Source organism: Dromiciops gliroides, chromosome 3 (assembly GCF_019393635.1).
Source record: "Dromiciops gliroides isolate mDroGli1 chromosome 3, mDroGli1.pri, whole genome shotgun sequence".
NCBI classification, from domain to species: domain Eukaryota; kingdom Metazoa; phylum Chordata; class Mammalia; order Microbiotheria; family Microbiotheriidae; genus Dromiciops; species Dromiciops gliroides.
Window position 1 is genome coordinate 638,028,785 of NC_057863.1, and position 288,358 is coordinate 638,317,142.

The 288,358-nt window shown below is 46.2% G+C and overlaps 1 protein-coding gene across 5 annotated transcripts; it reads right to left on the reverse strand.

Moving 5' to 3' along the window:
• Positions 1–87,088: 87,088 nt before the first annotated feature.
• Positions 87,089–223,638, reverse strand: SKI (SKI proto-oncogene). 5 transcript variants are annotated; one of them, XM_043992137.1, is made up of 7 exons: positions 222,547–223,638; positions 98,128–98,241; positions 97,671–97,786; positions 96,563–96,825; positions 95,797–96,125; positions 92,987–93,217; positions 87,089–91,705 (listed from the first exon to the last, which is right to left on the reverse strand). In XM_043992137.1, exons 1-7 carry the CDS (start codon positions 223,564–223,566, stop codon positions 91,490–91,492), a joined length of 2,289 nt encoding a protein of 762 aa, XP_043848072.1. In that variant the 5' UTR covers positions 223,567–223,638; the 3' UTR covers positions 87,089–91,489. The 5 variants fall into 5 exon arrangements, with proteins under 5 accessions (XP_043848072.1, XP_043848071.1, XP_043848069.1 ...); XM_043992136.1 differs by having other exon boundaries at positions 96,557–96,825; XM_043992134.1 differs by having other exon boundaries at positions 96,557–96,858.
• Positions 223,639–288,358: the final 64,720 nt, after the last annotated feature.

Here is a 288,358-nt window from a genome sequence, read left to right on the forward strand (position 1 = left end):
AGAGATGCCTGCTATTGGAGTTGAATATTCTTTCCATCAGCTCGTTTCCTCTTATGGAAGGAAGGAAGGTAGGTAGGTGGGCACCCAGCTGGGGAAACCTCTGGGAAAACTAGGGCTGACGTGTGAGGCTTAGTCTGGGGGAGGGGAGGCTCTCTGACAGTCTCCCCCTCCTCACCCCCCAGCAGCCTCCCACTATGATTTCTATAGGTTGGCTCCAGTGTGACTGTGGGGGTAGAGAAAGGGGGCCAACAATGCTTTGTTTCCCCATTTCCTGTCCTCCTCCCCCCCCCATATTCCTTCCCAGGGACCCCAGGAACCATCTTGGCTCAAGGCTGGGGTGTGGGGGAGGGGACCCTTGGTGTCCTCCTAGGCCAAGCAAGAGGACAGTTGGTCTTGTTATGTCGAAACTCTGCCCCCTCACTCTTCCACCCCCCACCCCCACACACAAACATCCACCCACCATGGCCCCATCCTTAGTGCTGGCAGAAGCAGCTCTGTTTTCCATTAGCAGCCTCTTTCCTGAGAGAACTGTGGTTTCCAAGTTTCTCTCAAACTCACAGGCTCTGGTTCATTTCCCCTCCCACTTTAGCCCCTATTTCAGCCTCTGTCCCACCCCCACCCCAACACACACACACACACACACACACACACACACACGAAGTTGGGCCATGACTTGGGACCCAGAAGCCCCTGACTGTTGTCTACCCTATGGCCTCTTGGGTCGTAAGAGGGATCAGGACACATACATTCACCTGGCTGGTTTGGTGCATCCCCTAACCTTAACCTCTCTCTCCAACAGGCTGTGAAAATAAACCACTCACATTTCTTCAGCCATTTACAGAGCCTCCCTTATGCCAGCCCTGGGAGGTAGCTAAGGGGTTACAAGTATGATTTTTACCCAAAGGACCAGAACTCTTTCCAGCTCATTCAAGAAATCTCTATAGAAGCCCCTATTGCCTGTTTAAAAAGAGAGTAAGGGGAAGCCCAAAGTAGAAGTGAGCCCAGCCCTGAAGGAACTTACCACCCAATTTTGCAGATGAGGACAAGGCTCATTGCCACAGGAGGTATAATGTGATTCAAAGCTTCGTTCAGTTCAGCTAGTCAGTAACAGGTTTTTTTTGAGGCAGTTGGGGTTAAGTGACTTGCCCAGGGTCACACAGCCAGTAAGTGTCTAAGGTCAAATTTGAACTCAGGTCCTCCAGTCAGTAATATCTATAAAGCATTGGGCTAAGCTCTGGAGATTCCAAACCAGGCCTCTTCAAACTTACATTCTACTCAAGCATACTATGTGTGGCAGTCAATTCTTGTGTAGGACTTTTAGGCCCCTACTATGCACCTGCAACTTCAATAGGCACCAAGGGTTCCAAGACAAACAGGAAAAAGTCCCTGCCCTTACATTTTACTGGTTGACAAGGGGTCTACCACAGATCAGTGACAACAAAGTAAACCTGAGGCTCAGCTCTGGAGCCAAGGACACTAGAAAACAGGGCCAGGATAGCGTCAGAGACGCCTGTCAGGGACAGACTGGTAACTGAGGGAAAGTGACCTGAGGAAAAATCCAGGCCTGGACTGAAGCCCCTCAAGTGACCAGACTTTGGAGACTGGAGACAAAATGCCAAGTTAAAAAAATAGCCAGTGGGCAGATTTGAGATTCCAACAGAGGCTGCAGTTGAGTTGTCCATAATGAGTACCCTGAGGCAAGGAGGCCTGAGTTAGTGTCACCTCCCTCCCTCTCTCCCTCCCTCCCTCCCTCCCTCCCTTTCTTCCCTTTCCTTTCCTTTCCTTTCCTTTCCTTTCCTTTCCTTTCCTTTCCTTTCCTTTCCTTTCCTTTCCTTTCCTTTCCTTTCCTTTCCTTTCCTTTCCTTTCCTTTCCTTTCCTTTCCTTTCCTTTCCTTTCCTTTCCTTTCCTTTCCTTTCCTTTCCTTTCCTTTCCTTTCCTTCCTTCTTTCCACATTTGAATGACCTAATGCAAGAGTAAACACAAAAAGGTCCCTGACCTCAAGGAGTTTACATTCTATCTAGAGGCAAAGGCAGCTAGATGGTGGAGTAGATGGATTCCTGGACCTGAAGTCAAGAAGACCTGAGTTCAAATCCTACTTCAGATACTTCCTTAGCTGTATAATGTAAGACTAATCTCTTTTTTCTTCTTCTTCTTCTTTTTGCAGGGCAATGGGGGTTAAGTGACTTGCCCAGGGTCACACAGCCAGTAAGTGTCAAGTGTCTGAGGCCAGATTTGAACTCAGGAACTCCTGAATCCAGGGCCAGTGCTTTATCTACTGCGCCACCTAGCTGCCCCAAGACTCATCTGTTTTGATCTCAGGTTCCTCAGCTATAAAGGAGGAATTAAAAATAACACCCGTTTCACAGAGTTGTTGTGATAAGACCAAACAAAATCATATACGTAAAGTATTTTGTAAATCCCTAAGTGCTATTAGAATTTGGGGGAAGGGGAGCCCATGAACACATCCCCAGGCTCCCATGGGGGCCACTAGGAATGGAGCTTCCTGTTTCTTTTACTCCCCCACCCCATCCCCTTCCAGGCCTCATTCAGGCACCCCCCACCCCTGCCCCTGAAGTGTGTGGTGACCTGAAGCCTCATGGAGGGGGTTGGAGGGAGAGAGCTAACACAGAGGGGGTCGTTGCATCCTGAACACCTTAGTATGGAGGAATTGATAAAGAATATTGGAGACACAGTGTTCAAAAAGAGCTCAGAACCATCTCATCCAGATGGAGAAACTGAGGCTGAGATTCAGAAAGAGACTTTGCTCCCCAACTTCAAAGCCAGAGGAGAAGCGTGATGTCATTGAGGCCTCACACCCCACTCACACCCCTCAAAGACAGGGAGAGAAGGATCTTGGAAGTGGGGGGAGGACCCCAGAGGCCAGCTTTCCTGGGAACTTGGACCGGACAGGCCGAGGCTGCTGCATGCCCCAAGCCCTGGCCTCCAAGCTGCACTCCTCCCCGCTCCAACCAGATATTCAGACTGTTGGAGAATGCCCGTCCCTTCCTCCCTCCCCATCCTGAGGCTCCCTCCCACCTCCTCCCCTCAACTTTGGCCAGGAACTGGCTGAACGCATTTGGCAAGCAGCGATTTTTCCATGATTTCTGTCACTCTCACAGAAAGCTCAGCTCCCCTGGGCTGGGGCCAGAGCCCAGAGAGGGAAGAGGGTCTGTTCTCACGGTATTCCCCAGCCAGGGGCCAGGCAGGCTGTTGGGGGCAGCAGGAAGTCCCATAGCTCCACAGGGGGGGAGGGGGGTCATCTTCCCCTTTCTAACCACCCCCCACCCCCAACAAAAAAAAAAGCTCCAAGAACTGAGGTCATGTCAGTGCTGTTGGCTCCAGGAAAGGGGGTAGGGAGTAGGGATTGATTCCTTCATAGCTTGTGCCCTGCCCTGGACCCCTGGGGGGTCTCTCATTCTCCACCCCCACCTCCCAACACACACCCCAGTTGGTGCATTTTTCCAAGTCCCCAAAGGCCCAGGGTGGGGCTGGGGCTGGCAGACACCAAACACGGAGCAGCTGTGAGCTCTGAGCTGGGCTGGGCTGGTGAGGCCCCAGCCCATAAAAACTCCGAGTTATTGGGAGCACATGGGGCTCAGTGGATCTGGGCCGCTGGGGCGGGCAGGCGGGTGCTGGGCAAGGGCTGCAAGAACCCCCTCTGGAGGGGTCCGGATTCCAAAACATGTCAAAATAAAAGATTAACAGTTTGGAAATTTGGAAATCGATCTTTTCCTTGCAGATTTCATTTCCTCCCTTGGTATTCTTGGAAACGAGTCAAGATGTTGGGAGGGGAGAAGGAGGAGGGTGAGAAGAGGAAGAGAGGGAAGATGAGAGAAAGAAGGGGAGGAGGAGGGCAGGAAGGGGGGGAGGAGGAGGGGAGAAAGAGGAGAGAAGAAAGAAAAAAAAAAAGGAAGAATAGAGCTGCGACTAGGAATTCTGATATCAAAAGGAAATTCAATTTGATAGGAGGTGGGGAGGGGGGAAGCAGAATACAGTCCAACGCAGAGAGGAGGAGTCAATGAGATACCAGAGGAGGAGAGTGGCCTGTCTTTCATACAGTCTGTGACTGTTGGGAAATAAGGGACCCCAGGCGATGGGTGTCAGAGGGAGAGGACCCTCCAAGGGGGTGGTTGCCTGGCTAAATTAATAGTAATGAAGGCCAATGACAGATTTTGACTTGGGGGGTGAGGATAACAAGCACCCCACCATGTCGGCACCAGGAACTAGTAACAGAAATAGAAAATGGCAATAGAATAAGGCTCAGAATTGCTGAGATGGAAAGAACCTCGTAGACCATAGAAGATACCTTCTAACCGATTGAGATTCCCTTTTACAAAATGCCCCACAAAAGGTCACCCAGTATTTATTGGAAGACTTCCAGAGATGATGATGACAACAAGCCAACTAGTTCCACAAGTAATCCATCCTACTTTGGGTAGCTTTAATTGTTAGGAGAGATTTGTTCTTATATCTAGCTAAAACCTTCTCTCCCCCGACCCCTCCCTCTGCCCCTCCCCCATTGCATCTCAGTGCTGCCCACTGGGGCCCGGCAGGACAAGACTGTTCTTTACCATTGCCCTCCCCACCTGCTACCAAACTGGATTTGCTTTTTTTTTTCTTCTGGGCAATGGGGGTTAAGTGACTTGCCCAGGGTCACACAGCCAGTAAGTGTCAAGTGTCTGAGGCCAGATTTGAACTCAGGTACTCCTGAATCCAGGGCTGGTGCTTTATCCACTGTGCCACCTAGCTGCCCCTGGATTGGCTTTTGATTCCTAGTTACAGTTCTCTTCCTTTTCTCTTTCTTCTCTCCTCTTTCTTCCCTCCTCCTTCCCTTTCTTTCTCAAATACTTGAACACAGATATCATGGCCACCCTAAAGCTACTCTCCCATAAACTTAATTACCCCTCATTTCTTCAACTGAATCATTTATAGAATGGCTCCCAGCCATTTCACCAACCTCCTCTTCACATTCCCCAGGTTATCCCCCAGTGTTTTCCAAAATGTGGTGCCCAAAACTGAATGCAGTATTCCAAATGTGTCCGACGGGGCAGTGGGAGAACTCTAGGGTTGCCTCCCAAGTCCTGGACCCCACGCCTTTCTTTTTCTTTTCGCCTTTTTTTTTTTTTTTTTGCAGGGCAATGAGGGTTAAGTGACTTGCCCAGAGTCACACAGCTAGTAAGTGTCAAGTGTCTGAGGTCAGATTTGAACTCAGGTCCTCCTGAATTCAGGGCCAGTGCTCTATCCACTGCTCCACCTATCTGCCCCCTCCCCCACACCTTTCTTAATGAATACAGACCCGTTGATTCAGGAGAGGCAATAAGACATAAGAGAGAAGTTGGCCTTGGAATCAGGATACTCTGAGTTCAAGTGCCACCTTGGTTAACCTCCCTCAGCCTCAGTTTCTTCATCTGTAAAATGAATCAGTTGGACCAGCTGGCCTCTGAGGTCCCTTCTAGCATATGATCCTCTGATTCTTCTTGGATATGTGACAGTTACTTAACCACTCAGAGGTTTTCCCTCTGAGGTTACCGCCAATTTACCTGGCCACGTCCCATTTCATCCATGGTTGGGTGCATGTTGTCTCCCCCCTTAGACTATGAGCTCTGTGGGAGTGGGTCAGGTTTTGCATTTATTTGTATCAACCATGCTCAGCACAGAGTCCAGCACATAGGAAGGTGCTTGACCGACTGATCTACCAACCCGGAAATCACGTCAAAGAAGGACATGCTCCAATCTTGATGAAGCCAGGCTGGGTCTCGGGGATCACTGCTCCCTTTCTAAATATTCACTAACCACCTCCTTAATAATACATTCTAAAGTTTTGTCTGGGATCAAAGAGAAGAAGAAAAAAGAAGGAAAATTAGGAGGAAGAGGTGAGGAAAAAAGAAGAGAAGATGAAAGAGAAAGAAAGAAAACGAAAGAAGGAAGAGGGGAGAGAAGGAAAGAAGGAAGAAAAAAAGGAGGGAGAGAGGAAGAAAATAAGAAGGGGGAAGGAGAAGAGGTAGGAGGAAGGAAGAGAGGGAGGGGGAAGGAGAAGGAAGAGGAATAGAAAGAAGGAAGAAACAAAAAAGGAAGAGAGGAAGGAAGGAAGGAAGGAAAGAAGGAATGAGGAAGGAAGAAAAAGAGAGGAAGGAAGATGAAGGAAGGAGAGATGAGAGAAAGAAGCAGACAGAACATATAAAAGGAGAGAAAGAAAAGGCCAGGAAGATGAAGAAAAGGGAAGGAAGAAAAATAGGGACTAAAAAAGAGAGAGAGAAGAAAAGGAGACCAAGAAGAGAGGACAAAGCAGAATAAAAAGATGAGGAGAGCAGAGGAAGATCAAAAGGAGAGAAAGAGAGCTGAGCCACAGAGACCCAATTTCTGATAAAAGCCTCTTGGGCTTTTCCTGGTCACGTCTCCATATCAAAAGCCAGGAATGTGGCCATTCAGGTAGGTCAAAATGACCTTAACCCTTGGGCTCAACACCATCTCTTCGCCTTCCTACCTACCCACTTATATGGGGAAACCAAAGGGGCTTAAAATTGAAAGAAAAAACCATACGGGGCCCAAAGGCCAGAGTTTGCGGGGGAGTTGCTGGGCAATGAGCCATCATACAAATGCTGACCAGGTGTAGACTAATCTACTGAGATTCAAATCAGAAGGTGTGCAGAATGCTCACCATGAGGTAAAGTGAGGTCTCTGACAGAGAGACCCAAGTACTTGAGCCAGGATGTTGAGTCTGAGAAAAGAGAAAAGAACAGATTAAGCTTTTCTGCTTTAGTTAACCAGGAGAACCCCCTCTTCATTCTGAGCTTGGCATAGGACTGAGAATGTCCTGCTGGGGAAATGAGAGGCCAAGACTCTGAGGGAAATAAGACAGGTCACTCCACATGGGAAAAAAGGTTTACCTCCCTAGGGAAAAATTTTTTGGCTGCTTCTATGACTGAAGCAGCTGGTCTTTTAAAAGGGCTATTTTTTTTTAAAGCCCACTCCTCTCCTAAGGGTTATATAGCCAAGGACTCCAGCTAAAGCCAGAAGCTGAAAGCAGAGAGAAATCCCCCAGCTCAATACCCGTGGGGCCATGCTTGGCAGCAACCATCAGAGACCGAAAATCTGGCTGAGCGGTGCCCAGGGAGAGTACAAATCTAGCAGAGACCAGCATGGAGTAGCCCCAGTAGGCATCAGCAGCTATGCAAACATGAGTTGCCACATGTATTCCCTATATGTGATCACTTGTCCCACTGATGTGTGTGTAGAAGATTGTGCCCTGCTTTATGGGGAAAATATTTTGTGGCTACTTTTCTTTACCAGGTCATTCCCTTAAATGCTTTTGCTTAGAGCTGCTTCCCCACACACCAGTGGGGGCTGCTGAGTTCTGGTTTTAGTGGATGCAGATTCACAGAGTGCCTTAAACCTGAAAGACCCACTCTGAGAGTTAGGGAGTGCCCTCAGGCATGATGCTATAACATCCAAGGTTTGAATGGATGAGGGAAGAGAAGAAGATGAACAAAAAGAGTATCACCTCGAAGGGATCTTCACAGACCACCTTACCCAACCCCTTCACTTTACAGAAGAAGAAACTGAATCCCAGAGGGGAGTTAACTTCTTGAGATCACATAGATAGTGAGTGGTGAGGATCTAAGCTCAGAGCTTCCCTATTCCAGATTCAGCATTCTTTGTAGGACAGCCCAGTGGCCCTCGAGATTCAAGGCACTATTGTGTGAGACATAGTCACCCACACGTGCATACACATGCCCTCATTCACATGAATTGTTCTTTCTCTCCCCAACTCTTTTCTTCTCTGTCTGCTCTTTCCCTTGGCGATAATGACACCTCCCAGTGCTTCAATAACCATCTTCACAAAGATCTCTCTGTCTCTGTCTCTGTCTGTCTGTCTGTCTCTCTGTGTCTCTGCCTCTGTCTGTCTCTTTGTCTCTGTCTGTCTCTGTCTCTCTCCATCTCTCTCTCTGTCTCTGTCTCTGTCTCTGTCTGTCTCTCTGTCTCTCTCTGTCTCTCCCCCACTTCAGCCTCAGCCCTGACCTCCTCTTTCCAGACTCACATTTCTAACCACCTAAAGATCATGACAGTGAGTGACCTTATGACCATGTTCTATGAAGATCCTTTGAAAGAAGTAGGGAGAATCCATTAGCCTGGAAGAAAGAAGACTCATGGGTGGGGCTCTAAAGGATAAGGCACCAGATCTGCCTTCAAGTATCAGAAGGGTGGTTACATACATGGAGGAGGAATGGGTCTCATTCTTGTCCTCAGAGGGCAGGATCTGGAGGATGGGTCTAAACTGCAGAGAGGCAGCTATAGAGTTGATATGAGAAAACCAAAAACTTCCTAATAACAAGAGCTGTCTGTCTGTCTGAAAGCGGAAGGGGGCTGCCCTAAAAGACAGAGGGTTCCCTGCTGCTAAAGACCTTCCAGCAACAAATGGATAGACATTAGTCAAGGATGTCTCAGCAAAGGATTCCTACTCAGGTGCTGGTTGGGTACCGAACTCAGGAAGCAGTCAGTCAACAAACATTTATTAAGTACCTACTATGTGCCAGGCACTGTCTGCTAAGTGCTGGCAATCCAAAGAAAAGCAAACACATGGGCCCTGCACTCAAGGAGCTCACATTCTATTAGTAAATAACTAGGCATAGGCAAAATATATACAGAATGGATGGAAGGTAATTTCATTAGCAATGGGGCAGACAGGGGAAAGTCTTCTGTGGGAGATGGGGTTGAAGTCTTGAAGGAAACTAAGATCAAAAGCCTGGTGTGGAGGCATTCTACACTAGCAACAGGGGACTTGAATTATCCAGACTTCTGATGATACTCTGTCTCTGTCTCTATCTCTTTATCTCTCTCTGTCTTTCTTCTCTCCCTCCTCATCTCCCTCCCTCTTTCTCCCCCTTTCTCATTCTCTTCTCCCTCCCTCCTCTCTGCCTGTCTCTGTCTCTCATCTCTGTTTCTGTCTCTGTCTCTGTCTCTGTCTCTCTCTCTCTGTCCTTCCCCTCCCCCACCAAAGCAGAGCATCTAAAAAATTCTTGGCTTACTTTAAGTGACAAATGTCATACTACCAAAAAAAAAAAAAAAACAACTAATAATGGAAGAAGCAACCAGAGGAGAAAATGCTCTGAGCCTCTTTCTGACCAACAAGAAGGATGTGATCATTAAAACAGGAACATGGGGAACATTGCAGGAAAGGGACTGTGCCAACTTGGAACTCATGATCAGAGAAGGAGAGAGGTACAAGGCACATTCTGACCCATGCCCTGGATATAAGGAGCACAGATTTCAAAGGGTTCAGAGAAGGGGCCCCATGGGCCCAAATTCTGCAGACCAGGTCAGTTCAGGAGGTATGGGAAGTTCTCAGGAATGAACTTGAGGAGCCCCCAAAATAGCTCTAATGGAAAAGGAAAAGACAAACTATCCCAGAGACCAGTGTGGATGCACAGGGAACTTAGCTACTAATTGTGATTGTTAAAAGACTCATGTAGCAGAGATGACCAAGGGCAGAGAACACAGGATGGATGCCCAAGCCCCACCTAGTCTGATAAGAGCAGGGTGCAGAGCACCTTATTGAGATTGGCAATGGAGGATAACAAAGAGCTTTTGAGATATTCTGAGGGCAAAAAGAATGGATCAGTAGTCTGCCTAAAGTTTCCAGACTTCAGCATCGTGCCTCAACTGCAGACTCCCCCCCGCCCCGCCCCTGCCCATCCCTATGCTGTGCCAGTACCCTCCCATTGGTGAATTCTTTTTGAGCACCTTTGGGGAGGGCCTAGGCCGGTGAACCTTCATTTCTCTCCAGTCTGGGCTTTTAACTTTTTGGACTTCATCACTGTGCACCAGATACCTTCACCCCCACCCCATTTTCCTTTTGTGTCTTCCTCTATTAGATTGTAAACTCCTCAAAGGCAGAGGCTGTCTTTTTTTTCTTTTCTATTTTGTATCCCCTGAAGCTTAACCCAGTACCTGGCATACAGTAAACACTTAATAAATGCATGTTCTGTGTGACCCTGGGCAAGTCACTTAATCCCTTTGCCCCACCAAAATAAATGAATGAACAAACAAACAAATAAATAAATGAATGAATGAATGAATAAATAAATGCATGTTGCCTTACCTTTCATTAAATGGATAGGACAATGATAATAGGAGAAAGAAGGCAGAACCAATCTTTTGCTTCTGTTTTCACTTCAAATTAGAGCATTTTTTGTATCATAAAGGATTGAACAAAATTGGCTAACAGGGAGTAGGAACCCAAGGTAAGTAGAGGTGTGTAAAGAGAATATGTAGCTGTCCTTGATGAGTTCAAGTTACTGGACTGGAATGAACCACATCACAGGCCACCAAGGGGCTGGCCCAGCTTCCTTTGGATCAGATCATGGCTGACTAACCTCTTATGATTGTACTGAAGTAATAGGCAAGTAGATCTGGTGAATTCTATGGACACAGCTTGCCTAGATTTCACTAAGTTGACAAAGATGCTCATGTTTTCCTTGGGGACAAGTTGGAGAGTTGGGACCTCGGAGACAGATAGTACAGGTAAGTGTGCTTAGTACTAGTTGAATGTTTAGACTCAGAGAGGGTGCCTTAATATTGAGGGGTCAATTTTTTTTTTTTTTTTTGGTGAGGCAGTTGGGGTTAAGTGACTTGCCCAGGGTCACACAGCTAGTAAGTGTTAAGTGTCGGAGGCCGGATTTGAACTCAGGTACTCCTGAATCCAGGGCCGGTGCCTTTTCCACTGGGCCACCTAGCTGCCCCCAAGGGGTCAATTTTGGTGGAGGTGTCCAGTGAAGTTCCCAGGTACTTTGTCCTTGACCTGACGCTGTTGGACCTTCTTATCAGTGACTTGGATGAAGTCACAAGAGACATACTTATCTAATTTTCAAAGGAGAAAAAAACCTGAAAGGAGCAGGTAATTACAGTCAGTACTAGTGCTAAGCTCCAAAAAGATTTCATCAGGCCAGAAAGCTGGGTAGATTCTAGTAAAATGAAATATAATAATGATTAATATTTAACTCAATAAGAATGGAAGTCCACGCATGCATTAAAAAATTAACTTCGCAAATAAAGGTAGAAAAGGCATGGCTAGAATTGAATGAGCAGGAAAAGGACTCAGGAGGCAGAGTGGCCAGTAAGCTTAATGGGTGTTGACGGTATGACATGAAAGCCAACAAAGCAAATGTCATTTTGAGCTGTACATTGAGTAATATGGTCTCTGGGACCAGGAGAGGGTGGCCCACTATATTCTGCCTGTGCTCGGGCGGCATCTAGAGTATTGTGTCTCATTCTGGCTGCCATATTTGAGGGAGGAAATTAACACATTGGAGCAATAGAGGTCCACCAGAAAAATGAAGGGTCTTAGGACCAGTTTTCTGAGCAGAAAACTTTTGGCCTCAGAGCCAAAGACCTGGGTTCAGATCCTACATCTGGTACTTCCTGTTTTGGGGACCTTGAGCAAGTGCTCCAAGGCATCTCTGTAAGAGAAGTCTCAGGGAAGGTGCTCATGACATATTTATTCTGTTAGAACCTGACCCCAATTCTCTAGACTGTTCCGCTCCAGACACCGTGTTTCAGTAAGGGCATTGACAAGTTGGGAAGCATGCAGAGGAGAGATACCAGGAGGATTAATGTCTCCAGATCATTCCATATGAAGAGAAGGGATTGAAGGAACAAGGGCTCTTTAGCCTAGAAGAGAAAAGAACAGGGGAGAGTTTCTACTGGTCTATCAAGGGAGGAGGGACTTGCTTTGTTCAGCTTGACCCCAGAAAACATAGGCAAGAACCATGTGTGGAGGCTGCACACAGGAAGATTCAGACATAACGTTGGGTAATCCGTGAGCCCCTCACAGAACCAGAGTCTCAGAGTCAGAGGGACATCAGTGGCCTCTAGTCCAATGTTCCCTCCCTGCAATCATTGGGTCAAACCCTCATTTTACAGAGGAGGAAACTGAGGCGCACACAGGCATCCGTCTGTGTGAGCCTTTGTGCACACAAGAGCACACCAGTGTGAGTATCTGCACACTCGCAGACACACACGTGCTGTGCATCCAGGCAAAGATGCACAGACCCCCTCCTCCCACCTGCACACGCTTCCCGGGCACCACTGCAGCACCAATGCACCCACATACTCATTGCCCCTCTCCCCCTGCTGGGGGTGGGAGGGAAGTGGGGAGGGAGCTGGCGGGAGCTTGTCTGTCACGGATGGAGCTGCCATCTCCCAACAGATGTTGGATTGTTCCTGGCGGTGGTTTTCATTGTTGGTGGGTGGCAGGCAGTGGGCGTTCCAGCACTGGGGGGTAGGGGGATGGGGGCCCAGCTGCAGGGAGCCCCCCCCCCCCCGACAGCTCTGGGGAAACTCCTCCAAGAAAAGGCCCCGGGTTCAACTCGAGTCTAGTTGGAAGCTGGAGTTCAGCTCAGTCTTTTTGCTATTACTATGTATGCTGTTGCTGCTTAAGAGCAGCAAACCTGCTGGAGCAGGGGCCCTGGGGTCCAGGGAGGATCTGGCTGGGTCTTTCCCCTCCTTCCCAGCCCCAGACCTGCCAGGGCTCTGCTGGCAGGCCATTGGGAGGGGACCTGCCCTTGGGCCCTGAGGGACAAAGATGGAGAGTTGGAAGCTTAGGACCTCCTAGGCCATGAGGATCATCTTCCTCATGTTTCACATGAGGAAACCCAATAGTCAGAGGCACATGACCTCCCCAGCCAGTGCTATCTAAAGCAGGATTCTAACCCAGGGCTTCCCAGGCAAACTGCTGAGCACAGTCAGCACAGTAGGAACATAGGGGGTGCCTCATAAATGTCTGCCCCTTCCCCCACAACCTCCCCCACAAAATCGAGCTCTATCCACTACATCCTGAGGTCTCTCTCCAAACCTTCCCTTTGCTTTTGAAGACTCAAAATCAGGCACAAAGGACAACTGCCAAGGTTTCTCTTTGGTACCGGTTTTCAGTGGAAGCCAAAGAGTTTCCATCCCTGAGGGGTCTCTCAGAGAGAGATGCCCATCTATCCTGTCAGGAAGGCTGGACGAGAAGGCCCCTGAACGGCCCTGGCTCCAGCATCCGAATGTGGACAAGACAGGAAGGAGGCCAGGCTGACCCTCTGGAGGGGACCCGGCTGCCACTTTCTTCCAGCCCATGGAACCTCCAAAAAACATATCAGAGACGGGGCAGCTAGGTGGCACAGTGGATAGAGCACCAGCCCTGGATTCAGGAGGACCTGAGTTCAAATCCGGCCTCAGACACTTAACACTAACTAGCTGTGTGACTCTGGACAAGTCACTTAACTCCAATTGCCTCACTTAAAAAAAAAAAAAAGAAAAGAAAAGAAGAAATGCACCAGAGGATTTGTTCTCTGGCTGGCTGTCCTCTTGCCAAGCTCTGGCCAGGCTCCAGTCTCTGCCTGCTGATGAGAAACTGGGTAACACTACGGGATGGAGACGGAGGCCCTGGGCTCTCAGCTGGACCTTCAAAAAGCCACATCCCTCTGAAGGGCCTCCGTTTCTTCTGTTTTGTTTTATTCTTATTTTAAGATTTCCAAGACTGTGTCTCCCTATCTCACCCAGGCTGGAAGTGCAGTGGCCACTCAGCACGATCCCAGTACTCACCAGCAGGGTGGTTTTAACCCACTCTCTTTCTCCAACCTGGACTTCCCTAGCAGCCCTCCATTCCTTGGCACTCACCATATCGGTGCCAGTCTTAGTGCAGATACTCCCAATTAGGTTTTCCCCCCTTTCCCCCTCCCTTTACTCAAGGCATCCCCCAGCCTCGGCCTTCTTCCCTAGAAGCAGAGATTCCAGACCAGAGTTGTGCTACCAGACCCTCTGGAGGGGGCCCGGGTTTCCACTTTTCTTCCCTTTAAAACAAAGGAATGGGGCAGCTAGGTGGTGCAATGGATAAAGCACCAGCCCTAGATTCAGGAGGACCAGAGTTCAAATCTGACCTCAAACACTTGACACTTACTAACTGTGTGACCCTGGGCAAGTCACTTAGCCCTCATTGCCCCACAAAAAATTTAAATTAAATTAAATAATAAAAAAAAATAATAAAACAAAGGAGTGGGACTAACTGGCCTCTGAGGTCTGTCTCTTTTGGGCTCTAGGCGTGGGATTTCTCTTCTCTGTGACTGTAGTCTCTTCCTCTATAAAATAAAATTGGTTCGCTAGATAGTTTTCAAGGTTCTTTTCCAATTCCGAAGTTATGTTGCTACAATCCTTAGAGCCTGGTCTAGAACAGTGTCACTGGGCTGGCGTAAGGGGAAAGAAAATGGCGGGTAGTGGGGGTGGGGGAACGTCTACAGACCTACTGTATGCTGAGGTCCAGGTGCACATCTCACCAGCCTGGCTTTTGTACCGAGAGCAAAAGGAGGATTAAAAATGAGAGTGAGGTCTCCTTGTCCAAGGTCAAGGTCAGGGCTATTGTAACAGAGGAGATTGGGATGGGGGAGGCCACTGGAGGCCACCGATGTCCCTCTAACTGGGAGATTCTGGATTTGTGAGGGGCTAACAGAATTTGCCAGCTTACCCAACTCTGAAGACACAGACCCAAAGGGCCCCACACCTGTCTGGAGAAAAAGAAGGGAAAGGCCCCACTAGGATCTTGGGGAACCCAATGCTGGAGTTGGTGGGGTCATTTTAAGGGTCCCAGGGAAAACTGAAATTCTACCTTAATCCCGATTCATCCTGAGGTTAAGGCATGGAGATTGAGAACAACCCAGGTAAGCAGGAACAGACAGGCTCCGGGGAACCCTCCCCTAACTAATGGAGGGAAGCCGGGACCCCACACAGCAGCAAGCCTAACAGGCCCCTGGCTGGCCCTTCTTTCTCCCCTCCCAAGCAGAAAGAATGAAGCCTTGCGGCCAGAGGCCTACTTCACAGCTAATTGCTTTAGCAAGCCAAGCTCTCCCTGAGAGGGAGACAAGCAGAAACAGCTCAGGTGGAGCCCTCAGGGTCCCCCTTCTCGGTCTCCCCGGCTTCCCCACCCCCAGACTGTGGACCCCTTGAGGGCAGGCCCCGGGTCTGCCCTCCCCTGCTTCCCTCCCGCTCTCTCCTTCTCCTTGGGGGTAAGGTTAAGAAACACTCCTCCTTTCTCTCAACTACCATCCCAATGGGGAGCACACAGGCAACTAACAGTGAAGACCTCACGCTGGAATGGGAGCTCATGTCAATGGCATTAGAGAAGAGATCCCCCAAGAGTCATTGCCTGCCCCACCTCTGTCTACCCCCACAGGCTGCAAGCTCCCAGCAATCTGGTTCAGCAAGCCCAGGGGAGGGGCAGAATTCAAATGAGGTTGAGGGTTTCCCTATTGGTGACAGGACACAACTGAACCCAAGACTCCAGGGCAGAGCTCAGGGAAGCTGATTGTTAAATTTTCAGAGAAAGCATTTACACGTCAGCAAACACTACAGAGCAAGGCTTAGTTTACTGTTTTGTTCATTGTCTAGGCTTAAGGTGAGGGAGAAAATGTTCATTCAGATTAAACTTTCAAGTGTGTTTTGGGCACATTTCACCCCACCCCCCATCCCAAACAGGTTACTAAACATTCACTAACACACTCCAGCATCTCATACCCCTGTGACAATGAAATTTTTATTTTGGGAGGAACTTTTTATAGAGTCCCGTTAACCTTAGAAAAGAGCAGATCTACAGAAAGCCCATGGTGAACAGGATGTCTGAGGCTATCCATCTATCTTTCTATCTTTCTATCTATCTATCTATCTATCTATCTATCTATCTATCTATCTATCTATCTATCTATCTATCTATCTATCTATCTACTTATTATCTCTCTTCCTCCCTCCTTCCCTCCCTATCATCTCTATCTATCTATCTATCATCTATCTACACACACACACACACACATATCACAACAACTTCATTTTGCCGATGAGGCCCAGAGAGAAGTGACTTACTCAAGGTCATACACCTGAGAGCCTGAGAGGAAGGTCTCAGACTCCAAATCCAACATTACTGTCCTCTTCAAAGGGTCCCTGAGCCCAGTCATTATGAGGATGCTCAGAGAGTCACAGACTGTCTGCCTCAGTTTCCTCATCTGTAAAATGGGGCTAATAATAGTATCTAGCTCCAAGGGGTGTTAGGGTAAAGTGAAATATTTGCAGAGTTCTTTGCTAGTCTTTTTTTTTCAGGGCAATGGGGGGTTAAGTGACTTGCCCAAGGTCACACAGCTAGTAAGTGTCAAGTGTCTGAGGCCGGATTTGAACTCAGGAACTCCTGAATCCAGGGCCGGTGCTCTTTCCACTGCGCCACCTAGCCGCCCTGTCCTTTGCTAGTCTTAAAGGCTGGGGAACCTACTTCTGTCTAATTGAGGAGCTGTGAAGCATATACAGATATTCCATAACCAACTGACTGCAGCAGAAGCCTCGACTGCATAACTAGTACCAGGAGAGGGGAAGGGAGTTTTCAAAGGGGGAAAAGGGAGACAGACAGACGTGGACAAGTCACTTCACCTTTGTCTGCCCCCATTTCTTCATCTGGGTCTAATAATATCATCTACCTCTAAGGGTTGTTAGGATAAAATGAAATATTTGCAAAGTTCTATGCAAATCTTAAAGTGTTATATAAATGCTAGTTATTATTATTTGACTGGAGGAGACAGAAGGGAATAAGCATTTATATAGTGCCTACTGTATACCAGCCATCGTGCTAAACACTTTACAGATATTATCTCTTTTAATCCTCACCACAACTTAGGACAAGGCTGGGCTCCTCAACCGTTAGAGAGAAATGTTTTCCTCTCTATTGCCTGTGGAAGGCCAGATACAGAAGAGAAAAATCTATTTAGGAGCTTGAGAAGCTGGCATCAGGAGCAGCTAGGTGGTGCAGTGGCTAGAGCACCAGCCCTGGATTCAGGAGGACCTGAGTTCAAGTCCAGCCTCAGACACTTGACATTACTGGCTGTGTGACCCTGGGCAAGTCACTTAACCCTCATTGCCCCACAAAAACAAACAAACAAAAAAGAAGCTGGCATCTAAGGATGGGACTCAGGTTTCTGGAACCCAGCTTACAATGCTGTAGGACTGACCGATGACTTCTGGCCTCAAGAAAGGGAGTAAGAGTGTATTTGCCCGTGTCCTACAAATAGAATCTGAGGGGCTTTAAACTGAAAAAGTTGGGGGAGGAAAGAGATGGCCTGAGTGACATTCCCAAAGTTAGCTATTTTAGGGAGTAGTCTCAAAGGAAGAGGAAATGTCAGCTGAGACACCCAGAAACTTACAGGAGACAAAGCCAGCAGTGAAACCCATGGCCTCAAGTGTCTATAATAATTATAATTATAATAACAATAGCTAGCATTTATAGAGAACTTTGAGGTTTACAGAGTGCTTTTTTACATATGTTAATTCATTGGATCCTAGAAGCAACCCTGAAAGGAAGGTATCACTGTTGTCGCCATTTTGTTGTTGTTCCATTATTCTCAGTCGTACCCGACTCTTCCTCATGACCCCATTCGGCATTTTCTTGGCCAAGATACTGGAGTGGTTTGTCATTTCCCTTCTCCAGCTCATTTTACAGATGAGGAAACTGAGGCAGACAGGGTGAAGTGACTTGCCCAGGGTCACACAGCTAGGAAGTGTCGAATTTGATTTGAACTCAGATCTTCCTGATTCTAGGCCAGCACTCTATCCATTGCATCACCTAGCTGCCCGCCTAAGCTCCCTTAAAGCTCAGCTCAAGAGCCAGCTTCTTAAAGGTGCCTTTTCTAATTCCTCAGTAGTCTAAGCTTTTCACTTAGCCCAGGAAATAAAATAGATACTTTGTATACATCTCGTATTCACTTGTCTGTATTGAAACTCTATCCCTCCAACAGGAGCTCCTTGAGGGCTCAGCAAGGAGCTTGACACTTTAAAATCTTCATGGGCTCCAGAAGCTAGGAAGAAATCATAAGTCTAACACTCAAAGGTGTAGGGGAGGGAGAGAGGGGGAGGCCATCTACTGTACCGTATGCATGCACATCCCATTTTATGGTTAGCAAAACTGAGACCCAGGAACTTGTCCAAGGTCACATAGGTAATAAGCCTAAGAGATGAGATTTGAATCCAGGACCTCTGACTCGGGAGCAAGGACCCTTTCCATTGTACTAGGTTCTGAGCTAAGTGAGGGCAAGCCCTGGGTCTCCCCCAGCAGTGTTCTGCATAGAGGAGGGGTTTGATAAAGGTTTACTGAATTTATTGACCCTGGAAGCATCCATCATTGGCAATGCCAGGGTTTGGTAATGGATCCCTTGCCTCTCTACAGCTCACGGAGCATTTCATGGGGCATGGCCTGGGTTGGCATTGAGCCTAGACACTACTGGAAGGGAGAGCCTAGGCCATACGTCCATGGTGGACTCCCACAGAAGTCTGCAGCCCAGGAAAACCTGAAACAGATCTTGCCTCCTTTCCTCTCACCCCAATCACCCCCTGGGAGGGTGAGAGAGAACAGTCCAGCCCTAAGAGCACCCTCCACACTCCCCCACCCTGGCTCACAGTTTGGCAAGAAGGTGCCTGATGCCTAAGGCCTCTTGGACTCATGGGACCTTTCTGAGCCCTATTTTTGTCTTCTTCTTCTTCGAAACAGGAAGTCAGAGTCTGAGCCAAAAAAGTACACCGAATTAGATTCCCCGAGTGTTAGAGGGTGGTCCCAGACCCCCAGATTAGTCCAAGGCCGCCCCTCCCAAGTCTCCCTTCTGCCCCCCATCTGCTCTGTCTGTTAGATCATCCTCCCTTCCCCCCTTAGGAGTCAGGTCCCAGGATCCTCCCAACCCCTGCCTCAGCCCAGACACCCCCTCTCCATCCCCTCCCCCCTCCCACTTCAACTCTGAGCCACCAACATGAAAAGAAAGAAAGGAAAGGAAACCACCAAGCCGCAGCTCATCTGGCCGCCTTCAGCTGAGGGGGAAGCTGTGGGCAGAGCAGAGAATTGCCTATCCCCTTGAGGGGGCTAACTGGGTAGCCAAGGAGGCAGGTCCCCTGACGCCGGGCCACGCCTGCTGGGCTGGGCATGACTCCTGGGTAACTGGCACAGGTAGTGCTTCTCTCCTGGAAATTGTTTTCGACCCTATCCTCCCTTCCCCAGGATATAACAATACTGGGTAAGTCCCAGCGCAGAATGCCAGGGGTGAGGGGTGAGAGAGCAGAGCAAGACCTACTCTGGGAAAGAAGAGGAAGAGGAGGAGGCCACACAAGGATCATGGCACTGGAGCTAGAAAGGACCCCAGGGGGCTTCTCATCCAATCTCTCATTTTACAAAGGAAGAAACTGAGGCTCAAGTCAAGTGAAATGATTTGTCCAAGGTCACACAGATAGTGTGGGGATTGTACCTCAGGTGCTTTGATTCCAAAGCCAGCCTTCTTTCCACTAATCCATGCTGCCTCCCAGGGTAGGTGACAAATTCTTACTCAGTGGGGTTCAGGCCTTGGGAGAATATGACATACTAATGCAGTGATACTCTGTCATCATCATCATTAACACTAATGACTGGCACTTAATAAATCCCACTGAGGTCTACAAAGAGCTTTACGGACATTCTCTGCTGCCAGCCATCCAACATCCTGTTGAGGTAGGCATTAGAGATACGACTGTCCTCATTTTAGGCTATCGAGGCTTGGAGAGATGAAGTTACCTCAAAGTCACACGGCTAATAATTCTCAGAGGTGAAATCTGAACCCTGGTCTTCCTTCCAGTCCAGCAAAACAGGAGTTACTGAGGCCGCAACCCCGCCCCCCCCCCACTCCCACTCTCCCACTCCCCCATGAAGAGCTCTCAAGCCCTGGTTATCCCCCAACATAACTTCCTGCCTCACCCTGCTTCCCAGCCCCAGCCCCTAGAGGATGGAAGAATTTCCCTAAAGGCGAGTCCCTGGAATCTGCTCCCCAGCCTGCCTCCTGTCTCTTCTCCTGAGATGCTCTTTCCCAACACAATCAGACTGTAACTACAGCCTGATAGCCTGAGGGACCCTGAGGAAACAACTTCAAGAGGACCAGATACATCATTAAAGTGTAACCCCCTAGTGACTGTGGGGTGAGGTGGGTGGGGTGTGGGACAAGGAGTGTCTCTTATTTCCTGTACACATGCTTTATTTGCATAGTGTGCCCCATTGCCTCATGGGAGAGAACTGAGGACATGCTCAGGTAGTCCGGCAACCCCCTAGAGTCTTAGGGTGGAGTCCTTCCAGGAAGAAGACTTTGTTTTGTTTTTTTTTAACAAGATTATTGGATGAACCAACCACAAGGCCCCTAAGGGACAGGGGGTAGGGGGTGGTAATGAAGTATAGCTTACCCAGACTGATTAAAAGATCAAATCTGTGATGCCCTTGACCCCAGTAATGGTACAATTAAAGAGAAATCTTTTCGTGGAAGGCAACATCCCTGTTCCTTGTGACCTTCTACATCTTAACTATGGTAGTGAAATGACATCCAGAGGGTCTCCCAGGAATGCACAACTTCTTCGTCTATGCCTTTGGAACAACCAACTCAGGCACTACCTCCCAGTTTCATCTACTTGATCTTGGACAATTTATTTAATCTTTCTGAGCCTCAGTTTCCTTCTCTAAAAAATGGGGGGGGAAGCAAAAAAACAAACAAACAAACAAAAAGGGGCAGCTAGGTGGCGCAGTAGATAGAGCAACGGCCCTGGATTCAGGAGTACCTGAGTTCAAATCCGGCCTCAGACACTTAACACTTACTAGCTGTGTGACCCTGGGCAAGTCACTTAAACCCAATTGCCCTGCAAAAAAAAAAATGGGGGAGAGGGGTGGCTAGGTGGCACAGTGGATAAAGCATTGGCCCTGGATTCAGGAGGACCTGAGTTCAAATCCGGCCTCAGACACTTGACACTAGCTGTATGACCCTGGGCAAGTCACTTAACCCCCATTGCCCTGCCAAAAACCAAAAAACAAAAACAAAAAAAGGGGGGGGGGTGCAGTTTGGACCAGACCAGCTCCAAGGTCTCTCCCGGCCCTAGGGTTATTCTATTCCTAGGGATCACAAAATAACAGAATTTGAGAGTTGGAACTTGAGGGGCCTCTAGTCCAACTCATACTTGTAACATATTGGACAAACCGCTGGCCATCCAGCACCCCCTAAACGAAGACCTCAAGTGAGAGGGAACTTGCTGCTGTGAGAAGGAGCCAGCTCACCTTGGGATCGCTGGCACGGTTAGGACGCTTTTTTCTAACCTAAATTCAAGCCTAAATTGGGCTCTTGGCAACTCTGCTCCACACTTCCCATCCTTGGCTTACTCTTCCTCCACAACTGAGCCTTTCAAATACCTGATGATACCTACAAGTGCCCCCAATCAATCATTAGTCCCAATTCTTCAACCAACCCTCATCTGATACGAGGTCCTTCAACACTTTGTTTACCCTTCTCTGGACAATGGTAATCCCATTCACGAAGACCTAGAGGGGTAGATGGGTAGATAGGCAGACAGACAAAGAGAGAGAAATGATATAACTGGACAGATGGAGAGATAGAGATAGATGACAGATGTAGATAAATGGAGAGAGATGAAAGATATGATAAATATGGACAGATATAGATGGTTAGACAGATAAAGTGGACGGATGAATGGATGGATGAGTGGATAGATAGATAGATATAATAAATATAGATAGATAGTTAGATAGTCATACATAAATAGACAGATAGCTATATAGATTGATGGATGGATAGATGAATGATAGAGAAAGAGACTTAGATAATAGCTTGTGTTTGTATATCAGTATAAAGTCTGCAAAACACTTACCATCCATCAATCATCTCATTCAAGCTTTGCTGTGACTTCGAGACAGGTGCTAAATGCTCCTGGTATACCCATTTCACAGATAGGGAAACTCTGGCTCAGAGAGATTAACCTACTTGCTCATGATCAGAAGGTGCAGAAGTGCCCAAGATCGGATTCAGACCCATCGTCTTGCTGACTCCATGCCCAGGGCTCTCCCCACTGTGTCAGGCTGCTTGGTGAGTGAGCGCCAGAGGCAAAGCCCAGGCCTCACACGACTTTCCAGGATTCTGTGACTCAGGAGGGATTTTGTAGCCTTGTTCCTTCTCCTGTGCCCCCAGCTCTGGCATCCTCTGGGAATCCTGTCCAGAGAGCCTCTGGCCTCCTTTGCAGGCAGCCTAGCTGGGGCCTCTCCCCACAGGATCCTCCAAATGGGAAGTTACCAGCAGAGAAAGATTAGAACCACCCCAGCAAGTGGGCCCCCTCCCAGCCTGTAACCTTGTACTTACATAAAGTAATTTCATTTTGATTGCCTATTGAGTAAGCCTGATTATTTCTTAAGAGTCACTTTGGAATGGAGCCTGAAGGTACAATATAAAATAATTGAATTGAGCGATAAAGTCCCAGCTGGTAACCTTGTCACTGACTGAACAAGGATCTCCAATCTGTAATTTTGTGAGTTGGACCAGAGAAGAAGGCATGCTCCTTCTGCCCCTATCCCAATGCCTGCATCCCCCCCTGCCCTGCTGCCATCACTGCCCTTCCCTGTGCCCTGGCACCCAGGCTCCCCTAACCTTCCTCATCAGAGCTGTAACTAGTCTGGGCCAAAGGGATGCTGTCATGGAGGTGGGGGAATGTTTCCTCTTACTCAGGGTCACCTTCTTTCCTGCAGCACCCTCCTCCTCATTATGGTGTCTCAGTCACATTCTTCCCCCCAACCCCCAAGAAAACGGAGGCTGGGCTGGCTGGGGAGAACCTAGTGAACAGAATATTCCAAACATGAGCCCCAGGGTCTTAGAATTTCTATTTCTTCTTAAAGAATGAGGGACCTGCCAGAGCAATTGGAACAATTTGGATGGTTAAGACTCCCAAATATGAGATTTCTCATGGTAGGCATATAAGGGATAACAGCACAGCAGGAGAAGCACCCAGTTGGGAGTGAACCCATAGGAGGCTGAAATCCTACCTCAGCACTAACTTGCTGGGGAAGCTAGGGTGGGCTCCTTCCCTTCGGGAGGGCCCCACTCTCCTTATCAGTCAAGTGAGAAGGCTGGACTAGAACAGCCAGTTCTTCAGTCCTAACTGACCCTCCGTGACCCCATGGACTACAGCATCCCAGGCCCTTCTATCCTCCACTATCTCTCTTTTTTCTTTTCTTTTCTTTTTCTTTTTTTCTTTTCTTTCTTTTTTTTTTTTTGGTGAGGCAATTGGGGTTAAGTGACTTGCCCAGGGTCACACAGTTAGTAAGTGTCAAGGGTCTGAGGCCAGATTTGAACTCAGGTCCTCATGAATCCAGGGCCAGTGCTTTATCTACTGTGCCACCTAGCTGCCCCAGTTTCTTTAAGTATTGACTGATTTGACCTCCTTGGTATCTGAGGGACTCTTAAAACTCTTCTCCAGAACCACCATTTGAAGGTGTTGATTCTGTGGCTCTCAACTTTCCTCAGAGTCCAACTCTCACAGTCCTACATTGTTGCTGGAAAAATCCTAGCTTTGACTCTAGAGCTTTGTCAGCACAGTGATGTCTCTGCTCCTTAGTGTACTGTCCAGATTTGCCATAGCTTTCCTTCCAAGGAGCAAGTGTTTTTTAATTTCAAGGCTGCAGTCACCATCTGCAGTGATCTTTGACCCCAAGTATATAAAATCTGACACTGCTTCCATTTTTTTCTCCTTCTATTTGCTAGGAAGTGATGGGACCTGCTGTCAAGATCTCCATTTTTTAAATGTTAAGCTTCAAGCCAGCTTCTACACTCTGCTCATCAAGAGGGGCCTTTTAATTCTTCACTTTCTGCTATCAGAGTGGTATCATATGCATATCTGAGATTGTTAATAATTCTCCTGTCAACTTTAATTCTGGCTTTTGATTCATCCAGCCTGGCATTTCCCAAGATGTACTCTGCATGTAAATTAATAAATAAAGTGACAATATACAGCCTTATCATACTCCTTTTCCAATCTTAAACCAATCAGTTGTTCCATGTTCAGTTCTAACTGTTGTTTGGCCCACATACAGGTTCTTCAGGAGAAAGTAAGATGATCTGGTACTCCCGTCTCTTTGAGGACTTGTCATATTTTATCATGATCCACACAGTTAAAGGCTTTAGTCAATGAAGCGGAAGTAGATATTTTGGTTTGTTTTTTTTTTCCTGAAACTCCCTTGCTTTCTTCATAATTTAGTGAATGTTGGCAATTTGGTCTCTAGTTCCTCTACCTCTTAGAAAACCAGCCTGATCTTCTGGTAATTCTCAGTTCACATGTTGCTGGAGCCTGGCTTGCAGAATCATAAGCATAACCTTGCTGGAGTGTGAAATGAGCCCAATTGTTTGGTAGTTTTAGCATTCCTTGGCATTGCCCTTCTTTAGGATTGGGATGTAAACTGATCTTTTTCCAATCCAGTGGCCACTGTGGAGTTTTCCAGATTTGTTGGCATATTGAGTGCAACACTTTAACAGCATCACTTTTAGGGTTTTAAATAGCTCAGCTGCAATTCTGTCACCTCCACTGGCCTTATCATTAGCAGTGCTTCCCAAGGCTTCATTTTCTAACTCATTTTTGCATGAAACTTTCCCTTGGAATCTCTAATTTTCTTTTTATTTTCTTTCTTTTCTTCTTTTTCTTTTTTTTTTTTTTTTTTTGGTGAGGCAATTGGGGTTAAGTGACTTGCCCAGGGTCACACAGCTAGTAAGTGTTAAGTGTCTGAGGTCAAATTTGAACTCAGGTCCTCCTGACTCCAGGGCCAGTGCTCTATCCACTGCGCCACCTAGCTGCCCCTGGATTCTCTAATTTTCTTGAAGAAATCTCTTGTCTTTCCCGTTCTGTTGTTCTCTTCTATTTCTTTGCATTGCACATTTAAGAAACCCTTCTTATCTCTCCTTTCTTTTCTCTGGAATTCTGCATTCAGTTGGGTAGATCTTTCCCTTTCTCCTTTCTCTTTTGCTTCCCTTCTTTCCTCAGCTATTGGTAAATCCACACAGATAGCCATTTAGTCTCTTGGTCTTATTTTCTTTGGAATGTTATTTGTTGCTGGCTCCTATACAATATCGCCAACCTCTGCCATAGTTCTTCAGGCACTCTATATACCAGATTGAATCTCTTAAATGCATTCATCACCTTCACTTTGTATTCATAAGGGATATTATTTAGGTCATACTTTCCCTCCTTTCTTCAATTTAACTTTGAATTTTGCAATAAGCAGCTCATGATCTGAGCCACAGTCAGCTCCGGGTCTTGTTTTAATTGACTGTATAGAGCTTCTCCACCTTTGACTGCAGAGTATATAATCAATCTGATTTCAGTATTGACCATCTGGTGATGCCCATGTGTAGAGTCACCTTTTGGGTGTATAGAGCTTCTCCACCTTTGACTGCAGAGTATATAATCAATCTGATTTCAGTATTGACCATCTGGTAATGTCCATGTGTAGAGTCACCTTTTGGGGGTGTTGAAAAAGAGTGTTTGAGGGGCAGCTAGGTGGTGCAGTGGGTAGAGCACCAGCTCTGGAGTCAGGAGTACCTGAGTTCAAATCCAGCCTCAGACACTTAACACTTACTAGCTGTGTGATCCTGGGCAAGTCACTTAACCCCAATTGTCTCACTAAAAAAAAAAGGAAGAAAGAAAAAGAGTGTTTGCTATGACCAGTGAGTTATCTTGACAAAACTCTTAGTGGGCAGCTAGGTGGCACAGTGGATAAAGCACTGGCCCTGAATTCAGGACCTGGGTTCAAATCTAGCATCAGTCACTTGACACTAGCTGTGTGACCTCGGGAAAGTCACTTAAGCCTCATTGCCCTGCCCCCCCCCCAAAAAAAAACCTCCCACAACTCTATTCATTTCTGCCCTGCTTCATTTTGTACTCCCAGGCCAAACTTGCCTGTTATTCCAATTATCTTTTGATTTCCTACTTTAACATTCCAGTTCCCTATGATGAATGTGAAATCCTTTTTTGGGGTTATTTCTAGAAGATGTTGTGGGTATTCATAGAACCTATCACCTTTGGCTTCTTCAGCATCATTGGTTGGAACATAGATTTGTATTCTTGCAATAGTGAATGGTTTGTTTTGGATTCAAACGGATATCACTGCCATTTTTGAGATTACACCCCAGTGCTCCCTTTCTTGCCCTTTTATTGACTATGAGGGCTCCTTTATTTCTTTGAAGGAATTCTTACCCACAGTAGTATATCTAATGATCACCTGAATTGAATTCACCAATTCCCATCCATTTAAGTTCATTGACTCCCAAGATGCTCGTGTCAAATCTTTCGATCGTCTCTTTGGCCACATCCAGCTTACCTTGGTTCATAGATCTTACATTCCAGACACATCCACAGCTGAGCTTCCTTTCGGCGTCAGATCAGCCACTTCATTAGTACTGGAGCTACTTGTGGTTGTCCTACCCTCTTCCCCAATACATGTTGGACACCTTCTGACCTGAGGGTCTCAACTTCCAATGTCATCTCTTTTATTATTTTAATACTATCTGTGGGGTTTCCTTGACAAAGATACTGGAATGGTTTGCCATTTCCTTCTCCAGTGGATCACCTTCTGTCAGAACTCTTTACTATGACCTGTTCATCTCGGGTGACCCTTCATGGCATAGCTCATAGTTTCATTGAGCTACAAAAACCCCTCTGATGCAGAAATATCATGATTCAGGAGCGGAGAAGACTCTGAGGGGTTCTCTATCTCTAATGGTCCATGATTCTCTATTCCTGAATCTGATCAGTGTGTTGAAGCTGAAAGGACGATTTAGAGTTCATCTATCCCAACCTTTTCATTTTATAGGTGGGGAAACTGAGGCCCAGATGAAGAAAGTGACTTCCCCAAGGACAAAGAATGAGCTGGCAACTGAACATCTATTTAAACACAGGTTTCCCAGAGCAAATTCCACAATCTAACAGGCCAGGCCAATTAGATGGTCTCTCTCTGGTGCCATCTGATTCTCTTTAGGGAGGTGTTGGCATGTGTATGTGGTTTTCTTCTAACCCAAACTCCAAGCAATCAACCTGGGAGACAAAAGTGTGGGAGAAGCCGGATTACTCTCTCCCATTAATAACTGGGAATGGGCCAACTTGCAGACCCAGAGAAAACAGAGAAAGGCACACACTCTTCAGGCTCACACCCAGAGTCACACACACACACACACACACACACACCAGTTACATGACCAAGCACACATCCCAGAACCTCCCATTCACATGAAATTACATATCTAGACCCACAGACACAAAATCCCATACAACATAGATGCACACATGTAAAATCTCATAATTATGCCTACAGTCACACACCTGGATACACACTCATACATTGTGTCACACACTCAGATGTACGTACAATGACATTCTCTTACACATACAGCCATGAACCTACATGTACACAAAATTTCACCCTTAGACACACCTGGAAGTGCTTGAAATCATAGCTACATATTTTGTTCCGTGCCTTCCCCCCCCCCCCCCGCCCCGAGTCACACACTCACACTCAAACATAGAGTCACACCCAGGGTCACATGGACATACTCAAAATGCAGTTATACACATAGAAAATCAAACACACCCATAGTTGCATACAGAAATCTCACACTCACAAATAACAATGTCCTTGATACACGCGTACAACCTATCACTCACACGTGCTACTCATCCAGACATACAAAATCTCACACTCATACTTAGAAACACATTTTTAGTCATATGTTCACACTCATGCATAGTCACACAGGTGTGCACACACTATTACACACCTGGACAGGCACACAAGCTCACACACACACACACACACACACACACACACCCAGATGCATGCACAGTCACACACACTCATACATCCACTTTTAGCCACACAGTCTCATAGTCATATGTACACTTACACACTCAGACACAACCTCAGTCTCACCATCACAATACAGGCACACAATTGGATGTGGTCAGAATCCCCCAGGCCTCCTTGCAGTCCCCACTGCTTCAGGCCTGGCATGTCAGATTCTTACAGGGTCCCTCAGGCCTCTCCCCAGCTTCTCACCTAGACACTGCCTGGCCTGAGCCTTCTTCCCCACCCCCAACATCCCCCATCCCCAACACTTCCCCTAGTCCTGGCAGCCTCCAGACAGCCTGAGCAAGTCCTGGCCTCCCCACCCACCTTGGGGATAACCTGACAGGGGCTCAGTGTCTCCCCAGCTGGCAGGAAAAGGGCTTGTTTGTCAAGGTCCTGGAGGGATGGAGGTGGGGGTGGCTAGTGGGGGATCATACTGTTTGTTCCCGGGAGCTATGGGTATATATGTTTCTCTGTGTGTGTGTGTGTGTGTGAATGGATTGGGAACCAGGCCTTCCAGCTCCTGTGAACCTGTACATGTGAATGTGAGTGCTTGAGTGTGGGTGTGGCAAAGCAAAAGGGATCTTAGCCCTCCTAATTCCCTCACTTGTCCCCCTTCTTGTCCCAGTCCCTCAGTCTGGGGCCTTGGGGAGGAGCTTAGCAAGTACTGGAGACTGGCAGGCCCAGCTGGGGGCCTGGAGTCCCCAGGGGGTGGCCCCCTCCTAGGGTCTGGGGAATGCCCCCCCACCCCCAGCCCATCCCCATAAACCTCAGCTGTTCTAGCCCAGCCCCAGGTCCCTGAGGCCCATTCCAAGCCCATGGCATTTCAGAGGCCAAGTAGTCTGACCCCAAGCAGGACAAGAATCCCCATGACTGCAGCATCCCCAAGAAGCCCCTCCAGGCTTTGCTTGAAGCCCTGGGGTGAGGGGGCACTCATCCCCGCTGCGGGCAGCCTAGTCCACCTGGGACAGGTCTGAGAGCTCAGAGGCCAAGGTCCTGAGGCCAAGCCCAAGGTTGTCTCCATGTGACTCCCACCCATGACTTCCAGTTCTGTCCCCTGGGGCCAAGCAGAGCAGAGGTAATGGGGCTTCCTCATGAGAAGTCTTGAACTCCGCTATGGCTTCTAAGGCTTCTTTCCACCAGGATGACTGTCCTGCTTTCTTTGCAGACCCTCCCATGGCCTGGACTCCTAGGTTCTTCACCATTCTGGTTCTCAGGCCGCTCCAGCTTATCTTTATTTTTCCTAAAACGAATCCCTAGCCCAGGGGCCCCCAAAGGGAATCAGCAGGGGCCTCAGCAGCTGGGAGTAAAGGGAGGGCAGCAGAGGAAGGGGAGGCCAGGCTTGCCTGCCTCTCCTCACCCAGAGTTTGCTTTCTTCCTTTGTTTGCATTGGCTAAAGTGTCTCTGATCTCATCTGCTCAGCATTTTCCATCCTTGCATACTCGGGGATCCAGGCAGGCAGGGACAGAAAGTCCTCAGCGCTGAGGGACAGATCCTGGTAGAGGGAGACAGAAGCACAGAGACCGAGAGACAAAGAGAGGGGGGAAGAGACAGAGCGACAGATCTGGGGATCCAGAAAGAGCTGGGAAGACACAGAGCGGGAAATAGAGAGAGAGAGAGAAAATATAAGTGATAGAACTTACCCACCTAGGGACACAGAGAGAGAGACAAACACAGAGACAGAGACAGAGAGAGGGAGGAGACAGAGACAGAGACAGAGAGACAAAGAGAGAGGGGGAAGAGATGTAACAACAGAGCTGGGGATCCAGAAAGAGCTGGGAAGACAGAGAGAGGGAAATATATAGAGAGAAAAAATATAAGTGAGAGAACATACCCACCTAGGGACACAGAGAGAGAGAGATGGAGAGACAGAGAGAGGGAGGAGAGAGAGACAGAGACAGAGAGACAAAGAGAGAGAGGGAAGAGATGGAACAACAGAGCTGGGGATCCAGAAAGAGCTGGGAAGACAAACAGAGGGAAATATAGAGACCGAAAAAAAAAATATAGGTGAGAGAACATACCCACCTAGGGACACACACACAGAGAGATGGACAGACAGAGACAGAGAGACAAATAGAGAGGGGGAAGAGATGGAACAACAGAGCTGGGGATCCAGAAAGAGCTGGGAAGACAGACAGAAGGAAATAGAGAGACAGAGAAAAAATATAGGTAAGAGAACATACCCACCTAGGGACAGAGAAAGAGAGAAACAGAGAGACAGACAGAGACAGAGAGACAGAAAGAGAGACAGAGACAAAGAGACAGAGGAAGAAAGAGACAGAGAGAGACAGAGACAGTGCTAGGAGACCAAAAAAGTGAGAGAGAGAGAGAGACAGAGAGAGACAGAAACAGAGACAGATAGACAGAAACATACAGATAGACAGAAACAGAGACAGAGAGAAACAAAAACTGAGACGGAGATAGAGAAAGACAGACAAAAGAGAGACAGAGACAGACAGAAAGAAAGAGACAGAGACTGAGAGAGAAACAAAGAGAGAGGGGGCGGGGAGGGGGAGAGGGAGCCATGAAGGGACACAGAGAGAGAGAGGCAGAGAGCTAAAGAGAGACAAGGAGAAAGAGGGAGACATGGAGAGAGAAACAGAGAAGCAAGAAGATGGGCAGAGAAGACCTAGAGATAGAGATGGAGACAGACCGAAACAGGAGAGAAGGAAAAGAGATGGAGAGAAGCACAATCAGAGAGACAGAAAAACAAAGACATAGAGAAAGATGGAAAAACCAGAGGAAACGACAGAGAGGGAGAAATGGGGGAGACAAGTGAGAGGTGAGGAAAAGGGTGCAAAAGTAAGACAGACGGAGGGACTGAGACACACCAGGAGGGACTGAGACACACCAGGAGAGACAGAAAGGGAGGAAAACCAGCTCTCCGAGAACATCCATAGCCTCCAGATGTTCTCTGGGCCCAGCCTCCCCAGCGGACCTCTGGAGTGACTATCAGGCTCCCAGCTCTAGGCTCTTAAGGACAGAAGGGAGCAGAGTTAATGGTCAAGTCACACCTGGGTGACCCAGATCCAGAGGGAGACGAGAGGCGAGGGAGGTGTTACTCTGTGGCCACAGAGGGAGGTCCCTGGGTGGGGCTGAGGCTTCCCTCAGGTAGCAACCAAAGTGAGGCGTCTCCTGAGTTGTTAGGGGACCCAGAAGCTTGGGAGCGAGGTGCCTAACCCCCTCCCCACTTTTCAGTAATTCCTGGTCTGAGGCCCAGGATCTCAGAGTTAGGGAAAATCACAGAATTTAGGAGTTCGATGAACCCTTTGAGACTATGCAGAGTACTCCTACTCCCATTGCCACCGCCACTCCCACAACCACATACACACATTTACATCTCTCATCTACAGATTAGGAGACAGGGACCCATAGAGGGGAAAGGGCTAGGCCAGGGTCACCCAACATTAGCAACAAAATCAGAAGTAGAACCGGAGTTGTGGGCTCCCAACCAATGACCTTTCTCTGCTATCCTTGGCTGAAGAATGGGAAAACTCAGGGCTTTGCCCTTCCATGACATTCATCAGGGATAACAGAACCTGGCACTGGCTCCTGGGGTCCCGAAAAGGCCTGAGGTGGAGAAGAGAGGAAAGAGGGAAGGTAAGAGGAGGAGGATGAAGAAAAGGCAAAGGAAGAGGGAGGCAAAGGAAGAGAAAGAGGAGGAAGAGCCTTAAAAAGGAAAAAAAAGAAAGAAGGGAAGGAGACAGGACAAAGAGAAAAGAAGGAGAAGGAGGAGGGCAAGGAGCAAGGGGGCAGAAAGGCAGAAGGCAAGAAGAAGGAAGGAGGAGGAGGCCGAGGGTGGAGCAGAAAAACAGGCAGCCTAGGTCCTATGGTTCTCCACCATTTATAAAGTCTTAGGGATCTCTCCTGGGTGCTGGTTTCTGCTCCTCCTTGCTAATAGGAACAGTTTTATTCTTTTTTTTTTTGTATCACTGGCACCTAGCATGGTACCTGACACACAACAGGTACTTAATAAATGCCTTTTCATTCAGGCAGTTGTTCATCAATCAGCCATTCAAACATCTGACTGAATGAAAAAAAGCATTTATTAGGCACTTGCTGTGTGTTAAGCACGACTCTGACTTAGTAGGCTCTTTCTTTCTCTCTCTGTCTTTCCTCAGCTACTCAGACTTTTTTTGAAACAAAACACTGATTCCATTTAACCCATTGTTCCACCTCAAGCAGAGGACTGACTTCTCTCAACATCAAGTTCTTCCAATAGAGGATGAAGCCAGTGCCAACTCATCACTGAGGGCTGGTAGGCAGAGGGAGAGACCCAGAACAGACTAGGTCAGAGAGCCCTGAACAAAGCCACGATCCCTCCTGCATGGAATCCTGCTTGCTGCTCATTCTGGGAGGTTGGCACCCATGGGTGGGTGGGTAGCTAGGTGGGATGGGGCTGCTGACCCACTGAGATGCTTCTATGTAGTTCACACAAGTATAGGGCAGGAGGGGGGTTAAGGGAAGATCCAGACACTCCAGTCTCAAAGATGCCCCTAGACCTTTGAGGAAGAATCCGACTACAAGGAGACAGGAAAGGGCAATGCCGGGGGGTCTGAAGAGGTAAAAGCTATGCCCTGTCCCAGCCGTGTGGCTTTGGGACTCCATGAATGGCTTAACTCAAAGAGTTAGTAATAGGGAGCAGTATGGAGTGGGAGTCCATTTGAATTCTGCAACTGCCTGTATGGCCTTGGACAAGTCACTTACCTTGTCTCTGCTTTGTTTCTTCTCATCTGTAAAGTAAAAGGAGTGGCTTTGGTGGCCTCTAAGGCTCCTTCTTACCCAGAAATCCCATGTGTCCAAGTCAGGTCAACAGGCATTAAATTACAAGCTGGGTGTGAAGACTCTACTGAAAAGCCGTCAGGTATTGAGATTTGAGTGGAGATTTAACTCCTGCCCTTGGTGCACAATCTGACTCCGGCCCCTCTGAGTCCTTGTTTTAGAGCTAGAAGGACCCCCAGAGACCATCTCACCCAACCCTCTCATTTTTACAGATGGGGAGACTGAAGCCCAGGGAGATTGAGACGACTTGTCCAAGGTCACTCAGACCATAATTATCAGAAGAAAGATTCGAACCCAAGTCCTCTGATTGTACAATCAACATGTTTTCCTGCCCCAGCTACCTCCTCTAAGAAGCCTGCTGGGATAGCCTCTTCTATGTTTTCTTCCCTTGAGGGAAAGAGATCACTTTTTCCTTAAATTTCTCAAGACATTTGCCTGGACTCTCTCCTTTCCCTCCCTTATCCCCTACCTAGGATCTCAATCATCTATGGATATGCCCTATCCCTGCTCCCTCCCCCATTAAACCAGAGGGCAGGGACTAGCTCACTTTTCATCTTTTTTTTTTTTTTTTGGTGAGGCAATTGGGGTTAAGTGACTTGCCCAGGGTTACACAGCTAGTAAGTGTTTAGTGTCTGAGGCTGGATTTGAACTCAGGTCCTCCTGACTCCAGGGCTGGTGCTCTATCCACTGCACCACCTAGCTGCCCCCCTCCAGGTAGATTTAGAACCAGGACATCCTGGGGTTCAGTAAGTCCAAACTGATCCTTTTACATAGGAGGAAACTGAGGCCTACATATCCAAGGTCACACAGGTAAATAAGCAGCAGAGGTGGGATCTGAACCCAGGTCCCTTCCAACTCCAGAGCTGAGATTCTAGGCTACAGTGACCTCAGAGGAGTTGACTGAATTGAGAAGCCAAGAGCATCCCCCTCCCCTACCTCCCTAGGCACCCCCAGCTCCCAGCCTCTGCCCTACAGCTATGAACAGAGCCCGGTCCCTGGGGTCAGCAGAGGCTGATGAAATGTACCCTGCTGTTGCTGGGAGTGAGAGGCAGATCCTGGGGGACCCTTCTTCCCGGCACCGAGGACCGAGAAGGAGCTGGAGGAGAGTGGATTGGGAGGGGAGAATCTTCCCAGCACCCTTGAGTCACAGAAGTGGCTGAGCCCAGGGAAAGGACTCTTGCCTCCCTCTGCTTCTAAGCCTGGCCCGGCCTCGGGATGTCATGGGACTCAGGTCCAGGCAAGAGCTAAGCTGGATCTTAGCTTAACCTAATTGAGAACAAGAAAGCAAACCTGCCCCAAGCCCAGGGATGACCAGCCCTCGGGGTTCCCTTCCAGCCAGAGACCACAGAGACAGACAAAGGGTCAGCTCCCACAGATGCCCCGGGGCCCGGGTTTCCTCTGACTTCTTCAGATGCGGCAGGAACCTCCCACCATCTCGCCAGGCTCCTGGCTTTCCCCCATCCCGGGATGAGCCCTCCCCCAGAAGGCCCCCTGCCTCCATGGCCAAAGCCCGAGTCTTGCTTCCACCCCCTGCCCGCCTGTGCCACCTGCCCCCGGCCCTGGGCCAGCCCTGGAGAAAGCCGTCTCTCCCTCCCATGCGCTCCAGCCTCCCCACGCCAGGCGTTGGCACAAGAACGGGCACAGATGTCGCCGTGCGTAAGGAGGCCCGCGGTGCCCGTGCGTCAGCCGAGCGTCTGCCATCCGCAGCACGGCCCTTGCCACGAGATGCAACCTGGAGGAGGCCGGGCTTGAAGCCAGCCAGGTCCAGCAGGATCAGAGCCCAGGCTAAGGTCAGGGCCAGTGAGGGACGGACGCTTCACCTGTTCCCCAGGCCTAGGGTTCCAGACATTCTTTCTACACCCCCCAGCCAGAGGTCTGGACAACACAGATGTTAGAAGTCACTAATCCCCACTTTCCTCATCTCTACAATGAGAGGGTTGGACTTAGACTCGAAGGTCCCTTTAACTCTTGAACCTCTCTCTCCGGAGCCCCCTTGGAACCATTTCTTTGTATCTCCAGCACCTGGTACATAGTGAGCATTTAGTAAATGCCTGTTGAATCCCGGACTGACTATGGATGATAGGACCACAGATTCAGAGCTGGAAGGGACCTTAGAGATCATCAAATGTAACTCGCTCCTTTTTCAGATGGGGAAACTGAGGCCCAGAGAATTCATCTGTGCCTTGTCTGAGGTCATGGAGGTGGCTGCCTGGGGGAGGGGAGGGGAGATCCTTCACACCCTTCTCCTGGCTGGGCCCAGGCTGGGATGCTGAGAACAGCTCAGGGTGGAGGCAGGGACTGGGAGGGTGGGGGTGGGCGCGCATTGTCTGCTGGCAGACCTGAACTCATGGGAGGAATGGGAGCAGCAGCAGCAGCGGCAGAAGGAGAAGGGGGGTGGTGCCGGGGGGGGGGGGGAGCAAAATGCCTCCAGAAATGAGCTGCCGGTTTTACATCCTTCAGAGGCAAAGAAAAATATAAAATAAACGGAAACCCTCCTGAATGCCGGGACGTGCTAAGACAACATTTTAACACGTTAAGCAGGGAAACTGTTGGATTTGAAATTACCCAACAGTTTGTTGTGACAGTCTGCTGGGGAGCATTTCACAAAGGCTGAGTGAGTGGAATACTGAGTGAAGGGGCCCTCAGCATCCCAGGAACACTGAGGGATGAGCAGGGAGCACCTGCCCAGGGTCATGGGGGATGCGTCTCCCACCCGCAGGGTGAGCCTTGAGCCCTGAGCAGGTGCGTGCCCCCCTCAACCTCACCAACACGTGTGCACATACACAGAGCAGCCCTGGGTCCCAAGCATGCCCACATCACTGAGCAAGATAGAACTAGGTCTGGCCATTGGGGCTTTGTCCTGGAGGGTGCATCCTCCAGAGACCAACATCACCACATCATGTGGTTCTCTGACACCCTGCACTGAGTAGTAACATGACCCTACTCCATCTCTTTGCTCCAGGCTGCCACCTCTAGGGGATCATCACTGGAATGCCCACTTCCCACAGTCTATTCTTCACTCAGTGCCTTTGACCACTGGGAAACAGACCACCCTTTCTCCCGGCACAACAGTGAAAACATAGACTGTGTTCCACACCTGACTGCTGCATCTCTCCGTCCCCATCTTCCCACTCTTGTAGACACAGGTACATGGTTTTATTTTTTATTTAGCCCCCAGAGGAAATAATTTCTAGTGTTCTGCCACTGAATACTAAACAATGAACAGAACAATTTCTCTCCTGTCCCCAGCAATGAGACCTGAGCCATCACCAATCTGCTTTTCCCCAAGACCTTTTGCTCAGAGCATTGAGCCTGGTCCCGCTGATGCCCCCAGAAGACAGAACCCCAGTGCAATCAATACCCCCAGACCTCTGAGCCCCAATCCCACCAATGCCTCCAGATCCTTGAGCCTTGGTCCCACCAATGCCCTATACTCTAATTCTTAGGAAGTTTTTACTAACATAAAACCTCGGCAACCTCCCCGGGATGTTCCTGCTTCTGCCCTCTGGGGCCAAGCAGATGGCTAATCTGTCTTGTACATAACTAATCTTCCCATCTTTGAAAATAACTCTCTTGTCTCACCCTGAGTCTTTTCTCCTCTAGGTTAAGAATCCTCAGTTCTTTCAACTGCTCTTAGGACAGGGACTTCCAGCTCTTGTCCATCCCGATCTCCCTCCTCTGGACACAGCTGATTGATGCCCTTTCTAAACATGCCACTGTGACCTGAACCCAACCACCTTGACATAGTCTGGACAGGGCGGCCGTCCCTCTTTTCTCTCTGCTCTCACCTTTCCCGTCCTGGATGCCCTTCCCTGCAGTCACTGAATACCGAGCTCTAAGCACTCAAGCCATTCCTGCTCTTGAGCTGCCCTCTATCCAGGGCTCTGAGATCTAATTAGGATTTTTCTTTCTTTCTTTCTTTCTTTCTTTCTTTCTTTCTTTCTTTCTTTCTTTCTTTCTTTCTTTCTTTCTTTCTTTCTTTCTTTCTTTCTTTCTTTCTTTCTTTCTTTCTCTCTCTCTTCCTTCCTTCCTTCCTTCCTTCCTTCCTTCCTTCCTTCCTTCCTTCCTTCCTTCCTTCCTTCCTTCCTTTATTTCTTTCTAGGAAATTGGGCTTAAGTGACTTGCCCAGGGTCACACAGCTAGTAAGTGTCAAGTATCTGAGGCTGGATTTGAACTCGGGTCCTTCTGACTCCAGGGTTGGTGCTTTCCACTGCGCCACCTAGCTGCCCCTAATTAGGCACTTTCAAGGACCATGAGTGTTGAGTTTCATGCCCCCAGAATATTCAATGTAGCACTTGCCCAGAAACACCCAAGCAGAGGTTTCCTCCCCGCTCCATCCAAAAAACAGAGTTCAAGTGCATCCGGAAATACTGAGTGCAGGGTGCCCTCCTCCCCATTCCAGCCTCCATGGCACCTCAGTCATAGGAATGAGGGTTGAGGATTGTCAGAGGAAAGAAGGACGAGGGGATGGTGAATGCTCAGTCCCATCTCCAATTCCAGCACTCATGGCTTCCTGGTCCTGGGAAGGAAAAAATACTCTCAATATAATCCAACAAGCATTTATTAAGCACCAACTGTATGTAAAGCTGAGGCCCCCAGTGACCAACTCATCAGAAAGGGGGATCAGAAGAGAGGATAAGGATGATCATGGCAGAAACCCGCCCCCAAACCTTAATCACTACATTTATGCCCCAAAGTTGTCATGAAGGTGGGGAACAGAGGCTACCTTGGACCCTGAGTGAGCGTAGTCATCAATCACTGCCTTGGAGAGCAAGTAATGAGTCATAGCCTCCTCCTTTAGGCAAAGAGGTGGGGGGCTATGAAGACAGAATGTGGGAAATATGCTCAAAAGTGATCACTGTTGTCTTTGCTTAACCGGTTTTCTTTTTTTTTCTTTTTCTTTAAGCAAGTTTTATTGATACTTTTTGTTTCTTTGTATTCCTCAGTGCTTAGCACAGTTACTGACACATAGTAGGTGCTTGTTGTTGTTGTTTAATTGTTCTTCAGTCATGTCTGACTCTCCATGACCCCATTTGGGGTTTTCTTGGCAGAAATCCTGGACTGGTTTGCCATTTCCTTCTCCAGCTCTTTTTACAGATGAAGAAACTTCAGCAAACAAGGTGAAGTGACTTGTCCAGGGTCACATAGATAGAAAGTGTCTAAAGCCAGATTTGAACTCAGGAAGGTGAGTGAGTCTTCCTGACCCCAGGTCCCACACTCTATCTACTTCACCACCTAAATACTTGGTAAATGCTTATTGACTGACTTTCATTTTAAAATATGCCCCTCCTTCCTATGTAGGGAGTCTTCCCTTATAAGAAAGATTTGAAAAAAAGAAAAGCAAACTCAATTCATCAAATCAACCAGCACCTTGACCCTCACTTCTACCCCCATCTGAGAGTATATGCAGGATTCCACATTCATAGTCTCCCACCCCTCATTTATTCATCTCTTGTCTGGAGTTGGTCAAGCCTGGTCAGTATAATTACACAATGTTCTGGTTTTATTATATTGTCTTTTTATGCTTTTATTCTTCACCATTCTATTCCAGGAGAAAGCAGCCCAATGCAGAACAACGAACCAGCGATGTAAGAAAAGAGAGAGAGAGAGAGAGAGAGAGAGAGAGAGAGAGAGAGGAAGAAGGAAAGAAAGAAAGGAAGGAAGAAAGAAAGAAAGAAAGAAAGAAAGAAAGAAAGAAAGAAAGAAAGAAAGAAGGGCAAAAAGTTCATCCTTAAAACTTACTTTTTAAAAATAGGAGATCAGCTAGGAAACTAGACTGCTGGCTTCTAACCCCAACCATGCTGCCTCCTTACACAAAGATCTTGAACAAATGTCAAGGCCCCAGTTCCTCCATGTGGTTTTCCCAAGAAGGGTGGAGCCTAAGGCTGATTTAGAATCTGGGTATAATTCAGGAGAAGAAACCGAGGCACTGTATGTGTTTATGAGAGAGGAGAGAAGTTGTTGTTGCTTGTCCTTCATTCTCAAAGAGGACCATGATATCAGAGTGATGTTGTGACTTGCACTGAATTGGATTTAAGTAAGGGAGGGCTGTACAAAGTCACCAACCTCACTCTCTCCTCCAGAGCCATCTGGGTCCAGTGGCAAGATATATGTCAGGATGATGGAAGATGGGCCCAGATATTTTTAAGGCAATTGCAGTTAAGTGACTTGCCCAGGGCCACACAGCTAGCAAGTGTCTGAGGTGAGATTTAACTTGGGTCCTCTTGACTCAAGGGCCAGTGCTCTATCCACTGTACCACTCAGATACCCCAAGAGAGAAGAAGAGAAGGGAAGGGAAGAGGAGAGGAGAGGAGAGGAGACACAGAGAGACACACACACAGAGACAAGAGGAGAAAAAAGGGAGAGAGAAAAGAAAGAAGAGAGAGACAGTGAGAGGAGAGCCAGAGAGGAGAAAAGGAAGAGATAAGAGAGACAGAGAGAGGAGAGAGGGAGAAAGAAGGAGGAAGAAAGAGGGAGAGAGAGGAGAAGAGAGGAGAGGAGGAGAGAAGGGGGGAGAGGAGAGGAGGAGAGAAGGAGAGGTAGGAAGGAAGGAACAGGTTCTTCCTGGAGGCAGAAGCCTGAGGGAGACACCGCTAAGGTCCCCCTGGAGGATGGGTTCTCCTCCCTCCCACGACCAGGCCTGGGGTGGGTGCTGCTTGCAGCTCTAGGAGTGTTAAAGGCAACATGGGATTACTGCTATTGACACCCGAGATGCAAATGAGCCTTCTGCTGGCACCGGCCCGAGGCCGCCTGCCAAGAGAACTCTCTCTAGATGAGGCTTTTTTTAAATACTGTAAACTATTTTGGTCCCAGAGAATCTTGGGAGCTGGTGGGACATGATCTCCAGCTATTTATAATCCCTGAGGCCAGAGCTGGCCAGAGACATGTAGGGTCATTTTGGGAAGGCATGGGGGCCCAGGGGAGGAGCGGCCATCCTCTGGAGCTGGCCTGGTCCTGTGGTCGGTGGAGTCACTCTTCTGCCTTCCTTTCCATTCAATCCATAGAATAAGCATCTATAAGGCACATCCCCTCCTTCCAGGCACCAGGGATGAAGAAACTCTTGTGCAAGTCATTTGGGGGTTACATCATCTCGAGCCCAAATTCAATTCAAAATTCAAGGAGCAATTATCAAGTGCCTACCCCATGTGAGGTGCCATGTATAGGATCTGGAGATACAAATACGCCCTGCCCCCTGCCCCCCAAAACAACAGTCCCTGGCCTCAAAGAGTTTATACTCTACCAAAGGGACGCCATAAGTAAAAAAAAGTCCTTGGAGAAGGAGCGTGAATCACTAGGAAGCTCAGAAAAAATCTTAAAGGGAACTTGGATTTCAAATGGGGGTCTTCTCCACACGGTCCCCACTTGGCTCTAGATCCCCTTCAGCAAAGGGATCATAACTTAACTAGGAAATCGAGGCTCAAAAGGTCAAGTAGCTACTCTACTTCTAGTAAATCAACTTCACAACATCGGAAATATCTTCAGTGCTTCCCTTTTCCTCTCCCCTACCTCATGAACTTTATTATTTTTTAAAGGAAATCAGGGTTAGTAAGTGTCTGAGATCAGGATTTGAACTCAGGCCCTCCTGCTTCCAGGGCTGGCGCTCGATCCACTGCACCACCTAGCTGTCCCTCCAAATACTTTTAGTTGTTATCTGTTATCTTCTCTCTACTCACATGGTTACCACTCTACACTTCTCTCTTGGCCTATCACAATCAACTCTTCACACCACCCCACGCTGCCAGTCTTCCTCCCTCATCTATGCTCCCCCTCAACACTAGCGACAAAGAGATATTCCTAAAGCCCAGGTCTGGCCCAGCCCCTTCCCTTCTCAGTAAAGTCCAGTGTTTCCTCTTCATGTTAAAGGTCAAATGCAAACTTCTTTAGAAACCAAAGCCCTTCCCCATCTGGTACCATGACAGTACTGGCTGTTGCTCCCAGACAGCAGCCCATCCCTAATCTCTGTGCTTCTGAATAGGCTGTGCCCTATCACTCAATCAATTAATCAAGTATTTATTAAGCACCATCTGTATACCAGGCACTAGGACAGGTTCTGAGTAAAAGAATGGCCCTGGCAAGGAGCAGTGTCACCCTTCCATCCAATACAGAGGCAGAGATCGTGGGGGGAAGGTGTTAAAAGGAAGTGAGGTGAGAAGAGGAAGCTCTCCACAAATAGCCTCAATATTTTGAAGGCTTCTCCTGGTCCCCTCAATAAATTACCTTGTATGTACTTTGCATAATCTTCTCTGTGTATGTGTTTTCCCAATTAGACTGTAAGCTCCTCGAGGGCAGGGACCATTTAATTTTTGTCTTTGTATACCTAGGGCTGAACACAGTGCCTGCAATACAGTAGATACAATTCTTGCTTTGAGTCACAGAGGCAAGGAGAGTCAGAGGGAGGATCCATACCCAGGACTCCTGACTCCATACTGCCTCTAGGGGTATCATAAAGGAGAAAGAGAGAGATGTTCACACCCATGGTTCCCCAACCATTCACAGTGGGTTTTTCCTACTTCTTGAATAGAACCAGAAACTCTACCTTTTACCTCAACATGAAAGACCATTTAGGTGGACACTAAAAAACCTGAGATGGGACCAGAACCTTGCTCCCCAGAGAACTAGTTTCTTAGGAAACCTCAAACTGGTCCCAAGGGAGAAGATCTAGAAAGAAGAGCAGGAGTCCTGGAGAGACCCCTAGCACCACAACTACCCAGAGGTAAAGAGGCCCTGGACAAGACGGGCAAGGCTAGGAGATGGACAGAGACCTCCATACAAGAGAAAGTGGACCCAAAGCTGGAGAGGACTGGAGAAGACTGGAGAGGACTGTTCAAGGACTTAACACAGTGCTTAGCATGGGGAAAGGGTTTAATAAATGCTCCTTCATTCATGTATTCATTCCATAATCTTCTGTCCCACCAGAGACCTTATAGGTCATTGCATTCAGAATTCCCATTTGAGGAAGGGCACTGAAAAGTGGAATCTCACCCAGAGGAGTAGGAAGATGCGGAAGGGCAATCCAAGATGGTGAGAAGCCCTGAGTCCATTCTATATGAGGACTGGCTGTTGAGAGCTAGACATGTTTAGCCTAGAACTGTGGGAAGACCTTAATGTCCTTTCTTTTTCTGAAGAGTCCTCATGAATTTCAATGGAGGGTTATAGTATTGGTGATGGATGTCCTTTGATGGGCATGATGTCTCATCATGCCAATCAATCAGTGAATAAACACCATACACCTACTATGTGCCAAGTGCTGTGCTTAAAATTCTGGGGATGCAAAAAGAGGCAAAATACAGTCCCTGCCTCTAATCTGCTGCTGGGCAGGGATGAGGAGATTCCTGGGCTCCACACCAGACTTGACTAGATGAGTCCACCAGGCCACCAGGCATGGCAGCTACTGGGCTGGTATAGGCAGGTGACTAAGTCACTGGACTGTATCCTCACAGGGTATAGCATCTCTGATGGATGGGTAACTTCCTCCAGCATCTGGATAAGCTGAGTGTGAAGCTCTTTAGATGGGGTTGGACACTTTTCTGTTCAGATGCAGTCCTACTGTGTTCTCTCATAAAGGGTGGAGACCCTTAGCCTAGGATTGACAGAAGATCTCTGTCAAGACCTCGGAGGTTTTTCACCTCTGAGGAAGGAGGCAGAAAAGATCTAACCTTTTTGTTGAACAATTCTTGGTTCACAAGTGAGGGACCTTACCCTAACTTGGGTTGACCAGCCAAATACACTTCCCAGATTCCCACTGAGGTCTCACACAAAATAAGTGGCCAAGGACCCGAGTGACTGAGGCAGTTGGTGCTCTGGGACAAGTTCGTTGTTTTTTCTAGCCTTTTCGTACCCAGCTGAGTTACTCATGCTTCAGACTCCCTCTGAGGTACACAATGCTTCATTCGAACTCAAAGTGGCCTCCCATTTTACATTCAAAGGCTTTGCCCTCTCACTACCTTCAACCTTGTAAGCATCTACATGGGGCACACCCTCATGGCACAGGCTGGAGGTTTGTCAGAAATATCACAGCAGATATTTTCTTGTCTCGGTAGGGATCAGACTAGCTGGCCACCACTGCCCTCCCAACATGGGTTGTGTTTCTAGTCCTGGGATAGAAGCTGTGCCTGAGGAGGCAAGGAGTCATTTCTAAAACCCACCCCTGGAGGGGTGGATAAAGCACTGGCCCTGGATTCAGGAGGACCTGAGTTCAAATCCAGCCTCAAACACTTGACATTTACTAGCTGTGTGCCCCTGGGCAAATCACTTAACCCTCATTGCCCCACAAAAAAGAAAGAAAGAAAGGAAAGGAAAAAAAAAATCCACCCCTGTTATCAGAGAATCCAGAATACGACAGATAGAAGGGACCTTGAAGAGTCTCTTGTCCAAGTGGGCTATCATCGGATTCAGAACTAGAAAAGTCCTCCAGACCACCCCACATCCCATTTTACAGAAGAAGAAACTGAGGCTGGGGAGTGGAAACAGCTTGGCCCCAGGACACGCTGAGGAGGAGAGCCAAGATTGGAACTCAAGGCTTGGTTTTAGAGGTGGAAGGGATGTCAGAGGCCATTCAGGACAATCCGCTTCGTTTTACAGATAAGGGAATTGTCCGAGTAGACAGATACACAGGCTTGGAGGCAGGGAGACAGAGGGAAAGGGCTCAGGCTAGAGGAGCCAGTGTGTGTGTGTGTGTGTGTGTGTGTGTGTGTGTGTGTGTGTGTGTGTGTGTGTGTGTGTATGTGTGTTGGGGGTTGGAGGGGGAACTGATCTCTGAGCCACTCTGAGTCCTGTCTGGGCAGCAATGCTCCCAAATCCCAAGCCCCCCAGTTGAGGTGGGGTAGAGAAGAGGGCAGGAAGGCTGCCTCAGGTCTCCCCCACTGTAACACTGGCAGCCTGCCTTAACTTCCCCTTTCCAGTAGCCAACCCCACCCAGCCAGGGCTCTCCTGGGAGATAAAACCTGGACTTGCTCAACAGCTGGCAGGGGGGTGGTGTTGGGCAAAGTGGGGGACACTTCCGAGGGCTAGGTTCCTCCCTGCCATGGAACCTCCTGGGCCAAGTGCCAAGGTGGGGGCAGCTGCCCAGCTGTGGGTAGCTTCCTCCACTAGTCAGGCCTCTAAGCTTCAGGGAAGATCCCCAGCCCAGCAGAGAGAAATGTAGCCAGAGGCAAGATGGACACAGATAGGAAGAGGCTGAGACCCAGAAGAAGAAAAGCCCCCAGATGTTGAGACAGAGCCTGGGGGTCAGGGAGGGTGGGGACATTAAAGGGGCAGAGACAAATACAGAAACAGAGAAGTCGAAAGGCAGACATGGAGAGAGACAGAGAGACAGAGACAGGCAAAGAAAGAGGGATAGAAAGACAGACACAGATATACAGACACAGAGAAAGGGGAAGAAAAAAAAGGACAGAGAGCAATTTTTAGCCAGACACACAAAGAAAAACAGAGAATGAGGAGAAAGACACAGGAAAAACAGATACAGAAAAAGAAACAGAAACTTATAGAGGTCGGTGAAGACTGAGATACAGAGGGGCTGAGGAGACATTGACAGAGAGAGGGGGGGAGGGAGAGACAGAAAAGTGGGGGACAGAGAGAGGAGAGAGACAGAGAAGGGGGAGAAAGACAGAGAGGGGAGAGAGAGAAAGAGGGAGGGAGGGAGGGAGAGACAGAGACAGAAAGACAGAAAAGTGGAGGACAGAGAGAGAGGAGAGAGACAGAAGAGGGAGAAAGAGAGAGAGGAGAGAGAGGGGGAGGAGGGAGAGACATAGACAGAGACAGAAAAGTGGGGGACAGAGAGAGAGGAGAGAGACAGAGATGGGGGAGAAAGACAGAGAGGGGAGAGAGGGAGGGAGGGAGGTAGAGACAGAGACAGAAAGACAGAAAAGTGGGGGATAGAGAGAGAGGAGAGAGACAGAGAAGGGGAGAAAAACAGAGAGGAGAGAGAGAGAAAAGAAGGAGGAGGAGGAGAGAAGAGAGGACAAAGGAGAGGGAGAAAGATGAAGAAAGGGGGAGGGAAGGAGAGAGACAGGAAGAGAGAAAGAGCAAAGAGAGACAGAGAAAGAGAGAGTGTGATACCAAGATAGAAACAAAGAGAGGGGAAAAAAACTGAGACAGAGGAAGGCAGAGACAGAGTAAAGAGGCCAAGAGAGAAAAAGGAGAAATGTAGGAAGGGAGAGGGAAAAGACAGAGAGACAGGAAAGGGAAGGAGGGAAGCTCCAGTGACCAGCAGAGCCTTGGAAAGGCGGGCAGTCAGTCAGCAGATCCACTCCAGAATGCCGCAGGTGACTACTCCATGCTGGAGACACAAAATGAAAAGTGAATCAGGCCCTGCCTTCAGGGGGCTCCCATTCAGATGGGTGGATAAGTAGGCACTCAAGAGATATCCCACAGGTGAAGGCAGTAGCGGCAAGGGTGTGATGTGGGCAGGAGAGAGAAAGATGGAAGATTAGAGAGAAAGTGAGGATGATGGTGGGTGGGGCTAATCTGCTGGAGAAGTAGTAGGGGGGACTAGATGATGATGACAGCTATAACGACGATGGACAACAATAATAATAATAACTCAAATTTTTATAAGGATTTCAAGGTTTGCAAAGAGCTCTACAAATATTATCTCATTTGCTCCTTGCAACAATCCTGGGAGGTAGGTGGTGTTATTAGTCCCATTTTACACTTGAGGAAACGGAGGTAGTCGGAGGTGAAGCGACTTGCCCAGGGTCTCAAAGCTGGTAAGTATCTGAGGCTGGATTTGAACTAAGGTCTTCCTAACTCCTGACTCATCATTCTATCCACTGTGGCACCCCCCCTGCCTATCTGACTCAGCTCTAGATCAAGATGGGGGAAGGGGGCATGCAGAGATTTGGGCCTTGGTGTGGAGAAGGACCACCTCTTCATTACATACAAGAGTGAAGGATGAGATAATAGGAGGGAATACACAGGGCAGAGTTGAGATCCCTGGACTTGGTTAAAAAATGGACTTGACTCTTTCCTGAGAACCTCTCCACAGATGGAGACTCGAAGAGGAGAACTCTTTAGGGCATGGGTCTGTCTGCCCTGTGCATCCTTTTCTCAGACTGGGGGAGGCTGAGCCCCAACATTCTACCCTGTGATCCCCCTAAGGATACTGGGAGGTATAGGGCACACCCAGGGAGAAGTGAAACATCTAGAGGGGTTGAGGAGGCAGACATGGGGAGGAACGGGGGATGGGAGGGGTGTGGGGGGAGAGACAGGGGCCGGGACACCACAAAATCTGGGGAAAACAGAACAGGAAACAGGAAACCCCAAGTGACGAAAGGGAGACCCAGGCGTCCGGGGTGTGGAGAAAAGCGGGGATTGCCCTCACTGCTTGAGGTTGAGTGGGGTCACTACCTGGAAAGGGGACCAGATGCATTCAACTCCAGAGATCCAGAGGGTCCGCCTCGGATCTAAATGCCTTCTTCTGGTCTCCCAATTTTTCAATCTGTAAATGGAAACGTAGACTAGAATCCGGTATAACGGAAAGAGCCTTAGAGTCAGAATAAGAGGATGTAGGTTCAAATCCCAACCACACCAGTGTGAACTCAGACTAGTGACTTCCCCTTTACGAGCCTCAGTTTCCTTTTCTGTAGAATGAGGGAGTTAGGAACATTCAGATGTGACACTCTGTGAATCCTTGGTTCTAGATCAAAGAACATACAAAGAGAGAAGGAATCACAGAGGCAGCTACCAGTGAGACCCAGAACAGGCTTGGGAGGCTTCTGGTCCCAAGAGCCCCAGACCCTGGCCCATGAAAAATGACATTTCCCCTTTCCCCAGATGCCTAAGATTGACAATGCGCTTTTGGCGGCATAAATATTGCCAGTGGGATTATCCCTTTTCCACAGATGAAGAAGCTGAAGTTAAAAAGGTAGAATGACTTGTGCGTGCTTGCCGAGTGTGGGAGTGGAGGACCCTCTATTGCCCACACCCAGAAGCAGGCTTGCCAAGTATGCATGTGTGCTCCCAGGACTGGGCCCTAATTATACGTCCCCTATTATTAACAGGGGACATGTATTAATAGGAGACTATTATTAATAGTCCCCTATTATGCAGTGAGGAGACAGAGACAGAGATAGAGATAGAGACAGTAAGCCTGGAGTCAAGAAGACCTGAGTTCAAATTCAGCCTCAGACACTTCCTAGATGTGTGACCCTGGGCAAATCACTAACCCTGTTTGCCTCAGTTTCCTCATCTACAAAAATGAGTGGGAGAGGAAAACAGAAAATTATTCCCAGTATCTTTTTGACAAGAAAATTCCAAATGGGGTCACAAAGAGTTGGACGTGACTGAAAAATGACTGAATTATTAACAGGGGATATATATTAATAGGGGATTATTATTAATAGCTACAGATTATACAGTCAGCACAGAAAAAGAGTAGGGGAGAGGGAGACAGAGAGGGCAGCTATGTGGTGTGTGGTGCAGTGGATAGAGCGCTGGGCCTGGAGTTAGGAAGGCCTGAGTTCAAATCTTACCTACTTGCTGTGTGAGCCTGTGCAAAGTCACTTAATGCCATTTGTCTCAGTTTCTTCATCTGTAAAGTGAGCTGGAGAAGGACATGGCAAACCACTCCGGTACCTCTGACAAGAAGACTCCATGGGCAACACTGGCAGGCTCTGATCCACAGGGTCCCTAAGAATCAGACGTGACTGAGCAACAGCAAATTAGGGATCTATAATGAGGAGGTTGGGTTAGATGACCTCAGAAGTTGCTCTAAATCTATGATCCAATGACACACACAGTAGATGCTTAATAAATGTTCATCAATTGGTGGATTCCCTCTCCATACTTGGGTATGATGTTTTCCTGGTTCTGTTCCCTTTTCATTGGTCTGTTTTCCCACGCTTCTCCATATTCATCGCAGTCATCATTTCTCATGGCATAGTAATATTCCATTCCATTTGCATATCCCAACATGTTTCATCATCTGTAAGATGGGCAGGGGGGAGGACGAGATGATTTTCAACATCTTTTAGCGCTCCTACAACCCTGCAAGATCTCTAGGGGTCCTGCTCTCCCATCCAGAGTAATCCCCCTCACAAGCCCTAAGGAAGTTCCTCCCCACAACTCAGGACCCCAAAAGCATCCTTTGCTTTCTCTGGCCACAAACCCAGGTGGGGTCTGCCAGGCATCAGGTGGCTGCAGGACCAGGACTTGACCCGAGAGGCTTCTAGGACCCTCTTGGTCAGAAAGAGCCTGGCTGTGACCCTGATGTGACCCTGATCACACTCTGCCTCCTGAGGTCATTGCCCCGCAACGGGCCGGCAGAGATGCATACGTGGGTACCCATCCAGGTTGCACATGCCCAGACACTTTAATCTTTTACAATTTCATTATACCCAAACTGGGTTAGTGACATGACAAGAACACTGAGAATAAAAGATGAGGCCCAGGGGCGGCTTTGGAAAATGAGCTGAGAAATTAATAGTTACCAGCCCCCTCCAACACCCCCCCCCAAAAAAAGAGGCTCTCTAGGCCTGGGGGCAGCAGACTGGAGCATTAGCAGCAGGGCTCACATTCCAGCAAGGGTCTGTCTGCAGAATCCATTTAGCATCTGTGGCCTAAATAGACACATTTTAAAGAGACAGGCTCCACTAGTGTGGAGGGTGGCCGTCTGTCTCCAAAACCCACTGGGGGGCAAGGAGGGGGGCTGGAAAGAGACAGGAATCCAGGAGAAAGGATCTTGACAAAAATTCCAGGATCAGCCCCAAGCACAAGTGTACCAGTATTCACCACCCCAAGGGCTGGATCAGGGAAATTGGAAGGGGGAAGGGAAGGTCTTTGGTTTGCTCCTCCGAGGCCCTGCCCTGCCCCTAACTCTTGTCCTGTGTCATTCTTCTGAAGTGAGTCACCCACGCTTTGTCCCACTCAGTCACCCAAGCCTACCCAACTAGGGCTTCTTGGCATTTACCCTATCACATACCACCCCCCTCTTCCTTTCCATCTCTTGTTCGGAGAATACGAATCCAATCAATGTCATTGTTGTTCAGTCATGTCCAACTCTTGGTGACCCCATTTGGGGTTTTCTTGGCAGAGATACTGGAGTGGTTGGCCATTTCCTCCTCCGGCATATCTTACAGATGAGGAAATCAAGGCCAATAGAGTTAAGTGACTTGTCCAGGGTCAGACAGCTAGTAAGTGTCTGAGTTTGGATTTGAACACGGGTCTTCCTGACTCCAGGCCTGGTCCTCAATTCACTGTGCTACCTACTTGCCCTAATATAATCAAGACTACTATTATAATGGAAAGAGCATGCCAGTTCTTTGCTCTCTGGCTCACAATACTTCTTAGACCAATGGCTCTTAAGCTTTTCAGGGTCAGGATACGCTACACTATTAAAAATAGTGGCGCAGTGGATAGAGCACCGGCCCTGGATTCAGGAGGACCTGAGTTCAAATCCGACCTCAGACACTTAACATTTACTAGCTGTGTGACCCTGGGCAAGTCACTTAACCGCAATTGCCCTGCAAAAAAAAAGATTATTAAGGACCCCAAAAGCTTTTGTTTATATTACATATACATGTGTGTGCATACTGGCATTTAATGCATTAGATATTAAAACTGATATAATTTTAAAATATTTATTTGTTCATCTTATAACAACAATAATAAATCCATTACATATTAATAATATAAATAATTTTTTGTGGGGCAATGAAGGTAAAGTGACTTGCCCAGGGTCACACAGCTAGTAAGTGTCAAGTATCTGAGGCCGGATTTGAACTCAGGTCCTCCTGAATCCAGGGCCAGTGCTTTATCTACTGAACCACCTAGCAGCCCCTATAAATAATATTGTAATGAAAAAATAACTGTTTTCTAAAACAAAAAATAATTTAGTGAGGAGAATGGCATTGTTTTACATATTTTTGCAAATTTCTTAAATGTCTAGCTTAACAGAAGACAGCTGGATTCTCATATCTGCTTCTGCATTCAATCTGTTGTGATATGTTGTTTGGGTTGAAGGATATGAATAATAATAACAATAATAATAATAGTAACTGGCATTTGTTTAGCATGTTAAAGTTTGCAAAGTGCTTTAGAAATGTCATCTCACAATAATCCTGGTCAATAGGCATTATTAACTATTATTACCCTCACTTTATAGATGAGGAAATCAAGGCAGACAAAGATTAAGTGATTTGCTAAACTAGCACTCGGCAGTGTCTGGCTCATAGTAAGCAATTAATACTTATTGACTGACTCTTGATTGACTGATTTGCCCAGGGTCACATAGCTAGCAAGTGTCTAAATTCTTTCAAACTCAGGTCTTCCTGCCTACAGATCCCAAGCTTTATCTGCTGAGACCTAATCAACCTCACACAGATATATATTTGGAAAAGGAAGAAGTGTTTTAGCAGACAAATAACACCTTATTATTTTTTTTTTAATTTTTTTTTTAGTGAGGCAATTGGGGTTAAGTGACTTGCCCAGGGTCACACAGCTAGTAAATGTTAAGTGTCTGAGGCCGGATTTGAACTCAGGTACTCCTGACTCCAGGGCCGGTACTCTATCCACTGCGCCATCTAGCTGCCCCTATTATTATTATTATTATTATGAAAACAGTTTTGACCTCATGGATCATACTTTCCTAGACCAAAGTCTGCTTCCTTGGCCACTGACGCCCATATAGACTATCTCCCTACTAAGTTCCTTGAGGACAGGAACTGTCTCATCATTGTTTGTATTCCTAGCACATGACATGGCACATAGTAGCCACATGATAAATGCGCTGGTTGAGTTATTAAAATATCAAATGCCCATCCTTCAGTGAAAATTTTCAGGGTATGGGTATCTAGCAGGCCAGTAGATTTATGGGTACACAGTACAAGGACAGAGATGAGTTTCACAAATAAGTTGGTAAAATCTTGGTGGCTGTCCTTTTTGTGTGGTAACAAAGGACTGGAGACAAAGGGATGGCCATCACTGTTCGGGGAGGGCTAATCAATGATGAAATGTGGGAAGATATGGATGAATGGACGAAAAGCGAGATAAACGGAATTAGGGGAAACGATGCACAAAATAGCCATAACAGCGAGGTAAATGGAACCAACATGAACAAAACAAGCAAAAATGAAGAATGGAAATGATACCGACCCAGCTTGGACCCAAAGAAGAGCTAGGAATGAAAAGGTGCTTTCCTCCCTCCTTCCCTTCTTGGCACAGATTGGAGGCTGGGGTATGGAACACTGACAACAGTAGACTCTTTGGGTGTGTTGGTTAGTTTTGTTGAGCCTTCTTTTCTCTTTTTAAAATAATTTCTTAAAAGGGATGGCTCTCTGGGAGGGAGAGGGGAGGAAGAAGGATGCATTTGGGAAATACATTTGATGTTAAAAGCAAACCATATCAATAAAGATCTATTTAAAAAGAAACAAGTTGTTTCTCTTTTCTTAGCATTTCTTCCTTCACTACTAGGTCTGCAGGCTCTGACTTCTCAGAAGCTAGATCCTTAAAGAGAGTTCCTTCTTTCTGGTCATCCAGACTGAGGCTGAAAGTGCCTGGTCCTACCTGAACCATTCTGGTCCTCTCATCTCCTTCCAAACACCCCCCCTCCCACGCACCCAAAGTCTTATGGCCAGGATCTCTTTAATGAGCATCCCTCCCTAGGGCTCCAGGTTCTGTCATCTTCCCCCAAGGCACCTCTGTTATTCTCTAGATCCTGGTCCACACAGCTACCAGTTTCTCCACCTTGACCTTTAGATAACTTTTGGCCTTTCCTTCCTCACACATAGGCATGGGTTAAACCACTGCTGTTTCAAATCTTTCCTCTTTCTGCCCAACTTCCCAGGCTGTTCACAGCAGGGAGACTCGCTGATAAGGAAACTCTGATATTAGTGTTTCTAAGATATCACCTCTTCCCTCCATCTCCCACTGCACTGCCTCACAGCCTCAATCTTTCCCCTCTTCTTTCTCTCTCTCTTCCTTCTCTCACTCTTCCTTTTTCTCCCCCTTTCCTACTCTCCCTCCCTCTCTTTCTCTACTTTTTCTTTCTCTCTTTCTCTCTGTACTCTCCTCCTTCTCTTTTTCTCCCCCTCTCTTCCTCTCCCTCTTTCTCTTTGTACCCACTATCCTTCCTCTCTTTCTTCCTTCTCTCCCTCTTTCTTTCTCCCCCCTCTCTTTCTACCCCACTCTCCTCTCTCTCTTCCCCCCCTCTCTCTCCATTCTCCTTTATCAATCTCACTCTCAATATGTCCTCTGTTCAAGAGATTCCCAAATCTCTATTCCCACTCTTGTAACCCAGACCCTCCTGATAGTTCTATTTCCCAAAGGCCCCTCCCAACCTTAATAGCCCACCTGAAACACCTTAAACTTAACACATCCCCAGTTGATTTCCCATCTTTCCCCCACTTATAGTGACTCCTTATTTTGGCTTCCCATCCCCTGCAGGCACCCCTATCTTCCCAGTCACTGGGGTTTGATAGCTCTGAGTCATCTCTGACTCTTCCCTCTCACCTCCCCACCACATACAACCTGTCACCAAGTCCTGTTGATTCTGCCACCCCAATGTCTGGCGTATCTGTTTGCTCCTCTTGACTCACACCCTCCGAAGCCTCATCTCCTCTCACCTGGTCTGCTGTAAGCCTCATAACGCCTCCTGATGTCTTGAGCAATGGATGCCACAACTCATCCTGCATGGGACACAGATGGCTCGGCATCTCTGATGGGACGCCAGGTGGATCCTTCTTCCCCCTGCCCCTCTCCCATCCACTCTGCCGTGGTTACACAGAAACCAGATGTGTGCCCCCTCACAGATGCCATTCCACCCTACTGGAGATTCGAGGTGACCCCAGAAGTTGTCCTTGGAGACACTGCCGAGGTTTGGGTGTGACAAGGAAGAGGGGTCGCGCTGGTTTGAGACCTGTGGCAGTCAACCTGAAAAAAAGGTTTGTCTTGAGTGAAGCGGGCGAGCCCCAAGTGCCACAGCCCTCCACGCTGTTTGGCTGATCCTGCGATGGAAGGACAGAGGAAGGCGCAAGGATCTCTCTGTTACCAAGTCAAAGGCACCTATCCCACCCTGCTCCTTGTTCAAGTGAGGAGACTGCGGTCAGAGTGGTCGGAGGAGCAAAGATTTCCAGTCAGAAGGACCCTTTCAGGTCACCACATCTAACCCCCTCACTTTACGCTTGAGGCAGCGGAGAAAAACTTGGAGCGATTTGCTCAGTCATTCAGCTAATCAGTATCATAGCCCGCAAGGCATGAACTTGGTTTTTTTGTTTGTTTGTTTTTTGTTTGTTTTTTTTTTAGTGAGGCAATTGGGGTTAAGTGACTTGCCCAGGGTCACACAGCTAGTAAGTGTTAAGTGTCTGAGGCCAGATTTGAACTCAGGTACTCCTGACTCCAGGGCCGGTGCTCTATCCACTGCGCCACCTAGCTGCCCCATGAACTTGTTTTTAAAAACTATTTTGATAATTGCATTTCAGTATAAGTGGTTTCTTTTGTGATCCCGTGCATTATGTTTTATGTCTTAAAACAATGAATCTGAAAAGGAAGGAAGGAAACAAGCATTTTATTAAGCACCTACTATGTGCCAGGCACATTTATCTCATTTGATCCTCACAATAACCTTGTGGAGGTAGGTGCTGTTATTATCCCCATTTTACAGATGAGAAAACTGAGGCAGACAGAGGCTAAGTGACCCGTCCAAGGTCATACAGCCAATGAGTACCTGAGGTAGGATTTGAACCCAGGTCTTTCTTACTCTGGGCTCAGGGTTCTATCTACTGCCTGACTGCCAAGGGAGTCTCTTTTTGTGGGAGAGAAAAAAAAAAAAGATTAAGAATTGGTCTAAGAGGGGGGCAGCTAGGTGGTGCAGTGGATAGAGCACCAGCCCTGGATTCAGGAGGACCTGAGTTCAAATCTGGCCTTGGACCCTTGACTCTTACTAGCTGTGTGACCCTGGGCAAGTCACTTAGCCCCAATTGCCTCACAAAAAAAAAAAGAAAAAAGAAACAGAAGAAGAATTGGTCTAAGACAAGGCAAGATTCAAGCCCAGAGTTGAGTTCAAGGTCAGGGCTCAATCAATTATGCCACCCTGCCTCTGTAGGGAGTTAAAAGGAAAAAAGAAAAGAAAAGAAGGGACTGAGAAGCCTCCTTCTGACTACAGCTCCCAGAAGAAGGTCCCTTAGCACTAATGAGAAAATATGCCTCAGTCTCCTCTCAGTAGATAAGTGGGGGTGGGGGTAGCACAATGGTGCATACACTGTCATACTCTGTTGTTTTGCTGAACTATATTCTGGCACAAGGAAGAGCTCAATTTCAGAAGCAGGATACACTAAAAAATTACTGATATGAAAAACAAAAGGAATCAAAACTGGAGGGAAAAAAAAGAAGAAAGCTGTCAGGCCACCGTTGAGGGACTCAGGTGGTTTGTTGAACTGGAAAGAGCATTGGACGTAACATCAGAGGACTTGGGCTCAAATCCTCCTCTACCACTTACTAGTTTTATGAGTCACTTCCTTTCTCCATGCCTCAGTTTCTCCATTTGTAAAATGAGGAGATTGGATTTTTAACATTGAGTCCGATGATCTTGAGATCATAAATTCTGAGCCCACCCGCCCTAACCCCCCCACAAAGGGCTCCTGAGCCAGCATCCCTTGGCTCTCCTACTGGGCCCACCCCCTCCCAAGGCCCCTGGGTGGGTCCCCTCCCCAGCTGCTGGGCTGGGAGCAAGAGGGCCTGTAAAATGACCCTGTTGGGAGAGATGGAAAAAATGTTGCAGCTGGAAATGTCATGGCTCCCAATGTTCCTCTGTCCTGAGCCTGCTGGGGGGTGGGAGCAGGGGTGGGGGGAGTTGTGGAGGAGACCGGGTGTTGCTGGACAGATGACCCTGAGTGACCAGGAAAGGGAATCGACTCGTCTTTCCAGCAAGGGGCCAAAGGAAGGGGAGGAGAGTGGAGGAAAGCCACAGCTAGAGTTGAAGGTAGAGAGGGCTCCTTCATCCATTCCCCTGAGTGCTCTGCTGGGGCATCCAAACTGGGGGGGGGGTGTGTGGAGAAATGCTGGAGAATTTGAGAGAATCTCAGAGCTGGCATAGCCCCCAGAGGTCTCTCATCTGGCCTCCTTTCCATTGAAGGTTCAGTCACTCTGCCTGGGGGGTGGGGAAGGGTGGGGAGATAAGCTCTCATCCTTGTTACCATCCTTGAGCTGGACAGGGAAAGAGAAGCCATCTAGTCAAACCCCTTCTTTTTGCAAAGAAGAAAACTGGAGCCTGGTGTAGTAACTCACCCAAGGTCACATGGGTAGCAAGTAGTTACTGAGTCTCACCTCTGTGCTTGTAAGGCCCTATTCCAAGGGTTTTCAACCTAGAGGCCTTGAATTTGTGGGGTTTTTCCATATTTCAATATAATTGGCTTCCTTTGTAACCAGCTAGGTAATGCAGTGGATAGAGTACTGGACCTAGAGTCAGGAAGACCTGAGTTCAAATCCAACCTCAGATGTTTCCTAGCTATGTGACCCTGAACAAGTCACTTTACCCTGTTTGCCTCAGTTTCCTCATCTGTCAAATGAGCTGGAGAGGGAAATGGCCAACTACTCCAGTATCTCTGCCAAGAAAGCCCCACATGGAGTCATGAAGAGTCGGACACAACTGAAAATGACTGAACAACAACAAACCAGCACAGTTCAATCTTTAGCTTCCTCTCTGAGTCAGCTCTTCCCCATAACTTCAAAGAGAAGGAATGATTCTTTTCCTTCCCTTAGAGGACAAAGCTTTGAGGCCCAGAATCAAAGACAGGGAAAGGGAATTTCTGTCTCTTGGGTGTTCTGCCTGTATCTATGGTCTGTCTAAGCCCCACTGGGGTTTTGAGAGACCAGCAAGGACTTGGTCAAGACCAAAAAAGAGGCAGATAAATGTTCAGACAACAAAGAATAGGGTTTGTACATCATCCAGAATATCTTTCACCAGTCAGGTGAGTTGAAAGAGAGACAGAGACAGAGACACACAGAGAGACACAGAGATAGAGACAGATACACACACACACACACACACACACACAGAAAAAGAGACAGAGAGACACGGACAGACACAGAGACACAGACACAGAGAGATTACAGAGAGATAGACAGAGACAAAAAGACAGAGACAGATGGAGACAGACACAGAGAGAGAGAGAGAGAGAGAGAGAGAGAGAGAGAGAGAGAGAGAGACAGAGAGAGAGACAGAGCTAGAAGACAGAGAGAGACAGAGCTAGAGACAGAGCTAGAGAGTCACAGAGGCAGAGACAGAGAGAGAAGACAGACACAGAGATACAGACACAGAGAGATTACAGAGAGATAGACAGAGACAAAAAGACAGAGACAGATGGAGACAGACACAGAGAGAGAGAGAGAGAGAGAGAGAGAGAGAGAGAGAGAGAGAGAGACAGAGCTAGAAGACAGAGAGAGACAGAGCTAGAGACAGAGCTAGAGAGTCACAGAGGCAGAAACAGAGAGAGAAGACAGACACAGAGACACAGACACAGAGAGATTACAGAGAGATAGACAGAGACAAAAAGACAGAGACACAGACACAGACACAGAGAGAGAGAGAGAGAGAGAGAGAGAGACAGAGCTAGAAGACAGAGAGAGACAGAGCTAGAGACAGAGCTAGAGAGTCACAGAGGCAGAGACAGAGAGAGAAGACAGACACAGAGATACAGACACAGAGAGATTACAGAGAGATAGACAGAGACAAAAAGACAGAGACAGATGGAGACAGACACAGAGAGAGAGAGAGAGAGAGAGAGAGAGAGAGAGAGAGAGAGAGAGAGAGACAGAGCTAGAAGACAGAGAGAGACAGAGCTAGAGACAGAGCTAGAGAGTCACAGAGGCAGAAACAGAGAGAGAAGACAGACACAGAGACACAGACACAGAGAGATTACAGAGAGATAGACAGAGACAAAAAGACAGAGACAGAGACACAGACACAGAGAGAGAGAGAGAGAGAGAGAGACAGAGCTAGAAGACAGAGAGAGACAGAGCTAGAGACAGAGCTAGAGAGTCACAGAGGCAGAGACAGAGAGAGAAGACAGACACAGAGACACAGACACAGAGAGACAGACAGACAGAGACAGAGAAAGACAGAGCTAGGAGACAGAGACAGACAGAGACAGGGAGACAGAGAGAGACAGATAAAAAGAGACAGAGCCAGAGAGTCACAGACAGAGTGAGACAAAGAGACAAAGAAAGACAGAGTGAAGGAAGGAGAGGGGAAGGGATGGATTTTACTTTAATAAAAGTTTGCTCTTGGTTCCCTGAGAGGAGCTGTTAAAGGTAAAAAGGAGAATGCTGGTCACCCTGGAGTATCGGCCAGGTTCCTGATGGCTCTTCCAGATGTGATGCGTAATTACAGCTGTGGCATGCACATTGCAGAGTGGCTGAAAAATTCGGTATCTATGATGAGATCTGGCCCTAAAGTCAAGTTCTTCTTCTAACACTCATTTGGGGCCCCCCGGCTGCTCCCTCCTCTTCCACCCCGGCCAGCCGTAATTTCTGTAAAATGAGGAAGTCGCTCTCCAGATGCTAACCAGATGTGAGCATCCCACTCCCGCTCAACATATTTCCCCACAATAATACCCGGGTGTTACTATGGTGATAACAGATCCACCAGAGGTTTGAGCTAATGCTCCTAGAGTGTGTCTGTACCGTTACCATAGTTTTATTCTCACAACTGTGGCCCTTGGACGGTTCCCCAGCCACACCAGCAGCCTGCCCTGGGGCCGGGCTGGGCTGGGCTGCTCCTCCAGAGGCCCCTTCTTTTGGGAGGGAGGTACAGGGTCCTTTGCTGAGATCAGGCCCCTCTTTTGCCAAACCTCATGGAACTCCGGCCTCCTCAGCCCCATTTCAGTCATCCTGGGGCAGAGAGGCTTCAGCAATCAGATTGAGACAAGAGGTCTGGCTGAACTCTTTGGCTTGAGGGGAGGGGAGAACAGGACAAAGGAGGGGACCAAGAGGGAGAGAGCAGGGGCTCAGATTCTATCTCACTGCAGTGGAAAAGAGTGATGCATTTAGAGACAAGACCTGGGTTTCAGTCTCATGAGTTTCATCAGTGAGACCTTGGACAAGTCATATCCCCTACTGGCCTCAGTTTCCTTTTCTGTAAAAAAAATAATAAAAGGAGACTTGGATTCAGTGGCCTCTAAAGTCCCTTCCAACTCTAAATCTATGACCATGTGGTGGGCAGAGTGCTGGACTGGGAACCAGTGGGCCGGTCTGAGCTCTGCCAACAGCTCCCCGTGTGACCTTGGATAAATTACTTGCCCTGTCTGGGCCTCTTTCAGGTCCTCTCCAGCTCCAGGATGGGACCCTGCCTCTCTAGGTCAGAAAGGAACTCTTAGCAACCATCTAGTTTAACCTTCTCATTTGACAGGTAGGGAAACTGAGGTCCTAAGAGGACACGTGATTTGCCCATGGTCACATAGGTAAACAGAGGTAGGGCTTTGACTCCAAATTATAGTCTTCTTTCTGCTGCACTGTGTCAATTAACTTTAAGGCTCCCGAGGTCTTCTTATCCACCTTTGTAGTTATCATCCCAACATCCAACACACAGTAGGTGCTCAACAAATCATTTCTGGATGGAAGAGGGAAAGGCAGAGACCCCTTCCTGAAGGTCACTGGTCACCCTCTCTTGGTGAATCTTCCCTGTAGGTCCTTGGGGATGGGGGTAAAGAGAGAAGGGAACAGCTGGAGCTTGTCTGGGGAGTGTGGATAGAATCTGTGGTGTATGTCTCCTCGGGGAAGATCCTAAGACAGCCACACAGGCCCAGAGCTCAGCATTGCCCCCAAGGAGCCTAGCCTGGGGCACAGCCGACAGTGGGGACCTGGAGACAGGAGCAGGGCCCTCTAAGCTCCCCACCAGCTGTCAGAGACCATCTAGGACAGATCAGTCTCAGGGGTGGAGTGGAGAAACTCCCGGGGCAGCCCCAGCCTCATCTTCATATTCCCCTGTGAGGTTGCTTGGCTCACCAGAGCCCCCAGGACCCAGCCCCTAGGCCTTGGGCAGGCTGGGCACTGGGACTCCCAGGGCGTGGGCAGCAAGAGCTGGGGGCTGAGTCACATCCGGGTTCACTCAGAACTTTGGGCACCAGGAGGAGGAAGGGAGGAGGGAGGGAGGCAGCCAGGGCTGGGGGCGTCAGGACCGAAGCAAATACCAGCTCAAGTGACAAAGGCAGAAGAGTGGGAGGATGGGAATTAGTCACAGTAATGGGGGAGGAAGAGAAAGGAGGGGGCAGGCCCCCACTCCCTCTGCCCTTCTCTTACCCTGCTCCTCCTGCTCCCCACCCTTCACTGTGGGACTGCTCCTAGCCCTCAAAATTGCTCAGTGGCTCAGGCACCCCCCCAGTCTCTTCCCTGGGTTTCTACTCATGCTTCCCAAGGTTCTCAATGTGTATCCCCTATGCTCCAGCCGGTGCTTTGCCTCCTTCCCTGGTAAGAAAAGGCATCAGAATGCTGGGTTTTAAATCAGGAGACTTGAGGTCAATTTCCAGCCAACACTGACTAGGTCTGGGCCACAGACAACTTCACTTCTCCAGCCTCAATTCCTTCATCATTAAAATGCGAAATGCCTTCACCACCTACCAAACAGGAAAGTGCTTTTGCAAACCTTGAAGTGCTACAAAAATGTGAGTTCCTGTTAAATGCATCCCCAGGTAAGCCTCGGAGGCTAATATCCAACCTTGCTCATCCAATTCACTGCCCTTTCTGCTTATCATCAGATCCTAAGATCATAGTCGCCATGACCAGCCTCTTCTCCACCTAGCCCCACCTCCTTAAATCTCAGCGCTCCACCTGCTGCTGGATACCACCCCGACAGCCCCCCACCAACTGCTCTCAATGTCCTGTCCCAACCATTCGGTCTCTGGGTCTACCCACCCCACTGCCGAGCAACCTCTAATTATGGTGGTCACCAGCTCATGGCATAGAGGAGTTATGGTCCTTGCAACCATAGCACTGTATGTGGGTGACTAGCTAGGAAACACCTTGTTTTCTCAAGAACAAGCAAAGAAAGAGAGAGGAGGGCGTGACCTAGTTGATGAGGACAGAATGAAATTAATAAAAGAAGCCAGTGTTATCTATGAGTTGGACTTGGTGGCTAGGCTGGGTTGTTGTTGTTTGTCCTTCATTTTCAGACCAGTGACATCACGGGAGTGATCTCTTGACTTATTAATAACTATCCAGCCTTAGCATTTTTTTCTATTCTTAGAACCATCTAGTCTAGCCCCCTTATTTTTACAGATGGGGAAATTGAGCCTCAGGGAGGAGAAGGGACTTGCCCAAGGCCACACAACAACCAAGACAAGAAGCAAAGTCTGCTGCTCTTTCTTGTATTTGTAAAATGAGGACGTGAGTATTTGCTATTGTGTTAGAATTACCAGTAGCAGCTGCCAGCTCTGCTCCCTCTCCTCTCCCCTCCTCTACTGTTCCCAGTGCTATCTTGAGGCTTCTCAGAGCCTCAGGGTAATTTGCATGGGCTGGTGCTAGTTACTGGGTGGTTGGGGGAAGGAAAAGAAGACGACTACAGTTTCAAGAGGTGTAAGTGATTCCTCCCTAAGCTCAAAAAGATGCAGCATCAGGAATGCAGACTTAGCACTTCCCCAAGTCAGGGAAGAAGAGAATGGAATCCCAGTCATCGTAACTTGGCTGGACAAGAGAAAGGACTTGACTTCATTTGAGAACCATTGAGTCAGCAAGGTATTCAAAGGTCTGTCTACTCACCTGAGGGGGGTCCATGTGTCTGCTTTGGGTTAGACTTTGCACCTGACTCACAAAAGAGCTGGAACTGGATCAGTCCTAGGGGAATGTTGGACCAGGCCAGCTTACAGCTAGTTCTTTTTTTTGGTGAGGCAGTTGGGGTTAAGTGACTTGCCCAGGGTCACACAGCTAGTAAGTGTCAAGTGTTTGAGGCCGAATTTGAACTCAGGTACTCTTGACTTCAGGGCTGATGCTCTATCCACTGCACCACCTAGCTGCCCCTACAGCTAGCTCTTAAGCTGTAACATTTTTTTGAGGAAGGGGAGGCAAGAGATACTGGTCCATCTTCCATGTGTAGGAGGAAGGGGGGGGAGGAAGGAAGGAAGGAAGAAAAGAAGGAAGGAAGGAAGGGAAGAGAGAAAAAGAAAGAAAGAGAAAAGGAGAGAAAGGGAGGAAGGAAGGGAAAAAGGAAGGAAAGAAGGAAGAAAGAAGAAAGAAAGAAAGAAAGAAAGAAAGAAACAAAGAAAGAAAGAAAGAAAGAAAGGGAGAGGGAAGGAGGAAAGATGAAAGAAAGCAAAAGAGCAGAGAGAGAAAGAAAGGAAGGAAGGAAGATGGAAAGGAAGAAAGAAAGAAAAAGATGGAAAGGAATGAAGGAAGAAAGGAAGAAAGAAAATAAGTAAGAAAGAAAGGGAGAGGGAGGGAGGAAAGATGAAAGAAAGCAAAAGATCAAGAGAGAAAGAGAAAGAAAGAAAGAAAAAGGAAGGAAGGAAGAAAAAAGAAAGAGAGGGAAGAAAAATGAAAGAAAGCAAAAGAGCAAGGAAGAAAAGATGGAAGGAAGGAAGGAAGAAAATAAGTAAGAAAGAGAGAAAGGGGGGCAGCTAGGTGGCACAGTAGATAAAGCACCGGCCCTGGATTCAGGAGTATCTGAGTTCAAATCTGACCTCAGACGCTTGACACTTATTAGCTGTGTGACCCTGGGCAAGTCACTTAACTCTCATTGCCCCACCAAAAAAAAAAAAAAAAAGAAAGAAAGAAAAGAGAGAAAGGGAGAGGGAGGAAGGAAAGATGAAAGGAAGCAAAAGAAAGGAAGGAAGAAACAAAGAAAGAAAGAGAGGGAAGAAAAATGAAAGAAAGCAAAAGAACAAGAAAGAAAGAAAGACCTATCTGAGCCAAGCCAGGAGTTGCTGGAGCCATGGGGCTACTTCTGACCAAGAAAAAAGTCATGTGAAAAAAATGGGGCAAAAGAAGGAGATGGATTTGAGCTGAGCAAGAAGGGAATCATGCAAGTGATCTGAAGGACTTTGGACTTGTTAAGAAGGTTGGAGGCAGGATTGGGGGGAGAAGAAATTTGGGACAATTTGAGAAAAAGCTGAATAGTTCAAACTGAAGGAAGAGAAGGGTTCATTCTGGAAGAATGCATCTCAGGGAGGAAAAGGATGAAGGGGAATGGGTCTGAAGAGAAAGACTCAAGGACCAGAAGAAGGTCATTTGGTAAGGCAAAATTAGTAAGAAAGAGTAAGTGGATACAAAAACAGAGATTGCTGAGAGAAAGAAAAGGAAGTTGAATATGAAGACCAAGTTGTTAGCCTGTGCCCAAAGTGGTAAGGAGGTTAGTAAGGTGTTTGATCCATAACACCCACAAGTAGGAAAGCAAGGCTAAGAATCTCAATGAGCATGGAGAGCGGGATCCATTTTGCAGTGATTTACATGGAATATATGGCATGTTTCTGCTATAGTTAAATGATGTCTCCCTTCTAGAAAAGAAGGTTAGGGAGCTTACGGTACTCAAAGAAAAGTCCAAACATAGTAAAATTGGAGCTTAAGAAACAAAACGAAGCTCTTCCTAAAAAGGAGGGAAGTGGGCACTCTGAGGAGGAAGACAATGCTTGTCCTCCAAGAAATGATAAAGGAGATAACTAGTGATGTCAACTAGTGAAATGTCCAAAAAGAGGGTGGTGGTGGCTGGTGGTTAACAGCCAACGATGCCATGGTAAGAATGTATTGACTTGCTTTAACACAAAGTTGTCTTCCTGGGGCACCTATCCAAGTTATAATGGAGAAACTCCCAAGATACGTTAAAATGATTAATGATTACCTATTTCTGGTAATTCACCTGAGCCCAAAGGATATAACTAGAAGGAACCTAGAAAACACTTGCTCAAAGTCTTGAACAAGAAACCAGAGGCTACGGGGCACAGGAAGTGTTTTCATTCATTGCTTGCCATCAAAAACAAAAGTTGATTGAAAAAGTGACCACTGGCGAAGTAGACGGTATCTGATAACAGGATTTGGATTTTCCTAGGCTCTGGTCAGGGATGGAGTGTACCAAATGAGGGCCAGGAAGGAAACATTAGCCTTTTATTGGGTCTTACAAATGTAACCAAATAATGAATTATTGTTTTTCTTTGTATCGAGTCCAAATTTGCCTTTGTAACTTCTACACACCACCTCTTGTTCTGCCCAGAGGAATAAAGGAGAGAAAATCTAGACATTTAACCTTTCCCCATTCTTCTTTTCAGATGTTTGAAGGTAGCCATTGTGTGCCCCGCTCTTCTCCATCCCAAACACTCAATTCCTTCCATGATTTATCACGTGGCAGGAACTCGAAGCCTTTTACACATCATCATTTATTGCTTTGGGATGCTTGCCCAATAATTAACCTCCTTCCTAAAATAACTGACCATGATGAGAGCAGATATGGTCTGACCAAGGCAGATCTCTTCATTCCTAGACACTATGATTCTCTTAGCACATTCTTAGATCTAATGAGAAGCCAGGTCACATTAATGACTCAGACCAAGCTTGCAGATAAGATGAACTACCAGTAGTAAAGTCACACTCTCCTCATTTCGTAACAGTGATATTGATTTTTAAAATGTAAGACATCGGGGGCGGCTAGGTGGCACAGTGGATAAAGCACCAGCCCTAGATTCAGGAGGACCTGAGTTCAAATCCGGCCTCAGACACTTGACACTTACTAACTGTGTGACCCTGGGCAAGTCACTTAACCCTCATTGCCCTACAAAAACAAAACAAAACAAAAAAAAAGTAAGACATCGTCATTTATATCTATTGAATTTCATTTGTATTTTGGCTAATGCTCTAACCCAGCAGAGTCTTTTAAGGTCTTGGCTCTGTCATCTGACGTGATAGTCATCCTTCCTAGCATTGTGTCATCTGCAAATCTGATAAGCTTGCTTTGGTCAAGTCACTGATTGAAATACCCCAAGGCTGAGCATAGATCTTGGGCACTAGAGATCTTTTTCCAGGTTTATGTCAAATCATTAATGACCATTCTTTGAGTTTTTCCATTTGACCAGTTTCTACCCTATCTAAATGTGCTATTATCTAGGTGATATTTCTCTATATTTTTGATGAAGACTATGTTAAAATCTAGAGAAGCTTCATCTACAGATTTCCCCTCACTTAGCAGTCAAGTCATCCTGTCTCCATAGAAAATGGGCACATTTGTAATGTCTAGTTCTTGAAGGAACCATTCTGACCCTTAGAGATTCCTGCTTCCTTTTCCAGGTATCCATTAATCATCTCTTCCAGGTCACCCTAAACTGTGAGTTTACAGGTGAGGAAACTGAGGCTTGGAGAAAGAGGTGAAGTGATTTGCCCAAGGTGACATAACTAGTAAATGCCTTTGATAAGATTGGAACCCATGTCTTTCTTACTCCAGACCCAGCTCTCCTTTCACTGTACCCTGATGCAAAGTTATTCATTCATTCACTCATTCATTCATTCATCCATACATCCATCCATCCACTCATCCATTCATTTATCCATCCATCCATCCACTCATCCATTCATTTATCCATCCATCCATCCATCCATCCATCCATCCACTCATCCATTCATTTATCCATCCATCTGCTCACCCATTCATTTATCCATCCATTCATTCTTTCACTAAACAGTTATTAAAACTTACTACTTGCCAAGTACTGTTGTAAGGGACAGAGAATCCAAAGGCAACACACAAGTGTATGACCCAACCCAAATCTACACACACACACACACACACACACACACACACACACACACACACAGCTGTACAACCCATACAAGCAGCCACAAAGGGGCTTACACACTCCTCCTTCCTCTTCCCCCTAAGAAGCAGGATCTGGAACCTGGACAGACTAGGAGAGGAGTGCTTCTGCCATCCTGGGTCCTCTCTGCAGCCCTGAGAGTCCCTTGCAGCCATACCTCCTGGGAACCTGGAACTTCTGGGCCTAAGGCCTCTTTTACTGGGCTCTGGCAGCCCCCTCCCCCCCTCCCCCAGTACAACCCCCTCCCCTACCAGCCCCTCCAGCTGGTGAGTTAGAGGCTCATTTACACTTTAAACGCTACAAGACAATAAACCTTTAATTGTCTCATCACAGCATGTTTCGAAAATGTTATGTCAGTGATTTTCCAAAAGTATTTCTGTTCCCAGAGAAATATTCTTCTCAGGACCCAAAGAGGGGTGGGGGGTGGGGAGTGGGACATGATGGTAGGGGGAGGATTGGACTTTGCATCCTCAAGGCTCTAGTCTGAGGTTCCAGAATGGAGTAGTTCTCTGCACCCCAACCCCTGGACTCCATTGTCTCCTAGGAGAGCAGGAGGGGCAGGGATCCTGAGACTGGAGGGCTTAGGGACTTGAGAAGTTGGGGAACTTGGGGGCTGAAGGACAGAGAGATCTGAGAGGGTGACAGTATGAGGCATGGAGGTGGTTACACAGACTCTACAATCCAGGCAAACTGTTCTTCACAAACAATGCTTCATCTCCTACCTTTCTGACTTTGCCCAGGCTGTGCCCCCCTCCTGAAATGCCCTTCTTCCTCACCACCACTTCTTAGAATCCCTAACTTCTTCCAAGGCTCAGCTCCAGCTCCACCTACTACGTGAGGCCTTTCTTGGCAGCCTCCCTCTCCCCCTCACACAAACACCTACTTCCTCCAAATTATCTTGTATTCATGGTATATATATATATATATATATATATATATATATATATATATATATAAATATATAAATATATATATATATATATACTTACTTGCATGCATGTTGTCCTTCCACTCTTCTGAATGCAAGTTGCTTGAACACAAGAACTGTTTATTTTTGTCTTCCTATCACTAGTACCAAGAACATAGTAGGTGTGGGGCAGCTAGGTGGCACAGTGCACAAAGCACCAGCCCTGGATTCAGGAGGACCTGAGTTCAAATCCAGCCTCAGATACTTGACACTTACTAGCTGTGTGACCCTGGGCAAGTCACTTAACCCTCATTGCCCCTCAAAAAAGAAAAGAAAAGAAAAGAAAGAACATAGTAGGTGCTTAATAAATGCTTGTCAATTGACTGATTGATTGACTGATGAGTGGGATGATGGAGCTGAGGGATAGAGGGATTGTGGATCCAAAGAGATAATTAAGCAGCTTAGGAGGATAATTAAGCAGGACCTTGAGGGGAAATCCTCTTTTTTTAGAATCATTTATTTATTTTTAAAATTCTTATAAAAAAAATTTGAATTCTGAATTCTCTCTCTCTCCCCCACTCCTCCCCCACCCATTGAGAAGGCAAGGGATGTGATATCTATTATACATGTAAAATCATGTAAAACATTTCCATATTAGCTATGTTGCAAAAAAACAAAAACAAAAACAAACAAAAAACCCAAGGAAAATAAAGAAAGCAAAAAAAAAGTTTCAATCTGCACTCAAACTCCATTGGTTCTTCCTCTGGAGGTGGATAGCATTTTTCATCATTAATTCTTTGGAATGATCTTGGATCAATTGTATTATCTTCTATGGCTCAGAGTAGCTAAGTCTTTCCCAGCTGTGACTCATGGTTACAGTATTGCTGTTACTGTATACATTGTTTTTCTGGTTCTGCTCACTTCACTTTGCATCAGTTCATATAAGTCTTCACAGGTTTTTTTCTGAAACCAAACCCCTCATCATTTCTTATAGCACAATAGTATTCTGTCATGATTGTATACAACTTGTTCAGTTATTCCCCAATTTCTGGGTATCTCCTTTAATGTCCAATTCTTTGCCACCACAAAAAACAGGGAAATCTTCTTGGCCTTATTCAAAGTCTTTTTTCTGTGGGGGCTGCAGAAGGGGGGATTCAGGTAAGGGAACACCTGCAGCAAAGAAACAGACTGCTTCAATTCTGAGGGCACGAGTTGTCCTGTGAATGCCCTATTTTCTACTGTCTCCTTATTTGTAAAACATGAGCTGCAATCTCCAACCCCCCTCCATCCAATCCATTGCTAAATCTTGTCATTCCAACCAATACATCTCCTTCTCTCCTCTGACACTGGCACTGCCCCCCATCCCACCCCTACCCTCATGTAGACCCTCATCACTTCCTGCCTGGACTATTGCACTAGCTGCTGGTGGGGCAGGGTCTGCCTGCCTCAAGTCTCTCCCTACTCCAATCCATTCAGCCACCAAAGTGACTTTCCTAAAGATCTGACCACATCACACACACACACACACACACACACACACACACACACACACAGACACACACACAGAGCTCAGTAAACTCCAGTGACTCCCTATTATCTCTGGCATCCAATATAAACTGTCTGGCATTTAAAGTCCGTACAATCTGGCCACCTCCTACCTACCTAGTCTTCTTATGCGCGACATAGTCTAGAATCTGCCTACGCTGCTCTCAGTTCCTTAAACACAATATTCCCATCTCTTGTCTCCACACCTTTCTGTTGGCTGCTGTTCCCCATGGCTGGAGGGCTCTCCATCCTCCTCTCTGCCTTTTGGAATCACCGCTGTCCTTAAAGACCCAGTTCAAATCCCATTTGGGGCGGTAGACCTTTCTGGGTCCTCCCTGACCACCGTCTCCTCTTCACCACCACCACCACCACCACCACCTCAAGCCTCTCCCTCTGAGATCACCTTCCATCTCCTCTGTATTTTGTATATGCCAAATGATTTGCCTGTTGTCTCCCCCATAAGACTGTGAGCTCCTTGAGGGTGGGGACTGTGTTTTTGCTTTTCTTGGTATTCTCAGCACTTACTACAGCCCCTGGCCCATAGGAGGCATTTAATAAATACTTGTTGACTGATCAGCTTTATGACCTTGGAGTGAATCATTTCAGCTACTTGGGTCTCAGTTTCTTCATCTGTAAAATGAGAGGATTGCCCTAGACGGCCTCTGAGGCCCCTTACGGCCCTAGACTTGTGCTTCTTTTTGGGAAGGTCCTCCGGGTCGAGTTCCCCTCCCTGATGCCCCTGGGGAGGCCTGGGCTGGTCCTGGAAGGGAAAAGAGGAAGGAAGTGTGGGGGTGGAGGGGGCAAAGGAGCACGGGCTTGAAACATTTCCCCTTTCTGAGTAAGATGCCTTTTGGTAACACTGCCCCACCCCTGCTGCCAACACAGTTAGGTCTGAGGGTGTCCCCAGGGTAATAATAGCTGACATTTATTAAGCAATTAATCTGTTTTGTCTTATCTGACCCTCAGCAATGGTGTGAAGTAGATACTTGAAGGTTATGGCATCAGAGACCCAGAGCTAGAAGGGACATCAGAGGTCATCCGGTCTAATCCTCTCATTTTACAGATGGGGAAACTGAGGCTTCTAGAGATTATGTGATCTACCCAAGATCACTCAGTCAGTCTGAACCTAGATCTTCCTTTCATTGAGTCACTACTTTTGCGTTCCTCTTCTAAATGAGGGTCCTCAGCTCTTCCCATCCTCCCACCCCCATCCAAGATTAAGTTAATCCCATCTTTTCCTCCTAAGCATGAGGTCTGAGCAGCACAAGGAAGGAATGGGACCATGGAGGCAAACTGGACTGACCACACCTCTCAACCACCAGCCCTATCTGGCCAAAGTCTGGGACCTTCTGCTCCCTCTCCAAAGCCTCATTAGTCCATCAGCAGTCCCTAGTCCAAGGTCCTGTTTGAGGCTGAGCAAGAAGATTCTAGGGGCGGCTAGGTGGCACAGTAGATAGAGCACTGACCCTGGATTCAGGAAGACCTGAGTTCAAATCTGGCCTCAGACACTTGACACTTACTAGCTGTGTGACCCTGGGCAAGTCACTTAACCCCAATTGCCTCACCAAAAAACAAAAAATAAGAAGAAGATTCTATACCTTCTCTCCTCTTCCAACCCCCCACCCCCAAACCAAACCCTAACCCTAAATTCCCTCTTCAGGATCCTCAGTTAATTCAGGGCTGGGGAGCCATGGAAGAGGGATAAGTGTCCCAGCTGCAGCCTGGCCCCTGGACCTCTGACCTCAAAAACTACTGAGTCCCTCAACCTTCTTGGGCCCTGAATCCCTCAGTCCTCTTCTCTGCTCAGCAGAAACACCCTAACCTCTCAGTTCCTCAACTGACTCACTTCCCATGACCTCCTCTTCTACCCTACCTTAGCTATTCATAGCTAAGCTATGCACCCTTGATCTTGCCGTTATCCACAAATGCACCTCTTCCATGTTCAAGAAATCTGAAATTCCCTGATCTGATTGCAACTTGTTATCATTCCTCAGCCTTGGTGACCCCAAGCCTATTCTTCATCCTTACTCCATCCTCCAAGCCCTCTGCTCTCTCTCAGGCCTTCACACCTGCACTGGCTATGATCTTGACCTTTTAATGAGCCAGTTTAGCTCTTTTCTTGAGTCCCTAACCCCCTTAGCCTAACATCAATCTTACCCTGCCAAGCCTCAGCCTTGGACCATGCTCACCATCACTCCTACACACATGCTAGCACCTCGAAAAAAAAATCATGAAACCATACTGGCTGGGTCCATTACAGATTTCTTTCACATGATCTCAACTGGGCCCTCACCACAGCAAGGGAATCCTTTTGTGCCTTCCTAATTAAGTCACACTCCTCCTCTCCACAGTGGTTCTTTCAAACCTTCTCAAGTAGGGCAGGTAGGTGGTGCAGTGGATAGAGCACCGGCCCTGGAGTCAGGAGTACCTGAATTCAAATCTGGCCTCAGACACTTAACACTTACTAGCTGTGTGATCCTGGGCAAGTCACTTAACCCCAATTGCCTCACTAAAAACAAACAAATAAACTTTCTCAAGTTTCATCTAACATTACATGGCTCCCTCTTCCTCCACCCTCTCATCTGAGAGCCTTGCCTCATATTTTACTGAAAAAATTAAGGCTATTCACCAGGAGATTCCTCTTCTCTCCTTCTCATCTCATATCACTTAGGTAACTTTCCCCATTATCTCCTCCTTTACCCCTGCCTCATATTAAGAAGTAGCCCTCTTCTTACCAAGGCTAACTTTTCTATCTGCACAGGTGATCCCATTCCATACTATTTTCTCCAGCAGACTGCCTCTCTATGATAACCACTCTTACTTATATTCAATCTATCTACTGCCTTCTCTGCTGCTGACACTCGTATCAGCTCCATCCTCAAAAAAACACTCCCTCAGTCCATACATTCCCCACTTGCTATTGTTCCATTTCTCTTCTTCCTTTTGTGACTAAACATCTTGAGAAGGCCATCTACACTAGGGTCCTCCATCTCCTCTCTTCTTGATTTTCTACAATCCAATTTCTCATCATTCAACTAAAACTGCTTTCCCTGGTTACCAATGATTTCTTTTTTTCTTTTCTTTTTCTTTTTTTTTTTGGTGAGGCAATTGGGGTTAAGTGACTTGCCCAGGGTCACACAGCTAGTAAGTGTCAAGTGTCTGAGGCCAGATTTGAACTCTGATCCTCCTGAATCCTGGGCCAGTGCTTTATCCACTGTGCCACCTAGCTGCCCCAACCAATGATTTCTTAATTGCCAAATCCAATAGCCTATTCTCAATCCTCATCTTTCTTGACCTCTCTATAGCCTTTCATGCTGTTGATCACTCTCTTTTCCTCTGTAGGTTTCCCTGACATCACCCTCTCCTTGTTCTCCTACCTGTCTGACCGTTCTTTCTGGGCTCCTTTGTTGGATCTTCATCCATCATGCTCACTAAAGGTGGGCATCCCCCATAGCTCTGCCTTGGATACTTTTTTCCTTCCTCCTCTATTCTACTATATCTGTTGATCTCATCAGGTTTTCAGTTATCATCTCTATGATGATTATTCTCAGATCTACTTATCCAGCTCTAACCTTAAATGTGACAATCTAAAATTGGACTCATTATTCTTCCCCCTAAACCACCCTCCTGCCTAACTTCCCTATTACTACAGAGGGAAAGATCAGCCTCTAGTACCTCAGGCTTGAAACTCAGAGACATCCTGGATTCCTTGATATCTCTCACTGCTGGTAACATGCCAATTTCACTTCTGTGGCATCTCTCAAATATGCCCCTTTCTCTCTTCTGACATAGTGACCACCCTAGTGCAGACTCTCATTATGTCATACCTGACCTCTTTCTGGTGGTTCTGCCTGCCTCAAGTTCCCCCCCCCACACACACACACTCCAATCCATCTTCCATTCAGAAAAAAAGCTTTCCCTAAAGTACAGGTCTAATCATGTCACCCCTTTATTCAATCAATTCCTATAGCTCCCTATTACCTCCAGGGTCAAATATAAAATTCTCAGTTTGACATTGAAAGTCCTTCAAAGCCTAGTTCCCTCTTACCTTTTCAGTTTTCTTACATCTTATACCTCCACCACCACCTCTCACACACACCCATCTCTCATGTACTCTATGATCCACTGACTTTGGCCTCTTTCCTCTTCTTTGAGCAAGACACTTCCTCTCTCACCTCCAGGTACTTTTCCTGGCTTTGCCCCCCGCCCCCCCCCCATGCCTGGAATACTTCTCCTCTTCATTTCTGCTTCCTGGCTTCTCTTAAATTCAAGCTAACATCCTACCTTCTGTAAGAAGCCTATCTCAATGCCTAATTCTAGTGCCTCCCCTCTATTCATGATCTCCAATTTATCTTCTCTCTCTGTTTCTCTCTCTCTTTGTGTGTGTGTACACACACATATACACACATGTACATACATACATACATACATATACCCACATATATACTTGTTTATACATAAATGTTTGTTGTCTCCCCTGCAAGGGGGATTTTGAGCCTCTTGAGGGTAGTAATTATCTTTTATCTTTCTTTGTATCCCCAGAACTTCACACAGTATCTAGTATACAATAAGTGTTTATTAACTTAAAAAAAAATTTTTTTTGAGGGACAGTGAGGGTTAAGTGACTTGCCAAGGGTCACACAGCTAGGAAGTGTCAAGTGTCTCAGGCTGGATTTGAATTCAGGTCCTCCTGAATCCAGGGCCAGTGCTCTATCTGCTGTGCCACCTAGCTGCCCCCAAGTGTTTATTAACTTATTGACCCAAGCTGGAAACCTTAAAATGAAAAGTTCCAAGAATATCATAGCCAAAATCAAGCATTCCAGATGAAAGAAAAATACTCCTCCAGAAAGGAGTTCAAGTACCAAGGAGCATCAATACGAATCACACAAGACTTAGCAGCTACCACTAAAATGAAGAAGAGAGCTTGGAATATAATATTCTAAAAGGCAAGACATTAATCCTACCGAGGAAAAATGAGTTTTTAATGGAATGAAAAATTTCCAAACATTTCTGATAAAAAGACCAGAGCAGGGGAAGCTAGATGGCGCAGTGGTTAAAGCACCGGCCCTGGATTCAGGAGTACCTGAGTTCAAATCCGGCCTCAGACACTTGACACTTACTAGCTGTGTGACCCTGGGCAAGTCACTTAACCCCCTATTGCCTGAAAAAAAAAATTTAAAAAAAAATAAAAAAAATTAAAAGACCAGAGCTGAGTAAACATTTTGAAATGGAAATTTGGGCATTAATAGAAAGATAGAAAGGTACATATGTGTTTAATTGGAAAGGAATATGGGCAACTAGGTGTCAAAGTGGAAAAATCACTGGCTCTGAATTCAGGCGGACCTGAGTTCAAATCCAGCCTTAGACACTTGACACTTACTAGCTGTGTGACCCTGGGAAAGTCACTCAACCCTCATTGCCCTGAAAAAAAAGGAAGGGAATATGTGGGAATTATGTTAATTATAACCAATTATAATTATAATCTTATTTTACAAGATTAAAAAAGTCTCCCCAGATCCCTAACATTTTTAAGGGTCATAGAGAAAAGGGCTGGGCTAAAAGGAACAAGAATTTATTAATTACCTACTAAATCCCAATGCTGTGCTTAGAACTTTACAAATATTATTTCATTAAATCTTCACAAAAACCCTGGGAGGTAAGTGTTATTATTATCCACATTCTAAAGTTGAGGAAACTGAGGCAGACAGAAATTAAATTACTTAACCAGGATCACACAGCTAGGAAGTATTTAAGGCTGCATCTGAACTCAGGTCTTCCTGACTCCAGGTTTGGCACTCTATCCATTGCCATCTATGGCCATCTAGGCCATCTAGGTTAAACGAGGGAAGAAAAGAGGAACAAGGGAAGGGAAATCACTTTTGCTCAATAGTTACAGAAGATGAAGGTAGAAATGGGGAGAATGGGGGTACAAGGAACTTTCTCTTCTTCCTCTTTTCTTTGCCATTATAGTCCCCTGTCTTTCCAATTTTTATCTTCACCTATAACCATTAAAATAGAACAAAACTTCCATAAACCCACTATCGTTTTAAGTCTGAGCTTCTTATTTTGGAGAACCTTTTTACCTTTGACCTGGAAGCTCTAGATTTTGGCTATGGCATTCCTGGGAGTTTTCATTTTAAGGTTTTGAGCTTAAGTGGCTGGGAAGATGGTGGTGCCCTTGACAATAACAGGGAATTTCAGAGGAAGGCTGCATTTTGGAGAAAAGAAAATGCATTCTGTTTTGACATGTTGAGTGTGAGATGCCTATGGGACATCCAGTTCAAGATGTTCAAAAGACAGGGAGCAGAAGTGACATGTTCAAAGGTTACATGTCTGGTAATATATTCAGAGTCAACATTTGAATCCAGATGCTCCAACTTCATCACCTATGCTCTTTCCACTTTATCTCAGAATCCAATGCAAATCAAGCACTTGCTATATTCACTATCCTCTGGGCATGCAGAGTTCAGCCTAGACATTGGTCCTTGCTTTCATGAAGCTTAAAGTCTAAACTGAAACACAGGTAACTATGATACTAACTAATACATAAAAGGTAACTAGGTGGTACAGTGGATAAAGTGCCAGGCCTGAAGCCAGGAAGACTCATCTTCCTGAGTTCAAATCTGGTCTCAGACATTTATTAGCTGTGTTACCCCAGGCAAATCACTTAACTGTTTGCCTCAGTTTCCTCTTCTGTAAAACATGCTGGAGAAGGAAATGGCAACCACTCCAGTATCTTTGCCAAGAAAACCCCAAATGGTGTTGCAAAGAGTTGACATGACTGAAACAACTCAATAATAACAACAACTACATAATAAGTATATTGAAGAGTTATAAAGTGTTATGTGAGACCCATTTTTTTGGTAGAGAAGTCATGGACTCAAGATTCAGAATAAAATATAATATACCATTTTCAGAAATGGCCAATGTTGGAATAACCTTTGTGTGACTATGTATATTTGTTATATGGGTTGGTTTTTCCCCCTTTTCCCCCAATGGGGTATAAGAATGGGAGGGGGTGATAGGAACAGGATGATAAAAAAGATAGAAAGAAAAAAAAAAGGAAAAGAGGATTATTGAAGGAACTTTAAACACACACACACACACACACACACACACACGCAAGAGAACAAGAAAAAAGCCAGAAAGAAGTGGAGAAAATCAGACTAGCTTTGCAAGCTACAGGTTGAACTTGTTACGTACTTAAAAAAAAAAAGCACACTATACAAAATAAACACTTGCTGTTTCATGTTATAAGATGGGGGTTGGGGCTGACTTCTGCCATGTTTGGAGAATGATGGGATGTCAGGGGACTTGGATACAGACACGGGTGAGCTCTAGAGCACCATTCCAGTGTCTGAGACCAAAAAGGCCTCAGTTTCTTCTGTAAAATGGTCTCCTTAATAAGGTTTGCTTAAGACTTTGATGGGGTTGCCAATAGTGTATCTTTAACCAACTCTGTCTTCAAGCCTCCTCTCTCTCTTTCCCTGAAACACAAGGCAGGCTCACCCTAGCCCCAGTATGGAGTTGTAACTGTGACCATGCTCACTTCTCCCTTAGAACAGCTTCCCCTGGACCCCAGGGTCTCACTTCTGGGTTGTTGTTGTTGTGTTTTTTAACTAGGATTTGTGACTGAGGGGTGGGTGTTCCAGTCCCCTGGGCTTCTGACAGGCCTGGCCTACTATGTAACGAGGCTTATGAATTGGGAAAGATTGCTGAGCTGAGCATAGTTGGGCTGCTTGTCACATCCTGGAAAAAGTCATCCAGTCCCCCTCCCGAGCCTGGGTGGTGAAGGTGGGGTGTGTGGAAAGGGCCTCCTCCCACCAGAGAAGGGAAGGGAAGAGATGAGGCAAGAGGTTGGGGGGAGGGGAGGTGGCAGTAGAAAGAGCCTTGGGTTCTAGAGTCAGAAGACCAGGCTTCCAATCCTGGCTCTGACACTTCTAATGCCTCCGTGACCATGGGCAAGTCACCTCTATCCCATCATGCCTTGCATAAACATTATGAGTGTGCCTAGAAGGTGGCTAAGGGAATTGATCATTTCTGCTGGGTTCTCCCAAAGCAACCTTCTAAACAACTTCTTTTAAATGTTTCAAATCAAAATCTGAGCAGGACAACAACAAGTCACAGTATCTCATTTTTCCAGCTCAGAAGGACCAAAAGAGAGATCTGTCTATGGACACTGGGGTGGGGGCTGGTCTGGAGCAGGTGTGCAGGAAGCAGCACCAGCTGTAACATCTGGATGATGGTGGCAGCACCTGTGGCATTGGCAGAAGCGTGCCTAAGGATGGACAGGAGATTAGACATCTGGTCAGAAAGCTATTACCACAGACACCTTGTGCTGGTACTAGGTGCAGGCTCAGTGCTATTTAGCAGTTCCCTTGCTTATTACCTAATTCTGTGCCACAGTTTGAAGGTGGAGGGGAGATATTATAGTCTGTGATCCCAAAGGAGCAGAGGCCCAACCTGAGTAAGGTCAGTGACCAGAGCTCTCCTGGGAGCACCTTGGGAGCAGCAAAAACCTACAGGCCTTCAGATCTAGTCCAGATACTCAGGTTATCCATCACCCTCAGATGTAAGCACAGCCCAACTATAACATAAAATCTAAAGTCAAGGAATAAACTGGAAAAATGAGCAAACAACAACAAAAGACCCTGACCATAAAAAGCTTTTATGGAGATGGGGAAGCTCAAGACACAAAGTCAGAAGAAGACAATGACTTGAAAGCATCTACAAGCAAAACCTCTAAGAAATAGACAGATTGGAGACAATTCCAACAAGAATTCCTAGAAGAATTAAACAAAGTGATTTTTTTAAGTGCAAAAAATTTTTTTTTAATCAAATAAGAGCAATAGAGGATAAACTGGGAAAAGAAACAAGAGCAATGCAAGAACCAGAGAAATAACAGCTTGGTTAGAGGTACAAAACTTCACTGAAAAAATTCCTTAAAAATTAGAATTAAGTGGAAACTAATGACTCCATGAGATTTCAAGAAATAATAGTTTCGTTTTTGTTTTTTTTTTTTGTGGGGCAGTGGGGGTTAAGTGACTTGCCCAGGGTCACACAGCTAGTAAGTGTTAAGTGCCTGAGACCGGATTTGAACTCAGGTACTCCTGAATCCAGGGCCGGTGCTTTATCCACTGCACCACCTAGTCGCCCCCCAAGAAATAATAAATGAAGCAAAAAGACCATGCAAAAACAGGAGAAAGAGTGAAACATCTCATTGGAAAAACAACTAACCTGGAAAATAAATTGAGGATAGCTAATTTAAGAATTATTGAACTTCCTGAAACTCATGATCAAAGAGTCATCAAACTGCAAGAAATCATAAAGAAAAAACTGCCCAAATATCATAGAACCAGAGGGCAAAGATGAAATTCAAAGAATTTCACTGGGCACCTCCTGAAAGAGATCCCAAAGTGAAAACCCCCCCAAATCCAAAGTACCCAGGTCAAGGAGAAAATATTGCGAGCAGCCAGAACAAAACAATTCAAATACCATGGAGTCACACTAGGGATTACACAAGATTTAGCATCTACTACTAAAAAAGGAGTGGATGGCTTGGCATATGAGATTCAGGAAGGAAAAGGAACTAGGATTACAACAATGAATATCCAGGAAAACTGAGTACAGTCCTATAGGGGGGAAACGGATAGTTAATGAAATAGAGGACTTTCAGGAATTCCTAATGAAAAGACCAGAGCTGAATAGAAAATTTGACATTCAAACACAAGACTTGGGAGAAGCATAAAAAGGTAAACACGTAAGAATATATTAAACTCAAGAAAGTTAAACTGTTTATGTTTCTATATGGGAACATGATACATATAACTCCTAAGAATTTGGTCATTATTAGGACAGTTAGAAGGAATCTAGATAGACAGAGGGAAAGGGTGTGAGTCTATTATGTTGGGATGATCTCAAAAATAGGATGGAAGGGTGAGAAAGAAGGATGCACTAGGAAAATGGAGAATGGAAAGGAAGAATGGGGAAAGTGATCTCACATAAAAGAGGCATATAAGGCAGAGTTTTAACAGTGGTGGGAAAAATTTGCAGGGCAAATTACAGTGGGCAATATTTGAACCTCATTCTGATCTAAACTAGTTCAGAGAGAGAGAGAGAGAGAGAGAGAGAGAGAGAGAGAGAGAGAGAGAGAGAGAGAGAGTTTGGTATAGAAATTCATCTTGCTCAAAAGGAAATTAGGATGGTAAGGGGCTAACTGAAAGGGATAGTGTTGGTAAGAAAGAAGATAGTTTAAGGGAGGCAGTTATCAAAAATTTAACAGATTTTTGAGGAGAGGACAAGGTAAAAAAAAAGAGTACAAATAGAAAGGAATAATATAGAAATACATAGCTGTGAATGTAAATGGGATGAACTCACCTATAAAATGAAAGTGGATAATAGAATGAATTAGAAACCAGAATCCAACAAAATGTTGTTTACAAGAAACACAATTGAAACAGAAAGACACACAGAGATAAGATAAGGGACTGGAGCAGAATCTATTATGCTGAAGTAAAAAAAAAAAAGGCAGGGGTAGCAATCATGATCTTAGACAAAACAAAAGTAAAAATAGATCTAGTTAAAAGAGATATTCAGGGAAACTGTATTTTGCTAAAAGTTACCATAGACAATGAAGTAATATCAATACTGTACATATATGTACCAAATCATAGCATCCAAAATCTTGAAGGAAAAGTTAAATGAGTTGGAGGAAGGGTAATACAGGATGTTTGCCCCTCCACTCACTACCTTACCTTGCAGGAGGATGACAGATCTAGAACTTGGGGGGAGGGGGACCCCAGAGACCATCTAATCCAACACCCTTATTTTATAGAGTATTTGAGAGACATATTCAAGGTGACACAGGTAGTATTAAAGGTAGGATTTGAACTCAGGTCTTCAGTCAAGTCTTAACAACACTAAAGAGTGCCTGGGAGCTGGGTTGCAGAGCAAAATTCTGATGATTTGGGTGGCCCTGGGGCTATAGATATGGAACCCTTGGCCACACAGCCTCCTTCTGATCACATTGTCCCCCCGGGATGAGAATCATAGGTAATTAATTGGTCATTTAGCTCTTAAAGGACCCTGAAAAATCTTCTTACTCAAATGTATCCTATTATAGTCATAGATGACACTCAGGGTGCATTTTTGCAAAAGAAGAAATTAAGGCTCAGAGGATAAGTAACTTCTAGTATCATGCAGTCAGGGGAAAGGACTTGGGGTCTGGGTTCGAATCCCAGTCCTCATTTGACTCTGGATCTGTTTCTGCTTCTGTCACTAGATGGCCTCTGTTATCCTGTCCAGATTTAAATCTATGATCCTGAAGGATATGGTCAACAACAACAAAAAAAACATAAAGAAGGCCAGTCTGGCTGGAATATAAAGTATGTGAAGAAGGGCAATGTGCAGTCTATCCACAAAGACATGTGGGAGCCAGATTTTAAAGGACTTTAAATGACACACAGAAGAGTCTAAATTTGATCATAGAGGGAGTGCAGTTTCTTGAGAAGGGGAGTGTCACCATCAGACCTGTGCTTTAGAGATATCACTTGGGCAGCAAGGTACAGGATGGATCAGAGAGGGGAGAGACTTGAGGCAGGGAGACCAAAGAGGAGTCTCCAGTTTAGGTGAGAGGCGACTTCACGATCATGCTATTCGAGTACCAATCCCAATCCTCCCCACCAACCTCTCTTCTCTTTTAAATGTTGTCTTTCCCCATTCAAAGGTAGGCCCCTTGAGGGAAAGAACTGTCTTTCTTTTTTGCTAAAAATATTTGCATCTGTAGTGATCAGCACAGTGCTCCACACACAGTAAGCACTTAACCAATCCTTGTGGCTGTTGTTAGTAATTGAAGCTATCCAGTGATGGGCCAGTGGATTGAAGACTCCCTAGATGGTCCCTAGTCCCCCTCCCCAGCCCACACAAACTCCAGATGGATTTGGGCAGTGTCAGGACCTCCCTCATGGGCCACTTCCCAGGGCTGAGTGTAAAGGTTGTGCTAGCTCATCCAGCCTTTGGGGAGAAGAGAAAAGGAGCCCCTAAAAGAGGGGTAAGATATAGGGCCAGGAAGAGAAGAGAAAAAAAGAACACAAAGAAACTATTCTTTTTTTTAAAAAAAGAGGTAATCAGGGTTAAGTGACTTGCCCAGGGTCACACAACTAGTAAGTGTCTGAGTCTGGATTTGAACTCAGGTGCTCCTGCTTCCAGGGCTGGTGCTCTGTCCAATGCATTGCTTAACTGCCCTGGAAAACATTTTAAAAAAATAATAAACATTTTAATTTATAGTTTGGGGTTTCAATTTTTATCCCTCTTTCCCTCCCTCCCCCCTCCTCCCTGAGGTGGCAAACAATCATATATGGGTTATACATGTATAATTATGTAAAACATTGCCACATTTGTCATTTTGTACAAGAAAACTTGATTAAAAGAAAAAAAAAGAAAGTGAAAAATAGCCCGCTTCAGTCTGTTCCATCAATATCAGTTCTTTCTTTGGAGGTGGATAGTATGTTTCATCAATAGTCCTTTGGGATTGTCTTGGATCATTGTATTGCTAAGCATAGTTAAGTGATTCACAGTTCTTCATCAAACAATATTGCTGTCTCTGTGTACAATGCCCAGAAACATTTTTAAGAGGAGCTGAGATGTTGGGGCTACACCACCTAGCTGGCCGGTCCATCCCCCTGGAGAATGCTGAAGATAGCTTACCTAGATTTATCAGAGCCTTTAACAATAATAATAATAATAATAAATAATAGCAAACATTTATATATCACTTACTATGTTCCAGGCACTAGTTTACAATTATTACCTCACTTGATCCTAACAATCCTTGAGGGAGGTACTGTTTTTTATTCCCATTATACAGATGAGGAAACTAAGTCAAGCAGAGGTGCCTCGGATAAGAGCACAGATTGCAAGTTCATCCAATTTACAGGTGATCCACTGCCAGGAGGGAGAGGTAGCTAGAAGGTCTTGAGAAGCTGCAGCCCTGGGCTGAAGTCTAATAAAGTCAAATGTATTATGGATAAATATAAAAAATGTACATTTAGGGGCAGCTAGGTGGCACAGTGGATAGAGCACTGGCCCTGGAGTCAGGAGCACCTGAGTTCAAATCCGGACTCAGACTCTTAACACTTACTAGCTGTGTGACCCTGGGCAAGTCACTTAACCCCAATTGCCTCACACACACACAAAAAATTATACATTTGGATACCAAAAAACCCACTTTGAAAGCATAAGACTGGGGCAGGATGAGGCATGATTAGACAGTAGTGTTTCTGAAAAGGACATTTGTGGGGGGAGGGTTAGTGTTTTTGTAAGCTCCACATGAGTCAGCAGCAGGATGTACCCAGCTAAAAGTGGTAACACAACTTTCTGTGGCATTGGCGGGCATGACTTCCAAGAACAAGGAGGTGATGGGCATGCCCCCCTCGGGTCGTGGTCAGGCTAGTTGTACTGCATTTGGTTCCGGGAGCCCCTGTTCAGAAAGAACAGGGAGAAGCTGGAGAGTGTCCAGAGGAAGGTAATCAAGATGGTGAAGGGATCTTGAGGTCTCATCATAGAGGAAGCAATTACAGAAAGTGGGAATATTTAGCCTGGGCAAGAGGAGACTTGGGTTGTCTTCCAATGTATGAAGGACTCTTATGCTGAAGAGGGGTTAGGCTTACTGGGTTTGACTCCAGCAGGTAGAGGTTGGGAAGGTTGGATAATTCTAACAATTAAGAGTTGTCTTGGGGCAGCTAGGTGGCGCAGTGGATAGAGCACCGGCCCTGGATTCAGGAGGACCTGAGTTCAAATCTGGCCTCAGACACTTAACACTTACTAGCTGTGTGACCCTGGGCAAGTCACTTAACCCCAATTGCCTCACCAAAAAAAAAAAAATTAAGAGTTGTCTTGAAATTGAATGGGTTGCCTTGGTGGGTAGAGGACTTTCCCTCGCTGGGAGAGAGGGGTTTGGGGCATTAAATGAGATGATATTTGTAAACCCCTTAGCACAGTGCCTAGCACATGGTTCTTATTTGTCCTTGATTTTCTGTTCTTGAAGAGGACCAATGACATCCCCAGGGGGTGATGTCTTGACTCATGTGCTAACTGGATTCAAGTGAGCCAGAGCTGCCCAAAGTTGTCTGTCTCTCTCTCCCAGAATCATCAAAGTCCAGTGTTGAGACAAAAGTCAAGGTCAAGATGGCTGGTGATGGCCCGGGATGCTGTGGGTGACCTGGGTGACTTCCATGTCTGATGCTTCGGCCACCATCATGGGCCATTGGAACAAGTTGTTCTCATCTGCCCATTCTGCTAGAGAAAGCCTTTACTTCACAGTGAAAGCTAGCACATAGTAGGCACTTAATAAATACTTATTCCCTCCCTCCTCCCCCAACTTGTTGGGGGGAGGTGGGGGAAAGAATCATTTTTATGTGTGGTTAAAACCAATGGTTGCTGAGGTACTTTCTCGCTGGGAATTCTGTGATTCTGCGAGGGCTCAAGCCTTCCTCACCCAATGTCCCCATTTACACGTCCCACTCCTGAGAAAAAAGACCCACAATTCAACAATGATTTAATGCAAAATAAGCTTTTGTTAAGCACCTGATATGCTCCAGACTGTGCTAGGTAGTGGAGAGACAGAGAAGAGAGCAAAATTGCCTGCCCTCGTGGAGTTTACAGTCCAAATAGGAGATAGACAGATACACAGATACACATAAAATATAGACAGAATAAATAGTAATTTGGGGGACAGAGGGCACTAGGAATTGGGTGAAACCAACTTATAGAAGCTGGTGCTTGAGCTGAATCTTGAAGGAATTTAGGATACAAGATAGGATTTGAAGTTAGCCAGGAGAGTCATTCAGTGAATAGAGTGCTTGGCCTGGAGTCAGGAAGACCTGAATTCAAATCCAGGCTCAGACACTTCCTAGCTGTGTGACCCTGGGTAAGTCATTTGACTTCTGTTTGCCTCAGTTTCCTCACCTGCCAAATAGGGAAAATAACAGCACCTCCTTCCCAGGGTTATCATGAGGGTCCAATGAGAGAATAACTGTAAAGTGCCTGGCACAGAGTCTGGCACACAGTATTTAAAGGTTAGCTGCTGCTGTTACTACTATGACTACTACTACTACTACTAAACTATATTTCAATATAATTTTTCCTTTGTAACCCTATTGATTTTATTTGATGCATTTAAAAGCATTCTTGTGAGAAAAGGTCCCCCTGGGTTAAGAACTCCTGCTGTGCTGCCAAGCATGCCAAAGCCAGGTTGAAATATAATTGGGAAATATTAAACAAAGTGAATACAAATAATACAAAAAAATGTAGATAATGTTAACATGTGGTTTTCTAAGTCAATCTGCAGCCCGCAAGGATCCTTATATATGGTTCAGTGGCCTCCATTTTTATTTGAGTTTGACACCACTGTTGTCTCTGTGGTTAATCCTGTCATCTAGTCACGTATAATTTGAATATACAAATGGGAGGTATCTACCAATTTTACCAATGACTTTGGTAAAGGCATTGATGGTATGCTCATAAAATATATAGATGGCACACAAATAGGAGGGACAATTGACACACTAAATAAAAGGGTCCTAAAAGATCTTGACAGGCTGGAATGGTGAATAAGTTGAATAAAAATAAATTTAATTGGGGCGGCTAGGTGGCACAGTGGATAGAGCACCGGCCCTGGAGTCAGGAGTGCCTGAGTTCAAATCCGGCCTCAGACACTTAACACTTACTAGCTGTGTGACCCTGGGCAAGTCACTTAACCCCAATTGCCTCATTAAAAAAATAATAAATAAATTTAATTGGGATAAATGTAAAGTCTTACACCTTTCTAAGTACAAGGAAGGGGATGCATGACCAAACAGAAATTTGTCTGGAAAAGATCCAGAGGTCCGAGTGGACTACAAGCTTGCCATGAGTCTACAATGGCTTAGGGCAGCTACCAAAGTGAGTGAAATGAATTGGAACAAACAAGTTGGCATTTCAAACTCTTTAGCCCTCTTCTGATTCTACAGCAATGGAGGTGGAATGGTGGAAGAGAGGGCCAGGGGTGCTGTGAATCACAAACATTAATGCAACTGCTAGGACTTTGTGTGACTCTTCTTTGTCCAGCATCTACAATGGACTCTCTCCTAGAGGAAATGGGGACAAGAAACAAAACCAAGACGCAAATAAACGACAACTACATGGAAGGATGGGGCAGCTTGGAGGTGCCATAGTACATAGAACGCTGGACCTAGAATCAGGAAGACTCATCTTCCTGAGTTCAAATCCAGCCTCAGACACTTCCTAGCTGTGTGACCTTGGGCAAGTCACTTAACTCTCTTTGCCTCAGTCTCCTCATCTGTAAAATGAGCTGGAGAAGGAAATGGCAAACCCCTCCATTATCTCTGCCAAGAAAACCCCGATTGGGGCCAGGAAGAGTCAGACACGACTGAAACGATCGAACAACAGATGGAAGGATGGCTCATGGTGTGATATGATTGAGAAGGTTACTCTGGCAGCCTGTGGAGGAAGGATTAGAGGGAGAAGAGACCAGTGAGGGGGGCGGTGCAGTGCAAAGGGAATGGAGAGAAAAGGATGAACTTGAAGAGTATTTCAGAGGTTGAATCAATGGGACTTAGTGCCCAGATGTGGGGGTAGGAGGATCATAGAACTAATTACAGGTTTAAAGAGGGAAAGGACCTTAGAGATCCTCCTGACAGAGAAGCAAATCGAGGTCCAGAGAGTTAAAGGAACTTGCCCAGGGATTGAGAGCCTAGGAAGTATCTGAGGCAGAATTTGTCTTGTTTTGTTTTTGTTTTTATTTTTTAGTGAGGCAATTGGTGTTAAGTGACTTGCCCAGGGTCACACAGCTAGTAAGTGTAAAGTGTCTGAGGCCGGATTTGAACTCAGGTCCTGCTGAATCCAGGGCCAGTGCTTTATCCACTGCGCCACCTAGCTCTGAGGCAGAATTTGAACCCAGATCTTCCTGACCCAAAGTTCAGTGCTCAATCCAGTCTTGTCTCTTTAGCCTTGTCTTGGGCCCATGACATTTCCTGATCACTCTTTGTGTACTTCCTCCCTCCACTCCCCAAAACTTTCCCAACTCTAGCTCTGAGAACAGTAATCAAATCAGCATTGCCTTTCCAGGGAAGGCTTGAAGCTCACTCACCCTGTGCACCCATTATCATTCTGACTTCCTTTCCCTAACACTGGTTTCTGAGTAGGTCCTCTAAACATTTTGTTCCCCTTTTAGAAGAAATGCTCCCTGAGGGTAGGAACTGTGTTGATTGCCTATATTTGTACATTTTCTGACACAGAGTAAGCACTTATTACATGCCTTTTCCTTCCTTCCTCCCTCCTTTCTTTCCTTCTCTTCTTCCCTCCCTTCCTTCCTTTCCTCCTTCCCTCCCTCCCTTCCTTCCTTCCTTCCTTTTTCCCTTTCCTTCCTTTCCTCCTTTTCTTCTTTCCCTCCCTCCCCTTCCTTCCTTCCTTCCTTCCTTCCTTCCTTCCTTCCTTCCTTCCTTCCTTCCTTCCTTCCTTCCTTCCTTCCTTCCTTCCTTCCTTCCTTCCTTCCTTCCTTCCTTCCTTCCTTCCTTCCTTCCTAAGATTGGATTGGCAGTCAAAGTATCTGGGTCCATAAGACAATCCTGTGTCGGCAGCTTATTACCTGTGAGGATCTTGATACAATTATCTAATTTTCCCAGTCCTCAGTTTCCCCAACTATAAAATGGGGGAGTCAGACTTGGTCTCCTTCCAGCTCAAAGCATGAAGAGTGATGGGTGAGGAGTCAGGCATCCCAAGCTCTGATTTGGTTCTGCCACCAAGGGCTCTCTCCTTAAGGCTGGGGGCTGTTTCCCCATCTGCAAAATGAGAGCTTTGGGGCTCTGCCTCATCTCCTGTTCCTTCTAGCTCTCAATTCTGTGCCAGGTTCTCTCTGTTTCCCTCTCCAAGCCTAGCACAGGGCTAAGCCTGCAGGAGCTCGGCTACTATATATCCCTGCTCAAGCTATTTCCCAAGTCCCCTCCTGGGCCCAATGGGCTGTGGAGAAGAAAGCAGACACCATCCCTCCATCCATGTTGGAAGGGTTTGGTTTTAATTAAAGAACAAGGAAAAAGAAAGGGGAGGAGCCCTTTCCAAGAGGCTGGTTAGCCCACAGCGCAGTCTCCTTCCCAAGATCCACCAGGCTGCCTGCCTGGGCCCACCCTGGGTGGGTGGTACAGACAAAGCCCTTGGCAATTCTGCCATCATACTGGGGAAGGCAGCTCGGGGTCACAGCTGAGGGTCTCCAAAGCTAGCTTCTGAGAAGTGAGGGAGATGGGAGCTTAGGTTTGACAAGGCCCGGAGATTTGAAGGGGCCACACTCCCCTCATCTCCTTGCCCAGCCTGGCTCTGTCATCGTTCCTTTCCTGTGTCCTGTGGATAGCAAGGCTGCACACACCCTGGTACATACAGACCTGTCAGCAGCAGCCACTCTTGGTATGTGGGTCCAAGGCGCTCACAACGAGACCACAGGCAAAGGCCCATTAGTCTTTCCAGAGTGTCTCATCCATCTACCCTCCCCTTCTCGATTTGCATTGTCACCAGTATCTCAGAACTCTTTTTTTTTTTTTTTTTGCTGGGCAATGGGGGTTAAGTGACTTGCCCAGGGTCACACAGCCAGTAAGTGTCAAGTGTCTGAGGCCGGATTTGAACTCAGGAACTCCTGAATCCAGGCCCAGTGCTTTATCCATTACGCCACCTAGCTGCGCCCCCAGAAGTAACTCTTAGCTTAAAAACTCTTATAATGGCTTCCTCCTGGGCCAGTGTCTTCCTCTCCCGCCAGAGGATTCGGAATAGAATGGACGTTCAAACTTGTACACCTTCAATGTTTCATCCCTGGTGCTTTCTTCTGGGATGTTCTTTCTAATGAAGATGCCCTGACCCTGGCTTCCCCATCTATAAAGTAAGGGATTCAGAATCCTAGGCTATTCTCATTTTGGACTCATGTTTTCTAATTATATTATTCTCATATTCTATTCTGCCCTGTGTATAGTTTTTTCTCTGGTTTCCCCTATTTCTCTACTAGAGCATGGACTCTTTGAGGTTGAGGGTCATATTTATTCTTTGTACTGTTCCCCATAGTGAGCCCAGCACTCGGTGCTTTGCACATTCTTGGAACTGGATAAAATAGTAGTTGGATTAATGTGTAAATGAATAGCGGTCAGTTTAACCCTAAATAACTTCCATTTGGCTTCAGGGGAGGGTATGGGATTTTTGCTTGGGCTAATCTTAGACTGAGCTGGCTTTGGTAACCCTGAAGGGGTAAACCCACTGCCAACTGGCCTGCTGGGGGAGACTCCACAACCGAGTCCTGGAAATTTAAAATCGCAGTCCCTAGCAGGCTAATCCTCCTAATGCCCCAATGGTAAAACTGAAGCTTTCATTTCATTCCCCTTGCCTCTGAGGGTTTCCTCAGAAGAGAAGGTGGTGTTTTCCAGCTAACCCCTTCCAAAGAAACTTGGAACTTTAAAAAAAAATTAATAAATGTCAAAGGACCAGAGAAGCAAATGAGAAAGCCTACACAGGGAGCATGCAGTTAACTGGAGTAATCGGAGAGCTGTACTTTGGAAATTTCCCCCTTAACCCAAATGAACTTTTTACTCCCCCTCCATGGTGTCTCCCCTCAGCTCAGTTCTTTCTCAATCGCTAATTACTCTCCCTCTTGGTAGAAGGACTAGTCTTCTTGCTGCTGGGTCCCTGGAAGCCTGAAGGATAATTTGTGCTTTAATAGAAAAAGCAACCCTAGTGATTAAAATATTAAAAGGCATGAATCTTTTCCAGGGGGGTTGAGGCGATGAGATACCCTGTGAAGCGAGTCTTGCTTCTTTCCTCCACACACCTGATCCCTCCCGCCCCTGAATGGCGAGCAATCTTCTAATATAATCCTTTAGTGGTGCCCAGCATGAATTCGGTCTCACTGCTGACCCCATGCCACTCCTTCCTCCTCTCCGGCCCTGTGGGAAGAGGGCACTTACAGATCCTGGGTGAGTGTCACACCAGCCAATGGCCATTCTTCTGTCCTGCTTTTTTCTGAAAATAGTCCTGTTCCCAGCCATATGGAGGAGGCCCGAAAAGAAAAGGGACACTGGGGCTTAAGGGGAAGACAGATCCCTTCTCTGCCCAGTTCTAAATTAGAGCCCCATCAGCCCACGTGGACTAACAACTGGGGTGACCCAGTCATTAAAAGAAGGGCTGGAAGGAAAACTCCCCAGGCCACCTGTTGACCTCGAAAGAGACCAACCATTTAGTGGGAAGATTAGCTAGGAAGGCAAAGGGAGCTTTGGGCTGGCAGAACCTCTGCATCAGTTGGGGAGACAGAGCAGACAGCAAGAAGCCACCCCTGGCCCTGGTCCCGAATGCCCCAAAGGAAGGAAACAGAAAATTCTGTAATGTGGAAATAGTTGAACCAAACACTTTTGTTTATTTTAGGGAATGCGTCTATACACTGTACATTCAGTCACTGGCATATAAGCAGAGCTATTTTCATACATATTCTCATAGAGGCCTCTATTTTACAATATTATCTGTTTCAGGGGGGAAGGGGAAAGGACCAACAAGGTACACAGCGAGATAGATAAATATGCCAAGCTTTTTTCTGTCTTTTTTTCTTCTTTTTTTAAAATCAGGCATTTATAAACAAGAAAGCATACATTAATTACATAAAAATAGTTCTCGAATAGTAGAGTAAGTCATAATATTGTCATTAGCAGCAGCATAGGAGAAAACAGGAGAACAGAAATGTGCTGAAATGCTCTTGGCTATTATAAATGTAGATTTTTTTTCCTCAATTGAAAAAAAAATGTCATTTATGACTTCTGACAAACAAAAACACCTCCCTCAAAAACATGTGGACTTTTTTGGGGGGGAGGGGGAGAAGAGAATTTCACCTTTAATAATAAAATATTTTACCATGAAAATAAGGACCCCAAACATAAGATGGAAAATGTTAACCTACACTGAAAACTTGCCCAAAGTGTTTTCCAACCCCCCCAACAGACAAGCAAAGAATTTTTTCTTTGTTAAAAACACAACTCAGAAAACAAGACAACTACCAAGAAAGAGTTTCTGAAAAAGTAACCACCATACACACTTATAATACAACAGTGGAAAATGAAAAAAAAAAGTATTTACATGTTGAAATTTTTTTGTTTTTGCTTTTTTTTTTACATATTGGCTAGTTCTGTATGAAAAGCAGATATTATGTGTACTAGTTAGCTGCTCCATAGATATGAATGTTATTGCTGTTGGTTTTTTCCCTTCGTTAAGTCTTCTTTCAGTACAGAAACAATGAGTAATTAAACTGAATATACAATTATCTAGGTAATATATTTAAGTATAGGGAGAGTCAACAGCCTACAAAGACACCTCTTCTCCCTTCTTCTTAAAGAAAACTAAGCTGCAGCTGAGATAATGGGGTGAAAACTATGAGCACTTCTGTCTCTAAGGGACCTCGTTTTGCTGCAGTATAAAATTGTTTCATACACAGAAATCACCCAGGGAACCAATTCCCCTCCTCCTCCTCCTTCTCCTCCTCCTTCTCCTCCTCTCTCCTTCTCTTCCTCCTTCTCTAAGGCTGCCACTGTAGCAGGAGTTAGCTGCTCCTACAAGACCTGGGATTAGAAACAGACTTTGAGCAGCTACAAAACCCAGAAAAGAGCCTCTCTGTTTGTGTGGCAAGGGGCTTGGGCCCAGACACACATGAGTCAGTTCCAAGTGATTCTACTATTATCAAACAAAATAACGAAGGTGGGGGAAAGGTCCAGTCACAAGACACCCAATTTGGGGTTGTGCACGCTGAGGGTAAAAAAAAAAAAAAGAAAAATTGAAGCAACGTTAATTGACCAAAAAACAACCTAACAATGAGCTGCTGGTGAGGAGAATTTGTTCCCATAGTTTGTTCACATCATTCCGTATCATCTGTGAAATAAGACTGAGTTCCATTCATCGATGACTTTAATTTGAAAAGGTTTTTCATGGGGCTGCATATGCCAACTTGGGGCGGGGGAGGGAAGAAAAATCAACATTTCCTAGCTCTGATATGAACTGATCATCAGGAAATCAGCACAGCGGCATTTCGTGGGCAGCCTATCCCCAGCAGAATTAGTGTGAATGCTCTCAAGGGGAAAATTTGGCCTTAAAAAAAAAATCTGATGCCAAGTAACTGAATACTGTCAGGATCATGGGTGTATGTGCGTGTGTGCGTGTGTGCGTGCGTGTGTGTGTGTGTGTGTGTGTGTGTGTGTGTGTGTGTGTGTGTGATCTAACCCCATACTCTTTGGGACAAATTACTGCAAAGTGTTCAGATCTCACTGATTTTTCAAGAAACAAGGCTCAGAGTAGTTGAAAGGGGGTGGGTGGGGGGAACATGCACTTTCTGGCAGATTATGGGGGAAGGGGAGATGTCCACCAGAGGGTGAGTGAGGGTTAGTTCCCCTGCTTGAACCAAGGCTCATTCACCTGGAAGTGAAAAGGGTTTTTTATCCACTGCAGGGTAAGGAGGACCACCTACTCATACCTGAGTCTAGAACACACCAGAAACCCAGCCTAGAACCCCCTGCCACCCTCTCTGAGCATGGTGGCTTTCAAGCAAACCCAGGCCCATGGAAAAGCCTTTTGTTCTCTGTGTAATTTTTCGACTTGGCAACCTAGCACAGCAACATAGATAATGTTAGCTAACACAACTCCAAGCGCTGCTAAAATTCGATCACCTAGTTTCCCTTGAAGAAATAGCTGAAAAATACAAGTCTGGAAACACCTAAGCCTGAAACAGTATTCTGCATATTGCATAACAAAATCAACCCTTTACACAAATCAGTAATAATGCCCATTAATGAATATACATATGGCAGAGATTTTTAAATTCCATGCATATGAATTTTTAATAACTGTAAAAGAAAAACATACAAAGAAGCAAAAAACCAAAAAACAAACAATCCTCCCCCCCCCAAAAAAAACGCTGCATCGACAATGTTCCTTTTGCATTGCACGCACGTGAGAAGGGGCCAAGTCGACAGGACCAGGACCCCAACACCAGAGAATGGGGGAAGCCTGCCAATGCTCATTTCTGCCTAATTTCCATGGGTTTAGCTGTTTGTTGCTGTTGCTTTCCCGAGCTATGTCGATAATTTTTTTTTTTTGCACCTAACGCATTAACCTCCTATTAATGCTCCCAGTCACCATGGTGGTTAGAATGGGTTCAAGCATAGAATTCTTATAAAATCTTATTTCTTATGTAAATAAATACTATAATTTTAGGATGGGAAGCCGCTTCCTGTCTAGTGGAAAATCGCTTTCAAGCTTGGGCATAACAAACCTTCTATAAATTTGCACCAACGGTTGAAAGCAAATGAGATTATCTGGAATAAATGCTCTTAAGCAAGCACTAAACTCTTTTGATACTGATCAATCTAATTTCTCTATACTGTTGATAGGTATTTGGGGGCTCGGAGGGGGGAGTCACAAGTCGGTGTTGAACGTACAAGACGCAGGAAGGCACGCGGCGACCCCCCAGGATTCAGGTTTTGCATCATTACTGTTTTCTTACGTGTCCCTTGTTCAGCCAAGCACCACAGGGAATTTTCTAAGCACTTGAGTGCTGGGTAGGGTCTGTTTGAGAACACCGGGACAATAGATGTTCAAAGTGAAAACCTTTTAAGTCAAGCTGATTGATAAGCGGGAAGAAAAAGACACAGGGAGATTTCAACAAAGTGCAGTCTAAGGATGAGTTCAAACAGACAGACAGACAGAAAACAGCCCCAAGACAAAGCGATGAGATAATGCTGCGTTTTGTTCTGGTGCAGGGGTGGGGGGTCTCAGTGGATCCCAGAATGAAAGCAGCCCCCTTGGTTACACTGAACGGCATGGCCACCGATCATTCACAGCAGCGACAGAAGCGCTGGACACTCGGAGGACGTGCGCAGGGACAACCTGAACAACGGGGAGATAAATACTGTCCTTTCTGAGGAAGGGAGGGTGTAACAAAGGAAGGTGATCCAGTAAAAAACAAGAACAAAAACAAAAACAAAGTGACTGTCCTCAGAGTGGCGCTGGGGTGCGCTGGGGGGAGTCTCTGAACGGCTGTGGCCCTTTGCAGACTGGGGACGACTAGGAGCAGTGACGCAGTGACGTACGTCTTCAATAAGGCTGGGCAGCTTTTCCCTTCAATTCTCTCTCTCTCCCACACACTCTCTTCTTCTCCCAGCATTGGGGCTGGAAAACTGGGTACTTATCACTTAAAAATAAAGACTTAAAAAAACAAAAACAGAAACAAACTCACTCAAATCTCCCAATCAAACCACATGAGAGGGTCCAAGCACGGGGCCTCCCCAAGCCAGGCAGGCGGGCCGGGGCCTCGTCCCTGGCGCCGTAACCAGGCATCCAAATTGTGCATCACCAAGTGTTTGAGAGTTTTGAAAAGTTACTTATAAAAAACTTGTTCATTTCTTGGACTATCAAGTCACTGTCATTGTCTTAAATAGCTTATAACAAAAGTTTGCGTTCAAAGTGTTCCAGCAAGCGGGGTCACGGGGGAGCACCCTCGGCTCGCTGGCCAGTAGAAAATGTCGCTGTGGTGGGGTCCAAAAGGGCAGTTCAGAAACACTTGGTTGTGTTCGAGGCACAGAAGATGTTGTGCTATACGGACGGGCAGGCGGGCGGCGTGCGGGGAGAGGCGGAATTCAGTGCTTCGCTGTCCCTCCGGCACACACCAAGTCTGTCTCCTGGGCGTGGACATGCTTGGGCACACGCACAGGCACGACACGCACAGGCACGTACGCGGCCCGTCACTGGCGGTGGGAGCCACGTCAGGCTCGGGGCTCGTGCGGTAGCTCGCTGTCTAGCTCGTTCCTGTGTCCACTGCCACCGGCCTGCTGAGGGCTCGGTTTAGGCCACAGCTGCTCCTGAAGCTCCTTCACCACCTTCTCCAAGTGTTCCCGGGCTTCCCGCTCCCGCAGGAGATCTGCCCGGAGCTGTTCCCTGTCGGCCTCAGCGTGCTGAAGCTTCACCTGCAGGTCCTCAATCTGAAAGCCAAAGGAGAGGGGTGTCAGCCAGGCCTGGGTGAGAGAGGGGACCACGGACCCCACTGACACCCATAAGCCCAGGAAGCCCAGCACCAAGGACCCTTCCAGGTGTGGCTTCAGTCCCACCTCTGACAAAGCTAAGAGCTGGACCACTCGTGGGCTGGGAATTTTGGTGACTGGCCACAGGACTGAGGAAGATTTCTGGCTGGCCAGCCCAGGAGAAGGGCACCCTGTGCTCTGGGGGCAGAGGGGCCGGAACCACAGCAGGGTCTGTACGGGGCTAGTGTCTGCTCTTTCCTAGCTTCTTGGTTGAAAGGAGCATCTGAGGAGGAGGCAGCAGGCCTGGCCAGGCCACAGAAGGAGTAAGAGGAGAACTTAAGATGTACTGAGTCCATCACAGCTGGGAACCACTCCGGCACACCAGCGTTGTGGGCAGCCCCCCCACACACATCACTCAGCCCTGGCCTTATTAAGCCCAAAGGACTCTTCCCAGCCTCTCTGTGATGAACCCCCACCTGACCTATGCCTGTAGATGCGATTTCTCTGGCAGAAAATGAGGAGGAAGGAGTGGGTGGATGGGAGCCCACCTGCACCCCCTGGCAGGGCACAAGGCCCCCAGATAGAGCGCCTCTCCATCCCTTGTAATCTGCAGGGTCCTACAGAGGCCCAGTCTGGCCTACATAAACTTCTCAGAGGGAAGGGGAAAGACACCTGCGTATCCGAGTCCTGGAAGAAGGAGCCGCAGAGGGGGCTGGCTGGGCCCCACCTGTTCGGTGGCAGTAGACGCCACCCCTTGCTCCCAGGCTCCCCCTCCCTCCCTCTGTTTAGTCTGGACCCCCCTTATCAGTAAGAGGAGACGCCGGAGGCCGAGAGCACATCCCTTCCTGCAGGGCAGCAACACAATTTCACCACCCCTGCCCCTTCCTGCTCCGGAAATTTGCACGATCTTCCTTAAAGAGCCCAGGCCAGTTGCTGCAGGCAGAGGGGTCTCAGTCCCTTGAAGGGGTTCCTCCCCAATCTAGCTGATCCCGTTAGCTACTTGAGGAGACAGCTACTGAGAAATAGTGCACAAGGCCCGGATTCTAGTCCTGGCTTAGCTTCTCCTCAAAGGACCCTGGCAAGTGCCTCGTCTTGCTGAGCCTCAGTCTCCTAATTTGTAAAAAGAGCCCAATCACGCCTGCCTGGCCAATCTCACGGTGTTGTGAAAAGGGAGAGGGCTCTGGATGGGTCCTGCTAGGGGAGACGAGGCAGCACTCCTGGGGGGCCAGGGGGCCAGCTCACCTGCGCAGAGTACTTGGCCCGCAGTCGGCCAGCCTCGCAGCCCTTGTCACACACTCGGATCTGCCGGGCTTGCTCCAGCTCTCGCTTGAGCCGCAGGCGGGACTCATTGGCCTCTTTCATCTTCTTCTCATTCTCAGCCCGCAGACGCTCAATCTCTTTTCGCAGGTTGCGCTTTGCCTCAGTTGCCTCTCGAAGCTTCTCCTTCTTGGCCACTCGTAAGAACTCCAGCTCCTCCAGGAGGAAAGGGAAAGGAGGTTAGTTTGCTTTGTAAGCCCCCGGTGACCCCGTCCTCAGGCTTGGGTCAATCTCCAGCCAGCTGGGGGTGACAGGATCTGTCTTCCAGTGGCCAACACAGGCCCAGCTGATAGGATGGACACAATCCACATGACACCCATCTCTATGCAACTTCCCTGAAAGGAGGTGGTGTAGATGAGGTGTTTTATACAATTCAACACCTCCAAGTTTAAAATGCAGGGTCTAGCACAAGTCTTTCTGCATTAACATTCCATTCATTTCTAGGGACCATACTTTTTTTTTCCCCAGGGCAATGAGGGTTAAGTGACTTGCCCAGGGTCACACAGCTAGTAAGTGTCAAGGGTCTGAGGCTGGATTTGAACTCAGGTCCTCCTGAATCCAAGGCCAGTGCTTTATCCACTGTTCCACCTAGCTATCCCGGGACCATACTTTTTTTTTTTTTAAGTGAGGCAATTGGGGTTAAATGACTTGCCCAGGGTCACATAGCTAGTAAGTGTTAAGTGTCTGAGGCCGGATTTGAACTCAGGTACTCCTGACTCCAGGGCCAATGCTCTATCCACTGCACCATCTAGCTGCCCCAGGACCATACTTTTTTAAAGGTAAATTTTGGTCCCATTCCCTTTAAGCAACACATTTTCTGTTTCAAAAATGGTGACTTTGCTAAGACACGAGCAAGCTGAATTGGTGAGCCTCACAAAGGTTTGTGAGAGATTTCTGATTGGTCTTGCTTCCTAAGCAGGCCCACTGGCTCTTGCCTTTTTGCACCAGGGTACTGGGGCGGGAGGGTGGGAAGGTGTAGAAAGGAGGGATTGAGGGAAAGACATAACACCTTCATGTCCACAGAACGAAGGCCACATGGAGGGGACCAGGCTGCTCCACAGAAAGATGCCCCTTCCTTATGTTTCTGCTACATGTAAAAAGGCTATAGGACCTCCATCCAAGGTCAGGGAAGTTGGAGGCTCAGGCCAAATGGGAGGCAATGGCTGTGCTTGGAACCAAAGGAGCTTGTCGTGTGATGACCAGAATTCACCAGCTTGGGGGGTGGGGGTAGTGGGGGGTAGGGGGGAGAATCTACCATATTAATATTGACAGCTTGTGAAGTTGGGCTAGCTACACTCAAGTTTTCATCAAAAAAGGTTTTACAAAACCCAGGTAATTTACTTCCCATATCACTGTCACCCATAGTGCAAAAAAACCATTTAATTAATGTTTCCATCAGAAAGCATACCTTAAGCCAGATTTAAAAAAAGCTATTTGCCAGGGGACATTGGAAGGAAACTCAACTACATATTGACGTTAATTTTAAAAATTCAGGACCGTGCGATGCTGACAGCATTGTATTGGGCTAAAAACACTCTGCTTGTTAAACTTTCCACAGAGTTGTCAGACTGTCTCACTGCCACACTGTGCTAGACAGAGGTGTTAATTTCGCAGCCTTTGGGTGGGCCACAGAGTTCTAAACACCCTAGGAAATTAAAAAAAAAAAAACCTAAGCGCTAAATGTTCTCAGACTTTATTTACAATTTTTTTTTTGGTACACCCACACCCAAATCTCACTCCGGCTCTCAATATCACCAGGGCTGCTCATCTCATTATGCAATCTGGCAGCCTAGTACTCTGGCGAGTTCCTAGTGCATCCTCCCCTCCAGACCACACCTTGTCCGTGTCAAAAAACAAAGCCCACCCCCAAGTGAATTCAAAATGACGGGTCCGTGCAATTAGGCCCAGACGTCCTCGCAGTATCACCACGAAGAACCCCAGAAGCTCTGACGTCCTAACCACTATATTAAGTTGTTGGTTTTGCTTATGGGACAGAGCGATTTGGGAGTGGGGTGCAAATTCAGAAAGGGGAGAAAGCAGCTCAATGAGCCTGTTTGGAAGGAGGAGACCCAGGCACAGGGCAGCGGTAAATAACAGACCTACAAGGAGCATCATGGCTACCACCAGTTGGGGGCAGAGTAAAAGGTGGCTGACAGAATGAAAAGATTTGTGGGCAGAAGAAAACATGTGTCAAGGAGGGGGCTCTGATGCCCCCCATTATTCTGTGGCTCTTTTTTCATGAATGTTTCTTCTTCAGGGAATGGTCAGAACCAAGGACCTGCTCATTATTGCCTTTTTTCCCCAAAACTTTAGAAAAATCAATGATTTGTTGTGCATGCAACAGGCCCTGGGAGCCAGGCCTCCCTTGCTGGCGGGTGTCTGAGTGTACCCACTTTTGGCAAATGCACACAGTCAAAGTGTGAAATTGTCTCTGGTGCAGCTGCTCCTCACTGCCGGCACTAAAAATAGCCGGGCCTCATTATAACAGAAAAACATCCCGGCTTCATTAGCAAGAGAAGCCAGTCCGAGGCAGCCCGCCCAAGGGGGCGACTCACTCGCTGGGGTATGACGGGCATGTGGAGACATCTTGAAGACCGTCTCTGTGCCCCTCTCGGCAGTCTGGGGCTCCCAGGCCTGGATGACCTCCTCACACGCAGGGAAGGGAGACTGGCGGGGCGAGGGCGCCGGCTCAGAGGGGCTGCCTCACCCAGCAGCGCCCCCTGCTCCTCCATTACCTGGTGCAGGCTGCGCTTGGCCTGCAAGGCCGCGTTGAGCTTTTCTTCCTGCTTCACTCTCATTTTCACAACTTCATGAAGGAATTTTTCTTTGGCTTCCTTGGTGTCCAGACCACTTTCCAGGGCCTGCCTCAGATGCTCCAGTTCAGCCTCAAGCCCGTTGCCGTGAGACTCGGCGTGAGCCACGGCCTCAAAAGAAGTGCTGACCGTTCCGCCGACACCGCTGCCCCCCCCGCCACTGGGGGCCTGCATTCCTGGGGAGCTCATGTCCTTGGCTGAGCTGGATGAGGTAAAGGATGGAGAAGAGAGCGAGGACAAGGAGGAAGTGACTGAAAACAAAGACAAACCAAAAAACCAACGTTAAAAATTGGCCTCACATCTCGTGGCAAATGAACTTCAGCTGTGACGAGCACCCTTGAAGGAAGGGCTCATGCAAGACCTGAGAGGACAGGAGCGTCACCCTCAAGGCCCCTGCAGTAGGACTGGTTCTTCCAGAGCCGAGGGGCAGAGCACGCTTGCACATGCACACACATCTGCACACATACATACACTCATGCACATAAGGCATTCACTCCCACACATACTTACATACTCAAACACATTCACACTTGGGCACATCACACACACACCTGTGCACACAGACACTCACACACATACATGTATCCTCCACACATTCACACTCCTTTCAGAAATGGGAGCCCCTTCTTGAATGTGCAAGTGCACCACTTTTTTTAGGAGGAAAAGAGAAAAGTTGACTCACACTTACATTCCTCTCTGCTCTCCACTTCCACATCTGCCTCGGAATCCTTCTCATCTTCTGGGGCAGTGCCAGGGACCAAGGTCTCCGGCATGCCAGGATTCTCCATAGGCAACTTTCTTTTCCGGGGCTGTATGGAAGTGGTGATGGGCTCAGGAGCCCGGGACACGATGGTGGTGCAGGGGGGGCTGCTCACAATCTTCTGCTGTGTGGGAGGAGCTAATGCCACATTGGGAGCCACGGCATTCTCGAAACTCTTATAAGAATAAAAACTGCAGAAAGGTGGAGAAAGCATGAGCCGGGGGCTACTGCAGAGAACCGCCCAGCACAGCAAACAGAACATTTGATTAAAACAAGTACTCTTGGGAAAACAGAACAAATTCAGTAACACTAACATGCCAAACAAAGAGAGAGGCAGCCTGGTGCTTCTGACCTAGAACAGACTGGCTATGTGGCCTCTCGGTACCCCATGTGAGCCCTAGGACCTTACTTTATAGAGGGATTGTGGTGTCTACATCTGTGAAGGGAATGCTTACACTGAGGAGATCACAGGTTTGGACCCCATATTCAAATGAGTTTGAACCAAATGGGGGCCAAATGTCTCCAAAAGGGCCACCCAACAAACACCACAAAATGCTATGGTTTGCAGGTATCTGTGCACGGGCATTGCCCCAATGGGTGGGGCTGATGTCAAGAAGTGAACCCGCTTTCTTGACACCACCATATTATCAGCTGCTCTTAGACAGTTGCCTGACCTTTCTGATGACCTTGTTCATTTAGAAAAAGAGATTTAGGGGCAGCTAGGTGGCGCAGTGGATAGAGCACCAGCCCTGGATTCAGGAGGACCTGAGTTCAAATCCGGCCTCAGACACTTGACACTTACTAGCTATGTGACCCTGGGCAAGTCACTTAACCCTCATGGCCGTCCCCCCACCCCCAAAAAGGCAAAAACCAAATCTCAGTCCAAGGGCACTCCATGAGAGCAAGGGACTAGCAAGAGTCATTTGATTCCGTGCCCCACAGAGGTACAGTGCAGGGCCATGGGTGTGTCCACAAAACCCAGAGGTCCATCCTTGCAGCTCCCACATCAAGCTCACTCTCAGGAGGGGAAGCTCACCTGTCTCGAATCAGTGCAGGAAGGTGTGTGGAAAGCTCTTTCTCATTTGAAGAAACAGCAGGGGACCAAGGTCGGAAAGCAGACAAGCGCTGACGGGGATGCACGCAGCCGATGCTCTGTTTCAAAAAGCAAGTCAGTCATGAGAGGACGCGATAAAGAGTGTTCCCTTTAACAGACAGAGGTCCCTAGTGCACATTTCAAAGAGGGTCTAGGAGGCTTCAGCCTCCCATCTTGCATCTGGCCTCCAGGCCTCATATGGCACTGCCTGCAACTGTTGGTTGGAATCCCACCCCAGACTGCACTGGGACCCTCAGGAGAGGGCCAGCCTTTTCTGTCCTTAAAGAGCAAACACACTGGCATTCTTCCAAGAGAACGGCAGAGTCCGACCCTCTCCTCCAGTGCAGCTACAGACCCAGTTTTAATTCAGAAAGCATAAACAGGATGATTAAAAAATCACCTTATTGGAACTTGCCAAGCGGAGCCAGCTGGGCTGCTTGTCCTTCTCCGAAGGAGACTGGGCAGAGGAATCATCTGTTTTGGGCTTGATGGCTGTAGGGGCTTCAGAGGGGACCTGAAGACAACAGGAAAGAGGTCCGGTTAGAGAAGGGAAGGCCTGTGACTCCAGGATGCTGTGGCACAAAGACTAGAAGCAGCCGCTCTCTGTTGGAGAACGGTCACTTCTCAGTGACACAAGTGAAATATGGAGAACACAACCAGACACAGGGTAATATTGACCACGTTCATCCACTACAGACAGAGAAGGAGGATTCAAAGATGCATCTAGGGGACGGTTCCCCCAGGTGATCCATTTCCTGGCCACACATTTCTCTCTGCTAATCAATCCTTTTATTTTACAAAACAACAAGGACGACAACAAAACCCGCATCTAAGAAGGAAGCCGCTGTTGGGGTGTCATTTTGTGCTGTCTGGCCAGATGGGGCGTAAAAAGGTAAATGTGACGCCATTTCTGAGCCGGAGGAATTGCTTCAATGAGAACACAGCCGACTTTGTTCTTTCTTGGGGATGGTTGTTATGGGATGACTTCACCACATCCCAGCTGCATTGGGTTGGGGGGAAGTGCCAGAATCCTGTCGCGCCTTTTCCACAAGGGCCTTGGCTCGGACCTGGACATCCCCCACCCAACAGTGTGAGCAAGGCCTTTGGCAGATGCAATGGTTCTACTTTAATGTCACTCACAAGGAAGGTCTCTAGCCTAAGCATGTCTGCAATGGGTATTTGAAGAAAACCTGGTCCCTGTTGAGATCTTTATTATTCTGGGGAATTTTGAGCTGCAGCTCCCCTCCCCACCTGGCCAGGGGATGAGGAGCCTGCTGCTTTCTCAGCTGAGATGAGAGGAGGGTCCAGGTTAGAAAATGGATCCCTCTTTTTAATCCTTCCACCCCCTTGGGTACCTACCTCCTCCCACAGAGGCAAACTGAGAAAGCACAGCCCCGCTGCCCATGTGATGGCACAGTTCATTTTGCTCTGAGAGCCAGCACTAGCTAGCCTGTGGAGTCCTCGAATCGGGTGCCTTCTCCTTACTTATTTATGAGTGAGGTTAACAGTGGAGGGTCTGTGAAAACAGGGCCCAAAGGCCACCACCTTAAAAACACGTGGCTGAGCATCCACTTATCCTGCCACAAAGCCAAGCGTCAGTCTATCATGGACGTCCGCAGCCTGGGCTTCCCAGCTCCAAATGTGTGCACAACACCTAAGTCCATATAAGCAAAGGAGAATGCCTCTCAATTCCAACACCAAAATAAGAAAGACTCGACTGTCCCCCCACGCCCAAACAATGGGTTTGGAACAGGCTCTTTCTTTTGCAGATACAGCCTGTGCAGAAGTGGTGACGGCATCCAGAAGGTATTTGGAAAGTATCTAATGATCCCAGGCTGACCATTAGGGAGGGAGAGGAGGGAAGGGCCGGGAAGGGAGGAGGAGAGGCTGGACTGAACAAGGCAACAACAGGTGGTGAGCCTCAGGCCTGAGAACTGGAACCGCCCCTCACTTAGCTGCAGGAGGGACATTCTGTTCAGACTGGCCTCTCCTCTGAGGCTGCACACAGCCTGGACAGGGTGGCTACTACAGGTGAAGTAGAAAAACTAGCACCTTGGGGGAAAGAGGAGGAAATGGTCAAGGAGAAGAGGATGTTATTTGCATTTTGAAAGGGGGCAAGATCCCTGTTCATTCTCTCCCCACCCCCTTTTTTTTTAAACAGAAGTACCAGGTTGATATCCTGAGAGCTAAAACTAGAGGGTGGGTTGAAATGACTGGAGGGCATCTATATTGGGAGCAACAGAGCACGAGTGGGCAGGCAGGTCCTCCTTCCCACCCCCACCCCCAGACCCTCCAGTGAAGAGGCCAAGGAAGAGAGAGGCTCTTCTCCATTTCACAGACACACTGGAGAGAATCAAGCATTGCAGAGGAGAAATGCAGGTGGATCGGTTAAGGGTGATAAGGCACGCAAGGAAGCCTGCCCTACAGTGGAAGTCTACAGGGGCATGAAACTCTTGGGAAGATGAACCAACAGACCAAAGACCACTGGCCACTTCCCAATCCCCTGCCCCCCTCGGCCTTCTGGTTAATAGTGTGGGGGCTCCCGAAGGGCAGGTGTGTGTGGGTGCAACGTGCTTTCTCCCAGTCCCCAGAGCCACTGGGTATGGACAGCAGCTGCTCCCTTGCTGGCTAATTCCCGTTTCAGCATGAGGTCTGGGCTGCCTGCAAAGCAGTGGATCTCATCTCAGTCTGGGTCTGGTGACTCCAAAGAAGAATAACTCCAAATGGAGGACACGGGTCCGGGTCTGGATGCAGATAGCCCATCCACGAAGTTGGCTTCTCCCAATACACCATCAACAAAGCAAGTAGAGACAAGCAGAAAGGGCTATTTCAAGCTGTCTGAGATGCCATCTTCCAAGGCAAGTTTATCTGGGCTCCAAAGGCCAGGACAGAGCTGAATGTACACGTTTCACCCTTAGCACCTCAGTTTGTCCTGCTGGGCAATTTCCTCAAATTCTAGCCCTTGAGCCAAGGGGATCCCTTTGCTGGCTGCTCTCATTTAAATCCCTACAGGCCCTGCTCCTCTTGGCTCCAACCGCCAAGTCAAAGAGGGGGGGTCCCCTGTGCCCTCTAGGCCGCTATGCAAACTAAGACAACTCTTTGGTGGGGGGAGGGGAGGGAGGTGACACCTTAGAGAGAAAGAGAAAGGTTGAATATAGCCAGGAAACATGGGTGTTTCCACTTCCTAACAAACCCAGCAGTTAAGAAACTGTGTGTCTAGACTCTAAGCCAAGCACTAAACCAACGTCCTGGTCGTTGTTTACTTAGTGAACTTAGAGGGTGATACTGTTAAAAGACGGAAACCCTGTTCACACTGTGGCCCTGATGTTCAGAGTGGAGGCTCCCACTGGAGGTCCATCCAGGTCGGCCTCCAGGTGGAGGCCCAGGAGCTAGGGGGTCAGGCAGGCTTGGCTATGCTGCTGTCATCTAAATCTGACAGGTTCGAGAGACAATCACTTCTGGGTCCCAAAAGCCAGAGGGGAGGGAGTCGGGGGAGGGGGACAGTCAGTGGGGAAGAAGGAGACTGAAAACACGCCCATGGTGATGAAGCGCCTTGCAATGGTGGCTACCATGTGACTGTGAGCAAGTTACTTCCCCTCCCGGGGACTCAGTTTACTCTTTTATCCAAAAAAGAGCCAGGGGATTGATCTCTGAAGGTCCTTCGAGCTCTGGGTCCATCTCACTTTCCTGAAGGCTTTTTGGGGGGATCAGCTTAAGGGTTCACAGGACCTTAAGGTTCAGAACTGTAACAAGCCTCAGAAATCATGCACCCCGCCACCTGACCCTACAGAGGAGGAGACTGAAGTGCAGTCAGGAGGACGACCCTCCCACAGTCATTTTTTAAGTGGGAGATCACAATTCAAGCATTTCCAGTTCATTATATACATTTTCTTTCATACATTTCAAAGAGAATAGAGAGACATCTTATTCAGATGAGAGCTGAGTAAGAGGGATCCCCTCAGAAATCAATCTTGCACACCCCTTCTCCAAACTCTGCAAGGGAGATGGGAAGCCTCTCCATCCCTCCCACACGGATTTTTTAAACTCACAATTTATTATTTAAACAGTTTCTTTTATAGCTAGCGAATACAAAGAGTTTAGGGTCGGTTACACCATGAAAAGGGTGGAGCTTCCTGTCTCTACAGATACTGAAATGGGGCGTGAAAATTAAGCCAAGTTCTCACCAAGAGAAAAACCACAAGCCCAGGCGCCTGTCTGAGCCTGATTTTGAGAAACCTCAAAGATAGACTTCTCTGGGGGTAAAAAGTGTCAGACAAATGAGAGACTCAAGTGCAGGGGTAAGCAGGCAGCAGTAGCAGCAAACAAGTTTACACACACACACACACACACACACACACACACACACACACACACACACACACACACACACACACACCTGAAGACCAAACACCTGCTCAATCTGGGACAGGAACGACAGGGGAGGCCAGCCTAACAGTTTATGTTTGGACAAAAGACCAGGTCAATGAGTGACTGAGTCCCCCTTCTTTTTTATGATTCAAATCTCAGTTATATGTAGAAGCACAGGGTCACTGAATATTGGGATGCTAGGCTGATGTGCCTTGGAAAAAGGTCAGGACCCACCCTTGACATGAAGCTGGGTAACCTCACCTTCCCACAAAAACCATGTGTCTTTGTTTTTTGTGTGAGGCAATTGGGGTTAAGTGACTTGCCCAGGGTCACACAGCTAGTATTAAGTGTCTGAGGTCAAATTTGAACTCAGCTCCTCCTGACTCCAGGGCCGGTGCTCTATCCACTACACCACCTAGCTGCCCTGGTTTTTTTTTTGTTTTTTGTAAGAACCATGTGTCTTTGGGAGTCTCAGCACCTCTCTCAACGACAGGAGGATTTGAGAATAGCCCTCTGTGAAACAGGAGGACCTTGGTGGTGGTTGGTGAGATGCCTCAACACCAGTTCCAAAAACACATTTCCATCGGTCTTCAAACACTCTCATGGAGCTGTGGCCTCATCAGTTGTGGCTGGTCCCTTCACCAGTGCGGTTCTCATCTGTGCCTATCCAATCAACGCAACCCATCTATACCAAGAACCTTGAAGTAAGGTACAGTCTGCCCAGCCCCCAAACCTTGGCAAACTCATGTCTCTAGGATCCACACATCAATTCTCCAGAGCTGGTGTCTCTGAGACACTCCTATAACCAGCAGTGTTGCCACTGCTGATCTCCAAGGGTCCCTTGTAAGGTCAAACTATTCAAGAGTCCTAGTGAAAAGGACTATCTCAAGAATGTTCACAGGGTCAGGAGGTCAGTTCACCTCTTCCTTCTCTATAACAAAACTCAATTCTGAGCAATCAGGGTAGGGAAAGGTAGGGAAAGGAGCTGAAGGCAGGCCCGACAGCCTTCGCTGGTTGGCTCACCTGTCATTCTGGCCTGGGAGAATTCTTCTCAGGGGATCTGCAAATACTAATGAACACCAAGGGTCCAAGACCCCCTGATGACTTACAGGCCTGGCTATGACTTTCCCAGAAAGGCGATGAACTCCACAGAAACCAATGACTGCCCATGCTACTGATTAAGAGCAGGTCATTTACCTCATTCACACTCTTCATCCAACCTCGACCAACTCAGCTGAAGCCAAATGAGGGCACTGAGTCTTACAATGTCCTACTGAGAGATGGCACTGGCAGGGCCCCCCCAGAGGGCTGGTCATGGGCCAGAAGGCCAGGACATGAACCATATCACACACTAGAATCAGATTCTGAGTGCCGAGGGATGTCTAACTCCTGAGGGCCGTCTGATGAAAATAAATCAACTGATGTCAAAGGAAACCCGAGAAGTTGAGAAACCTCAATAAGAAATCAATAACCAAGATCCCAGCAGGCACTGCTCTACTTCCAGACCCCTGGCAGGACCAGGGAGTTGGGCTTGCTCACTCAAGATCTTGTGTTAAGGCCCAGTGGTGACCAATAAAGCAGCGAGTTTACAGAGAACCAAGCTTTTATGGGGCCTGAAGAAAAATATTTAGTCTGAGTTGGCTTGACAGGAATAAATGACTTGTCTTGATAAAGACAAGTTATTTGGAGAATTATAATGCAGAACTAAGCATACTGTCTCCCTCCACAGAACTTGGAAAAGGAGAAAAATTGGCCAATATCTACACATTGATTTGAGGATCCACTTTAAGCTCACTTCTAAGGCTTGTGGAATAGATATCAGGTCTAAGGCAGACCCTGAATGCCTTCTCTTGTCTGGGCAGTGTGTACATACATGGCTGGTGAGAATAACTATGCACAACTATTTCCCCACCAATTCCCAACTCTGAAGTTGCAAGCTTGATGTAAAATCTTCAGACGGGAAAAGAAAAAGAAGAAAAAGAAAGGAAAGGTATCCCGAGAGCACGCCCTGGCTGCCATCTAATGTGCCAGCCTCCCTGACCGCACACCCTCTCCCCAGTGGCTCTCCTTAGGCTGACTCGGCCACATCCAGAGCAGTTCTACTCTCCCCACCAGGGTCAGTTAGGGATGTTACATAACACGCCCCTTCACACTGGGGCCACTGCAGAAAGTCTGCTCAACTGGGAACAAAATGTTCCTTCTGTTAAAAAGTCTTCAATCGTCCTGTGATTCCTCCTGTCAGCCTTCCTCACGTGCAAGCATACTTCCCTCCAGTGCCTGCATATACCCAAGAGTGACTGACACACCAGAGCCCTCACACACATGTAGCGTTGTCTAGAAAAGGGAAAACAATCACATCGCCACTGCCTTTGACTGTGATTTCCTATCACTCTTCGAGGAAATATTTCTTTATGCTCTACTGTCTTCATAAAAAAAAAAAAGGGTGGGGATGGGGTGGGGGTGGGGAAGAGAACAAATGTTCAAGGAAACTGGCTGGTTGCCATCCCTCGGCCGGGCTCACGCCAGCTCATCCTCGCCAACAGTGGAACGAGATCAAAAAACTTTCAGCCTAATTTCCTAACAGTTTGTTCCAGTTGCTATCATCAGAAACTGACCCTGTTGCTTAGTTTTAATTTTGCTATAAGAAAAAAAATGTAAACAATTTGGTTTTTAAAGTGCTTGATGTAACTGGCAGCCCCAGAGGGGACCTGACTATGAGGAAATGGGGCTCTTCCCACTCCACACACAGAGAAGCCTATTCCTGAGGAGGTAGACTAGTTGTGTGTACCTCCTGGTCTATTAGAGGCCTTTACCCTGGCTTAAAACTTGACTTGAAGAAGGCACCTTGGAAACCTAGCTGTTGGAATAAGCCACGCTCAAAAAGCACCTTGCGGTCAAGGAAGCTCGTGTGTCCACGCACATGGCTTTTTCTTGAGATTGGGAGGGTGACGGTAGAAGGTTAAAGCGGGGAGTGGAAAGGCGGGAATGCTCTTGTTTTGTATGTGATCATGCGATCTAGAAATCACCGTTCTAACCCCTCCCCTACTCCCCACACAGGGTTTGTAACTGGAAGGAGCTTAAGAGACCCATCTGCTTGTCCAAACGTCTCAGACAACTGTGGAGAGGCCTAGAAAGGCACACAGAGAACCCAAGCAGGCCTGACTCCAAATTCAGTGCTCTGGGTAGGCTGCTTATTATAGGCCCAAGGCAATGTTTCACATACAGCAGGTGTCCAATACATGGTTGTTGATCTAAACTGATAAGGGAAATGTGCACAGAAAAGGGTTAACTTCCATAGCTATTTAAAACATAAACCAAAAAACTGAATTCCCTGATTCAAATAACCAGAGCCATTTTTTAAAAAGGAAAGTAGGTTCTTACCCCCCTGGAATTTGTGAACATTCAAGGTTTTCCATATATAATGAAGCTGTTAAGGCCTTTAGACAAGGCAAGGAAAATGATCTATACCGGAAGGAGTAACAACAACAACAGCAACTGTATGTAGTTAGAATGAAGAAAGACATTCCATTTTTTCCTCTTGGTTAATAATATTTATTTGAATACTTGGGGCTGGGTGATTCTCCTCCACCTGTTAGAAAAAAAGCGGCTTAGGGGGCGGCTAGGTGGTGCAGTGGATAAAGCACTGGCCCTGGATTCAGGAGTTCCTGAGTTCAAATCCGTCCTCAGACACTTGACACTTACTGGCTGTGTGACCCTGGGCAAGTCACTTAACCCCCATTGCCCCACAAAAAATAAAATAAAATAAAAAAGAAATATTAAAAAAAAAAGAAAAAAAGCGGCTTAGAGGGAAACCCTTAGGCTACAACAATTACTCCATTTCATTCAAATCAAGATTTCTCTCTTGAACAAGAGGCACCATTTTAACTTTGGTCTAGATTGGGTTTCAGGCGCATCTTCACAAAGGAAAACCACACTCCTTTTCTTTTATAATAAGCAACTGCCAGTTGAAGCCTGCTGGTCTAAGAAGCTCTGAGCCCTCATCCTTGAAGCTGCTCCCAGACACCCACAGAACCGACGGGGCTGACGAAATCTGGGGCTGATTTTAGACAGGCAGACCCTGACAGCATCCTTGCTCATCACCACATCAAAAAAACCAGTGAGGGTCCACAGCTGGGATGGGGCTTTTGAAAAATCCAAGTTAAATAAAAAATATGCGAGTACAGTTGGAACACAGCTGTGGGCATGCCATTTTTCTTTCCTTTAGGAAGGCCCCCCTTCTCATGCGTGTGTGTACATACGTGCACATGCAATAACGTGCTCGGTACACACAAGCCGGGGCCCAGAGAGGAGAGGATGCAGGCCAGCAGCACACACTTTCCCCAAGTAAGAAATACTGTCCCCAGCTGTGTGAAATCTTTGAGTTGTGTTGCTGAAATCTTCAGATGTCAATAGCCCTTCCCCTAGTCTGCAGCCTTATGAGGACCACGGGGCCATGTGCTGCTGTGGACACGACGGAGCCAATGAGATGCTTTGACTTAGGCAATAAGCTTATTCCAATCATAAGCACTTTATGAAGCAGAAACTAAAAATTCTGCATATTAAATTATAGTTAATTTCTATGATAAAATTGGAGCCCTGTTCCAGTGTGAAAACTAAATGGCTGTGAGAATGAGGTGGTGTGAGGGGGGTGGCGTGTTGGGCTTGTGGACAGGCAGAATTCGATTGCTGTGAGGATCAAATGCACTAACAGCCTTCTCAGGCTCCCCAGAAGCCATCAGTAGGACTCTTCGAGGGCTCACAGAGAACACAGCTGCCACAAGACTGAACTCCAAGTGTCTAGCAGCAGCACCACGAGTTGACACCAAAAAACAGATTGTAAGGGGCAGTGGGATCATGGAAGGGGACTTGGTCAGTCTGCTGGCTAGTCACGCAGAGCCCTGGCCACTGGGTAGGGGTGGGCAAGTCTAACCCTAAGCGGGAGTCTTCCGCTACCCTGCCAAATGGAGGGGGCAAAAGGAGGGCGGTGTTAAGGCGGCCTAGGCAGAGGAGCACAACAGTAAGCTTGCGGCAGAGCCGAAGGAAGCCAAGACATTCTGATTCCATAAAAATCAGGCTCACACACTGACTCCTAAACTACAGCAGAGTGGAAGTGACGTGGGCTGACGCAGGACAGCAGAAGAAGCCTGTTGTGCCATCACTCACTGTATTTCAGGGAAAATGAAAAGAATGCCCTGTCAGCTCGAGCTGCCTGTGAGAACTCAGAAAATCAACACTGGTGCAGCTTCCTGATCCCTGGTGGGAAAGAAGGAATAAAAAAGAAAACGGGGAGAAAGACGACGGCTGCTGACAGACTTTTCAGGGCAGTGAACCGGGCCAGGAGCTCCAACAGCTCTGAGTCAGAGGGCCTAGAGCAGGAAAAAACGTTTGTTTGTTTTGTTGCCAGACTCTGTTCCTTGCTGCAATCAAAGTGATATGCTCGCGCGCGCGCTCTCACACACACACACACACACACACACACACACACACACACACACACACACACACACACACACACACCCCCTCTCTCCTCTTGCTGTGTCTACCTGGAAATACTCGAGGCATGTGACAATAAAATTTCAAAGCTTCCATTAAAGGACAAGTTTAGGCACCAAACAAAACAACAAAATTAAGTCAGCAATCTCCTACCAACACCAGGCAAAAAAGAAAAGGATGATGTAATCGAAAGAGGGAGGGCAGCAAGGGGACTCTAAATGGAGAAAGTCCAGATTGCAAGGGCCTAAGAAAGCAAATCCCCTTTTTCACACCACCCCTCCATAATTTCTGAATGCCTGGTTGGACTGCCAGCCAATGGGAAACAACATGAAACTAATTTCACTTTGGGCTAATTCCCTAAGTCAATGAAACAGAATCCCATCATCTTTGGCCAAAAGCATACGACATGAAATTTGATTTTAACATGGAGTATGACTTTTTTTTTTTTTGCAGGGCAATGGGGGTTAAGTGACTTGCCCAGGGTCACACAGCTAGTAAGTGTCAAGTGTCTGAGGCTGGATTTGAACTCAGGTACTCCTGACTCCAGGGCCGGTGCTTTATCCACTGCACCACCTAGCCACCCCCGGAGTATGACATCTTAAATCTTAGTTTTAAAAAAAGAGTAAAGGGGACATTTGATTGAATTTACTAATGCTTCTTCCAAAATAAGGGGAGCTGTTAGTTTTATTGTACTTTCAGCTGCTTTGTTGTTGTAGTTTAGTTGTTTTTCAGTCATGTTCAACTCTTTATGATCCATTTGAAGTTTTCTTGGCAGAGATACTGGAGTGGTTTGCCATTCCTTCTCCAGCTCATTTTATAGATGAGGAAACTGAGGTAAGTGGTGTTAAGTGATTTGCTCAGGGTCACACAGCTAGCAAGTGTCTGACTCTAGGCCTGGTGTGCTATCTACTTCGCCACCTCGAGAAAAGGTGAGAAGTATGTGGCAGGTGTAATTGTCCTACAAGAAGAACAATTTTTTTATTAATAAAGTATTTTATTTTTTTCCCATTACATGTAAAGATAGTTCTCAACTTTTGTTTATACAAGCTTTCCAATTTCAGATTTTTCTCTGTCCCTCCCCATCCCCTAGACAGCAGGTAATCTGATATAGGTTACACACACACACACACACACACACACACACACACACAAACATTAAACATATTTCTGCATTAGTCATGTTATAAGAGAAAAATCAGAGCAATGAGGAAAAACCTCAAAATAGAAAAACAACAGCACCCAAAACAAAAGAAATAGTATGGTTCATTCAGCATCCATACTCCACAGTTCTTTCTTTCTTTTTTTTTCTTGGATTTGGAGATCCTCTTCTATCATGAGTTCCCTGGAACTCTTCTGTACCACTGCATTGGTGAGAAGAATCTAGTCCATCACAGTAGATCAACACTCAATGTTGATGATACTGTGTGCAATGCAAGAAGAACACTTTTAAGCTGGAAAAGCAAGACTAAACAAAACAAATCCTCAAAATCAGCAGGGAAAGAAATAGAGATGACTACAGTGCAGAAAAGGATGACTCCTCTGGTCTTGTGCTGAAGTAACCCAATGGCACAATTCTGAAGCAGGTCTGTCAGCAAACCTACACCGTTCCTACAGAACACTGGGGAGGTGGGGAGCCCCTAAAGCTCCTTCTCTCCTAATACATTAATAGGAGTAGATTGTTCAGAGAAAGGGAAGGGACAGGTCCCTGCTTTCTGCCCCAGTCATACCCCACCTGGATGCCACATTTCAGAAAGGACATTAATAAACTGGAAGGAGACTGGGGCGGTAAGAAGCTGAGTGGGAAAAACACCTGGTCTGGAGGGAGACCAAAGGACTGGTTTCAAATCCTGGCCCAGGCAAGGCATGACCTTTATGTTTCAAGGTCTGTGGGACTGAACACCTCAAAGGGCCTTCTTGCTCTCAAACGACATAGTCTTTTGGTTTAAGGAACCAGGTATGTTTTAGCACGAAAAAGAGAAGACTGGAAGAGGGTGAGGCTGGGAAATGAGGCACAATGATGTCTGAATACCCAAAGAAATGTCATAAAGAAGAAGCGCATTGGGATGGGACCCAGGGACCAACCCAATGGGTGGAAGCTTCAAGGGAGGCCTACTTTGGCGCCACAGAAGCAAGAACTCCCTAATGATCAGAACCGTCCAAGTTCAGAAGGGGGTGTTGTCGACCGAGTCTTCATCACTGGGGATCTCTGAAAAGAGGCTGGCTGACCTTCCCCGGGTCCTGTATCAAAGGCAGAGCTGCTATAGGTGAGGCTGAACAGAGTGACCTCTGCAGTTCCTTTGGCTCTGCTTCCTCCCCCCCCCCCAGGTTCCTCTGCTGACACTTCATTCTCCACAAACCCGTTCCATTTGTTTTTGGCACTATTCCTGCCCCCCCCCTGCCACCAAGGAAATGCCAGTGTTAGATGTGCCAACCAGCAGGGGGTGATGTTCTCCCTTTAAGCCGACCACCAGGCTCCTATTGGCAAATGCTGGGAAATGCTTTTAAAATAAACCAATCTAAAGGAACTGCAAAGTGGAGCCATCAGTCTCTCTATTCAGATGCTGTATAAAGGGAAAATGCACTGATAGGAATATTAACTTTTACAGAATTCTGCTTGTAGTAGAAGCATTCGTAAAACTCCTTTCTGGAAGGCGCTCACCCAAAGCCAAGGTTTCACTGAAGAGCCCCCCCACACACACACCCCCAACAGCAACATGTGAACTCAAAGCAGAGAAATAAATGAGAAATCATACAAATGGAGCAAAAGCCAACAGTGCTGGTCAATCCTCCCTCTTCTTAAGATGTCTCCAGTTCCTGAGTCCCTGCCTGCCTGCCCGCCCCCCAGCTGGGGTTGTCTGATTGGCTCTTAGTAACCTGTGTCATGGAGGAGAGAAGGCAGGCCTTCTACCAGGAGGAGGAGGCCACTAAAGAAGGGAGGGAGGGAGGGAGCTGGTTTCATCAATCTCAGCAGCCAAAAGAGATCTGAAGCCGTGACAGTGAACAGCTTCCAAGTTTAAGGGGAAGAAAGATCCCATCCAACAGTGTCCTGCTTGTCCATGTAATAATCTCTGCTTAGTCAACTTCAATTATGTTTAAAAAAAAAAACAATTAAAATGCATTTTGCTGCTAGGATCCCTTCTGGTGGCTTTAAAATTGTAATAAAGAGCCTCTGATTACCCCTATGGGTGGTCCCCACAGCAAGGGGGAAGTACATCTGCCAGAAGGCACTGAGGCCTGCAGTGCCCATATGGGCACTGCCCATACAGTATTTGTTCCCTAAAGAGTGGGCCTCGGAACTTTCAGACCAGTACTACAAGATCATGATTTTTAAAAGTTCATCGTTATTAAAAAGACAAAACAGGGAGGTGATCAAGGCTTTTCATGTGAGTTCAGAAAAAGCACACGTGGGTCTTGCTTTGATTTTGCCCCCCTAGGAAAAGTTATTTTGAACTCATCTGCTCAGTTAATATTTCTTGTATCGGTGAACTCTGAAAACATCGGCACACCATATTCATGGAACGAGGATACAGAATGACACGTACCAGAGCATAGCTGTGAGCTGGCTTAGCCATTCTGGTAAACAATCTAGAGGTGAGCTCCCAAAGTGACTACACTGGTCATGTTCTTTGACCGGGAGATCCCACTGCTGGCAATACATCCCAAGGAAAGAGAGGTCCTGTGTGGACCAGAGGAGTCCCAGCATCACTTGTTCTATGGGAGCAAAGAACTAGAAGTAACAAAGATGTGCATTAATTGGGGAAGCTCTGGTCAGAGAAGCAAGAGAAGATGAATGTGAACTGATGCAGAGTAGGGCAAGCTGAGCTCAGGAAACAGTATGCAACCACAATGTAAAATGCAAGGACGACAGCGATAACTACAGACTGAACTGTAATGATGAACAGCCAAACTTGGCCACAGAGAAGAGATGGGCAGTGTGCTTCCTTCTCTCCCATCTTTGGAGAGAGTGTGAAACACTGTAAATGCCTCCAGATGCCCCCAGTGTGCCGGGCAGTTTGGGGACCCCCTATTTCCTCCTCTTTTCTTTTTACAATCTGTTACAAAGAATACTTCCTTGGGTAAGGAAGCAGGGGAACATCTGGAAATGAAGGTGATTTAAAAGCCCCAAATAAATAAAAACTAAAAGGAAGAAAGCGTTTAATGTTACAAAATCAAGACTGTGTGATGACAATACTGGGGAGATGAATCATTCTTCCATCAAGCAGTATGGGAAAAGGAGAAACAAAATTCAAAGAACATCAAGGGCCATAGAGCTTTTTATGAATGGTGATGGAACCAACAATCCACATATCCTAATGGCGAAACAACATCTCTGCTTCTAGACCTCCCACCCCTGAAAAAAAAAGAGCTTTCTTTATAAAAATGTTCTTTATACCACTGAAAAGAGAGTGCCTATTAGAGGTAAAAACAGCTTTAGCAGCTTTCATCCCAAACAACTAGAACAAGCTGAATAAACTCTACAGTGAAAAAGGCTGGGATGATCTGGGTGTAGTTAAGGTGGAGGAAGAGATCGGGTGTTCTGCCATTACGAGATACCCTGCATGCATTTCTTTCTTAGCACTCAATAGTACAATTCCTGAAAGGCCCACGTCATCCCCATTCACTGAAGTGACCAGCTCACAAGCCACACGCACCAAGAGGGAGGAAAGAAAATCTTTGCTTATAAAATGTTCTTAATGCTACTGAAAAGCGGGGCAGATGCTTCCCTAAGTAGCAGAGAGGGCTTACAGGTCTAAGAAAGCCACAAAAAGCTCATCCACTTTAAGGAACCATTATTACTTCTGAAACCTCCCTAGAGCTGGGAAGATAAAGCCAGACAACCAATTACAGACTTTCAAAGCCTCTTCTGCAGCCTTTAGAAATCAGCGTCACGTGGCCCCTGCAGCAGACACTGCACTCAGTGGGGTAGAGCACTTGGGTTCAATATCTCCAGTCAGCTCCACACAATTGCTCCTTCCTCTCCTTCTGCCACAGGTCTGAAAAACTTTTATGCACCAGTGAATTACCTTCTTAACAGAGCTGGCTTGACCCGTATTGTACATGTCCTAAGAAGGGCCCTAAAAATAAGTCACATCCCCATACCTAAAGGTGGCAGGGTGTTTACAGTTTGGCCTTGTTTTTGTTTGGGAGGTGGAGTGGGCTGAAAAGCGGTTTAAATACCATGAGTCATACAAGAGAAAGAAATATGTGTATTGTTCTTAATTGGAGCAAACATTCTTTTTCCAAATAAGTTTTTATTCTAATGTATGTAAAAACCTTTTGTAAACTTTAAAGTGGTGTATAAATGTCCGTTTTTATTGAACGAACACACACACACACACACACACACAAACCCTTCCCCAAAGACTCAGAATCACAGACTGCCAGAGCAAGGAAGGAATGGCCTTGGAGATTAGCCCCTTCATTTCACTGAAACCCTGGAGGGGAGATTGGGAGACCAAAGTCACACAGCTAAAGGGTGGCCCGCTGAGGACTCAGGACTTCCAAGTCCTTAGACCCAGCCTGCTTCATTCACTCTTGTTCTTTCTCTTCTCTCTGCCCACACCAGGATCTCATACAGGGAAACATGGGTGATTGAAAAGTCAGCCCTCTTGCAATTTCCGCACAGCTTCCTAGCTTCGGGCGGCTGTGTCCCCTCTGCTCTGGACAAGCCTGGAAATCTCTCTCACAAGGGGACAACTTTTTGCTTCTGTTCTTTAAGAAGCATGCTCTTCTCTCCTTTCTTTCAGTGCTATTGGGATTAAAAACATCTGCGGCTGGAACTGTAACACTACTAGATGCTACTAGAACAATGGATAGTGGAAGAGAATTGAAGTGTACTTCATTTGTCTCATCTATACTTTCTGTGGGGTAGTAGTGTGTTTTTCCTTAACAAATGTTTGCTGACTGTAATGAACAATATGATTGCTGGTCCCAGCTAAATAAACTTCAGATGAAGTATGGGACGTTAGGTGAATTGTATGCATGGTCAAGGTGACCAAAAACCAAAGAAGGGAGGCAGGAGGAGATGCAAGAGATACAAGGGAGAAAGGGGGACCCGGGGCTTCGAGGCCCCTCTAGAAGATCAGGGTGGTTTTAAGCCTTTAGGGAGAGAAGAGCATGAGCAATGTGACAATGGAGAAGGACAGAAGCACCACATGCAGTGCCTTGGTTACAGTTATATTTAATAGAATAAAAGTAAAGCAAGCCGATTTCTTAACAGTTCAGTTGAGAAATACATGGCTCAAGAAACTCCATTGTTCAATAATAACAGCTAACATTCACATGGTACTTCAAGGTTTGCAGAGTGCTTTACAAATCGTATTCCATTTTATAACATTCTCAAGACCCCAAGGAGGGAGGAAGTTTTGGTGGTTTTTAATGTAGTTTTATTTATTTTGTTAAATGAGGAGGGCACTTGTAGAAAGCCTTATTAAAGATGAAGAAACTGAGGCAGACTCAGCTAGGAAGTGTCAGACCAAAGCCTAGCTCTGAAGTCTGCTCCAAAAAACATCCATTCGGTAAGATTTATCAAGCACCTCCCAAGTGGGAGGCACTTGTAAACAATCAGTCAACAAGCCTTCCTTAAACTCTCTGGCAGGAATACAAAGAAAAAGGGCAAGCAGTGTTTGCCTTCAGCGGGCTTAAGTTCTGAGAAGAGAGAGTGAAGTACACTAACATGGTATAGGCAAGACAAAGCATCTCTGAGGGGCAGAGTCCCAATTACCGCCAGCCAAAGTTGGTGCCTCAGTGGAGCCTGGGCTGAAGATGGAGATCCTAGGAGTCCCAGGAGAGGGGCAGCTCGTCTCAAGGAATAGGCGTGGGAGTGTGGGGGGGGGGGGGAAGCAGAGGGGGAGGGGAATAAGAACGCCAAGGTAAGGATGATGCCCTGGTGGGAATCAATGGACACACAACATCAGATTTTTCGGATGTGTTGATCCGCTTTGTTGAACTTTTCTTTTGTTCTTCTTTTAATTCTGTTTTAAGGGATGGATCTTTGGGAGGAGGATGGGAAGAGATATGGCTAGAAATGCAGCTGGTGCAAAAAAGAAGAGACATCAAAAGAAGCTTTAAAAAAACTAAATAAGAAGAGAAAGACAGGAAGGGGGCACATTGCAAAGGACTCTAAATGCCAAATGTAGATTTGATCCTATTGGTAATGGGGAGCCACTGGGATGAGGGTGGGAGGTCAGCCCCAGACATTAGGAGAATTGCCTGGGCAGCTTTGTGAAGGGCAGCCTGGAGTGAAGCAGGGAGACCAGTGAGGGTAGTACTGGACTTGTCCAGAGGAGGGGTGATGAGGACCTGGCCGAGCATGGTGTCTGTGGGTGGAGAGAAGGGAACATCGAGGGAGAATGTCATCAAGACAGAACCCACAAAACTGGGCATGGGTGGACAGAGTTTGCAGACCTAAGTGACAAAGGGAGAATGTAACAGATGCTCCAAAGGGGGAGGCTCTGGGGGAAATGGGACAAGTTCTGTTTGAACCTGTTGGGCTTGAAATGTCTGCAGGACAACCCGTTCAAAGTGTCCACGAGGCAGCTGGGGATGCAGGACTGCAGCTTAGGAGAGAGATGAGGGCTGGATCTAGAGATGGGCTAATGATCGCCAGTGAAGGATAACTGAACCCATGGGAAGTGGTGAGATCATCAAGAGAAAATGAGGAAAGAGGAAGGCCCTGGATAGAGTGGGGGGGCACCAAAGTTAGTGACTGGACTTGAGGTCCAACAAAGAAGAAGACAGAGGGGCAGGCAGGGAGTGCAAGCCAAGGCTTTACAAGTAGGTGATAACAGCTGACTGCAGAAGGGGGAAGGGAGTCCCTTATGCCTAGGCTGAAATCCTGGAGGGGGAGAACTCTTGTGAGCTGAGCTTTAAAGAAGGGGAAGGGGGAGATCAGCTGGGAGCCTCCCCAGCCTGTGCATATGACAGGGGCTGGAGAGGAGAGCATGCAGGGGAATAGAGAGAGGAAGTGGCAAAAACACAGCCAGGGATAAAGGGTTCCCATGGGGGGCGGGGCGGGTCAGACAGGATGTCAGGGCCAGATCATGGCAGGCCTGGAACATAACAAATTTCTCCTCTAAAGAATGGGGAGCTCAGAGAGAGTATCCAAGCTGGAGAGGGGCAGGCAACACAGGCAGGATGGCTCAGAATTAGGTGGTGCAGGGGCTTGACGAGCAGAGTCAGGGGGCAGTGGGGATACAAAGGAGAGTGGAGGCCAGGAAGCAGTCACTGGTGACTCAAGTTCAACATCTGAGCAAGTAAGGGAGTGGTAGGGACACCAAAGAAGGGATGGAAGGGCCTGGGGATTTGTTGTCGATAAGCGTGCGTGCATGGGTGAGTGTGTGCACGCACATTCTGTTCCAAACAAATACAAGCCATTATTCTTTTTCTTTTTTTGACACGATTGCTCTTTTACACATTCTAAGAACGACCAGCCCCTTTGTGTAAATTGTGAACTCTTACCTCTTGTCTAACATTATTTTCTAAGGAAGGAAGTTTCACGGAAGGCAGACACAACAGAGGCTGTTCACAGATGTTCCAACATCATCTCTTGCAGGTGCCCCCCAAGGCAGGGGTCCCAGTGTGTTAGGCCAGCTTAACAACCACTCATGATTCTTTTCAAATGAAAACCACCACCACCTGACTATGAGATAGTCTGAATATGAAGTGGCCTGGGAGATGATGCGATATGTTTCTAAAATCTCTCAAACTGTTCAAACATGATCAACAAAGCATCAGTCCCCATAATCACCTTTTCCCTATGGGGTTTCCTAGTGAGTTTTCTCAGACCAAGTGATCCTACGACTGAGGAGAAAAATGCTATCCCTAATCAATTTCTTTTTTAACTATTTTTTTTAGAACTGAAAGCATCAAAACAAGCACTAAACTTGAAAAGTAACATCCTAATTATTAGCAACAGAAACCGTGTGTGTGTGTGTGTGTGTGTGTGTGTGTGTGTGTGTGAGAGAGAGAGAGAGAGAGAGAGAGAGAGAGAGAGAGAGAGAGACAGACAATGTTTGAGCTGCTTCCTCTGCATCTTTGTCCATTTTGCTCATAACCTTTTTTCCTCAATAGTCACAGAGGTTCTTGTTCTGATTTTTGTTTTTTCCACTACTCCACGAAGGTCTTTCCAGTTGTCTTTGTATTCTTCATACTTACTGGTCTTCACTGCATTAGGGCATTAGACACGCCACTCCAGGCTGCCCTCCTGACTCAGCAAACTCTCCCTCCCATCTTGACCCTGGACATTCACTTCATCCCTTGACCTCTCACACTACAAGTATGCTCTGCCCCAGTAGCTTCTTCCTCTGATTGGCTCATTCCTCCCCAAACCTCTCAGATCTGTTGTGCCTTCACAACCAACTAAAATCCCACCTTCTTCAGGAAGCCTTCCTGAACTCTACTTTTAATCAGTCTCCCTCTTACTTATCTCCTATTTATCCTGTATACTCGGGCATGGCTTGTTTGTGTATATGTGTTTGGGTGTTGGCTCCCCCATTAGACTGTTGGCTGCTTGAGGGCAAGGCCTGTCTTTTCCTTATTTATATGCCCAGTGCTTACACAGTGCCTGACGTGGTAGATGCTTAACAAATGCTGAGCAGGCAAAGGGTCTGATCATCTGCTCGGGATTTTGACCGTGTGCTTCCAAGGAGTGAACGCCAGCAATGCCACTAGCAGCAAAGATGCCCACTTGCTCCTCGCATGTCAAGTTCCAGTGTTTTTAGCCATTACTGCTAACTAGATTCCCCCACTGGTTTCCAAGGACCATTTCTGAAAAACCACAGGAAATGGTGAACCTTTTAGCCATTCATTCCAAAACGCACTTTAAAAACCTGTCCACACACAACTAGAATCCAGCGTCCGTCCACAGGCAAAGAGCCCAATGGAATATTCTCAAAGCCTCTTCGCCATCGATGGGTGTGTGCTTCCGATGACGCCCAGCCTCTGAGCCGAGGAGGTGACTGAGCCAGGCTGCCCCTTCAAAAGAGGATTCTCAGCATCTACTTCTCTACCCACCACAACAGCTTCTTTGGAGAACTCAAGGACAGGCACAGGGCTGGCACATGCCATCAGGCAACTTGTCGGCACCACAGTGTAACATGTTTGTGCGTGAACATCCCCATGAGAATGACTTTATGGAAAACTAGTACCTGCCCTACAGGAGGAACGTAGGGAGCCTCCACCTACTTCTCCTCATTTAGGTCAGTCATTAGAATGGAGAGTTGCTGTTCCTCCTCCTCCTCTTCCTCATCATTGTTGTCATCAATAGCATTTATAGAGCACCTACTATGTGCTGGACACTTAGCTACGTTCTCTACAAATATTATCTCATTAGATCCTCACAAAAACCCTAGAAAGGACATTACTCCCATGTTGAAAAAACTGAGACAGAGGTTAAGTGACTTGCCCAGGGTCATGCTTCTAACAAGTGTCTGAGGCAGGATTTGAAGTCAGGTTTTCCTGCCCTCTGCACTACATTACTTATATAGGTCTTCTCTATATGTTCTAAATGATTACTATTGGCTGGGAGGTGGGGGAGAGAGAACATGATGACATAATCACCCTCTGGAATCTAGCTAAAATCAGGAAACAGCTTAGAAACAAAGAAAGCAAAAGTCATATAAACTCCTTGGAGAGTTTTCTATTTGTATTCCACTCCCAAAGAGCACGGCTCTTTGGTTTTCACGTTTTTAACAGATTAGTAGAGAGAAAGCAGCCTCAGTTTCCTCATCTGTAAAATAAAGGGGCTATTAATAAGCTAGATCACCTCTGTGGTTCCTTCCCCCACTAAATCATGTGATCCTAAAAGTGATGCACAGGAGGGGTGGGTACTGTCAGGAGGCACAGGAGGTCACAACAAGCAAAGGGAAGAACTCTAAAGAAGAGAGTGGGCGGGTCCTGTCCAGGGATTGTGGGGAGCCAGGGGCAGCCCAGCCAGTTCTACCCAATCCAAAAGGCTGCAGCACAAGGCAATAACTGCCGTCCTCATGAGTCAGCAAGAAAAGATGGAATTCTGTGGGGAAGACAGCTCATTCAGGAAGACAGGAACCAAAATATTCATTGCAGCACTTTTTATGGGGACAAAAAACTGGAAACAGAATGAATGTCCATCGGTGAGGGAATGGCTGAATTGTGCTAAAGAGATGATGGCTTATTTTTGTGCCATAGGAAATGATGTGTGAGGAATTCAAAGAAACACAGGAAGGCTTGAAAGAACCAATGCAGGATGAAGGCAGGCCCGAGAGAACAACACACACACACACACACACACACACACTGAAGGCAGTAATAGAGAAATAAAAATAGCACTGAAAGAAGCTCCGTTTAGGTAAAACGGAGGAGGGGAAAGCACAGGTTTGGCCTACTGCAAAGGTCAGTTGGACCCATCATTCTGCTTGGCTGGTTTTCTTGGTTAAAAGAAAAGGGTGTGTGTGTGTGTGTGTGTGTGTGTGTGTGTGTGTGTGTGTGTGTGTGTGTGTGTGTGTGTGTGAGAGAGAGAGAGAGAGAGAATATTTGGAGAATAGTATGCTATAAAACACAATGGACATCAAAAAACTTTTCCAAAGGGCCAGAGCACATAGAACAGATTTTAAAGCATGACGCTCATCCAAAGTGGCTAAAGAAAAGGTCTTCATGCACAGAAAGGATAAACCTTTAACTCCTCAGAAGACTCAGCTCTCTCTGCAGACCAACTCCAGGACTTCATTTGCCAAGTTCCACTTTGACTCTACCAAGATGCAGACTTGCAAACTCAGGAAGCTGCTCCCTTCATCATGGCCTCCTTTCCCTATCCCTTTTCCTTCCCCCAAAGTACTCCAGAATACTCACTGAATGCTAATAGTAGCTGAAATGAAGTCAGGAGGCAGAGGCTCTGCCTCTACTCGGTGCCAATCCACTACAGGCATCCCACTGGAGGCTGCGGTGATTTCCATATACACAAAACAGGAGCCACTGAGTGGATGGAAGAGACATTCTGGCCCAAACCTTCGAGTGACCCTCACAAATGATCTACTCCTTCAAAAGGCTGCGCCACGCAAAGCCCTGGCAGCTCTGAGGCACTCGGCTTTCAGGTGGCCTCTGGAGCACTGGTAAGAGCAGAAGAGAGCAGAACCCATAAAAGAACCAACTTTTACTCCGTGAAAAGAAACTGTCTGCAGGACTTGGTTTATTTGCATATCACTAGACAGTAGAATTCCTCCGGGCACCCAGACAGACAAGATTGCCAAAGGAAACTCAATCATCTTCTACCCCACCCCCACTGACCAGCTAAAAAAAAAGTCCAGATCCGCCCCCCCCCCCCAGAGGATTCTGCGACACGAGCAGAGAACACCGGCCCCTCCCCTGCCCCATGAGACAGACAGGAACCGCAGCATCAGACCCGCACCTGCAATGGAGCCTGCCCTGGACAGACCTGCCAGGGCAGCTAGGGCCACTGGGGGGAAACAGAAGATGGATAATTAATGGAGCAGGACCCCTCCCTGGAGGCAAGGGCGGCATGGACACGGCCCTAGAAATGGATTCAATAGAGCAAACACTGATTAAGCACCTACCATGTGTCAGGAAGGACCTAGAGCTATAAGGGAAGCAAATGTGATGGGGGAGACTCATCTTCAAATCTAGGAAACAAGCCGTGTGGCTCGGGGGCTTCTGGGGCAGCTGAGCAGAAATTCTCCTTGAACAAGCAGGTAAAAGGTCACAGGAGGCATGGTTACTGTTGTATGAACACCACCCTGAACACAAGTAGGTGTTAGGAGGTTTGATGAATTAAAGGTGAGCACTGAGGATTGGGACATGAGGCTTTCGAAGCAGGCTGCTAGAGGCACCACAGTGCACAGAGAGCTAAATCTGAAGTCAGGAAGACCCTAGTTCAAATCTGGCCTCAGACACTGTGTGACCCTGAGCAAGTCACTTAACCTCTGCTTGCCTCAGTTTCCTCATCTGTAAAAATCACAGCACCTATTTTCCAGGCAGTTGTGAGGATAAAGAGATTTGTGCAAAGCATTCTGCAAATCTTATAGAATTCAATAAATACTATGATTATTATTGTCAAAGAACACTATGAGTAAGTTATTTCTTCCCATTTTATTTCATGCTTTTTCTTTCCCTAGACCCGTCCTGCCCCTCGGGTCTTCATTCCCCTGCGAGGATTCTTTTTCCTCCCATAATCTCAGTAAACTTGGGGGAGAATTCCCAGACTTAGCCTTGCTTCTGTCCATTTGAGGATCTCAATCTGAGTGGGCCCATGCCATTCAGAACCCTGCCCAGAGTTGAAAGCAGATTCAGCTGGGCAAAATCCCTTTGGCAGACTCTGGGCTGCAATCTCTCCTTCCTCTCCTGTGAGCATGAGCAGAACGGCTGGTGCTACTTTGCACACAGTTCAGAAAGACAGACACGGCCAAGCTAATGCTAAAACAGACACTTCTCATTGGCCGAATGCTTCAAAAGTAAGGGAAGAAACTCCTTTTTCAAACGATTCACGTAATAAATGATTGTGACTATCCAATCAAACATGTTTGTTGCCTCAAGAACAAGACAGATTAAAGAGTCCTTTGTCCGAAGGCCTTTCGGATCTGAAATTCAATAATTAGTGCAATGTTCCAGGTTAGAGGGCTCTCTTGCTCAGAAGAGAGACAGTCCTGCTATCTCTGTGCAGTCCTTTAACTAGAGGATACTTACACCTCATCTCCATAAGAAGAGCCCAGGTGGAGATGAACACCAGCCTACTGGGTGACCAGGTGTGACAAGAACAAAGATAGACCAAAAGAGCAAGAAAACATCCTTAGATTTCAACGTGTAAACCCCAAACAGAATGATCCCCGCAGACAGGATTCCCACCAGCAGCAGGAGAAGGGCAAGCTACATTCACATGATAAATTTTGGGGTAAAATGCCCCTTTTTGATTGATGTCCTCCAGTAAAGTGCTACTCCAAGGAATGGCAGTAACCCTGGGCTTAGCTGGTTGGTTTGCGGGTCTCCCTATCTGGCCCAGGTTAGAGGTACAGTGGCTGCTCATGAAGCCAATCCCAACACAGATAGAGATGAAAGATGTGCCGGTGGTGGTCCCTAGCTCCCAAGAGCTCGCCATATATGGGTGCCAGACTTGGTATGGACCCCTGATCAGCCTGAGCTCGACCGAAGCTCTGAACTCCTGAACTCAAGGGATCCACCAACCTCAGCCTCCCTGGCAGCAGGGACTACCGTGCCCAGCAACTCTGGGTTCTCAGAGTATTTTGAATTTACCTATATCCCTCCTTATATGGAATAAATCCATTCAACTAGATCTATACAGTGAAAATCCAGATAACAAAAAGTTTGTTTTCATTAATTTAATGGGAATATTATTACATGTTCCTAGATTTATTAAAGCTATACTTCCATTAACCCTAATGACACCTAAGCAACCACCGAGTTAGTCACACATTCCCAAAGGAGAAAAGGATTTTTGTCAAGAAGGTGGGAGGAGACGAGCAAAAGCAAGGATGCAAACCAAATGAATGCTAAGGCTGTTTGTCATGCACATGGGGCAGGAGGCATTCGGTGAGCATCTCCTAGGGACACTGTGCCCCGTCTGACTCTGTCAAGGGGGGAAAGCGTTGCTGCTAAGTCTAAGTAGGAGGGTGGTGTAGCCATGTCACAAGAGATGGGGGCGCGGGCCAGCGTGGTCTGTGTGGTGGCCATCTCAGCCACTTATGTCAGCAGACCATCTCCTAGACACTCAAGGCTGGGAGGGAGAGGCGATAGACGTGCACACACACCCAATCGGTTCTGGAGACATGGAGAGAAAGATCTCCACATCCCACGGCCTGGCATCTTGGGACTGGCCACTGACATTCAGACGGCCCTTAAGGTTTACAAAAGGGCAGCCAGGTAGCACAGTGGAGAAAGCACTGGTCCTGAAGTCAAGAGGATCTGAGTTCAAATCTCACCCCAGGCATTTATTAGCTGTGTGACCCTGGGCAAGTCATTTAACCCCATTGCTTCAAACATTCAAGGCCATCTGCAGTCATCCTGATGTATGCCTTGCCACTGGACCCAGATGAGTCTGGAGGAAAGAGTGAGGCTAGTGACTGTGCACATCCCGCCCTCACTTCAATTCTCTGCAAGTCTTGATATCACCTTGATGTCATGGTCCTCTTCAAGAACGAAGGACATGGGGCAGCTAGGTGGTGCAGTGGATAGAGCACCGGCCCTGGAGACAGGAGTATCTGAGTTCAAAGTCAGCTTCAGACACTTAACACTTACTAGCTGTGTGACCCTGGGCAAGTCACTTAACCCCAACTGCCTCACTAAAAAAAAGAAGAACAACGAAGGACAAACAATAACAACAACAAGGTCTGCAGAGGAAGGCTCTGCCCCCACTCACTCACCTCCCATGATCCTCACCTTCACCACCGCTTGGGGAAGCTGGGACTAGAGGCATCATCTCCATTTTGGAGAGGAAGAACCTGGGGTTCTGGGAGATTATGGTGATCTGTGACTCTGATCAAGTGAATGACCCCACAGGGCACTGTCCCCCCTTCAGTCACAGCTGTGTCTAGTCTCCCCATGAGAACCCTTAAGTGAGAGGTATAACAACAACGGCTGGGATTAGGAAAGATTAAGGGGCTTTTTTCGGCCTTGGCTGCAGACCATTATTTAAGCTCATATTGCTTCTAGGCGTCAGGGCAAGGGGTTGAATCCAGATCTCTTCTGGCTTAAAAATCATCAAAATTCTCTTCACTCAAGCAAAATGTCCTCTGGAGGTGAAGTGCCAAGTTTTCCCGGCAGCATCTGAATTACAGAAGTCATTCATTATGCCCATGTATCCCCCTCGAAGGGTAGGAGAGTAGATTTGGAAGTTAGGGTATCACCTGACCATCTCAGGCAGTAATTTTGCTGCCACTCCTCTTTCCCCATCCCTACTTCCCAAGAAATGTCCAAGATTAGAGAGAATGTTGACTAGTGGAGGGGACTCCAGAGTCAAGAGCTTCAGCGGCTACTTCCTAGCCACATAACAATGACCAAGTCTGAGCCTCAGTTTCTTCACCTGTAAAACGAGAAGAATCCATCATCTGCCTCACAGGGCTGTGTCGTCAACTTTAAAATGCACTCCGAATGTGAGTTATTACTGGGCTCTAAGAGACCGGCCAAGCTGTGCTTTCTTATATAGAAGTATCCCATCCAACATCTCTGTGGAAAACAAAAGTGACAACTCCCCTGAGGAGGGGGCACTTGAGAGCTGACCTTCCTCACCCCAGCCCTGGACGAGCCGGATGGGCTCGTGTGTAGTCTGCATCTGGCAAAGGAACACACCGAAGCCCAGAGAAGTTAAGCTATCTGCCCAAGGTCACAAAGCGCTTCCTGACTGCCCACCAGGGCTTGATCACAAAAGCCTTAGTGATGCTCAAGGCCTCGGCATGATTCTTGCTCCTCTGCACCCATTGGATAAAATGGTCTATGTGGTAACATAGGTGGCCCTTCAGCTCTTCATGATCCTGCCTTCAATTCAATCCATCTGACTGGGTCACCACGAACACAAGATGTTCAATGAAACGTCACTCCTTGCTCAAGATCTCTAGAGCAAGCCTGCTTCCCAGCTCTGGCAGTCCCCTGCCCTCCCACCTGTGACCTCTTCCCCACCCTGACGGCTGACAGGGCAGTGGACTGAGAAGCAGCACGCAAATGCTTTCAGATAGATGAACTGTCCAACTGCTACAATTACCCAAATTTTAAAAATCACTCAGCTAGACAGGCAGAATCTTCCAACAAAACCAGGAGCCACAGCAAATCCAAATAAGTGTTTATTAAGTGCCATACACTTGGCTGTGTGCTGGAAACTGGTACTGAGACAAAACAGAGGAAACGGTCCCTGCCCTCAAGGAGGGTAACAGTCTGTTCAGACAACACAAGCACAGACCTAAAGGAGACACTCTGGGAGATGATGGCACCACCAAGAGGATAAAGAGAGAGGAGAGCCAGGGCAGAGCTCCCGAGGATACCCACTCAGAAGACAGGACATAGAACCAGTCCAGAAAGGAGCCCGAAGGGGCAGCTAGGTGGGGCAGTAGATAAAACACCAGCCCTGGATTCAGGAGTACCTGAGTTCAAATCCAGCCTCAGACACTTGACACTTCCTAGCTGTGTGACCCTGGGCAAGTCACGTAACCCTCATTGCCCGAAAAGAGAATAAAAAAATAATTGTCTGGGGGGAGGGAATCCTGGAGGAGCGACATCCTGAAAACCCAGGCAGAAGAGTGTCTAAGGACAAAGGGGTGGTCCATAGATGGCAACAACTTTTGAACCAAAATTATATGTTAGTACCAACTGTCAGCCTAGTGCCAATCGCCTGCCACCAGCGGTGACCTTCCTCCGGCCGACAAGGTGAGCCGGGTGTGGCTTTGGAAGAGCAGCCCTGGCCCATGAATGGGTGCTCTTTCCCCAGGCTCAGCTCTTGGAGAGGTGTGCCCAGTGAGCAGCTCCCACATTCACACCCACTTGGCAGGCAGGGCTTCTTCCCCTAAAAGGAATTCTATAAAGTTATCTCCTGAAGAAAAGTGAGGCACTCGTAAATTCACTCAAGCCAAAGTGCGGCTAATGTACTGCTGGGCCGGGGGCTCCTCCCAATCTTCCACTTCCATTTTCTCATATGTCAGATCCCATTAAACCAACAATCAATTTTTCTGTCTGACCATTTCTTTCCCTTTCCAAAACGCAGAGAGCACAGAGGAAGTTGGCTCCTGGCCAGGGATTCATCAATAGGCAGGCACCATCCCTGTCTGGTGGAATAACCCAGTAACAATGTGCCCTCTTTCTTCTTTTTGTTGGCTTATAGTCAAGCTTCACACCTGCCCAGCATGATTACAACGAAGATTACAATTTGCATGGGTGCGAAATAAAAATAGCAGAGTATTGGGCAAAGCCTTCGCTGTTCTTTTAGCCAAATCTCAACTTCATCTGCACTTCCACAAATTAACCCTGCCCTTCCCAACAAACCATGGCAAAGTCAAGGAATACTGGCCACGTGGATATAATGGCCTCTCGCGCAAACAGTGGATGAGAAAAGAATCTTCCAAACCCTAGGCCAGCCTCTTGGAATCTGCTCGGCTGCTCCCAGCTGTCCCTCGTGCTTTCCCCATGAGATGGGGAGATCTGGTCATCAATTCCAGGCTCTGAACAATGCACCAAGCCCCCATGTGCACAGTGGGGATTGCCCCCTGGGGAGTGGACAGATAAGAACACGGCACCAGTAGCATCAGCACCTCTTCTACCTGCCCAGGACATGCTCCCCCTTTCTCTCTTTTCATCTGTCACTCCATTTTCAGGGGAGGAAGCCTAGCCTTGGCATTCAGATGACTTCCACTGGTGTGGGGCACAGGCTTGTGAACGCCAGGATGTCGCCTTGCTGCACTCTCCTGCCCTTCTGCTTTGGTCTGAGACAGGGGAGCCTCTCCCAGCACAGAAGGAGGCCCTGGGTTCCTGCAGCATTGGTCCGCTCTCATGAGTCACAAGTCTTCCTTGGGGCCGTCTACACTAAAGGTGGCTCACAGTGGGACTGGCCATGTCAGCCCCGAGAGGTGGGGTCATGCTGATCCCGTCCTGCCTCAGGTGCTGAGCCCCGTTTTTCAGCCCTCCTCTCCATGAAGGCCCAGACAGCAATGTGGGCTCTTCCTATGTCAAGGACCATTTCTGACAGGGGTTAGAACCAGGGAAGCAGATGTGCTCTTTTCTGTCCCTCTTATCAATATTTATTCAGATGATAATTCTGTTGTGCTGAAAATAGCCGATTCCAGATAGCTGTGGTACGGACGTGTGTGTGTGTGGGGGGGCCGAGAACATCAATAAATAACTAGAACACTTTTAAAGATTCATTTTCAGGGTGATTTCCCTGTGTCAGAATAGCTGTTGCTTCTACCACGCTGACAGAAATGGTCGATGCTTCCTCAAGGCAACCAAGTCATACAATTATCACCCTCTCATTTTCCCAAGACGGACCAATCTTGAGCATCTCAGTGTGACCCGTCCTCTTGCTCTCTATGCTAGCTAAGCTTCTGCAATGCCCCTCCCCTGAGGAAGAGGAGCGAAGCTCTAAGATGATGGCTAAAACAGAAAGTGGGGGCTGCCTGCTGTCCTCTGGGGACAAAAATACACAGGGCCAATGCTAGCTTTCCCTGACTGCAAACTTATCCTACTTTATCCTCAATTGGGGAAATATTGTTTCATTCTGAGTCAAACTGCAGCCACGCGCGCATGCGTGCGTGTGTGTCCAGCAAACTATGCCCAGAGGTTGACACCCTGACCAAGATCAGGTTCCCAATATTAGAATCAAGGTCTCCTGCGGCAGTGAGCTAACCTCCAGGGCCCATTTCTGAGCTCCCGCCCCATCCTAGGACCCTTTTCCTAATATCCTAGTCAAGCCAGGGCCTGAAAGGAAGCAGGCCCATCAGAGGCACATGCTTGGACCCCCGATTTTCCCTTTCTGCTTTGCACTCAAAGAATTGTGAGAAGTAAAGGGAAGAGACTGCATAGGCACCAGGCCCATTAAAGGGACGTCCATCAGGTTGGAAAGACTAGTTCTGTTCATGAATGACTTTCCAAAAGAAAGGAGGAAGAAGAGCCAAGGGTACACCTGGCCCCCACCTCCATCTCCATCCAAGGGGAGGCGGGAGACCAGAAAGATGGCACTAAGTAGAGGGTGCGCAAATTCTCTTGCCTTTCCTGAGCTGTGTCCCTCCCTTTACAATGCCACACAGGAGATAAGAACCGTGACATCCCCAGGAAAGCCCTTGTCTAAGCTCAAAGTGAGATGCTCCAGTCAAAGGCTTCCCTCCACACTCTGGTTTCCTAGAATGGATCTGACCCCAGGTGATCCAATCTCACTCTCTCTACCTACCCCATTCTCTTCCCTGTTCTCCAACCCACCAGCTGCCGAGTCTTTGCATTTTCCCTTGACCACCTCTCTGACAGGTCTCCTCCCACCACAAAGACCATTTAGGTCCTCATCACTTCTCTGAAATATCACAAGAAGCGCTTCATCTCCTTCATGTCTCTCTCCTGCCCAATCTGTCCTCCCTATGACTGTCAATGTGACCATCCTAGAACACAAGTCAGAACACATCACTCCCCTACTCACACAGTTTCAGTGGCTCCCTATGGCTTGGGGGGGGGGGGTAGAACAAAATCTCTTTAGTATCTAAAGCTCTTCATGAACTCATTCCAATCCCGCTTTCCAGGCTGATTTACACAATGGTCTCCTTCATGCATTCTACAATCCAGCCAAGCCGACTGATTTGCTATTTATTCCCTGTACACAGTATTCCATCTCCTTTCTCTACAGGGCACATCATTCGAAAGACCTTTCCTCATTTCCCCCTGTCGTTGGTGCCTTCTGAAATTACTTCGAATTCATTATTTATAGATTCTGTATCTATTTGTGAACTGAGCTCCTTAAAGGAAGAGACTCTCGCTTTTGTATTGTCATCTGCAGCACCAAGCACATAGTAGGCACTTAATGTCAGTCAGATGATAAAGTCAGTTTTTAATAAAAAGAATAGGCTACTAAACTTCTTTTGCCCACTTGTCCTTTATTATTCAAGTTATTTCCCAATGAAATTTCCCAATTTCCCTAGAAATTCGAGGCACAAGACAGCTGAATACATGTATTTCAGACAAGTGAATTCAACCCCTAAATAATTATTTTTTAAATTTAAATTTTTATTATCTTTTATTTTTATATCACCTTCATTTCTCAATAAAGAAATTACTCCCCCAAAGGCATCCTTTATAACAGAATAAAAAAGAAAAAATAGTTCATCAAAACTAATCAACTCATCAACCAAGTCTAATATGATATGCATCATTCCATATTCAAGTAACTATGCTAGGTTCTTTGTGGAATTGGGCTGGGGGGCAGAAGAGTCATTCTTAATTTTCTTGTTTTCTTTTCCATTTCCATTGGTGCAGTCACTGCATCTATTGTTTTGCTGGTTCTGCTTCATTTTGCATCAGTTCATAGAGGGTCTTCCCATGTTTTCCTTCAGTCATCCCATTCTTTCTTTTTTTTTCCTTTTGTTTTCTTTCTTTCTTTCTTTCTTTTTTTTTTTGGGTGAGGCGATTGGGGTTGTGACTTGCCCAGGGGTCACACAGCTAGTAAGTGTTAAGTGTCTGAGGCTGGATTTGAACTCAGGTCCTCCTGACTCCAGGGACGGTGCTCTATCCACTGCACCACCTAGCTGCCCCTCATCCCATTCTTTCTTACAATGCAATAATATTCTACTACATTCCTGCATCACACTTTGTTTAACCATTCCTCAGTTCACAGGCATCAAGCTTGTTTCCACTTCTCAGTACTGCAGAAGGGTTGTAGTTAATATACTGGTATATGTGGGACCTTTCTCTACCACAGATGGCCTCTATGGTGACCATGGAATCTTAGGGACAAAGGGCACAGACATTTTAGTAACCTTCACATACTTTTTTTTTTAGTGAGGTAATTGGGGTTAAGTGACTTGCCCAAGGTCACACAGCTAGTGTTAAGTGTCTGAGGCTGGATTTGAACTCAGGTCCTCCTGAATCCAAGGCTGGTGCTTTATCCACTACGCCACCTAGCTGCCCCCCCCTCACATACTTCTAAGCTGTTTTCTAGAAAGGCAGTGTCAGTTCATGCTTCACCAACAGTTCTTCTGTGTGCTGGTCTTTCTACAACCCCTCTACCGTATCCTGTGCCTATCTTCTGTCTTCTCTACCAGTCTTCTGGGCTATGAGGGGGCACTTTAGCAACTCTCTTGATATGCATCTTTGTTATGAAGTGACTTCTTCAGAAAACTGTTCATATTCATTGACCACTGACCCTCTGGAGAATGGCTTTATGATCTTATATATTTGTGTTGGTTCCCTGTATTTCTTGCATATCAGAACCAGATCAGAGACATATGGAGCAAAACCTTCCCCACCATCACCACCAATGACCACTTCCCTTGTTGCCTCAATATTCTTTCTGCAAAACCTTTTGAATTTCACGCAATCAAAATCTTTTGTCATCACGTCTATCCTGTGTTTGGTTAAGAAATTCACTCCCAGCAACAGCGCTGCCCCATTGGTCAGGAAGCATTTATTAAGCACCTAAGCAATATGAGAAGTCCCTTTTTTTTAACAGTGTGACCAGCAGATAGCATGAAAGAATGAGTTCTAGAGAAATCAATAATGATCCCTCCAATGCTTCAACTCTTTCACCCAAGAAGTGTTGAAAAGGGCCTCCGTTTATTTGAATGTACCACAATGCATTGTCCAACAATGAAAGGGACACAATTTTTTGTTGGCTCTGAGGCAATCCCCATAATTTTCCTGTCATCTCTGCTACCTAAAGGCCTTCAGCAAATCACTCCTGGTCTGAGTACCAACACCTAGAAGTCGTCTTACCAAAGACAGGGACCACTCCAGTTGAATCCCAAAGATCTCTCTAGCAGAGCAGCTCAGAGTCAGGGAGGACCTTGGTTACTACTGAGTCCAAAATTACAAAAAAGTCAAAAGTTCCCAAATGCACAATTTTGGGTGAGACAGAACAATTCTTTCCTTCTGAAGTCACTCATAGGTAAGCTTTATACTTCTCAAGAACATTTAAAACTTGTTTCATTATTGCCAATTCCTTTTGCTGTCCATAGTTTTGTTTTGTTTTTAAAAAGTATCTCCACATACCTCCCCCTCCCCCACTTGGTAACTTGAGAAAAAATGAATGATCTTTTCCCAGAGCTGCTCCTGGCGGCTCCAGCTCCCCATCAGACATTCCAGGGCTGGGACCCACTGCCAGCAGTGGGGGAGGGGGGTGCAGAGGAGGCTTCGCTTAATGGCCTTCTGGCGTTGGGCCACGCCTCACAAAGGATCAATAGAAGACGGACAAACTTTCCCATCCAGAATTAAAGGAAATGTTGCAGAAAAGAGAAAAACTCTGAACGCCACACAGGATATGTTGTGGTTACTGTCGTTGGAAGGTTTATTTACTAAGAATCTGAGTTAATTAAAAGAGAATGTTTTATAAGAACATCAGGAAAGTGTGGCTATGTTTATTGCTTCTTGGCTCATAACAGTTCCTTGGCTTGTTACATTTTTGCTATTAAAGGCTTTACAAAATGGTTGCAGTTTTACCCTCCCTTAGCTTTTATATGATCATAGCTATCCTTTCCCATCTCCTTCATCTCTTCAATGAGATCAATTTTTCAAGACGAGGAGGCACATCTCTTCCAGAAGATGGTCCTTAGAAACAGAAGGTATACTTCATGGAAGAACTGGGAAGTGGAAGGAAGGGGAACCAGATGGGGGAGGGATGAGACCGACAAAGATGCCAGAGCACTGCAATCCACCCTTTGTGCAGAATTATAACAAAAATGAAGTTCTTTCTTTAAAAAGTCAAATATCTGCTAATCCGTGAAAACAGATTTTATGTATTCCTCTTCACTGCCCAAATAACCTGGTGTTAGGTAGAAGGGCTGGGAAACTGACCTGGCATATTATATAAGGTTACCCACCCCACCCCCTGCCAACAGGAAAAAGAACTAGGTAATTGATTTTTAACAACGGAATTTTCAACCAGATGGCCAGAGAATGACATCACCAACATTGCAAAGCCATCCAGGGGTTGGGATGCTCTACTTGCGTTCTCTTTCTCCCTCCCTCTCCCAAACCCCACACCCTATGTCTCCAAGTGCACATTCTGGGTTATGCAGTCCTCTTACACTATCTGGAAAAATAATGTTTTCTGATTTGTATGAACACACTTCATCCTGCTAAGTTTGGTCCAAGATGCTGATAGCTCCAGAATGCAAGGACAGGGATGAATTTCCTTCTGCTCCTGTTGGAAATAGCCAAGAAGCCCTCTTCTTCTCTTCCCTTATTAATGGAACTTTAGAGAATAGAGCACCCCCCCCCTCCAATTTTCCATGTCTTCCTCATGGCCACCTTAGGCAATTTTAAATTTGGCATTTCATCTAATAAAATTCTAGTCCCTACTTGAGCAAAGGCATATGGTGGGGCAAAAGAATCCAAGCAATTTTCTGTCAACAATGCCAGGCCACAGAGAATGACTGGCTTGTTAACCTGCAAAGATTTATAGTGGGTCAGGGGAAGGAATGTAGTTCCAGTTATTTCTCTACCTGGATGCTGCCTGGAGGGGACAGTTTAAATCTTTTGTGGAATGATAAATACTTTGGACTTCACCAAACCCTTGCTTAATGTGTTTGCTGAATATCCTCACCTGCAGGGTACCACACTAGCCACCCACTACTAATAAAACTGAACAATTTCATTTAAAAATCTCAAGGCAGGGGCAGCTAGGTGGCACAGCAATAGAGCACTGGCCCTGGGTTCAGGAGGACCCGAGTTCAAATCTGGCCTCAGACACTTGACACTTACTAGCTGCGTGACCCTGGGCAAATCACTTAACCCCAATTGCCTCACCCCCCCCCGCCCCCCAAAAAATCCCAAGGCAGCTAGGTCCAGAGAAGAATGCAAAGTACTGTGGTTCAATCTAATCAGAGCTTCTTGGGCCTTTACAAGTTTTCTGAATAATCCATAGCAGCCTCTCCTCTCTTTCCAGTCAAACGAGGAGAAGACTAAGATTTTAATGTCCACTTCCTCCCAATTTTTTCTGTTGTTCTATATTCTTGAGACCTCAGGAATATCACTGAGGAGAAAACCTCTCTTTCTTGAAGTTGGCACAACACAAAAACTGCCACCCTATAAAGACACGCCTTTCCATGGACGCCTGAGAACATGGTTGTCGGCTGAAGTCCACCTGCCTCAATGCCCAGAGGCCCAACCCTTTTTTTATGAGAGCTCTCAAAGAGTCTGTAACACAAAATCTCTACTCCAATTTTCCATTAATTTGAATATGAAGAATTCGAATCCTAGTGATTTCTTCTCAGAACTGTAATTTCTAAGTGAGCAAAAAGGATTGAAAGGGAGAGTTTGAGGCTGTCCTTTAACTCAGAGAAAAGAAATGGCCTATATCTTCAAGGACTATGTGTGTGGATCCAAAGAACCTGGATTCAAATTCTGTCTCTTAGTAAATCACTTCCTTGGATCAAATCAGATCCTTCCCTGTTCTGAATCCTGGGCTACCTCTAGGATTTAGGTAGCAAACCAGGACGAGGTACCCAAGGGGAATAACTTCTCTTTCAAAAAGTGTCCAGTCTTCCGATGGTCAGTAGAAAAGGACCCTTTCTGGGGTCATGGGCCCCGAGACAGGCCATCCTCAGCATCAGACCCAGGGCCTTGAGCCTGGGCACATGCAGGAAGCAGCAGGTCCCTGAATGCTACAGAAAGGAGGGGAACAGGGACTGACTGGGATTAGCGGCCACATTCAGATGGGGCTGAACAAAGGGCCGAGGGACTCCGAGAGTGAAAACTCTATTTCTTTAAATTCCCTACCATTTATAAGAATGAGTTGTGTCTGGAAGGCTGGCAATCTTATGCCTGCCAAGTTTCCATGCAAAATAAAACCTTTTATTTGTTCAACTTTCTCTCTCTCCATACAAAAGCTTCATGGTTTACAATGCCATGTGATGAATTATGCATTATAGCTCAATTATGATGAAATATGCTGAAGAGGGATTAGAACTCGGGAGAAGAGCAAGAGAAGAATACACTTGAGAAGTTCTGATTAAGCCAGGAGAAAAGGTGGCAAGAATGGCTAGGCCAAATTAAACAGAAATGGGGAGGAATAGGCCCAAGGCTAGAACAAGGTAAAGGACAACTACTGGTGATTGAAGTATTGAAGAAAAGGAGCCATTTATTGACGGAGGGACAGAGGCCAAATCTGGCCAATCAAGAAGACAACAAGTTCCACTCAGTCTAAGATTGGGGGCGTGGGTGGGGGGAGGCAGGGACAGGTTTTCCAAAGTGGGGAGCAAAGACCAGAGATGTTGGACAGGGCTAACACCAGTGGATTACAAACATATGAAGAAGATAAACCAGCCTCTTTCACCTCTGGGGCCTTCCCCCTCGGTCTCTACTCAGCAACCTTGAAAACCCACAGTCTCTGGAGCTGGGAAACTCAAAGCCACTGTATTTTAGAACAGAGGAATGGAGAATGGGGGTGGCCTGCAGAACAGAGGGGTATGTAAGTCTCGGAGCAATGTGGCTCCCAGTACTACTCGGGAAGAACACCAAACCATTTAAATAGCCTTGGTAAAAAACTACACTCATGAAAAAGGCAGCCTTCTCTTCCCCTATGTCCCAACCTCCCCTCTTCCCCAGCACACTCAAGTTACACCTCTAGGATTTTACCTAGCAACGGTGTGGGGGCACTTCTTTGTCATTAACAAGCTGAATGCAGTCTTGATCCATATACCTGAAAACACAGTTTTAAAACAGTCAGACCTAGAAGTAGCTCCAAAGTCTCTTTCCACTGAAAACTGAAAACCTAGGTCTATGCTGACCCTGGTGGCAAAGACCCGATATCAGCACCAGGAAAGGTCATGATCTTGTTCTTTGGAATGATCTGTAGAGGCCTTTAAATGAACCTTAGCTCAAAAATACAAAGAAAACAATCCTTCAAGTTATCAGCAGACCTAAAGAAGAACTGTTCTCACTGGAAAGAACTACTGCCAAGAATGTTGTGGGCTTTTAATATGATGATAAAACTGAATTTAATAGTTTCAAAAGTTCATTTCCTAATGAGATTGCCCCCAAAGCCAGGCTAACTTTGCTGGAGCAAAATAATCATGTCACATTGATACAAATACTGAAAAATACCCACCACCTGGTCCCGCTCACTAATCAGGAACATGGGCATTTTGCTTTATGAGAAAAGGCAGGTTTTGGGGAGCAGGGGAGGAAAAGAGAAGGGAGGTGATGCTGTCAGCCGACTTAAGTCTTCCTTCTTGTGAAGACTTCAAAGATTCTGAGGAAAAGGACCCAAGGGTACTGCTATCAGAAGAAAGGGGCATTTGGCCAATCATTCACTCAAACAGTGATTCTGAGTGTCTCCTACCTCTACTCACCTGCCCCCTACAACGTGACTGGCGAGGGACACAGGCTTAATGACCTTCTGGGGTCATGTCTACCTGCCAGTCAGGGGCCTAGGAAGAAACCACCTCATCCCAACATCATCATGCTAAGAAAGAGTTCTCGGCTGTCCAAGTGTGAGACAGGTACTAAGGTAATTTATTCCTCAAAGCCAAAACAGGCGGCCTTTTGATTTTAAAAAAGCATTTTTTACAGTTCAACTTTCTGACTTCAAAAGAAACGTTGGTGTGAGATCCCAATTCCTTAGCCCTAGCCTGGAATGCAGGGGCCCACATCATGTGGCACTAGCCAGCCTTTGCTGGATGGGAAGGACCCAGGAAGGAAGGGGTCCTGGCACCTTGTGGGGTTTGTTCTACCATTAATGAGTTGTGCAGCCTTGATGGAACCACTGGCGGGGAGTTGGAGAGATGGTGAGGAGATAGATCACTAGATGATGAATGCAATGACAACTGACGACCCATATGACCAAGACATGCCTGTGAAGGCCCCTCACCCACTCCTGCCAGATGTCACAGCTGGGGCCAGGCCTAAAGAGGTGGGGAGATGAGTATAAGTGCCACAAGCTACAAGAAGCTCAGAGGTCGTGGCATTCAAGCTTTGCTGATACTTTCAGATGAGGCCACTGAGGACCCGAGAGGTTCAGTGACTCCAGGTCCTCTGAGCTCTTTCTTCACCACACAGTTTCACACACAGGCATCAAACTCTTGGAACTGGCTACCAATGACACCAAGAGGTAATAGGAGGAAACCGTAAATGGTTTCTGAAAGCACTTAGGCCAAGTGATAAGAATACCAGAGATCCCTCAGGGGTGCAGTGGGACAACAGAACAACAGGCAGAAAAGACTGTGCTGTGAGCAGGACAAGGCCGAAGGGGATGTTTTCCAAGCGAATTGTAATAGAAGCCATGCTCCCAAGCCCTCTCATCCCCTGACCCGTCAAAGTGTGGGGTACACTTATCACTGCCAGAATTGGGTGTGCTTGTTTCCATTTTCACGACCGATCCTCCTTTTGTTCTTTAGTGTCTCCTGAGTCAGAGGAGAAAAGTTGGGGTCTCCAGTCATTCATACTCAGTTAAGTCAAAGGAGTGGGGGATTGATGGGAATCAGCTTTGAGGTGCCAGTCTCTTGTTTCCTGCAATTTTCCATGAAGTTTGAAGGACTTGGGTGAGAAAAGCCTAGGGGAAGTGAGAGTAGGCAGATGTCACCACAGTTCATTCAACAAAGATCTGGGGTAGTATCAGACTGTAAACTCAACTCGGTGAACCAACAACACAAGTGATCAGCCCCCAAAATCGTAGGCTGGTTCAAAGTGTGGAGAGTAAAAAAGGCCACTGCACAACACTGGTTTTGATTGACCCTAGTGAGGACAGGCCTGGAGTGACTAAAAGGTTCAGGGAAAACTGGGGGAGGCTCTAAGAGAGAGGGGCCATGCCGGGCTAAGTCATGGGGGGGTCTTTGAGGACACAAAGGACTGTGGTGTCAGTGAGAAGTGCGGTGGGCATGGCTGTATTGAGGCTGTATTGAGGAAAAGGAGACTCCCCTCTGCAGGGTCTTCTTCCAGCAAAGGCTGCACAATGAGCAATGACTGCTGGGATAATGAGGGGTTTCTTGGCCCAGGTACAAGATGTCCCAGCGAGTCTCTGAGGTCCCCTCCCCCTGCTGACTGGCAACAGAGACTTAACTGGGAGAACTAAATTTGGGTTTTCTCACAAATACATTCCCAACACATGTTGGTTTTTGCACCAGCTTTGAAAAAAGCTCTAGGCCTCAGGATGTCCAAGTAATGGCTCCCATTTATAGAGTGCTTTAAGCTTTACAAAGAACCTTTTTCCTAACAACTCTATAAAGTAGGTAGGCAAGGCCAGTATGATTATTCGTCCTTAAAGGAGGGAACGGACTCAGAGGTGAAATATGGTGGCCTGCCCCTTATGATGCAGACTGCTGCTGACACTGGCTTGTTTGGGGGCCTAGCCAAGAGTCCACCCTCAGCTATTTACCTAAGTACAGAATCTTGGAATCTCAAACCTTAGGGGAGACTTAATGACCAACACCCTGTATCCAGAGTTAATACTGCACACAGAATATAAAAGCACCACGGAACAATTAGGCATCTAGAACTTATATAACAAAAGAAAACATAACTTGAAGATTCCTTTCCAAGTTATTGGCCTTAATCATTGGAGCTCTGCTAAAAAAGGATGACTCACATGACCAGCTCTGCAGCTGAAGACAGTGAGGAGTACAATTATTTTTCAGGAAGTACCAAAGAAATATATGACTAGAGCGTGGAGGGGGCAGGGGGAGAAACTTTTTATAACACAATGCATCCATGTCTGCCTTCCTAAATAACCTGCTATTGTAGAGATGGATCTAGTCCATGAAGGAGATGAGAGTCCAGACCTATAGACCAAATAATGAAAATCCTGCAACCCAAACATCCAGCATGGCTAGACTAAACTGTTGATCATTTTATCAAGAGGAAATAGCTAATGGAGTTGTTTGAAGAAAAAAAAACATTAAAGGGGAATACTCAGATCAAAAAAGCCATGTGAAAATTCAGAAATAATCCAATGAGACAGATGGACTTCTAACATTCACTGTAACTGTATTTTCTTATGGTAAGTTATAACCATGTCAGTTCATGCTTTCATAACTGTTTTTTGAGAACCAAAGTAGTTTCTGCTCACTAGATATCATCTGATATTGGAAAACACCAGTCATCTCTAGATTTCATGTAAATTCTTATCATCGAGATTTGCTTTTGTCATCCTTTTAAAAACGAGCAAAAAAAAAAAAAACAAACACTTTTTTGGTCCATTACAATAGATATCCACCAATGGAAGATGTTTATTGACCAGATGAGTACTTTTAATCTTAAGTCACAGAGCAGAAGGAACACAGGTCTCAAAAGTATGAATCTTAGAAGTTTAAAAAGATTTATGCTTGCCTAAACCATTAGTAACAAAGGAATTAAAAAGCACTGTTTATCTTTAACCTTTCTGAAAAGCTACAGCTCACAAAAGGAGAGGGGGACAAATCTAGTGTCTCACGGGAAAAAAAATACTAGCTCAAATCCGAAAACATTCACATTATTTTGGACTTCAAGAAATCAGATGTCACTTTGTCAGTGACAAGCTGTCTACAAGTAGCTAGAATATGCAGTGGACAGAGAACTAGGCCTGGATCAGGAAGACTCAAGTTCAAATCCAGCCTCAGACACATACCAACCGAGTGACCCTGGGCAAATCACTTTGCCTTTGTTTCCTCATCTGTAAATGAGGATAATATTAGCACCTATCCCCCCCCCCCCTACCCTGGATTGTTATGAGACTCAAATGAGATAATATTTGCAAAGGACTTGGTATGCAGTGCATAGGCAGAGTAGGCACTTCATAAATGCTTGTTCCTTTCCTTCTTCGTTGGCAACTTCATTTCTGGAACTTTTGTTTTCTTTATTCAAGTTTCATGGTAACGATGCCCATTCTGGATGATTCGGTCGAGCTTTCTCATGGACCTGGGAAGTCCTTGCCAGCAGTTTCCCACATTGCAGTTATCCTGTGGCTTCTGGTTCACGCCCTCCAGTTAGTGAGGAGCCGTCTTTATTTTCCCTTGAAATCACTTGGGCTGGCTGTCCCCCAGCATGTTATGTCTAGCTCCTGAAATGTAGCCTGCCCATCTTCATTCTCAAGCACACCATCCTCTGACGACATCAGGAAGGCTTGTTGTTAAAGCTTTTCCTGCGGCCCCTTGTGTCCTCCCTCACTGCAACCATTTGGTATTAATTTTGTATATATTATGCATGTGCTGAGATCTGCCTATGTGCCCTCATGCCCCCATCCATTGCCTCCCCCATTAGAATGTAAGCTATTTTTGACTTTGTATCCCCAAGACTCAGTTCGGTGCTCGACCCTCTGTAAGCTCTTCATTACATTGGTGACTGACTCCAGTCCAAGCTCTCTACCTGCTCTATGCTGCAGCTGACTTACATCCCATCTCCATCACCCTGATGGATGTGCCTTTTAAATTCTTCAGAGAGTGTTTTGTTTGCACCTTGCGTACCCATTTTAAAATTCTCTATCTCCATGTGCACATCTTATTTCTCCCATACTAGATGGTAAAGAATGGTCTCACCTGTCTCTATAGTTCCACCACCCCACCAATGTCCTACACATAGTAGGTGCTCTGTACCTACTAAAAAAAAGGAGGATTTGTACCTGATCCTGTGACAAAGATGTGTTCTTATGGAATGGGCCTTGAAGAAATGGGTCTGTGATCCAGTTTTCCCAAGCTATGTTGTCTTTTGTTTAAAATACCATTGGCAAATTCAAGGCAAACCCAAAACAATTAAAACTAGAGAGATGTATATGTCACAATATCTGTGCCTTCCACAAGAGTAATAAGCTGATAAGTAGTAAAAACCAGACCAAAACATTTTTTAAATTCAAATGGTTCAAAGGAACCACAAACATTGGTTAGCAATCACCTACTACAAACCAAACTACAGATATCCCCCTCAAGGGAGTTCTATTCTACTGTCCAGATAAAAGTTGCTTAAAGAGAAACAGAACCGCAGGTGACGGGAGGAGGGACGGAACATCCAAAATGGGCACTTGAGGAGTTGGGGCTTCAGAAGAAAACTTCTCGACACAAGAATTCAGCCTTGAAGGAAAAGAAAAGTTGTCAAGAGCAGAAAGAAAGAAGAGGCCCCTTCAAGATACTGGAAGAGGCTGTGAAAATACACAAGTATGGGAGATGAAGTGTCAAAGCTCAGGGAACAGAGGCACAGAACCTGGGACTGAAAGATGCATCCAAGGCTGCTGGGTCCAACACCCTGCTTGCTCAAGAATCCCTTCTAGAACAGCCCTGGTGTTGGGCCAGGCTGCCTTGGCTGAGGGAGCAGCAGGGGTGCAAGAGACAGTCTCTGCTAATCCCCTTCCTCAACTCACCAACCGACTACTAGGACACGTCCAAGGGTGTCTCCTTCTTGCGGCGGCCCCTTTCGCCTAGCAGTTGAAAGTCTGTCCTCACAGTAAGCGTAATGTGTCTCCATGGAGCTCAGACTCCTGCTTCGGGCCCTCTCTGGGGCAAAGCAGAGCAAACAGATTTTGGAGGGCAGAGAGAGGCCAATTAGGAGGCAACTGAAATGACTGATTCAGGCCTGAGGTAAGGAGGGCCTGGCCTGGGGCAGTTAAGGTCTAAGTTGAAAGAAGACCCAAGTGAGAGATGTGAAGCAGGGAGAATCCACCAAACTTGGCAACTGGTTGGATACAGGGATGAGGAAAAGGAAGAGTGTCCAGGATAACACCTGGGTGAGTGGAAAGAAGGACAACACCCGGACAGAAAGAAGGATGTTGAAAGGGAAGTGAAACTCAAAGAACAGGTAGGGAGTTCTCTCTTAGAATGTCAACACCTCCCATCAACTGCCTACTGCTGAGGTCTCTACAACTAACGATCTCCTCCCACAACCACAGCCTATTCCTGGGGAGGACTTTGCCCTTGTCCTTGTTAGCCGACTGATGCCCTCGATCCTTTCTGCTCCTTACTGCCTCTATCCCGCGAGTGGCCAGGTGTCGTCAGTGTCCACAGCTCCTTTCGGATATTCCCTGCTCACTCACCACAGAGAAGAGAGCTCTGTTCGTGCCTTCGCCCATCTCTCTCTCTCTCTCTCTCTCTCTCTCTCTCTCACTGCTTCCCCTTCCTTCCTTTCTTGCCTTCACTTGTTCTCTTCTTCTTTCCAGTCTCTCCCCTCTCCAAACCATTTGCCACACAACTATCAAAAAAGTCAGCCAAAGGGGGCAGCTAGGTGGTGCAGTGGATCAAGCACCTGCCCTGGATTCAGGAGGACCTGAGTTTAAATCTGACCTCAGACACTTGACCCTAGCCATGTGACCCTGGACAAGTCACTTGACCCTCACTGCCCAGCAAAAAAAAAAGTCAGCCAAGAATACAGGTCTGCCTGTGTCATTTTACTTTTCAAAGATAAGAATTCTAGCTGGATAATAGATAATTTTTAAAATTAACTATTCATGTAATTTGAGGAAAATTAAAATATTATATATTAAAAATCGACTAGTAAAAACAGAATAAAATGGAATTGTACTTTTCCATTGTGGAAGGGGTATAACTGTATCAAACATATAAATTCTGTTAGAGACAAAAGAGATGTGCTCAATTACACCGAAATAAAATATCATATAGGGCAAAAAGCAATATGCTAAAAGAGACAATTGGGCAAAATAATTATGGCAAATATGAGGTCAAAATATGGTTCCTAAACATATAGGGAACTGTTAGGAATTATTTCGGATACCCAATGGGCAAACAGTAATAGGATATGAACGGATAATTTTCCAAAGAGGAAACACAAGTGATCTCTTGAAGAATGCTTGACCTCACCAATAATCAAAGCAGTAAAAATTGAAACAGCTGTGAGCTACACCATGCCCAGTAAATTGGCAAAAAAAATCATTAAAAGAAATTAAACTCAATCCTGACAGGGTCAGAGAAAAGCCAAGCAGAGCCCTGCATGAAATTGCGTGATGATAACAATAGCCTACATTTATACAGCACTTTACATATATCAGTGTTGTGATCCACAGTGCATGGCATGCAGTTGGTGCTTAATAAATGTTTATCTACTGACCGATCTTCCCAACAACCTGATGAAATATGTGCTGTTGTTATCCTCCTTTCATAGATGATTTAAGAATGAGAGTGGTTAGGTGACTTGCCTGGAGTCACACACCCAGTAGGCTGCCTAAGGGAGCACTGGAACTCACATCTTTCTATATAGTATGCTGCTTAGTTGCCTCCGTGTTACTTAAAAACAAACAACTTTTTGAAGAGCAATCAGACTATACATAGTAAAAGTTTCAAAAATAATTATGTCTTTTGACCCAACAATTCCATAATTATAAATATCCTCTAAAATTTTAATAAAACAAAAAAGATTTGTTCAAAGATTTTCATAGTAACATCATTTGTAGATGCAAAAAACAATAAGCAACCTTATACTGTGGCACACTGATGTTATGAAATAATAAAATACAATGAAGACTAACAAATAGGAGGGACATAAAGAAATCTGGAGAATTTCTGATTTCTGTTAGAGGCATCACTATTTTTCCAGTCAGCCAGGCCTGCAAACTCAGAGATGGAGCGGATTCCCATGCAGCCCACCCCTAATCCCCCTAATAAAGTCACGACTACCGGAATAGCTTCAGGTAGCTCTTGTTCCCCTCCCCTCCCCCAAGGAGATCTTCTTCTGTCCAGAGCATCAGCACCTTTCTGGTATTTGAGGTTCCCGGCTTCAGGGATGTTTTTCTCTTTCTTCTCTTTCTTCTAACCCTTCCCCTTCTGACCTCTTCCTCTAGCCAGGCCCCTATTTGCACTCCTGCAGTAGGCTCTGAACTGCCCTCCCTGTCTCTCCATTCCAAGGTCTTTCCTCTCCAGCAAAACTGATCTTCCCAGAGCACAGCTGTGACCATGTCACTTCCCCCCTCAAAGACCTCTATGGTCCCATGGTGCCTCTAAGATGAAATACAAACCCTTTCACCTGGTGTTGAAAGTCCTCCATACTCCCCTCCATCTACTCTTCCAGTCTATTTTCTTATGACTGCCTCCCCCCACTCAATGCCTTCTGCTCAGTTATCCCTGATATGGGGGTCTGGTCTCCTTGCCTTTGCACGAGAGCTCTCCTTTATCTGGAAGATATTCTTTCCTCCTCTCTGCCTCGGCACATCCCTAACTCTCTTCGAAGAATGGCTCAGGCGCTATCTTCTACATGAAGCCTTTCCGTGTCTTAGACCCTCTGCTTGCTCCCCACCCCCACCACCAGTTGTTAGTACTCTCTCTCTTAAAATCCCTTTGTCACTATTCTATGTAGACAGCCAGTGTATTTACTTAGAGATGTGTTATTCCCACCCCATCCCCCCAGACTGCAAGCTCCTTGAAGGCAAGGAACATATTTATTTTATTCTTGTATGCCCAGTGTCCCGCACATAGCAGACACTTAATAAATGTTTGTTGTTGAAGTGGAACAGAGTAAACACAAAGTAAAACTATCTCAGAGGACAAAGAGTTCATCCCAACAGATGTGGTCCAAGGATGTGAACAAACTGTTCTCAAAAGAAATGCAAAGCATCAACAAGCATAGAAAGACTGCTCCAGATCCCTCATGATAAGAGAGATGCAAATCAAAACAACAGCGAAGTTTCAGCTCACGCCCAGGAAACTGGCAGAGATGGCAAAAAGTGGCAACGAGTCAGCATCAGAAGGGCTGTGAGAAGACAGGCACGCTCATATGCTGTTGGTGGAGCTGTGGGCTGATTCAACCGGCAAGGAAAGCAGTCTGGAATCGTGCTAAGGTTACAGAAATGTCTGTGGTCCCTCAGCGAGGCCATCCTGCTGCTGGCAGGTACTCCAAGGAGGTCGAAGATACCCAGAAAGTGCCTCTATGCACAAAAATATCCACAGCTTCACTTTTCTGTGTTAACAATGAACTGGAAAATAAGCAGATACTGTATGGATGGAGGAGGAAAGGATAAAGGAAGTCAGTACATGAAAACAATGGACGGTTACTGTGTCACAGGAGATAATTAATATAAAGATGAGAAGCATGGGAAGACTGAATATGAGCTGATGCAGAGTGAAGTAAGCAAAACCAGAAAACATTATCCAGGGTGACTGATGGAGGAGATGGAGAGGGGAGGGGCTGCAATGACACTTAATATTAAAGCAATATTAAAACATTTTCAAAAGCCTTCACTAGCCCCCTACTCCACCTCCCATTTAAAACGACCCTTATTGTGGCTCTAGCCCAGCCTCTTGCCAGCTGCTCTCTGTCACATCCTGCGGCCAGTCAAGTGACTAAGCTGTCATTCCTCAAACAAGGCATCGCCTTCTTCCACCTGGAGATGTGCTCAGACCCCCCCACACACACTTCTGGAACGTGCTCCCACCTCCTGGGCATCGCTTAACCTCCTTAAAGGTTCAGATGCCTCTAGTGACAGGCAAGCTTCTCCTCACCCCCCCCACCCTTTTCACCCATTTATCCCATGCTCTCTTCCTGTCAAGTTATCTTAATATTTACTCATCTACCTCCAGGTATGGCCCAGAATAGGCACAGTCTTTGAGAGCAAGGACTGTTACCCATTTTTGTCTTGGCACTGCCAGTGCCTAGCAAGAAAGCTTTATGCCTACCTTCTAATAGTCAATGGATCTGTGACTTCATAAATACCGATTCTGTCCAAGGCTGCTGATCAAAACCTACCTATCCATGACCCGGCACACAGGACTCTTGGCTATTCCCTCCCATCACTTTACCACAGAGTGCACCCAAAATACTGGAAGGCTTCCTTGCTTTCTCTTGGCAGCAAGGATGCACTGGCACAAAGGGTCTATCCATTGGTTATCTCTTGCCTTTGCCATGTGTGACGGATGAGTCTTTAAAAGAGTATTTTGTGTCTAGTAGGCAAGTAACAAATGTCTGTCTAATTGAATTAGATGTGGGTGAAAGGAAGAAGAAAAAGATGGATCTGAAAACCCATCTGAAAAAGATGCTTGCAAACATGGACAACACATCTTCCTTATTAGATTTTGTTTAAAATGATTAGTTGTGAACAGCCAGGGGTGATCTTTAAAAAGAGTTCACCAACCAAGATTCGCATACCTGTCATATTCTGTGTATAATTACCATGGACAGTTAAAATCTTTCTGAGTCCCCCCAAATGAAGACATCACCTCAGAATAACGCTGTTGCCTGCAGGATTTTCTATCCCATCCAGGATAGAAAATATGGCCATTTGAGTCACCTTAGTCTTAAGGGGCATAAAGATTGAAGCCATCTGTGAACAGGGAACTTTTACTTAAGAGTGGGGCAGGTCAGATTAGACCAGAACCAGAATCCTGATTTTTGGTGATCAATTCTTCTTTAACTCCTTCCTCCTTCAGCTCTGAAGGATAACGGGAGAGTGGGGAAGGCTTTTTAAAAAGATATTGTAAAAAAAAAATTCCTCTATTTCTGACATGAGTCAGACAGCCACATAACATACCTGTTCACCTTCACCATCCTAACACTTGTCAGACATTGAGTTTAGGAAAGATCATTGCTGTGGAAGAAGGCAGTAAAGTGAATGAATGAATGAATGAATGAATGAATGAATGAATGAATGAATGAATGAATGAATGATTTTATTTTCTGAGGGGTCAGGGATGAATCAACTTTCAGAAAATGCCTTTTCTCTTCTCCCTTTGATGTTAACAATCTATCTGTACTGGTAAAACAGATTCTCTTAGCACCAATACAGGTTGTATAGACTTTCTGCAACCTGATCACAAGAAAGAAAACTGGGGAAAAAAACTGAAGTCAGGTCCACGACTCACAAAGATCTAAGGTTTGTTCTGAAAAAAGGAATAACTGAGAAAAAGTGAAAATATCTACCTCCAGCCCAAAGACACAACACCTTTAGAGAAGATTTATTACCTCAAGGAGGAAAAAGGCACAGGTTCCCCAAGATCAGACGGGCAGTTCTTACCTTTAACTCTAGTAGGCATCAGTCCGACTTTCTGGCTAAACATGGTATCAGTTTGGTACATGAAGAACCAAGCGGGTTTAGGGGAGTTAAATGATTTCTCTAACTTTGCATTCAAAACTAGTGTTAAAATAGAAAATACAAAACACCACTTTTCGGTCCTCAACCTCAATTGTTGGGTTCCTTTTCCTTCACTCCCCTTTGCCAAACTCAGGAGAAAAAAAAAATAGAAGCAGGAGCACAGATAGAACAAATAGTTCTAAGCAAACTAGCATCAGATTCAAATCTCCGCAAATCTTCAATTAGCCAAGGTGTGTACACGCAGAGTCCATTAAACCCAAGTCCAAACAGACTGGCTGGGCATGTTGTTTAACACTGGTCACTTAAAAAAAAAATCAACTCAGCAGGCAACCCCCACAAAGGAAGAAGCAAGATCAAAAAGGGGAGGGGGAGAAGGCAGGAAAACAACTCTACAGGAAGGATTTTACTTTTTCAGATAACTTTAGCTCTCTATTTGTATTACAAATGAAGTACAGCTCAAGAAGAATGAATGGCTCTGAAAAACAAATGTAGATGATACAATTCTTCCTGTTTGTGAAGAGGAATAGGGAATGACAAGGAGACTGATGTGGCCACACAGGGAACTCAGATCATTTGGATGGATGGATGGATGGATGGATGGATGGATGGATGGATGGATGGATGGATGGATGGATGGATGGAGATGGATACACATATATACGTATATGTGTAAGCACACACACACCATGGAAGACTGGAGAGAAAGATACCTTCTCTTCTCTCAGTCTTAGACATACTGAAAAGGGCTAAGAAACACTGGGCTTGGGGACTGAGGGTCAGGATCCGTCAGCGTAAGAGACCCATCTTACGGACTATATTCAAGAAGATGACTCAGCACCTCTGTTTCTTAGGAACAGACTTTAACAATCTAATTTAGGAGCGCACGGCAAAAACCCCGGACACACACAAGAAGAAAGACAGTCAAACCCTAAAGAAGGACATTTCCTAATGTTTCCTGAAGTGAGGAATTTGGGTTAAGACCAGTTTCTCTAAGCCTGTTTTTGAAGGAAAAACATAAGTAGAACAAAACAAAAACAAAACCTGAAATTCACATTGTTTTATAGAGAGGCTGATACTATACAGCCTAGATTCCAAGGCAGACTCCGCGGGGAGGGGGAGGAGAATCATTTCCCCACCCTAGACTTTAACACACAAAAGCCTATACACTCTTGATGTAAACAGGCCTGATCCCAGGCCAGGCAAGATGTCCCATCCCATCTCTAAGTACAGGATCTGCCTTCTGCCAAGACAGAGACATTTCCACCGGGTGTTCTGGGCACGAAACGGTCAAGCCCACCACTCCCAGGCCAGTGCCGCAAGGGTAAGTCAGTTTCCACTTCATCTGGGAGGGAAAGCAGGATCAAAATTCATTTTTCTCCTCAGCTCTCCTTTCCTCCCCTGCCCCCTCTCGCAGCCCCCCCCCCCCTCGTCCTGGCAGTCACAGTTGTTGTTTTTTCTCCATAGAAACCGACATAACACGAAGCTTCAGCCAAACTCCAGCTCAACAAACAGAGCCCAGCCCAAGTGGACAGGAGAAGGAAACATTCCAAGGGAATCCAGCCCCACGGGTCAGAACAGACCACGGAACCAGCCACTCACACGCAGACTTTCACGCAAAGGGTTGGGCAGACTTCTGAAGGCAAGAGCAACCCAGAACTCAGATTGGAAACAACATGGAGGGCGGGTGGGTGGGCTCTCCTGAGCAAGGGCCCAGGACTGCTCCTCCATCACAACACCTGGAGCTAAGAGACCTCAGAGACCAATGACTCAGCCCTCTTTGTTTTACAGACAAGGAAACTGAGGCCTGAAGGCATCAAGAGAACTGCCCAAGATCAGGACGGAGGGGAAGGAAGAAGGAAGGAAACAAGCTTTTATTAAGTAGCTATGAGATGTCGGGCACTGTGCCAAGTGCTTTTCAAATACAATATCATTTGATCATCACAATAACCCTGGAAGGTAGATGCTATTATTATCCTCATTTTACATATGAGGAAACTGAGACAGACAGAAGTTAAATGACTTGCTCAGGGTCGTGTAGCTAGTAATTGTCCGAGGCTGGATTTGAAGTCAATCCCAGAACCCACCAACTGCCTATGTTTTTATCTTGGTGGCTCCTGCAACTATAGCACACAGTGGGTACTTAAATATTTGTTGAAATAAGAGCCGGTCTCTAAAGCCTTCTCTGGCTCCATTTTCCTAGAGCATTTGGACTGGTTCTCTCCTTTGCCCCCTTCACATTCCACCATGCCAAACTCTCCCCTCTGGAAGCAGGTCCGCTCCTGAGGATGGAACCTGGCTGCTTTTCCCCTATGTGTTCTAAGATCTGGACAGGGCAGGCTGCTTAGTGACTGCTGACTGAATGCACCCAGGAAGAGCCTAGTCTCCTGCACAGTCAAGATGTTATGTTCACTTTCTCCTAACCAGGTGAGCTTCCTAAAGATTAAAGAAGGCTCGAAAAACCAAAACAGGATGAACTGCCAATCCCCACACGGGCATCTGAACTGAGTTGTTTAAATACAGTCATTAACCCTGACGACCGACAGGGTAATTCCTGCGTACCAACAGAGGCCAGACTCCAGCCTCCATGGAGTCCACAGATGACCAGCCTGTGGCCCTCCAGGGCTCTGCGCAAACACCAAGGAGAAGTCCAGGACCAAGCGAAGAGGAAGGAGTCAGATGGGAGTGGAGGCTGAGGATCCCTCGCAGTCCCTTGTGCTCCCTACACCAAATTCTCCTCAAAAAAACAAAGAAACTAGCATCCTCCTTTCAAGATCCAGTGCTCAGAGCCCGCAGATGGACGGTCCGTTTTCTGGCACCCAACACCCTGTTAACAGCGAGGACTCACAAGTTTTCAAAGGTAATGCTTAACCAAGAGAACCGTGCATACACATGCCTCCTCCTGGGGAAAGACACATCGAAAGCAGCACCTTCCACACTGCACTTCGAGGCCTGTGAGTTTTGCAGAAGGGTCTTGTTCTAAAACTTGAGAATGGTGCTCACTTCCCTGTTAAGCACAGAGCAGTTGGCAGGCTACAGCCCAGCAGCCTTCCAAAGCTGAGCCCCTGGTGCAGGACGGACTCAGAAGGGCTCTCTCTCTCTCTCTCTCTCTCTCTCTCTCTCTCTCTCTCTCTCTCTCTCTCTCTCTCTCTCTCTCTCTCCACCCCCCCCCCCCGTTCCGTTCCTCTAACCCAGGTCAGGAAAAAGTTGGCTATAGACACTGAGGGGGACAGAAGTTTTGAGAGAGGAGACTGTGGGGGGTGGGGGTGGGGGGCCTCAGGTACTTCAATAAAGTACTTCAGCATTTGAGACTGTGCATCATTTCTGAGCAGGGTGAAGAAGAAGGACTCTGCCAGGCCCCTGGGATCCTGACTGACCAGCCCAGCAGCTGCCCATCTGCCCAGGTGGGAGAGGAGATAGTGCTGCCATTTGTCCCGTGCAAGGCTAGGCCAACCGAGTTTTAAAAAGAACTCTGGGTTGGGGCAGCTAGGTGGTACAGTGGATAGAGCACTGGACCTGGAGTCGGGAGGACCTGAGTTCAGGTCCGGGACTCATACACTTAACACTTACTAGCTGTGTGACCCTGGGCAAGTCACTTAACCCCAACTGCCTCACCCCCCAAAAAAATTCATCTAAAAGAACTCTGGGGGCAGCTAAGTGGCACAGCCCTGGATTCAGAAGGACCTGAGTTCAAATCCAGTCTCAGACACTTGACACTTACCAGCTGTGTGACCCTGGGCAAGTCACTTAACCCTCATTGTCCTGCCAAAAAAAAAAAAAAGAAAAGAAAAAAGAAAAGACTGATCAAGCCCAGAACATGGAGCTCCAGGGGCCACAGGGGTAAATCCCCATGCCATCCAACTCCTGGTCCCTGAAAACTCATTTTGGCTAAAGTTCCCAATGTAATCACAAAGCAACAAACACCCTTTTCAGGACAGGCTTCCTCTACATCACAGGTACAACCCACCCCCTTCTGCCAGCATCCGTCTGAGGTTGTGCTGCACACACTGCAGACAGCATTATCAAGGTACAGCTTTTGGGTTTTGTGCAGGGGTGGGGGCCAGAGGGAGACAGTGTCAGAGTCAGGAGGGAAGAAGTGGAGGGGAAGGGGGGAGAGAGGGATAAAGGAGGGGGGCAAAGAGATGGAGGGAGGGAAGCCCCAGATAGAGCCGGAGTGGGGTGTCAGAGATAGGCACAGACAGAGACAGGGACACAGAGAGAGACTAAGAGCCATTCATTCCCTATTGGTTAACTAAGAGGTTGTAAGACAGAAGAGTTTACAGGAGATGACACACAAATGATCAGTGACCATATTAAAAAGTGCCCCAATGAGAGAAATGCTGATGAAAACAATGCTGAAGTTTCACCTCACACATCGATTGGCAAAAGGGAGAAAAGATGGAAATAACACAGAGGGACTACAGGAAGGTAGGAGTACTGGTACATTTCTGGAGAAATTGCAAATGGGTCCCACTATCCTCCAAACAATTTAGAGCCATGTTAATAAAGTAATTAAGTTGTTCATTACCCTCTAACCCAATGATACCACCGCTGGGTCCCTCAAAGAAGGGCAAAGATTGAGTCAAAGCTACTATATACTCCAAAATATTTAGGATAACTCTGTGTGTGTGTGTGTGTGTGTGTGTGTGTGTGTGTGTGTGTGTGTAACAAGGAAGGTCAATCAGGGAACCAGTGAGCAAAGTGAGGCATGTTCACATAACTGCACTTTATAAAAGACTTCAGACAAAGCTGGAAGCCTGGATATAGAACAAAGAGAGCAGAACCAAGAAAAGAGCCCACTCAGACTGAGCACTGTCAACCTCAGCTCTGTGACTGCCTTTCATCCCAGACCCCTGAGGATGAAGCATCACTGCCTCTGTGGCAGACAGGTGGTGGGCTCCAGGTGTGGCCTCACTGGTGCTTGCTTACAAGAGGGTCCTAGGGGGTAGGGGTGGGAGTGGAGGGGTTAAGTGGCCATCAATCCAACATTTTTTTAAAAGAAAGAATAAACAAATAATAATAGCAATAAAGAATATATTGTAAATAGAATAAATTCTATAATAATGAAATAAAGTTTATTCTGTGTCCGGCTGAGGTGAAGCGGCAGCACAGATTTAGAGAGCAGAAGCTGGCTTTAAGTCCCAGATCTGTGATCAGTTTCTTCACATGTACAATTCAGGGAAATCCAATTAAATGTGAACGCTCAATCCTAGAACCCTACATTTCCATTTCAAAGGTGGCATGAAAGAGCCAGTCAGGGAGTGAGCAGGGCAGGCTCTTTCAATGAAAACCAACTTTCTACAAGTACAGTGAACGTCATTCTTCAGCTCCTGAAGAGCCCCACCCACTGAGTACTAAAGGAATTTATGGCTAATACCAAGTCTGCAGCCAGACAGAATGACCTCAGATACTTAGACTGTGTGATCCTGGGCAAGTCACTTCACTGCTGCCTGCCTCAGTTTCCTCAGCTGTAAAATGAAGATTAAAACATGTCCTGTCTCCCAAGGTTGTTGGGAGGCTCAAATAAGAGAAAATCTGTAAAGCTCAGCACAGTGACTGGCACGTAGTAGGTGCTAGATAAATGTCTGTCCTCCCCCTTAGCTCACTGGGCAAAGCTTGTTTACAAAATGAAACAGTCACTAGCCCTTCTTCCTCCAGAAAGGAGATATTAGTCTTCTACCTCTAACTTCCAAGGCAAGGCTTGGCCTTTCCTTCACTCACACACACACACACACACACACACACACACACACACACACACACACACACACACACACACACACAGAGGTTCCTCCTTCCCCCAACTGTTCCATGCCTTAGATTAAAGGTCTCATCCATAAAACAGTTGAGCAAATGAGTTTGTGCTGAAAGGTTTATTCAGAAGGCTCAGGCCAGGTCCACTGCCAGATAGAATGACCTTGATATTAATCATTTTCCTTAAATGGCCAAAGAACAAAAGCAGAGGATCACTGTGTAATCTGCTTCTAAAGTGATCCCGAGGAAAGTTCCTGAGGTGGCTTCCACAAGCAAGCTGTGTGTCATTTTCTTTTTCAATTTAAAGAACCCTGATGTCACAAGTCCCTCAAGTCTTCCTCTTAACAGAGCATTTAAAGCAGGCCAAAGAGAGAGAGAAAGAGCCCTTCTGTCTCCCTGCAGAGCTAAGATGTACCAGTCTGACTTGGCAGACAAACAACTTTCCACTGGCTTGCTGTTTTCCCCTCCCCCTCCTCTCCCATCCAAATGCAGCTGTAGATGCTGTTAAAGAAAGAAGGAGGCATTTCCTGTGGGGTTTTTTTCCCTTAAACAAATTTTTCCTACATTCTTGGCAAGCAGGGGAAAGGAGAGAGCAAGGGATGAAGAGGGGGTAGGGAGGAGGCCTGGCATTCCACCAAGTGAACTGTGCAGTCCTGAGCAGGGAGGAGGAGAAGTGATTAACCCGTGTGCGGGCCGCCCAGCCGCCAGCTCCAGCCCCAGTGAGTCCATGAAAGATTCTCAGAGGTGGCTGAGCCCGCTAGCCATCTTGAGGAGATTGGATCTGCCAGACAAGGCAGGATTCCTATCAAATCCGGATACTTCTCTTCTTAAGAAAAGACAGAATCAGGCGCAGCTAGGTGGCGCAGTAGATAGAGCACTGGCCCTGGATTCAGGAGAACCTGAGTTCAAATCTGACCTCAGACACTTAACACTTACTAGCTGTGTGACCCTGGGCAAGTCACTTAACCCCAATTGCCTAAAAAAAAAAAAAAGAAGAAGAAGAAGAGACAGAATCCAAGCACATCCCCCTGCTGCTTCTCCTCAGCATCACACTGACCATCTCGCCCTCTCTGTGCTGGGAATTTAGAATGGTATCCTCGGAAGACATGGTAAAAAAGGAGAGTTTAGAACTCCAACAAAATTCATGGGATGAGCTGAGCTTTTAAAGAGACACAAAACAGAAAGGAGACTTATTTTATATTATGCAAAAAGCTGATCCGAACCCCATGATGGTTGGGAAATGGAGAGTTCTGATCAAGGGACACAAGGATGCCAGACAGGAACCGTTTTCGAGAAATGATGTTGCGTTCATATTAACGCTAAAGGTGCTGAAGACTTGGATCAAGCAAGTTTGCTCTGCCAGGCTTATTTTGGGCCATCCCCCTCACACCCAAGGCATTACCCTTCGGTGTTCAAGCTACACTCCTCAGAAGGCATGCAATGTCATCATACGGCCATGTGGAAATGCCAGGTAAGAGCGAGTCAGAAGGAACCAAGTGACATTCACTGAACGTGCACACACACTATTCCTGCAAAGATGTAAGAGCACAATGGAAAGCAGGGTAAGCTGCCTTCTCAATGCTGGGGGTCACTAAAGAATTCAAACATCAAATTTACCTTTATAATACTTTCTGCCTTCAAAAAGCTTTCCCTGGACTTCAAAGGGAAGCCCCACTTCTGCCTTTAAGTATAAAGTGGGGACAACCCTTCTCTTAGACAGTGCATCTGGTTTTGGGGGGATCTCATGGGAAAAGAACCCTGACTTGTTCCAGACCGGCCCAAATGGGCCGGGCTCCACGTCAGCCTGGGATTTCAAGCTGGCCCGGGGAGGGGCAGTAATGTGGAACGACACCTCTCTCACGTCCCAGTCTAACCCAACAAACAGGTCTTCTGGAAAGACATCTCCTTCTTCCACTGCAAACCTACTTGAAGCATTAGGAGATGTCCGGGCAAGATGACCCAAAATGCGAAACCTTGATGGCTGCGGCCTGGCTCCCGGCTCCACTTAAGTCACCAGAATGGACCAAGCCTTGGCCCAGGCTGAGCCAAACTCAACATTCCACCAAACAAAGCCCTAGGGGAGGGGAGGTCTCAACTTTAGCCTACTTTAAATCCCAAAGGCACCAAGGATCCAGGAAGAAGGAGATGAACATGTCAGCAAAGATGCCGTCCATTTTGTGCCCGCCAACAACCAATGAGAGGACTACGCTCTGCTGCTTCATTTGCATGCATGCATCAGTGGAACCGGTGGTGCCACAACCTGTGTGCTGGCCTGTGAGGTGCTAAGGACTCAGGATCAAAGAAGTTTACTTTTCCAGGCTTAATGCTCCAGGCAAACTGGATTACTGGAGCTGGGGTTCTGGGGCTGGGGTCTCCCTTAGCTCAGCTTATCATCTCCCACCTCTTGGCCCTTACCAGCTGCGTCCTTGGCCCAGAAAGCATTCCCTTCTCACCTCCTCCTTTAGATTCCTGGGCTTTCTTTAAAATTCAGAGATGCAATCTCTTCCTGAAGGCCCCTCCTGACTCCTCTTCCTCTTCCTCAAAAGATCATGTATGTATAAACATACCTGTTTGTGAGCTCTCTCTCCGGGAGAATTCTCACCCCTCAGGGGCAGGAACTGTTTGGAGTTTTGGCTTTGTCTCCCCAAAGTCTAGCACCCAAGGCCTTGCATATCAAATTCACTGAAGAGGTGTTTGGGGGGTTGGGAAGGATCTCCTAGGAGCCCTGACCAGGCCAGTTTCCTCAGTTAACAAGTTTTTAGCACCAAAGGGAATCATGTGGGGTGCAGCCAATGCCTAAGAAATGACTATTCTCTTTGGGACTCCAGAGGGGGCCTCTGAGAACCCACTCTCCAAGTCCCTGGGGGGCAGAGCCTACAATTTCTGCTTTTCAAACAGATTTATTTGCAAGGTGTTCAGAGACCCAGGTTCCAGAAAACACTGTGTCCTCACAGACACTTTAGGAAGTTCCCAGAGCTTGGCTGCCCTGAGTAGCTCTTGCTCTTTTCGGGGAGGGCTCATGTCCTCAAACAAGGGCCCAAGAAGGGGATGGGGACTGCCAAATTCACCTGAATCGGAACCTTCCTGGGAGAGAAAACTAAAGTGAGAACAAGGGAGACAGGTCCAAAGGGCAAAGACTAGACACTTACCTAGTTTGAAGTTAACAATGGGAAAGGGAGCTCCCCTAAAAGTTATCTTTCATTGGCATCAGGCTCAAAGCATGGCCCCTGACAGCAAATATCTCTAAGATCCAAATCCTCATTGAAAAATCATTGCCTTAATTAAAGTTTTATACCCTAATTCAGGCATACCTGAGGAAAGAGCCTTGCTAAATGCCCAGTGAACCCAATAATACCACTGTCCCCACAGTTAAGTGCCCCAGCCCATGTCCTTCCCATGTGGCCTAAGTGTATACTGTTTCCAAATTATTCGATTCCAGCTTTTGCTAATGAAGTAGATATTCCTTATGAAGAAACAGAATGGACATTTCTCACCTTTTCACCTAACTGATGAGCACTTGAGATGCTGCAGGAGTCCATGTTTACCTACTTTACCCTTTCACAAAGGTATCATCGGACTTAAAAGCTATTGTAGTGCAGGGAAGATGATGAAGAAGACAGATCCAATTGTGTTTGAATTCTGACCAAGGGCAGAAGAACCCTGATCATTGGCTGGCTCTTGGGAGACCGGCCCAGCACAATTCCCCATCAGACAGTGACCCATCACTGAATGGTTCATTCTTCAGAGAGGGGGCTTTGCTCACTCATCTTTTTTGCACAGATGAGCAGTTCCAGAAATATAAACCAATCTGATGAAGCAAGCATGGAGTCAGAATTGGAATGTGAGCTCCTCCGAGACAGGGACCACTTTTTGTTGTTGTTGTTGAGTTTTGTTTTGTTTTTTGGTGAGGCAACCGGGGTTAAGTGACTTGCCCAGGGTCACACAGCTAGTAAGTGTTAAGTGTCTGAGGCTGGATTTGCACTCAGGTCCTCCTGCCTCCTGACTCCAGGGCCCGTGCTTCATCCACTATGCCACCTAGCTGCCCCGAGGGACCATTTCTTTGTATCAACAGTACCTAGCATACAGCAAGCACTTACTAAGTACTTGTAGAGTGGGTGTGCCCGTGGCCAGGGGTAGGAAGAGAAAATGAACCAGGCCCTTCCATGGGGGTGGGGGAGAAACCAAGGGCACAGAGGGGAGGAAGGAAGTACTGTGGAGACACTGAGTTGTTTTAGAAGATCTCTAATGACAGGAGGGGGTGCTGGGGTACCTCATGCAAAGGTATGGAGAGAGGAGATGGAATGTTGTGCAAGAGAAACACTTGGCAGCACCTAGTACAGGGCCTGGCAAACAGTGACACTGCATAAATGCTTGCTGACCTGACTGGCAGCAAAGTTTGACTGGAACAGAAAATATATGGAGGACGGTAATATGAAGACCAGATGCAGCTTGGTGGCTCCATACTGCATAGAGGGCCAGGCCTGGTGTCAGTAAGACCTGAGTTCAAATCTGGCCTCAGACACTTACCAGCTTTGTGGTCCTGGACAAGTCACTTAACCCTGTTGGCCTCAGTTTCCTCATTTGTACAAATGTGCAGGTGAGAAGAAAATGGCAGTATCTTTACCAAGAAAACCCAAAAGGGGATCACAAAGAGTCAGACTACGACTGAGTGAATGAACAACAATATGAAGACCAGAAAAAGAAGGTGGGAGATAAACTGTGTAAGGCTGTAAACACCTGGTTGATGTAATAGGGAGCCATAGAAGATGACAGAATAGGGGAGAGCCCGGGTCAGATGTGTGTCAGACATATCAATGGACAGCTGGGCAGAGGAAGGATTGTCAAACAGCATTAAGAACTGGCTGATACTTCTTGCTGGGCTGCTTATCTCCTACTGCTCTGGTTATGTTGACACATTAAGGTTCAAATAGCTTTCCAGCAATGGGTACACATACATCTTCCTATAATTCTTTCTAGTTTGAAAAAAAGACTGGTTGCTGGCTGAATCTTCTGAATCTCAAAATTGGTCCCTCTCACCCACATAATTTTAATAATAGTTGGGGTTTTTTTAGTTTTGTTTTTTAGGGCAATGAGGGTTAAGTGACTTGCCCAGGGTCACACAGCTAGTAAGTGTTAAGTGTCTGAGGCCAGATTTGAACTCAGGTACTCCTGAATCCAGGGCCGGTGCTTTATCCACTATGCCACCCAGCTGCCCCATCACCCACATAATTTTAAAATTGCATCCGTCTAAGGAGACCTGGAACTCCAAGGAATGACTACTTCTTGTAGTACTACATTCAGGGCAGCCACCCTCGTCAACAGGGGAAAGAATGGCCTTGGGGAGGGAAATACTAAAGAATGGCAACTTTCAGTTATTTCATGCCTTAAGAGGTGAGTCATTGTTTTGGGGAGGTGGACAAAACATGGGGGAGGGAAGCAGAGAAGCTGGCTCTTTTAAAAAATTGACATGAGGATTGTTAACAGTTTCTATACTTTTTACAAGGCTAGATATAAAGTGTGGCTGTGCATGAGGGTATATTTCCATGCTAGTGAGACCTTATATGTCAAATGAGTTCTGTGAGCTTGAGTCATTTCCAAATCCAGGTTTAAGAAACCAATTTGAAAAAAAAAACAATCCTTAAGAAAGACTGAAAGAATTATTTAAACTCACAACAGAGTTCTCACACTAATAACGCTGCGTAGAGAAAACACCTCCAAAAGCCAACCAGACCAAAGAAATAAAATGCAGCTCCAATTGGCTTCAAGTTCAAAGTTTAAAATGGCCTTTTCCTTTCAAAATGCCTCATGTTCCCAGTAAATGGGGTCAACTAACAAGACAAGCTCTGTGTATAAAAAGAAATGAAGGCCCCACATTACATCTGAGCAATACCTTCAGTGTTCTTCCTTCTTAAAGTGACACCTTCCCTATGGGGAATATCAAGTCCCCAGGCAGCCTCCTCCTTCCCTGAATGCTTCTGGGGACTGCTTAGCTCTAAAGGCTAGAGAAGTACTTGAGAATACTTGACTTCGAAGAGCTAGAATCCACCTTCCACCCAGCTAACCCCCAAAGGTCCCCACTCAGGAGTGCTCAGTTTTTCCCATGACACTTTCCCTTTTTCCCCTCCCCCCAAAATGTTTCTTTACATCAGGCCTTTAATAATAAGGGTCACTAGCAAATGGCTAAATGGTAAAGGAATGTAATATGACACTGTTATGCTATGGAAATGAAGGGACCCGTTTCAGAGAAACCTGGGAAGAATTATATGAACTGATGCCAAGTGAAGTTAGCAGAACCAGGAAAATGATTTGCAAAATAACAACAATTAAGACAACCCACTTTGGAAGCCACCAGAACTCACCCAATCATGATTCCAGAGGCCTGAAACTAACACGTGCTGCTGCCCACCTCCTGACAGATGGACTTGGGATACAGAATGAGATATGCTCAATGAGGGAATGTTTTTTCTTGACTATGCATATTTCTTACAAGGGTCTTGTTTCTCCTTTGTTTTCCCTCAGTGGTATAGGGGGTGGGAAGAGAAAATAATTTTTAACTGAAAAAGATTTAATTTTTTAAAAAACAGGAATCAATGGGAGAAAAACTGACCAATTCCAGCAAAAAATATTCATAGTGTCTTCCTATGGCAATGACAGCACTGGAATGTGCTGCTATTGTTCTAATATTTGCCAAAACTCCTACCAAATGAGCTACTTGAGACAAGCACATATTAATTCCCAACTATGTGCCAGGAACAACAACCAAGCTGAAAAGATGCCTTGGCCTCCTACTGAAGGAGGAGATTAAAACAAAACAAAACAATTAAGCCGATACAAAGTAAATTGGGAGAGGGCAGCCCCCAGCCACTAGAGAGGCTCACAAGGGGCCAAGGACAAGGAAAGTACAACACACACACCAACCACTCAGGCCAGAAGCAAGCCCATCGGCATCTCAAACAGAGCAGCATTCCCACGACAGAACTCCTTCTCTTTTTCCCTGAAGACCCTCACTTCTTCCCAACTTCCCCAGGACCAAACTTCAGGCACCTATCATCCTGAGCTCCCTCCACACACCCAAAGTGGCGCCATCCATCTCACACCTGGATACAGGCCCTCATCACCACCCGCCTGGGTGCCATCTTCTGGCTGGCCGGCCTGCACTGGGTGTCCCGCCTCTCCCACCCATCCTCCACTTAGTTTCCTTGTATTTCCAAGATCAAATGTGAGACCGTAGGTTTGGCATTTAAAGACTTCACCAACTCCACCCCTTCCTCCCTTTCCAGTCTTCTTCCACGTTACCCCCTCGCATCTTTGGCTAATGTGCCCACACTCGCCCTTCTCGATGTTCCTCACCCAGCACTCTGTCTCCTGACTCCCTACCGCTACCCCAGGCCTGGAATGTTCTTGCTCCTTCCCTGTTCTCCCTGCCCTCCCCCTTCCCTCTGAGACAACTTTCCCTTCCCCAGTCCATCTACATGGCCTGCACACAGCTATTTTCCTGTAGTCTCTCCCCTTAGAATGGGAGCTCTGGAGGGCAGGACCTTTGCACTTTTCCTTTTCACTGTATGCACAGTGCCCAGCACACCATAGGTACTTAATAAATGCCTGTTTTCTGACTCGCTAACCAGGTCCGCTCTACAGAAGGAGGATCTTCCTTTGGACGAGGAGTGGAGATGGGCCAACGTTCGGCACCACAGCCACAGAAACCAGATTTGTTTGCCAAGGCTGCTGTAGTTCATCCTTGGGAAGCATGAATCGTTCCACCATTAGACTTCTTCCCAAAGAGACGTGTGCGTATGTGTGTATACAAACATGTATACCCATCTACCTGTGTACACATAAAGGGCAGATAACACGGTGGTCTCCTCGGATGGTTCCCTCAGATGAGTGGTGATGGTTAGTTTGTTCTGTGAAAAATGAGGCGCACGCCCTCCTTTTTACTGGCGAATCTCAGTGGTAGGAGCCAGATGGGCTTGAGTTTACCAGGCAGCAATATCCACATGCAGATAAATACCCAGACAAAGCTGAAGTGTTTATCCCTGGTGTGTGGGCATTACTGCCAACTCTTCGGATACTCCCAGCTGTTATCGCCATTATTTTGTGTTACTAAACTAAATGCCACAAACTTTCAAACTGTCAGTAATCATGACAACAGCACTCTCCCTCTCTCTTGCCCTTCTTTCTGTCTCTCTCCCCACTCTCTTCCTAGTCTGTCTTTCTGTCCCTTCTGTCTCTCCCTCCTCCTCCTCCTCTCTCCTTTTTGCCTCCCTTTCTCTCTGTCTCTCTTTTTCTCTCTCTCCCCACTCCCTCTCAAAGGAGCATACCCCAGGCTTCAGAGACTCACTTGGGGCTGAACAAGAGGTCTCCCATCTCCTAGAGGCCTACAGCAGGTGGTTCTTCACTCCAAGGCCCTCCCTGGAGAACCCCCCCCTTTCTCTGTCTCTGTCTGTCTGTCTCTCTTCCTCCTCCTCGCTTTCCTTCTCTCCCTCTCTTTCTTTCTCTCCCTCTCTCCCATTTCCTCCCCCTTTTCTCCTCCTCTCCCTCCCTCCCCTAGGGAGCCATGCCATTTTTGCTCCTGCCTCTGCCTGCTTGGGCCCGGCTGTAGGTCGACCCGACTGAACACTGTACCTGCTGATTCCTTTTGCCCTTGCTTCCTCTCCTACCCTGAGGCCTGTGTGTGGAGTGAAGGGAACTCGGCCAATTAAGTGCAGGAGCAGGTGGCTGCCAGGTGGGCTCCTGTGAGGAGGATTTGAAATTTCCTCTCTCCGAAGCTTGCCCGTCTTCAGAGTGAGCCTGTAGTTATACGGCAGGTGCCGCTCTGCCATATGCTTCAGTTAAGCCACACCAAGTACCTCTCTGGTCTACGGAAACACACACACACACAAACACACACACACACACACCACCCTTTGCACGGCTGTACCTCCAGACCCATCAGGCCTGGTGTGACTTGTCAAGAGTTGCTGCACAAGCCCTTAAAGACACACCTGGGTCTACATTGGTCTACAGCAAGGCCCCCACAGCGGCAGGAAAGGAGGAAGGCCCGAAGGCCCTCCTAAAGCCCCCTCCGTCCTGCATCCACGACCCCCAGGCCCGCAGAGCAGGAGCCAAAAGCGGGGACGGGCATTATTGGAAAGGGAAGGCTCAGAAGCAGGCCACTTTCTCCCGCCTGTCCTTTCCTTCACCCCTCTCATCGGGCCCTTCCTTTGGAGATAAATATCTTGCACAAACAAAATTACCTCTGATTGCAGCAGCTGAACTTCTGAAAGCACGGAAAAGCAGCCCCGTGACTACGGGGAGTGGGTTGCTCCAGACACAAACACAAGAGAGCAGACGAGATAAACAAGTTTAATTAAAGCCACTTCTACAGAACCAATTTTCTCTTTTGTAAGCGACTCCCAATATGTGTCTTAAATTTGTGACACATACGTTCTCCCCAGCTGTACGCGGTGACAGGGAGGACAGGGAGGTGGGGAACCCTGAGAGGCAGAAGCCCGAGAGGGCAGAAAGGAGAGCCGCGGAGAGTGGAAATCTGGGGCAGGGCGGGGCTCTGAAGCCTCTTCCAACCGCCCCACCCCCCACGGGGAAGCGGCGGGGTCAAAAGGATTTCCTGAAATCAGGGGAGAGTGGGGGGATGATGAACCGCTTTGAAGCAGAGAAGAAACTCCCTATCTCCCTTTCCAAGCATCCAGGCCCGTGTCTCTGGTTCGCCCCGTGGCCAGTGTCCCCAGTCGCCGCCTCCCCCTCCTAGGCACACCGGGCCTGTAAAAATTCCTCTCCCGATCTGCACTGGGGAAGGTCACTCCAAAAGGGCATGGCTGCAAGCCAGAGAGTCTTGCAGCCACTCTGCGCTGCGCTGTGGGGAGGGCAGGGGAGGCTCAGGAACTCAATTATAAGTTTCTCCAGTCTAGCCAGGAGGCTGGAAGCCCAGACCGTGGCTGTTCCATCCTCCACGCAGCCTCCCCTCCGCTTGCCTCCGCCCTCCTCAGCCGCCTGGCTCCTCACTTCGGTCATGCCACAAGCATTCTTAAAGTCACAGCAAGCTGGTGATGGGGGGGCAGGGAGGCTTCCCCTCCCTTCCCGCCTGCCCCAGTGACCCTGGAGATCCAGGTCTGCTCTCAGACAGTGCCAGGCTGTGGCCTAGCGCAAGAATCCTCTGGCAACACTACCCACCTAATTACTCATGTCACTGGTCCAGGCCGGACGGCCTGTCCGTCTAAGCTCTCAACCCCACAGTGCTATCGTCAGCAGCTCCCCAACCATTCGTGGATGAGGAGGGCTTCTCTATCGTTAGGAGGCTGCCACGCAAGGCTCTTTTTAAAAACCTGGCACTCAGGGCAAAGCTGGCCCACGAAGCCGTGTTGTGGCACTTGAAATCCCCAGACGCACCGGCTCTGGAAGTACCCCTATTTCCAGGAGGCCTTAGGAGGCCTCTCTGGGGTCTGCTCTGGCTTCGGCCTTCCTGCTGGACCCCCTTCTCAGCTCCCTTCTAAGCCAAGGTTGCTAAGAGCCCTCAGCAGCAGTGGGACGTGACTCTGGGGGAGCGAAGGAGAAATAAGCAAAGACATTTCCTAAAATAAAGTTAAAGAGCAGAAGAGCAGAGAAGCCATGGATCCAAGAATTCTGGCCCTTCTCATCTCCCTGCCTGTCACTAGTGGATGTCCAGCGGGCTCATGACCTCACCTGAAGGACAAAAACACAGGCCACTGGGCCCTCCACCAACTACAAGAAAGAAGGCTGTGCAGCCCCCCAGCCAGGCACTTCCCAGGCCAGGGTCTCCCTCAGTCCCTGGGTCCCACTCCTCACCCTCACTGTCTAGGGAGAGGAAAAGATGGCGCCCTCAACCCTGACGTGGCAGCACTGAGGACCAGCAAAAGAGCTGGGTGGAATGCCCCAGCTCAGGGCTGGGCACTCAGTGCCCCCCAACTGTCATAATGGAGCAGGGCTGCTCACCCAGATGCCCTCCAACTGAGCTGAGGTGGGTCTTAGTGGTGAAAATACTCCCAACCCACCAGGCTTCCCTTGCAGAAGAGCAGCCAAGACTGGTCCTTTAAGAGAAATATGGCCCTACCCTGCTGGCTTGCTAACTTCAGATAGACACAAGTCCTAAAGGCGCTGTTACATGCCAACCAAAGGAAGTGATTAAAAATTCATGCAGGCTGAGAGATACAGAAACCTGCAAGGGCGCGTCCGTGAAGCACTTCTCGGCCCCCCACGTCAGCATTTTCTGATGCTGAAGAATACCAGGCTCATGGGAAGTGGTTAGGGCATGAACTCAGCTCTCGCTGAGAACGGAGCACCTCTGAGCAGCTAACAGGAAACTTCTCGTTACCAAGCAGCCTCCTCTCTTCCAGGATGTGAGCGTGGGCAGAGGGGAGCACAGGGCCCTGGATCATGGCCCTCCAGGACCTCAGCGTTGGGAATCTGCCACTACACAGCTCCTGGCAAAGAAGACGGCTACCCAGCTCTGTGTGTGTGTGTGTGTGTGTGTGTGTGTGTGTGTGTGTGTGTGTGTGTGTGTGGCATACACAGGTGAGCGAGCCCATCAGCCTGTGCCCAGGCACATGTGCCCATCAGCCTAAGTATGTGAGCCTGTGAGACAGTGCCCAAACAGGTGAACCTGTGAGCCTGTGCCCAAGCAGCCCATCAGTCTAAGCTTGTGAGCCAGTGCCCTGATAGGTGAACTTGTAAGTCTGTGCCCAGGGAGAGCCTTGCTCTAAAGCCTCCAGCATGAGAAAGGTGGACTGGGCAGACAAGGGTAAGGGAACAAACAGAGCTGGGCTTTCTGCTCGACTATCTTTAGGTGCTGCTGCTTCTCCAAAGGGAACATCCTTCCAAGAGATGAGAGACCCACCAGCCCCTTACCAAGTCCTTCTGCAGGTCTAGCAATGGGCAGTGATGCCCGCCTGACTCTGGAGCTATAGGCTGCCCCCTATGTCATTCAAGGGGCACACTGGATGGAGCCCTGGCCTTCGAGTGAGGAAAGGGAGGTCAGCGAGGGCCAGGGCTGCCACTCCTGAATGTAGCAGGTGTGTTTCCAGTGCCCCACACTCACAAAGTGCTGACCTCATCCATGTAACTGATTGGTGTGGCACAGTGGACTCAGCTTGGGGTCTGGAGCCTAAGGGCCCAGGTTCAAAGCCTAGCCTGTGCACACACTTGGGTGAGCTACTTCATCTCTAGGCCTCAGCTTTGCTTTATGTACCTGATGACCTCTGAGGCCCTTTCCCAGTTTCAGGCCCCATGAGGTTGAGGGATCAGAGCTATTCTCATTTTGAGGGATCACTGCCTGTGATCCTCTGGTGCAGGGGGTCCAAGTCGAGGCTCCAACACAGCCAGATTTTCTCCACCTGCATTACCCACGCTACACTTCCCCCTTGTGGGGCTGAGTTCTTGTTTCCTCATCTATAAGACCTGGTGATGTGAGGAGGCTATAAATTGATCCAACTGTTCTGGGGGAAAAAAAAATGAAACTAAACTAGTAGAGTCACTAAACTACTGACCCTTTGACCTAGTGATAAATATACACCAAGGAGGTCAAGGCCAGAGGGGAAAGAAAGAGAGATTTATTTAGAACGATCCTTTTTGCTGTGGCTCAAAACTGGAATCAGCGGGGTGCCTGGCAGCTGGTGGGGAGGGAAGGGTTGGTCCGCCATGGTCCCTACACGTACTGGGATGTTACTGTAAAACGATGGGCGGGAAACTGAGAAAAGCTGGGAAGGCTTGGAGGCTCCAAGACCAGCAAGGGGGAACCTCAGGCCTAGGTGGGAGGTGAGCCCTGGAGGAGGAAGGGGGAGGGGGACGCCGGACCAGACCTGGACACAGACGTGACTGGTTTGTTTCACCCAATCGTACATATGTCTTCATAACAAACTAGGACCTAGTTTAGGAAGGTTCACAGAGAAGGGAGAACAATGAAAAAATAAGCATCAATTAAACATTCATTTGTGAAAAAAATAATAAATACAAGTGAGTTTAAAACTCTAAAAGTCAAGTCGAGTCCAGTTATGTGTTATAAACGATTAAGCAGTCTGTCCCAAAAGTCTTAGTGCCGTGGGAAGCAATATCAGAAAAGGCGACTCTGGGGGCTCCCAGGATGCACAGATCAGACTGAAAGGTGCTCCTCCCCCACAAATCCTCCACCATATTTTTGCTGAGGAGTTCGGCCCTGGGAAAAGGTAGGACCCCTGACCTTTGCCCTTCTGAAGTCCTTTCCTCAGACCCCTCCCCGGCTCTGCTTTATAATCCCATCGTGCCAACAAAGGATCGGCCAGTTCCTAGGTCAAGGTCAAAGTGGATGGGAACTAGAACCCTGCACCCTAGGGGTACTCTAACAAGCAGCCCCCCCAGGGCCAGGGGCACACTCTCCACTAACACTTTGCTTCATTATTTCTGACGTCCAATCTGTGGTTACTCCATTTTGAAACACTTTTTAAAAAAAGAAACCCTCCAGTTGCCATGGCAGCAGATGTAGCTTCTTCAGTGTTTTCCACTCACCCATCCTCCAGGGAAGGGGGCGGGGTAGCAGGCCCCCTGAGGACACGCCCCATACCGGGACCAAGAGCACAGGGACCCACCCCACGGCCATTCTGGGGCAGGGCCCTCACTTAGCTTAGGCATGCCTATGCAGGAGTGTGCATGTGTGTATGCAAATACATATGCAGAGAGGGGAGGGGAGAGGGGCGTGTGTGAGAGTGAGTGTGTGTATACCTATGTATGGGGGAGGGGGAAGGGAAAGAGAAAGTGTGTCAGAGAGTGTGTGTGTGTGTGTGCGTGCGCGCGCACATGTGCGTGCACTCGCGCACACATCTACATATATGAGAGGAGAAAGAAACGAGTGTGTATTCCTGTGTGAGTGTGTGTGCATCTCCTTTACCTGGGCGGCCACAGGAGCTTATGGGGTCTTTTGTCTAAGCTGCCTCCTCAGGTATGACTTTTCATCTTCCCCACACTTATCTTGGCAGCCAGTTCAGTTGCCCTCAGAGTTCTCAGATTCTGACCACAACACACACACATACACACACACACACACACACACACACACACACACACACACACACCTGGTGCAATCTTGTTTTGCTCACCCTTTGATGCCCTGTGCACTGGAAGTCCTGGCTCGCACCTCACCTCCAACTGTTCACAGCTGAGTGGCGATGCACACCCAAGTCACCTGCCTCCTCTGTTTCCCCATCTATAAAATGGGACACCTATAGGACTTGCACATCACCGTTGTGGGGACCACATCAAAGTTTCAGGAGCCTGCACCCAGCCTTGGAGCATCCATCTGGCTCTATTCTCTACATGGTGGTACTCCAGACATTCTTCTGCCCAGGTCCTCTCAAGGGCTCCAGGAGAGGCTCCGTTGGGATTTCACCACTTTGCCCACCTCCTCTTCTCCCTTTCACAAGAACAAGATCATCTCCACAAGACCTCATTTCCACCAGGCCCAGTCCAGGCGGTTTCTTTCTTCCGTCTTCTCCCTCTCACACATAACGCCCCTCAGTCTTGTCACGCTGCTTACCGGCCTGGAGACTTGCCTTGTCGTGGTTCAGTTTTTCAGTTGTGTCTTACTCTTCGTGACCCCATTTGGGGTTTTCTCGGCAAAAATCCTGGAGTGATTTGCCATTTCCTGCTCCAATTCATTTTACAGATGAGGAAACTGAGGCAAGCAGGGTAAAGTGACTTGCCCAGGGTCACACAGGTAGGAAGTGTTTGAGGCTGGATGTGAATTCAGAAAGATGAGTCTTCCTACCTCCAGGCCTGGCACTCTATGCACTGCGCCACCTAGCTACCCCCTTCCCCCTGCCCAGACTTACCTAAAAACCATTTTCTAAGCTAGCCTGATGTTTCCTCTTGTACTTCCTTTCAGAAAAGGAGGGAAGCTTATATTATATCTTTCTCAAAAAAAAAAATGTTGGTGCAGACATGGAAGGAAGGCATGCCATACAGTTTCTAAGAAATACGGAACTTTGCAGCATTTAACATTGTTTCATGGAAATATTAGCAGTCACATTGTGACTATCCCTAAATAAAGACAACCACAGTTTCTAACTGCAGAAGTGTCTCCAATAATCCAATGCCCTTTCTCTCTGTGGCAGCCACCATTGCCCCAACTACACAAAAAGCAGCCGGAAGTCTACAGTTTCAACAGCGTAAGATCAGGCAGGAATACTGGACTCATGCTCTTTGGGGCATGCATTCGGGTCTATTCTCTCATAAATCCCTGACCGTTTTTCATTTTAAAGAAATGATTCTACCACAAGAGGTTGTATGGCATTCTAAGTGAACTTATGATAAAGGCAAATGAGGAGAAAATTCCTCCCAAAAACTGGTTTTCAGTTTAAATGGCAAATTTGCCTAAATTGGGGCCTCTGAGTATCATTTATATTATCTCACTATGCTTTATAAGAGTGTAACCAAGAACCTTCAGACACACTGGAGTCTTCATGTCCTTGTCTGAATTTCATAAGCAGAGATCACCCCGGCCTCACGTCTCACTTCTACACAATAATACAAGATGAGGTTAAAGGAAGGGAGAGGTGGGAGAAAAGGCTTCTTTGGTTTGCCTCCACTAACACCAATTGAGAATGTCGCCAAGAAGGTGTCCTCTCTTGACAAGCCTTCCTCAGCCCATCTCTGAGGAAGATGGCTATTGAAACTACCACTAAGGCCAAACCGAAGAGCAAGCCTCCCAATCTCCACATGCCCAAACAAACAGGGAAGGGACATGGCCAAAAGAGAAAGCAGGAGGATAGTTCTGGGAGCCCAGCAGGACTGGGGAGGGGAGGGGGGCTCACTTGGTGCAGAATCTGCATCCAACAGGATCGTAAAGTTTCCTGAGCTAAATTCTGCATGTGCTATGCTTGACTCCTGCTACATAAAGAAATCATCTCCTTGGTTTAGCCTTTTTTAGTCTCCAAAGTTCTCATTTCCATGGACAAGTCCCCACAAAACGAGCACCATCTTCTTGCAAAAAGCTATTGAGTACCACTGCTCACTGTTCCGGTGCCCCCCTCCCACCGCCAAAGTTTACAACTTAACCAGAAAAATGAACAACACACACATACACTCAGGCATAAAAATTCTCAGACCTCCAGTCAACAGGAAAAAGAAAGATGATACGTTTGACCTCATTCAACATTATGTGCCTTGGCTTGGGAAATAAGAGAAGTTAGAGCTTCTGCTTAAGTGATACAAAGTGAGAGCACTTCATTTTTCCAGTCATTCAGGGAGAAGGCAGACCCTTAATCAGCTGGACTCAAAACCTTTGTTTGGTGATCCTACATCTCCCAGGCTGTCCCCATTGCCCCTCCTCCACCAGCCCAATCAGGCACCCAAGCAGAGCATGAGGGCCAACCACCTGGAGCTCTCAGTATAATCTGCAAATTGACATTTCCAGTCACACATACTGTGGGGCCATTTGGAAAGCTCCAATCCCACAAAACCTAGTAGTGATCACAGAACTCGAGCGCAATGGGGACTCAACAAGAAAGACAACAGGAGTAACACTCATCTAAAAAATTTAGATAAAAACCCACTGGGTTTCATTAATAATTTTTAAATTTTTCTGTCAACTGCTGGCCAACAACTGAGAACTTCATCCATATTTGCACTCTACTAAATTCACTATACTTATTCAATTTTAGCCTTGAAAATTAAAATAAAGTACTTCAACTTTGTACAAATAAAAACTAATGCTTCCCAAAATACATTCCTAGTGTGCTATATTTGTCATTACAGAACTCATTTTCCCAAGTCCTGGGATAACCAAGGTATTCCTAATAACTAAGACTTACTTCCTTTCCTGACTCTGCACAAAAAATGCATACAATGAAGGCAGGAGGGAGGCCCCAAACACATGTATCAGAAAAGTAAGGGTAAAAGTCCACTTGACAAATATACTTTGAAAGTTGGGACATGTGGCTCATTTCCCCAAAGGCCAGTGAGGTAATCATGTAATAGGCACCATGGAGGTGGAAGCCATGAGCTCTTCTTAGAAAGGCTCATTCTCCTCCCCAGGACCCCCTCCCCCAGGAGCCAAATTGAAAACACACCCTTCGGTCTTAAAGTGAAGTTCCCATGGCACCCCCAAAATCTCATGGGGGAAAACTCTTGTCACCTCTGGGCTCTGACTGCTCCCACGGTGACGTAACAAATGCCATGAAGTCGGCCTGTGTATTCAGGTGCTTTTCCTGAACATCTGATTATTTTTACTACTGCCACTAAGATTTCCCTCATTTAAGACCCAGGGGCCTCCCACCACATGGCAGCCCCTGTGAAGAATAACACCATTAACATCTAAAGAGAAGCAGACACACTGAAGAAAACCCTCACAAGGGCACATCAAGGCCTGAAATATGTTTTCCACTTGGACCACAATACAGCTGTCCAAGAATATATACCCAAGAGAATAGCATCATCTGAATAAAAACAGCAAAAATGCAAGTCTTACCTGTTCCAAGGTCCAGAGGAGAAATGAATGGAAACATGTAACAAAAAAAAAAAGAAGATACAAACAATTAGACCAGAAGTACTTTGTGGTTAGAAAACCAGAATGTCTTAAAGAGCAAACATTTTTGATTTGGGGGAGCAGGTCTCTCTTAACATCCGAAACAAGCCGTGCTTAAGGGCCCATTCTTTAACACAAAGCTTCTTTTTTTAAAATTTGTAATAAAGTATTTTATTTTTTTTCCAGTTACATGTAAAGATAGTTCTCAACTTTTGTTTATACAAGCTTTCCAATTTCAGATTTTTCTCCCTCCCTCCCCCCTCCCCTAGACAGCAGGTAATCTGATATAGGTGTGTGTGTGTGTATGTATGTATATATATACACACATACATACATACATATATACATACATATATATATACATATATATATAAAACAAAACATTAAACATATTTCTGCATTAGTCATGTTATAAGAGAAAAATCAGAGCAATGACAAAAAACCTCAAAATAGAAAAACAACAGCACCAAAGACAGAAGAAATAGTATGGTTCATTCAGCATCCATACTCCACAGTTCTTTTTTTTTTTCTGGATTTGGAGATCCTCTTCTGTGCCATTGTATTGGTGAGAAGAATATAGTCCATCACAGTAGATCAACACTCAATGTTGATGATACTGTGTACAATGTTCTTCTGGTTCTGCTCATTTCACTCATCGTCAGCTCATGCAAGACCCTCCAGGTATCTGTGAACTCCTCCTACTCATCGTTTCTTATAGCACAATAGTATTCCATTGTATTCATATACCACAACTTGTCCAGCCATTCCCCAGTGGATGGGCATCCCCTCAACTTCCAATTCCTTGCCACCACATAAAGAGCAGCTATAAATATTTTGTACATGTGGGTCCCTCTCCCCTTTCCAAGATCTCTTTGGGAAAAAGACCCAAAAGTGGTATTGTTGGGTCAAAGGGTATGCACAGCTTTATAGCCCTTTGGGCATAATTCCAAATTGCTCTCCAGAATGGCTGGATCAGTTCACAGCTCCACCAACAATGCATTAGTGTTCTAATTTTTCCACAGCTTCTCCAACATTTATTATTTTCCTTTTTTGTCATTTTAGCCAATCTGATAGGTGTCAGGTGGTACCTCAGAGTTGTTTTAATTTGCATCTCTCTAATCATTAGAGATTTAGAGCATTTTTTTCATATGGGAATAGATAGCTTTGGTTTCTTCATCAGAAAACTGCCTGTTCATATCCTTTGACCATTTCTCAATTGGGGAATGACTTGAATTCTTATAAATTTTATTTAGTTCCCTAAATATTTTAGAAATGAGCCCTTTATCAGAAGTACTGGCCACAAAAATTGTTTCCCAGCTTTCTGCCTCTCTTCTAATTTTGGATGCATTACTTCTGTTTGTACAAAAATTTTCTAATTTAAGGTAATCAAAATCATCCATTTTGCATTTAACACAAAGCTTCTTAAACTGTGGGTCACAACCCTATACGGGGTCATGTAATTGAATGTGGGGGTTGTGAAAAATTTGACAACAGTAATAGGTTCTGTATGCCTATTTTATATGCCTATATACCCAGGGTCGCATAAAAAATTCTCGGGCCAAAAGAGTCTCCAGTGCAAAAAGTTAAAGAAGCCCTGCTCTAATACAACCTAGCAAACAAGGATAGTTGATACCACAACTTACCACCCACATCATTAACCAATATAACCAATGTCAGGTCAGTGGCATTCAAGTATGTCTTTAAAAAAAATTAAGTATACACCCATAGTGGCTGACTCAGAGTTCTATTAAATGTCAATGCCATCCCTGAGTGGGCACCATAAATGCATTCTCTCCAGAGGCTGCAGGGATACCAAGTCCTGGAACCCCCAGCCAATGAGGACAAAGAGCCCTAATTTCATATCAAGTCTTTTCCAGAGACTTTAGCTCCCTTCACACCAGCTAGTTATGGCTACTAAGTAAATAAAATGACTTCTCAGACCTCTTCATTTGTTTCCTCAGAGCTCATTAAAACCTCCTAGCTTTCAAGCTATAGAAGAGGGGAAAGTAAGTGGGAAAAGGTAAACCCGATGCCCAGCGTGTCCCCCAACAGGGTGAAGTAAATGCCGGAAATGAGCCAGTGTTGGCGGGGTTCTTCCACTGAGCTCTCTTTAGTGGGTAATAAAGAAATGCTCCACCAGCTCTGTTCGGAATTTCTCCTAGAAGTTGGTCTGTATACAGTTCTTGTTGTTTTTAAATACTGAAATTTGATGGTGAGAGTTACAGATCTTGAAATATGCCTTAAAAAAGAGCAACAGCGCCTGAAAGGCCCCAGCTATTGTAAAACCAGGCAGCTCCTCAGACCAGCCTGCACTCTTGGGCACATAAGGATGGTGGTCAAACTAAGGTCAGAAGAACTCAATGGAAGGTAATAAAAGAAAGAGCACGCTCGAGTGAGGAAAAGGGAGGCATATTGAAAGAGAGAGAGGAAGGAGGAAGAGAGAAACGGGGGAGAGAGAAGAAGGAGGAGGAGGAGGAAGAGAGAAACAAAGAGAAAGAGACGGAAGGAGGGAGGAGAGGCAGAAATAGAAAGGAGAAAGAAAGAGAAAGAGACAGGAGGGGGGATGGGGGGGGAGGGAGGGAGAGAGAATAAAGGGGGGGAGAACTGTGACCTCCTGAACTTTCCCTTTTGTAATCCCATAATCCTGTAGGGGACAAACCTAAAAGGAAGGTGGGAGAAGTTGGGCTGGGGCTGGTCTTTCTCTCACACCACTCCCCAACCTGGTCTGGCCTGACTGAGCCTGCTCAGGGATGGCCCATCCAGGGCCCCTTACTCTCAAGAGGGTGGGAGAAGCTTTTTCCTTTGGGTTTTGTCATTTTAACAGCTCAATTTTTTTTAAAAAAATGCAAAGTACAAGCTAAAAGCTTTGCCTTAGCTTTGCCTTCCTACTCCAGCCCAAAGAAAGAACTCAAATCTGTCTATCTAGGAACTTAAAGGCTGGGAACAGGGCAGCTGCTTCCCAGGGTAGCCTGGGGAGGTGGACAGGGGGCCAGCGGGCCCAGGTTAAGGCCTCAGATACACAACAGCCTAGTGGGCTGGGTGATCTGGTCAGCGCTGGCGGAGCCCAGCAGAGAGGGGAAGGCCCATGGGGCGCTGTTGGCTCTGAGGGAGCTTTGAAAGGACGGCTCTGCCCCGCCAAAAACAATCTCCTTAATCCAAGCCCTGTCTCCCCCAGCCCACGACACTATTTCCCACAACCTTGTCCCACTGTTTTCACGAGTTGCCATGAAGGGCAGATAAGTACTTTCCCCACGGAATGACTTCATCAACAAGCATGGCGGTGGGCCCTGACCAAGCCCGTGGGCCCAGGCTCCTTCAGGAGTTCCATGTGGGGCTGGGAGCAAGGACAAGCCTCTTAGCCAAGCCCCAACACCATCAGCAATGTGGACAGAAACAGACCAACTCTTTCAGCTTAGCTGGGAGCTAAATCAATTGTCCATTACAGTGGGCAGGCCCTCCTTTGGAAGATGGGAAACGGGCTTGGGAATCAGAGTCTGACTATAAAACTGAGTTCTGTGCCTTACTGCTAGGAGCTCTGGGACCACAACAGTCATTCGACCTCCTGGAGACTCAGTTTCCTCATCTGTACATCGAGGAGGGAGATGGTTTGTCCTAAACCACTCCAGCCCTTTCTAGCTCTACGTCTGTAATATTAATAAACAAACAAACTACTAAATCCTCCTTTTCTTCCCAGGAAAAGTCCCTTGATATTAAGATCAAAGGTTTTGTCAGTAGAGGGAAAGCCCAATGTTATCTTCCCCCAAGTTCATGACCAGTGTCCAAGGCAGGATTTGAACCCCCGTCTTCCCCCACTGCAGCACCAACACTTTACTATCCCACACTATTCACAACCTAAGTTGGATCATTCTCTCTCCTTGGGCATGTGTATTAAACAAAGATAAAAGCGAATCCACAGTCAGTAAAAGGTAGCACCCACCTCGTCCAGTCACATAATAAAACAGAGAAAAGACAAAAATCCCTCAGAGATAGGAAGCGGATGACATCCATCTGTAGGGCATGAGGCCCTGGCCACTGTTAACTTAAGACAGCACTTCACCCTCACTCAACCAAAAATGTGCTAAGCCGACTCTCCAATGGGAGGGGGTCTGGGGGGAGAAGGAGGGACACCTGAGAAAACTGGCTGAGGAATCTCTTCCTCAGGTTAGTGCAGCAGCCAGGCTAAGTGATGCATTCATGCCATGTGCCAAAAGGATTGTTTAAAAGCCAGTAAGAACAGACACTCTCAATTGTCATGCACTCCAGAATCTAAAAAACACCCAGTAGGAGGCTGAAATCTCTACAGTGGAAGAGAAGAGGTAATCAGAAGGCCTCCATCCTCTCTCTTTTATTGATAGTTTTAAAGGCTCATGTAAATTCTTAACATTAGTGATTCTGTTAACTAGCTGGCATTCTGATTACAGTTTTCCTTTTAATATGCTGCTTCCCCAGGGACTAATTCCCACAGCCACCCCCTCTGTAAGCCCGCTGCATGAGAATGGAAACAAATGAATGGAAATGAGATATTTAGCATTACAAAATTCTACCCACAAAAACAATAAAGTTTGAAAATAAGAATTTATGCATGAAGAAACTCCAGTTCTGTCCCAGGTCATAGTTTCAAATGTACATTTTCAGAAAACAGGTGTTGTCATTAAAATCTTTAAAGATTCAAAGGGACAGAATTGTCCCGTTTTGGTTTCGAGTTGGGGTCTGAGTGTTTTTGAAAGGGAACCGAGTTTACACAGCCCATCTCGGAGCCCCCTGCACAGTGTCATACGATAATAACGTGTGACACAGCTACAAGGGGCTGCCAAATCCCACAGCCCATTCTATCCTTGGCGTGTGTATTCTCAGCTCAACAATCACACCCTTTTCTATTTGCTATTCACTACTCAGATTCCTCCATCTCACTCAGATAATATTAGAAGAGAGGAGGGATAAATGTCAAGTCTTACATTTGGGTTCAAAGAATCAACTTTGCCATCAGTCAGTCAATAAACATTTGTTAAGCACCTACTACATGCCAGGCACTGGGCTAAGGACTAGGAATACAAAGAAAGACAAAGACAGTCCCTGCCCTCAAGAAGCTCACAGTCTGCATGCAGCTAGGTGGTACAGTGGATAAAGCACGGGCTCTGGATTCAGGAGGACCTGAGTTCAAACTGGGCCTCAGACACTTGACTTACTAGCTGTGTGACCCTAGGCAAGTCACTTAACCCTCATTGCCCTGCCAAAAAAAAAAAAAAAAGAAGCTCCCAGTCTAATGGGGACAGACAACATGCAGACAAATGTGTACAAACACTCTATAGGCAGGTCAATAGGAAATCATGAGAGGGAGAAGGCCCTGCAAGCCAAAGGACACACAAAGGCTTTTTTCTAAAAGGTAGGATCTGGGCAGGCATTGAAAGAAGCAGGAGACAGAGATGAGGGAGTGTGTTCCAGGCATGAGGCACAACCAAGGAAACTGCCCAGAGTCGGGAGATGGGAGTATCTTATTCCTTTGGGGTCACTGGATCCAAGACTGCATGGGAGGGAGATGTATGAAGATGGGAAAGATAAGGGAGTGAGGGGGTGGATTATGAAGGGCTCTGAATGCCCCTCAGCCCCACCCGTGGCAGAGGGCAAGGACTAGATGGAGGGGTGAGGAGCCTCACTAGCCTAGTGAGTCATCAGGGGAAGGGGCAAGCCAAGCTAAAGGAAAGGGGAACCACCAGATCCAGGAATAAGCAGATGGGAGGGCCCGAACGACCACATCCAGCTCGGCCAGGTCTGGGATGAAGAATATTAATGACAAAAGCAACAACAACTAACGAATGCATGGCATTTTAGAGTCTGCAGAATGCTATCCCCTCGGATCCTCCCATCCACCCCGGGAGGAAGGTGCCACTGTGATTCCCATTTTACCCAGGAGGACACTGACATGGAAGGTACCACACCTGGGAAGTGTCTGGCAGGATTTGAACTCTGCATTGTAAAGCAACAAGATCACCACAATGTACGTGGGCCGCAGGCCTTATGCTACAGGCCTTATGCTACTGACGAGGGAAGGCTCTGTTTTACCAGGAAGTCAACACCTGGCAATGGTGGGTGTTCTTCATTTCCTCAATACGCTGGCTGACCACACAGTGGTCGCTCATGATAATTGGGGGAGCTGGAAGATCTGGGGTACTCCCAATTTCAAGACGACAAAGTGTATATTTATCGAAACTCGGCAAAAAGTATCCTTTGCCAGGGCTTGTGTCCCTTGGGGGAGGGGGGGCGCGGCTGGAAAAAACATTCCCTCTAACTACAATGTGTTTTAGACCAAATGGAGAGTTCACCGCAGAGCCCAAGCTTTGGCCTTAGCCTGGGTTCCCATCAGACAGGCCCTCAGAGGCAGAGAGCACTGGCCTGATGCAGCCACTCACCTCATTCATTGCTTTGGGCCTCAGGTTCTTGTCTGTAAAGTAGGGATAATGGTACCTCCCACAGGCTCTAACCTATAAAATGTTATTATCGGACCCTGATTTTTTTTGGAGAAACAGGACTTTCTCTCTGAGGTATTTAACAAGAAACCCCATGGGACCCAGGAGAAGGTTGGGATGAAAAGGCTGCAATCCCATCACTGTATCACAGGCAGAGGCCTCGCCTGTCAGGAGCAAGCGTTCTCCCACAGGTGTAAAGCTCCCAAACAAGGCACCTTTCTCTAGCCTGGCCCCGCCTCCCCCAAATTCCCCAGCCTTTCCTCCACTGAGTGCTCCGGCTGCCTGGGAATGGGAAGGAAGGAAGGGTTCCAATGGGCACAAGTTCCCATCTCTTTGTATTAGTGGATTTTTTTTTAAGTGGGGCAATTGGGGTTAAGTGACTTACCCAGGATCACACAGCTAGTAAGTGTCAAGTGTCTGAGGCTGGATTTGAACTCAGGTACTCTGGACTCCAGGGCCGGTGCTCTATCCACTGCACCACCCAGCTGCCCCTGCATGAGTGGATTTTTAAGTAAGGTCTCTGGTTCCCTGCACTAGGACGTCTCCACCTGTGAAGCTGCCTGACCTCTTTGCTTTGGTCCTGCTGTTTGGCATCTTGGAGGGCCACGGATGGGTCTGCTGGGCTCCCCAGCAGGACAACACAACTGAGCGTGAAATATCACCACACTCTGTGTTTGGGGCTTTAATTGCTTGGCAACTGAAGTTTGGTAAAACACAAGCATTTTTATATAAAACCCAAGTTGGTGCTGGGACTCCAACAATCTTGCTCTAAGAAGCCAGTGGGACAGCTGTGTATGCTCCACATTCCAAAAAGTTTTGTTAATCTGGAAACACAGCACCATGAACATAACTAGTCTGAACAATGAAATGGAATCTGGGCCTTGAAAGTGGCCAAGAACAAAGACCCAGCATTCCAAAGAGAAACAGAGACAGAGAGACAGAGACAGAAAAAGAGACAGGGAGGGAGGGAGACAAAGAGTCAGAGACAGAGCTTTTCGTAGATCCACAATTCTACAGCTTTCCTTAGACACTGCCAATTCTGAACTAAGTTCAGTTCCTTTACAGTCGGGGAGAGGAGTGGGACAAGAAGCCTGAGTGGAAAACACCGACACAAATCCTGCCGTCTCACATACCTATGGAGAGGCCTCTGTAATCAAGGGGCTGTCAAAGTGCCTACAAAGTCATCTGGGAGATCCAGGAGCTACACCTTCCATTTTTTTACAGGCATCTAAACATATTCATGTTTGCAAAGCCCTGTGCTCAAACCAGTTCTCCTGGGACTGCATTTCGTGTGTTATTATCCCCATACTGCAGATGGGAAAACTGGGACTGCCAGGAGGCTCAGAGGTGCTGCCCAGGTCCCAGAGTTGCTCCCTGCATCTAAGGCTTTGGCCTCCCAAGTCCAGGGCTTCCCTCTCTCCACCATTCTGCCTCTCAACACTAACAGTGCCGGGAGAGGGAGGATGGTTGCCACGTCCTGGAACCTGGGCCCCTGGGTCAGAAGAGAACTCCATGCCTCACTTTTACTAAGGTGAGAAAGGCTGAACTTGCCAGTTCATTGTTCAGAAGCCCATCCTGCTGTTTAATCCAACTAGAGCCTTCTTCCAAAGTTCAAGCTGTGGCTCATTTGTCTGCTCTTCAAGTATTCCCAGCAATCAGGCCCGGCCCCATCCTGCCTTGAGGAAGGGGCAGCTAAGGAAGGAGGAGGAAGGAAAAGGGGTGGGAGGGCTGGCCCAGAACAAGCCGTTTTATGGGCTCCACATTCCAGCCCCCCTGCCTCTACCTATCTTTGGAAAAGCTGGACAGTCTGAACTTTTAACCCTCAGAACAGACACCCAGGAGAAAAGGGCTATAAAGGTGTCTGCTGGAGGGCAGGGGGGAGAGGGGGGACCTCATGACAACTGTCTGCAGTTTGTTTCTCTACCATCCCCCCCTCCAAAAATGTGTATTGCCCATTTTACGATGGCCAGCTGGCCGCCCTACTAACTGCAGCCCCTCCATCATCCGCGGTGACCGGCTGACCCCTCATAAAACTGTAAATGAAGCAAAAAGACCTCTACTGCACCCCCCCCGCCCCCTGGCCCCTGCAGAGGTGACCCAGGAGGGCAAATCCCAGAGATGTCACCAGGGCCATCAGCTGGACTCAGTTTACCTGGTCAGCCAGAAACTCCATCTGGATAGTGTCCCATTTGAAAATGCCAAACCAGATGATGCAAAGGCAAACATATTTCTGGTCCACCACTCAGCACTGCTGAGCTAGCAAGAAGAAGGACTCGGATGGGCAAAACTGGTAGAAATCGGGTGATGAAAAGCAATGGTCCACTCCTAGCTCTGTTCGATGGAGGTAGCACATTCAGGAAGTGAGACCAGATTCAGGACAAGCCACTCACCTCTGCCTTTCAAATGAGGCCCCAGCCTGGCTGCCCTCTCATCATTTCTGCTTCTCCCACAATCCCTTTCATGCACACACCTTTTTTTTTCCCTAGAAATCCCGCTATTTCAAAAATAAAGTTGGGGTTTTTTAAGTACTCTTATGAGTAAAACACTTTTCACCTCTCAGTGACCTCTCAGAGAGATTATTCAACTCAACACACACACTTATTGATGCAATACAGGCTTATGTGGGAGATGAATGAACACTTTTTTCTACCCTGGTGATCTAGAGGGAGTTCAAGGTCCCAGAGAGGAAGGGCGGTGTACCCACAAATAAACAGCATGGGATCAGTAGATACAAACTGGGCTAGGGGATGCAAGAGCAAAACACAAAACAGACACCAATCCACAGGCAGGCCTTACTGGGCTTCTGTGGGTAATGGGGGCACCTCCCCTGGGTACAGGCATATTCAGGGGGAGGCACAAAGTGCTCACCTCCCCCTGGTTAGAAGGATGCAATCACCTCCGATCCAAGAGCTGACTCTGAGGGGTCTGAAGAACCAAGCAATCCAACATTCATCTGTAAGGGTCTATTTTTAGGAAGAAGTGGGTGTGTATCTTAAGTCATTCTAAATTTGACTCAAGAATTCCATGGCAGAACAGATCTATTCCAACAATTTCCCTAGATTAAAAAAAAAAAGCCTGTTGATCAAAAATAAAAACACTGAGACTTGATGAAGGCACTGATTCACTGTCACCTCCTAATTTTTTCCCTAATGTTATAATTAACAGAAATGGAAAGTTCACCCCTCAGAATCATCACATAATTACTTATCAACCATTTGCTGAGCATTATGGGAGGATTCCAGAAAGCTGCTCCTTCATCCCCCACACTAACCTAATACCACGCTATAAAGTTTAGGGTGATGTTCTCCCATGACTGTTTACCACGCCGACCTCAGCTCCTGTCCAGAGAAGCGACCCTGAGCAACCGTCAGACCTGATTACTCTAAGCACCGGCTAATGACAGGTCCCTACCTCTGGAAAAGGCCAAATAAAAATGGATAATCCAGACCTGACTGGGTCTTTCCTCCACGTGAAACATCAAAAAAGGGAACCTAACTGGCCATCTGCTTTTCACGCATGGACCTGCCTGGTCTCCTGTGGACCTGGCAGGGCCAGAGAGGGCACAAGCAGGCAGGCAGCACGTCCCCTCCCTCTAGGACAAATCCAAGCAGAGAGACTGGCATCCGCCACAAGCCTTGCCCCCTGCACACCAACTTGAGTGCCCCACAACCCACAAATTTCGTTACAAGTTTAAAGGTGTTCAACTTGCAATGTCTGAGTTCTGTATGAGACCAAATTATTTGTATATGTAACAGTCAATGAATGAGTTTTGAAATCTGTCCCTCTCTTTACATCTGCCTAAAAAGACCTTTAGTGACCAAGTTACCATTGCCCAAGGCCCTACTGACTAATGAGGAAACAAATGTAAAGGTACAGCTGAGTCTTTAATATAATTAAACAAGTGAGCTCTCTGAAGAAAGAAAAATGGTATTAACAACTAAGGATGGCTGGGGCTTCCTAGAAAATTCACAACCCAAATCTACCCTCACAAGGCTGGCTCCAAGATGGAGGTGAGGCAAACCTGGAGAATGGATGGGGATCAGGAGGCCTGTAAGACTGTAAGAGACATATTAGTTTTCTAGGGATTGTCATGAGAACTATACATGAGTGACCATCCCCAAACAAATCCACAAATAGTCATGTGATCTGCAAAAGCAAATGAAATCAGAGTTGGAAAAGCTGCCCCAGTCATCTAGAGCTATGGTCTCCAAGTGGGAACCAAGGCCTGACCCAAGGACTCTGTGCTCACAATTAGAGGGTGGGAAGATGGCCATTCTAGTATTGCTGTGATAGCCAAGGTGGGAGGGGTCATCCCGATAGAACACACTTTTCCTTAGCTCCCAGTACTCTACTTCATTCTCCACTTCCCCTCTTCCGAACTAGATGCCCACCACGTGGAGTAGTTATTACCCACAGCAGCTGCACAGGCGTCACTGGGGAAATGCCATTCCTGCCCTCTCCTCCCTCCCCATGACCTCATGGCTGGGGCAGTAGAACCCTCCTCAGGCTCTGCTTTCAGGGGCAGTGACCAGTAAAAACACCTGCTACCACCCTCCACACCCAGGCTCTTTGTGGATGGGACCAGAAGATAGCCCACGCTATGAGCATACGTGGATGGATTATGATCTGCCTCTCAAATCTCATTCTCTTCTCCACCCCCTATCCCAAGTCCTCTCCCAAGCTTTCCTATTATTGCCAGAGGCAATACCATCAGTCACACAGGTTCTTCCTGTCATCTGGGACTCCTCACTTTCCCTCACCCCACTTGAGCAGCCAGTTGCTAAATCTTATGGATTCTACCTCCACCATATTTTTCACATCTGTTCCCATCTTTCCATTCACAGGGTCCTTCCCTAGTTCAGCCCTTCACCACCTCCTGTGTATTATTTCATCCTTAAATCACTCTCAATTTTTTAAATAAGTTTTATAATGCACATAATTATTAGTACAGTAGTATACATGTATTCATAATTATAAATAAGTGAATATAGACATATTGGTGTGTGCTATTTTTTTAACTGCTGGGGTACATGATCAACAAATGTGAAGACCTCTGATTTCACCTCCCTTTCCACCTGATAAATGAATATCCCCTACAACATACCTGACACCCCAAAGCTGCTTAAACTCTTTCAAGGGCACAGGAATTCACCAAGCTCTAGGACAGACCACCCCACTTTCAGACAGCTCTCACTGTTCAAGTCTCTTCCTTATATTTGGCCAAAATCTGCCCTCACCCCATTGGTCCCAGTTTTGCCCTCTGCCTTCAGAACTCAATGACCGTCCCATTCTACTGCAGATTCAAAATCTGAGGTTAGTCTGCCATGACTTCTGGTCAGTGACCCTGTGCTGTCTCTTAGCAATCACAAGCCATTTGTTTAATAACCCTCTTCTAGAGTCTCACCAGGGTCCAATGTCTATGTTCACTGGTTGATGGCTTCTGAAAAGCGACTGTTATTACTCTTTTCAAAATCAGAATGTTTGCACCTGGCCTATAGGCCTAGGGTCCCTCTCCCATCCTCAGTGACACCTCAAAGACATCGAGTGGCATCACTGACCACATCTGTAAGTTTTCTGTTCTCTGGATAGAATTCCTAAAGGCCCATGGAGAGCCATCAATTCTTTCCCAACTATGCTTAATTCTAGCCATCCTTCACAATTTCAATGGTGTCATCTTTGGAGAAGAGGGCAGCAACCTCTCGCCTTTCCCAACAAGTGAAGGCCTGCCAATCCCGCATCCTTCCTGCTCCCTGTGCACTTTGGATCCTCCTCCAATCATGGGACAGACTCTGAAGATGACCCCAGTGAGCTTAAAAATGTTTTTTTCTATCCTCAGGTTACTCTAGACTTCATTTGCCCAGAGTACTCTCACAAATTTACCTTGCTAAGGAGCCTCTTCTTCCAGCTAACCTAACAGTGGCAGCAGCAACAGCTTAGCCCTTCTACCTACCCAGTCTCCCTCAGGAGTCAGACTGGGGCCAACTAAGGCAGGTTCAAATCTCTCTGCTGCCCCAGGGCTGTACAGGCAGCCCTCTGGACAAGGCAGGCACTTCTGGGGGCTTCAGTCTCCTATAAAAATGAGGGCACTGGGAGCTAGGTGGCACAGTGGATAAAGCACTGGCCCTTGATTCAGGAACACCCGAGTTCAAAACCAGCCTCAGAACCCTTGACACTTACTACCTGTGTGACTTTGGCCAAGTTATGTAGCCCTCATTGCCCTCCCCCCTGCCAAAACTGAGGGCACTGAACTAATGCCTAATGTTCCCTGGAGCCCTAAATTCAAGATCTATGACCTCCATCTTAAAGATGATGACACTGAGGCTCAGAGGTTAAATTACTTAGCCATAATCAAGGAAGCTAGCATCAGGAGCAAGCTTTCAATCCCAGTGTCCCCAACTCAAATTCAGGCCTCTCTCCCCCATACCACAGTGCTCTGGGTAACCTCTCCTTAGGACAGCCACACTCAAGGGGCTCCTTCATTTTTCTTCTCAGATTCAGAGAATTCAATGCACAAAGTTTATTTTGAAGGGGCTCCTCATTTTTCCAGAACCATCTCTGATTACTCTGCATATTTCTGCAAAGTGCCTTTCCAGGCCAAAGACGGTGAGCTCCTGGAGGGTAGGGTTGTTTTGTTTTTCTCTTTCTATCCCATGCTGCCTAGAGCAATAAGTACTCCTCCCTTCCCTGGCTCAGGAAGGGGGTGTTCAACAGATGTCTGTTGAATTAGAGGCACGTCATTTCACAAAATTCCAGCATCTGCCTTCTTAATTCTAGGGTACATTTCTCAACTATGCCCATTGTAGCCATTCTTTGCCCTTTATAGCTCCAGAACAATCTGGTGGTCACTATCTTCCCAGGTTCCTATAAATTTCAATTCCTTCCAGTCTGCTATTGGAACCTCTCCTGCATTATTTAGTAGTTGTCCGTGTATATCACGACCCCTTTACTGGAATATACTACCTGTGAGGACAAAAACCATGCTTTGCTTCCTATCCAACGAGCATTTATTAAGCACCTACCATATGTAAAGACATAGGTCATAGTGCTACGAAGACAAAATGAAAAGTCCCTGACCACAAGAAGCATGCCTTTTACTATGGGGAATACACCATATACCTGGACTTTGCATCCTCTCCTGCACCCTCTGTGGGGATATGCAGAGTAGATCTTCATCTGCATATATTCATACATACATATGTGTGTATACACACACACACACACACGTATCTGATGAACTCAATTCTATTTGCGTTTTCCCCATGTTGGGAGGAATTCAATCCAGAGCTGCTGTTCTGGTCTGTCTGCTGATAAATGAAAGCCAGTGAAGAATGGCAAACCTTTAACAATGTCTTACTTATATCCTAAGTCACACTCCTCAACTGCATGTGTGAATTTTATGATTTGCATTAGAAGATAGTATCCCTATCGTCCATCTAGTCAGGTAGTCTACACTACTTTGTGGCTTCTCTCACCTTTCAATCTCAACCCAAAAGCTCTCCTTCCAATCTTCTGTTCCATTATTCTAAGGTTCGTTGACACTTATGGAGAGAGGTCTATAATTCTTGACAAAATCAGAAAGCATCTCTTCTATTGGATATATATGCTTCAAGTGTTTCTAAGGCTTACCCTTTTATTGAAGTGTTCCAGTTCTAAGTCCCATCCTACCAACTCTCAGTGCTATGGAATGTGACTTACTTTCATTCAGAATTTCAAAGGTTCATTTATATTGTTAACTTTGTGCATTGATATAGATCATGAAGCCATAAGCATTGATCTTAAGCCTCTTCTCCATTATCTTTTCCTATGAATCACTAGGTACATCCTCAGCTATTAATATTTTCATATGATGTTTTATCTAGGGTTTTTTATCTAGGGCATTTTACTCCCTCCCTCTTCCATTTTCCATTTAATTTCTAAACTTCAGGTGTTTGGAGGGTGGGAGGGAGGAAGAAGCTAGTCTTTCCTTATAGCTACAAAATTGCGATTGTCCATGATTGGGATCTGTTTTCACTTTGACACAAAGGCATCAGTTACTTCCAGGGAACCGATACATTTTGGGTACTATTACTGTTTCATTATTTCCTGTGCATTCCTTCCACATCCGTCCTCACTGCTGTCACTGTAATGAGCTCCTCCTATGAGGCTGCTTGTCATAAATCTGGTCAGGGTGCTGAAATAAATCTTTAGTCTAAACGACACTGCTATATTTTTCTTGTTCCCTTTCCTAAAGCAGCTGGTCAGAAAGGTTGATATGCAGTCTCAGTAACTGACATAATTAGACCCAAGAATTGACCAAAACCACATCAACATTTTCGATACTGTAAACAATGTAAATTTTTTCAAATCTCGGGAAATTATTGGTGTGAATTTAACATGATAATTAGTAGCAAAAGGATAAATCAGTAGAAAAAATAAATCCTCTATTACCATTTGGCCAAGAACATTCTCAAAATGTCAATTTTCTTTAAGATGGTAGCTCCAAGAGCCACTTATTTGCCATATTCATTAGGTATGCTGCATCAATCTAACTGAACTTAGCTGTAGCAAGAAAGGCTTTCTGAATGATTTTTATCTACACTAACACCCCAAAACTAGAAAGTAGAAAAGACCCCCTTCTCCATTTTTCCATTAGCTCTGTCCAAGTAATGGTTGCCACAGAACCAACTACTACAATTGTTGTGCTGGTCTTGCACACCAATCCATTTGGCCCAATTTTCTCAAAATATGGCCCAGGTCACATAATTACTCTCTCACTCATAAATGCCCACTTATAAACACTTTCATGGCCCACTGAGATGTAAGCCCAACCTTCCCCATACAACTTAATTTCCTGTAGACAAAGATTCCATTCCCAGTGGTTCATATCCTCCTCCTTGAAAAACCACTTACTCCTGCCTCTCACCTTCCACAGGGAGCCTTCCTCGATCCTCCCCTCCCCCCAGCCATATCCGGTTCATCCCTCTTCACCTTCTAAGGCCTGTTCTCCAGGCTTCCCAGCAGAGGAAGATAATCCTCCTCAACCTTCCACTTCTCTTGTTAGCTGTTCCACACAACTAGTTAGGACCTCATTCAGTACTGGCTTGTTCTAGGTCTACAGCGTGGCGGTAGACAGCATCTTACCACCATATTCTCTGCTTATCAAGACTTTTTTCATGCTATTTATCTTGCCTCCTCAACTAGATTGCTAGACCTAGCACCTACCTCGTTTACCTGGGAGGTACTCACCTGGCAACTTCTATTGGCTGAAACACAGCTAAGATTCAAAGAGTGAGCCACCCACACCCCAGAAAAAAGACAAGCAGTCCCACACAAGCTTCTGCCTTGGGCTTTGGGGAGAGAGCTTCAGGACTGCTCGGGGTTTGCTCAGATACAATGTTTGGTTAGCTATTTTGGCAATCTTTAGTTTAGAAGCTACAACTTGTTCACTGAGTGAGGGTGTGGGGAAAGAAGAGAAGGGAAAGTTACCACTTGGGCAAGCACACCATGATTCAGCCAGGGAAGAGACAAAAAAAAATCTCTGATGAGCAGAAATGAGGTCAAACTGATGAGCAATTGGGGGGCTACTTGATGTCCAGGCAACTGGCCTCAACAGTCTTTGATGGTGTAAAATAACTGAGAGTACTGCAGAACCCTAAGATTTGAATGGAATCTCAGAGAACATTTTATCTAACCCAGTCCCCTTCTCAACATCCCTGACAAGGATTCACAATGATCCTCTAAGTCATCCCCCAAAGGGGGCCAGTTATGTTTAATATCCTGGGGGAGAACAGCTCCTTCCCTTGCAATATGTAAACATTTATTTATATATGTTCAAAACTAGTTATTTGCATGTTGTCTCTCCCGTCAGAAACAAACACTGATTGTACCTTTGTTTCCCCAGCACTTAGCCCAGTGCCTAGAAAACAGTAAAGGCCTAAAATATGCTTGCTGGCCAATTGCCCTGAGTGTCTTTGCATCCCACCCAGTGTCTCACAACAGCAAGCCAGCTCCTATATGGTCAATAATATATGCACACATACATATACACACATACATATATGGAGACAGACAGACAGACAGACTTAGCTCCTTAGCTTCAGCTGCATTAAACCACAGATAAGACTATGGAAGAAGAACAACGCTGGTCAATAACAGCTCCCCCCTCCCCCAAAGTCTACCAGCCTAGGTATGCTTATCTACAGATACCTTAACTAATCTGCATGAATCCACAGAAAATCTTTGAAGTCAGAGATGATAGCATCCTACCTTAAGGCTACTGGATCCTGGTCCTATCTTATCTTTTTTTTAAATTATTTCTTTTTTCATGCCAAGATCTGCTTTCTGTCCTTCCCATGTCCCCTCACTCTCATTAAGAAAGCAAGACAGGGGCAGCTAGGTGGTGCAGTGGATAGAGCACTGGCCCTAGAGTCAGGAGTACCTGAGTTCAAATCTGGCCTCAGACATTTGACACTTACTAGCTGTGCAAGTCACTTAACCCCAATTGCCTCACGAAAGAAAGAAAGAAAGAAAGAAAGAAAGAAAGACAGACAGACAGACAGACAGACAGACAGACAGACAGACAGACAGAAAGAAAGAAAGAAAGAAAGAAAGAAAGAAAGAAAGAAAGAAAGAAAGAAAGAAAGAAAGAAAGACAGACAGACAAATAAAATCCCTGTTACAAACACGTATAGCCAAAGGAAATAAATGTATATGGTGGCCAAGTGCCCTCCAAAATCATCTCTATCTGGCAGTGTGAAGCCCATCTCATCCTAAATCCTCTGGAATCACGATCCTCCCTTGAGCTCCTCCAAAGGCCTCAGTGTCTCAAAGCTGATTATCATTACGATATTGTTATTACTGTATAAACTGTTCTCCTGGTTCTGCTCACTTTTGTTTGTATCCGTTAGTACGAGTCGTTCTCAGTTACTCTGAAACTCTTTTTTTCATGATTTCTCACAGCACAGCAGTGCTCCATTACATTCAAACACCAAAACTTGTTCTGCCATTCCCCAGACGATAGATACACTTTCGGTTTCTAGTTCTCTGCTACCACAAAAAGAATTGCTATAAAACTTTTTGTACATATGGGTCTTCTTTCTTTGATGTTTTTGGAGAACAGATCTAGTCGTAGTATATTAAATTACACAATTTAATGTTCGGGGCGGGGCACAATTCACAGCTCTGGCAATAGCACATTAGTATACCTGTTTCCCCACAGACTGTCCATCATGTCATTTTCCTTTTTCATCAACTTTGCCATCTGAGGAGTATAAAGTAGAACCTTAAATGTGCTTTAATTTAAAAAAAATTGGGGGGGGGGGCAGCTAGATGGCGCAGTAGATAAAGCACTGGTCATGGATTCAGGAGTACCTGAGTTCAAATCTGGCCTCAGACACTTGACACTTACTAGCTGTGTGACCCTGGGCAAGTCACTTAACCCTCATTGCCCCGCCCCCCAAAAAAGTTTGACAGCTCTTATTCTTATAAATGAGTCATTTCCCTACGTAGCTTAGAAATAAGACCTTTATCAGAGAACCCTGCAGCAGTATTCCCTCCCTTTTGCCTGCTTCTCTTTTGATTTTAGCCTCACCTATTTTGTTTGTAAAAAAAAAACCACTTAAATATCATGTAATTGAAATTGCCCATTTTACCTTCTGTGATCCTTTCTAACTCATGAATTCTTCCCCTATTCCTAAATGACAGGTATTTCTTTTTTATTCCTCTAAAATGCCTATGATGTCACCCTTTATGTCACGGTAACCATTTGAAGTTTATCTTCATATATGGTATGAAATGTTGGTCTACATGCAGTTTCTGCTTCCAGTTTTCCCAGAATTCTATGGCAAACAGTAAATCCTTGCCTCAATACTAGGAATCTTTGGTTTTATCACACACCTGGCTTTGTGCTTTGTTTCTGTTCACTGTATAGCCTCATCTGTGCTGCTGATGCACCTGCCTCTCTGTTTCTTAGCCAGTACCAGATTGTTTCAATGGTTACTGCTTAGGACTAGGCACATTTCCTTCCACTTTTTTCATTAATTCCTTTGAGATTCTCGACCTTTTGTGTCTCCAGATTAATTCTATTATTTTTTCTAGCTCTATAAGTAATCAATACCTATGGTTATTTGGTTAGCATGGCATTGAATACTTTAGGTAGTATTTTCATTTTATTATATTGGCTCAGCCTACCCAAGAACAACTACTATTTTTCTTTATTGGTCTAAAGATTGTTTTGTATTTGTATTCATTAGTTCCTGTGTATGTCATGGCAGGTGTATGCCCAAGTATTTTATATTTTCTTTAATTATTTTCAATGGAATTTCTCTTTCTCTTCTTACTGGATTTTCTCCTGAAATGGTAAGGACTTGTGTGGTTTATTTTAATCCTATAACTTGCTTTAATTGTTAATTGTTTCAATTAGTCTGTTTGACTGCCTGGGGTTCTCTAAACCATCCTATCATCTGTGAAAAGTGATCATTTTGTTTCCTCTTTGCCTATGCTCATTATCTCAATCTCTTTTTCTTGTCTTAGTGCTACCATCAGCATTTCTGGCACTAAACTGAATAGTAATGGTTATAATGAATATCCTTGCTTTACCCCTGACCTTAATGGAAAAGGCCTCTAATTTAACCTTATTACAGATAATGCTGGGTCTTGGTTTAGAAAAAGACTACTTAATGTAGTAAGGAAAGTTCCTTTTCTGCTTATGCTTTCTAGTTAATGCTATTTTATCTGAACAGAAGGTACCTGTTCCATCAATTCTCATAAAGGTGGTTTGGAGCTCTGGAACGTGCTTCACTGTATTAATAAATTCACCTTCTATTTGCCAGTCTCCTCCACCTTGCAGGAGAGCACACAAACTTTTACTTAGCCTTACAAATTATATAACCTGAAATTATAAATCACCAAATCATAAAGATCAGGGTCTGCCTCATAATTCATTTAAAGCTGGATGGAACCTTAGAAGCCAATCAATCCAACCCTCTTGTTTTACAGAGGAGGAAACAGGTTAAGTGACTTGTCCAGGGTCACATAGCTAAGATGTGTCACAATCTAGTACTCTCCCCACTAGACATACTGCCTGCATCCTCTTGGCCGGGCAAAAGCTGGCACTTTCTCCTCAGGTAATCTGGCAGGATGTTAAGAATTACCCAAAGAAACTGCTTTCAGATGAGACAAGAAATCAATGGCTGACCACTTGTGGTCATTAAAGATCCCATGACTCCTCAGGAGAAAACAGTGCTAACCCCCAACATCCTGGCTCCATCCCAACTTGAGTTATCCCATTTTTAGCTTTAAGCCCCCTGAAAGAAGACTCTAAAAGGAATGTCATATTCTAAGGTAAGTAGGTATCTACAAAACAAACCGTCAGAACTCAGAATGGACAGAGGCCATTCCCTAAGCTAACCCCATTCACTGCCTCGAATGAGAGAACAGTAGGAATGTCTTTTTCACTCTCAAAAGTCAGACTTGCATGTACTTTTTGCCACAAAATCCAAAAGCTCATCTTTGTCTCTGCTCAGGATGAATGTATGGCATTAAATGCACCCCCTATTGCCTTCTCCTTGCCTATTAATACAGTCTTTTTTCACAGATGTTATTAGGAACTGCATGGACACCAAGCTTTCTACAGAAATCAGTTAAAGCATGGGCTCAAAGCATTCGCTCATCTGAATAGTCAAAATCATTACACTTTGTTCCTAATCAATTCCGACCAAAGAAAATGAAAAGGCAGTAATGAAGATGTTAACAAAATGAATTTAATGCAGCCAAAATTATTCCAAAAAGCAAACATATTCCCTCCACAATGGAGCAGCTAGTCAGCACAATTAACAAGAGGAAAAAAGCCTGCTGCCGTGAAGCTTGGTGTTCACCCTCAAAGCAATCCTTCTCAAGGCAAGAAGACCACCCAGGATCTCTCATTACAATATGCCAAGCTGCTTTTACCTTTTACAGTAGGCAGTTCTGCAAAAAAGCTTTCTGGGGAAAGCAACTGGCCTCCATATTTAAAAGAAACAACAACAAAAGCAAAACAGTGAAGGCAAGACCACAGGCACCCAGAAAGGGGGAGTCTGCAAAAGCAGGAGTTGAAAGATGTTACAATGACATGCTCCTCTAAGTATTTTAATTAACACTCTAAGAGAACACACGTTCTGAGGATGCTGGGCAAACTAGCCTCCAACTATTGAAAGTTACTAAAAACTACACCCCATGGGTGTGTGTGGATTCTCCCTTTTTTTAATGTTAGAAGAACTTGCAAGGGGGTGGCCACACCTTCTATGGGTGATCCAAAGTCCACTTGTGCTGCTGAATTCCAATCCCTTTCATTAGAAAATGGATAGGCCATTTTTAGCTGGCTTTGGAGAGGTTTAGGAGAATGGGAGCCAGGTGCTTCTGAACATCTCAATGCTAATTATTTATTGCTTAAGTACGCAATTGATTCAAGGAGCATTTGTTATTCCTTAATAGGAACTGGATGGCAAATATGCTGTTCCTGCCCTCCAGGTGCTAGCTTACGTTCTACTGGGTGTAGAAGCAAGTAAAAAGGTAAGTAAATAAAAGATACTTAATTCCAGAAGAGAGACAATCTCACTAGACCAATCGGCCCTGGATCCAGTCCTCCACCATCAACAGCCCCTTAGACGGTTACAACTAGATGTGCAGTCAGCACCTCAAACTCAGCACGAGTCAAAGCTAGCTCATGACCTTCTCCGCAAAGCTTCTCCCCCATTCCTGTCAAGGGCACCTTCCTTCCAGTCACTTGGGTTCACAGCCTCCACTCTTCACTCTTCCTTCCCTCCCTCCCCAACCATCTGATTGGGGGTCAAATCTGGTTATTCTTGCCTCTCCTGGACACCCTCTCTCACCTCAATCCACAGCACTTAGTAGTGTCTACTACATCTAGGCACCCAGAGGAATTCACCACCCTGATTCTGGCCTTCCTCACCTTTCCAGATGCCACTGCAGAAGTGTCTTCATCAGTTTTCTTCCATATTCTCCTCTCTAAACTACCTCCATACACCTGCCCAAGTGGTCTTCCCAAAAGAAGAGGCCGGCCCACCATGACTACCCTGGCTCCAAAGGGTCCTTCTCACCTCTGGGATCAAACATAAATCCTTTATTTGGCAGTTAGAATCCTTCACAACCTGGGTCCCACCCACCTCTCCAGACTTCCTAACTAGCCCCTTTTCATACACTCAATGGCCTCCCCTCAGTCCACCTCTCCAGAGGCCTCTCTCCTAAACCTCCACAAAGCCACGTCAGGATGCTCTTAGAGTCAGAGCTTCCTCAAAGCTCAGCTTGTGTCAGTCACTGCAAACATTCTGGAAAGCAGTTTGGAATGACACGAATGAAGTGACTAACACGTCCATATCTCTCCATCAGGAGATTGCATGGCTAGGAATACATCCCAAGGAAGCCAATCATGGGGATGGGGGGAGGGCAGGGACATGCTCTCAAAGAACTGGAAATAAAGTGAATACCCACCACTCAGGGAACAGCTCAACGTGAACAGGATGGAATTTGAGTGTGCTGTAAACATGATGACTACAAAGAAAGCATGATGGAAAAAACTTGAACGAACGGATGCCGACTGAAATCAGCAGAAGCAGAAGGACAATCTAGACAAAATCACCACAACGGTGTACATGGAGAACCAAACAAAAAACGAAAGAGTCAAGACTGAATGCTTCAAATCGTACTACCAGCTCCACCCCACAAAAGGAGATCTAGAAAGATGGTCCCTTCTCCCGCCCCTCTGTAGGGGCAGGGGCCCGTGCAGGTGAAATATCTCACAGAATTCCAGACTCTTTTGATCTTTTGGTTAGTTCTGCAGAACTTTTATTTGGGGGGGGGTGGGGGGAATGAGGGCTAAGTGACTTGCCCAGGGTCACACAGCTAGTAAGTGTCAAGTGTCTGAGGCCAGATTTGAACTCAGGTCCTCTTGAATCCAGGGCTGGTGCTTTATCCACGGCACCACCTAGCTACCTGAACTTTTAAAAAACATCTTTATTATAAGGGGTGGCTCTCTGGGAGGAGGAACACAGTGGAAAATGTAAAAGATAAAAACAAAACACACCAATAAAAAACTTATATTAAAAAGTATTAAGCTCCAGTGCCACCTTTTACCTCCCTGATCCTCCCAGTCTCTAGTCTCACCTCCTTCAGAAATCCCCTTGTATTCTGTATTCACTTCATACCTGTTTTATAATTACTCAGGTGAATACAATTCCTAGAGGGGAGGGATTATCATTTTTTTGTCTCTGTGTCCCCAGGCACCCAGCACACAGTAGGTGCACAATCAATCCTCTCAACAGTAAAGGCTTCCTTTAGGAGGCAACATGGGAGCTGACCGGAGACAGGGGCATTTCCAGAATAGGGAGACAAAGAAGCAGAAGAATTCCCACTGAGGAAACACTGGGTAGGCCTTTTTGGAGGAGGGGAAGGGAAATAAACCTTAAAAGATAAGTGAGAGCCAGATGAAGAAGGGTTTTGAATGCCAACCTGAGAAGTCTGCACTAAGCAATAGTGTGCCAAGGAAGACTGCTGAAGAGAAGGGTAACAATCAGACCTGGTTTTGAGATTATTTGGTAGCTGTACGCAGGATGCAGAAGAAAGGAAACAGGCTGAAGCAGGGAGTTCACATAGTAGGCCACAGGCCAAACTGGCTCTCCAGGATAAAATAAAAATTCTTCAACCAAAACCCCACATACCTCGGTCACCACCTATTTTTCCAGTCTCCTACTTCCCACATTTCACAGTCTAGAAAAATGAGACTTCTCACTGTTCCCCACCCTGTGAAACTCCATCTCCCATCTCCAAGTCTGTGACTCGGCTCCCCCCATGCCTAGGACATTCTCCTTCCTCCCCTTCACCGCCTTCTCCAAGATGACTCAGAGCCTGGCGTTTCCCCCCCACACACCCTATCTTATATTTTCTATTAAATGAATTGTGTTCATTTTGCACTCATTCATTTTAGACACATGCGGGAGGGCCTCTGGTTCACAGGAAATGCTACGGATGGAGGTACAGAACTGAGAATCATCTGCCCAGAAATAACTGAACCCAAAAGAAGTAATGAGGTCACTGAGAAAGGATGCAGAGGAGCCAGGACAGAGTCTGGGGGGGGGGGAAGAGAGACCATGGATGGCCATCTAGGAAAGTTAACTGAGGACTTAGCCAGGAGAACCAGGAGAGAGATGGAAGAAAGGCCCCCGTGGCTCCTGGAAGGGGGAGGGGAGAAGTAGTGAGAAATAGAGGGGATAGACAAATCAAACCCAGCAGTAACATTTTTACAAAAGAAAAGCACTGAGGGAGGAGGGACTATCTAGGAGGAGGAGGGGTCGGTATCAAAAGCTACCGAGGTCACAAGAGATTAGGACTGAGAAAGGCCAGAGGATTTCACAGTCCAGAGAGCCAAGATGTGCTGGCTGGGGCAGAAGACAGATTACAAGGAGTGAAGTGAGTGGGAGGGGAGAAAGTAGAGGCCACACGTCTAGGAGCTTGGCTCTGATAGGGAGGAGAGCCAGCCAGCCAGCCAGACAGTGAGGAGTAGTGGGCAGAGTATTGTACTTGGGCTGGACTGAAATCCCATCTCAGACACTGTGACCTCAGTCAAGTGACTGACGCTCTCTGCGCCTCAATTTCCTCATCTGTAATTGAGAACAAAAGGAGCTCTGATCTCACAAGCTTGTGTGGAGGCTCGCCTGAGATTACTACCCCTAAAGTGCCATGCAAACCTTCAAGGGCAACATAAACAGGAGCCAGTAGAGCCGGGAGTCCCCAGTAGATGAGGGGAAATCAAAGGAGCTAAATAAAGACACAAGCTCTAGGAGAGGGGACAAGGGGGTGGGGTCAAGGCCACAACCCAATAAGGGTTAGCTTTGGTGAAGAGCATCATCCTGAGCCTCAAGCAAAGGAGTAGGGCTGAGGGGCAGAAAAAGAGGAAAGAAAGCTCATGAGGGGGCTTCTAGGATGTCCAGGGGAGAAGGGGGAGCCAAGGGACAGTCACTCAGGGAAGAACAAAAAGATGGCCCGTCTGAGTGAGGACCCTGTTGAATCGGAGACTGGGCCCCAAGGAGCAAGGGGATACGGTGGACTCCCACTGAACCCGCTGAACTGGACTTGCTGGCCCTTGAGTCAGGTTAACCAGGGGGCCAGGGCCAGGACCAGGCCTGCCAAGAGGGCCAGAGCAGGGTGGACAGGGCTGAGAGTGTGCAGGAGCAGCTGCAGTCACAGTGAGTGATGAGTGAGTAGTTTAGGAGTGAGTCAGAGAGAGAGAGACAGAAGGACGGGGACAGCCAGCAAGGTGAAGTGAACAGATTTTCCCCAAAACAAAAAGGAGGAGCTGTAAAGAATTAACAAGCATGAATGAATAACAGCTAACAGGGGCCCTTCAAAGTCACACTGGAGACTCTGGCAGAGTCATTTAAGAAAGAAGATAGAATTTAACAATAAAACACAGAAGAGAAAAAATATAAGGCGGGGGGGGGGAAGGAACCTCAGCATAAAAGAAACCAACAAAAGGCCTCCCAGGTCACATGGATGTATTTTTTAAAAACCAACTTCTAGATGAGCTTAAAATGGTCATTTATTTAACCTACTTTTCCATTTAACAAAAGGTCGAAACCCTTGCTGAAAATCTTTCTGAAATGTCTTGGTCTACTTTCCTGCCTCGATAAGTTCATTATATCAGACGTAATTTAATTTTTCTTTGGTGACTCAGGATTCAGATGGCTCCTTCAGTGCCTCCTAATCAAAGTTACGAGTATGAACACTGTGCAGAAATACAGATACCAAAGGGCTGGAAGACAAATAAATGACCAAAGATGAAAACGGTCCATGCTGGAGGGGCTGTGGGAAGGCAGCCATACCAGAGCATTGGTGGCGGGGCTGTGAAGTGTGCCAATCATTTCCAGGAAACAATTCTGAATTATTTAAAAGGGGGGGGACTGCCCCAAGGCCATACCTATTGCTCCACTTACAGGCATGCCCCCCACCTCACACAGTTAAAGACAAAAACAATTATAGCAGCATTTTTAAAATAGCCAAGAACTGCTTGAGGGGAAGGGGGAATGGATGTCCATCGATCAAAGAATGATTAGATAAACAGTGGCTCATAAATGCAATGGATTACTATTGAACCATCAGAAATTATTAGAAAAAATTCAAACATTTGGGAAGACTTGTATGAAGGAGAAAGCAGGAGACAGTTTCCAAGTTAACCACAACATGTAAGATGTCTTAACTCTGACCCTTGAAGACTTGGGAGGCAGGGGATGAAGCTGGCTAACCCCTACCTCTGAGAGAGGGCAGCAGGTCACAAGGTATGGATTGAGTGTTATATCTTCAGATGCAGCCAACACAGTGAACTGTTTTTGTCTGATCATCTCTGTTAGCAAGAAGGAAGGGAGCCTCCCCTTGTTCTGTGAATGGGCTGGGAGAGGCCTGGGAGTAAGAATCACGAGACAAGTAAATAGCAATAGGACATGTTAAAATGACAAATGCACACGTGGATCCATCTTGTTTGCTTTCTCACTTTTCCCCCAAAAAAGTAGACACAAAAATCCTTGTTATTCAAAGAATCCACGTGGCTGGGTTCCAACTAATTGAAGTGACGATCAGTTTTCCTTGGCTGTTCTTTAGTCAAATGATCAGTGTTGACCTGTCTTCTTACAAACCCCAAAGACAAAAATTTCAGGGGAAGACAAACAAAAAAAAGCACAACCGTCAGGTGCTGACTCTATGCCAAGTGGAAGTAAGAAGACTGCTCAGAGTAAGAACTTGAATATGTTTAATTGTTAATCCTGTGCTTGCAAGTCTGTGTGCACATTTGAGAAGGATGTCACTTAAGGAATTGTACTGTATCCAAGTCTATAGCAAAACATATGCTGCCAAAGAAATCTCCTTTTAGTCACTAGGTATCAGCCCTTGAACATCATCTCACACAACTCACCCAAACCCAAATCCAACAAGTTGGGTTTTTTTTCTTTTTAAGGCATCAGATTTCCTGAGAAAACTCAATCCCCTGAACAGAAGAAGCCTCCAGTAGCAGCTGTAAATATCCAAGGAATGGCTTTTTCCAGTGTAGATATCATGTGGACTAATCACTATTTTCAATATTTCAAGGTTTTCATTTGATCAATCTGTGTAGCCCCTTCACTGATGCAGGTTGTGGCCCATCACAGTGTTAGAAGATGCTCTTCAAGGGCCATGAGGACCAAAAAAAAAATCCATCCTCTGGTTGTCACCTTTCTGGCTGTGATGTTTTGGACAGAGCCTACCAATGTCAGCCTCCTCTACACAACCCTTTGCTTGTCTCCACTAGGGGTCTTTGCCTCCTCCAACCACCATGCAGCTGTGATACCATTTAATTCTTCTACCAGCTACCAAAGAACATCCATTCCTTGAGAAGGGGGGAGGTGCAATTGTCTGTGTCCAGCCCCTACCTCCACCCCACTGGCTATTCCCAGAGCCTCTATGGCACACAACGGCAGACAGTGAAATGTCAGAAGGGCAACTGAAGTGCAGGCAATGGCCTGCCCCAGCTCAAGAATCATTGACTGGCACAGCCTTGGGGAGGCTGGGGTCACATGGAGGGCCCAAGGTTACCCAAGAATAAACAACCATGGGGCAGCTAGGCGGGGTAGTGGATAAAGCACTGGCCCTGGATTCAGGAGGACCTGAGTTCAAATCCGGCCTCAGACACTTAACACTTACTAGCTGTGTGACCCTAGGCAAGTCACTTAACCCTCACTGCCCCACCAAAAAAAAAAAAATCAGTTAAAGAATAAACAACCACCTTTGGGGTGGAAAGAAGTACACAAAAGGAAGGTACAACAAGGATTTCTGAGTCACCACTACCTACATCATCTTCTCATATCTGTCAATTTTCCATCTGAAAAGTTGTAAAAATAATAGTAACAATAGGCAGGACATATCTAACACTTTAAGGTTTTACAAAGTGCTTTAACTACATTATCTCATTTCATCTTCACAAAAACCCTGGGGGAGGGGGTAGGTGCTAGCGTTATCCCCATTTTACAGAGTAGGAACCTGGGGGGGGGGTCAAATGACTTGCCTAGGGTCTCCCGGTTGGCTAAATGCCTGAGGCTGGGTTTACAATCAGGCCTTCCTGACTCCAGGCCCAGTGCTCTCTCCCCTGGGCCACCTATTAATAACAGAAGCCTCAGCTCAACTCCACAACACCCCTGCGAACCTTGCACTCTGGGAAAGTGAAATAACAACAACATGAGCATAAGCTGTCCCAGGTTCAACAATCCCATGAAAGAACACTACTTGAACTCGCTGGGTCTGTAGTATCCAGCTATAAACTAGGAAGGCCTCTCAGGTCCCACAGTTGAGGTATTAAGAACTTAAGATCAGATTTCAACATATTCACTTTTCGCTGAGGTAAACACAGAAAGCAACGCTGATATTTTTGAAAACAAGTACCTAGCACAGCCCACTGATGATCATTTAGGAAACAAATTTAGCTACTTTTCTATCAGATTTTAAAACTTATCACATTTTAAAAAACCATCATCCACAAGAATTAATAACAATTCTGCACCGCTACACAAGTGGCCCCAAAAGTGAAGTCCCTGATTTCTGGGGGCTTAAATTTCCAAACCTTCTTCCATCTCCAATGATCCATCCGTCATCCTAGGCACAGAACACTGTTGTGCCTCAAAAGCTGTCACAAGCAATCGAACATCTGCTCCCAGGCATCCCCACTAAGAACAGATGCCCCTCAGACAAATGTAGTCACGTCAGGGGTGATGCTGGAGACAAAGAGCTGCGTGACACAACCAACCCGACTCAACTCTAAAGTCTCTCTCCTTTCAGCACCAACACTTGCAGAAATCTTTTCAGGATTTCAAGAGGCTTTAAGGTTTAAAAAAATAAAAGGAGGCACCAAAGCACGTAAACATCCCAATCCTCCCCCTCCAAACCAGACTGAAAACAACCACGGATGTCAATGATCAGCCAATCTATCACCTCAAAGCATTTCACTAATGTATCACAGGAGCTACCAGGCTGGACAGGGACCTGGGGACCCCATGTTAGGCTCTTGTTAATGGCAGGACTTATCAGATAGTTTCTGGGACTCCATAAATTAAGCTCCCCTGAGACAACTGATAGCCAGGCCTTTCTAGCCATTTCTAGAGTCTCCATATCCTTCTTTCATGTTCCTTTGCTTATAGAAATTTTAAAATCTGGCACAAGAGCCTGTGGGCCCACAGCTCCTTGGTGCTCAAATTTTCTTTTTTTTTTCTTTTCCAGGAATTGTTTCTTTCTAGTCTTACTATAATTTCATACATTGAGATCTCCCTTTCCCCTGCCCAGGTAGTACACATCAAACAGAATCGATGCCTCTATGTGCACAAACACTGGGTACCAAGGCTGCTGTTAGAAACATGGATTCAGCTGACACACATGTTAATGTGCAGGGACTGGGGGTGGAGGGGGCAGATGAACTATGAAATGCCTGTCCTCAGCCTCTACTTTAAAGTGAGGTGTGAAGTAACGATCTTTAAGATAAAAGGGGAGGGGCAGCTAGGTGGTGCAGTGGATAAAGCACCAGTCCTGAATTCAGGAGGACCTGAGGTTTCAAATCCTCCTCAGGACACTCGACCCTTACTAGCTGATGTGACCCAGGACTGGGCAAGTCACTTTACTCTCACTGTTCCACCCCAAACAGAAAGATAGAAGGGGCTCTGGGTACTCGCCCTGCTGTTGGTTTCATTTGTTCAATGATGTGTCTGCGCCAACACCAATCACAAGAAGTCTGGCTGGACAAGAGACCCAAGAGATGTCTACCTACATGGTCCTACAGAAGCTTGACCTAGTGAAGCATCTCCCAAAGCCAAAAGGGCACACATATGCAGGGAAGAACAATACAAAGAAAGTCAGGTGATTATGGGTCAACATGATCATTTGGACTAGGGTGATGCCTGGAAAAGGCTTATGGTAGAAGCAGACCCTTCAGTTAAGCCCTGAAGAATGAGTAAAATTTGGAAAAAGCACATGGTGGTGTATAGAGGGAAGAGCTTTGGAGTGTAGGGGGATTCTTTCTTTCTTTTATTTTATTGGGGGGGTATCATATAATCAACCAGATTAATAAAAAAGAATTAAAAATACAAAAATCTCTGCTACATTTTGTTTTACCCAAAACTAGCCTTATTTCAGGAATACATTTCGCAAAAATTGTTGTACTCTGGTCAAAAACATAGTTGTGTACAATGGTCTACATTTTACACAGGTATTGCCAGGGAAAGCCCGTTATAGCAATAATGAAGTGATAACTTGAAAAAAAATGCAAAACTGGTCAAGTCAAATGTACAGTTAAGCTCAGCTGATTGGAGAGCAGCTATCAAAATGAAGAAGTGGCCCAGGAGGGTCCCTGAGCTCTACAGCTAAGCACTGGAATTGTACAAGCAGACCTCAGACATGGATTTATCTCAAGAGTGGGCACAGCACACATCAAGGAGGCTTTGTTTCGCCTGGACAGAGAGGACCAACACAGAAGCACAGGCAAGACTCCAAGCTGACATGCCCAGCCAGGACAGAGGTGCTTTAATCTGGCAGAAATCAAGGCAAACCTGCCCAAATCTTGTCCGTCTCTGGAATGTGTAACTTAAATCCAAGTCTATTTCATGGGAATTTAACCTGCTTTAACTGAATATTATAGCGTGTTTTGTTTTTTTTTAACCCATTATCTGAAAAAAGCAAACACACACACACACACACACACACACACACACACAGCACTGAGCCTTCCCAACACATAGCAGTGTTCTCCTAAAACATATTAGCTCCACAGTGAACACTTGCCCATTTCCTGGAGACTCTTACTTCCTTGGAGTAAAAAACATCCTACAAAATTATGCTAAACCAACCCAGAAAGTTGGAGATGGCTCAGCTAACCTTTCTTTCTTCCAAATATCCTCTACTGAAAGCCCTTACTCCACCCTCCCCTCCCCCGAGTTTGTAGAGGTCTCCCTTCTCTCCACTCCCAAAGCCTCATGCCAACAATCTCCTAACTGATCCCTGCCCATCCTCTCTTCTCTTTCCCATCCATTCTCCACTCAGCTGCCAAAGGCATTCTCCAAACCCCTGCTCAATGAGTTCTAGTGGCACCCTATTATCTCCCAGAGGAAAACAGGAAGCCCTTCCTAATGTGCCACCCTCCTACCTTGCCAGCTTTCTTATGCCCCACTCCCCCTCTATGTACTGGCCTCGGGGCTGCTCTCCACTCTCAAGTCTCTTGACTCCAGGCCTTTTCCTTGGCTGAACCCCTAAGCCTGGAACCTTCTCCCTCCTCACCACCATGTCCTCCCTTCCCTGGCCAACTTCTGCAAAAGACTCTTCCCATTTCCCCAGCTGGAGAGATTTCCCTCCTGTGGCTACTCCATCGACTCTGGATCTTTGTGCCATATTGTGTACACGTGGTCTCTCCCACTTGAATGGGAGCCCCTGAGCCCAGGGACCATGTCGGGCTTTTGTTGTTGGTTTTTTTTGTTTTGTTTTGAACCTTTCCTCTGGATCCTTACTGCTTAGCACAGAGTCAGGCACACACAATAAGCATGCTTACACATGCTATGATGGTCCAACTTCAAATTCAATCACCTGTGTGACATATATAACCCCTATTCAGACTGCTTTCTAGTCTTGGGGAGGGGGAGAGGGAAGGGAGGGAGGAAAATTTGGAACTAGAATCTTATCAAAACAATGTTGAAACCTATCTTTACATGTAACTGGAAAATAATAAATATTTTTATGATTAAAAAAAATTCAATCACCTGGAAGTGAGATTTTCCACAGTATCCACTCGGCATTAACACTTGACATTGTGGAACCCAATGCCATGGGCCAAGAGACAGAGCCTCTTGATTCCATGACACTGCAGGAGCTTTGGGGTACACAGAGCAAGTCCTACCATCCCCAAGTTACAGACCAGGAAACTGACTTGGTGACCTGCCCAAGATCATGCTACTAGTAATTGATCGGAGCCAGGATTTGAACTCGGGTCAGCTGTCTCAAATTATCAATAAACTCTGTTTGATTTACTATAGTGGAAACATTACTAGGGACAGCCACGGGATCGCTTCCTGCGTCTGTGCAACCGATTTGCTCACACAAATACTAAGAGTCTTTGGGACCGAGACAAAAATTCTCAAGGGGAGAGAGAGTCTTCGGTCTCCCTCACCCTCCAAGGACTTCTGGACCATCTGACTGTCCAGACACCAGATTCAGGATATGCAAGAGGGTATAAAGAGGTGAGACAAAAAATACAAGTAGGAAGCCAGGAAGCCTGAAGGCATAGAAGGGCCCTTAAGTTCTTCCAGAGAAAAACGCATCTTGACCAACAAAATAAGTAATTTAACAAATTTATTGAGTGTCGACTGTGCTCAAGGTCCTGTGTATTTCTCTAAAGCCCATGAGCTTGCGTAAATACCCAAGCCAAACACAGCCCAGCTCTGCCCTCCTGTTTGGACGCAGGGACCCAGAGCCCAGCCAGGCCGGCTTCTACCGAGCCCTGCATGGAAACAGGAATACCAAGGACTGGAGGATGTTTTCAACAAAATTCATGGATTCTGATAATATATACATCTCCATAACGGTCAAAATCTGAATCAAAAGTGGCCACATTCCAGAGATACCACTGTCCCTCCTTTTATTCACATGCTATGGGGAAAGTCCTCATTAAAATACGCTCAAAGGATGAGTCATTTTCAGGTTAGAGCCATCTGACTTTTCCAAAGTATTATCCCTTTAAATCAACAGTCTTCCCAGCTGACAGACAGCTACAGGGCATCTAGAAGACCAGGGAGAATCCCAGCTACCCACTGGACCAGAACTTAATGACAATATTTGCAAAACCAACCCCAAAACAGAAAGAAAATACCCCATTTTAGAGAAACATATCATGTAGGAGACTTGGTCTCCCCTTCTCCTCAGTCTATTAATATTCTAACAGTTAAAAACAGACAAAAGAACAGGCACCTCGGCACCCCGGGAATTCATTAATCCTCCAGTATTCCAATTCACCAGCTCAGATCTTCCAATCAACTGAAACTGGAAAGATCGTTACTGCCCTTAGAGCAGTCGGGTGGGTCACCCAAGGCAGGCTTAATTTCACACCCCGTCCAAGGAGGAGTTTACTTGGATTTGGCGTAAGCCATTGAGGTGGATGGAGGAGGGGCAAAGAAAGGGGGACCGAAATGGGAATCAATGGGGGGAAGGGGGGCGGGGGCAGGTCGAGTCCTACCCCTGAGTTTCTACAAGGTGTCACTTCCACCTCAGGGGAGACAGGTGCTCCTCTGGTTTGCCTGGCTCCTCAGATGAGTCATAAGTCACACTACAATGTGAGTTTGGGGTTTCACTTGGGGAGACCCCGAGTGGGATGGGGCGGATCCATAAAAGACAAAGCACATATGATTCATTTCCAATGAAAATGTGCTGAGCTCTCGATATCTTCCCCCTCCCCCGCCCCAAGAAAGCGGGGCTTTTTTTTCCCCTCCGGTGTGCAATGCTAACCATGCTTCACTTTCTCTCTTTTCATCAGAAAGCAGTTTGGGGGGGATGGGGGATTCCCCTCCCCCATTTATGGCAAGAGGGAGAGAGAAAGGAATACTTAAAAAGGAGTCTGAAAAGAGACAATGGCTTCCTCCTTTGACCTCTGATGTTATTTCCCATCTGGGATCCTGACAAGGGGGTGATGTGTGTGCAGTGACAGGCCTGGAAAGGGCAGTATATTGAGGTTTTGTGTGTGAGGGGGAGGTCATGTGTCAGCGCCCTTGGAGCACATGAGAACACAGCCCCTTAAGGCACCGACAATAGGCCCGCCCTGGCCAATGAAACACAAAGCCCTTGGGGGATGGGGGGGATCCTGAGCCCACGTCAGAAGCCAGCTCCCCAAAGGGGATTTTCTCCGACGGTCCCCTCCTCCCGCCCCAGCAGCAGCTTTCAAAATGAAATGAAAGGCTTCTCTTTCCCCCCCTCCCCAGGCTGAGCAGAGCAATGTGCTGGCTAGGCCCCATTTCCAAAGGTGAGGGGGCTTCCAGTTGGAGAAGGGGACCCTCCTCCCCATCTCTACCTCTTCAGCCTCAAGAAGAGTCATGCCAAACTGCACTGTGTTGGGTCTAATGCGCTGTAATCTGCAGTGGACCCTTGGTGAAACAGCCTGATGAATACAGGGCAAGTGGCTGCGTTACTAAAAAGTGGCTGCCGGTCTCATTCACGTGCACCACTGAATCAGTCAGCGTCCACACCAGCCAGCCCGGCACAGAGTTAAAGCAGTTCCCATTACTGATATGATGGCCACACATCCACAGCTTAGACTCCCAAGGGTTGGGAACTCCAATTTCTTTCAGAACAGTGAAATGAATGGCGTCTCACAAATATCCGGGTGGATGGAACACTACACAGAAAAAAAAAAAGCAACAGATAAACTTTAAATGCCACAACCACTGCAAATGCAACAGAAGACAAACTGTGGCACTGGGGCAGAAGGAGGTCTTCCCAGAGAGACACATACATACACACACACACACACACACCCCTCATTGCTACCTGTGGGACAAAGAGGGCCCCTGGGCCCACCTGGCCAATGAGGGCTCCCAACCACTAGTGAGTTGGTGTCCAAGTTACCATTCCCCATCCTCCCCTGGCACCAAACAAATCTGACTGTCTGGCCACACATTCATCCATCATCCGGACCAGGCTCCGAGCTCAGAACCAAACAAGAAAATGCAGAGCTGGTCCCATGTCCCACCCCTGCCAGTGGACCTGAGTCCTCTGCTGCTCTGAGCCTCCCAGCACAAGAGACCCCTGGCTCTCTCTGCCTCCAAGCCTCTCAAGGTCCTGGACCTCCTGCGGATAACAAGCCCGACTCTCCATCCACTGAATTTCAAATGACTTGCCAGGGCCCGTGGCTGTTCTTGCCTCCATCCCCTCCTGAAAATGGGGCTCCCTCCTGTGTACCACCTATGGTCTGGGAAGTCCTCAAACCCCGCTCTGGCCCACTTCCTTCTGTACCAGGGCCACTCAGTGATGGAGTAAAGGGTTTGGAGGGGAGAAGACCTTTTATTATTCACACAGGAACAGAATAATAAAAAAAAGTTCTCCCTAAAATTTAGGACACAGGGTTGGCCAGACAAAGAACTGCCTTGCCTCAACGAATGAGTTTCCTATTTGAAGATATCCCAACCATTCGAAACTGTTTTTTCCACACGTCCCCATGACAGTTTGTCCCAGAAGTCTTAGGGCAGCTTTAAGCTTTTTGAGTCCCTAAAACTGCACTAAACTGAACCTCTTAAAACTGAAGACTGTACCCAACATTAGAGGGTCTCCCCCAAACTGACAGTAAATAAACCAGTGTCCCAAAGTCTTCAATAAGATTCCCTTTGTTTACGTTTTTGGAACTAGTTTCCCTCAATCTTGTCTGGCCGTCCAGACACTGCAGTTGTTCCTCTAAGATTTATATTAACAGCTGAGACTAATGCCATGAAAGAGGTCTAGTAAAGAACAAGGTGAAAAGAGAGAAGAGAGTGCTAGAAGAGAAGAGCGCCTCATGCAAAATGCAGGAGTAGGAGGGAGGAGGAGGCTGAGGAAGGGGAGGGAGGGAAGGAAGCAGAAAACCAGCTGCCCCTTCCACCTGAGAAGGGTAGTCTATGCCCCTCCCCAACCCTTGGACTGCCAGGGCTGCTCAGGAGCCTGCCTACCATGGAGGGCCCTGGAACAGGGCGCCATTATCCTCACACAACTGCTGCCTGTTCACCTTCAATATGAACAGGCGTACGCATGCACACACACACACAATATAACCATATTCAAGAACAAATCCCTTCAAGAGAACCTCCAGGAGAATCTCCTTGGGGATAAAGCCAGGGAGGAGCTAAGGCTGAAAGGCCCCACACCCACAGCCCCTGACCTGTGCCCAACCACCCTTCCCACTCGTCCCAAGGAGAATTGTTGTCCTTGGTGCCAGAGGTCCTTTTTGAGCTGCTCTGGCCAGAAATCACCCCCCTGAGCCTGAGCTGGGGAAGAGCCTCTCTGCCCCTCTGCGAGCACAGCCTTGGCTAGCCTGAGTGCCTCCATCACCAGACTGCAGGGCAAGCCTGTGCCATTTCCCCACATAGGCGTAAGAATGGGTGTGTATGTGACCCATGCATGTACAGATATATCCCAGTGTCATAGATCATGAAGTTCCTCCTTCTATCATCGAAAATCTCTCACTCCATTCAATCTAAAGATTATCCTTGTTTAATCATAAAGAGAAGCAACTTCCAGACTCTCCATATTCATGGCATGTATGTTTCTACATAGGACTATAAAGCGAACAGGGTCCCTGTAAGACACTTTACAAATGAAGAAGCTGAGGTACAGAGAGGCTCAGGGCCTAGCCAGGGTAAGTCCACAAGCATTAAGTAATATACTGTGTGTCAGGCAAGGTGCTAAGAGCTGCAGATACCAACCAACAAAAAACAAAAAAGGTGCTCGCCCTAATTAAGGAAACAACAAAGGCCAACCACTATGCGTCCCATATACATACAGGGCAATGATGGGAGTCTGAGAAAGGATCTGAATCCTGGTCTGACTCGGTAGCCAGGGCCCTCCCCACCACCACCAGGCAGGCTGTCCTCAATCCATTTTCTTTGACTGAACTCTTTCCAAATTCTTCCATCCCTTCCAGAAGTGAAACACAAACCAATAATGTCACGGTGACCTTAAAAAGGCATGCCAAACAGTGAAGGCTCACAATAGGTACAGGCCCATGAAGGAAGGTCCAGAAGCTGAAGACTTGTGCCCAAGTGGGAGAAATGCCTCGGTCACCCACATACTGGTTCCCCTTGATTTCTCTAACCTCACTCTCCATCCCTAAGCGTCCTGGGACTGAGCATGAACATACTCCACCCGGCCCAAATTCTAGCTCTTATATGCCACAGAGACTGAGACCACCCGAATGGCCCTTGTTGATAACTAATCAAATATCAGCTCTTCCTGCATTTCTCCTCATCTTTTAGGTGGCTAACCCAAACATATTGACATTACCGATTCTCCCATCCTGGAACGATCCTTAGAGATCCTCACACAATGCTATCATCTGCAAAAGTCCAAATTACTGATGGAATATCAACGGGCCTACAAGCCTTTAAAGAGTAACCAACTAGACAGCTTCCTTCCCTGAGAGCAGCACACCCCTCCTTTCGTCCAAAGGAGCTTTGGGGAAAGGAGGAGCAATCAAATCATCAGGCCCATGATTTTATGCTTTTAGTACGGCCTGCGTGGTATTGGAATTTCCCTTCATCTATTTTGCTTATTTACAGAAGAAAACCTCCAATTTTCTCTATGCCTTAGACATCGTTTCCTCCCTTTCAGTTAAATTAGGGTGATTTTCCCCACAAAGCACAAAGCACAGCTCAGGGTCTCCTTGGAGCTCTGGGGCTGCTCTGACCAGAGAAAAGAAAACTCCACCTGGTCTAATCTCAGGAAGACCTTGGGACAGTTCTCAGCCCTGAAAGTGGAGTAAGAGAGAAGGCCAGGGCTTAAGCCGTTCCGCCTACCACTGGGCACTCCAGGGAAATTGCCTCACCTCTAATCCTAGAGCATGGCTGGTTGGGAAAGATATCCCTGTGGTCCTTGAAGCACAGATCTAGGTATGATCTATTATCTTAATCTGACAGGGAGTGAACAGTGTCGCTGCACTACAGGACACAGTGACCCCACACACCCACCCCTGCTGTGCCTTTCACACTCACTCACTCATCATTTGGCCCATCCTCAACCCAGCACCTAAACAATGGCCACAGCAGATGATATTATTCCCATGTTCGCAGATTGGGAAGCTGGCCAAGGTGGCTGGCATTAGAAATGGTGGAGATGGGAGCACCATCCGGGTCCCCTGATTCCTAAGACCTTCACATCCTGGCTGCCGCACCCACCAAGCGTTCCATATCCCCTGAACCTAGAACATCCATCATTATTAGAAAGGGGGAAACTCCAAGGACAATGCTCCCAGCTCCTACTGAAAAAAAGAGACTCCTCCTCATGGAAAGAAACCAGTCTAAAGTTCACTTCTTTCTACTGCAATTGCTTTGTTCAAAAATCAAACAATTCAAAATACCAAGACATCGGAAGCTCTGCCGTGTCATGTATGTCAGTGGCACACAGTAAGTGCTTAGCAAAGGCTTGTTGACTTGAGTTATGCCAATTCATTCTCACTCAGCTTTGCCTTGGATGTGATAAATCTCTGAGGTTGCTTCCAACTCTGAGTCTGATTGCCATCGAGGCCAGAATCACCTGATAGAAGTCGCTTCTCTGTTCAAATATCTTCATTAGCTGCCTCTAGTCTCTGGAGTCCAGTCCTACTGCCTCTCTTCCAGCCTCATTTCAATGCACTGTGCTCCGGTCAAGCAAGGCCACTCATTCCATGCCCCACCCTGGAGGCTGCCTGGGAAGTTTGCATCAGCCCTACTTAACTCCTCAGCCTTTAAAGGCCCCCTGGATGCCCCCTCCTCAAGGAAAGCTTCTCAGATGCCTGGCTGGGTAATGACATCCATACACCACCCCTTCCTTTGGACCTCGAAGAACACTTTATTTTTTAAGTCTCCAGCTCCTTTTGTGAAACTGTGTATTACAGTCATGCCTCATGCCTCCCTCTCTCCCTACACTGTGAGCTCTGTGAGGGAGGGGTCTGTAATATCTAATCTCCCCCAGCACCTACAGACATAGACACAAACACACACAATTTTTATGATGTTGAATTAATAACATTTTGATTCACTGAAGCACCTATTTTACGTGCACGGCACAAAGAACCCCAGCCTTGGGGATTTGGGAACCCAAGTCTGCTCTCCAAACCTCCATTCCCTCATTGGGAAAACCATAGCACTGCCCCTCCCTCTTAGGCTGTCAATGCTATAAGAATGTGAATGACTCTTTTCCAAGTTAATATGTGCAAGATGCGAAAATACTTTATGAACTGCCTCATCTCCCCCAGCACCGACCAGCCAGAATCAAAGGAAAGCCTGGCATATCCAGTCTTCCCCACAGGGGAAGGGCTTTTTCCCTCAAGCTTGGCTGCACCAGCACTGGGCCAGGCAGCAGAACACTTGATAGTTGTGTCATCTGGAAACAAGTTCCTGGAATATCTAGAAGAAGCACAGGGAGAAGAACCGGCTGGGCATTTATAGAGAAGGCCGAGGTGCCTGACAGAGTCATTTACTAAAGATGCCCATCGATCAAGCTTTGAGCTCAGTAACATGGGCACTTTGAAAAGCGGAAGGGAAGAGAGTCTACACAGGAGTGCCCATCTCCAAGGACAGCCACCTTCTATCCCTCCAATATCTCAGGACAGACGGATGTCTTCCAATGCTCATGCTGTCCCGATGAGGGCAAAGACACTCCCAATGCCCTTTGTGTGTGTGTGTGTGTCCCCAGCATCTAGGTAAGTGCCTGTTCCCCCAAAGAGGAAAACCAAGGCGGATGCAGCAGCTTAAAGGCTTTCCAACTGGATGATGACCTTCATGAAATACCTGATTACCAAAAGAAGAAGATGGAGCATCCTAAATTGGGAGACAGGCAGACTCACAGCCAGACCTGTGCATAAACCTGCCCCATTCATCAAGTCAGACCATGATCAGCACCTTGGAAGATATGTAGAAAGTCACAGGCATCCATCACCTTTCCCCAACATTTACATGTTAAAAAATTCTATCCACATCATTTTTTTACTTCAAGTTTCAAAACTATCCTAAATCAGTATCACTCCTTTACTACAATTAATCCACAGGCACTAGTCACAAAGAAGGCCTGAAGCCTGTGAGAGTCTTAGCCTAAAGAAGACATAAGAAGGGAATTCCCTAAATAAGGGAAGAGCCAGTGAAGGGAGAGGCCTGCCCACCATGCCTACTTGAATCTCGAGGAAGATGGCAAAGGGTCACCTGTAACAGATGATTTGCTCTCCAGTTCCGTGGATGCTGTCCTGGACAAACCCTGCAATTTTGTGAGTTCTTGTTCTTTGATACAAATTTAGAAGTGACCAAGCTACCTATTTAATTTCATTCCTGCTTGCTATACCCTAACTTGGCTGTCACAGACCCCTTAGCCAGATGAGGACCACCCATATCAAAAAGGGGTGTGAAATATTAAAAATGACTAAGTCCCTTCCCTGAAGACCAGGAGGGGAGACTCCACTGAGACCACTTCTTTAATCGCAGACAAGATTTAATTTTCCCGGTCCATACTCTTTACACTCTCTACAAGCTATGAAGGTAACTTGTAGGATGCCCTGGCCAACTAAACTGAAAGCATCACGAGGTTTTCAGGAGCCATTAGACAGAGTTTTCCAATGTCATCTGATTCAATTACTGAAGCTACCTTGTCTTCACAGTGTAAAGAGCTGAGACAAAAAAGCAAGGAGGTCAGGCAAGCTGGGTGATACTTGCTGAATATAAGAATGTTTTTTTAAAAAATCACAGTTTTGATAGTTCTGCAGAAAAAAACTTAGCAAATTTACAACAAAACTGTCAAGTAATTAAGGCAAGGCACTTCACACATGAACTTAAACTGCTAATTAAAAACCCCTCGCTTAATTGACTACATTTGCATATCATTCAACTTGAGAGTATAATTTTTTTTTTAAATGGTTTGGGCTCCACACAGCTCAGATGCTAAGGAAAGCATGCAGGTAAAACAAAGAATAAAAAAGACAGTCAAAGGAACCCCTTAAGATCCCATATCCTTCAGGATCAGCTATTACAGATATTCATTTCACTGACCTTAATGGTCTTATCTCTGTGTCTTTATGGAAGAGAACCACATTCCAAGTGCATTAACTCAAACAAATCCAATACTATCTAGGACAGGACACTCCTGTAGACATTTCACAGCCTAATGCTCTATAAGCCTACAAATAAGTGACGGTCCAAAACAGAGAGTTCCACAATTTAAAAATACTCCTCTTCTGAACAACATCAGCTGATACAACACAAAACTTCTCTGGGTGGCTGGAACTATGTTCCTCTGTGGCTAGAATTAGCTGCCTTTTTGAAACAACAATCATCAGGGTCCATTTTGGTTAGGGGAAAGGGGTCCAAAAACATATGCCCACACTCCCAACTAAAGCTGTGTGCCTTTGGCACACTCAGCTCCAACAAACACCTGCAAACTGCCTGCTGATCCGACAAGTTCCCAGAATCAGCACCCCACCCTCAACAGCAATTGGGAAGCAGCTTGAGGCCCCCTCGTGCTCACAGTCCCAGATCAAGAGCCAAAAGCCACCATAATGGCTTCGTGTACAATCTGTCTCTCAATAAAATGACTTGTACCTTACTTGGTAATAAGATAAAAACAATATAGTTGGAGGAAAAAAAAGAGAATACAATATTTGGAAACGCTGACCCTTTATTTCTATTCATAGTATATCAGTCAACAACAATGGTCTACCATGACCTCCAGATCTTTTTTCCTCCTATAGTTATTAACAAAATCATAGCTGAAGGGGATCTCAAGGGTCATTTGGTCCAGTCCTATAATTTTATAAACAAGGAAAGTCAAGTGCAGAGGGGAATGACTTATTCCAGGTCAGACAAAGATGTAAGGAGTCAAGTCAGAATTTGAACCCAAATCCAGTATTCCTCCCATTACTTCCCATTCCCCCACACATACATATTAAATAAATTACTTTTTTTTCAGTCCTTTTTCGACATTTTCCAGTATTTTTCAGATTCTCTAATCATTACAAGCGAAGAGACTACAGAATTAGAAGAAAGATTTCAAATAAACCATCTTGATGACTTCACCTCTGTAGGGAAGTTAATATAGGTCAGACTTGAGTGTCAGGGAAAGCAAGAATTCCTGTATAAAAAGATTTAAAATGTAACTTCAATCAAAACAAACTTTGTGACATAAGAGGGGCTCAGGCCCTAAGGTCCCAATTCTTCATGCAAAATAGGCTTCTAAGTACAGATATAAAGATAGTCCTGCCACAAACAGCAAAAGGCCTAACAGAGGAATACATGTCCCCTTACAGATTGGCCCCTTAGATACTTGTCTCTTGGCCTATTCTTTAGGAAAACTGGAATACTTGGGGGGGTGGCAATTTGAGTTAAATTTTCCTTTCCAGAACAACAAACAAATAAACTATCCACTTAGGTCCTGTTGCATTTCCTTATAAAAGAATAAGCTATTACACCAACTCTATCTTGCCTAACTCAAAACTCAATACATCATAGACTCTGAAAGGTAGAGTTCAGCAAAACCCAAGGTCATCTTGGATGCCACTCAAGACAACAGTTTTGGAAGCACCTCGTTAGTGTTGCCTCCCAACTCACATTTGGGCAACATTTTCAGGATTACAAAGTGCTCTCCGAACAATCCTATGAGGAAATCTGCCAATGGCTACACAGCCTTGTCTGAGCCACAATTTGAACGAAGGTCTCTCCTGACTCCAAGACTAGAGTGTTCTATCCACCTCCAAAGAAAGAACTGATATTGACCGAACACAGGCTGAAGCAGGCTGTTTTTCACTTTCTTTCATTTTTTCTTTTATTCAAGTTTTCTTGTACAAAATGACTAATATGGTAATGTTTTACATAATTGCACATGTATAACCCACATCTGATTACTTACAGCCTAAGGAAGGGGAAAGGGAGAGAAGGAGGGATAGAATTTAGAACTCAAAACTTGAAATAAAATTATTATTATTATTATTATTATTATTATTATTAAAAAGTAGATTGCTCCTTCCACCACCCCACCCACTCACTTGCCTAGGCAGGAGCACAAGGATGTAACTGTGAGGACACTTCAAAGTTTTTCTGCTTTGAATTAATGCTAACTTTTGCCCCCAACATGAGAATGACATGTTGATTAATAAGCATCACTAAGCATTTACAAAGCATATTAGTAATTCTGAAGGTTAATCTAAAAAATAAGCCACCCCTCTGATCCCTGTGTTTTGGGGATGATGCTACGTTCTGTGGTAGAAACATAACAAAGTTATTTTGATATGCTGCTTCTAGTGTACCACATCATCACAAGACAGATAAACATGGAATCATCTTATATTTAACTACTGAGATCCATTTTACCAACTGGACTAAGAAACAAAGAGGGAAGAATTTCATTTTTTACTGGACAGCAATGGCAGGTAACTAGTAATGGCCTACACAGAAGAAAGCATTCTCTTCACTTTCGAAAGCGCATCATGAAAATAACCTCTCTGGAAAACGTCCTAGTATTTGGTGTCCAAAGGGCCACCAATCAGCTAATGACATGGAACCAGAATACAAGCAAAAACTTCCCAGGGCCTGGTAATTCGAAGAACGAGCAAAATAAAAATATGGAGGATGAGAATGAATGAATGAAAATGTTGAAGTGCTTACTGTGTGCCAGGCACAGAGGCTATTACAGTCAGACAAGCCAATTAAAAGGTAATTGAAAAACAATTCAAATCAAAGTCAATGAAATGCTTTCACAGGCAGAGAACTGTAACATATGTAAACAAATTTTGTTACAATAGATTGATTTTTTTTTAAACTGAGGGCCTTCATCCCTAAAGCGCCCAAGCTAACTTTTTCAACTCCTAACAGAACTAACCAATTTTTTTTTAAATAAAATGTGCCCCTTCACATGTCCCTAACCCAATACACCTTCCCTTGGCCATTTACCAACACTCATCCCTTAACCAAAGTTGGTAGCCTGGTGATCCTACCGTCAAATCATAGATGCCACATTGACTATTAACTAAAAGAAAAAAAAATCTCTACTTATTCAAAGGATTATGTATCTACTCTTGTTACAAAAAAAGGCTTCTGTACATCTTTGGAACATTAATATTCTTTCAAACACAGCCAACAGATGCTACACTGGGCTCTGACACGATTGGTTTTGAAGAAGATTTTGTTCTTTAGGGTGGGGGTGGGGGTGTCACTGTACTTTGCATATGAAATAGAGCATGCCCCCAATCTCCGCCCCTTTACCACCACCCCCCTCCTTCCCACTGGGAATTCACTTCCTCCCCCTCCAACAAGCGTCCATTCAGCCAAAAGGGAAATCCCAGAATGCACTGTGGCAGAGGCTGCACCCCAGGAGCCAGGGCCAGGGCCACCTCCCACCAAGTCCTCAGGTTTCTAGAATTGGGAGCACATTTCCCAAACTCCCAGGGCATGGCTCAATCCTATTCCTCCGGCAATATACCAAAATATTCATTATAGCCCTGGGCTTTAAAAAAAAAAAAACCACCACCAAAACAAGCCTTCAAAAGGAGGGAGCCTGACAGAGAGAAAATGCTATCATTTCCTGGAAAATATTTACTCAAGAAAAAATAATGTTCCGTCTCACACATCTGCAGGCTGCCATTTCCCTTCTCCTTCATACCTAATGACATCTTTGCTAGGAAGTCAAATCAAAGTATTGGGACATTGTCAGGCCCCAGCCCCCAAGCCCAGCTGGGTCAGGTGTGAGCTCCCCCCGCCTCTCCACAGCCTGGAGCCCACTTTTCCTGAAAGGCTCGCCTCCTCCACAAAACGTTTCTGTCACTGAGCAGAAATGACTTCCACCTTAAGACACTGCTCTGGGTACCACTGAGTCCCGCCTGAGGAATCCCCTAATCACTCCAGCTAGATGGCACCTTTACTCTCTGCAGCCCATACCCAGGCTGGAATAGCCTCGATACACAGAAGGGTCTTGGGCCCCAAATAGGCTATAGGTGAGAGGAGTCAAAGCTGCAAGAGGCCTCAGATAGCATTCAATCAACCCATTCCACATACGAAGAAGCTGAGACCCAGAGAGAGAGCACTAGTGCCCAAGCTCCCAGTAAACAGGGAAAGTCAGACATCTCCATCCCACGCTTCCTACCCCCCACCACCTGAGTGAGTGACTGAGGCAGCACAGCAGTGAGAATGACGGGCAGCACGCTGTCTGAGCAGCCAGCACCTTGGGCTAGTTTCCACACTTGTACATCGGACCCTGATTTCAGCTCTGTACTTAACTCACAGGAATATTTAAAAACATTCATCCATTGTGTAACCTTGAACTAATGGCAACCTGCCTAAACTGACCAGGAATGAGAAGGATAAACAAATACCGGCTGGTCAGGTACTCAAGATCTTTTCACACCAGCTAGAACCTAAATAACCCAGGGCTCCTCCCAGGATGTCAGAGAGACACCTGATGGGCCCCAGAAAGTCACCTTCCCGGCATCTACAGAATCTCATCTGCGCCTGCCACTTAATCCTCCCCTCATCTAAGAACTCAAAGCAACCAAGCTTCACTCAAGCTTCCTTTGAAATAAGGGCGGGGGGGGGGGGGGGGGGGGGGGACACGACACTATTAACAGCACAGGTTTTTAGAAGATTTTTTTCAGAATAATTAGGCAAGCTTCCAGGAAATTCAGATGATCTGTAATGCCTACAGTAAGCACCTTCTAGCTCCGCATTCTGAGTCCCTAACCCAAACAGCTCAACATGAATACGACTCCTTTAGCCGCCCAAAAATGTCTTCTAAGAAAACTAAAATCATCAAAGCACCCAACCTAGCCCTAAATTCCAGTCTCCACTATTGGCGCCAATTGTAAAACCATCACTACGGAATCAAACTGAAGATTAATAGATGTGTGTGTAGATTTTGTTTTGATTTCTAACAATTATACCCATTAAGATCAATTCGCCTTAATATGACCAAGGTTCTTCTTCCATTGCCTCTCTTCCGCCCCCATCTCAAGGAAAGAAAGACTGGAAAACCAATAAAAAACCTGCCTCCAGAATTTTTCTCAATCCTTTTATCGTCTCCATAAACGATGAAATATCAAAGGTCTCAAAACAGAGCATTTTTAAACAATCTTTCTTAAATTGCTGACATCACAAAGAACTCAAAAGAACCATGAAAAGACAAAAATTCTAAGCTAGATTCTTGTCAAAGTTCACACTCCTCTCTCCATTTCTTGGCTACAGACAATTCCCTAAACACTCCTCTCCCCACCCCTCCCCACCTCCCTCAACTCCCCCCCCCCAAAAAAAAAAGAACAGGGAAGTGACTCAAAGGAACTTGAATTACAAGCTTAAGCCACGACGCACCGAATGATTGATTTTAACATTAAACAGGTGTTCAGTTACCATCTATTCATGCCTGATCATGGTTGGTTTTTACAAACTGCAGCAAAATTCCAGATTGAGTCACATAACTTGATATCAAATGCAAACTCTCACTTCCACTGCCCCATCACCACAACAGAATCAGCATTACAATCTTTTTTCTAATGAAAAAAAAAATTAACTGGGTTTTCAGTTTATTTTGTTATTTCCCTGGAATTCCCCCTCCCCAGAGAACGTGTTTCCAGTTGCTACAAGTGGAGAGTGGAGGGTGGGGGTGGGGAGGAAATCTAACTGACTTTAGTTAGCTGAACTAAAATATGTTCAGCAAAAAGGACTGTGTCCAGAGTAATTTAAGTTTTCATTGAAAATTCACTTCTGAGAAGTCAGAAGACAGACTCTGGATCCCACCCCTAGGAGCCTGAACAATTGCAGAGCTGGGTCCTCCATTCAGGGAAAAACAATGTCAAAAAGTATCTCTCACTGATTCATATTAATTGTTTGGAATTTGTACAGAAACAAAGTTACCTCCAAACTACCGGCCATTTTCCTATAACAGCAGCTCCATAAATTAGGGAGAGAAACATTTTAAAACAGCAAGTAAGGATTAGTCAAAAAGAATTGTCCTTAAAAATCAATCACATCGAAGTCCTCCTGTGGAAAACCCCAAGTCTGCATTGTTCACAAAATCACTTCTTTCCCCAGGTTAGTGGAGTTGGACTGTGTCACTTCTAAAGACAAAAACATAAGGTCACCGAGTCAGATATAAACAAGGTGCTCATTAAAATCAGTGAGAAGTGAAGAGGCAGCTCTCCTGGCCAGCCTGGGGGAGGGCAATCCCTAGTCTGGCCAATGATCCTCAGTTTCCCCGTCTGTAATCACAGACATCTAGAGAGGGGTCTCAGAGGCCACCATCATGCTCCCTCAAGTTCCAGCTACTGCCGAGGAGCTATTGATTCCTCAGAGTGGATGGCCATTCTCTGTTGCAAGAGTAGAGCTGTCGGCCAGTGGTCCCTGGGCCAAGTCAGATTTGCTCCAGGAAGCAAAGACTATTCAAGATTTCCCGTTTCCCCTCAGCTCTGGGTAACAGTCAAATTAAAGATGACAGTCAGCCCAACCTCAGTATTCTCACTCAAAACAAAGAAAATCTTTTGAAAAGCATTTCAGTTGAAACTTGCATAATTCCTCCAGTGGAGAAATCCTCCCTGAACTTGCGTAATCCCTAGAAAGAGACAATATTGCTGCTTGTGAAATAGCCTCAGTGCACAGAGAGGCCAGTAATCTGCAGGCAGGGCCTGATGATCAGACACCTCCTGGAGGGAGAGATAGACAGCCCCAGCAGACAGCAGCGACAGCAGCAGCAGCAGCAGCAGCAGCCAGGCCCAGTCCCAGTCCCAGTCCCAGCCCCAGTCCCAGCTCCTCCTCCTCATCCCTTCTCCCCCATTCTAAAGTTGCTCTGCTTGGGGAATCCTGGAGGGGAAAAGAAGATCCCCAAAAGGCTCCCGAGAGGTGCCTCTCTCCAGCTTGTGAAGCCAGTGGTCTGGGAGGGAGCTGGAAGGCCAGCAGCCCCTGCCTGAGTTATACTTAACCCAGACTTCCTTACACTGGATATCCTGTCTGCTGTTTCAATGCCCTTACTCAACATCTCAGACAGACATTACACAAACCGGCTGGTGAAAAGGTTGAGAAACCAAGTAGCAGTCGAAGTGAATGACCTTATTCTTCAAAGCGGTATCATTGACAGAGAAAAGTTAACAAGAACCAAAGGACAGAGGTGGAAGCAGGCCCCAGGGCCATCAGCTTCCACCCAGGATAGCTCAGAGACCACAAGCCAAGGCGACAGAAACCCCAGAGGGCCACTCCCCTTCAAGGGCAACGGCCTCACAAGGGGAGACAGATGGCGAATCTGTCTGTCCAGGCTGCCCTGGGCAGCCGGGCGGGCCGATGGATGAGGGCATGGAGCAGCAAGACCAGAGGCTTAGCACAGGACGGGCTCCCTTCCTCCTCATCTCCAAGCTGCCCCACTAAAAACACAATTACAGCGTTTGAGTCCCACCCCTCCACCCTTTTCGGAAAAGGCGAAGCGGCAGTTTGGGAAGGCCCCATTAGCATTGATTTTCCTATCAGTTACCATTACAACATCAGCCAAATCAAATTCACAGCAACAACCGGGTGGCTTTGGTATGGAAGGCATCCATCCACAGCCTTTGGGGCTGCCCAGTTTAAATAAGAATCCAAGGAACAATCGCTACTATAAAAATTCAACGCTGCCAATTTACATGGGGGCTCAGTGTTAACCAAAATTTGCATCCAAAAAAACAAATGAAAGCCCAGAGCACAGCAGAGGAAAATCTCTCACCCAGCGAGAGCTCAGAGACAGGAGGTTTCTCCCTCTCAGGTTCCCATTTCCCCCCCACACACCTCCCTGCAGGCCCCAGGCCCTTTTTATTTAAAGCTGCCCAGTGGGGGAATGATCAAAGGGGCCTAGCCAAATGTAAAGTGCTATAGAAATGACAGAGAGTATTTTTTAAACATATGAAACAGAGCGGACAAAAGAAATGACCTTATAAGTCTACCACACTTAGCAAAAAAAGAAAAACCTAACCAAATACTGTGGCTCTGCAAAAATAATTTCTTCACCTCAATATAACGTATGAGATTCCCAGGACACCCATGGGTGGATAGGACCAGCATTACACCCACTTCATAGATGAGGACCCCCGAAGCCCAGAGAGATAAAATGACCTGTACAGAACAAGTTGGAAATGGCAGAGTTACTGCCAGACTCCTGATTTCTTGTCTCCAAGTCATGTGCTCTTATAATGGAGGGGAAGAGCAAGTTGTGTGAACCACTGGCTCTCAGGAATCTAAGAGAACAAAGGGCAGTTTCTGCCGAACTCAAGTTAGCAAGGCCTTCCCCTAAAGTAGCTCCACTTAAAAAAATCTGAACAGGACTGAATCAGGCAGGTGGTGGTGGGATGGGGGTTCAAGAAGGGGGAGCTTCAATTTCTAATCTCTTGTAGTTTCTACATTTTCAAAGTCTCCATTTTTCAAGCTTTCTCACTTCACTACCCCCCCTTATTTATGTTGACCTCCCCCAAGAAGAGAGGTTTCCAAGGAAATATTAAAGTGAAAAGAAGACTTCCAATCCCCTCCACCACCACCCTCCCAAAGTTAGTATCTGAACAAAATACAAAAAAGGTGGGATAAAACACACACACCCCTTCTTTTTTTCCCCACAAATTTCTCTTTAGAAGGATATTCATGAACCTTATTCAGAGCCACCCACCTAAAATCAATTCACTCTATTAACTGCTGATATTTTATAACCAGCCTGAAGTCATTATATAATTCACAACAATATGGTATTTGAGGAGTTATGAAGCACTTTCTTCCCAGTCGACTGAAAGGCAGATAATGGACAGCATCATCACACCCATTTTACAGATGAGGAAACTGGAGCAGAATTTGCCCACGACCACAAAACTAGTGTAAAAGACCGTGTTTGGACTCTGATATCTGGCCTCTACCTTGGGGGCCTCCTGAAAAGGAATCCTTTTTCTGACCTACTTTCTCTAAGAATTTGGGGAATCATCTGGAGGGTGTGCACACAGTTAAAATAAACCATCACGAATTTTACTAAATATTTCTGCTACAAAGAATGCTGAAGTCATAGGAGACAATAACTATTTCCTGTCTCTTGAACAACCAGACAATATATTCCTGCCATAGGAAGAGAGAAAATAGCCCAAACCTCAAAGTTGGAAATACAGGCCACACACAACTCCCCCTGTCACCATCGGAAAAGTGGTAGCACCCTGTGACATTGTCAGGGACCCAGTGGGCTTCTGAGACAGATTCAAAGGCACTGGGCCAAGGCAGCAGCATGAATTTCCACTCTGGGCAAACCTGTCTCCCTTTTTAAATGATAGCACTTGGTGTGCTAAAAACTCCAAAGTCAAATTCAGCAAGAGCAAAGGGACGATCCTGGTACGAGGGGAATGGAAGAAAAGGGGACCGACTTCCCTCCTGCCCACAAATAAAACCCCTACCAGCATCATCGGGGCCCCCTCCCCCATAACCCACCCACAAACATTCTGCACTCATTAAGTATTAACCTCCTCACCCCACCTATGACTTGGGAAATTACAGAACAGGAACACACAGGAAGGAAGAGAAAATTACTTCTCTCCCCTTTCCAACCTACAGTTGCAGGAGCCATTCCAAGGGGAAGAAAGGGAAGGAGGTAGGAGTCCGAATTCCACTCCAACCCTCTCCCCAAGGGGCCTCCGGTGCCCTGGAAAGCCAATTGAGCTGCAGGGGCTGGTAAATCAAGGACCTGCTCCCAAGATGGAAAGAAGAGCCATCTAAGTTTGTGGTTTTCCAACCTCCTACACGTTTTTCATTTTAACAACCACCAGAGAAGGCATCCCACATTAAGATCAGTGACTCAATTTCCAGCCCTGAAAAAATAAAAAATCTGCTGATATTTGCTTCTGGACAAATATGGAAGGAATTTCACTTCCTTTCAATATCTCCAAAGCATGGTTTGGGGAGTTGTGAATTGAGGCACCAGCTGACCATCGGGAGCCCCAGCTTTCTCCACTGGCTAAAAAGGGGTCCCTGCCCTTTCCTTCTTCGTTTCAGGGCCTCACCACCTTCTCACAAGTCCCCTTTACGGGTTTCAAAGCGCGCGCGCACACACACACACACCCCCTGGACCAGACAAAAGCCACTTCTGTCCAGGTCTCAGGCAGCAACACACTTTGGCCAGGGTGCAGGGGTGGGGGTGAGGGACAGAAGCAGCTTTCTATTGAGATGGCCCCTGGTTGGGCTCACTGGCCAGCAAAGAAATGCCTCGAATGCACTTTCGATTGGCTCCTATGTCCAAGAAATGAGTAAGACCTGGCACCTAGTAGGTGGTTAATAAATGTTTGTTGAGTGGCAGGTTGATGGCAAAGTACCCCTGAAAGTTCTAACAGCACATAGTTTCCTTCTCTTTTCCTCTCAGTGATTTAAAATAATTTTTTAAAAAATATCTAAAACACCAAAGGAAGGGAAGATGATAAAGGTCTAACACTCTACTAAAATAAGCCAACAAAAGACAACTGGGTTTGCTTGGAGTGACAGCTGCCATGCCCTCCCAGCGCCCAGGGTGAGGGCTCCCTGGGGCTCCCACGGAATCTGTCTGCGATCAGGGTGCAGCCTCAAACCAAAATGGCTCACGATGCCTGGGGGCCAGGGTGAGAAGCAGTCCAGCTGGGTGGGACCCTGAAGACGCCATTCAAACTGTGGTGCCCAGACACAGCGAGAGGAAAAGCATGTGGTGGGGGAGAGGAAAGGGGCGGGCAGAGAGAGAAACATCAATATTCAGAGGAAACCAGGGCAGAGCCGAGCAGGGCCTTGGCCTACAAGAACTGAGGACACAGAGGAGAGGTTGGGCAAAGATGAAGAGAGGAGTTTGGGAAACGGTGAGAGGGAAAAGAATCAAAGCTGCCATTTATTTATACAGTGTTTTGTTTTGTTTTGTTTTCCTTTTCACCTTTACCTATAGAATCTCATTCACAAGAATCTTGGGAAGTTAAATACTACAGGCATTCATTACTATCTCCATTTTGCAGAGGAGGAAACTGAGGCTCAGAGAGGTTCCTGTGACTAGTGGTGTAAGAGGTTTTAAAGGCAGCCCTCACCTCCTCTACCCATCACACCAGGCGCTCCCTTCCCCCACCTTCGAGGATCCCAACCCAGGGGAAAAAGCAAACTTATCTTGTGCAAGAGGAAGTCAGGGGAGAAGTGAAGAGCCAAGGAAAAACCTAGGAGGGGAGAAATGCAAAGGCTGCAGAATCAGCAAATGAGATGGGACTCAGGAAAAGGTCCTCCAGCAGTTTTCGGAAGGCCCCCCCCCCTTTGTATTGGAAAGTCAGTTTCCCTGATGTGGCCCTTCAGAGCTGGGTGCCCGTATCCTGAGAGCAGGCAGGGGCATGTTGTTTGCCAGCTTACTAGCAGCTAAGAAATTAGCAAGTCTATCTGGCACCCAGTAGGGTGAAACCCAAGTATGGGCTACACAAACCCCAACCTCCTGAAATGTGTGGCTTTTACCAAGGGAGTTCGGCTCGGGACCCTAACTCTGCACCACAGTCCCAGACCAAACCAAACCAAGTAAAAAAGAGATACCACAAACATACACACGAACCCACATGGAGACGAATATGCAAAAAATCTCCCACACCCTCTTCTCACAAAAGAGCCTCCTTTTGAGATGCCAGGGGCATCTGATTTCAGGGTTATTGGCCTCCAGCAGGAAGGAGCCCATTTGAATACAGCTAGAATTAGCCCCAAACTGCAACACACAGACCCAACTCATGGATCTCCAGGGGCTTCTCAGAAGAGAGAAGAGCCAAGGGCAAAGGGAAGCTTAAAAGGGAGGGCTGGCTCCAACCTCCCAACACCCAAACCTCCACCAAGGCAGAAAATATTTATGTACAGCCATATGAACACACTCAACCAAGTCCATTTCTGAAACTTATCCCCCTTCTGAACGTGACCATCAATCTTGGGGTTCAGCTAAACCATCTTCCACGAAAACAGGTTTCCCACCGAAATCCCTCCTCTCCCTCTCCCCAGCATGCTTCTCTTCGGCACCCCATCTCCTCCCCTGCCATCCTCCCCAAACACAGGGACACGCACACACAGGTCAATCGAAACCTGCCACTGGAGTAAGTGCCTGATTAGCCAAGGATAGACAAACCATTAAAAACACATCCACCTCCAACTAGAAGAGATAATTTGCCTCATTACAGCGGTCCTCCTACAATGGTTCTGACACTCAAACTGAAGGAACTCCCAGAGCCAAAACTGGGGTGGAGAATCTATTCACAGATTTAGAAGGGAAAAAAAAAGTTTGATGCAATAGCTGAATTAATTAGGCCTCCCAAGAATAGCTGAGCGCAAATGCAGCATTTTCTATGTGCAATTTAATAAGCTTGGATCCTTAAAAGAAAAGTTACAAATACTTGAGGGGTGGGGAGGGAGCCTGAAGGGTGCATTGAAAAGTTAATGAGAATCTCAGTGAATAGTCTAAGTGTCTAATGGGCATCCAGATCTGCCCCAGCCCGAGACTCCTGCAGGATCACACAAATACTCCAGCCCTCGACAAACAACAGAGCTGCATTGTCCAAAGGCCTTTCAGGATCGCTCTTTTCTGTATTTCAGAGAGAAGGGGAGGGAGGGAATGAAATACTTTGAGTTCAAAACAAATGGCAGGCCCATGGGTTATTCAGACATTCTGATGGGACCCCGGGAGCTCCTGGAGCCGATGGCTTTGGTGCCCACTGATTAGGACCGCTGCCAGGTGCCAACCAGATCTCTCTCCCCACACGGGGAGGGAATGCTGGGATCCACAGACTGGCAGACAGGCCCAGCAGACTAACAGAGTCCATGACTGGAGTCAGGAGTCTGCAAGTCTGGCTTGGCCACTGATTCCTATGCAACCTTGGACACAACACCTGCCTTACTTGCAAGTTTCCCCCCAGCTTGCAAAAGGAAAGACTAGATGGGGAGCTTAGTGAAAGAAGCCCCGCCCCCCCCAATTCATGGGACTCAGCTATCTGAAGAGATAGGATAGCCACCTTACCCCAAACATACATTCACTTACACAAAATCTAATATTTTAAAACCCGTCTAAGGCAAAAAAGTCAGTCACTGTGGAGCACCACTAAGTACACACACACACACACACACACACACACACACACACACACACACACACACACACACACATATATATATATATATATATAGAGAGAGAGAGAGAGAGAGAGAGAGAGTTTCTTCCACTTTGCATACCTCCTTATTTAACAATAGCTGATTGACTTGAATTTTTCAATGTTTGTGGGTTTGGGTGCTTTTTTTCAATTCTGTAAGTCTACAGAAAGGTTCTCTCCCTACCACTGTTTATCTTTGCAATTGCTAAGTAACCTGGGAAAGCATTTACATTTGATGCATTATGCATTTTACCCACACAAGGCTGTAGAATTTTAACATACTGACCACCAATGGGGGGTGGGAGGCGCCACTGGGGGAGGGGGGATCAGAAGATACTGAGAGTATCTAATGTGGCTTGAGAAGAGGAAAGGCAGGGAAGAACTGAGTTTCCTGGCCAAGACTGGGGATTTAATAACTGGAGCGATCCACCTTCTTTCTGGACCTGCGTGGGTCCTATCACTGCGGGGAAAGGGCACAGTCTTAAAAGTGACCTGAAATCAAAACCCTCCGATTGAGGAACCGTGAGGCCCCAGACAGCGAGGAAAAGGACAAGCTGACCTAACGGGGTTTTTAAACGTTCTGGGTGGGACTTTTCCCAGCTGCCCGGCTGGGAGCATCACCGCACGGGCACCCACTCACATTCGGACTAACCCCTTCCAAGCTTCTAGCTAAACTATACTCACCACTGAGGAGTGTTTCCCCAGCAGGTGGGGGGGGGGGAGAAGGGCGGGGAGGAGGGCTCCGACCGCGGCCTGGGGCCGGGGGAGGGGGACGACAATCAGACACTAACCCTGGGTGCTTTCCTCTTGTATTTGTTGCCATAGTCGAACTTCTCCTTGACGTCGTCCAGGCACTGGCCCAGCCTGGCTTTCTCCTCCTTCCCAGTGTAATCCTGGCTCAGGAGGATGTAGGCCCTCCAGTTGGCCGAGTCGAAGCCCCAGTGGCAAGTCCTGTTCTCCAGGGCCTTGTGCGAGTGCACCACGAACTTGTGCGGGGGGTACATGAGACGGCAGTCCAGGCACTGGATGCAGGCGGCGCTGGGGTTCACGTAGAGCTCGGGCACCAGCAGCCCCTTGCACTTGCCGAAGCACTCGTGGTACACTCGGAAGCTTTTCTCGGTGAGCTCCAGCTCCAGCGCGCTGGCGAACTCCTTCTTGCAGTGCGGCGGGTAGGCGCCGCCGTAGAGCAGGGCGTTGCAGAGGCGCTCGGCGTCCGTCTTGGTGATGAGCCCGCACGAGGGCGCCGAGAAGGGCAGGATGCCCATGACTTTGAGGATCTCCAGCTGATCGGCTGTGCAGCGCGAGCAGTAGATGTGCAGCTCGTCGCACACCGAGTTGATCTGCTGCAGCGTGAAGTCCCGCAGCACCGAGTTGAGGATCTGCGGCAGGCACAGGCGCTTCTCGCCGCCCACCACGAAGCACGAGATGGTCTCGCCCTCCAGGATGGTCTCGCAGCGCTCGGTGGAGCGGTCCGAGGGCATGAAGAAGGGGCCCGGCATGACGGGCGGCGGCGGCTGGATGGGGGGCAGGTGCAGCACGGGGGGCGGCGGCGGGGGCTGCTGCTGCTGCTGCTGCGGCTGCAGCGGCTGCGGGGGCTGCGGCGGCTGCGGGGGCTGCTGCTGCTCGGCGCCCGGGGCCGCGGCGCCGGGCTCCTTAGCGCTCTCCTTCTTGTACATCTCCTGCGCCCAGCGCGCCGAGAAGGCGGCCGGACCGCCCAGGGAGCTCATGGAGCTCAGGTGGAACTGCTCCAGGGTCTTCTGCAGCCCCGGGTGCGGCTGGAAGCTGCTGCGGCCGGGCCCCACTGTCTCCATGGTGCGCTCCGGAGGCTCGGGGGCTCGCGCCCGCTCCCGCTCCCGCTCCCGGCCCAAGCCGCGGCCGCCCCCGCCGCCCCCGCCGCCGGCCCGAGCCCCCCGGCGGCGCCCGCGGCCCCGGCCCCGGCCCACCCCGGCCCCGGGGTCCCGGGGAACGAGCCCCGGCGGCTGCTGGCAAATCACGGCCCCGGCGGCTTCGCCCTCGCCCCCTCCCGGGCGGTAGGGGTAGGCTGCCGCGGGGAGGGGGTAAGGGTCCCGCCGCTGGTGCGCGCCCGGGGCCGGCGCCACCTCCACATCCACGCGCCCCGCGCCCCGCCCGCCGCCGCCGCCGCCGCCGGGGCCCCCCGCGCGCCCCCCGCGCGCCCCCCGGGCTCTAGGCGCGGGGCATGCCCCGGCGCGCGCCGCCAACGCCAACGCCAAGGCTCGCGGGGCCGGGGCTCGCGGAGGGGGGCGCGCGGGCAGGGGCCGGGGCCGCCGGGGCCGCCGCAGCGGGGGCCCGGGCCGGGGCCGGGGCCGGGGCCGGGGCCGCGAGGCGCGAATCTCCGGCGCGGGCGCGGGCGCGGGGCCCGCCGGCCTGGCCGCCTCCGCCGGCGGCTCGCAGCTGCGCCCGGCGCGCTGCTCGGGCGTCCGGGCCCCGGCCCCGCCGCTCGCGGGCCGCCTCAGCACCGCCCGGGGCCTCCTCGCGGCCGCCGCCCGCTGCTCCGGCTCCCGGCTGGCTGCGCCGCCGGCTGGCTGGCTGGCGGGCGGGCGGGCGGACGGGAGGGCTCAGTGCGCCGCGCTGGAGCGGCGGTGGCCGGGGCTGCGGCGGCGGCTGAGGCAGGGGCTGCTGGCGGAGCTGCGGGGGCTGCTGGCGGCGAAGGAGGACGAGCGGGAGGCGGCGGCGGCGGCGGCGGCAGCGGCGCGGGGCTGCGGGCGCAGAGCACACATCCTCTCGCCTCGGCGCTCCGGCTCGGACTGAGAGAGCGCCTCGCGCTGAGCTCATGCCGCCGCCGCCGCCGCCGCCGCCGCCGCGGCCGCCGCGCGCCGCTCGCCCCGCCCCCTGCTCCCCCGCCCGCGCGCTGTTTGTTGGTGTCTGCCTCAGTCATTGAATCGGGGCCAAGAATGTGACCAACTCCCCAGGCTGGGCTCTTCCAGGAACAGCCGCCCCCCCCCCCTCCCCGTCTCCCCGCCCGCCTGGCCCGGCTCGGCTCAAGCTCCCCCTCCCTCCCGCCTCCCCCCTCCCCCCTCCCCCTTTCCCCCTCCCTCCTCGCCCAGCCCCGGGTGCTGCTGCTGGGCTGCTGCTGTTGCTGCTGCTGCCGCTGCTGCTGCCTGCGGGCGGAGCCGGAGAAAACAGCTCCGGCCGGCCAGCCGGCCCGCCTGCCCGCCCTCCTGCCTGCCTGCCTGGCTGCCTGCGGGGGCCCGCGGGCTGTGTGGATGTGTGCGTGTGTGTGTGTGTGTGTGTGTGTGTGTGTGTGTGTTTGTGTGTGTGTGCGCGCGCGCACGCGTGCGTGTGCAGTGCTTGGGTAGTACACACACACATACACACGACTAGGAGCAAAAGGCTCCTGGAGGCGACACACACACAACTGCGTGCAACACAAAGCGAGGGGACACAACTGTGTGCAACACAAAGCGTGGAGACGCACACAACTCCATATAACATAAACGAAAGAGACAGACTGGCCCAGGACACATAACTCCGTGCAACACAAAGCAAAGCAAGGCATACAACTTGCCCTGCAACACAAAATTTAATGCAACACAGAGCAAAGTTGGCTACCCACAACCTGAGGGAAATCCCAAGCTTATCATAGCCCAGAGCCAAGGCTGGGTCGCACAGCCGCCATCCCCACCACCCCCAACACAAAACCTAACGCCACCCACAGCAGAGAGCAAGCCTGAATAAACCGCCCTTAACACAGTTCATAACACAGGATAGAGAAATAAATCAAACAAAACACAACCCCCTCCATCTCCTCATGTACACACCCCTCACCCACAGAAAGCCCACAACAAGGGATTCCAGCACTGTCCGCAACGTATGACCCATGCACACAGTAGGCACCTAATGTTTGCTGGTTGGGATTGAATAAACACTTCCTGTGACATTGAGCACTTGGCCTCCAGCCTTCCAACCTTGCTTCACAGGTGTCTACCTTTGGAGTCCCTGATACACCTCCAGTCTGCCAGGGTACTTGTCGAAGTCCTAGGAAGATCGGGGACTCTAGGAAGGTACAGTGTGGCACACACAACTGACAACAGTCCCTAAGATTCCTTGTGTCCCCTCAACCCTCCAAGGGCATACCCTTCTCCACTCCTCTGAGGGCTTTCCAATCCCAGAAGAACTTAACCCACAAAGAAGACACCTCACTGTCACAGGCACCACAATCTCTCACCCCAGAGTCTACTGGTGTCCTCTGGAACAAAGTACACAACCTGAGAAACTCACAAGAGCACAGCTCAGGGAGCACCACATCCAATTCCTCAGTGGGTGTAGTCCACACAGCTCACAAGCCCCAGAAGCCACAACTCACCTGAAAGCTCACAATAGCACAGTTCCTCACGGTGCACACAAGCACAGACTAGATACAAACAGAACAGACACTCCGTGCCCTAAGGTTCCAAACTCTCAACAAGGTCTAGGGACTGAAGGTGAGGTGGGGATGAGGTGAGGGTTGGGGGGGGTGGCAGATGTAAGGATTCTCAGCTGAGAAGAATCCCTGCCCCAGACTCCCTAGTCCCCTGGCCCTGCCCCAGTGCCAACCCAGGACCCAGGGAGAGGTGAGAAAGAATTCTGCCATCTGCTCCCTCCTGGTCCAGGCTGCCTTCAACAGAAGCAGACCACAGGAAGGGGGGAAAGGGTGGGAATAGAGATGGGGGGCTGGGCTGGACCAGCGGTGGGGAGAGCAGGGAGCCAGGCCACAGGGCAGCCTGCCAGGCCACCACGCTGGGCCATGGGGGAAGCCCTGCCTGCCAGCCAGAAAGAGGGCTGCGCCCAATTTGCAAACAAATTTGCATAATTTTTTTAATCAAAAATAAATGCACCGCAACCATAATATTTGCTCAGGCTTGTAATTTCCTTGATAGACGAACAGAACGTTTCTTGTTCAAGATTTCTGGCAAGAAAAAATTATTTTGTAAAACCCAGACTCTCTGCCTTTGACAAAGCCCCTGTCCTCTTACTCTGGTTCTCCCAGGGGCTTGGTGGGGCACCCAAATCTGAGCTTGATTTTAGATGGGTGGGATGTGATCTCTATAAAGGAGCATAGAAATCCAAGGTAGAATAGACTATTTAGTTTAATCCCCTCATTTTACAGGTAAAGAAACTGAGACCTAGATCACGGAGTAGCTTGTTCAAGGTGTTCCAACCCAGGTCCTCAGATACCAAATCCGTGGTTTTGGCTCAAGGTCACTGTAACTGACATACACACTCTCCAAGGTGAGAGGACCCAGGCAACAAACTGCCTTTAGGCAAAAACTTTCCAGGATCTCAGCTTCATTACCCCCACCCCACCAAAAAAAAAAGCTTGTTAATACCTAGGAATAGACTTCGGAAAGTTGTCAATTGTACCAATATAAAATCTTTCTTGGGAGGTGGGGGTGGGGGAGTGCTGGAATTAATTCACCGAATATAATTTCATCTGTGGAAACTAATAGAGAGTGTGGAAACTCCCTCCATCAATGGAGATGGACGACTTTTCTGTATGTTAGGGTTTCAGTAAGTTCCCAGGGACACAGAGGTTAGGTGACCAGCCCATGATCACAGATTCAGTATGTGTTAGAGGACTTTGGGGTCAGCCCTCTCACTACACCACTGTTGCTTCTTCTCTCTTCTATACACTCTAATTTTTAGGGAGCGACCATAAGCAGGAGACCTACCAACTCCCACTTAACCTCATTTCCTTCATTTGTTAAATGGGAGTATAATGAGGTTTGTTCAATTTACTCTCCTTGGCTTGTGATAACCTTGGAAAGGGTCGGTAACCTCATTATTGTGGGTACTTTTTCCAAAGATGCAAATGGAAACCCATCCATGCCCTCTAGTCCTGTGCACCCCTTATCCCCATTCTCCACTTGCTGGGGCCTCCCTCTAGATCTGTGGGTATTGCTGGGATACCAATGGAGCACAGAGGCTGTCTATTGGCTATCCCCTTTATCTCCCAGCCTGACTAGCCCCCACCTCTTTTGCCTGTCACACTTCTTACTGATCACTGGAAGAATATTGGTGGGCTGTTGTTGTTTTTTAATGGATCTTTGTTTCAGTAAAAGCCGCCTGAGATCACTAAAAGCCTGACGCTTAATGTTTATTGACTGACTAATGCAGTGTCCAAAAAGCCATCCAACCTACTCTTGCCTTCCTATTCAAATCTCGGCTCAGTTCGTTGTCCTTTGGTGGGTAATATCTGTCCACAATATATGTACTGATGTACCAGTTCTGTGGGCTGTACATCCAAATGTATATCATAGTCTGGGCAATAGGTCTTCTTCATCCACTTGGTTTTTCCTGTGTAGATAGTTCAAATACTTTTAAGTACTTGTGGGTTTCATTTAATTTTGAAGATTTCATCCCCTGAAATCTCATCATCGTAAAGAGTGATTCAGCTTTGATACTCTACATCTCCCCAGTACTCTGCATTGCCTCTCCCTTCTGAGTGGAGGGCTGGATAGTGGAGAACTAAACTCCCAGAACCTCTCTCAGAATTTTCCAGTTGAGGGGGCAGCTAGGTGGCGCAGTGGATAGAGCACCGGCCCTGAATTCAGGAGTACCTGAGTTCAAATCTGGCCTCAGACACTTGACACTTACTAGCTGTGTGACCCTGGGCAAGTAACTTAACCCCCATTGCCCTGCCAAAAAAAAGAATTTTCCAGTTGATTTTTCATTTCCCAGCGGCTCCTCAGCTTAATTTCAACTCACATCATTGCCCCTTGTTGGTGGAGGACCCTCTGGCAATCCCCTCTCTTTCAACCCTCTTTTGTGTATTGTCTTCTCCCTGCTAGATTGTAAGCTCTCAGAAGCCAGGGACAGCGCCTGGTGCCGGATAGAGCCTGTAAATGTTTATTGGCCATTTTAATGGGATATTCAGTATTATGGGGCTTGAAGTAGTCAGCACAGTGTTATCTACAAACAGATGCAAACTCTTTTGTCGGCCCCAGACTGAGGAGTCACACATTAACATCCCTATTTCCAATGTGCTCCTCTGGGAAGTAGAAATGGCTCCGATGAAAACAAAATTGGGAAAAGTAACTGGACCGAACCAAGAATTGACAAGGGAGGCCTGTGCTGGAAGCAACAGAGTAAGGAGGATGATGACACAAGTTGGAGGACACTAAGAGGACAATTCTCAAAGATATTTGGAAAGGGGGAGGGGAGGATGCCAAATATTTGGGGAAAATCACGGACTTTATGATTACAAAACCACCACCAAAAAAGAAGAAAAAAAAGAGCACGCCTGAGAAAAATGTCATTAACCACCAACCCACACTCACAGCTAGGTGGGCTGGTGAAAAGTGTTGAAGTGAGTAAGTCATTTAACCTCAGTTTCTTCATTTTTAAAACGGGGACAATAAGTGCACCTACCTTCCAGAGTTGTTGTGAGGTTAATGGAAGATAGCATTTGTCAAGTGCTTGACAAGCCTCATGGCGCTTAAAAAGTATGCCTACCTGGGGGGCAGCTAGGTGGCACAGTAGATAAAGCACCAGCCCTGGATTCAGGAGGACCTGAGTTCAAATCCGGCCTCAGACGTTTGACCCTTACTAGTTGTGTGACCTTGGGCAAGTCACTTAACTCTCATTGCCCCGCCCCCCCAAAGGTATGCCTACCTTACCATCTTTACAAAATCATTATGAGTTGTATGGAAAGAGCTCTGACAAACCTTAAATCCCTGGGATAAGGCAAGTTGTTACAATTTCCTCATCTATGAGATGAAGGGGAGAGAATGACTAGCTGATCTTTGGGAATCCTTTTCTACTCTAAATTCAGTGATGTTGCGTTATAGTTAGGGGGTGGAGTAAATTCTTAGGAGACCTGGGTTCTAGACCTTCCCTTAACTCCCTGGGTGACTGAGAGAGGTGAGTCACACTTTCCCATCTTGGTTGGGAAGATCAACAAGATAATGAATTAGAAAGTTCTTTGCAAATGTTCCCAAGGGATTTTGTTTTTGTTTCACCTCAGGGTATTTAATTTAGGGATTTGTTCCACTATCACTGATTTACCTGTAACACTTCAATTAAAATGCAAGCCCCCTGAAGACAGGAACTGCTTTGCTTTTTGTTTCTGTAGCCTCCCCAACACAAAAGCTAAGTGGATTGAGTGTGGAGCCAGGAGTCAGAGAGATTTAACTTCCTAAATTCAAATCAGGCCTCAGACACCTACTAGTTGTGTGAACCTGGAGAGTCACTTGACTCTTTTGCCTCAGTTTGTCTCAGTTTCCTCATTTGTAAAATGAGCTGCAGAAGGAAAAGGCAAACAACTCCAGTATCTTTGCCAAGAAAACCCCAAATGGGGGTCACTAAGTCAGACACTACAGAAAAGACGGAACAAAAAGCCCCAGGCACAATGTCTGGCCAACGATTTAGGTGATTAATAAATGTTTGTTGAATGGGTAGAGTACTTAGTATGGTCTCCAAAGCAATAAGTGCCTACTGTTAGCAAGGCTTCAAGCTATGCCCCAGGCTCAACTCCCTTCAGGTTGCCTGGGAACTCCTTGAACTTGGGGTAATCAATTCAACTTGAACTTAATTAATCAATAAACATTTACTAAGCACCTACCAGGTGTCAAGTACTGCTTTGGGCACAAGAACTACCAAGAAGAGGGGCAGCTAGGTGGCGCAGTGGATAAAGCCCCGGCCCTGGAGTCAGGAGGACCTGAGTTCAAATCCAGCCTCAGACACTTAACACTTACTAGCTGTGTGACCCTGGGCAAGTCACCCTACTCTCTAGAAGCTTGAAATCTACTGGGTGGGGGTTAGGGGGGGCAGGGAGTCAGGGTGAGATATTTAGACTGATAAGTAGAGTACAGATAAGAGGCAAGAATACATTGGGGGGGAGGGGGAGAGTGGGAAATCAGGGAACCTTCACTTCCTCACTCCAGATTACTTTGTATTTATTGTTTTTATGTTGTGTACATGTCATTCTCCCCAGTAGACTGTGAACTTCTTAACTGTAAGCTCCTTGAAGGCAGGGACTGTCTTTTGCCTGTTTTTGTTTGTTTGTTTTGTTTTGTTTTGTTTTTCTGTATACCCAGTGCCTAGTACCATGCCGAGCACATAGTGGTAGGTCCTCACTAAATGTTTATTCACTCTTTGTTCTTCCATACTCAGGGCCTGGACATCAAGGTGTTAAGTGGATAGATCACTGGGTCTGTAGTCAGGAAGTTCAAATGCGATCTTGGACACTTATCTAGCTGTGTGACCCTGGTGCGAATCACTTGACCCCTTTTCCCTCAGTTTGCTCAGTTCCTCATCTGTATTTTTGTTGGTTTGTTGTTTGTCCCTTCGTTTCTTGAAGCGGCACCGTGATATCAGAATGATGTGGTGACTTACAGTGAATTGGATTCAAGTGAGGCAGGGCCTGCAAGGTCACCAACTTCACTCTCTCCTCCAGAGCCATCTGGGTCCAGTGGCAAGATGACTGGAGATGGCCCCAGTTGGTTTAAGGCAATTGGGGTTAAGTGACTTGCCCAGGGTCACACAGCTAGTAAATGTCTGAGGTGCTGTGACACCTGGCTGCCTCTTTACTAAAATATGAGCTGGAGAAGGAGATGGCCAACCACTCCAGTATCTCTACCAAGAAATCCCTAAATGGGGTCACAAAGAGTTGAACACGGCTGAAAACTACTCAATAACAACAAATTATTTCAGTTCTCTTCCTTCTTCTGTTGACAATGTTATTACAGGCCTGTTCACCCCCACCAAATGTGTCTCCATTGCCTGTTGGGTGACCCTCAATTTCAGTTCTTCAGGAACTGTAATGTTCTATTTTGCTTAGTTGCATAATTCCAACAAAATGTTACTTACTTCTGAAAAGACGGATCCTCCATTGTCTGGGGAATGGCTAAACTAACTGTGGGCCAGTAGGCTGATGGGAAATCAACCAATGCAAAATGGAGTAAACAGAACCAGGAACAAAATAACAGAAGAATTGGAATAAATTGAAATGGAAAGAACAAAAAACAAAACAGTTGGAGTCTAGTGCTCCAAAATTGTGGTTTTTCAACTTGGCCCAAAGATAGCCCTTTCTTTATACAGCTGATGGGATACTACATGTGACATCTGATTTTTTTTGTTGTTGGTTTTTTAAGTTTTCTAGAATGTTTTTTTCTTCATTATTTTCAGGATGGCTCTTTGGGAAGGGGCATGGGATGATCCAATGGAAAGCATTACATGATACAAAAGTAAAAGACATCAATAATAATTTATATTCAAAAAATGAAGAGCAGCCTCATGTGATGGATATGGAAGGTTGACCTCGAAGTTAGGAAAATTTGAGTTCCAGTCCCATCTCTGCCACATCCTGGCTCTGTGACCCTGGACAAGTCACCTAATCTCTGAGTTCTCTTGGAAACTCTCTAAGATTTTAAGTTGCATAAAAGGTACTGCATTGTCAGTGAGGGATTCTTCAGCTAAGAATTACATTTCTATTTATCTTATATATTATTTATTTTATATTATACTTTATATTTATTTTATTAAGAAAATGAGACTCACAGCTCCATTCTCCATTGCTACTTTTTTTAAAAAACGAGTCTTTGTTAGCAACTGGGTTTTAACCTCATGCCCTTTAATTAACAAAGTTGACCAGAAAAGGGAAGGAGGGAAATGACTAAAGTTGGAAAGGTTGTCTGAAAACAAGCCCATTAAAGCACTATTGGTAGACTTGTGAATTGGTCTAGCCATTCGGAAAGTAATTTGAAACTATGTCCAAAAGTTATTAAATTATGAATCTAATTTAACCCAACTATACCACTACTAGACCTAATCCCAAAGAGATGAAAGAAGAAAAGGACCCATGTGCACAAAAATATTTATAGCAACTCATTTTGTAAAGGCAAAGCACTGGAAACTGGGAGTTGACTATCTATTGGGGAATGGAGAAAGAAGTATAAGAAATGATGAAAAGAATGATTTCAGAGAAACCTGGGAAGACTTGTAAATGAACTGATGCAAAGTGAAGTGAACAGAGCCAGGAGAATCGTTTATACAATAACAACAAGATTGTAAAGACAATCAATTTTGCCACTACTAGGTCTGGATCCCAAAGAGATCATAAAAAAGAAGGACCCACATATTCATAGCTTCTCTTTTTTGTGGTGGCAAGGAATTGGAAATTGAGAGGATGCCCATCATTGGGGAATGGCTGAACAAGTTGTGGTATATGAATGTAATGGAATACTATTGTGCTATAAGAAATGATGAGCAGGCAGATTTCAGAGAAACCTGGAAGGACTTCCATGAATTGATGCTGAGTGAGAGAAGCAGAACCAGAAGAACATTGTACACAGTAACAGCAACATTGTGTGATGATCATCTATGATAGACTTAGCTCTTCTCAGAAATACAATGATCCAAAACAATTCCAAAGGACTCATGATGGAAAATGCTCTCCACATCCAGAAAAAGTACTGTGGATTCTGAATGCAGATTTAACCATTACTATTTCCACTTTTTGTTGTTTTTGTTTTTTGAGATTTTTTCCCTTTTGTTCTGATTCTTCTTTCACAACACGACTAATGTAGAAATATGTTTAATGTGGGGGCAGCTAGGTGGCGCAGTGGATAAAGCACTGGCCCTGGATTCAGAAGGACCTGAGTTCAAATATGACCTCAGACACTTGACACTTACTAACTGTGTGACCCTGGGCAAGTTACTTAACCCCTGTTTCCCAGCCCCCCCCCCAAAAAAAAGAATTCTAGAAATATGTTTAATGTGATTGTACATATATAACCTATATTAGATTGCTTTCTGTCTTGGGGAGGGGGAGGGAAGGGAGGAAGGGAGAAAAATTTGGAACTAGAAATCTTATGAAAACAAATGTTGAAAACTTTACATGTAACTGGAAAATAATAAAATACTTTTATGATGAAAAAAGACAATCAATTTTGTAAGGTTTAAAAACTCTAATCAACACAATAACCAACCAAGATTCCTGAGGAGGATCAGTAATGAAATACATATACTACCCACCTTCTGACAGAGAGATGACGAACTCAGGTTGCAGAATGAGATGTACTTGTTGTTCATGGCCAATATGGAAAACTGTTTTGCTATGTTTTCACAAGAGTTTTTCCCCCATAGGAAAAGAAGAAATAAAATTAGATTTTTGTTAATTGAAAAAAATTAAAATTTAAAAATGGAACTTTGTTTAACTTTGGGGTTACTAAAAAAACCCACCACCTTTGTAACTTCTCAAAGGCAAGCTAAGCTGCTGTCCTCCTATTCTAATCTGGCCACATTCATTAGGCATTTGCAGCATGTGCCCAGACAGATGAAGAAAGATGTATGTAGGAGTAAGGACAATAAGCATTTTTCATCCACTTGAGTTTTCCTGGGTACATGATTAGACCAAAAACTTTTGAATTATTATGGAATCTCATTCCAGAGCCTCTGCAAAGTTCCAGAACTTGATGACTTCCACCTAATGTCATCTTCCAACACAATAGGTCCCACTATTATATATGATGGGCACAGGGATGGGATACGTTTAATTCGTCCTTCTAGTACATAGGTTGTCATGCATTGTGAGGAAGAACTTCAAAGCCTGCTTATTTATGAACTGGATAACTAGGGATGGGAGTATGTAAGCTTAGAGAAGACAAAATCCCTTTTAAAAATTATTTTAAATGTAACAACCATGAACCAAGATAAAATCCTTCACAATCTGTTAGCTTCTGACCTACCTTTCCAGGCTTATTTCACATTCTTCTATTTCATGCTCCAGAGAAACTGGTCTATTTGTTGTTCTCCATGCATAACATTCCATCTCCTGTTTTGATGCCTTGGTGCAGACTGTTCCCCCATGCCTGGATTGCATTCCCTCCTCCTCTTAGAACGACTAACTTCCTTCAAAACTCAGATCAAGTACCTTCTCCTACAGGGACTTTCCTAATCCTCCTCTCTCCAGTTGCTAATGTCTTGCCCAGCCTCAGAAATGAATTTGTATCTACATAATATGTGATTTGTATCTAATTTTCCATATACATATTGTTGCCCTCCCCCAATAAAACATAAACTCTTTGAAGACAAGGGACTCCTCTTTTTTTGTCTTACATCCCCATCACAGACACGTGTGTATGCACACACATATATGCACATATGTGTATATCTGTATACATGCTCACACACCCATGCATGTATATGCATACATGTATACCTACACATGCGTATATACATATACATATATGGAAGATAAGAGGATAGGTAGATACCGAATCCTTAGAGAGTTGCCCTCAAAAGAGTGTGAGATTAGACACAACAAAAAGAGTGTGAGATTAGACCAGCCCACAACTGGAATTTAAATAAATTTGAGTACAATGAATGGGCATCGAGAAGGAATGGGGCACTGAGATCCCTTCTCTGATCCTCGCTAAATGAGATCTTAGAAGGGGAGTGGCTAGCCTCTCCATCATTCAATCTCAAGAGGCCTTTCAGGAGCCAGTCTAAAATGGAATTTATGTTGTTCGATTCATGATCACTGAAGTATCTATTGCTCTAAAGTTTGCAGCCACTTTAAATACTTTATTTCCTTCAGGATTCACAAGTGCCCCAACGAAGACGGTTTTTACTGGTATCGTTATTCCTCTCCCCAGGCTCATTTCCCGGGTGAGGAAAATGAAGTTGAGGGCCCCCCTGGTCTCCCTTGCTAGTAAGGGTCAGGGGCAGAAATCAAACCCAGATCTTCCTCCTGCCTCTCTGCCGGCTGCTTCTCGCTGGAGAAAGGTCTATAGTGTCCTCTCAGCTGGGACAGGGGGAGGGCTGCCCTTCCGCATTTGTCCTGTCAGAAAAATCCAGGCTTACAGGATTCGTGAGTGTGAGACCCGTCCCTCCCCCTCTCTCCCTGACAGAGATTTGGAGCCCAGCCCAAAGCAACCCAGGGATGGGAAAAGGATTGAGAATGGAAACGGGTTCGTGCGCATTGGGAATTCGGGGCTCTCGGAAGTCTTTGCAGGGGCATAGCAGGGATTTAGAAGTATCAGTCCTAGCCGGAAAAGCTTGTCGGGAAAGCTGGGAAAAACGCGTCTGGAGAAACCGAGTCAACCGAGAGACGATCTTGCACTCTTCTTCCGTACAACTGGAAGCCAATGCAGATGCTGGAACAGATCACTGGAACTACAGAGCAGTATTCCTTATTGGAAAACCTGACACTTTTCCCGTTGTGAAAACATGGACTATCTCTCTCCCACACTCTAGGGCTCTTTGGCGACGCTGCGGTAATGAGCCTCTTATTGAAATGCTATTACAGCTGGTCTTCACTTTCTTCATGTTCCCTTCCAGGAGAAAAATCCAGCTTTATTCCAAAGTTTAGCTGTCTACCCACCCCCACCCTTCTTTTTCTCTTCCTCTTCCTCCTCCTCTTCCTCCCCCCTCCTCTTCTAGGCTCCTCTTTCTCTTCCTCTCTCCTTTTTTTCTTCCCCCTCCCCCTCCTCCTCCTCTACTAGTCCTCCCAATTCGTTTGGTTTTTCATTTGCTTTTAACAAAGTAAAAGAAAGGAAAAAAAGGGTTTTTTAAACAAGTTTATTTCCTTGGAAGGAAAAATTAGAAACTAATGCAATCCCTCCTCCTCCTCTTTTTTTTTTCACCCTCTTGGAGATTTTCTTGCTAGCCCACATTCTTGGGGAGGGGGAGGGGAGCCTCTTAAATGTATTAAATTTTTTTTGCAATTGCCTATGCCAATTTTTAATGGCTTATATTTTTATAGTGATTTATATATGTTATTGCATTTGATCACACACAAAGTCACGCAACTAGTAACTGTGTGCTGTGGGATTTGAACCCAGGTCTGACATCCAGTCCAGCCCTCTACTTTCTTTTCCTTTCTATTTCTCTCACAGTCATTCTGACAGGGTGAAAACTTGTACTCTAGAAAAAAAAGGGGGGGGGTTGTGAACCAGAAGGTAGGTCAAGGGGAAGCTTGACACCAATTAGAGTTCACAGAGCTAGAAAAGACCTTAGGGGCTATCCAGTCCACCACCGTTGCTGTTGACAGGAGCAAAATGAGGCCCAGAGAGATGAAGTGTTGACCAGAGAAGGGGTGATAGAAATTGACAAAGCTGGAATTCAAACTCAAGGCACTCTGGGATTCAAACTCAAGGCAATCCAAATCCAGCACTCTGGCCACTGGACTACAAGCTGCTCTGTCATTAAAACAAAATGCTTTCTTTTTCCTTGGTCCAAAGATGGCTGGACCCCATCTCTTCAAGGCTGGACTGGATTTCACTAATCTTGCCATAGACCAAGGAGAGAGGGATGGGGAGGAGGTAGCTTGCAAGATGACAGTTTACATCACTAACTTAGAGTCCCATGATGACCAAGAACCCAGTACTCCCAGCCTAGCCCCCTCACTCCTAAAGGAGTTTTAAAGAATCTCACTGTGTCTTTTCTGTTAAAAAAAAAAAAGTGTTGCACATGCATGTGTGTGTGTGTGTGTGTGTGTGTGTGTGTGTTTTAACTAGACTAGGAAAGGAAGAAGAAAGTAGGAGATCCACCAACTCAGAGACACAACAACTCTGTTTTTCATGAACTAGAAACACATTTATAAAAACCATCCGCTTACAGTGGACACATTTTGGCTGGGGCAACAAAAACCACACAGAATTCTGAAGACAGACATAGTCAATCACCACCACCCCCAACTCCCATCCATTGTGGGTAGGAGCAGGACAAAGCCTCTCCTCTAGGTTGTCCAGAATCTCTGTGCCTACAAAAATAGAAAACAGGCATCCTACCCCCATGTACGCAGGCACATGTGTATGTGTGAGCACACACACACAAACACACATACCGCTTTGCGCTTCTCCACAAGGGGTATGGCTAGGCAGGGCTTTTAATGAACACCATTCATTGCGCCTGGAGCTAGGAAGCCAAAGGAGGAAAAATGAAATCTCTAAGGAAGGGCGCAAGCACCAGAGTATTATTTTCCTTTCTGAGTCTGTCCCCCCCTGGCTTCAAGGCCGCCAGCTCCAAGAACACAAACAGTCCTGTAAACTTCTGAACCACACAGCCCTGCCCAGGCCCAGCAGTGAGCCAGCCGGCCAGCAAGCAGGGTGGGGGTTCACTCCCTGCCTGCCCGCTTGGGTCCACCCACAGATTCCAAAGGCCAAGGAGGGAAAAGCAGACTCCATTCTGGTTTGGGTTTTTTTAAACAATTCATTTGTCCCCTGACCAGGCCCCAGCATGATTTGCAAGTTGAAGGAACTCTATTCATATGCTGTCTCTGTCCTTCCTCTGGTGTCCCCGATCCCCTGAGAGCAGAACAGAGCAGAAGGCTCTCAATCTTTCCCCACCCAGGCCAGCTTTCCTTTTCCTCTCCGACCCCCCACCAACAGGACTGGAGAGATCAATTGCGATCTGCAGGCATCTCACATTGATGCAACCTTGTCAAAAAGGCATTTTCCAGCATAGGAGAGGGGAGAAGAGAAGAGAAGAGAAGAGAAGAGAAGAGAAGAGAAGAGAAGAGAAGAGAAGAGAAGAGAAGAGAAGAGAAGAGAAGAGAAGAGAAGAGAAGAGAAGAGAAGAGAAGAGAAGAGAAGAGAAGAGAAGAGAAGAGAAGAGGAAAGAGGGGGAGGAGAGAAAAGAGGGAGGAAGGAGCGTGGGGGAGGGAAGGAGAAGAGAGAAGGGAAGAATCATGAAAGATCTCATGTAGAAAGTGCTATTAGAACTGGGTTTTGAAGGACACTAGACATTCTAAGAGAGATGAGGACAGAATACATTCCAGGAATGGTGGACATCCTTTGCAGATACACAGAGATGGGAGATGAAACAGGAAGTATACAGAAGGTAAAGGTCTTTAAATGCCAAACAGGAATTTGTAATTGGTCCAAGAGGTGATAGTGAGGCACTGAAGTTTATTGTGGGGAGGAGGAGAAAAAGGGAGTTATGGTCAAACCCAGACTTCAGGAATATTACTTTTTCAGTTGTAGAGAGGATAGACTGAGGAGAGGAGAGACTGAAGGAAAACCACTTTGGAGACAGTTCAAATAGTCCAAATGAGAGATGATGAGCAGCTGAACTAACATGGTAGCCATGTGAGAGGAGAGAGGGGAAGTGATACTAGCCATGTGGAAGTACAATCAATAAGACTTGGCCACTCATTGACTATGTGGGGTGGAGAGATTGTGAAGAGTTGAGAATGCACTCTGAAGTTATGAACCTGGGTGACTAAAAGCAAGATGGTGATGCCCTTGACAATCAAAAGGGGAGTTTGGAAGAAGGTAGGATTTGAGGGAGAAAGAATGAGTTCTGGGGGCAGCTAGGTGGAGCAGTGGATAAAGCACTGGCCCTGAATTCAGGAGTACCTGAGTTCAAATCCAGCCTTGGACACTTGACACTTACTAGCTGTGTGACCCTGGGCAAGTCACTTAACCCTCATTGCCCTGCCAAAAAAAAAAAAAAAGAATGAGTTCTCTTTTGAACACACTGAGTTTAATGTGCTTACAAGTGTCTAGTTGGAGATGTCCAATAAGTAGCTAATGAAATGAACTTGGAGTTCAGGAAAGACAATTGCCAGATATATAGATCTGGGAGTCTTCTCTATAGAAATGAGATTTAAATATCACATCAGATGTCAAGATAAACTCCAAATGGATACGTGACTTAGACACAAAAGGGGGTATCCTAAGCAAACTAGATAAGCAAAGAATAAATTACTTTTCATATCTATGGGTAGGGGAAGAGTTCATATGAAAACAATAGAGAAGATAAAATGGACAATTCTGACTATATAAAATTATATTTAAAAGTCTTGGGCAAACAAATCTAATACAGTTAAAATTAGAGGGGAAACAGATATGGGGGTGGGGAACTTTACAGTGGATTCCTTTGATAGAAGTCATACCTTTGGGGGGCAGCTAGATGGCGTAGTGAATAGAGCACCAGCCCTATAGTCATGGAGGGCCTGAATTCAAATCCAGCCTCAGACACTTTACACTTACTAGCTGTGTGACCCTGGGCAAGTCACTTAACCCTCATCGCCACCCCCCCCACACACAAAATCATACCTTTTACAGTAAATCTTTACTAACCTTTCTTAATTCTAATGCATCCTCTCTCTTTATTATTTCCTATTTATTCTGTATTTAGCTTGTCTATATATATTTATTTGCTTGTAGTCTCCCTCATTAGATTGGGAGCTCCTTGAGGGCAGGGACTGTCTTTTGCTTCTTTCTGTATCCCCAGTGCTTAGTACTTGTTGTTCAGTCATGTCTGACTCATCATGATCCCGTTTGGGGCTTTATTGGCAAGAATACTGGAATGATTTGCCATTTCTTTCTCCAGCTCATTTTACACATAAGGAAATTGAGTCAAGCAGGGTTAAGGGACTTTCCCAATATCACTGTGGCTAGTGCCTGAGACCAGATTTGAACTCAGGAAGATGAATCGCCACCTAGCTGCTTAGCACAATGCCTCGGTATATAATACGTGTTTAATAAATATTTACTGACTGACAGATTATATAAAAAATGTATACGGAACTGATTAAAATTTATAAGAATAAAAGCCATTGTTGAAGAGATAAATGACCAAAAGATACGAACAGGCAGTTTTCAAAAAGAAAAAATCAAAGCTATCAACAAACACAGGGGGACATGCTAGAGTGACTAATAATCTGAGAAATTCAAACTAAAGCAACACTGAAATTCTACTTCACACTCTAGATTGTCAAAGATAACAAAAAGGAAAATGACAATTGTTGGAGAGGTCATAGAAAATCAGGCAACTCATACACCGTTGGTGGAACTGTGAATTGGTTCAGCCATTCTGGAGAACAATTTGGAACTTATTCCTTAAATGTACTAAATTGTACAAATCCTTTGGTCCAATTGGTGCCACTACTAGAACTGTACCCCCAATGAGATCAAAGAAAGAGGGAAAGGACCCACATGTACAAAAATATTTATGGTAGTTCTTATCAGGATAGCAAAAATAAAAAACTGGAAAGACAAGAATGAACCCATCTAAAAGAAAATGGTTAAACAAATTATTGTATAGATGACCGTAATGGCATATTATTGTGCCATAAGAAATTACACAATGGACAGTTTCAGAGGAATTTGGAGAGATCTCTATGGAACGATGCAGAGAGAAGTGAGAAGACCTAGTATAACAATTTGTACAATGACACCAATATTATAAGGAAAAACAACTTAGAAGAATTTTAGATCTGATCAATGCATTGAGAAACTATAAGTCTAGAAAACTGAAGATGAAAAATGTCACCTCCCTCCTGACAGACAGGAAAAGGACTTAAAATACAGAATGAAAAAGACATTTTTTGGCCAAGGCAAACGTGGGAGTTTGGCATATTTGTCCTGAGGGTTTTTTTCCTTGTTCATTTGGGGAGGTTGAGAGAAACAAATTGAGGCTCTGTCTCAAGAAAAAACTTTCTATCAACAAAAGGTTCTCCAAGCAGTCTGGATGTCCACTTGTTTGGAAATTTTATACAAGATTTTAGGACATGGGTTTGACTCAGTGACCAATTCTGACATTCAGTGATTCTATGTCTCTGGAGATTAAAAATGCTCTTAGCAACACAAAGGAGGGTGAGAGTCATGGTTAGTTTTTGGTTTTTGATGGTCTCTCTCACCAGACTCACTATGATTCACTGTTGGCGCAGTGAGATGAGGAACAAAGACTTATCTTCCTTTTTATCCCCAGAACCATCATCACAGTGCTAAGCACATGGGAGCACTCAGTGAATTTTTTTTGGGGGGGGGGGCTGGGCAATTGGGGTTAAGTGATTTCCCCGGGGTCGCACAGCTAGTAAGTGTTAAGTGTCTGAGGTCAGATTTGAACTCAGGTCCTCCTGACTCCAGGGCTGGTGCTCTATCCACTGTGCCACCTAGCTGTCCCCCTACTCAGTGAATTTTTAATGAATGAATGAGCACAACATATAAATCTGTTAACCCTTCAAGCCCTGCAATTGACTTTTCTCTCCCACCTTTTGATTGAAACCTTTACTCTCTTTCTCTTATTTCTTCTTTAGCATAAGATTATAGGACTTTGAGCTGGAGGGAACCTTCGAGATCGTCCAATTCATCCTCCTTTTTTTTTTTTTTATATTGAGAAACTGAGTTTCAGAGAAACAAAGTGATTTGCCTGAGATCACACAGCCAGGAAGTGGTAGAACCAGGATTCAAACTCAGGTCCTCTTACTCATGACTTCTTAATTACTAAATCTACTGTCCTTTAAAAAAAAAATTTCCAGTTCTCATTCCTCTTGACCAATCTACAGAAACCATTGACCAGCCCCTCTTCCTGCATATTCTGTCCTCTCTTAGCTTCCTATCTTTCCTACTGCTTCTTCTCTGTCTTCCTCATCCTTATCTTACTTCCTTAGCATGGGTTGGTCCATGGCTTCCTCTTTTCTACCAACGCTTTCTCCCTTGACCATCTCAGTCACTCCTCTGGCTTCAACTACCACCTTTCCGTAGATTACTCTCAAGTTCCTCTTTAGTCCCCATCTCTCTACTAAATCCTAGACTTGCATCTCCACCTGCCTACCTGGATCTGGCATCTCGAGTCCAGCATGTCCAAAACTGACCTTATTCTCATTCCCCCTTTGTTGTAGTCCGGAAAAACTTGTTTCTCCACCCTCCTCACCCCACCTCCATAGAGCCTCTGTCCAGCATGCTGTCTATTCTCTAACCTATTTCTCCTTCTTTCTACCTAGTATTCCCTCCTTCCTGTCCTGCCTTTTCTCTGGAAACCACCATCCCATATGTTTCTTCTATGTGTAGAAGCTTCTAAGCTACAAACTTCCAGTTTCCTAGTCTATTGATACCTCCCTACCTGTGACCTTATAGGTTGGAAACTGATCAAACTTCCCTGAGTGAGATTCCTTTCCTACCAATGCAGTAGTTGGGGCAGGGTAAAGACCAGTGAGTGACTCTGGAGTCAGAGGACTTTGGTTCAAATCTTGCTTCTGATGCTTCCTGTCAGTGTGACCTGGAGCAAACACTTACCCAGGGGTCCTAGACCATCATGGTGGTAGACACCCTCTTTTAGGCACAGTCTGAATATCTAGGAGCTCCCTTGGATGAATAGAATTATATCTTTAGATCTGGAAGGGTCCTTAGAAGCCATTGAGTTCACCCTACAGGTTGTATCCTTTGCTAGTCAGGCAGCATGGTGCATTAGAAAGGGAGTCTGAGAACCTGAGTTCAAATCCCACTTCTGATTCTTCCTTCCTGTATGACCTTAAGAAAGTTACTTAGCCTCCCTGAGCCTCAGTTTCCTCATCTGTAAAAGGAGGAGGTTGGACTAGAAAAGTCCCTTCCAAGGGAATTGTGATCCTATGAGCACTAAGGCACTGATTCTGCCTGTAGCGCCACCATGCATTCTATTTTCCATAACCCCATTACCTTGGCCCTAGCACAAGCTGTCATTACTACCTGCCTGAACCACTGGAATAGCCTCCTCATTGGTCTTCCCATCACTAGTCTCTTCTTCCCCCCTCCCCTTGAACTCATCCTTCATTCCCCCTATAAGAATAAACTTCCCGAAGCCTAGTTCTGATAGTAGGTATTTAATAAATACTTTTGTTTTTGTTTTGTGCGGGGCAATGGGGGTTAAGTGACTTGCCCAGGGTCACACAGCTAGTAAGTGTCAAGTGTCTGAGGCCGGATTTAAACTCAGGTCCTCCTGAATCCAGGGCCGGTGCTCTATCCACTGCGCCATCTAGCTGCCCCCTAATAAATACTTGTTAATTGACTGATTGAACCTAGGAGGTACCTTGATATCACCTAATCCATATCAGGAAGACTCTCAGAACTAGGATTGACGCTAGGTCCTCTGGCCCCAAATAGATCATCCTGTCCATCGCACCTTTCGATACATGTGTTATGTAAGAATTATGTATTACAATTGTCTGCTTGACTCACATCTCCTAGCTAGATTATATAAGCTCTATGAGGACAGGGGGGAAGATCTTATCAAAACTCCCCCAGGACCTGTCCTTGCCTCAGGCAAGCCTCCAATATTCTTAAATTTGAGACTCACAGCCTTTAAGGGAGGTTGAGATCTACAGGGGTCCAAACTCATCAGCCTCTCCTAGTAAAGGTGCTGAGAGATTTATGTGGAGTTGTCCCCTTGTCGGTGTAACCATGGTTACCACCCCAACAGCCAGGTCTTCTGAAGCTAGGGAGCTGAATTCCTGTAGAGACATGATGATATGAAAGGGAAGAGCCTTGGATAGAGCATGTGTAGACATTTTGTAATTGGCTCCAGTCTGTTAATCCCATGGCTGGGAAGAGACCCTTACAAATGGCAGTAAAGCTGAAGCTGGGGACATCTTTGTAAAGTCTTGAGTAAGGTTTGGTCACCTCCTTTCATTCCATGGTGTCTCCTTCGCTAAAGATGTCCTGGGAAAGAGAGTGTTGTCAAGTGACTTGTATTAGAATTAATAATTATTATATTTTTTTGGTTTTTTTTGTGGGGCAATGAGGGTTAAGTGACTTGCCCAGGGTCACACAGTTAGTAAGTGCCAAGTGTCTGAGGCCGAATTTGAACTCAGGTCCTCCTGAAACCAGGGCTGGTGCTTTATCCACTGCCCCACCTAGCTGCCCCCATAATTAATAATTATTAATGAACAAGTGTCAATAGTGTCATCAATACATATTAATATTTGCTGGTTAAATGAATGAATGAAAGGTTGATGGTCTAGGGCAGGTAGCCCAGAGGCTGGTAGAGGAAGTGGTAGAAAGAAGACCCTTGGATAGGATGTGTCCACAGTCAGTTACTTTCCTGGCTGAGGCTATGGAAGAGAGGTCAAGGAAACCCCAAAGCAATGACTTCTAAACAGGCCACCAACCCTGGGCATGAATTAGTGCCTCGAGTCATATTTTTGGAGAGCTAAGGAGTAGGCTTTCCCCCTCTCAAGTGTTGTTTTCTAGTTGCTAAGAAACTATTGCCCTGTTTGGCTCTAGTTGGTGGAGTCAGGAATACAGGAAAGGAGCCTGACTCTGAGTCAGAGGTGATGAGTCTTGGGAATTCTTTTGATGCCTTTTTTTTTTTTGGCCAATGTAAGGACAAGTACTCTTGATTCACAGAATTATGGAATCTCAGAAGTTGAAGTGGAGATGTGCTGGCAAAAGTTTAACGACTGGTTCTCTGGGGGTGGGAGAAGGAGGAGTATGAATTCTTTGTTAACATTTTTAAATTTTAAACTTGAAAATTTAACCTATTATTAGCATTTCCCTCATCACTTTCTTAAGTCTAGACAATCAATAAAACAAGCCCTAATATGAAACATTTGGGGGTTTCTGAAAACACGTTTTACATTGTACATTTAACAACTGGCTCACGCTGAAAACCTAACAATTGGTTCTCTGGAACTGACTTTAGTCAGCACACCTCTTGGCGGAAGTGACTTCAAAGGGTATCTAACTAGTTCAACCTGTACCTGATTAGAAGAGGCACAGTGGACAGAACACTGGATTCGGAGTCAGGTAGACCTAAATTCAAATCCTGTCTCAGAAACTTACTATCTGTGTGGCCTGGGGCAAGTCTCTGTTCCCTCGTCTGGAAATAATAAGAAGACCTACCTCAGAGAGTTGTGAGGATTTATATGCTGTGCTCATTCATTCATTAAAAATTCACTGAGTAGGGGGGCAGCTAGGTGGAGCAGTGGATAGGGCACTGGCCCTGGAGTCAGGAGAACCTGAGTTCAAATCTGGCCTCAGACACTTAACAGTTCTTCACAAACCTCAAAGTACTATATATGTCCTAACCATTATCATAACCCTTTCTCATCACTGCTCCCCTATGTGACTGGCCTCTTCCTAATAGAATGTAACATCCCTGAGGGCAGGGATTGTCTTCACTTTTTGTTTTTCTGTCCCTAGTTCTTGATATACAGTAAGTGCTTCCTTGACCAGTTCCATTTCCTTCGTTCATTTTTTCCTTTCCAACAAGTGACTGTCCTGCCTTTCTTTGAGTACCTCCACAAAGGCAAAACTCATTGGCTCCCAGAGGTATCTCAGAGAACTCGATTTGTTAGGAAGTGTTTCCTTTTTTACCTCTTTGCAGCTTTTTGCATTCTGGGAGCAAGCAGGGTGATGTCTTGATTAGGGTATGCCATCTTTGTATCTCACTTCTGGATCTTCATTCATTCAACAAACATGAATCCCCTACGGAGTGCAAAGCATTATCCTAGGTGCTGACGTCCAAGGACAAAACAAAAACAAAAAAAGTAATTCCTGACTTCAGGAAGCTTGTATTCTACTGAGGGAAACATGGTCTCAGAGAAGGTCATACAAAACTGCTACAATAATGGAAAGAGGTGTGGGTTTGGAGTCAGAGGAACTGAGCTTGACTCCCAGGATCCATTGCTTCTGACCTAGAGGACCCAGGTGTCGCTTCCTCGATTTCCTCTTCTTTGAAATGAGATGGGTTGGATGAGATAACCACTGAGATCCTTTCTAGCCCTAGATCTTTGATTCTATGATCGCATGAGGGAGTATGGTATGCCCAAAAGTGTCCTGTTTGGTGTCAAGGGACCTGGGTTAAATCCAAACTCTAGACACATGCAACCTACCGTTTTATGAGCTTGGACAAGTCACTCTTAGTTTCTTCTGACTCCTGGCTCATTGCTCTTTCTACTATCTCCTAGCTTCCTTTTATTTTTTTTAATTAAATTACAATAAAAAAAAATTTTTGGTGAGGCAATGAGGGTTAAGTGACTTGCCTAGGGTCACACAACTAGTATCAAATGTCTGATGCCAAATTTGAACTCAGATCCTCCTGAATCCAGGGCTGGTACTCTATCCACTGCACCACCTAGCTGCCCCTCCTAGCTTCCTTTTATTTATTTTTTGTTTGTTTGTTTTTGGTAAGGCAATTGGGGTTAGGTGACTTGCCCAGGGTCACACAGCTAGTAAGTGTCAAGTGTCTGAGGCCGGATTGGAACTCAGGTCCTCCTGAATCCAGGGCCAGTGCTCTATCCACTGTGCCACCCAGCTGCCCCTCATTGGTTTCCTTTTAACCCAGTGTATTTTGTGATGTGCATTTTATTTTTTTAAATAATATTTTCCGCCAATTACATGTAAAGATCATTTTTAACATTCATATAATGTTTATTTAAGAATAGCATCCTGAGAAGGATTCCATAGGCTTCATCAGACTACCCAAGGGGTCTAAGACACAAAACAGGTAAAGAGCCCCTGGTTCTAGCAGCCTTGAATTAATGGTCAGTAATGTAGACACTCAAGGCAGGTAAGTGAATCAGTGAGTAGAGCTCTGGACCTGGAGAGTCAGGAAGACCTGAGTTCAAATGCGGACTCAGACACTCACTAGCTTTGTGACCCTGGGCAAGTCACCTAATCCTGTTTGCCTCAGTTTCCTCATCTTTAAAATGAGTTGGAGAAAGGGGCAGCTAGGTGGCACAGTGGAAAGAGCACTGGCCCTGGATTCAGGAGGACCCGAGTTCAAATCCGGCCTCAGACACTTGACACTTACTAGCTGTGTGACCCTGGGCAAGTCACTTAACCCCAATTGCCTCACCAAAAAAACCCAAAAAAACAAACACAAAAAATGAGTTGGAGAAGGAAATGACAAAATACTCCAGTATCTTTCCCAAGAAAATCTCAAATGGGGTCATGAAGAGTCAGATGCAATTGAATAACAACAAAAACTGAAGGGATTGGATTGACTGGCCTCTTAATTTCCTTCCAGCTGTATATCAAGGGTCCTATGATTTTGGACCAGTCACTTAAACTTTCTGAGCCTCAGTTTTCTCATCTGTAAACTGAGGGAGTTGGAGCACAGCCTCTGGGTCTATGGGCCTATAATTGATGTAATGAGGCTGAGATGAGGAAGCAAGGGTTTTGAGATCAGCCCTGTCTTCCACTGTGAAAGCACCAAAGTGGGAGGGATCCCAGGGGCTCCCAAAGCTGTAACCAGGCCTTGCCCAGGGAAGCTAGGAAGTCTCTCAGGAGGAAAGCTTTACAACACACAGGCACCTGTAAAAGGGGCTCCCTTCCTCCCTCCTTCCATTTCTTCCTTTCCTTTCCTTTCCTTTCCTTTCCTTTCTTTTCTTTCTCTCTTTCTCTTTTTTTCTCTTTTTTCTTTCTTTCTCTTTCTCTCTTTTTTCTTTCTCTTTTCTTTCTCTTTCCTTCTTTCTTCCTTCCTTCCTTTCTTTCTTTCTTCTTCTTCTCTCTCTCTTTTTAAAACCATTTGATCCTGCTTGTTCGGCTTTGTGGGAGGGCTGGAATTTTCCAGCATTCAGTTTGCAAGTGCAGAGGTGAAGCCGAGAGCCTCCTTCAGGCCGCATGTGACTGGGAACGTGTGAAAACACTGTTAATAAACAAAACTCACAACAAATATGTTCTTGCTTCTTTCCCAGACTCCTGATGCCAGGCAGTCCTTTACCGCTGCTCCTGGACACACAGGGCAAGGGGGCTCCTGGAGATGTTCTCTGGGGTAGCCTTTGGGGCCAGAGACTGGACAACCTTGTGCTCAAGACACACAGGGTCCTTCAGAGACCCATCCTGGAGTTTAGGAAGCCTGGAAGGCTTGCTAAATCCATAACATACATATTTATATATGTACATATAGCCATACTTATAAAAATAAATCCAAGTTATAAATCTTTATATATGTATATATATGCATGCGTACATATATACACACACATACATACATATATGTATCTGTGTATATGTGTGTGTGTATACACACACACACATTTTAAATGTCTGGGAGTGGCACAGATCCCTATCTGTAATAGTCATCTGTTCCCTGTTTTAGCTTTTTACATGCTATCCCACCTCCCACCTTCATGTCATGGCTCAGGCTATTCCCTCATGCCCAGAATGCACTCCATCCTCACCGAGACCTTTTAGAGTGCCTCACTTCCTCTAAGACTCTGCTCAAGTGCTGCCTTCTGCAAGAGACCTTTCCCAATGCCCCTGCAGTGTTGCTGTTTCCCTCCCTCTGCCTCCACTCTGATTTTACTGTCTCAGAAGACCTCAGGGTCAGCTAGGTGGGGCAGTGGATAGAGCACTGGCCCTGGATTCATGGGGACCTGAGTTCAAATCCAGCCTCAGACACTTGACACTTACTAGCTGTGTGACCCTGGGCAAGTCACTTAAACCTCATTGCTCTGCGAAGAAGAAGAAGAAGAAGAAGAAGAAGAAGAAGAAGAAGAAGAAGAAGAAGAAGAAGAAGAAGAAGAAGAAGAAGAAGAAGAAGAAGAAGAAGAAGAACTGAGATGGAGTACTGGCCCTACTGCTTATTAGGTTCTCAGTGCCAAGTAACCTCTCTGAGCCTCAGTTTCTTCATCTGCAAACTGGGCATAATAATACCTGCCTGTCCTACATCATGGCTGTGTTTGAACATTAGGTAGATTGTTTCACTGCTGGGCCTTGGTTTCCTTATTTATAAAGTGAGATAATAACGCTTGTCTTACTGGGGTGTTGGGCAAATAAAATATGATAATTCAGGTAGATGGGATCATAATATCATAGGACTCAGAGCTGGAGGAGACCTCGGAGGCCATGTGGTCTAACCCTCTTCATTTTATAGGTGTGAGACCCAGAGAAGGCCAATGACTTGTCCAAGGTCACGCCAGAAGTAAAGTAGCTACCCAGGAAAGTAGCAAGTTCTCATCACAGGGGCTCTTTGAGCAGTGGCAACTACTTGAAGAGATTGTAGAGATTCTGGGTGGAGTAAATGACTTTTGAGAGTCTCTTACAAGTCTGAGATACTGTGATTTTGGTGTCCTGGGTATCCTTATCCTGGGGAAGTGAACCCCAGTGCTGATTAAATGACTGAACAAAGTAGGGATTTTGCACATCGTAAGAACTAAACTCAGAGATTGAGTTAGCCCTTGGATGGCTGCATAATAGCCTCTCAAACAGGAGGCAGGGGAACTGGGTCCAGTTCTTGATGATTGAGGAGCCCTCCTCACCCACCGTGTGCTCGACCCCAGTTGGTCTAATCTATGCCTGGATACAAGGATGTGAGTGAGTAAACCAGTCAGTCAAGTCACCCCACTGTTTTTTTTTTTTTTTTTTTAGGTGAGGCAATTGGGTTACGTGACTTGCCCAAGGTCACACAGCTAGTAAGTGTTAAGTGTCTGAGGCCGGATTGGAACTCAGGTACTCCTGACTCCAGGGCCGGTGCTCTATCCACTGTGCCACCTAGCCGCCCCCATACCCCACTGTTCTTAAGTGATTACATGTCCAGTTACCTTAAGGACATGAGAACAAGTCTCCATCTGTCAAACACTTTAGAGTAAGTAAGAAATGACCTTGCATGAATCCGAATAACTTTGATGGGAAGTGTTCTGAGTGGCTGAAGAAATTTAGTAATGCCCTGTGGGTTGTTGATAGATTAAAGACTATTTCAGAACACAAATTATTCAAGAATTTACCCGGGGTACAAGAAGGATACTTGTACAGTGCCCGTGAGCCTGCCCTCACCTTGCTTACCTCACATGTGACTTTTATGCACCCCCATGTTATAGGAAATAAACCTAGGGAAGCAGACAAAGGAGAGGGAAGTAGTAAGCAAAGAGCATGGAAGTGGAGGGAAGCAGGCACTGGAGAGAGCCATCTCCCTAATAGGATCCTGGGAGTGGCAGCCCAGGTCAAGGGAGTCACTTCTTGTGGCTCCAGGCTGCTTAGAGGGGGTTGCCATGGAGAAGAAATGCATGTGCCCATGTCAACACCCCCGGAACCCTTGTTATATCTCAGAGCATGGCCTGGATGCGATAGACACTTGCAATAAGGGAAGAGACTGTGGTTTTGTTTTGTCTTGGTATCTCCAGTGCCCAGAATGATGCCTGGCAGACAAGAGGTGCCTGATAAATATTTGTTAGTTTGGATTGTTGAGTGATGAGCAAGACTAGAAAAACAGAATGGCATGAGTCATTTGGAGTGGCAGCATAAATAATACAGTGGAAAGGGTGTCAGAGGACCTAGGCTTGAATCCTACCTGTCACTTACTATCTGAGTGACCTTGGGTAAATCACTTCTCCCCTACAGACCTCAATTTCCTCCTATGACCTCTGAGGTCCTGTCCAGCTCTAAATCTGATTCTATGACCCTAGATCATGGGATAAAGGCTGGACTAGGAAAAGGAGGAAGGCTTTGAGCAGGGGCTTGCCAATTATTTGGTGAAAGTGACAAGCCACTACAGACCCTGGTGTATGTGGAGGCATTTCCCCAGCAGCACGGCACTCTCTCAGCAGTCTTTCTCCCACCCCTCAAGCTGGCTGGCTCTAACCAGGTACCCTATGGCAGAGAACAGGTTTTCCCTGTGACTGTAACGGAGTCACACTCTGAGCCTTGGGCCCCGGCACTCCCTTCGATGATGCCACTGGCTGGAGCGGGCAGCAGCCTGATCTGCAGAGTGGGGTTGGTGCCAGGAGCAGCCCTCAATCCAGTCCCAAGATCTTGCTCCCTGAAGCATTCTGTGCTGCCGTGGTATGTGCTAATATGTAGCAACTTGGTCCTCTTTGGCTCCAGACACAGTCCACCGATCACAGCTCTGGTGGCGTGGTCTGGTCATCAGAGAAGGAGGTCTCTGCCCTCCATTGGCCCATAGTCCCTGGCCTCCCCTGGCCTTCTCCTGCCCTTGAAAAGCCAAACACATTTCTTTCCATTAAACACCCTTGGATGGGGAGCTGTCTACACAATGTGAGTGGATTTTGAACGTAGACACCAAAGTATATGTAGGGACTGAGTCCCCTTGGGTAGATAAAGCTCTACTTTTGGGTGATGTTGAGGTAATATTTCCTTGAACCAGAGTCAGATAGGAGAGTAGTTAACTTCCTTCTGAACTCAGTTCAGGGGTCACCTTAGTCAGTCAATCACCTAGCATTTATCTATCTATCTATTTATTTATTTTTGTTTGTTTTGGTGAGGCAATTGGAGTTAAGTGACTTGCCCAGGGTCACACAGCTAGTAAGTGTCAAGTGTCTGAGGCTGACTTTGAACTCAGGTCCTCCTGAATCCAGGGCCAGTGCTTTATCCACTGCAGCGCCACCTAGCTGCCCCTCACCTAGCATTTATTAAGCACTTGTTATGTGCTGGGATCTGTGCTAAGGGCTACCTACTGGTACAAAGAAAGGCAAAGGACAAACAATCCCTTCCCTCAAGAAGCTTACAGTCTAATGGGAGTTTCAGTTGCTAAGTTCTTTCTCTTTTCAGATTACCTAGTGTTGTCTTTGTTTGTAGACACATTCCATCCCTTCTCCTGCTCCCCGAGTAGAATGCAATCTCTTTGAGGGGCAGGGAGAGTGGATTCTCAGCATTCCAGGCCAATGTCTTATACATATTGGTTGATAGATAATATATGTGTGTAGAATGAATGTATCTTGGCATATTCATAGGAAAAGAATTAGATCTGGGTCCCAGTTTGAATCCTGGCTTTGTCACTTAGTATCAGTGTGAATTGGGGGAAATCACTTCCCCTCCTGGCCCCAGTCCTTCATCTGTAAAATGGGAGGGTTGGACAAGGTAACATCTAAGGTTCTTTTTGGATCTAAATCTATGACTTCCTGGATGGGCCTAGGAGGTCCCAGGCATTCAAGATCAAATAGGCTGTCCAGGGACTCAAGTCTCTGCTATACCCTCTTTCTTTGGAAGAACCAACAGGATGGGTTCCACATGCACATGAGTCAGCAGATGTGTAACTAGGGGTGGAGCAATGGGGCCTGGCCCCAGGACATCCTGCACTTGAAATCTTCATTTATAAAAACGACAAAGTTTAGCACCTAGTTTGTGATTTCATTGGTATAGGGAATTGCCTTAAGACAACTCTCAGTTACAGATCATATTTGGGGGGGAGGCCCGAAAGGTTAGGTCTTCAGGCCATTGGTTTAGAGGTGAAATAGACTCCTCACCATCTAATCACACATTCCCTCCTCTTATAGATGAGGTCTGGGAAGGTTGTAAGTCAGTCAGTCAGTCAACAAGTATTTATGAAGGCTCGCTATGTGTCAGGGCTAAGCACTAGGACTACAGAATCAGTCCCTGCCTTCAAGGAGATCCCATTGGAATAGGGAAGATGACACATAAGTAAGTGGGTATATATAAGATAGGAGAGGGGCAGCTAGATGGTGCAGTGGATAGAGCACCAGGCCTGGATTCAGAAGGAACTGAGTTCAAATCCAGCCTCAGACACTTAACACTTACTAGCTGTGTGACCCTGGGCAAGTCACTTAACCCCAACTGCCTCACTAAAAAAAATTTTATATATATACACATATATAAGATAGGAGAGCAGCTTCAGAGAAGAAGCCGTTGATGACTTGAGGGACCTGGAAGTCCTCCTGAAGAATGTGGGATTTCAGTTGAGTCTTGAAGGAAGGCAGGGGAACTAAGCGGCACAAATGATGGGGCAGAGCATTCTAGAGACAGTGACTTGCCCAGGGTCACACAGTCAGCATTGAACCTAGAGCTTCCTCATTGGGAGGCAGGCTTTCTGGCCACTACATCAGGGTTGCCTTTCTAGTTAACAAAAAGAAATTGGTTAAAATAGAAAGCTTCTGGACAGCTCTCCTCCCCCTACCCCAATGCCCATTGTGCATGCATTACCTGTCCCTCCAAACATTATGGAGAATACTCTTTTTACTGCTTGCTCTAGGCCCCCAAACTCCTAGTTACATCTTTAATAAGTTTCTCTGAGAGGAAATATAGAAGCAAGATTGCTTCCCTAATGTTGAGGTTCTAGAAGACCTACTGAATGCCCAGTGTCTAGGCAGGCAGAGAGCAATAGTAATCACAAAACCACAGCATCTGAGAGTTGGAAGCTACCTGGTCCAACTCATAGATGCCTGAGAGAAGTCCTTGCTATAACAGACCTCCAAGGCTGGTAGATGTCCAGCCTCTTCTTAAAGACCTCCAAGGAAGGGGGAAGCCACCACTTCCAGAGGCAGCCCTTCCATCTGGCGTCAACTTTCACTGTTAGGATGGTTTTTTAAAAAATTGATGTCAGGGGCAGCTAGATGGCGCAGTGGATAGAGCACCGGCCCTGAAGTCAGGAGGACCTGAGTTCAAATCCTGCCTCAGACACTTAACACTTACTAGCTGTGTGATCCTGGGCAAGTCACTTAACCCCAACTGCCTCAAAAAAAAAATTGATGTCAATCCTTTCCCTTGAGCTCAAGTCCCCTATCACTAATAGCCTTTGGATATTCAGCTTGACCTGGAAGTCCTAGAGGCATCTTAAACTCAATGACACTCAAATTGAACTCACTATCTTTCTCTGCCCCTTCCCCCAACTCATCCCCCTTTCAAACCTCCCAATTACCACCAATGGTACCACCATCCTCCTAGTTCCCCTGACTCAGAACCTAGGAGTCATCCTTACTCCTCCCTCAAAATCACAACACAAATTTAATCTTTGCCAAGCCTTGTTTTTTTGACCTTTGCAATATTTCTCATCAATATCTCCCTTTCTCTACTCACACACCCACCATCCTAGTTCAGGTTCTCATCTCCTCACATCTGGACTATTATAATTATCTTCTAATTGGTTTCCCTGCCTCGAGTCTCTCTCTACTCCAATCTATTCTCTACTCAATGGCCAAAGTGACTTTCCTAAAACTCAAGTCTGATAACGCCACCTGCCTGCTCAGTAAATGACAGTGGCTTCCAATGACCTCCAGGTCAGATACAAATCCTCCGTTTGTCATTTAAAGACTTTCACAAGTTGACCCCTTCCTACCTTTCCAACCTTCTTATACTTTATTCTCCCTCACTCATTCTACAATGCAGCCACACTAGCCTAGCTCATAGTAGGCACTTAATAAATGCTTGTTGACTGAGTACTATCTCTGTGAGCATTGGCAAATAACTTTATTTTTCTGGACCTCAGTTTTCTCCTCTGTAAAATGTTTTTTTTTTGGACAATGAGGTTTAAGTGACTTGCCCAAGGTCACACAGCTAGGAAGTGTTAAGTGTCTGAGGCCGGATTTGAACTCAGATCCTCCTGACTCCAGGGCCGGTGCTCTATCCACTGCAGCGCCACCTAGCTGCCCCTCCTCTGTAAAATGGAGATAAGAATCCATGCACTACTGACCCTGAAGGTAGGAAGGAAGGAAGTGCTTTGTAATCCTTAAAGCAGGACCAGTGTGAGCTATTATACAACATGGTGGGGGCCACCCCCACCCCTAGCTAGCCTGGGCTTCCCAAGCCCCCCATCCATCCCATAGGTGGGGGTTAGATGTCCATGAATCTTTTGCTTCTTCAGCAACCATCATCAGTTTCTCCCAATGAATTGAGAGAAAGCAAGGGTTGTGACAGAACTTTCAGAGCCAAGGACTCTGGAGATGTCCCCAACCTCTACAATCTCCCAAGCTGGCCCAAGGAACAGGCCAGTGCTGCCTGAGGCTCACATCCCTTCCATTCCACTTTGGCTGGCTAGACTAGGCTCAGAAGCCAGATGGGTGGCACCTGGATGAGGGGTCAGAGAGCTGGCCTGGGAAGACCCTGCCAATCAGTCAGAAGTCAAAGGAAGGTCTCCAGGGAAGGCTGTGGTGATAGATAATTGGGCGCCCAGGCTCCTCAGGCAGGAAGGGGTTTGCCCAAAGCACCTCCCAGTGCAGACCAGAGAGAAGACAGTGTCTCCTGAGCGACAGGCCGTCCTTCCAGAAGACGGGAGGCTCTTGGGGTGAATGGAAGCTCCTTCTGGGCAGTCTGGCTTCCTGTGGGGGATGGGGTGTTGTCTTCTGGTCTTTGTGAGCTCAGCATCCGGGACACGGCCAGGAAGATAGAAGGTGTTTAAAATCTGCTTGTTGAGTTGGATTGCTGAGGGCAAACAGGAAGAGAGGCACTGAGAGAAGAGGAGGAGGGAGAAGAAGGGAAGAAAGGAGAGGAGAAAAGAGGAAGGGAAGGAGAGGAGAGAGGAGAAGAAAAGAGGGGAGGGGAAAGGAGGCGAAAGGAGGGGGAGGGAGAAGAGGGGAGGAGAGAAGAGGGAAGAGAAGAGGAAAGAAGGAGGAGGGAGAAGAGAGGAAGAAAGGAGAGGAAAAAGGGAGGAAAGGAGGGGAGAGAACAGAATAGAAGAGGGGAAGGGGGAAGGGGGAAGGGGGAAGAAAGAAGAGGGGAGGAAAGGAGAGAAGAAAGGAGGAGCGAGGAAGGGAGAAGAGAGGAGGGGAGGGGAGGTGTCCTCATCCTCCCTCCCAGACATTTTGCAGAATGGACCCATTTAGACCTGATGAGTTAGGAAACTGCTGGCCGCCCCTCCCCCCGCCCTTTCCCTAGCCCAGCTGCCAAATGTCCCTGAGTGGCAAAGGCAGCATTGGTGGGCTGAAGCCATGCCAGCCCTGGCGTCCGTCCCTGCCGTTCCTGAAGCCTTCTCTTCAGACAGGGCCCGCCGTCGCCCTCGAAGCTTTGTCAGCATTTTCTCCATGGTGTCAAGGAGATTAAATTTTCATAGCCGAGGTCTCGCCACACTGTGGACTGGAAAAGCCTTCGCGGGAGGCTGGTGCCCAAGGCTGGGCAGGAATCTGATCTTAGGCAGGGATGAGAGACAGAGAGAAGGGGTGGGGGAGGTGGGCAATGAACATCCATTAGGAAAACCCTTAAGCAAACCTCTTCTTCCCTCTCCTCCAGATCACCACGGCCTTACTCAGAGTCTCTCCAAGCCTCCCTTGGCGGGGGAAGGGGGTGGGCACAGAAGAGGTCCCAGATCGTCCAGGTTTGGAAGAAAGTAGCTGGTTATGGAAGCTGAGCTGGTCGGGGCAGGGCCCGCCTTCTCCTGAGAAACTTAGTGTGAGCCTGAGTTTGAGAGAACAGCTATCACCTGACAGGCCTTAATTTGGCTTTCAGTAACCCAGCCAGTTTCTCTCTCCGCCTCTGTCTCTCTCTGTCTCTCTGTCTCTCTCTGTCTCTCTGTCTCTCTGTCTCTCTGTCTCTCTGTCTCTCTCTCTCTCTCTCTCTCTCTCTCTCTCTTTTTTACAGGACAATGAGGGTTAAGTGGCTTGCCCAGGGTCACAAGCTAGTAAGTCTCAAGTGTCTGAGGTCAGATTTGAACTCAGGAACTCCTGAATCCAGGGCCAGGGCTTTATCCACAGTGCTACCTAACTGCCCACCCCTGCCAGTCTCTCCAAAGAGAGCGATCAAAATCCTTTTAAATGAAGGTGAAAAAAGTCTGTAGAAAGGGCACCATAGGAAAGCATTCCCTGCAATGCTGAGATCTTTTATTCCAGGGAGAGATATTCACCCTTTCTGGGGACAGGACCATGCCTTCTCCTGTATGACTATATGAGTAATTGGGGGTACAGGAGTGGTAGAACAAACCCCTGGCAGACCTTTCTCTTTTCTTTCTGCTACTCTGCCATCCTTCTTCCCTCTTTCCTACTCCTTCTCTCAAGACAGCTACGTGGTTTGGTGGATAAAGTATTTGACAAAGAATCAGGAAGACCTAAGTTTGAATTCTTCCTCAGATACTGACTTACTGTGTGACCTTGAACAAATCACTTAACCTCTCTGTGCCTCAGTTTCATCATCTGTGGAATGGGGATAATAATATCACCTAACTCCCAGAGTTGTTGTGAGGATCAAATGAGATGATGTTTGTAAAGTGCTATATAAATGCTATCTGTGATTATTATTGTTCTCTTCCTCAATGTTCTTTTTTTTTTTTTTTTTTTTTTTTTTTAGTGAGGCAATTGGGGTTAAGTGACTTGCCCAGGGTCACACAGCTAGTAAGTGTTAAGTGTCTGAGGCTGGATTTGAACTCAGGTACTCCTGACTCCAGGGCCAGTGCTCTATCCACTGCACCATCTAGCTGCCCCCTCAATGTTCTTTCTCTATTGGCTTTCTCCCTCCTTCATTCTCTTCCACTCTTATTTTTTCTCTTCTTTCTTTTCTCTTCTTCCTTTTCTTCTCCTTTCTCTCTCTCTCCTCACTCTGCTCTTTCTCTGTCTCCCTCTCTCATTCTTTCCTCTCTCTTTTTTTCTAATTCTCTCCCTACTCTCTTTCCCTCTACTTATCTCTCTTCCTCTTTTCTATTTCTATTTCTCCTCCCATCTTCCTCTCCCCCTTCTCTGTCTCTATCTCTCTCTGTCTTTCTCTCTCTGTTTCTCTCTATCTCTGTCTCTCTTTGTGTGTCTCTCTGTCTCTGTCTCTCTTTCTCTCTCTGTGTCTCTCTCTATTTCTCCTCCCATCTTCCTCTCCCCCTTCTCTGTCTTTCTCTGTCTCTCTCTGTCTCTGTCTCTCTCTGTCTGTCTGTCTCTCTCTGTCTCTGCCTTTCTCCCTCTCTCCTCTCTGCTTTCTTCCTCTCTGATCTCTCTCTCTCTCTCTCTCTCTCTCTCTCTCTCTCTCTCTCCTTCCCCTCCTTTATCCCCTCCCTCCCAATATGAACCATTCATTTCTTTCCCTGGCTATTTCTTGGAATGAATGCAGTCTGTTCTACCAAGAGGAGGCCCACAGGGGAGAGTGGGGCCAGTGCCAGCCACAGTAGAGTTTGACCCACTCTAGTTCTCCCTGTAAATCTGGGCGGCCCTTTATTGGAATTGATCGTTTCTGGCGAGTTCTTGCTGAATGAGCTCATTCATTATATAAGTTATGTGAATGATTTCTTTGGGGGTGGGGTGAGGAGTGAAAATTGGGCTCCTGTGAAACTCCTGTCATGTAGGAGGAGTTCCAAGCTGAGATCTGACATGTGAGAGGAGAGGGGCTATGGAGCTTCTGGAAGAGCATTCCAAGGCTCCCCATCGATTAGCCTCATCCGACCCCATTCCTTACCTTGGCACCTAGAGAAGATTCATCACTCAGAGCTCTGCCATTCCTTTCAATGCAAGTCTGTCTTTGCTAATGAGATCTTGGGTTGTATTAAAGGAAGAAGAGCTATAAAGGAGAAGTAGGTGATTATCACACCATACTATACCCTGGACAAGCCACAGTTGGAGTGCTGTGTTCAGTTTTGAGAACTATTCCTTAGGAAGGAGATTGAAAAAAAAAAAACTGGAAGCAATTGGTGGAAGGGGAGTTGGGGAGAAAAGCCAGTTTGGGCTTGTTGCCAGGAAGAAACTTCAGTTAGAGATATCCAGAAGTGGAATGGGAATTAGCCACCTACTATGTGCTAGACACAAATATCTCATTTGATCTTCACAACAACCCTGGGAGGTAGGTGCTATTATTATCTCCATTTCATAGATCAGGAAACTGAGGCAAACAGGCATTAAGTGATTTGCCCAGGGTCAGAGAGCTAGTAAGTATCTAAGGCTAGATTTGAACTCAGGTCTCCCTGACTCCAGACTAGCTGCCTCAAGAGGCAATATTGTATTCTGCCTTCAATGGATGTTCAAGTGAAAGCTGGGCAGCCACTTAATGGTATGTTGTAGTGGGAATTCTCTTCTGGGTATAGATTGTTCTAGTTGGCTTCTGACTACAAAATTCTGTGAAATAATTATCAAATTAGAAACTCAATACTGTTGGGGATATGGAGAAACAGGCGAACTTGTTCATTGCTGGTAGAATTGCAAATTAGAAGAACTTTCTTTTGGCAAAACAATTAAGCAGAAGATATAAAATAATCCTACTCTTTTGTTTTTGTTTTGCAGGGCAATGAGGGTTAAGTGACTTGCCCAGGGTCACACAGCTAGGAAGTGTCAAGTGTCTGAGGCCAGATTTGAACTCAGGTCCTCCTGAATCCAGGGCTGGTGCTTTATCCACTGCACCACCTAGCTACCCAAATAATGTTTTTGTTTTTGTTTTTGTTAATCCTACTCTTTGACTCAATTTAGTTGTTGGGAATATTTTCTAAGAATGCCATTAAAACAAACAAAAAATGCTTTCTATTAAAAGATTTGATAGAATCATTTGCTTGTATTTTGAAGAAAAATTTTATTGATGGGAAGTGTGGCAAGATGGACAGACTCAAAAAGACCTTGGTTCAAATCCTGTTTCTAATACCTCCTGGCTATGTCATCTTGGGTAAGTCACTTAACCCTCTTAGTGCCCCAGCCATCTCTCTAAGATTATAAATTACAGGGCCGTTGCTCATATGCTTTGATAGAGTTTCTGGAATTTCCCTATACCAGTTAAATTATAGGAGAGGTCTAGACAAAAAACTACTAATATATTTTATTTTTATATCACATTTATTTCTGAAAATGTCCCTGTCTCCTCTCCTCATTATGACATGCTCTTGGGTTTTTTATATTAATAACATTTTATTTTTTTCAGTTACATGTAAAGATAGTTTTCAACATTTGTTTTTATAAGATTTTGAGTTCCAAATTTTTCTCCCTCCTTCTCTTCCCACCCCATTCCCCAAGATGGCAAGCAACATGACATCTTCTTGGTACAAAGATTAAAAATAAAAAGGAAAAAGAGCAGTTGAGCAAAACCAACGATTACATCAACTGGGTCTGACCTTATGCTACACTCCACCCCTCACCACCGCATACCCTGTGATCCAGTGACATTGGCCGCCTGGCTGTTCCTCAGACAAGATACTTGACCTCCAGGCTTGGGGCAGTTTCTTTGGCTATTTTCCAAGCCCAGAATGCTCTTCCTCATCATCTCCTCCAATCAGATTCCTTCCAGTCCCATCTTAAATACAATCTTCTCAATCTCTAGTCATTCTACTGCCTTCTCCTTCACTTATTTCCTCTTTTATTCTGTATATAGTTTGTATTTTATTTCCCCTATTAGACTGTGAGCTCCTTGATAGCAAAGACTATCTTTTGCTTTTCTTTGTATCATCAGCTCTTCAAACAGTGCCTGGCAAACAGTAGGTGCTTAACAAATGCTTATTAACTGACTGTGTATGTGCAAAATTTCACTCATGGGCTCTCTCCTCTACAAAGAGGGGAAGGAGGAACATTTTCTCAACTCTTCTCTAAAGCAAAGCTTAATCATTATATTCAGACCACATCCAGTTTCCCTTTTTACCCCTTTTTGATTACCTCATCATGGTCATTCTTCAAATTGTTTTCTTGGTTCTCCTTGCTTAACTCTGCACTATTTTGTTTAAGTCTTCTCAAAATTCTCTAAATTCTTCATAGCCATCATTCCTTAGAGTGATTTAATATCCTATTACCTCGGGGCAGCTAGGTGGTGCAGTGGATAGAGCACTGGCCCTGGAGTCAGGAGTACCTGAGTTCAAATCTGGCCTCAGACACTTAACACTTACTAGCTGTGTCACCCTGAGCAAGTCACGTAAGCCCAACTGCCTCACTAAAAAAAAAAAATATATCCTATTACCTCAACAATTTGTTTAGCTTTTTCTTAATTGATAGTTATCACCTTTGTGTCTACCTAAAAAAAAATGCTCTTATGAATATTTTAGTGAATACGGGACTGTTGTGGGTATTTGTAACCTCCCTGGGGGTATATGCCTAGACATGGAATCTCTCAGTTGAAGAGTTTGGACATTTTAGTTACTTTTTGTTTGCTTGTTTTGGTTTTGGTTTTGGTGGGGCAAGGAGGGTTGTGACTTGCCAGGGTCACATAGATAGTAAGTGTCAAATGTCTGAGGTTGGATTTGAACTCAGGTCCTCCTGACTCCAGGGCTGGTGCTCTATCCCCTTTGCCACCTAGCTACCCCCCATTTTTGTTACTTTTTTTAAAAGATGGTATCTTTTATTTGTTTTTATTTATTTATTTTACAGGGCAATGAGGGTTAAGTGACTTGCCCAGGGTCACATAGCTAGTAAGTGTCAAGTGTCTGAGGCTGGATTTGAACTCAGGTCCTCTTGACTCCAAGGCCGGAGTTCTATCCACTTCGCCACCTAGCTGCCCCCAATTTTAGTTACTTTTTAATCAAAATTTCAAATTACTTTCCAAAATGGATGGGCTAATTCATAGCTCCACCAACAATAATTTGCATTCTGGTCTTTTTCTAGTCCCCCCAATATGTATTTTTTCTTATTTAAAAAATATATTTGCCCACTTTGCTGGATGAGAGGAAAAACTTTAGATTTGTTTCAGTTTTCATCACTCATTATTGGTCATGTATACTCACCTTACATGGGATTGTTAATAGTTTTAAATTTTTCTTTGGAGAGCTGGTTCTTCCTATCCTTTGACCACTTACATTTTGGGAAATGGCTCTTGTCTTTTATATTTATGTCAATTGCCTCTATATCTCTGATACCTTTTTTTTGGGGGGGGGTGAGGCAATTAGGGTTAAGTGACTTGCCCAGGGTCACACAGCTAGTGTCAAGTGTCTGAGGCTGGATTTGAACTCAGGTCCTCCTGAATCCAGGGCCAGTGCTCTATCCACTGCACCACCTAGTTGCCCCCAATTGCCTCTATATCTTGAATCAGCAGAGAGAAATAGAAGTCACCACCCATTCCTTCAGAATGGGGCTCACCTATCTCTTAGATAATAGACCCATATTCTACTGCTCTTCACATGAACCCCTTGAAAATCATCAGTAGACGCAAAAAAAAAATTAAAAAAAATAAATAAAGGGGGCGGCTAGTTGGCACAGTGGATAAAGCACCGGCCCTGGAGTCAGGAGTACCTGAGTTCAAATCCAGCCTCAGACACTTGACACTTACTAGCTGTGTGACCCTGGGCAAGTCACTTAACCCCCATTGCCCTGCAAAAAATAAATAAATAAAAAGAAAATCATCAGTAGAGTAAAACTAATCCATCTTATGATGACCTAGTGAAAGTTCTTGTTATGTAGAGAAGCATAATGACTAGAAGTAGACTTTAGAATCAGGAAGACCTGGGATCAAGTCCTGTCTTTGACATCTACTGGTTATGTGACCTTGGCTGGGTTATTTAGCCTATTAATTTTCTAAACATTTCTCTGAGACTATGAGTTGCAGTAAAAGTGTTGACTTGCATTAGGAGAGGGCATTTCCTTATCTGGGAATTCTCTATATCACTGAATTTCCAGATCATGTCCATGTCTATTATATCTTGGATCTCAGACCTTTATTAGAAAGATGTGATGGAATAGTTTTTTACAGTTGATAAGTATTACATAGAATTACAAAATACTGCAAGAAAATCAAATATCCAACAATAGGGGAATGGAAAAAATGACTTGTGTTATAATAATGGAATGGAATGGGTGGCAACAAGCCAATAGGAAATGGAGAATTTCTGTCAGGATTTTAAAGTTCTGTTGTCCATCAATGACGGTGGAGCCATTACCTTTAGACTCTAATATGACAGATATGATAGGATATGTGAAAAAATGGATGGATGTTAAAGAAAACAAAGATAGGAAAATCAACTAGGTCAGACAAAGCATATGATAATAACAATAACAACATAATGACAATAATTGGCATTCATATGGGAGCAGCTAGATGGTGCAGTGAATAGAGTGCAGGATCTAAAATCAGAAAAATTCATATTCCTGAGTTTCAAATCTGGCCTCAGACACTATGTGACCCTGGGCAAGTCACTTAACCCTGTTTGCCTCAGTTTCTTCATGTGTAAAATGAGCTGGAGAAACAAATGGCAAACCACTCCAGTATCTTTGCCAAGAAAACCCCAAATAGGTTCACCAAGAGTTGGACACAACTGAAAAATGATTCAACAACAAAGTATTTACATAGTGCTTTAAGGTTTGCAAAATATTTGAGAAATAATATTTTATCCTCACAACAACCCTGATAGGTGTTATTATTATCTCCATTTTTTAAATAAGGAAAGTGAAGCAGCAGAGGCTAAGTGACTTTCCCCGGGGTCATACAGCTAATAAGTGTCTGAGGTGGGATTTGAACTCAGCTTTTACTGACTAGTGCTCTATAAACTGCACAAGCTGCTTTTACACAGAGCTATAGTGTAGTTCTTCAATGGAGGCAAAAGAATTTCTAGGGCTAATTCCTTTTATTTTTGGGGGGGGGCAGGGCAATGAGGGTAAAGTGACTTGCCCAGGGTCACACAGCTAAGTGTCTGAGGTCCGATTTGAACTCAGGTCCTCTTGAATCCAGGACCAGTGCTTTATCCACTGAGCTGTATAGGGCTAATTTCTTTTTTTCTTTTTTTCATTTTGGTGAGGCAGTTGGGGTTAAGTGACTTGCCCAGGGTCACACAACTAGTAAGTGTTAAGTGTCTGAGTTCAGATTTGAACTCAGGTACTCCTGACTCCAGGGCTGGTGCTCTATCCACTGCACCACCTAGCTGCCCCTAGGGCTAATTTCTAACCCTAATTCTCAAAATATTTAAAAAGCAGAGGATAACAAAGCTTTGGGGGAAAGGTATTTTTTTTTAATCTGACTTCATTGGTGTAGTGAACTTCTGGTGAGGAAAATCTCTCTACCAATGCAGATTTACACCTAATCTATAATTTACTGCTTTAGAGTGTTGCCTGGGTAACTGAGAGATTAAGTCATTTGCCCAGGGTCACAGCCAGTACTGTCAAATCTTCCTGACTCTATCCAGTAAGCCAGAAACCTCATTATGGTTTTGTAAAAAACCTATTCAGAAAACCTTAGTTGCTGTAAAACTAAAAAACGACTGAACATTCAGAAAATTTTAGTTACTATGAAACCATAGGTCTACTTTTCTGTGTCCACAAAATCTTTATGAAAATAGTCTATATATGTATTGAGGATGAACTCAATGAAATCATAAGAAGGGGAAAATAAGACTTCTACAAATAATATTTTCAAGGGCAGACCATGTTTTTCCAATCATACAATTGACCAAAAGACGAAAAAAAAATAAAAGATCCCACTGTGGTCAAAAGATAGGAACTAACAACAACCATACGAAAGACTGCTCCAAATCACTGATAAGAAGAAACATTCAAATCAAACAGCTCCTATATTTTATCTTACACCTGGCAAATTGCCAAGGGTGATAAAAGAAGGCATAATGACTAGAAGTAGACTTTAGAACCAGGAAGACCTGGGATCAAGTCCTGTCTTTGACATCTACTGGTTATGTGACCTTGGCTGGGTTATTTAGCCTATTAATTTTCTAAACATTTCTCTGAGACTATGAGTTGCAGTAAAAGTATTGACTTGCATTAGGAGAGGGCATTTCCTTATCTGGGAATTCTCTATATCACTGAATTCACAGATCATGTCCATATCTATTATATCTTGGATCTCAGACCTTTATTAGAAAGATGTGATGGAATAGTTTTTACAGTTGATAAGTATTATATGTAATTACAGGGGTGGCTAGGTGGTGCAGTGGATAAAGCACTGGCCCTAGATTCAGGAGTACCTGAGTTCAAATCTGGCCTCAGACATTTGACACTTACTAGCCATATGACCCTGGGCAAATCACTTAACTCCCATTGCCCCACCAAAAAAAAAAAAAAAAAAGATGGGGATGGTTGATGTTGGAGAAGTTGTAGAGAGACCATCATACTAAAACCTTGTTGGTGGACTGAGAATTGGTATAATTCTGGAAAGTCATTTGGAATTATGCAAATAAAGTGACTGACCCAGGGATTTTTTGACCCAGGGATTTTACTGCTAGGCATATACCCCAATAAGGCAATTACTTTTTTAAGCTTCCATCAATTCCAAAATTTGTAGCAGCACTTTTTGTGGTAAGGAAGAACTAAAAACAAAGAAGGTACCCACCAAATGGGGAAGGACTATCAGTGGCATAGGATATTACTATGGATAATTACAAGTGGCTATTACCATGCTGTAAAAAACATTGAGTAGACCCTGGGCAAGTCACTTAACCCCAATTGCCTCACCAAAACAAACAATGAGCATAAAAAATGAAAATAAAAATAAAACAATGAGCATGATGAATTCAAAGAAACATGAAAAGACCTTCCAGAAATTATGCAAAGCAAAGTCAGCAGAGCCAAGAAGACAATTTGCAGAATGAACACAACAAAGTAAATGAAAAGAACAACCACCACAAAACAATTGACATGAATGTTAGGAAGGTGTAACATACAAGCTTGGTCCCAGGGAAGAAATAGAAGGAGGTGCTTTCTACCACTTTTTTTCAAAGGTCCTTTACAGGATCCACTGGTATTGAATATTGCATAGCATGTCAGAATTGAGAGGTATATTGATAGATTTTACTAATTTTCTTTCTTTTTATTTCTTTAAAAATGTTTCTTTCTTGTAGGGGATAGCTCAGGGGAAAATCTAAGAGATATAAAACAAAAGATGTTAATAAAAATCAATTTTAAACAAACTCTATTGTGCTTATCATTTGTTTACCATTTTTAAAAGTGTCTGATTTGGTAGAGTAAAACATTTCTGTAAAGGCTCCCTTCCAACAAAGTGTCTCCCATGCACATGCCAAAATATTACAAGATTCTTTGTAAGATACAACAGTGGAGATAACAGCATTTGACAACTCTGATTATTAATATCAAGTGAGGTATAAAACAGAGATTACACTCTCCAAAAGTGTGTTGCCACTTACACAGAAGAGGTCCAGTACAGAATGCAAATAGAAGAGGGATTCCCTGTAGGTAATGAGGTCTTCCAGACACTTCTGTTTGTGTGTGACATTGTAGGGATTGTAGAAAACTACAGAACACTGTAGAATCTTCTAAATGAGATGCAAGTCACTATGCACATAGGTAAAGCCAAGTGGAAAAGGAACGCCTATTGTCCAGACTCTGATAAGGAATTCAATATATAGTCCATACAGACTCTGAGGATGGACTGTGAGCTGGACTTTGAGTGGAAAAGGAGGAAGAAAGTGTCTTTTCCCCCACTAGAGTGTTTTGTTGTCGAGTTGTTTTTTAGTTGTGTCCAACTCTTTGCGATACCATCTAGGATTTTCTTGGCAAAGATACTGAAATGGTTTGTCATGTCATTCTCCAACTCCTTTTACAAGGAGGAAAACAGGATTAAATGACTTGTCCTAGGTCACACAGCTAGTAACTGTCCAAGGCCAGATTTGAATTCAGGAAAGTGAGTCTTCCAGGCTGAGCCCTCTATCCATTACACCTCCTAATTACCTAGAGTGTAAGCTCTTTGAAAGTAAGAATTGTAAAAAAAAAAAAAAAAGTAAGAATTGTTCCATTCTTTTTATTTATATCTCCAGCACCTACCTTACAGCCTGTCACATATAGTAAGCACTTAGTAATGCTTAATAATTGACTGACTGATTGATTGGATTACTTTTGGGAAATAGCACCATGTTTTTAAGGACCCCAAGCTATTCATTCCATGAAACAACATTCTTCCCATTATATCAAAGATGTTATCAGAGAGTGATGTGACTGAAAAGAGATGTGGGTCAGTCTTGTATCATAGGGAAGGACAATCAAACAGTATATAGCCCGTATGCTCCATTGGCATCCCTGAAATATCATGAGAAGTAGAGGTGGTCCCCCAGCATGTTGAGTGGATCCTCCGCGAAGGATTTATGGGAGGACATGAACAAGAGTTTCAAAAGATGAGAAGGTGGGAGAAGGGAGAAGCTGCATCTTTGAATACAGTACATATGTATATGCATGTGTATGTGTATATGTATATACACATATACATTTATGTATATTAATTAATCACAGATCCATTGAAATGTTAAGACCCATAGCCACTATACACAGGAGCATCCAGCCAAAGGTGGTCAACATGGTGAAGGGCCAAAGGTTTGTGGCATATAAGGATTGATCAGAAGAGCCAATAACATTCAGCCTGCTAAAGAGAACACTTAATAGCAGCATTATAACTGTTTTTTTCTAAAATATTTTAAAAGCTTTTATGTAGAAAAGGGATTAGCTTTGTTCTACTTGGTCCCAGAAGGCAGAAGGATCCCTAGATTCCTAGATCCTAATAGGTGATGACCTTTCCAGGAATCCTATTTCAGGAAAGCCTTTGCCAGGCTTCATGTCTCCCTCTCTAGCAACCTCCATAACCATTTACCTGGTTTCTACCCCCTTTCTGGGTACCCTTTTCTCCCTCCTTCCTCAATTTTTCCCAGTTCTGGGACCAGGAACCATGATGAAAACAGCTCTGCCATTGTTCCTGGATGGGGTGTGTCAATTTTGTCATGGCTCCACTCATCATCCCTGCAAGTTTCTGCACCAGAAAGCCCCTCTTTGGCCAATGCTCTCCTCTGTGTTTAATTTTCGCATTAGAATATAAGGTGATAGAGAGCAGGTTTTGTCTTTACTTTTGTATTTGTATCCCATAACCTTAACTTTAATAAAAACTTTTTCATTAATTCATTTATTGTTTGGTTCTTTATTTGTAAGTGGAGAATATCTGACCCAGTCATGTCCTTGGACCTTTCACTGGGCAGAGACTTCTATTCCCTACATGGATCTTAGGATGATAATAAGAGTGTCAATGAACATCACTGCAATTTCAAAGATTACAGAATTTCAGAATAGACACTTTAGAAATATTATCTCATTGGATCCTCACAAGTAGGTGCTGTTTTTATTCCTCATTTGCAGTTGAGGAAACCGAGGCAGGCAGCGGTTAAGTTGCTTTTCAAGGCCACATATCAAGTGTCAGAGGCTGGATATGAACTCAGCTCTATCTGACTCCAGGACCAGTTCTCTGCCTACTTGCTTTGTTTGTCATTGTTGAATCATTTCAGTCATGTCTTCATGACCCCAGTTGGGGTTTTCTTGGCAGAGACACTGGAGTCATTTGCCATTTCCTTCTCCAGCTCATTTTTTATAGATGAGGAAATTGAGGCAAACAGGGTTAAATGACTTGCCCAGGGTCACACAGCTAGTAAGTGCCTGAAGCAGGATTTGAATGTCTGATGGGTGTGGAAAGAGCCTAAGGATGAGGTTTTGTAGGGTTTTGTTTGTTTTGTTTTGTTTTTTGGTGAGGCAATTGGGGTGAAGTGACTTGCCCAGGGTCACACAGCTAGTAAGTGTCTGGGGGCAGATTTAAACTCAGGTCCTCCTGAATCCAGGGCTGGCACTCTATCCCCTTCACCACCTTGCTACCCCTCCATATCCACTTCTCTGATATTACCCTTTGCTCTTGCTTCTCCTACATGATTCCTCATCAGTGAAGTATGGCGTCCACAGCCCTCTCCCTTGCCCTTTGGGTGATCCTTAACTTTAATCCTTCAGGGACTAACTTTCCAGGATTTGAAGTCACATATTGCCGGAAGAATATTTGGCACTCAAAAAAAATAGGTCTTTGTTTCAGGCCAAAGCTTTGGGGTTATTAAAAGAAGCCTGCAATCCCCCAAAGGCCAACCAGCCCCTTCTGCTCCTCCCATTCAGTTCTGGGCCCAGATTATTGTCTATGTACAAGGTCTGCCTGGTTTAAAAGTTAAAGAGATGGAGAGGGACACATGCCCTCCCTGGAGATGTCCCCAGCAATGGCATTTAAAAAACAAAACAAACAAAACCACAGAAACAAAACAAATTCCAAAGTGGAAAAAATATCCTTTGACTGTCTTTTGTCTTCTCTCCTGTGCAAAGGAGGCATCATGGGGCGGTGGGATGTCTGAAGTTGGGGACCTTGCTTCGAGTGCTGTCTCTGCTTATTCTTGTGTGACAGGGGACAACTCAAATTCAAATGCAGTCTCTGTCTCTGTCTCTGTCTCTCTGTGTCTCTGTCTCTCCCTCCTCCTCCTCCTCTCTCCTCGCTGTCTGTGTCTCTGTCTCTTACTCTTCCTTCTCTCTCTGTCTGTCTTCCCTCTCTGTTTCTCTGCCCCTCTGTTTCTGTCTGTCTCTTCCTCCTCCTCCTCTTCCTCTCTCTGTCTCTCTTTGCCTCTGTCTCTGTTTCTCTCCCTCCTCCCCTCCCCCTCCTCCTTCTCCCTCTTCTTCTTCTCCTCTCTCTCTCCTCTCTGTCTCTGTCTCTCCCTCCTCTTCCTCTCTCCTCTCTCTGTCCTTCCTTTTTTAAAAAAAAAGTGAGGCAATTGGGGTTAAGTGACTTGCCCAGGGTCACACAGCTAGTAAGTGTTAAGTGTCTAAGGCTGGATTTGAACTCAGGTCCTCCTGACTCCAGGGCCGGTGCCCTATCCACTCTGCCACCTAGCTGCCTCTCCTCTCTCTGTCTCTTTCTATGTCTGTGTCTCCCTCCTCCTCCTTTTTCTTCCTCTCTCTCTCTCTCTCTCTCTCTCTCTCTCTCTCTCTCTCTCTCTGTCCCCTCTCTCTGTTTCTGTCTCTCTCTCCCTGCCTGCCTCAATTTCTTCTTCTATAAAATGAAGGGAATTGAACTTAGAGGGGCTATATATAAAGTCCCACCCTTCAGCTCTTGAGCTATGAATCTGTGATCCTATGACTTCCATGGGCCTCATCTGTAAAGTGAAATGGTTGGACTAGAAGACTTTGGAGGATCCTCCCAGCTCTAGACCTATGAGTTATACTTAGAAGAGCTTTCTGGAATACAGGTAAGGTGCCAATTCACAGATGACTTCCAGGTCCCCAAAATGCCACTACAGAGAAAGAAAAACCACAAGCCCCAACCCTTCTAGTTGAGTCTTCTTGTGGAAAAAAAGCTGAATATCTTCTAGGCCACAGGAAAAGAAAAAAGAAAAAGACCCAGCTGTGTCGGAGTAACCGGACGGCGCTCAGCTCTGAGGTGTCTCAAATGTGCTTGACTGGGTTTTTTTCCTTTTTGTTGCCTTATGGTAAAATAATAATAATAATAACAATAACAACAACAATAATTCTCTTGAGCAACTTCCCCAAATCTCCTGATGGAAACAAAAGATCTATGTTTCCTTTGGGAACCACAGCACTGGGCAGGCAGCTGGATAAGACCCATTGGAGATGCCTATTTCCATGTTTGAAGCGGAGAGAGCCCGCAAGCGCATTTCAGCAGCACCCCACCCCCACCCTACCCCGCCCCCTTTCCAGTGTGGATGCCCAACTACACATAACTTTGTCCTTCTGCTTTTAAACAAGAATATATCTTTCCCCCCCCCTTCTTTCTTTCTTTCTTTTTGAAGACTCAGATTCTTGGAACGCATCCTTTTTTTTTTTTTTTTTTTGGCTATTTTTACCCACTCGGCTCCTTCCGGTAACCATGGCAATTCATCCAAACACTGGATTTCAGCCTCTAATGACATAACCTCTCCCTTTCCTGCTTTCTCTTCCCTCACCTCTGGCTCTACTCTCTCTCCTCTTGGGGGAAACAGGAGAAAGACTTGGGATTCCTTCCTCTCCCTTCCCTCCCCCCCCAAAAAAAAGGTTCTGGGGTTGTTTTTTTCCTCCTTTGTGGTTCCCACTAGATGCAACCTTGGCCTGAATCTCTTGGGATCCTGCCTAGGTCAAAGAGGCCAAGCTGTTTTGAGTAAGCCACCCCCAAGTTCTCCCTCCTCCGTTTTCCTCCACCCTACCCCCAAATCCCAATTTCCACTGCAAAGCAGGGATGCCATTTCTTCCGGAAAACTCGGCATCTTCACTCTTTCCCCTTGGTGCCAAATGTTTTCAGAGGCCAGAGGTGAATGGGCAAATAGAAGAAAAGGAGAAGAGGGGAGCCGGGGTGACCCTTCTGCCTTTTTGGTTTGCCCAACTACCTACCCTGAAGGACTCTTCCGAATGGGCAGCAGAACTGTTGGGTGGGGAGGTCGGGGGAGCCCCTGGAGCTGAAGTGGTGAACCTGGGCTGGCAAACTTTTGGGCCAGAGCTCAAGTGCCAAGTGAGGGATGCCTGCTGGCAGGAGGGGGCCAAGGTCTGCCCTGAGAAGCACACGTGAGGCCCCCACGTGCAAGGCTGTTCTGCAAGTGAGTCAAACCCCAAGGCTCCCAGGCACACATCACAGAAGGGGAAGGGAAGGGGAGTAACTTCCCTAAGTGATTCCTCATCTAAAGCATTCTGCCAAGCTATCCGAAACTGAAATCCAGGGGTACCTCAGCCAACCTCTTTTTGGGGCTTCCTTGTATCACATGTGAGACCACAAAGTCACGTTCCCAAAGCACAGATCTGACTACAACACTTCCCCACTCAGCAAACTAGTGACTCCCTATCACCTCCGGGAACATATCAAATCTTCCATTGCGCATTGATAGCCCTTCATAATGCCAATTTTTCAGTCTTGTGTCATTTGAAAATATTGGGGGGAAGCCTGCCCCTGTTCTAAGTTATTGGGGAACTTAGCTGGGGTTTCTCATATATAGCTACTTAAAAATTAGAGGCTATTGCTCCAGTTTGGGACAGCAAGCATTTATTATTAATTTGACCATGTGTAAACCCAGCATAGAATCCCAAGAAAGGGGGACTGGGCAGACCCAACCCCGGGGTAAGGTAAGTCAGTGCCCGGGAGAGGTGTGGCAAGAAGAGAGCAACCCCACCCCTCTCCCCAAGGATTTTTATCCTCTCTCAGGTAGAAGTGGGTCACTGCACATAGATCCAAGCTAATTGGCCAGTGACATTCAAGTCCATTGATTGACATGACTTGGGGGGGGTGTCACCCAGGAGAGTTAACTTCCTTTAGGTAGTCAGGAAGGTCAATCTACATTTCTTTTGCATTTATACTGACTCTGAGAAACCAGCCAGAGTTTCTGAGTGGGGGAGGGGTGTCCAGAGACACCCCCACCCAAACCCATTATTAATAATTATTTTCTCACAGTCTTAAACTTTGCTCATAGCTTGACACTGGTCTCCTTATTGTTCCTCAAACAACATACTCCATCCCATATCTTGGAGTCCCCAAAGACCCAGGTGCAGATTCTGCCCCAGACACTTAGTAGCTGTGTAACCTTGGGCAAGTTGTCTAATTTCCCTTAGCCCGAATTTCCACTTCTTAAAAATGAGGGGGTCAGAAGACTTGACCTCTGACATCCTGTTCAGTTCTTAATTGATAATCCTGTGACCTATGAAATGAAGATGGTAACACCAACTTCATAGGCAGCTATGAGACTCAAATGAGGAAACTGATGTAAATGAATGAAAAATTAAAAAAAAAACCCGGACATCTCTAGAAATGTCCATTGTTATTATTATGTAGTTATTATATATTTGTTTTATAGATCATTTGTTATATGTTTAGATAATATCATATACTTATTATGATTAGTTATCTTGAGACATTGCTGTGAGGGAAACCCATTAGTGCTATAGAAAATAAAGTCATCAATTCCCTTCCTTCATTAAAGAAGTGGGAGACTATGAGTGAGGAATATGGCATAAACTGTCAGATAGAGAGGATGTTTACCAAAATGTTTCCTAAGAGAAGACTCACTTGATCAAAAAAGGGGAAGAAACTCACAGAGGGGAAATAAAAGGCATCTTTTTTTTCCTTTTAAAAAAGTGAATAGTAGTTATAATTATTCTTTTCCAGTTCTCAAGTAGCTTGAAGCATTTTAACCCACTCTCCAGCTCTGCCCTCTGATCAAATTCACCAGTAAGAGTTGGGCTTCCCTAGTGCTGCTTCCTGGAAGTGATTAGATGGCATAGTGGATAAGAGCAAGGGGTCTAGAGTCAGGAAGACTTGAGTTCAAATCCAGCCTCAGACAGTCATTGGCCTTGTGAACCTGGGCAAGTCACTTAATCACTGTTTGCCTTAATCCACTAGAGAAAGAAATGGCAAACCACTACAGTGTCTCCCCGAAGAAAGATGGGGTCACATGGGGTCGCAAAATGTTGGATATGACTGAACAACAACTGCTGTTTCCTAGGTTTACCTCAACTAGTCCCTTTCCCCTCTTTGATCTTCAGTTTCCTCATCTGTAGAATGAGGGATGGGGAGCCAAGATGGCAGAACAAAGGCAGTAAGTTCTCAAAAAACCTCCAAATAATGCCATAGGACAATTCCTGGAGCAGTAAAACTCACAAAAGAATGTGCTGAGATCATTTTCCAACCAAAGATGGCTTAGAAGGTCATCAGGAGGGGGCTGCTGTTCTGAGGCAGGAGTGGAACCCAACCCCACAGTCACACTGACACAGATCCAGCCCCAGAAAGGGCCTCTGAATCAGCTGCAGTGCCAGTGTCATCTGGAACTAAGCTCACGGTCTGGTGAGAGGGCTGAGGGGTTGGCAAGGGGGGAGATTACAGGGGTCTCTGCTGGTTCTGAGGCAGAACGTGGGTTTTTCCCCCCTGATGGGAACCAGGAAGTAGGCTTGAGTAGCAGTGGCCCAGGTCAGGGAGGGGCACAGGCTGTTGGAGCTAACAACCACTGCACACAAAGTTTTGCTGTCTGGTTCATGAACAGGCCAGGCAAGTGAAGAACCTGCCTCTCCTTAAATCATACCACCTGGGACTCCCTGAAGCTTGGGATACTGCAGCCTGGAAACAGTGCCCCACTTTAAGGAGCTAAAAAAACAGGCAAGAGAAAGTGAGGACCATAGAAAGTTTCTTTAGTGACAAGGAAGATTGAGGTGCACCCTCAGAAGAGGATAGCAATGTCAGGGCTCCTACATCCAAAGCTTCCAAGAAAAATATGAATTGGCCTCAGGCCATAAAGGCACTCAAAAAGGACTTTGAAGATAAAGTAAAAGAAGTAAAGGAAAAAATGGAAAGAGAAATGAGAGTGATGAAGGAGGGTCATGAAAAAAAAGTCAACAGCTTGAAAAGCCAAATTGGCCAAATGGAAAAGGAGGCAGAAAAGGTCTCTGAATAAAATAATTGCTTAAAAATTAGGATTGAGCAAATAGAAGCTAATGACTTTATGAGAATCAAGACACAATAAAACAAATCCAAATGACTAAAAAATAGAGGACCATGTAGAATGAGGGATGTTGAACTTAATGATTCCAGCTCTAACATCCTATAAGTCTGTGATGCCAACCTCATTACCCCACCCTCCCTTGGTTTGCCCACCCATTCCAGCCTCACTGTCCTGGGCTGGCTCCTATACCTTGGTGGAGGCAGAAGAGAATTTGCCAAACCCCTGTCTGTTGCCCTGTGATCAAGTGAACATCCACTTGGTTTGGCCTTTTAACATCTGTGGTCATTTGAGGGCTGGAGTCACAGTGACCTGGCAGTGCCTACAGTTTGCCCAGCTGAACACTGGCAGCTCCCCCAGGAGGGCACCTGATTTGCAAACCCATACTCTCTCCAGGCCCCTCTGCTCAAACACTGAGGGGTGTGTGTGTGTGTGTGTGTGTGTGTGTGTGTGTGTGTGTGTATGTGTGTGTTTCCAGCTAATCCATCTTATTGCTACTGGCTATGGGAGAAGGGCTATTTGAAACAAAAAATGAGTTGATGAACTCTGGCACTGGACAGGACCTCAAAGATCACCTCTTGACTAATGCCCTCAGTTTACAACCTAGAGAGAACATTGGCTTTTTAGTGAAAAATTGACCAGGTCCATAGACAAAGTTTCTGGCTGGTTTCAAGTCCCTGACATATCCAGGTAGCGAGAGATGGGCAAGTCACCTAACCTCTAAGTGCCTCCAAGCAAGTAACTCTCTAAGACTATAAACTACAGGGTGGGGTGGAGTCAAGATGTCAGAGTACAGGCTGGGACCCGACTGAACTCTCCCAACATTCCCCTCTAAACAACTTTAAAATAATGCCTCAAATGAAATTTTGGAGTTATAGAGCCAACAAAAGGTCAGAGGGAGACATTTTTCCAGCCTAAGACAAGTTAGGAGGTTGGCAGCAGAGGTCTATAACACTGAGGTGGGCACAGCCCCAGAGCACGGCAGGAGCACCAGCTGTAGACTTTGGAGACAGTGATGACAGCAGCATCAGCAGTTTTGATAGCTCTTAACCCAGAAATGGTAAAGGGTCAGATGACTGGTCATAAAAAGATTATAGGGACCCTTTACTGGCACTGGGTGCATCTGGCACCAACTGGCATCTCTATTACCCATAAGTAGTTCTAGGTTGCAGTTCCAGGATGGAGAGGAGTGCCTAAATCTGAGGGAGCAGGGGCCCTGGTCACAGTTCCAAGGACAAGAGGATCATTAGTCATTGCAGCTGCAGGGGAGCAGGGTCCATTTCTGTGTAAAGATCAGAGCTCAAGCTAGGAGCACAGTGACCATATCTCTTCCTGGATGACACCATCTTGGAAGCACCCAAAACTTTTAAACTCCCAGAACTAGTTCTGAAAACAGAAGCACAAAAAAGCCTGAAGTTTGGGACAGTGCCTCCCCAACCCCAGGTGAGCAGAGCCCAATTTTAACATCAAGTTCAAATTGAAGAAATAGACTGGGAAAATGAACAAATGGCAAAAAAAGAAGAAGAGAAAGAAAAGAAAAAAAGGAAGGAAGAAAAAAGAAAAAACTAAAAAGCTACTGCCATGGCAGGGAAGACCAAGACAAAACCCAGAAGAAGACAACAATGTGAAAACAGCTACAACCAAAGACTCAAAATGCTAATTGGACCCAATACCTGCAAGAATTCCTAGGTAAGTTAAAGAGATAATTGTTGAAGAGGAAAATTTGGGAGAAGAAATAAGAGTAATGTAATATAATTATGAAAAAAATAGGTTAGTAAAAGAGGCACAAAAAATGCTGAAGAAAAAATATCACCTTAAAAAACAAAGTTGGTCAAATGGAAAAAGAGGCACTAAAGCTCTCTGAAGAAAATAATTCCTTAAAAATTAGATTTGGGTAAGTGGAAGCTAATGACTCCATGAGATTTCAAGAAATAATGAAACAAAGTCAAAAGAATGAAAAAATAGAAGAAAATGTGAAATATCTCATTGGAAAAATAACCGACCTGGAAAATAGATTGAGGAGAGATAATTTAAGAATTGTTGGACTACCTGAAATCCATGGCCACAGGAAAAAAAATGAACCTGCATATCATATATCAAGAAATTATCAAGGAAAACTGCCCTGATCCAGAGGGTAAAATAGGAATTGAAAGAATCCACCAATCACCTCCTGAAAGAAATTCCAAAAGGAAAACTCCATGAAATATTATAGCCAAATTCTAGTTCTCTAAGGTCAAGGAGAACATATTGTAAGCAGTCAGAAGGAAACAACTAAAATATCAAAGAGCTACATTCAGGATCACACAAGATTTAGCAGCTTCCACATTAAAATAACAAAGGGCTTGGAATCTGATATTCTGGAGGTTAATGGAGCTAGGATTACAACCAAGAATAACCTGCCCAGTAAAACTGTGTATAATCCTTCAGGAGAAGAAAATAGATATTTAATGAAATAGAAGATTTCCAAGCATTCCTGATAAAAAGACCAGAGCTGAATAGAAAATGTGGCATTCAAACAGAAGACTCAAGAGAAGCATAAAAAGGTAAATATGAAAGAATCATAAGGGACTCAATGGAGTTAAACTGTTTACATTCCTATATAGGAAGATGATGCATGTAACTCCTAAGAACCATGTCATTATTAGGGCATTTAGAAGGAGTCTGGATAGACAGAGAGTATATACATGAGTTGATTATGTTGGGATGAGCTCCCAAAAAGAATGTAGGGGTAATAAATAGGGATGCACTGGGATAAAGGGGAAGAGAAAGAGGTAGAATGGGGCAAATTTTCTCATATAAAGGTGGTACACAAGGAAAAGTCTTTATAATTGACAGGACAATAGATGGGGTGACAGGCAATGCATGGGCCTCACTCTCATCAGAATCGGTTCAAAGAGGGGAGGATACACTAAGTTGGGCATAGAAATTTATCTTAACAAATAGGAAAATAGGAGGGGAAGGAGATAAGAGATATGTGGAGCATGGGGAAGGATGATGATAAGGGGAGGGCAGGTTGGAGGAGGCAGAAGTTGGAAACAACACAAACTTTTGAGGATGGACAGGATAAAAAGAGAGAGATTTGAAGGATAAACAGAGAAAAATGGGATGGAAGAAAATGCACAATTAGCGATCATAACTATGAATATGAATGGGATGAGCTAACTTATAGAACAAAAGCAGATAGCTGAATGGATTGGAAACCAGAATCCAACAGTAGGTTGTGTAGAGAGTTGAAATGAAGGGCTGGAGCAGAATCTATTTTGCTTCAGCTGAAGTGAAGCGGGCAGAGATGGCAATCCTGAGCTCAGACAAAGTAAAAGCAAAAATAGAACTAATTGAAAGATAATCACGGAAACTACATTTTGCTAAAAGATACCATAGATACCAAAGTAATATATTTTTTAAATTACAGCAAGTTTCTCTGATAAAGGCCTCATTTCTCAACAATATAGGGAACTGAGTCAAATGTATGACAAGAAGAGCTACTCCCCAATTGATAAATGGTTAAAGGATATGAACAGGCAGTTTTCAGAAGAAGAAATCAAAGCCATCATATGAAAAAATGCTCTATATCACTATTGATTAGAGAAAGGCAAATTAAAACAACTCTGAGATACGACCTCACCTTTATCAGAAATGACAAATGCTGGAGGGGATAAGGGGAAATGGGTACACTAATACATTGTTGGTGGAATAGTAAACTGGTACAACCATTTTGAAAAACAACTTGGAATTACATCCAAAGGGCTATAAAACTGTGCATACCCTTTGACCCAGCAATACCACTACTAGATCTGTACCCCAAAGAGATCAAAGAAAAAGGAAAGGGATCTATAGGTACAAAAATATTTATAGCAACTCTTTTTTTTGGTGGCAAAAAAAAATTGAAAATTGAGGGAATTAATTGGGGAATGACAAGTTGTGGCATATGATTGTAATGGAATACTGTTCTACTATAAGAAATGATGAGGGGGTGGTTTCTGAAAGAAGAAACCCAACAACATATATGAACCAAAGTTTAGATTGAGAAAAACCAGGAGATCATTGTGCAAAGTAACAGCAATGCCATAATGATCAACTACGAAAGACTTGGCTACTCTGATCAATATAATCATCCAAGAAAATTCCAAAGGACTCATAATGAAAAAATGCTATCCATTGCCAGAGAGAACTGATGAACTCTGAGTGCAAATTGAAGTATAATTTTCTCCTTTTTTTAACAACATGGCTAATATGGAAATATATTTTGCATGATTTCACATGTATAATTGATATCATATTGTTTGCCTTCTCAGTGGGTGGGAGAGGGATGGGAGGGAGGGAGAGAATCTGGAACTCAACATTTAAAAAGAAAAGAATGTTTAAAATAAATAATAAATATAAAAAGAAAGAAAAGGCTATAAACTGCAGGGCAGGTGCTGATCTGAATGGGTGGAGGGGTTTTCCACACAGAGAGTTCCTTAAACCAATAAAATCATAGGTGGGCAGGGAAAAATTTTATATATTATAGATATATAAAACACCAAATTTCCCTGAGTGGGAGCCAAAAAATTTGCTTCTCTTTGCTGGGGATCAGGGCTCAACATCTCATGCTGAGACCTGCCATCCCCACATCAAACAGGAGAATGGGTGTGGGCTCCTCCCCAGCCCCCCGGGGATTGTGGGGGTCAGAGTGTGGGAATTCTTAGGGGTGTGGCCACCCACCCTCTGCCTGGCACATCTGCCTTCCCTCCCAGCCTCTGGTTTTCTTTCTTCTCATCATTCCCCAGTCATCACTCAGTGACTAAACACCAAACGGCCAAGGCATAGATCGAGCCTGGCGCACAGTAGGTGCTTAGTCTCTTTGTTGGAGGAAGGGATGGAGAAAGGAAGGAAGGGTGGGCAAGTGGGATATAGGTGAAGCACTGGCAGGGTTTGGGGGGATGGGGAGTGGAAGGGGAATGAATGAGTCCTGTAGGGAGCTGTGTATGGAGGGTAGAGCTAAGGATGGAGACTAGAAACTTTCACACTGGAAGGGACAAAGTTTGAAGGCTCCCAGGAGAGAGAGCCCTGGCCACTTTCTGCCTTTTTTCATCTCCTCAGCACATACTCTTGGATTTGGGAACACATTAGGTGATTAATCATGCCAGCAGAAAATATGGAAGGGGGCATCATTTCATCTTCTCTCATCTCCCTTGCTTTACTTCTCTCTCCTCTCCTCTTCTCCCATTTCCTCTTATCTCCTTTTTCATTCCTTGCTTCTCTCCTTTCCCTTTCCTTTTTATTCACTTCTCCCTTCCTTCTCCTCTCCCCCCCATATTCTCCTCCTTCTCTTAATCCCTCCTCCCCCTCCCCTCTCTCCTTCTTTATCTCCCCCTTCCCCTCCCTTCTCACTCTGCTGTTTGATTTTAGTTAAGAAGCCCCAGCTAGTCTGTCTGGCAGCCCTGCTGTGTGCACACCAAAGCAGGCACAGGCACACGCCTGGGCAGGAAGGACAAAAACCTTGCATCTCCAGAACTCTGATACAGCCCTGTACACACACCACTCACAGCCAAAATGGACTTCAAGAGATAGAAGGAACCTTGAGCTTTGACTTCCAGACACCTGACTGTTCTTTGGGACTGTGGAGTAAGTGGGGCGGGGGGGGGGGGGAGGGAGGGGAGGGGAGGGAGGCAGAAAAGGTTTGTGAAACTGATCTCTGCCCTGTTGCTCCTTCAGAAGGCCTGCACAGGGCTGAGCTTGGCCACTGAGGGGGTGCTCCTGAGCACAGGTGAGCCGCCCCACACACAGGATCTAATTGCAGGCTTTTGGAGGAAGAAAATCCTCAAACACCTGAGGAGGGAGAGGGGAGCGGAGCGGGCCAGAGGCATAGTCAAGGCCACCAAAGAGAGAGCCAGAGCCTGAAAGCCTTTGAATGGCCCCGGCTGAAAGCAAGCCGGGGAATTCCAGAGGTGAAGTTCACTGACTCCCTCAAAATGGCCACAAGGAGTGTTTTGCAAGGCCTGTTGGTTGGGCCAATCCAAGGACTGCTTTCATCATCCAGTTTCAATTATAAAACCGTAAATAACTCTGTTCAAGGACCTTGTGGTTTCCCCTTTCGGTCCTTTTTTCTGGTTTTTGCCTCTCTACCTTTCCTCTCCTCTTCTCTCTTTCCCTTCCCTCCCCTCCCCTCTCTATTCCTCCCATCCTCTTCTCTCCTCCTTCTCCTCTCCCTTCTTCCTTTCTTCCCCTTTTCTCCTCCCCCTCCCTCTCCCTTCTCCTTTCTCCTCCCTCTCCCCTCTCCTCCCCTCTCTATTCCTCCCATCCTCTTCTCTCCTCCTTCTCCTCTCCCTTCTTCCTTTCTTCCCCTTTTCTCCTCCCCCTCCCTCTCCCTTCTCCTTTCCCCTCCCTCTCCCTTCCCCTCCCCTCTCTATTCCTCCCATCCTCTTCTCTCCTCCTCCTCTCCCTTCTTCTTTTCTTCCCCTTTTCTCCTCCCTCCATCTCCCTCTCCCCTCCCCTCTTTCCTCCCTCTCCCCTCCCTCTCCCCTCCCCTCTTTCCTCCCTCTCCCCTCCCTCTCCCCTCCTCCCTCCCCTCCTCCTTCCCTCCCCTGCTGCCCCCTCCCTCCTATCCTCTCCTGAACACTATCTTTATATTCTCAGAGCTTGGGAAGCAGAGGAGAGGATAGAGGTTTGGAGTTAGGAAGATATGAGTTCAAGACCTGTTTCTGGAACATACTAGCTATATGTAATACATTAGCTATTTAAGCACCACGAAGATACTTAACTTCTGAGTGCCCCAGGACATTCTCTTAGATCTTGTTACTTAGTTGCTGGATATACATTGTTAGAGGGAATTTTCATACTTGGAGTTACTCTTACCCACTGAAGACATTACAGATATATACCAAAAAAAAAGTATGACTGTCACATAGAATCACAGAAAGGAACCTCAGAGGTCATCTACTCCAATGGTGTCAAGTTCAAATAGAAACCAGTGTCCCTAAATGGGTCATCATGATCCCTGCAGGTCTCATTAGAAAACCATACATTAATATTGTCTATGTTATATTGTATTTTTGTTTATTTCATTACATATTACCCTGGTTCAGGCTGCATTCTGGAGTGTTGGAGGCTGTTTGAGAGTTGTAGATTCTGGACCAAGTCCTTTGTTTTACAGATGAGAAAACTGAGGCTAGAGAGTTGCTTAAGATCACACAAGGCACTAGCTGTGTGATCCTGGGCAAGTCACTTAACCCCAATTGCCTCACCCCCCCAAAAACAAAAAAAGATCACACAAGGAGAAGGTAATCAGGGGATATTTGAACAGAGGTCCATCCATTCCATTGCCTCACAGTCCCTACTTAACTTATCCCAGCACCTGACACTTTGTGAATTGAATGGGATTTAACTGAAGGAGTGCCAGAAGGGCCAAAGAGACCACAGGGAACATGTCTGCACTATCTAAATAAGCAGGACGTTTCATCCAGCCATTTGGATCCTTTGCTTAAGTCCAAACTGCCCATCTGGAAACTGAGTGGGCATGGTCTTTGTTCTTGAAGGATGAAAAGAGATTTGAAGACCTTGCTCTGACAGCCCAGCTCAGATCACAGAGGTTGAGCCCTAGAGGGACTGTAAATGAGCTTTTTGGGGTCACAGCAATTCACAAAGACAGGTGACCAAGGTAGAGAGGCCCGTTGACCTACACTGATGGAAGGAGGGCCTCCCATCATGGAGGGATGAGAATGAATGAATGAATGAATGAAGTATTAGAGAGGAAGGGATATTGTCCCCCATTACAAAATGATCCCAAAAGGAAAATAGTAATTCCTCTAAAAGCGAAAAGGGATCTTGGATGCCATCAAGTTCACCCCCCCTTTCCTTTACAGGATAAGATATCATTGCCCAGGGAGTTTAACTGACTCTATGTCTTAAATGTACATGGCTCAAAAAAGCTGGGGGGGGGGCAGCTAGGTGGCACAGTGGATAAAGCACTGGCCCTGGATTCAGGAGGGCCTGAGTTCAAATCCAATCTTAAACACTTGACATTTGCTAGCTGTGTGACCCTGGGCAAGTCACTTAACCCTCATTGCCCTGCAAAGAAAGAAAGAAAGAAAGAAAGAAAGAAAGAAAGAAAGAAAGAAAGAAAGAAAGAAAGAAAGAAAGAAAGAAAGAAAATGTACAGGGCTCATTGCATTGTCTTTCCCATTAGAATGTGAGCTTCTTGAGAGCATTGACCTAGTTTTTACCTCTCTTTGTGTCCTTCCAGCTTAGTAAAGTGCCTGGTACACAATGGGTACTTAATAAATGCTTATTACTGTGCTTGAAGTGCTCTGCCCATGGTCACACAAGCAGTGAGCATCAGAAGTGGAATATGAACTATAACAACTACTTCTGGACCCTATCCACTCCACTCCACTGCCGGTACACTAAAAGACTTAGATCCAAATTCTGATTTAGATATTCATTAGCCTCAGTTTCCTCTTCTGCAAAATGGAGATAATAAACACTTCCCTCCCTGGATTGTCGTGAGATTCAAATGAGCTTGTGTATGTCAGGTGCTCTGAATACCTTCAAGCCTATCAAAATGTCAGTTAGGATCCAAAGGGATCGGCGTCCTCTGATTCAGCGATATAAACACCTATCTGAGTTTAGACTGATACAAAGGTGGCCCTGCCAGTTGCTTCAGATCCACATCCCAGGAGGTGTGTGCACGCACCTGGGCAAACTCTAACCCTCTCCAAACAGGGATTGAGCTTGTGATTGGGAGCCTGCTTGGTATGCCAAAAGGACTTGACTCTTCTGAGGTGGAGGCAGCTCACAGGTATTCAGAAGCCACCTGATTATCTCTGCCTATCTCGGACTCCCTCCCCTCCACCACGCAGCATGGTCTTGGGACTCGAGCAATAAGGAAGGAAGGAAGGACAATTTCAGCTCACCTCTCTGGGGGAGGGGCTAGTTCAGAGGGAGGTAGTAGGAGTGTGGGCATGGCTGGGTACTTTATTCCAAAACCATGGACAATGGTTTAAGGCTCATTCTGACTTGCAGGTGAAAGCTCCTCTTTGAGTTGTCTCTCCCATTAGAATAGGAACTTCTGGACAAGTAGGGATTCTCTTGAGGCCTCCAGTTTTTGGAGGAGCCCAGGCTAGCCTGACTTTGTTTCCCTCCTGGCCCCATTCCTGACTTCTGAATTTCAAAACTCTACCCTCCTGAAGAGTACCTTCCCTCCCTTTTGTGTGTTCTCTTTCTTCATTAGAATGTAAGCTGAAAAGAAAAGAAAAGAAAGAAAGAAAGAAAGAAAGAAAGAGAATGTAAGTTTCATGAGGGCAGGGACTGTCTTTCTTTTTTGCTTGGATTTGTATCCCTGGTGTTTAGCACAGTTCCTAGGACACTGCGAGTGCTTCCTTCCTTCCTGTCTTTTCCATTTGTATTCCCAGTTCTTAGGGCACATAGTAATGCTCAATTCATTCATCCGTTCATTCAAAGTTTGGGATTATAGGGAAGTAACATGTCACAGTTAGAAGAATATTGGATTGGACTCAGTAAACCAGAGTCTGTATGCCTTCTCTTCCACTTAACAGCTGGGTGGGCTTTTCAGTCAGCAAGCCACTTCACTTCTCAGAGAGCCACTTTCCTCATCTATAAATTGAAGGGGTTCAACTGGATGACCAATTGAGACTTAAACTCTAGGATCCTACAAATGAGCTCTCTGCATCTCTGATTCCCCTATAGGGACAGACCATTGAAAACCAATGGTGGGGGCAGCTCGGTGGCGTAGTAAATAAAGCACTGACCTTGGATTCAGGAGGACCTGAGTTCAAATCCAGCCTCAGACACTTAACACTTACTAGCTGTGTGACCCTGGGCAAGTCACTTAACCTTCATTGCCCAGCCAAAAAAAAAGAAAAAGAAAAAGAAAACCAATGGTAAAGGATCAGTTTGTCCAATGGGGAGAAGCTATCTTTGCTATGAAAATCTTCTTAGCTCCATCTCTCAAGGGTTTGAATTTTGGCTCTGATCAGTCTGAAATATCCAATTCAACATGGTACTCATCACCTTTCCCCCTCTAAATCTGGGGGTCTAGGTGGTACAGTCAATAGGTTGACTGGCCTGGAGTCAGGAAGAACTGAGTTGGAATTCAGCTTCAGACACTTACCAGCTATGTGACTCTGGACAGGTGAGTTAACTTTTGTTTGACTCAGTTTCCTCATCTGTAAAGTGAGCTGGAGAAGGAAATGGCAAACCTATCTCCCAGGGTTGTTATGAGGATCAAATGAATGAGATGATAATTGAAAAGTCCTTAGCACAGTGCCTGGCACACAATAAGCACTATATATATATATATATATGATAATTATTATTCATTGATGATAATAATAATAATATTAAACCTGATCTTTCCCAACTCTTCTACCTGTTGACTATGAAAACATCAGAACAATCCCCAAACTTACATCCAAGTTATCCTTCACTCAGTTCTCTCTTGTACTCCACACATCCAAGCAGTTGCTAAATCCTGTTATTTTGACTTCCATGATATTTCCACTCCCACTATGGTAACCTTAATCTAGACTCATGACCAACTTATCATGCCTCTTCCTGACCCCAGTCCTTCTCCAATGTCTGTTCTACCACTCAAAGAACTTTCTTCATATCATTTTGACCATATTACTCCTCTGCTCAAATCAAAACCAAAACCAAAACCAAATCTCAGTGGCTCATTGCCTACAGAAATAAGTATAAATTCCTTAGCTTGATATTCAAGACCCTCTGCAATTTTTTTTTTGAGACTGAGTCTCCCTATCTCACTCAAGCTGAGAGTATGGTGGCCACTCACAGGCCTGAGCTAGGCTGGTTAGCCCCTCCTTAGGAAGCCTGGTGGTCCCATGGTTTCAGAGGCTCATCCTATTGGTGCCAGATTAGTGGGAACCCTCATCAGCCTTAGCCCTTCTGTAACTCAGAGCTCCTGAACTCAAGCAATCCACTAACCTTCCATCAATAGCAGGGATTACAGACACACACCACTGAAACCATCAACTCTATGCAATTTGATTCCAGTCTTAGCCATTTATACAACCTAATTCTTACTACTCCTTGAACTGTCTGGTTTTTGCTTTCCTATCTCTAACAGCTGGCACAACTCACCCCATAGGAGGGGCCTAATGAATACTGTGGAACTGAGTTGCCTTGAACGAAATCCAAATGATCCATATTCCAGCCCAATTGAATTTCAAGGCTGTTCACAGTGGGAGGAGCTCTGGGTTTGAAGTCCAAGTATGTGAGTTCAAATTCTTTGTTGTTCAGTCGTTTCAGTCATGTCCAACTCTTGGTGACCTCACACAAGGCAGATGCCCACATGGAGGTCAGAAGAAGGGATACAATGACATTCTCGAGGTCTTTCTGAAGAATTCTGAAATCATTACAATACATGGGAGACACTGGCACAGGACTGCCTCCAAAATGGCGAGCCTGCTTCGAAGAAGGCACTGTACTCTTGGAGCAAAGCAGAATCATAGTAGCTCAACAGAAACATGAGAAGTGCAAATTTAGAGCCATCTCCACTCCAAATGTTCAGATGGACTATTTGTGCCCAACCTGTGGCCTTCCAAGCTCATGTTGGTCTGATCAGCCACAGTTGGACACACAGTACCTTGATCCCCAACATAGTGATGTTATTTTGGTCCTCTTTGGGCACAAAGGGAAATAATCAACCAAACAACTGTGTGCAGAGATCTTCGTTAGGCTCTGGGAGGGGAAGGGGAGGTGCCAACCAACCCCTTCCCTCAAGGAGTTCATAATCTAATGGGGAAATATTAGAAGAGATAGGGCCGACATCGATGGCTATGAAGGATCAGGAGGTGGTAGCCAGACCTGGAGAGCCTATAACTCTAAATTATAGACCATAGGGCAGTAGACCGTATGACAGCAGCAATCATAATGTTGGCTCAATTTTCAATCCCAGAGCAAGACAGAGGTAGTATGCACAGGAGGGAAGATGGAGTATCCCTGGTTCCTGCCTGATGTTCAAGGAAGGGGATGGTAGAATCTTGGTGTCTGGTTGGTTACAAGGGAACCAGAAACATCTAAGGTCCTCCCTCAGCCCCACAGCCAGGGCATATTTGATTTCGGATATGTTGAGATGGAAATGCCTGGTGAAGAAAACTGAAGATAAAACACTGAAGGAGGAAGATTGGGGCTGGAGATAAAGATGTGGTAGTCATCATCATAGAGGTGATAATTAAACCTATGGGAGCTGATGAGGTCATCTAGAGACACAGGAGAAGAGGAGAGGACTGAGTCTTGAGACACACCCATGCATGGGGGATGGAGGTAGGGCACGGATGATAATCTTGCAAAGGAGACTGAGAGAATCTGGAGAGAATCATGTCAATGATAGGTGAAAGAATAGCTGGGAGGAGTGTGAAAAGTTTGAGTATTTCTATGATCAGTGCTTTCTGAAATGGTTGTTTAAGTGGATCTTCCCCTAACGTGTTCTGTGAACACCTATGTACAGGCTAGACTAGATAACCCTGGTTCCAACTCTGAGATCCTTGGACTGGGTGGGGGTATTTGTTATCAGCTTCACATAGATGACTAAAGTAGGGAGTGTGACTTCCTTCCTAAACTGAACATGAACCCAGGTTGACCTCATTACTTCCCAACTGCCCCTTGTTATCACCTGGCCTACATCTAGAGTTGAAACTGGGGCAGGGCAACTGGGATGCTGCTCCTAGGTCCTGAAATTTATAGGCCTCTGATAGCACTTTTACTCCAGGTAGAACAACAAACATCGGCTGAGCTTTGGACCTAGTGAACAAAAATAATTGTGGCAGGAAGCTACCAAGTGGTGGCTTCCTCCTCTCCCCCAACCCCTACCATACCTGTTCTGCTCCTGCCCCACCCTGGGGAGCTCCTTCCCTGCCGGACCTAGCTGTACACTTTCCTCCGAGGTGGCTTTCCCAGGAGCATCTCACACAGAATGGCATTCCATAGAATTCTCCACCCCCACAGGGCCTTGCATCTGGAAGTCCCAGGTCTTCCCCCCAACAACAACCAAATTTGTCTTAAAATTTGTTGGACATCCTTACTTCAGGGGCATTTTGCAGCCCTCATCCCCAGGGCCAAAATGGTTATTTAGAGGTTCTGGTTATAGTTGTGGCCAATAATTGACCAATCTGGAGGTTAGTCGTGGCCAGGCCCGGGCCACTCTGGGGCCCTTCCACTAGGCCACCGAGGGCTTCATGTGGCTGTTCTGAAATGGTCTGAATATGTGGATAAACTGGCCTCTGCTCATTTTGTTTTTCTCCTAGGAAAATTGAACATAAGATAAGATAAATTGATTCTAAACGCCCCGGCTATTTTTCTGAACACTTTGTTCCTAGCTACGCCCACTGCCTGGCGTACTCACTGAGTGACCAAGGGGCCCTCACTGCCTTTCCAAAGACCCTAGGGGAGGGGGGGCTAGCACTGCCACCCTCCTGTCACCTGCTCTGTCCCAGAGAACTGTTCCCCCAGTTTCTCCTTTCTGAAAACAGTGCTTTTGGTTGGGGCCAGCCAGTTAAATAAATAGAGACGTCAACAAGTTGTGTAAGGTCCAAGTGTTCTGGGCAAGGCCTTAATATGCATCAGGAACCCTGCCTGAGCCCCACTGCCCTGAGCTCCCCGTCCTCTGGCTGGGCTGGCCCTGGCCATCCTGGGCTCTGGGTGTTTGCTTTCCCCAAGCATTTTAAATACACATGAATCTGTCTAAACAAACACCCAGAGAAAACAAGCTTTCCCATCTGCTGGACCTCTCTGGGCGCTGACACGAGCTTTTGCCCATCACCTTCCAATGTGCAGATTTCACCTTCACCCAAAGGTACTGCCAAGCATGTTCTAATTTCCATGTGTAATATTTAACTTGGAAAGGAGCGCTGACGACTGCAGGGGAGAAGTTAACAACCGTCTGAATTGCTATGAGGACGCCAGGAACGGGGCGGGGGGGGGGGGAGTGGAATGGGGGTGGTGATGTGGAGGAGAGAGAAGGGGGAGGGAGGGGGAAGGGGGAAGGGAGGAAATGGGGAAGAATTGAGAGAGGGGGAGAGAGAGGAGGCAGAGAGGGAAGGAGGAAAGGAAAGCTAAGGACAGAAGGGAGAGGAGAGGGGAGAGAGCGAGAGAGCAAGAGAGAGAAAGAGAGAGAGAGGAGAAAGAGGAGAAAGAGAGCAAGAACAGGAGAGAGAGAGAGAGAGAGAGAGAGAGAGAGAGAGAGAGAGA

Coding starts and splice junctions, on each gene's coding strand:
- SKI (XM_043992133.1), bottom strand. CDS start 223,566: ATGGAGACAGTGGGGCCCGGCCGCAGCAGCTTCCAGCCGCACCCGGGG. Junction 96,862..97,670: donor CCTGCACTGATTCGAGACAG/GTGAGCTTCCCC, acceptor GGTTCTCTGCAG/TAGCCCCCGGCTCATGCTTT. Junction 93,218..95,796: donor CCAAGCGCAGCCTGCACCAG/GTAATGGAGGAG, acceptor TTCCTCCTGGAG/GAGCTGGAGTTCTTACGAGT.